General features: G+C 39.6%; 1 long non-coding RNA gene and 1 other non-coding gene across 2 annotated transcripts; one reads left to right on the plus strand and one right to left on the minus strand.

The window, feature by feature from the left end:
- Window positions 1-2,479: 2,479 nt before the first annotated feature.
- LOC140713255 (uncharacterized) lies at window positions 2,480-107,624 on the minus strand. The gene is made up of 3 exons (XR_012095147.1): window positions 107,458-107,624; window positions 21,637-21,823; window positions 2,480-4,381 (listed from the first exon to the last, which is right to left on the minus strand). It is a non-coding gene; the product is annotated as an uncharacterized lncRNA (long non-coding RNA).
- LOC119625400 (U6 spliceosomal RNA) lies at window positions 10,107-10,213 on the plus strand. Its single transcript, XR_005241608.1, has one exon. It is a non-coding gene; the product is annotated as a U6 spliceosomal RNA (small nuclear RNA).
- Window positions 107,625-228,273: the final 120,649 nt, after the last annotated feature.

Below are 228,273 nucleotides of genomic sequence, written 5' to 3' on the forward strand. Positions count from 1 at the left end.
AACAGTGAAACTTTTCGATGGCCAAAAAATATGTGAATGAAGTAAGCTTTTAAGAGCTTATGGGTTCTTTGTCAATATGAACCTAATAAATTAAAATTGGAAATACTTTCTGCCATCCCCCCAACATCTCATCAATCACCAATGTACCTCATCTCCCTCCCTGCCTTCCCACCTCAGATTCAGTAAAGGAAGACAGCTGGCAAGCTCTGGAGGCTCAGTTAAAACAGGTCATATTATTAGTAAAGAAACAGGGGGTTTGCTACAGGAATTCTGAAACACTAGCGTCAGGTTTATTTATTTATTTATTTATTTTTTTATTTTTATTTTTATTTTTTATTTTTTTATTTTTTTGAGACGGAGTCTCACTCTGTCGCCCAGGCTGGAGTGCAGTGGCGCAATCTCGGCTCACTGCAAGCTCCGCCTCCCGGGTTCACGCCATTCTCCTGCCTCAGCCTCCCGAGGAGCTGGGACTACAGGCGCCCGCCACTGCGCCCGGCTAATTTTTTCTATTTTTAGTAGAGACGGGGTTTCACCATGGTCTCGATCTCCTAACCTTGTGATCCGCCCGCCTCGGCCTCCCAAAGTGCTGAGGTTTATTTTTTAAATGTGCAAAAGAAAGAGGAACGTTTTAAAGAGAGACAGAAAGAAACTTTGGAATCTTCAAAGTTGGTGTTTGTTGGTATCACAGCTAAGTGTTAAAAGCCCCAAAGACATGGAAGTGAGAAGAATGAATTAAATATTGTCCTCACATCTTCATCCTTCACTTTTAATGGCATGTAGCACCACTCAGGTAGAAAACCAGATCTTCTCTGAGGATAAATATCAAAAACCTTTTACTAGGTAAAATTTGCACCACCGTTAAATCACAAAACTATTTTTCCCCCAGATACCTCCTTAGTCTACAATGTTATTAATGCATTTAAGTCAAGTGTAAATATAGTATAGACTGAGGCTTTGACTGTCTTCTTCCTTGTTTATTAAAATGGAAAAGAAGAATGAAAGGGTGTTTCCATTTGCATCATTTGGACATTAAGCAATAAGCCTTCAACTTATGAAACAGAACATTATAAAAAATATTTTGCCCTATTCCTCCCTGTTCTCCAGTGCTTTACACTAGCTTTGGAGCACTCTTTGAAGGTCTGTAGGCATTTGATTTATCGCCTCTTCCCTTTCTTTTTCCTAGCTGTCCTGTCCATGAAAACTCAGAGCAAGAAAAGAGGATACAAGGGCTGAAGAATGGCCAGGGACATACTCACTAGAGAGGATCAGGAACGAGTTGTGTTCAGGCAATATTAGAAGATCTCAGTGAGAACAATTGTGACACAGGCTACAATTAGTAGCGGGGTTCTAGTGAAGGCATAGCAGCAGTGAGAGGAGATCTTCCTTGTGAACACAGAGCTTAGTCATAGGAATGGGCTGTGCAGAAGGATTTCGCCTCCTGAGAAAATAGATGGCTTTTAATGAAAAGGGAACTGGATTATTCAGTGCCAAGGAGAGCTTTGCATGGGGTCATCCAGCAGTTTAATTCACATTCTGGTTATCTGTCAAGGAGCCCCTGGAAAGAACTTGGGATCCTGTTGGTCAGCACTTGGCCCTTCAGATCAAAGGTTTGGGAATGTTGTTTAGTCCTAAGCCCTACTAAATGTGGTACCTGGGCTGTTTAAATGTGTTATGTGTGGATTCATCCATGCCTGGAGAAAGACCAAGTCTTCAGAAAAGAAGAGCCATGGCAGGGTCATTTGGAATATGGGCTGGATAGAGACCTAGAAAGGAGTTGGGGGCTGACACCAGCTTCCTTCCAGGAATTCATCAGGAACATCATTTTTCGTGCTTAGATAGCAAGTTTTCCTATTGCTTTTACTTATAAATCCATTTGCCTAAAGTCTTATCTAAAGAGTTGACTTTAATATCTAAGATCTAATTATTTGTCCTTTGTATTCAAGTAAGTATTTTCTGTCATGCCATTTTATTTGTATATTAATTAAATGACACAGATAACTCAAAATAGAAGTCACACCCTATTTCTAAAGAAGATACACAATTTAATCTATTTTCTGTAAGATTAAAAGAAATCTACGTAGTCAAGTGGGCTACAGGGTAACTTTCATTTGCACCTCCAAATCCACACTCTAAGGTGCTCTCTGCCGCAGGAAGCTGACCTGTAAGAAACAAACAAAGGAATCCACTGGCCACCACTTCCAGTTTGGTTCTACAATGGGAGGCACTAACAGGAGATCAAAGGGCGGGAGGGATATGAGAAGGGGGTTGCCAGGGCTTGGTCTTGTGCTTCTCCTTGAATCCCTACAATCTTTCAGGTTGTTTTCTCCATATGGCTCTTATTCCAAGTTCCTCTCTTTGTCCCTTCAGGGCTAGACATAGTAACAGAAACCTTTTTGCCTTCCTAAACCCTTCTTCTATCTTTGTAAATTGATCTGTCCCAGATTTGGTTCCGAAGAAGCAGACTCCGAGATGGAGATTTGTGGGCATGAGGGTTATTAAAGAGTGCTCTCAGGATCTAAACCTGCAGGAGGGAAGGGGAGGGAGAAAGATAGGGCAGAGGAAGAGGCTGAGTAAGCCCAAAGTGACTGGGAGCCTGAAGCTGGGACGCACCTTCAGAGTTGCTTCACAGAGGCAAAGGGTAAGGCCTTTATAGTCTTGTGCTGACAAGTTGTTGGGTGCAGGGTGCCCCTGGAATAGAGCATGAAATTGGGTGAGGTGACTGTCTTCAGCCTATGGGGACTAGGTCCTTCAGTCTTGATGGGAAGTTTGAGCAGTGCAGTTTCCATGACAACTCAGCTCTTGTGCTTCATGGATCCACTTCCTTCTGCATGTTAAGGAGCAGCTCCTCTAGGATCACAGCTGGCCTCTTTTCTTGGGGAAATCTTCCTGTTTTATTTTACAGTCCAGATTTCCTGTCTCTTTTTGGTACTTCTGCTGGTCTACTTGGCTGGTGGAATGACCTAGTTTCTCACTCCCAAGGAGTCCCATCACCATGCCTTTATTAGGTGGAGGCTGTTGCATTTATCCATCTATTACAAAAAAAAAAAAAAAAAAAAAAAAAATGGGCAAGGGAATTCTAAGGGACACCCAGGCAAGTTAGCTGGGGGCCTCTCTGTGGCCTTGTGTCAGCAGTCTCAGCTCCTTCTGAAGAATGGGATTGATTATCGCTCATGGTACAGTGATTCCTATTCTTGCCTGCTGGTCTCTTGGCCTGAGGAGCCTGATGCTTCCAGGTGGCAGCCTTAACCTCATGTTCAATTGGATGCTTGTTGTATTCCCTGATGGAAGCACATCTCCTTTGGGCACCAGGGCCTCTAAACTCACAGAGCCTAGGCACAAGTTCCCTACAGGGTCAATTGTATTGATGGTAAGTGAGGCCATTGCTGCTACCACTCCTTAGCTCCCACATATTTTACCTCTTGGAGACACAGCGTCATACAATGATTGTTTATTTAGCATGTATATTACACCCAGGAGAATCTGGTGCTGACATTACCTTGCAAGGATGGGGCACCATTCTCCTGGGTGTAATACACATGCTAAATAAACCCCTGATGACATTAGCTTGCAATGATGTGGCCCCTCCACTATGCCTTCAACAGGCCTTTCCATCACTCTGTTAGTGTGGCAGCTTCTGGATGGTGCAGGATGTGATGGGACTAGCAGAGTTTGTTCCACTCATGCACCTCCTTTCTTGTAAAGTGGGTCACTTGGTTTGATGGGATATTATGTGAGATGCCATGTTGATGAATCACTAACTCTCTAAGCCTTTAGATACTGGTGCCAGCTGAGGCTCTGCAGGCAAGAACAGTAAATCCAACCCAGAAACATGAATTAATTCATACCAAAATGAATCAATGACCTTTCCAGGGTAGAAGATATTCAACTTTCCACCACATGACTGGTTGGTCTCAAGGGCTAATACCATACCTGGGCAGGGATGAGGGTCATCCTTGGTTTCTGTTGCTGGAAGGTTGAATATTTGTCAGCCCTGGTGCCTGGGTCAGTATTGTGGAGTGGGAAGGCATATTGCTGGATCCATGCATAGTCCCCACTCTTGCCACCAGGGCTATGCCATTCATGCACCGTTGTTTGAACACTGACATCTAATGACAGAGGCTGGCCAAAGTCAACTGGCCACATATTCTCTTGTGTCTATTGGTGATTTAGTGGGATGTTCTTTTGTAGCGGATGTTCCATAGTGACCATTAACATGTAATAAAAGGATCTCCACACCTCCTTCCTGTTTCCATAAATCCATTCACAACTTTCTCACCCAGACCTGCTTCATCCTGATTTTCCAATATTTCTTGATCAAATGGTTAAGCAATTTTATTGTTCATGAATTCATACATATTCTCATCGGGTGATGATATTGGGACTAAGAGAGAAAGGGAGACAATGAGGAAGCAAGAAGAGAGAAAAGTTGAAATATTGGTTAGTCATTTTACCAGAACACTTGAACAATCAGAAAGCTGTGGCAGATAAGAATTGCATATTCCTGTTTAGTTTCTACTAATGCCTCTGAAGACTCTAAAGGCAAAATATTTTGTTTCAAATCTGAAATATTTGGCAGGACAGTAATGCTGATATTTAAGGTACTTCAAATAAGAATTATTTGATGCATTTATGGATCATCTTTTCTAACATTTCTAGCAAATTAAAAACTGGAAGATAAGAAACAGCTTTCAGAATGGTACAAGTAATTCTAAATAAATGTGTATGAATTCAAGAAGAAAATAATGTTATCTGTGGTATCTCCAAGATAAATAATAATAGTTTTTTATATATAAAATGCTAAAGTAGAGGAGGAGAAAGAAAGGGAGGTGCCTTGGGAATGTGCAAAACTTTCACTCATGCTAGGCACATCGAAACCATCCTCCTTCAGCTCACATTTTAGGGGGATGGTAAGAGCCCGCATCTCCAAGACAATCCTAAGTCAAAAGAACAAAGCTGGAGGCATCACACTACCTGACTTCAAACTATACTACAAGGCTACAGTAACCAAAACAGCATGGTACTGGTACCAAAACAGAGATATAGACCAATGGAACAGAACAGAGTCCTCAGAAATAATACCACACATCTACAGCCATCTGATCTTTGACAAACCTGAGAGAAACAAGAAATAGGGAAAGGATTCCCTATTTAATAAATGGTGCTGGGAAAATTGGCTAGCCATAAGTAGAAAGCTGAAACTGGATCCTTTCCTTACTCCTTATACGAAAATTAATTCAAGATGGATTAGAGACTTAAATGTTAGACCTAATACCATAAAAACCCTAGAGGAAAACCTAGGTAGTACCATTCAGGACATAGGCATGGGCAAAGACTTCATGTCTAAAACACCAAAAGCAACGGCAGCAAAAGCCAAAATTGACAAATGGGATCTCATTAAACTAAAGAGCTTCTGCACAGCAAAAGAAACTACCATCAGAGTGAACAGGTAACCTACAGAATGGGAGAAAATTTTTGCAATCTACTCATCTGACAAAGGGCTAATATCCAGAAAGAAAATTTACAAGAAAAAAACAAACAGTCCCGTCAAAAAGTGGGCAAAGGATATGAACAGACATTTCTCAAAAGAAGACATTCATACAGCCAACAGACACATGAAAAAATGCTCATCATCACTGGCCATCAGAGAAATGCAAATCAAAACCACAATGAGATACCATCTCACACCAGTTAGAATGGCAATCATAAAAAAGTCAGGAAACAACAGGTGCTGGAGAGGATGCGGAGAAATAGGAACACTTTTACACTGTTGTTGGGATTGTAAACTAGTTCAACCATTATGGAAAACAGTATGGCGATTCCTCAAGGATCTAGAACTAGAAGTACCATATGACCCAGCCATCCCATTACTGGGTATATACCCAAAGGATTATAAATCATGCTGCTATAAAGACACATGCATACGTATGTTTATTGCAGCACTATTCACAATAGCAAAGACTTGGAATCAACCCAAATGTCCATCAGTGACAGACTGGATTAAGAAAATGTGGCACATATACACCATGGAATACTATGCAGCCATAAAAAGGATGAGTTTGGGTCCTTTGTAGGGACATGGATGCAGCTGGAAACCATCATTCTTAGCAAACTATCACAAGAACAGAAAACCAAACACTGCATGTTCTCACTCATAGGTGGGAACTGAACAATGAGATCACTTGGACTCGGGAAGGGGAACATCACACACTGGGGCCTATTATGGGGAGGGGGTGGGGGGAGGGTTTGCACTGGGAGTTATACCTGATGTAAATGACGAGTTGATGGGTGCTGACGAGTTGATGGGTGCAGCACAGCAACATGGCACAAGTATGCATATGTAACAAACCTGCACGTTATGCACATGTACCCTAGAACTTAAAGTATAATAATAATAATTAAAAAAAAAGAAACCATCCCCCTTCAGCTCACATTTTAAAGGAAATAGGATACAGGGAATTACCATATTCTTCCCAGGTCTAAACATTTTGAACAACTTGGCATTTTCTCTACAATGGCTCCCCTGATGGTTTTAGTGTTTTCCAGTACAAATCATAGCTTCACCCAATTATAAAGCAAACACTTTATATATCCATTATATAAAGCTTTATTCCCTGTTATAAAACAAAAACTCTATACAATAGAAACAAAAGGTTAATGTCCTTTTGATCATTTATTACTTCACATTTTTAATAACTTTTGGTTGAATGCTTCACAGAATGCTAGGCTCTGAGTATATCTGGATGAGCAACACAAGGTGTCTGAGTCCAAATATAATAGAGTATCATATTTGTAATGATAAGACAAGTAAATGGGTTCATAGAAAAAAATATCAGGGATATTTGTTCCAGTCTGGTGGGAGTATAAGAATGAGGTCACAGACTTGACATTTAAACTGAGACCTGGAAAGTATTTAGGATAAAGACTAGATAAAAGTGTTAGCTATGGTGGATGAAAGCCAGGGAAGAAATAGTTGCAGAACTATAACACAGGTTTGGAGAGACATCAAGAACAGGTAACAAAAGGTATAGAGACTATCCCAAGGCTAGTAGGAAGTCACTGAAGGGTTTCAAGCATTTCAAGCACTTCTTCCCTCCCTTCCTCTCTCCCTCATTCCCTTCATCCAGTCTTTCTTCCCCACCCCCCCCCTGCTTTTTTTGAAAAAGATGACACTGCCCTATCAAAAATGGAAGAAAAGGGTAGATTCAATAACATTTTTAAGGTGGACTCAATAGAACTTGGCCATGAGAAATATTGAGTTAAGAGGTAAGAATAAAGGATAAAACCCAGGTTTTTCAGTTCATCTATGAGAAGACAGTGATCTCACTGATTTTGACTCTTCTCAAAATTTGAGTGATCTCACTCAAACTAAAATTTGCAGCAGAGAAGGTGGAGAAGGTTTCCTCTCTGTTCACTTATTACAAATATATATATATAATATGATGGACTAAGATAAGAACGCTTTTGTTTACGTTTTTATCCTCAGAGCCTAGTCACAGATCTCATTTCAAAAATCTTGAATTGCCTTGGAGCCTGTGATGGATAATTTTATGTGTCAATTTGACTGGGATTAAAGATGCCAAGATAGCTGGTGAGACACTATTTTAAAATGTATCTGTGAGGGCTGTTTCAGGGAGAGATTAACATTTGAATCAGTATGCTGTGTAAAGAAAATCCACCTTCACCAATGTGGAAGGGCATCATTCAATCTGTTCACAGCCCAGATAGAACAAAAAAACAAAAATGGAGGATGGGCTAGTTTGCACCCTCTCTCTCCCTGAACAGGGAGATACTTGCATTACATCTTAGTGACCACTAGAGAACATGCACTTCAAAAGAATATCCCTACTAAATCATCAATAAACAGAGAAGAATAATTTGGCCAGCTGACATTGACCAGTCTCTGCCATTAGATGCCAGGGTTCAAACAACAGTTCATGAATGGCACAGCCCTGGTAGTAGGAGTGGAGGCTGTGCATGGATTTAGCAATATTCACTCCCACTGCTCAACAGTGACACAGGTACTGGTGCTGACAAATATTCAACCTTCTAGCAACAGAGGCCAGTGAGGACACTCATCCCCACTCAGGTATGGTATTAACCCTTGAGACCAACCAGCCACATGGTGGAAAGCCAGCCACATTGAATATTTTCTACCCTGGAAAGGTCATTGATTCATTTTGGTGGAAAATGATTTGTGTTTCATGATTCATGTTTTACTCATCTTCTCCTGAGACATCAGCACCTGGTTCTGAGGCCTTTGGATTTAGCTTGGGGATTACACCATCTGACCCCACCCCTTCAGACTCTGATCAAGACTTATACCATTGACTCCCCTGATTTTCAGGCTTTTAGACTCAAAATTAATTACATCACCAGCTTTCCTGGTTCTTTAGTTTGCAAATAGCAGATCACAGGGCTTCTTGGCCTCTATAATTGCATGAACCAGTTCCCATAATAAACACACAAATATGTATCTCTCCATATATCTTATTGGTTCTATTTCTCTGAGAACCCTGATTTATAAGTGTAATTTTCAAGTGATGGCAGGGAGTAGTGGTTTTTCATGCACCAAATCCATTCAGTTGATAACTTATTTTCCCATGCAATATGAGTTTAGGTTAACCTAAAGAAAAAAACAAAACAAACAAAATACAAGAACCAAATAAACACTGCACTGGATCCACACCAGCCCTATAAAACCAAATGACTTCCTTTAATTTTGATGTGCTCTGGGATTCAGTCCTGGATATTATTCTCCTAATTATCTACACTCATATCTATCTGATCCAATCCCATCACTTTAAATACCATCTACACTTTGACAATTCCTAAACATATGTACCCAACTCCAATTTCTCTGCTGAATCCCAGATTTATATATTCCCCGTAATTAGTATCTCTACATTGATGTTTGGTAGACATCTTAAACTTAGCATATACAAAACTGAGCTATCTTTTGCTGCTATTACAGAATACCTGAGACTGGGTAATTTACAATGAACAGAAATTTATTGACTTACAGTTCTGCAGGCTGGGAAGGCCAAGACTGAAGAGTTGGCATCTGTTGAGGGCTTTCTTGCCACACCATCCCATTGCAGGAAGCAAAAGGGCAAAAGATGGCCCGTTTCTGAAAGCCTTCTTATCAAGGCATTAAATCCACCTCTTAAATATCTCACCTCTTCATACCATTACAATAGCAATTAAATTTCAACATGAATTTTGGAAGGGACATTCACACCCTACTCTATCTGAAGTCTGCTCCATCTCTAGCCATCCACTTTCTTAGGACAAAAACTTCCACATCCCATATTCAATCACCTCAAAACCTGTTGGCTCTACCTTCAGAAAATATCCAGACTGTATTTCCCACTACCTCTTCTGCTATCAACCTGGTCTGAGTCACCATCATATCTCATCTGGATTCCTGAAATTGCTTTCCAATGTCTTCTCATTTTCCTTCTGCACCCTCCAATTCATGCTCAACAGAGTAATTCGTTTTGAAAACAGAAGTCATGTTAGTCACATCACTCCTCTGTTTAAAACACATCAATGATTTCTAACTCATTCAAAGTAGAACCCTAACAGGTTCCAAATGATCAGATATACAATTGGATAACTCCCTGAGTTATCCAATTCTTCAAGCCTTTGCTCAAACATGAATTTTTCAGTGAATCCTTCATTAACAATTCCATTTAAAATTGCCACTCCTCTTCCTCAGACACTTCAGATCAGAGGTCACCATTCCCCAACCCCCACCTTTGTTCTACAATTTGCTTTGTTTTGTTTTTGATAGCACTTATCTCCCACCAAAACAAACCCTGAGTTAGGGTTCTCAGAGAAACACAACCAATAAGATATACAGAGATAAAAACTACATAATTCACTTGCACATTATGTTCATTTTGTATTGTCTTTCTTCTGTCACTAAAATATAAACTCCATGAGAGCAGGGATCTTTGTATGTTTTGTTTTTTGATATATTGTAAGAACTTCAAACAGTTCCAATATATAACAGGTGTTCAAAAATGTCTGTTGAATGAATTCACGAATGCCTTCTTTCTTTTAATGAGGTCCTGCGGCTAGTGGTATACTATATTACTGTTCACGTGCTCGCTTCGGCAGCACATATACTAAAATTGGAACGATACAGAGAAGATTAGCATGGCCCCTGCGCAAGGATGACTATATTACTGTTCACAAAAATTCAGTGTTTGCTCACCTTCTAAAGAACATAGTCATCACCCTATGACTTTTTTTTCATCCAATAAAATGTAAGTGGGAAGAAATCTGTGTTATATGTGTTCAGAAGCTTTAAGGACCAGAATGTGATTTAGCACACTCTGTTTTCCCTACCCCTGCATTATGAAAGCATGTGTGGAAATGGGGCCTCCACCATCCTGAATTCCTGAGGGCCTGTAATGAGGAGAATCATCTTGTGAAACTGTGATGCACATGTAGCTTAATGACAAATGAAATTTGATATTATGACCTATCCTGACTAATATATAATCAAAGTCTGGGGTCTTCATACTCAAGTTAAATATCATCAGGTAGTTGGAATTAATTGCACTTTATGAACATTCATGTTTATCATGCTCTCCAATTAAGGTAGAACATCTGAGAGTCACAATTAGGCCTTTCAGATGCAATGTAGGAAACAGAAGGCATTATATGGTTTCATTGTCTCTTGAAACATCAAGGTATGGGGAGACTCCATGATGCTAGAGGAACTGCAGTTATGGTTGTCTTCCCAAGGTAGCACACACACAGCAACTAGGAAAAAGGTGGATCAGATGGGAAGGAGGACAGTCATAGTGTAAGTGAACCTTGCCTAGATGGGGATCCATGTGTCATCGAGTCAATCAAGTCTCTTCTCAATGACACTGTTAACCTCTTTGCAGAGCATCATTCACCTGTCCATGTTTCCTACCATAGATATAAAAGAGGGACACTGAGTCTACAAAAAGACACAAATGGCTAGTGTCTTCATTTCTTTGAAGGCAATGTAGAGGTTCTTAAAGACCAGGAAAAGTTCAACTCAGTAAGCTCAGCATCAGGGAAACCATTTGGGTCTGGATGGCTGCAGCTCCAGACCAATTGCCTCTAACTGTGGGCAATATTACCTAATTATCCTAATGATTGGTGCAAATGTTTTAATTTTTAATGCATGCTATGAGGCGAAAAATTCAGCAATCATGCAATATGATAAGTGGTTGAAAAATATAAATTGTTATGGAAGCCACAGGAGGGTCAACCCATCTATACTTCCTGGTTTCATTAAAAAATTAAAGATCCAGATTTCTGATCTGAATCCAGCCATAATGTAACCACAGGTTCATCTTGGGAATCCACAGCCATAATGCTTTGGGAATTCTTGTCAAAACCTTTGCTTAATTTTTTAACCCAAAATTCTTGATGATAGAATGTGACCAGTATTCTAATAAAAAAGTATTCCAGAACTTTAATTCAATGTATCTGGAAATCGTGCAAGATTCAGAGGAAAGGGCCGGTGTCCAGAAATATTCTACTTAGAAGCCTATAACATTATCAGCAGTCATGCCCTTCCATTTCTGCCCATGGATGTCAGATGGATATTCACTGTGCCATCCAGCAGTTAGGGGAAGGCTGTAATCCTTCTGTTTGTAGCTAAGTAGCTAAGTTTCCACTCTCTTCCTCTGACCATTCTCATCCTTCCCCTTGCCACTTCTCCAAAGGTCCAGTGAATGCCCAGGGCAGGAGACATTGGAGTCATTGTGAGAAAGGGGAAAGGGATGCACACCCAAGTTTACTTCTCTGCCCACCTCAGGCTTGACCTGAGAGGTGCAGCTGGCACTGTTCCCTATTAAAGAGGAGCAAACCCCAAATTGGCACAGGTTTCTGTCATACTCCTCTGTCCAGGCATCTCTAATTGTTTAGTGTGGGTGAGAATGGGGATTCCCCAGAGCAGTATCCTAATAAGGCACTGTCCCAACCATTCTCCCATCATTGATCCAACATTTGTGAAATGTTATTGGATAATTGCAACATTACTAAGATGCAAAGACTTCGGAGCACATGTTTCTGCCTCAAGGTTAAACAACAGGTTTGGGAAGGGTTATAGGCCAATAACCAATATGGTTTGGTTCTGTGTCTTCACTCAAATCTCATCTCTAATTGTAATTCCAATGTATCAAGGGAGGGACTTGGTGGTAGGTGATTGGATCATGGGGGCAGTTTCCCTCATGCTGTTCTCATGATGGAATTCATAGGTTAATAAGTGTGCGGCTCTTCCACTTCACTCTTCTCATCACAGCCCCTCCCATCACAGGCCTAGATGCCAAGGAGGAAAAAATGGTTTTGTGGACTGGGCCTGAGGCCCTGCTGCTCTGTGCAGCCTCGGAACTTGGTGCCCTGTATCCCAGCCTCTCCAGCTCCAAGCATTGCTAAAAGGTGCCAACATACAGCTCAAGTTGTTACTTCAGAGGGTGCCAGACCCAAACCTTTGTGGATTCTACGTGGTGTTGGGCCTGTGGATGTGCAGAAGACAAGAGTTGAACATTGAGAGTCTCTGCCTAGATTTCAGAGGATGTATGGAAATGCCTGGACGTCCAGGCAGAATTCTGCTATAGGGGTGGGCTGCATAGGGCTGTGGGAGCCCACCCCTTGCATCAGTGTGCCCAAGATGTGAGACATGGAATACAAAGAGATTTTAGAGCTCTATGATTTAATGAATGTCCCTCTGGATTTTGGTCATGCATAAGGCCTGTGGCCCCTTTGTTTTGGTCAATTTCTCCCATTTGGAACAGGAACATTTATCCAATGCCTATACCCCTATTGTATCTTGGACGTAACTGGCTTGTTTTTTATTTTACAGGCTCATAGGCAGAAGGGACTTGCCTTATCTCAGACGAGACTTTGGACTTGGACTTCTGAGTTAATGCTGGAATGACTTAAGACTTCCAGGGACTGTTGGGAAAGCATAATTGGTATTGAAATGTGAAAAGGGCATGAGATTTGGGAGAGGCCAGGGGTTGAATAATATGACTTGGCTCTGTATCCCCACCCAAATCTCATCTCAAATTGTAACCCCCATGTGTCAAGGGAGGGAACTGGTGGGAGTTGATTGCATCATGGGGGCAGTTTCCCCCATGCTGTTCTTGTAATAGAATTCTCACGTGATCTGGTCATTTGATAAATGTGTGGCTCCTCCCCTTTGCCCTTCTCTGTCTCCTTCCACCTTGTGAAGAGGTGCCTGCTCCCCTGTCACCTTCAGCCGTGATTGTAAGTTTCCTGAGGCCTCCCTAGCCATGCAAAACAGTTAAACCTCCTTACTTTATAAATTACCCTGTCTCAGAGAGCATGTTTATGGCAGTGTGAAGACAGGCTAATATAACAACTTACCTACAATACATGTAAGAAATTGAGCAAAGGGCACACCTGTATTTCAAGGGTAATATATGGTGGTTCCCAGGGGCTGTGAGCATGCAGAAATAAGTGGCCTCCCTAAAACAAGGTAGAATTGGGGTGGGTCATCTTAGGACACACCACTTTTTCTCACCACAATCCTGGTTATGAAATAATGTAACAACCTCAAATTGACTGGCACCTTCAACATCCCAATGGGAGTATTTTCTATATAATAGAATCCTACATATTTTCTATCCTCACTGGATGCCTCACTTCCAGCATCTGAAACCACATATTTTCTGGGGCATAGGGAAGGGCAGGAATATGTTTGCCTCTTGCTGGAGCCAGGGCTCACTGAACATGGACCATGGCCACACATCTTTGGACTCTAACCCCAGAGAGAAGCCCAGAGCTTATGCTAGATACATAAGCACACTGCTCAGGGAAACAAAAAAAAAGTGAAACTTAAGCTTTGTGTCTAAATCTGCCTGGGATTTAAACTATGAAGTCATCACTTCTAGAGTTACTTTTGTTTTGTTTTGTTTTTTTGAGACAGAGTACCCCTCTGCTATTAAGGCTGAAGTGTAGTGGTGCAATCTTGACACTGCAACCTCTGTCTCCCAAATTTAAGTGATTATTGGGGCTCAGCCTCCTGAGAAGCTGGGATTACTGGCATGTGCCACCACACCCACCTAATTTTTGTATTTTTAGTAGAAATGGGGTTTTGCCATGTTGCCCAGACTGGTCTCTGAAAGATTCTCCCTAGGCCTGAAAGCTTGAAGGGATGAGTAACTCCTCCCTCTCAAGTCCAGTCCCAAGGCACAAGGCTACTTGAGCCAGCAGCATGAGTCAACAAGATAGCAGAAGCAGGAAGAGAGCCAGCCAGAAGACACCTACCCTGGCTGGAAGACATGTACCTCTGAAGATCAAGAAAGAGTCCATGTGGGTACTATGTAGCAGTCATGTCAGACTGGAACACTTCCTGTTTCCAGGAGACCATAAAACCCCTGCCCCATCCTCATTTGGTGCTGAGCCATTTTAGGCCTCAGCCTGCCTGTACCCAGGTGCTCATTAAAACAGCATGTTGTTCCACATCACCTCATGTTGTCTGTTAATATGCTCTCAGGATTCGAACTGATACAAGAACCTTACATCTGGTGCCAAAACCCAGGAGGGGCTTATGTCTGCGTTCCCTGTGGACACACCCCTCCAGCCCAGAGAGCAGGCCACAGTGGCCAGACAAAGGAAGCTCCTCAGCCTCCAGTCGCCTTTCTGTGCATGCACATCAGTCACTGAATTCGCCTACTCATAAGTCTCCCCGGTGCCCAGTTAACAGGGGAGAATCTGCACAGCATCTCTTGGTTTCTCTAGTTCAAAAGTTCAACATTGGTCTAAGAAGGCTCCAGTGTGTGCCAGCTCACTGATCATCTGGTCTTAGGGGGACGCCTGTAAGCCATTTGATCCCGTTCCGGGAACAAAAAAGGCAGCAGTGATGATTGCTCCTTTTATCGTCTCCCTCTGGTTGTCTAGGACGGTCTCCTTTTTCCCTGTTCTCCCAAGCCTGCCCTCCGTTATGGGAAACTCCCAGTCCTCCATTCCAAAAAACAGTCCTCTAGGCTGCCTCATAAACAACCTGCAAACCTTAGTCCTCAGGCAAGATATCCGCCCTAAGTGCCTTGTCTTTTTTGCAATTTAGTCTGTCCACAATGAGTCCAAATGGGCCACAGATGGAACATTCGACTTTACAATTTTTAAGGACTTAAGCAATTATTGCCGATGAATGGAGAAATCGGGAGAAATTCCTTATGTCCAGGCCTTTTTGCACTCAGATCACAACCTGACTTCTGCAATTCTTTCTCACCTGTTCAAATCCTTCTCCTCAATTCTCTCCACCCTGATCACCTTTCTTCTCCCAGTCCTACCTCTTTTTCCTCGTTAGATCCAGCAGACTGCTGTCTACCCCTCCCAGACCCTACCTCTCCCTCTCAACTTTCCCCTTTACCCCCACAAGCCTCCTCTTTATGTTCTCAGCTGCGATCTTCTCAGCTACCATATTCCCAGCTGCCACCTTCCCAGTCAACTGTATCCACTTCTTCTCCTACAACCATCCCCTCCTCAGAACAATTTTAGTATTGCCTGTACCCATTCTCTTCCCCCACAGTCCTCTCCTGAGGCTTGTAAACCCATCCCGCCATCTTACTCCTGTATCTATCCTCCACTGCCTGTTAACTCAAACCCCATTCCCCCTTCAAACTCTCAGCAGGAACCACTTCCACGTTCTTCCTTCTCTCCCACCCATACTCACTCAGGCGCCACCTTTGGCCCATGACCCACTCTTCCTTCAGTGCCTGTGCCAGAGTGCCCCCTTCAGGAAGTAGCAGGAACGGAAAGTATTGTTAGAGTTCATATTCCCTTCTCCCTCACTGATCTCTCTCAAATTAACAAAAGGTTTGGTTCATTTCCAGAAGACCCTACCTCTTATATTGGGGAGTTTCAGTACCTTACCCAGTCTTATGAACTAACCTGGCATGAGCTCTACATTATCCTCTCTTCGGCCCTCACCCTAGAAGATCGGGACCATATCTGGACCCCAACTCAGGTGCATGCTAACACAATTCATCACCAAGCTCCTGCCCAGCCTACTGGGGCAGAGAGAATCCATAACCAGGACCCCTACTGGGATTATCAAGACGGGGCCCCTGGACGCCAACATCAAGACCACATGATTGTGTGTCTCCTTGCAGGACTCAAAAAGGGTACCCATAAAGCAGTAAATTATGAAAAACTTTCAGAAATCACCCAACGTCCTGAAAAAACCCAGCCCCTTTTCTCTCTCATTTACCTGAAGCCATGAGAAAGTATACCAACCTAAACCCAGACAGCCCAGAAGGAACCACTATCTTAAACCTGTGGTTCATCTCCCAATCCACCCTCAATAGTCGGTGTAAGTTTCAGAAGCTTGACGACGGCCCTCAAACCTCACAATGAGACCTTCTTAATTTAGACTTCAAAGTCTTTAAAAATCGTGATGAAGAAAGTAAAAGACAAAAACAGGCAGAGTTTCAAATGCTTGCCTCTGCCATCAGGGGCCCTGCAGGCCCATGGGGCTGCAGCTCCACACAGGAACCTCCTAGGAATCCATCTCCACCTGGCACCTGTTTCAAGTGCAGCAATGAAGGCCACTAGCCCAGACAATGCCCAAACCCAGGTAAGCCTGCCAGGCCATGCCCCCTCTGAGGAGGACCCCACTGAAAGTCAGACTATGAGTGACCCCTTCAAGCACCACCCCCATCCCTTCCCAAGTCGGCCAAAACCTCCTATTCAGATCTCATTGGCTTTGCCACTGAAGACTCATGGTGCCCTGGAACAGATGTACTGGCAAATACTACTGCTTCATCCGAGCCAGGGGTAACCCTGATGGTGGCAGGTAGGCCAGTTTTTGTTGTTGTTGTTGTTGTTCTTGTTGTTTTAATTAATACGGGGGCAACCTACTCTGCTTTACCTAATTTTTCAGGACCGACCAAGTCCTCCCAGGCCTCTTTTGTAGGACTTGATGGATAAGTCTCCAAACCCCGAACCAACCCTCCACTTTTTTTCTCCCTGCTCACCTTTTCCTTCACTCACTCTTTCTTAGTCCTGCCTTCATGCCCAACTCCACTTCTAGGCAGAGACATCCTTTCAAAACTCCAAACTACTCTCCACTTCCACATTCCCTATAGTACCCAATGCATCCACCCAGTCCCCTCTGGTACTTCTAATTTTCTTCTACTCCTCCAACCTTCCACCCTAAACCATGCAACTTTTCCTTATTCCCCATCCATAGTTAACACCATTGTTTAGGATACTTTACACCCTCAGTTGCAGAACACCACACCCCTGTCTGCATTACCCTTAAAGAGCCCACCCAGTTCCTATCACAGAAGCAGGATCCCATCCCTTAAGCAGCTCTCATATGCCTAAAGCCTATCATTTCTTGCCTCCTCGCCAGTCACCTACTCTGCCCAACAAACTCCCCTTTTAACACACCCTCTCTAACTGTAAAAAAAGCCAGATGGAACTTATTGCTTTGTCCAGGACCTCAGACTCACTAGCCAAGCTGTACTCCCGGTATGTTCAGTAGTTCCTAACCCATATACTTTACTTTCCGCAATTCCCTTCAATGCCACCCCTTTTTCTGTTCTAAACATAAAGGATGCTGTTTTTCACAATTCCTTTACACCCTGATTCCCAAAACCTCTTTGCCTTTACTTAGGAAAACCCTGACACCTACCTTTCACGTCGGCTCACCTGGAGTGTACTACCTCAAGGTTTCAGAGGCAACCCCCACCTTTTTGGACAGGCCCTTGCTCACGACCTCTGTACCTTATCCCTAAAGCCATCCACTCTCCCTCAATGTGTTAATGATCTGCTCCTGTGTAGCCCCTCTCCAAGACACTGCAACGCCCATACTATCTCTTCCTTTTAAACTTTTTGGCAGAATGGGGGTATTGGGTCTCCCCTAGGAAAGCATAAATATGCACACCCTCAGTCACCTATCTAGGCCTAGCTCTTATCCCGTGAACCCGAGGGCTCACAACCAACTGCATATCCCTCCTCCAGTCCCTCCTGCCTCCACAAACTAAGCAAGAAATTATCTCTTTTCTAGGAGTAGTGGGATATTTTAGGCTCTGGGTTCCCTCCTTCAGTCTACTTGCCAAACCGTTTAACCAAGCAGCTAAAGGCCCTCTCTCTGAGCCTTCAAACCCCGCACAGCCTATTACCCAACTTTTTCGTCTACTCCAGAAAGCTCTCAGCTCAGCTCCTGTCCTCAGTCTCCCAGAGTTCACCAAACTTTTCTCCCTCTATCCTGATGAATGTTGTGGAATTGAACTAGGTGTTCTGACCCAGTCTTAAGGGACCCAGCCTCCAGGTTGTTGCCTACCAATCTAAACAGCTTCAAGCCACAGTTCTCAGATGGCCTGCCTTCCTCCGAGCATTGGCAGCAGTCACTGTCCTCACCCTTGGAAGCCTAAAACTATCTTTCCATGCAAACCTAACAGTCTATTCAACCCATAACATCAAAGACATGCTCACCACAGTGTACTGTCTCATCTCTGTCTGTTTATAGTCCCTTTGAAATCATGTATGGCCGAACTTTTGTTTTAGGGCCTTCATCCTTACCAGGCTCTGAGTCACTCATGAATTACCTCCACTCCTTAATCCAGACACGGTCTTTCATTCATGAAGCAGCAGATGAGACCATGCCTCTTCCTGTCGACAGATCCTTGTCCTCTCAACATAACTGTTTTGCAGGCACAGATGTGTTTATCTGCCAACTCAACCCTCACCAATAGCTACAACCGAAGTGGCCAGGCCCCTACACTGTGATACTCAGCATGCCAACTACAGTGAGAGTCCAAGGACTCCTCCACTGGGTCCATCACACCAGGGTCAAGCTCACCCCCAAGGCTACTCCCTCCTCTAAAATATTAACAATGGGCAACACCCTCAGAGTCCCTGTATTTAAGAACCTAAACAAAGAAAAATGATCCTTAAAGGTAGAAGGAAGCCAAAGATGGCAAGAGGATGAACGACCTCCGCAACAGATCATTGAATATTATGGTCATGCCACGTGGGCTGAGGATGGTTCATGGGGTTATTGTACTCCCATATACTTACTAAATAGAATAATTAGACTACAGGTGGTTCTAGAGATAATCGCTAACCAAACCGCCTCAGCCCTGGAAATGCCCACACAACAACAAAACCAAATGCATGCAGCAATGTGTCAAAACAGGCTAGCATTACACTGCTTATTAGCAGAAGAAAGTGGAGTGTGTGGTAAGTTTAAAATCTTTCATTGCTGTCTTAACATAGACGATAACAGAAAAGCAGTTCTAGAAATCACTTCAAACATCAGAAAAGTAACCCATGTACCAGTCCAAACCTGGAAGGCATGGGACCCAACAAATCTTCTAGAAGGTGGTTCTCTAATTTAGGAGGATTTAAAACACTGGTAAGGACAGTTACCTTCATCACTGGGCTTCTCCTGTTTCTCCCTTGTGTTATCCCACTGATAATAAAAGCCATTAAAATTCTTGTTGAAACTACAGTTAACTGCCATACAATCCAGACAATGCTCCTGCTACAACGACATGATGGATACCAACCAGTCTCGCACGAATACACCACAAATTAAGTCTCTTCTTTTTCCAAGATGCCCATGCCTCCCCCTGTGTCACGACTGAAGTAATTATTGAGAAAGTCACCCCCTTTCCCTTTTTTCTATAACCAATAGGCAGGAATGAAAGATTCTCCCCGGGGCCTGAAAGCTTAAAGAGATGAGTAACTCCTCCCTTCTCAGGCCCAGTCCCAAGGTGCAAGGCTACTTGAGCCAGCAACGTGAGTCCGCAAGATAGCAGAAGCAGGAAGAGAGCCGGCCAGAAGACACCTACCCGGGCCGGAAGACAGGCACCCCTGAAGATCGAGAAAGAAGCCATCTGGGTACTACGTAGCCGTCACGTCAGACTGGGACACTTCCTGTTCCAGGAGACCATAAAACCCCTGCCCCATACTCATTTGGTGCTGACACCATTTTAGGCCTCAGTCTGTCTGCACCCAGGCACTCATTAAAACAGCCTCCTGTTGTCTGTTGGTGCGCTCCAGGGGTTCGGACCGATACAAGAACCTTATAGTCTCAAACTCCTGGCTTCAAGTGATCTGTTGCCTTCACCTCCCAAAGTGCTGGGATTATAGGTATGCGCCACTGCACCCAACCTAGAGCTACTTTTGAATTCATCCAACCTTATAATCACTTCAGGGGGTGTCTGGGGAGATCTCCCTTTACTCTTTTTCTTGTATTCATTTCTAGACTGTGGAACATTTTTCTCACACATATACAGTAGCTGATGGGGAATTTCTGAAGCTTCAAGATATACTCTTCTCACACCATGTTTTTTATTTTAAAAGAACACACTTATTCAAGTGTTATTTATTAAAAATACTTTATCAAAATCTTCCATTTGCTTTATAGGACTTTGTACATATTCTCTCAGGGAGAGAGTTCTCCAGTGTTCTCCAGTATCTAAGAGACATATCTATGGGTAAATGTAGAAGAATCTGTGGTAACTGTCATGCTGCCTTGTTTGAGGGTCATCTGTAAGACAGGGTGCTGAGAGAACACTACTACACACACACACACAACACACACACCAACACACACACAGGGTGATTTAAGGATCATGCAGCCTTTTAGTATGTAATCCCACTTCTAAATTCAAAGCATATGGCTAAGTTCTGATTTTTAAACAATAGCCAATTTGTATGCTTGTTGTGAGCAAAACTGATTTGACTGAACTTGACTTTTCTGGGCTGAAAACTTCTCAGTTGCCGCCATCAATGGAAAACAGATTAAGAGACAAATTTCAAATGAACGCTTGATACCCTTTCTTGAAAGGAGGAAAACAGAAGGGGAATGCTCTGCTGGGGCTGGTTTCTGCACGGCTTGCTGTCAGCACCACAGTCCTTATCCCTCTGCATTTATTTAACTAGCACTGGAAACGTGCTGGGTTGTGAAAATGTGATCAAGCCCACTCCATGAAAGTTTCAGGGTCACATCATTTACTGGAACACATATACATTTTTTTGCACATAAATTACCTACATGCCTTTAGATGAAATGCACCTTCCAAAAAAAAAAATTCCACATCATTATTGAATTGCAATTTCATACACTTAGCCTGAAATTTCCATTCTGTCAGAATCACTCATGTTACCCACAGTTTCAAAAGACTAAAATCATTTTACTGTAACTGTATTTTTTTCAATACTAGGCCAAGGATAAATGTGGTTACATTGATTTCTCACAAATGAACCTTAAACCACTGATTTGAAATGAGAAAACCACTGTTTGAAATCATTTTCAATCTGAGGTATGTTTAATTGGCTTTAAAGAAACTTTGCCAGCTCATTTGGAAAAAACAAAAAACAAAACAAAACAAAAAAACTCCTCTTGATCTCACTCTTGTTTTCAATCCCCTAGAAGAAGCTTGACTGTGAAAGAACCTCTTTCTTCACTGTTTTCATCCTTTTCACTCTCCTGAAAGCTACCGACCTCCTGTTGGGCTCCCTGCTGAGGTGCCCTATCAATTTTGGCCCAGGGTTGGTCATGTCTAAGCCATGATTAGAATGGGCCAGTCGCAATGGCTCAATCCCCGTACTTTGGGAGGCAGAGGTGGAAGGACCCCTTGAGTCCAGGGGTTTCAGACTCACCTGAGCAACACGGCAAAACCCTGTATCTACAAAAAAGTTAAGAAGTTAGTTGGGTGTGGTGGGGTGCACCGGTGGTCCCAGTTGCTCCAGAGGCTGAGGCAGAAGGAATGCTTGAGCCTGGAAGGTCAAAGCTGAAGTGAGCCGTGGTTGTGCCACTGCACTCCAGACTGGGCTACAGAGTGAGACCCTGTTTCAAAAAAAAAAAAAAATTGTAAGAGAAGAAAAGAATGAAGTATGGTCCCAACCTGAACTCGAGATTGGTGGTAATGCTAACTTTTCAGGTTCTGAGTATGTTATTAACAGTGGGTCTCTTCTTGCAACAGCCTTCAGGTTAGGGCATAATGATCAGATATTCATCACTCAGATATAACCAAAATTGGTCCACAAAAAGACGACTGCCTTAACCCACTCCCAATCATCCTCTGCTCCAGGCCCTTTCTGTTGGCCTCTCAGATCCATGCTCCTCGAGAGCACTGGGTGCCCCAAGGGACCTGCCTCCATGTCTGCATTAAAGGCTCCCTTGTCACCTGACTTCTGTTGGTTCAGTCACAGGAGGCACTGGCAGGAGATCAGGGTGAGAAAGAAGAGTAAGTTTAGGTCATGTTTGCATGATTCTATCACTGTGAGTCATCCCTAGTGTGGCTTGAGTTTTTTCTTTTCTTTCTTGTTTGTTTGTTAACTGAAGGCTGCAGCTACAGCCAGGCAAACCTCAGTAACAACTACTATATCTTCTTTAGTTAACTTTTCTCCTATACCCTTTGCCCCTTAGGCCTAAGTTTGGTGAGATCATGCCAGGATGCTTCATAACATTTTACTTTTCGTTAATCCTACTAATTCCTTTATAAAACTCGATTTAATTGCCTCTTTGAGTCAACTGTGTCCAACTGTCACAAGCTCTGCTACGTTACTATAGCTTAAGGACTGTTCCTTTACTTGTTATACCTTCTCAGATAATAGAATAAAGGAGATCCCACTCAATGAAAACTAAACTAATTAGTCACTTACAGATAGAGGACATGAAAGGAATCCACTCAGGTATGAGAAAAACGTAGGCCAACCATCTGGTATTTCATTTAACCTGTCTGGGGTCCACCAGGCTAGGGGCTACAATTCCTTTAATGCTACTTCTTAATTTTCTCTTAGCCCTAGGCATTGAGAATAAAGTGTATTTATCTTTCTGTATTAGCATTCCTTCTAAGAAGATTAAAAGATCAATTATTAATTTAAGGAGGGTGCACCATCACTGAATTTGAAGTTACAAATTTGAGCCAGCAAAACTGTTCTGAATGACAAACTGATATATGCAGGGAATATTAAACACCTCAAGTTCTGCTTTGAAAGATGATCAAACAATGACAGAATAGGTCAGAGGCAGATTGTTTCAATCTGTTCTACAGATGAAAGCAAAGTGGAAGCAGGGGACCAAAAATTAATATTGATGTTTGAGAATCAGAAAATAGGGGTTTAGGTTCCACTCTTAATGGTTATGCGACTTTGAGCAAATTAGTTTTAGAGACACATTAGAAGGTTGGTTTCTATGATACAAGGCTGTTGGCTTATATTCTGCTAGAGATTTGCTTCCCTTCCTTCAAAGACTCGTTTCTTAATCACTGGGTTCCTTACTCTACATCATAGCTACTAAAACACATTTTGATTTCTATAATTTAAAATATTTACATAGATAACAAATTTTTGATTATTTTTAGAATAGATTTTGGCTAAATTTCAAGTATTTAAATTATTTCTTGAATGGACAGGAATCACCTCCAAAATATAAGCCCCAAACCCACCTAGGGATAATGACAAACATAAATTTATAAATTCAGCATTTCTTATTTTAAAGATACATAGACCCTAGTACTTCAGTATTGATACTTAATCTAATGTATCCTCTTCACCGGATAACAAGTCCTCCAGTCTTTGGATTTCTGATACTATATTTTCCTCACATGAATATATTGAAAGTAACTTTTTAAGAGAAGGCTAAACCTAACCCTCTTTGCTACTCATTCCCTTGCTGTTTTTCAAACTTCTCCTTGATTTCTTCTACATTTCCTCATTGCACTCTGACAAAATTCTGAGAAGCTCTGCAATTCTTTGTAATGGCCTGGCTCAGGTCATTGGTTCCCTTCATTAATGACAGTTCATTCCAACTGTGGACCCTCAGTGGGGACTCTGGCAACCTGTCCCTGCCTACTGGCTCTTTTCTTGGTATTACTGACATGCTCCAGGAAGGATTCCAGGAATGACATTTTTTATTTGATACTAGTTCCATTCCCACTGAATTGATATTTGTAGATCACATAGTAGAAAACTGTTGCTGGCTTGCTGAGGTAACATTGAAAATATTTATTTTATTTATTTTTAATATTGACAAACATACAAGGTAGAGCTCGTAAGTCAGCCAGTTATTTTAATATAGGTATATTCATTTACAAACAAACAAATAAATACTTAGAAATACATGTGTTAGTGACCAGTTTAAATAGCTCATGACATTTATCACTCAAGTAGTGTTTACAACTTACTCTATAAGAACAACCCAGCGTGCACAGAGATCCTGTCACACGTAGGAATAGCAGGTCAAGAATCAAGAATGGTCACTCTTTGGTACTGAGCATGCCTCCTGAACACCTCTCCTTAGGCTTTCTGACATTGCCCTAACTCCGTGTAATCAAGACCAAATCCATTTTTCGCAATACAATTTATCTCCCCAATTTGCCTTATTCTCATAGAAATCTTCATTGTCCTCATTATCCAAGAGGTATTGCCTCTTTCATCTTTCTACCTTTTATTCATATATCTAATCAATTACTGGTCCCTACTTTCTTATTGATGAAAAGTTCTTCAAAATATCTACCATATTATTGCTGATAAAGGCTACAATATAAGAACACTGTTTCACTTTTAAGAGGCAATCCGCTAGAGTGCCATTCTGAAAACCGTCAAGAACAGCATTCCAGAACCTTTTAAAAATAAATATTAGCTGCCAGGATAATAATATGCATGTGACATATTGATAAAATAAAATAATTTAAAATGAATATTAAGGTTTTAAATCTCCTTATATATTGTGAAGAATCGTATTTTTGCCTATGGCTTTTCTTAAGTCATTCTGCAACCTCACATCACTTCTTTCTGCTCCTTTGTGAGATCAGCTCACTTTATGGTCCATATTACTGGGGACATATAGGAGAAGGGAACAAGGGGAGAAAGTATGGTTTTAATATTCGTTGCTTTGTGGTTCTATGTAGCCAAATGGTAACTCTAACCTGTCATTACCCTTACCACCGCTGCCTCTAGAGCACTTGAAAAATGTCAGAGGATAAGTTAAACGTGATTCCTTTGTGCCTATGCAAACCAACCCCTTATTACCCTCTTTTATAAAAAGGTTTATTCCAATTGTATCTGTACTCCAAGTTTCATATCAATCAAAAGGAATTCTAGGAGAAAAAAATATTCTCAAGCCTTTTATTGAAGAAAAAATTGCTGAAGAAGAACCTCATTGTCTCATAAATCTGTAATTAGAATAACCTCTCCATTGTCCCCAGCTTCTGAGTTCAGATTCTCCAGTCTCCCTTCTTCATAATCTTTTTTTTTTTTTTTTTTTGGCTTATGCATGCTTTATTCCTCTGAAGAGCTTTTATACTACGTGAAAGGAAATAATTGCATTTCCCTGAAAATTCACAGGAGAAAGTTACGTTTTTCTCTTCATTCAAGTGATTCTGTCAGACCCAACCACATGCAACAATTTTAAAGTTGCTTCCAAATAGGTTTACAGATATTTCCTGTCTTCATGGAACAATAGCAAGACCATGACTGAAGTTCACATCCAGATTCCACCACTAACCATGTACCCAATTACTTCAGTCACCTCCATTCAGGTCTTATATATCACAGAACAAAATCAGATTTCATCAGAGGAGGTGAAGAGAAGGAGAGGAGATATTTCAATCCCTTCCCCCATGCCCCGTTTTATTTATTTATTTATTTATTTATTTATTTATTTATTTATTTTTCTAATTATACTTTAAGTTCTAGGGTACATGTGCACATCGTGCAGGTTTGTTACATATGTATGTATGTGCCCTGTTGGTGTGCTGCACCCATCAACTCGTCATTTACATTAGGTATATCCCTCAGTGCTAACCCTTCCCGCTCCCCCTTCCCCACAATAGACCCTAATGTGTGATGTTCCCCTTCCTGTGTCCAAGTGATCATTTTCAACACATAATGCCTATGCCTTAGCCTCTGAAGTTCAAGGCCTCATGGCTGGTGGTTAAGGTCTTGCATTACTGGGACTCACTCTACTTGTTTAAACCTATTTCCATCACTTCCTGCCATATGCTTGTCAGCCAATCCCCCAATATCCCTCTCCCCTGAAACAAAAACATATCTCTGCTTTTTAATTTTGCTTCTGTTTGATTGTTTTCTCTCCCTACACGCTCTCCATTCTTCCCTTTTCCTGTTTAAATCCTTCTAGTCTTCAAGGATCATTCCTTCACAGTCCAGTGAAGAACTGAGATAGCCTTGTATGCCTCATGCCTAGGCAGACCAACTTCCAATGAGCAGCCAATCTCCTTCACTTCTTCTCATACTTCCCCGCACTCCTTCTTCCTCCTGCTTTTATGTTTTCTAATACTTCCCTGTACTTCTTGGTTGCTTACTGATAGCGCCATGTGAGTTAGCACCTAACATTGCACCCTTATATTGTTCCAGAATTAATAATATATGTGTGTTAGTCGTCTCTGCTCAAGTAGACTGTAATCAGGCACTGTGAGAAAAATTATTTTTTAATGTGTATCTATGTGTGAAATTAAATGTATTTTAACATATGTTGTGCATAAAACTAACTCTCGTCTTTTTTAAAAGATACTAAGTGATTAAATGATTCACCTCATAACAAACCTGAAGATTTGCAAGCCTTACATCATCAAAAAGGCACAGGGTGCATAAAACTGTCAGAATTTTGGAGAAGGGTGGTCACATACAAGAGCAAGAAGCTTAGAGCAGGGAGGGTGGTCCATGAAGAGAAACCATAACTTTAGAGCAACAGTTCTGATCTAGAAGGAGGATGTTCTAGGTTATTCCAGGAAGAGGCAACAGACTACTTTGAAATAAAAGAAACAAGCAAAACAGTGAAATAGTAGATACTTGAATTCAAAGCAATATTTGTAATTTTCATGGGGACTTTAATCATTTAGAATAGAAGATTGAAAAAAATTAAAAGATTATTGAATAGCCAGCAGCAAAGAGGGAATTAGGTCAAAGGTACATTATATTTCTTACAAAGCTTGGAGTGTCTGTGTGTTGTAGGTGAGGGGCCCGGAGGTGAAAGCTCAACAGTGGGAAATGAAAAGAATTAAATCTAGGGAGGCAGACAAGTACTAAGAAGTGTTATGGTAGGTGAGAGGTAGCAGACAGGTAGGCTGAGAGGCAACTTGGAGAGGGTTTGGTGGCACATTCTAGGTACCTATTTATGTAAGTAGACCTAAGAGACAAAACATAGTCTCGTGAGAGACTAGAAGGAGAAAGTGGGAATCTAATTCCACAAAAATTCAGGTACAAGAATGAAAGCAAGTGTCTACTTACTCTTTTCTGGAACACGAGGTCAGGTTTGGTGCTGTACCTGGAGGATTGATCACCAACCATTGGCCTTTAGGCCCTTATCATGCCCAGACCAGAAGAAACGGTAAACTTTCTTAGCCTCCATAATCGTGTGAGTCAATCCTTGATTATGAAATGGCTCAGCATGTAATAAATACTTTTTTCCCCAGGGTCAACTGTAGAGATACAGATACAGTTGACCCTTGAACCACCCGGGGATTAGGGATATCAATCCCTTACACAGTTGAAAATCTGCATATAACTTCTGACTTCCCAAAAACTTAACTACTAATAGCCTACTGTTGACTGGAAGCCTTTCTAATAACACAAACGGTCAATTAACACGTAAATAGAATAGAATTCACGAATGCCTAACTTTTTCTTAATTTTTAAAATAATACTGGGCTACATAGTTTGTGAGTTTTTTCAATCTTTCACAAATCTCAAAAAAAAATCCAATATATATATTTTTAAAAATCTACAGACCCATAAATTTCAAACCCATATTATTCAAGGGTTAACTGTATACAACTAGATTGGTTCTATTTTTCTGGAAACCCTGCCTAATACATCTTCTGTGCTGTACTTTTCTTTTAAAAGATAGCACCACTTGCCCTGCAGTTGTGGTCAGGGAAAGGGCAGGATTCAGAAGAAACATTATCTAACAGGCTTGGATTCATTCCTCAATATTCTGGCAAAGTCACAGAGGCCATTCTTGATGCTATTTCTGAAACCAGCTCCTCTCTACAACCAGCTTGAGCACATGGCAGGTGCTCCATAAACAATTAATGGGGGTTAGACCATTCCACACGAATGTTAAAGAAGTTCTCATTTGCAAACTTCACTTGCAAGAGCCTGTTCACTGAATAAAATATTTTTGCCTTGGTTGCAAGAATTTAAATGTCACCATTTCACTTTAAATCACCATGTATTATTCATTTCACTTTAATTGTGTGGTGCCGACCCTGGAATTGCATATCCCTACACTGCTGCTGACTTCCAAGTGCCTTCTAGGAATAAGGGCCAGTTTGAAGCTTCAAATAACATAACTCTTTGCATCTCTCTATTTCCCACTGATTACGTGAGGTCACTTCACGAGCCTGCCAGAAACCCGGCTCCCCACCGGCAGAAGAGATACATCTGCTAACACAGCTCTGAGCTGAGAATATGTTTCATCCCTGAAAATATGTGCTTAAATATTTAATAAAAGCATAAACTTGAAGAACTTCTGGCAGCTGTAGAGAGAGAAGCTGAATAGAAGGCAAAAACAATCTTCATTTGAGGAGATTAAGAGAGTTAAAGAAATGTGTATGGTATTCCACAGCTCTATGGTAAACAAACATTCCAGGCAAAAATGAAGAAAAAAAGATACACAGACTGCTTGCCCATGCAAAGAAGAAAACACAGTACAGAATATTCTAGAAGTTCAAGTTTGAAGCAAAATCCAAGTTACGTCAGCACTAACCACTGTCTATATAGCCTTCCCTACAAATCAGCCCTGGCCCTCAGGAAGACAGATGGCTTGGTATACAAAACTTGCATAACCACAACCTGAGCTGACAGGGACCTGCCACAAGCAAAGAAACAAGGCTGCCTCAGAGAAAAAATAAATTGTGCTCTTTTTAAAACCTACTGGAACTGCTGCTCCCCTTGGCAACCCAGGGTACAGCAGGGGGCATCGGCATCTTCCAACACAGAGGCAACCAGCTGTACAACCTTGGCAGAGCGGCCGGTAACCACAGCCAGGCGGCTGTGTGTCATTAGCTCAAGCCTCCAAACCCCAGGGTGGCTCCCCGGTCCCCTAGGCTGTCACAGGCGTGGCAGGAGTTGCCTTCTGAAGGCTCAGGGATCTGCATTCCTGCACTGCCTTGGGGTGGGAACATTAGTCAGCCTTCCTGAGCACAGACAGTACCAGACTTGCCCATCCGTGGCTTATAAATAAATGATCCAGGAATGACACAGAGGGTCACTCCTGCCAGGCTAAAGGTAGCCCTCACATTCTATTTCCAGGAAAGTCCGAATGAAATAACAGAGCATCGAGAGGATCTGTGGATGCTCAAAGCCAGGCAAAATTTGTGGAAATCAAGAGCAGTTTAGAGGATTAACCTCAATCGCCACTTACAGCAAGCATCTCATGAATAAGTCATTCACTTTTGTGGGATTCGTTGTGATCAGCTTGTCTTCTGCATACTTGAGATCTTGTTCAGTGAGAAAATCTGTGTTATGACTCAGGTTAAAGGGGATATGTTTTAAAGTGCAGTATTTTAGGAAATAGGACAGATCTGGAGTGAGGCAAAATAGTGTCCTAAGCTATGTAAACCAAAAATAAAATTCTAAGGCCCCCAACCAACTGAACAGACCCCCTTATGGCCAAGGGGATCCCAAAGAGACCTGAAAAACTAGCTGAGAACAAGACAGGAAGGGCAGTTGTATAGACACTCTTGCCTTGTTACATACCCTCCTCCCTTTGGAGTTTAGGCACAATTGACCAGCATTAACATAAAATAAAGATCATAGACTGACAAAACAGACACTTTGTAGCAATAAGATACAAAATTCCAACCTGACTCTAGTATAGCGTCACATGATAGATAGCAGTCCCTGACGGAAATCAAAGTATTTTACTCCAAAGCGTATTTTTGACATATTTTGAAATGGCTCTCCTTTCCCCTACTAGGTCTTTTCTGGAGAGTGTCGCACCTTTTAAGGTCAGATAAAAGATATTTAAGACATTTACAATCTGTTCTCTCTGAAGGTTACCTGGAGGTTTCATCTACATGACAAGAACCTTGGCTTCCATAACCCTCTTATCTTAGCTCAAGCATTTCTTTATGCTGACTTCCACTCTTCACACATAGCTTAACTCATTCAACCAATTGCCAGTCAGAAAATCTTTGAAGCCACCTATGGAAGCCTCCCTGCAACACCCCCAACCCCGCTTTGGGCTGAACCAATATATACCTGACATGTATTGATTTATATCTTTGCCTATAACTTCTATCTCCCTAAAATGTATAAAACCAAGCTGCACCCCGACCATGTTAGGCACATGTTCTCAGGGCCTCCTGAGGCTGTGTCATATGCCGTGGTCCTTGACTTTGTAAAATAAACCTCTAAATTAATTAAGTCCTGGCTTAGATACTTTTTGATTTATAGACAAATAGGAGACTATTGAATATTCATTTTTCCAAAATAATTCCAAGGGCCAACCTACACAAATGACAGCAGACAGACCCTTTGACTTCATCTCTGCATTCTGAGCCTCCTGCTCCCCAAGTTCAGATTTTAGACTTGCTATGCAAGTCTTATGATTTATGATTTGGTGATATTCTCAGTTACATTAACTTCTATAGTTTGGATGGGAACCTACTCACCACATGTAAGAATGTTTCTCCAAGAAACACTTTCCAAGTTCTCCACAAGTGACTTAATAAAATAAACTTTTAGAAAGCAATGTTTGTAAATTGGTAGCAGCTTACATCTAGTCTATTAGACCAGCTTATTTTCCATAATGAATTAAATTACATAATATCAAACTAAATTTTCCCCCAAGTTTCATACTCTACATTATCTATCACTCATTTATTTTCTAGTTTATTGGATTCTTGCAAGATGTTATGGATTTAGACACGCATAAGACTTGGACCCCGCTGGCCAGGCACGGTGGCTGACGCCTGTAATCCCAGCACTTTAGGAGGCCGAGGTGGGCGCCTCACAAGGTCAGGAGATCAAGACCATCCTGGCTAACACTGTGAAACCCTGTCCTTATTAAAAATGCAAAAACTTAGCTGGGCATGGTGGCGGGTTCCTGTAGTCCCAGCTACTCAGAAGGTTGAAGCAAGAGAATGGCATGAAGTCGGGAGGCGGAGCTTGCGGTGAGCCGAGATCTCCACACTGCACTCCAGCCTGGGGACAGAGCAAGACCCCGTCTCAAAAAAAAAAAAAAAAAGACTTGGACCCAATTTTTAAGGATTTTGTACTCTGTAAAAGCAATTACTGTACAACTTGGGAAGGGCTGGGATTAAAGGAAGAACCAGATGCTTCCTTGAGAAGGAGGATTTGGGGAAGCATAGCAAGAAACCTTAAAGAGGAAGTGGCTTCAGACTCCTATCTTGAAGGATGAGAACATTAGATCCTATGGTCGGAATGTTTGTATTCTTTTGAAATCCCTATATTAAATTTCTACTCCCTCAAGATGATGATATTAAAAGGTGGGGCCTTTAGATAATGATTAAGACATGAAGATAGAGCCATTGTGAATGTGATTAGTGCCTTTGTAAAAAGAGGCTGAGGGAGTTTATTTGCCTCTTTCATGAGGACACAGAGAGAAGTTGCAATCCAAAAGAGGACCTCACCAGAACCCAACCATGCAGGCACCCTAGTCTTGGGTTTCCCAGCCTCTAAAGCTGTGAGAAATATACTTCTGTTATTTATAAGCCACGCAGTTAATGGTATTTTGTTACAGCAACTGACTGAAGACATTAAACTTCTTCTGAGGAACATCCTTATAGGGTGGGGCTTGAGTCTACTATTAATATTCACCATTTAAAAGAGTTACTAAGGGCTGCTATAATCTGAAAAAACCGTGGACAACACTATCTAATTACTTCCCCTACAAGTCTCTTCCCATGCCCCCATGTCCAATGGACCATTTGATTTACTTTTTGAATTTGATTGGGATTTATCTTATTGGAGGTACCTAAGCAGAAACAGTCCTATCAAATTTCTGGTTACTCTGAAAACATTGGGTCCATGGCTTCGAGGCATCTAGTAGTAACAAAACCTTGACATATTTTGTGACAGATTTCTCACTTCCCTGTAATAGTTATGTGTCTTCAGGGTTAACTGAGCTGCAAGACCTCACAAAGAACAGTCAACAATGGAATTTAACATTTGTTGAATATTTAAATGCAATCATTAATTTAGGGCATATTTCAAAGATCATATAGGCAATAGAATTTTGTCAGCAGGTACACTTGTGGTCCATCAATATAATTTCAATTAGTGCTTCTCAATTGGCAGGCAAATGTGCAATGGTGTGCCATTAATGGGTCATAGGAGTACTTTCGTTGGCCCTATGGCAGCCATGTGGGACCCTGAGTCATAGTTCCTGGGCCAGTGGCAATGGCATCTTTGTCCATTTATCCAAGTAACATAAAATATTATCATTTTCTAAGTTTGCATGATTTGAAAAATGTTTAAGAAGTCTTAGTTTGTACTAAAAGCTCATTAATGGGCCTGACCAATCTGTCTTTGACCTTTCATTGTGCTGGACATAGGGCAAGATGCAGACCAACCCCCGTGACCCAAAATAGCTCTCAGAAACACTGAGCTGAGTTTTATGGTCACTCATTCCAACCATATGCGAAGAGAGCTTCAAATTATGTTTGATGATGATGGCGATGAAGTCTAGCCTTCACTCTGAGATTCGGACTCATCTGGACAGAAGAGAAGTTAAATCAGCTGCAGTCTACTCTTTACTGTTCAGTCTACCTCAACACTCCCCCAGCTGGCTCCATCTCTAAATGAAGCAATTGAAAAAGAAATCCTATTGTAAGTAGACAACTTTAGTTTGTTTTGTCTCATGAACAATCAAATAAAAGATTTTGAAAAATATATATCATATAAAGGGGTAGTGATGATATAAACTTAAGGCCAATGTGGTTTACAAAGCTCCTACTTAGTAATCCAATGGGAAACTCAGTTGTCAAAATCCTCCCAGAAATGATAATAAATGAGGGACAGTGAAGAAAGGCAGAGGTACTGTTCAGTGTAGACATGTGTTAGCAGAAATGATGGCTCTGTGGCAGCTTCTAGGGCCCTTTCATAACTTAAAATAGAAGGCTCACTGAACAGTCCACCCAAAAGGCCATACTGTTGGCATGTCATCACTGTCACCTCTCTCCCTCACACTGGAAGTCTGGACAACTGGCATTCATTTTCTACAGAAGCCAAAGACATGAGGAACAATGGGAGAGAGGGCACGTGGAAGCCACCTCATCTTAGCCATTTTATGCCAATCTTTATTCCTATGTGCTCTTCATTTCAGACTGAGGAGTTGCACTGTCAGACAGATCAGAACCAGCAGTTCTCTTCTTCAGCTTGTTTGACCAGACCTGTTATGCCTTTGAAATGAGAGACCACTGACCCAGGATGCAAGAGTCATCACAATGGGCCTACAACCAGGAAGACTGGCTCAGCAGCCTAACAACACATTGCCTGGAAACACATGTGGTGTTAATAACCGGACGAACCCATGTTTTCAAAAAAATAAGATTTGTGCATTAGGAAGTCCCAGACCACTAGGGAGGATATTTTCTCAAGTTTTTAAAGGTAACAACATACGGGAATTTTTCTGAGGTTGAAGCCTAGCTGGTTCATGTTGTGAAATGACAGTTGACCCTCAAAAGCAATTTCTCAGGAAGTGCTCATGATTATTTGTTCTAACACTCGTGTACGTGTTGAAACAGAATAGAAAGAAAAACTCTATGCTGGGTGGCCATAAGAGTGATATAAGACTCATGAGGCAAATCCAAGTTTTAAAAAATAATGCTTTGTTTTACATTAATCCTGCTGATAATGCAATATAGAACGTATATATGAGATATATACTCAATCTACGTATATATTATATATGATATATGTGCACACACATAAACTTGACATATGTACACATTATACGTATATATATACATTGTGATGGTTAATTTTATGTGTCACCTTGACTGGCCTGAGGAATGCCCATATAGTGGGTAAAATATTATTTCTAGGAACCCAGAGATAAATCCACATATTTATAGGCAACTTATTTTCGACAAAAGTGCTAAGAATATTCATTGGTACAAGGACAGTCTCTTCAATAAATGGTACTGGGGAAACTAGAGATCCATATATAGGAGAATGAAACTAACCCCCATCTCTCACCATAAAAAAAAATCAACTCAAAATGGATTAAAGGTTTAAATGTAAGACCTGAAACTATGAAACCAACAGAAGAAAACAGGGAAGTGATTCAAGACATTGCTTTGGGCAAAAATTATATGGAGAAGATTTCAACAGAACAGGCAACAAAAGCGAATATAGACAAATGGGATGATATGAAACTAAAAAGCTTTTGCACAAAGGAAACGATCAATACAGTGGAGAGACAACCATCAGAATGGGAGAAAATATTTGCAAACTCTTCATCTGATAAGAGATTAATAACCAGAATATGCATAGAACTCAAACAACTCACCAGCAAACAACAACAACAACAATAATAATTCCATTAAAAAGTAAAGACAGGACTTGGATAGACATTTCTCAAAAGAAGATATATAAATGGCCAGCAGATGTATGAAAAAAATGCTCAACACTATTCATCATCAGGAAATGCAAATCACAACCACAACAAGATGTCACCTTATCTCATTTAGAAAGACTATTATTAAAAAAGACAAAGGTAAATGTTGAAAGGATGTGGAGAAAAGGGAATGCTTATACACTGTTAGTGCAAGTATAAATTGGTGCAATCATTATGGAAAATAGGAAGTGGTTCCTCAAGAACTAATATTAAAACTGCTACACAATCCAGAAATCCCACTATAGAGTATATATCCAAAGTGAAGGAAGTTAGTATGTCAAAGACATATGTACACTCCCATGTTTATTGAAGTGTGTTCACAATAGCTAAGATATGGAATCAACCTAAGTGTCCATCAACAGATGAATGGAAAAAGAAAATGTGATATGTGCAAATACTATTCAGCCATAAAAAAAGAATGCTGTCATTTATGGCATCGTGAATGAACCTGGAAGACACTATGTTAAGTGAAATAAGCCAGGCACAGAAAGACAAATACTGCATGTTCTCACTCAGGTGGAATCTTAAAAAGGATTTCATAGAGAGTCTAACAGTGGTTACTAGAGACTGGGAAGGATGTTGAAGTAGGAAGAGGATAGCCAGAAGTTGCTTAATGGATACAAAATTACAGCTAGATAGGAAGAATAAGTTCTAGAGTTCTACAGTACTATAGGGTGACTGTAATTAAAATAAATTTATTGTGTATTTTCAAGTAGCGAGAAGAGCAGATTATGAATGCTCACAACACAATGAAATGATAAATGTTTGAGGTGATGGACATGCTAATTAATCTGATTTGATCATTATATGTCATATAATGTCATATACATGTATTGAAATAGCACACTGTACCCATAAATATGTACAACTATTATGTGTCAATTTAAAATACTAATAAAAGCAAAAAACAAAAATCACTGAGTGTGTCTGTGAAGGTGTTTCCAGAAGAGATTAGCATTTGAATCGCCAGAATGAGTAAAGAAGATTGCCCTCACCAATGCAGTTAGCCATCATTTAATGCTTGAGGGCCTGAGCAGAGCAAAAAGGCAAGGATGGCAAATTCACTCTCTCTGTCTGAGCTAGGGCAGAAATCTCCTCCTGCCCTTGGACATTGGCTCCCCCAGTTCTCAGGCACTCATACTTATATTGGAAGTTGCACCGTCTGCATCCCTGGTTTTCAGGCCTTTGGACTCAGGCTAAAATTTCACCACTGTCTGGTTCTCCAGCTTTGTGGATGGCAGATTATGGGACTTCTTAGCCTCCATAATTGTGTGAGCCAATTCCTTATAATCTCTCTCTCTCTCTCTCTCTCTATCTCTCTCTCTCTCTCTCTCTCTCTCTTCCCCCCCCCCCCCGCCCATTGGTCTGTTTCTCTGAAGAACCCTAATTAATACATCCATACTATGTATATCTTACACACACAGATATGTGTGTGGTCATTTCATCTACAAGAGGAATGAAGTCATAGGAATAAACTCCTTCACTTCTGTACATATATATGCACACACGTGTATGTATGTATTATAGTATACTTATTCATATGTAGTTCATTCATCCCTAAAACATGAGAAGGGGCTTCTTCTGGAATGATAGCAAACTTATAATGCAAAAAAGAAAAAATAAATTACATCAATACCTCAAAGAAATGCTAAAATAGAAATTTACTCAAACCGAGAAAAATTGTACTAGTGAATTAGAAATGTGAGTTGTTATTTGACATCTTGAAGACAAGAATTGATTTTAAATTAATTTGCATAGGCTACTAGATGTTAGATATAAGGCTTGCCCAGACCTTTTTTACATGTGGGGTTATTGAGAACAAGCAGAGAATTATGTTACATCAACTGGATGCTAAAAGTAGAAAAACTCAACAGCTCTGAACTCTTCTCACCCAGTTTGCACTAACCATAGGGAGGCAGCATCATGTTATAGAGAAGAGAGCCTAAACTGGGGAATGTGAAAGACACGGATTTAAATTATAGCTTCATTATTTACTAGCTGGATATATTATTTATTTTGAAGCTCAACTAATCTGTATAATTCAAACAATTGTCTCACAGTTTTTATAAACAGAAGATAGCATTTGACATTCCTAACATATATTTTAAATACTCAGCAAATATTTATTCTTATTCTTTCACCCCTCAATTATGGTGATGCGTTGATCTTTGTCCAAGTGTCCAAAATAGCATATAGAAAGTCCACAGAACAGTATTAAGCAGTGTACTAGATACTTTCACAATTATAGTGACTCTACTTAATACTTACTTCAGTCTTGTATGATGTATCCCATTTTATAGATGAGTAAGACCAGACTCTGAAGGGCCATATTCAAGAGTTGGATCACTGTAACCACAAAGCTCTTCTCCCATGCATCTAGTTGCCCTCTCTCTCTGTTGAGGCAGCATTTGTCCTGTCGGCAGGGGTGTCTGCTCTCTTAGGCAGAAGTATCACAACTCATGCTGTAAAGAGTCCTCCCATGCTCTGCCCAGGCTAAGAATTCATGTAGGCATCCATGCAACAGATATTTATTTATTGAGCATTTCCTGTATGCCAGGCACTGTCATAAATACTGGAAAATTGAATCCCTTGAAGATATTTAAATATACCAGTAGTTTGGGGCCTAAATTTTTAGTTTTCTCATTTCTACTGCCGTTTCCCCAGAGTATAATGATGACTTTGCTGATAACCATGACCAAACATCACTGTATCCCATGTGACTCTGATGTCCCTGAGTCTTTGTAGATGCTATATAATAACAAAATGGCTTATTTCATACATCCTTTTGAGAACTACAACTTAGACTGCAAAAAAGAGGTTACCCTTTCTACAGTCAGGTAAGTGCTGAGTGAAAATTGCTTGGATGATGGACTTAATGTGAAGTGTTGAGTTCAACGTGTAAGTGTTTCTGATTGCTGCAAGTGCATCATCTCATGCATGACGAACATGAGAAAAGAATGACATAAAACAGGAATAAAATACTACAAAGTGCCTTATTTTTCACTATCAAGCTGAAACACCAATAGTGTGGAAGAGAATTTCAGTAAGCAACTACCAGAGGTACTCCTCATAACACAAAATGTCAGCAAAAGTACAGCTCTTGGTATCTTCCTTTGGTGTAAAAGCTATCAGTCAGGAGCACTTCTGACACTCTTGAAATTCCAAGCTGCTCTCAGGGTCATGGGGGAGGGAGGTTCTTAGGGTTATAATTTTATAGTGAGCCAAAGCTACCTTGGGAAGCAGCTTCCAGTGTGAAGACTTTTTGACCAAATAGAATATCCCAAACCTTTTCCCACCTTCATAGGAATTGCAGCAGTACCCTAAAGTTCCAGGGTTTCTTATGGGTCGTTCAAACCACACTACCTCAAAGAAGCACTCTTCTCTCTTGCTGATGGATATGACTTTTCTTGGTGGCTATTCAATCCTGATCAACACTTTGGGCATTATAAACTTCTGCCCAGTAGCCCAACATGCCCACCAACACAGAAGTTTATATTGGGGAGCAGGAAGACCACGAGTAATGGAGAGAACTCCCACCATTCACTCAAAACATTTAGTGAGCAGGGTTCTTTCATCTCAGGCTAGGAAGTATGCTTCATCAGTTATCTCATAGTTGTTTTTACTTTATGGATGCTTAAAGTATTGACCCCTTTGTTCCAAATTCTATTCCTGAAAGCTCTCCAACATGGTACATAATTTCTTCCATTTGTTGGGTGAGTGTACATCACATAAACCCACATATGCAACTGTGGGAAATGAACAGGAAAATGATGTCACAAAGCAAAGGAAATAAGGCTGCTGCAAACCACAAGTCAATACAGAAGCATCAGCTAACCATTTACGACCAATCATTAGTTTTTGTGTGCAGGTGGAACAGATAAGATATGGAAAAGATAGAGAGTTATCTTCCTGTCTGTGAAGCAACTTACTTTGGTCAAGATTTCTTTTGGGAGTAAAAAGGTTTTTTTGATGGGCAAGAGCCTCTTTCTGTTTAATTTTCTTTAGGCAGTCTCTCCGTGACTCTTTATAAAATCACAAATAATGTTTACCATTGCTCATACAGATGATAACACAAGCTTTCTCAAATACTTAAGAGTTATTCAGACAGGTTTCTGATACAGTTGAAATGTGCTGTCTTAGTCTGTTCAGGCTGCCATAACAAAATACCATAGACTGGGTGGGTTTTAAACAACAGAAATTTATTTCTCATGGTACTGGAGGCCGCAAAGTCCAAGATCAAGGCCCCAGTAGATTTGGTGTCTGGTGAGAGCCTGGTTCCTCATAGACAGTCAATTGTCTTCTCCCTCTAGTCTCTAGTCTCACAGTGGGCAAGGGATCTCTCTGGGCTCTTTTTTTTTTTTTTTTTTTTTTTGATGGAGTCTTGCTTTGTCAACCAGGCTGGAGTGCAGTGGTATGATTTCGGCTCACTACAACCTGCATTTCCCAAGTTCAATCGATTCTCCTGTCTCAGCCTCCTGAGTAGCTCAGATTACAGGCGTGTGCTACCACACTCAGCTAATTTTTGTATTTTTAGTAGAGATGGGATTTCACCATGTTGGCCAGGCTGGTCTCGAACTCCTGACCTCAAGCGATCCACCCGCCTCAGCCTGCCAAATGCTAGGTTTACAGGCGTAAGCCACCATGCCCAGCCTCTGGGGTCTCTTTTATAACAACACTTACCTCATTTATGAGGGTTCCACCCCCATGATTAGATCTGCTCCATAATCTAATCACCTCCCAAAGGCCACACGTCCTGATATCATAACTTTGGTGGGGGTGAAGACTTTACCATATGAATTTGGGAAGGGGGGACAAATATTCAGATTATAGCATGTGTTGTGCTGATTCTGCCTTTGATGGATCTGTGGAGTTGATGAGGGAGAGTGGATGTGGAGTGAGAAGGACATGGGGCAGTGGCTCCTCTACACACATGCATATACGCACACACATGCACACTTACACTCGCATCAGCCCCCAGAGGTGTAGGCAGGAATCTTTCAGGGTCTTCTGAGCAGTCTCACACTTAGGACACCAACTAAAAAGGGTCTCGGTGGAAAAAGAGGAAGTCAGTGGGGTAACGTTTTCCCGTGGATGTACATGTCTTTCTCATTATGTCACTATCATGGCCCAGAAATTTATCTTAGATGCTACCATTGCAGGCATTTTAATTTGTAATAATCTGTCGTATTTGGCAGCAGCAAGGATAACATGTTGACAAAGAAAGGACTGACTGCATGTTCTCTAATCAACAAAGTAGTTATGCAGAAATAAACCCCAGAATGGCCTGGCACAGTGGCTCACTCCTGTAATCCCAGCACTTTGGGAGGCTGAGGTGGGTGGATCACCTGAGGTCAGGAGTTTGAGACCAGCCTGGCCAACATGGTGAAACCCCATCTATACAAAAAATACAAAAAATTAGCCATACATGGTGGCAGGCACCTGTAACCCCAGCTACTCAGGAGGCTGAGGAAGGAGAATCACTTAAACCGGGGAGGTGGAGGTTGCAGTGAGCCAAGATTGCACCATTGCACTCCAGCCTGGGCAACAAGAGTAAACTCCATCTCAAAAAAAAAAAAAAAAAAAAAAAAGAAAAGAAAAAGAAAATGGATAAATAAATAAATGAATAAATAAATAAACCCCAGGAAACTGGGGAACAGCCTAAAGGGCAAACACAGTAATGAGCGGTGGAGTGGAGAAACCTAAGGAAGCCACAGATGTACTGTTGAGCTGCCTTGGGTTTGGGGAATTGCAGCCTCCTGGGGGATGCATAACTCGCTTTTCCCGAAAAAGCGCTGGGAACTGCTGTCTCACCTTCATGTCGCTCTTACTATTTTGCCAATCCAGGTATTACTTTTGGATATTCAGGGGTCTTGCTAATATTTTACATCTGTCCTCTTCCCTTTGGTAATGCTCCCTTCTCTTATCTGATGGAAAAACCTCAATGAAGATCTGGTCCTGAAGTTTATAGGTTCCTCACCCAGGTCCTCCATTCAAAAACTGGCCAAGCCTCCCAAGGCTTTCTAGGCTTATGGATATTCCTCAAAAGTTGACACAACACATGCAAAAATGTGCCTAAAATGATCTCCTCTACAGGGAGCTCAAGGCTTCATTTCTGTCAGGACATTTAGAGAATGGTGGGCTTGATTAAGAATGTGTACAGGGCCAGGTATGGTGGCTCACACCTGTAATCCCAGCACTTTGGGAAGACAAGGCGGGCAGATGGCTTGAGCCCAGGATTTCAAGACCAGCCTGGGCAACATGGTGAAACCCCTTCTTTACAAAAGAATACCAAAAAATAAGCCAGGTGTAGTGGCACATGCCTGTAGTCCCAGCTATTCGGGAAGCTGAGATGAAAGGAATGCTTGAACCTGGGAGGTCGAGGCATCAGTGAGTCATGATTGGGCCACTGCACTCCAGCCTGGGTGATAGAGCAAGACGCTGCCTGAAAAAAAAAAAAAAAAAAAAAAAAAAAGAAAGAAAGAAAGAAAGAAAGAAAGAAGATATGCAGAAGCACACATGATGAGGGGACTTAGGGACGGGTTCTGCAGTGAAAGTACCTGTGCAACCTTGGATACATTACTCAAGTTCTTTAAGCTTGGTTTCCTTATTCACAAAATAAGAATCAGAGAATCTATCCCCTTGGATTTCTATATCCTAGAGATTCTGCTTTTCTGGTGAAATACTGATCAATACAGTTCCTTATGGGGAGTTGGCTTCCCTCACTGGAGTGGGGGGCAAGGCGTCCATTTCCCATGACCCCTTAATTCCCAAACTCAAAGTGTCCTATCCCTTCAGTCATCCCTGGCCACAGGAGCAGACCCTGATGAAGCCGAGTCAGTCGCTGACCTCCCAGTCCCCAGCAGCAGAGATGAACTGAGGGCTGTGCACATTGGCTAAGTTGATCTAGTCAGGGGAACGTCCAGGCCTCTTACTAGATAACACGAGTAAGAGCACACATGGTCCTGGGAGTTCCCGCAGCCATCTTACTAGCTCTGGTGAAGTTAGTCTGCAGACTGCTGACAAAAAATATTTAACTGTTGTAAAATACTTGAAGAGATTTATTCTGAGGCAATTATGAGTGACCATGTCCCGTGACACAGGCCTTAGGAGGCCCTGAGAACATGTGGCAAAGGTGGTCGGGGTGCAGCTTGGTTTTATACGTTTTAGGGAGGCACAAGATTTCAATCAAATACATTAAAGAAATACATTGGTTTGGTCCAGAAAGGCCAAAGTGGGGGTGGAGCATTCCAGCTTGTAAGTAGATTTTAAACAGTGGGGAGTTTCCAGTTTATAGGTAGATTTAAATTTTTTCTGATAGACAATAGGTTTATTTTATCTAAAGAGGGGATCAGTAGAAATGATTGTCTGGGTTAAGATAAAGGATTGTGGAGACCAGAGTTCTTATTTGCAGAGGAAGCCTTCAGGTAGTAGGCTTCAGAAAGAGTAAGTTGTAAAATGACTCTTATTACACTTAAATTCTGTGTTGATATTAATGCCAGAGAGGTATAATGAGGCATGCCCATCCCTACTTCACATAACGGCCTGAACTAGTCTTTCAGGTTAAATTTTAAGAGTGCTTTGGCTGAGGACGAAGTCCAATCAGATGGCTGGGGGGACTTAAGGATTTTATTTTTGGTATACAGGACAAAGCAGACCAGAGGAGTAAGGCAGAACCAACAGGAGAGAAACACAGTTGCCACTTTAATGATGGTGTGGGCCTCTGGAACCTGAATCCCCACTTGGCTTTTACTTTAAACGATCTGTTTCTTTAAGAAAAAAGAAAAGAAAGAAAAAAAGGCCCAGCGTCGTGGCTCACACCTGTAATCCCAGCATTTTGGGAGGCCAAAGCAGGTTGATCACTTGAGGTCAGGAGTACGAGAGAGCATGGCCAACATGGCGAAACCCAGTCTCTACTAAAAATACAAAAATTAGCTGGGTGTGGTGGCAGGTGCCTGTAGTCCCAGCTACTCTGGAGTCTGAGGCAGGAGAATCGCTTGAGCCCTGGAGGTGGAGGCTCCAGTGAGTCGAGATCACACTACTGCACTCCAGCCTGGGCGACAGAGCAAGTCCCTGTCAAAAAAAAAAAAAAAAAAAAAAAAAAAAAGGGGAAAAGGAAAAGAAAGTTGAATTTTCTGCAATAGGAAGCATTGCCAATGTACTCATTCCCCGTGAGACTCAGTCCTCTGGGAGTAAACACATAGCTCAGTACCTGATGCTGCGATGGACCAGGGTCCTCACCAGAGATATTCAGTATCCTTTTAGATGGGTTGGGAGGGGCCATGAGGAAAGGACAAAGATTCTGCCAAAGAGAAGAATGGTCTTTTTTGAGAGTCCAGCTGTGTCTACCATAACAGACTTGGAGAGCATCTTTCCCAGCTTTGTTGGGAGACCTTATAAGAGATAAAGCCTACAAATCTACAAATTATAACAAAGACCCTGAGATAAGAAAAAAGACACAATTGCCCATTTACATCCTCTGAGCATCTACATCTGGTCCTATCTCGGATCCCACCTTCGCATCTTCAAGATTCCTAAGCAAAAGATTCTCATTTTTGCTTTAATTAGCTGGAGTTACGTTTCTGTCAATTCCAATCTGAAGAGTTCTGATGAACGTGTGTCCTTTTCAAGATGGCTCTGTTTAAATGCAAATATATCCCTTAAAATGACTAACGTGAGTCCAGGGCACAGGGACTTCATGATGGAGGTGTCGCAACTGTGCTTCCTGGGGCAGCCTCCAGGTGGCAGTCAAATGCATGCAGCTGCAGGCCCCACACCCACCCCATGCTAAGCAGCTCTACTTCTCTCTCTTCTGTTTTATGGACTGGGCTTCCGCATGAAACGCTGTTTAAAGAAAGGAGTCCACGGTTACAAGTATTTAAAAACCACTGGCTTGTCAGATTTAACAGAAGAGAGCAGGGCAGAAATGGGAGGCAGAGAAGTCTTGTTTTCCAAGGCCTGGAACAACTCTGCAAGAGGGGCCTGGAAAAGATCATGCAGTGCTAGAAGTGACCACGAGAGGGCAGCCCAGAGACACTGGCGGCCTTGGCCCTAGGCCCCAAAAGGAAAATTTTCCTCTCTCCAGATGTGACCAACCCCTGGCTTAGACTACCTGCCTCAGTCATGTTTTTCTTAATTTTATTATTAAGTATTAGTCCTCACTCCCTATGGTGACTGTCTGAATTCAACTATAGTGAGAACAGACACCAGAGCATTTTCTGATGCTGTTGCTGCTAGTCATTATGCCTCTTGGTCATTATGCATAATAGGTCAACTTTCCATGGATGTGTGTGTGTGTGTTTGTTTGTTTGTTTTTTCCTGTTTTTATGAAAATGATCATTGTGGAGAAAGACGGGTTATACCTCTGTACCTGTAGGTTGCTCTTTCCAATTTATCCACCAGATTCCATGTGCTTGCTAAACCCATCTCCCTCTAGGACCCGTATTAAATGATTAGCCCACCCTGGGTTTCCTAATAATGGGGAACACAAATCTATCTCTCAGCTGTTCTAACCTAAGATCCAAATACCCATGCTGACGCCAAGATTTTTGACTTCCTATAAATCCGGGCAACTTTTTTCCTGGATGTTCTCCACAGCCTTGGAAACTAGAATTCAGCTGGAATGATTTCTACATAAGTGAATAAAAGTCTGTGATGTGAACACTAAACTCCCAGTCACCTGGCTCTCCCTGTGTCACAAGGTCTTCTCGCAGAACAAACATTCCTGATCCAACTATTGACAGGAGTACAAGGCTCTCTTCGTTTCCTTTGGCTCCCCAAATCTCCATTAATCATTTCCTCACTGAGACCATTTGCTGAAATGCTCTGTAGCTTCAAAGTTGAATCTATTCTTGCTGCTTAATAAACCATCTTATGATCTGGTTTTCTTTTCAAAAGCTCTTTATGTTCCTTCTTCTCAAAATCATTTCCACTTTGCCAAATGGTACTATTTTGAATAACAGTAAGAGCATTCTAGAAGTAAATTGTGATCTAAAACTGGCTTCATCAAAATAAAAGAGATTAAAAACTGTAAATGGGCCTAATTCAAAGGGACCTGAGCCAAGGAGGTGAGGCAAAAGTCAGCTAAACTTCAAGACTGAATTTAAGGAGGACCACTTACTTTAGTATCATCTGGATTGTTGGTTAAAAATGCAAAGTTCTGTGCTCAATATCTAACTTTCTAAATCTCTAGCAGTCATCTAGACATCTGCATTCTAAACACCCTCTTCAGGGCAGAGATGCACATTGAAGTTTGAGAGCCTCTGCCCCATAGGTAGGCTCTTACCTGCTGAACCTATTTTATTTAGATAGCCTTTTTCTCAGCCGGATACATTCCCTCACCATGGAGGGCAAAAATAAGGCTTTGAACACTTGTTAGCCTAATACTGCTCCGTGACCACAGACTGTGTCTTAGCTGTTCAGAAATCCTATTCAAAAGCCACAAGGGGGACCAAGCAAGAGGGTATGGATGATACATTAACTCAAATCCATCTCTACTATTGAAAAGACCATGCCGGAAATATCCCCTCCTGATCATGAGGCACTGGTATCATGAGAAATATCACATCAGTGGATATGCAGTTCAGCACTGCGCTATATGTATAGGGGAGTCTAGAGAGCACCTCCCTCCATTCTTGTAGATTCCAACCAAATTATTCCCCCCTGTACATTTCTCTGTTCCCAGCATCATTTCAATCTCTTCCCACATCATTATTTTATCCTTAGACACCTGATTTGGATTCATGCGTCTATCACTAAATGCAGTAGAGGTGCTCTTGAAGAAGTTTATGAAAAGATGGGTTTTTGTGTTTTGTTTTTTGGGAGGTTTTTAATTTCTTTGTGTAAATCAAATCAAATTGTTGAATATGTGTTTGCTCATGATTCTATGAAATTTTGAGTTCATAAAGAAAATAAAATTTATCACCAGCAGATAACCTGCATAGCACACAGGACTTTGTTGAAGGGTATTTATTCGGTACAACCCAGTGAGAAGACTCTTGGTCAGTGGAACTATAAATGCCTTATCCACAGGCGAGGCTATTCCTCTTTCAGTTGAAGGACTCTTTATGAGATCATCTGAATTCCTTTTTAAATTAAGCTCCATGCTCACCAAAGAAACATTCTGATTATGATCTTGCTCCTTACATAACTCAGCAACAGGGAGGAAATGCTGTGAATTTGCCTCCTGCCTTCTGGAGAAACCTTTTATCTTCATTTCTAGCCAACCACATTGTAGTCTTCCTTTGGTTCAGAAAATCTTCAATGGTTTCTTTAATAAAAGTAACCCATAACGCTAAATAAAACTTCTGGACTATGGCTTTAGTTCTCTTTTCTGAGAGTCTGCTTCTGACTCATCAATGGGTATGAATTAGAGTGGCAGAGGGAAACAGCTAAAGACTGATCAAACCTCCAACCTCACATTTCCGTGAAATTCAGAGAAGATGCATAATTAGCTATCACCTTACATATTCTTCACAAACTGCCTTTACTCAGAAGTACCAAAATGCAAAGAACTCCTTCTTTCTCACAGGCTGCAGAGTCTCAGAGACCAAATAGACTGTGAGCATTTGAATGACAACTGAAACCTCTTGTGTGCATTTTTATTTATCTAACTCAAGATTTGCTAGAGTTCAAGCAACTATTTAAAGTTCAAAAACCTATGATTAATGTTTAAATTGCTGATGAGATATTTTTCAGATCCTGATCATTGCTGAGCAATGGCATAACGTTAAATGCTGGAACAGCAAGATTTTACTTTCCAAAGGACTGAGCTTACAGAACATGAGAGGGAGGCAGGAAGAGGGAAAGGGTGGAGGAGTCTGAGGCAACTGAATGATAAGCAAAGAACCCTTTTGTTCTTTTCACACTACGGAATCAAAGCCATTTCAGTTCACTTCCCACACCTGAGATGTTTGTCACTAAGCCATTTCCTTCTCTCTGAAGTGGGTTTAGACAGTCATTTTGCTGTTGTGAAATTCACATCCCTCTTTTCCCAAACCACATCCATGCCTTTCTCAGTTCACCCTCCCCAGAAACACCTACTCTTAGGCAGGATTTGCAGTTTGCAAGTTAAAGTCTCATAGAAGAGATAGATGACAAATAAAGCTAGAAAAATAAAATCTCTTTTCAAGGAAATTGTGAGACCTCTTGAAACGCAAAACCTATTTTTCCAGGTTTAGCCAGTGTGAAGATCAATGGAAACAAACTGCATTACAATAAATGTCAGTCCCACTGATCTTCCTTTAAACTGTTATGTTCATGGAAGCCTACAGTCTGACCTTGTTTCAGTGGGATGCTTACCTGAAGTTCACCTCACTACATTCCAGTTACTGAAGCACATGACAAGTGGTGACTTGTGCACAGTTTTCCCCTGAGTTTTGAAAAGTAGAAAGCTGTTATTTAACTTTGTGGTTTGTTGGGGCTTAAATTTCTGTTGCTATTGCAGTTGTCTTAGCAGTGCAAATCCCAAAGCAAAGAATGATGTGAAAAATTTTGCTCATTTTGAAAGTGTTGGAGAATTTTTTTTTTAAACTTTGACTCCTTGAATTCTCCAGGAAATGATGTCAACCAGTTTAAACAAACAGCACTTTCCACAGAGCTCCTAGGCAAAGGCACATGGTGTTCTGTGTTCTTGGAACTCACCAGGTTGGTGTTATGAGAGGAGACAAGTCAATTGGTAAGTTATAGCAAGGAGGAAAGTTTGAAAAATTTGGAGGATGGATGAGTTCCTGAGTGATTGCCTAATTCATTCCCTTGACCACAAACAGTTCTATTGATGAACCTTTCCCAAGAGATGGCTTTCTATTGTGTTTTCAAATATTTTTAGAGGAGAAGCTCTGCTCTGCAGGTTAGATAAAATGGGTAAACTGTCAACTCTAAGGTGGGCTCTAAGTAGGACTAAAGACATCTGCTTCTTCTCTGTGGCAAAGTCCTAGATTTGTATAGATCAAATTTGGATAAATCACATGCAAGAATATATAAACAAACAAACCTTTAGAGAAACAATACTGAACTAGAAGGGAATGTAAACATACTTCCAAAGATTCAGAGAAAACTCTTGCATTTGAAAAATAGCTTTAAATCAGAAAGAAAAAATTTATGATGACATTTTCTTAATGTCATTAAAGGAAGCAGGACTACAAGATGAAGACAGAAATAAAAAAAAGAAGCATCCTTAAATTTAAAATGTAAAAAGAGTTCTGTAATCATACAGAATTGAAATGAATATGTGAATTGGAGGCATTAATGAATAGAATTGACAATGCATAAAATGAATTGGTCCTGTGGAATAGTAACTTAAATATCTCCCAGAGCATCAAGTAAAAAATAAAAGAGTTCAAATTGCTGAGAGTGAAGATGATTGATGATCAACATGGGTAGCCAAGGAAAGAGAATCATAAAATAATAGATGTTCCAGAAAAAAGACATATGACTGATGGGAATAAAACAGAAACTAAAGATTTAATAAAACAAGATACATATTAAGAAAGTTCAAAAAGGAGCAGCATAAAACAAAATAGCAGAAGAAAAAGCAGGTGAATTAGTTAAGACAATAATGAAAGTAAACAGAAAAAATTTATTTCCAAAAGGCAAATACCCAGAGTAAACATAAAACTGCCTGGGCTACCAGACTCTTAATATATAAATCAAAAGGACAAAGAAACATCAAATGTAAAAGAATAAAGAGTATTATACAAATGGTAAAGATAAAAGAAACTATGCTTATGGCATTTCTAGCCAGAGAAAGTAGTTATAATTACAATGAGAAATGGAATATTTTCATAAATTGATGAAAATTATGATTGTCAGAGACATTTGAACCAGAGCAACTCCATCTTGAATAGGGGCTAGATAAAATAAGGCTGAGACCTACTGGGCTGAATTTCCAGAAGGTTAAGGCATTCTTAGTCACAGGATGAGATAGGAAGTCAGCATGAGATACAGGTAATAAAGACCTTGCTGACAAAACAGCTTGCAGTAAAGAAGCCAGATAAAACTCAGCAAAACCAAGATGGCAATGAGAGTGAACTCTGTTCATCCTCACTGCTACACTCCCATCAGCACCATGACAGCTTACAAATACCATGGCAACATCAGGAAGTTACCCTATATGATCTAAAAAGGGAGGCATGAACAATCCACCCCTTGTTTAGCATATAACCAAGAAATAACCATAAAAATGGTTATTTCCAGAGGCTGTTCTACCTATGGAGTAGCCATTCTTTTATTCCTTTACTTTCCTAATAAACTTACTTTCACTTTATGGACTCGCCTCAAATTCTTTCTTGTGCGAGATCCAAGAACCCTCTCTTGGGGTCTGGATTTGAACCCTCTTCCGTTAGCATCTTTCTGGTGGCCATGAAGGAACTATACTGAGGAGACTCCCACCCAAAGGAAATAGACTGCAGTACTGATTGGCTGACTTTGGGTAAATGGTAGGGTACCCAGACAAGGGATGAGATTGAGTTAGAGGCCCAACTTAGGGGAGTTAAAGCCTCTCCTAAGACAGAGAAGGTTAAAGACCCCTCCTAATAAAAGGCAAGAACACTTGACTGAACTTGGGTTAGAGTCAAAACTTAGGAAGTTTAGAGCCCTTCCTAAGATTTGGGGGATTAGAGGCCCCTCTCAGTAAAGTCTCTGTCAGCTAAAAGTGAGTCTGGCACTATGGGATGTTAACCACAATTCTCATTTGATGAATCTGTCTTTCACTCTTTGCTTATGGGTATGGGTGACAGAATTAGGCATATACAGGATCACGGGACATGAGGAGCTTTTTCCTCCTCAAAAGGGGAAACTTGAGATCTCATGGGACTACTGGAAAAGAACCCTTCATAACTGACAAGTGGCCACTTGAACTTTGGATTCAGCATTGCTAGGATGAATGGGTCTTCCTCTGGCCTCCCTATGCATTTCACCTTCCCCACCCTGCTGCAGAAAATGCTTTTCTCTCTCTCTTTCTTTCTGATATGGTTTGGCTCTGTGTTCCCACCCAAATCTCACCTTGAATTGTGATAATCCCTATGTGTCAAGTGTGGGAACAGGTGGAAATAATTGAATCATGGGGGTGGTTTCCCCATACTGTTGTCATGATAGTTAGTGAGTTCTCATGAAAGCTGATGGTTTTATAAGGGGCTTCCTCCTTTGCTTAGCACTCACTGTCTCTTGCAGCCCTGTGATGAGGTGCCTACTACCATGAGTGTAAGTTTCCTGAGGCCTCCCCAGCCATGCAGAACTGTGAGTCAATTAAACCTCTTTTTTCAATAAATTACCTAGTTTTGGATATTTCTTCATAGCAGTGTGAGAAGGGACTAGCACAGTAAATTGATACCAGAAGTGGGGTAATACTATAAGGATACTTAAAAATGTGGAAGCAACTTTGGAACTGGGTAACTGGCAGAGGTTGGAACAGTTTGGAGGGCTCAGAATAAAACTGGGAAATGTGGGAAAGTTTGAAACTTCCTAGAAACTTGTTGAATGGCTTTGACCAAAATGCTGATAGTGATAGGGACAATGAAGTCCAGGCTGAGGTGGTCTCAAGTGGAGATGAGGAACTTGTTGGGAACTGGAATAAAGGTCACTCTTGCTATGCTTTAGCAAACAGACTAGCAAGATTTTGCTCCTGCCCTAGAGATGAACTTGAGACAGATGATTTAGGGTATCTGGCAGAAGAAATTTCTAAGCAGCAAAGCATTTAAGAGAGAGCAGAGCATAAAAGTTTGGAAATATTGCAGGATGATGATGCAATAGAAAAGAAAAACCCATTTTCTGAGGAGAAACTCAAGCCGGCTGCAGAAATTTGCATAAGTAACAAGGAGCTGAATGTTAATAACCAAGACAACAAGGAAAATGTCTCCATGGCATGTCAGAGACCTTCATGGCAGACCTCTCATCACAAGGCCAGAGGCCTGGGAGGGAAAAATGGTTTCCTGGGCTGGGCCCTAAAATTCCCTGCTCTGTGCAGCCTCAGGACATGGTGCTCTGTATTCCAGTTGCTTCAGCTCCAGCTGTGGCTAAAAGGGGCCAAGGTAAAGCTCAGGTCATTGCTTCAGAGTGTGCAAGCTCCAAGCCTTGGTGGTTTCCATATAGTATTGACCCTGTGGCTGTAAAGAGGTCAAGAACTGAGGTTTAGGAACCTCTGCCTAGATTTCAGAGGATGTATGGAAACACCTGGATGTCCAGGCAGAAGTGTGCTACAGGGGCAGAGCCCTTATGGAGAACCTCTGCTAGGGCACTGCAGAAGGGAAATGTGGGGTTAGAACCCAGCCTCAGAGTCTCTACTGGGGCACTGCCTAGTGGATCTGTGAGAAGAGAGCCACCATTCTCTAGACTCCAGAATGGTAGGTCCACTGAAAGCTTGCCCTATGTTCTCGGAAAAGTTACAGGCACTCATTGCCAGCTCATGAAAGCAGCCAGAAGGGGGGTTGTACCCTGCAAAACCATAGGGGTGGAGCTGCCCAAGGTTGTGGGAGCCCCATTCTTGCATCAGTATGACCTGAATGTGAGACACGGAGTCAAAGGAGATCATTTTGGAACTTTAAGGTTTAATGACTGTCCTATTGGATTTCGGACTTGCATGTGGTCTGTAGCCCGTTGGTTTTGGCCCATTTCTCCCATTTGGAATGGGCGTATTTATCCAATGACTGTACCCACTTTGTATCTAGAAAGTAACTAGCTTGCTTTTGATTTTACAGGCTCATAGGTGGAAGGGAATTGCCTTGTCTTAGATCAGACTTTGGACTTAAACTTTTAGGTTAATGCCAGAGTGAGTCAAGACTTTGGGGGACTGTTGGAAGGGCATAAATGTATTTTGAAATATGAAGACATGAGATTTGGGAGGGATCAGGAGCAGAATAATATGATTTGGCTCTGTGTTCTCACCTAAATCTCACCTTGAATTGTAATAATCCCCACATGTCAAGAGTGAGACCAGGTGGAGATAAATGAATAATGGCGGCAGTTCCCTCATGCTGTTCTCACGATAGTAAGTGAGTTCTCATGAGATCTGATGGTTTTATAAGGGACTGCCACCTTCACTTGGCACTCATTCTCTCTCCTGCCATTATGTGAACAGGTGCCTTCTGCCATGATTGTAAGTTTCCTGAGGCCTCCCCACCCATGCAGAACTGTGAGTCAATTAAACCTCTTTTCTTTACAAATTACCTAGTCTTGGGTATTTCTTCATAGTAGGGTAAGAATGGACTAATGCACTCTTCTTTGCCTTTTTTATCTTTTCTGTTACTCAGGGCAACCATCTTGCCCAGAGGCCACATGTTGAAAAATGTCCTTGAGAGCTTGACCTTGTAATCACATGGTAGTACTTTCTCTTGGTCTCTGCCATGCAGGGAATAGGAATTTGGGGGTTCATGAGCTAGCCCTAAAAGTTATCTTGAGCAGTTAAAAGCCTTTGCAAGCTCAAAATTGGCTTCTCTAGACTCCTTCTGGGAAGTACAGTGGAAATCACCCAATGTTGTAGCTCAGTAGCTAAGGCTTCACCATTTTACAATAGTGGCCTGGGTTCAATTCCCAGATTTTGGAATGAGTCTTTTCTGATTTGCTATCTATGTGACTTTTGCCACTTTTAAACTCTTTTCCCCTCCATGAACCATCTTGATTTTTCCTTTCTCTATGTACATGGGAGGTTTCTTTTAGTAAAGTTGAAAAACCAGAAATATTGGACACTTGGCCTGGCTAAAGTTGGCTAATAAGAAATAAGAAGTTTGAAAACTTTTTTTTTTTTTTTTTGAGACAGAGTCTCACTCTGTTGCCCAGGCTGGAGTGCAATAATGTGATCTCTGCTCACTGCAAGCTCCACCTCCCAGGTTCATGCCATTCTCCTGCCTCAGCCTCCCGAGTAGCTGGGACTACAGGCACCTGCCACCATGCCCGGCTAATTTTTTGTATTTTTTTAGTAGAAGCAGGGTTTCACCATGATAGCCAGAAAGGTCTAGATCTCCTGACTTCATAATCCACCCGCCTCGGCCTCCCAAAGTGCTGGAATTACAGGCGTAAGCCCCCATGCCCGGCCTAAAATATATATATTTTTAAATCAAACTGTTAAAAGTCAGTTTGATTAGAAGTAGATATTCAAGCTTTCACAGTCTGGAACTCCTTGGGAATAACAGGAGGTGTCACAGACCCCATTTTGGGAAAAACCTGTGTTTTCCTCATGAAACCCCAGGAATTGAAAGTGAATAGATCCCTCTGAAAATCTAAGGCCTTGTTCTGTTTTGCATTGTGTCATCTGACATTTTTGACTTTGGAGGGTATCAGAAATTACTTTGCATTATAAGAGAGCTTTAGTATGTAACAAGTAGGTTGAAAATATACTTTTGGGGATGTCTAATAGCAGTTATGGGGGGATACTCGGGTTGTTGCACATTTGCATAAGAGAAGCATGCTCTTGGTCACCTAGGAAGTATGTAGATGTTCCCAGACTCCACAGAGAGATAAGACTCCCATGGGAGATGGGCTAATTCCCTCTTTTTGGGATCCAGGATCTGGTATAAAAATGGGACTCTTAATGTTGGGGGTCTGTTTTTGCCTTCTAGCTTGTACTGCTTATTAAGCTATACAAACTGCATGCTTTCCTGGTCCTGTTCTTCCAAGGGCTCCACCTTGAAACCAGTAATTCAATTAGAAAACTGGCAAATGAAAAACCTTACAACTACTGGGCATCTTCTTCTGTCTGTATATTTATATGTGTTGTGTGTAGTGATATAAAAGAGCTTTGATTAATGGCTTAAAAATAATAAATGCTGAAATCAAATATTTTGTCAGAAAAGTAAAAAGTGGAATGCCTCTTAGATCACATGACTTAAGTAATCTTTGGAAAATAAAAACGGTTTTACAAGCAAGGTATGTAAGGAAAGTAAAATGTGTTTCTGGTAAAAGATTATAAGAAGGCATGGACATAAGGATTTTTTTTTTTTTTTTTTTGCCTAGGTTCAAAAGTTGAAGGATTGTTTTAAATTGGATAAGATAAGGCTAAAAGTTTAATCAAGTTGTGGAAGGCTTGTAAAAAGTTAATCTTGTAAAAGAAATTCTGAATGTGAACATATTGGCTAAACTTAAAGGTATTATTTGATTTTTCCATAAATTGAACTTTGGAATATAAGCACATCAGGTGTTTCTCAGAGCACTGATCTGCTCTTTCACAAGAAATTATAAAGGGTTATAAGAGGTTTATAATCCACTGTTAGGGAGGTGACAAAAAAAGGTTTATAAGAATCTTATCTTATGGTCCAACAGATTAAGATTGAATAAATTTGTCTATAAGGTTTTATTAAGAATTGGTTTAACATTAACAGTACACTAATGCAATGGTAAAATTTGGCTTATCTCATATGAAAGTCCTACAGGAAGCATTGTAAAATACAAAGTTGGCTTTCTTCGGGCTGTATTTGTATAAATATGTTATTGTTATGTGTTCCAAAATTATGGGACACTCCTACAATTCTCATAGGACTTAATGTTTGTTATCAATAATTATAATTGTTACATAAAATCATTGTATGCCACAAAGGTAACCAAAATTTCCTTATCAATTATGGCTTTAATAGTGGTTGTCCTAACTAAGACTTTTTGTCAACCTGGACAATTGTTATCTTGTTTTGGTCCTCTTTAGAAAGTGGGTTATAGTCAGCTATAGGACTTTTTGCTGTTAAATGCAGGTTTCCAATGACTTTGGAAACTGCAACATTAAAATAGAGGGAAAAACTTTCAGGACTCTCAGGGAGAGCTGAAATGTTCATGAATATCAAGCAGAACAGGAGTTAACTGCATGGACTGAACTAATGGAAGACTAAAGTAATTTTTTCTGACTTTTTGCTTAAAATGTTGCTGATCCTTTGTTCTGTTCTTCAAAGTCAAGGAAACTTTTCTCTTGAGTTATTGACAGCATTTAACAATTGAGTAAAGTATAGTCCTATGAACAAAAGTTGGAGCATATTTATTTCTCTCTACCTGATTTCTCCAGAATTTGGAACTATTAAGATTTGTGAATATTTTAACTTAGAGCAATATAGTTATCTGCATAAGTGCAATAAGAATCTGTTTTCTTTTGCAACAGGACACAATTGGAGAAACTGTTTATTTTACCAAGGCTTTGACTGAAATGGCTTGCTTTCCTTTAAGGAATCAAACTTGACTTTTAGAGCCAATAAAATTTCCTTGAGAAAAACTGGCCTTATACTTTGTCTACACAGTCCCTGTACAGGGTTTGTGACCTGTGGTAAGGAAAGAATGTCATTTTCTAACAGGCTCTGGAGCCCCAAGTTTTCCTGGGACCTCAATAGGAGGGGAATTTACTCAGCTTATAGGTATTTGACAGTATAAACCCATGTGTGGGCTCAGCTTTTAAAAAGTCCTATCTGATATTCCTTCTCTGGAACAAAGTTCAATCAAAACCAATTTAAAGATCCGGCCACTGCACTCCGGCCTGGGCTACAGAGCGAGACTCCGTCTCAAAAAAAAAAAAAAAAAAAAAAAACCAATTTAAAAAGAGCTTAGGTGACAAATATTCTTGCTGCATTTTATACAAATAATCAGACCAAGTATAATAAAGCAAATCAGTCTTACCATGATTTGTCTTTAGTAAAAATGGGAGATGGGAAACAGAAAAAAATTATGTTTTAAGAACTATGGCACACCTGTTATTAAATTCTAGTCTCCTCAGTTGTTCTTGAGCTTATTCTCCTGACATTTAGACTGACCTTGATTATTACTGTGAAACAATCAGTGATCTCTGACTGCAGCTCAGAAGAAACAAGAGGGATGGATAATGCAAAAATCTGGATTGATATTCTAATTACGGATGGGTATTAGAATCAGCTAGCAACCCCACATCAGCTTGATTCCAACTGCTCAGTTAATGGAAAGCCTTCCAATTTAGTTTACTTGGTATAATATTGCTTATTTTCCTTTATTGTTGTGAAATATATTGCTGTTGCACTCTATGTGTAAGAATGCAGTATAGCTTACTGAATGTTCTCTTAAATTGAACATATATTAATCTTCCAGATATCACTTTTCATTGGCACTCAAGAATTATGAATGGCCCTTGCCATATCAGTGATTTCTAACTGAGCTTCTCTCTACCCTGAATGCAAGATACCCATTAGTTAGGCAGGAATATCATTGCCCCTATTCAACCTGAAGATGTTACAGAAGAAGGATTATCCCTCTACAAGCATTAGGATGAAGGGTTCTCTTATAAAAGGGAAGGGAGAATGTTAGTGAGACCTACTATGCTGCATTCCCAGAAGGTTAAGGCATTCTTAGTCACAGGATAAGCTAGAAGGTCAACATGATATACAGGTCATATAGGTCTTGCTGATAAAATACTTTGTAGTAAAGAAGCTGGCTAAAACTCACCAAAACTAAGATGGCAACAAAAGTGACCTTTGGTCATCCTCATTGCTACACTCCCACCAGCACCGTGACAGTTTACAAATGCCATGGCAACCTCAGGAAGTTACCCTATATGGCCTGAAAAGGGGAGGCATGAATCAATCACCCCTTGTTTAGCATATGATAAATAAATAACCATAAAATGGGCAACCAGCAGCCCTAGGGGCTGCTCTGCCTGTGGAGTAGCCATTATTTATTCCTTTACTTTGCTAATAAACTTGCTTTCACTTTACTCCATGGACTTGCTTCAAATTCTTTCTTGTGTGAGATCCAAGAACTGTCTCTTGGGGCCTGGATCAGGACCCCTTTCTGGCAAGATAATCAATATCAAAACTAAAGCATTCAGAATATTCATGTGCCAAAAAATACAGCGTCAAAATACAGAAGGTAAAAATTTTAGGCAATTAGGAAATAATTAACAAAACCATAACACAAGTTTCTGCCACTGTCATACCAAAGAAATAATAATCATCTATTGACTTCTGTACTTCAGAATAGTTTCCCAACCTACCAGCACTCTTGTGTCCTTAGATTTCTTAAGCCTTGCATGATTCATGGAGCTTGGGTTGCTGGAATATTCAAGTTGGCCACCTCCAGCCTTGAGCAGCTTTTTCTGGGACTCTTCAGCAAATAGCGAGAAGAGAGGAGTCTGACAGCCTGACCCACAGTCCACGAAACCAATAAATGCAACAGTCTCTATTATACCAATAAATGTCTCTGGTGTAATACAATGAGCATGGTCAAAGAATGTCCTGCTGCTTGGGAGTCTGATTCAACAGCCAGCTGAAGAGCAATCTGCTGCTGCCTATCATACACAAATGCTCATGCAGCTACTAAGGTGTTCATGTAGTGATGCCCAAGCACTAAGTTGTGCAGCTCAAATGGTGGTTGAATGGTAGGGTAGATGAGCAAGAATCTGCCCAGGAAGCAGTCCTAAATTTCTGCTATCATGTATTTTGGATACATCCATGTTTTTGTGGTTGATGTGCCTTCCAAGCCAGCAGCCAACAGCCTGTCTGTTCTAATGATGTACATATAATCCACAAATTAGAGCTTTATAGTTATTTTAAAATATTGATATAAAAACTTTAATTACATGTAAACCCATTTGCTTTATGACAATTTATTTCAGAATGTATTTGGGAAATAAAATAAAGAACTGGTAATATCATTGAATATGATTTTAACTGTTGTAAAATTTTGAGTGGTAATTTGCAAATTTTTAAATTTGTTTTATCTGCTTGTAGAAACAAAGGTTAGTACAGCATGGGGAAAACCATCCCCATGATCCAATTAGTTCCATCTGGTTTCTCCCTTGACATGAGGGGATTATGGGGATTCTAATTCAAGATGAGATTTGGGGGGAACACAAAGCCTAACCATATCACCACCATTAGGCTTTCTTCCCTAAGGTCTAAAGAGAAACTAGCCTTTTCAAAGACTCCACATTGATAATGTTGACTATTAGCTTATGTTCCCAGGTAGAGAACAAAGACACGATGAGATTAATTATTTCCTCACCCCTCCCTGAGATGTATGCTTCCTCTATTCCCATTTTCTTCACGTGTTCACCTTATCTTATGTATAATGTAAATTTACTGGGCACTAGCTAAAGTCTTACAAGTATATAACCATTCTTCTCACTATGTCCCACCACCCACCCCCACCTTCTTAAGGAAAATATATAAAATATATATGGTTTGGCTATGTCTCCACCCAAATCTCAACTTGAATTGTATCTCCCAGAATTCCCACGTGTTGTGGGAAGGAACCAAGAGGAGGTAATTGAATCATAGGGTCAGGTTTTCCCCATGCTATCCTTGCAATAGTCAGTAAGTCTGATGAGATACGATGGGTTTATCAGGGGTTTCCACTTTTACTTCTTCCTTATTTTCTCTTGCCACCACCATGTAAGAAGTGCCTTTCACTTCCCAACATGATTCTGAGGCCTTCCCAGACATATGGAACCGTAAGTCCAATTAAACTTCTTTTGCTTAGCAGTCTCGGGTATGTCTTTATTAGCAGCATGAAAACAGACTTATACAAATACTAAACCTACTGAGAACTCCATTGGAACAAATGGCCACAGATCCATCTGTGACTAGTGTTTTTCCAGGTGCATCCTCAAGCAGGCTCAATAAACCTTGATTGATTGGGATATCTGCTGCAATCACTCATTTTTGTTGTCAAGGGCCATAAAAAAGGAATTTACAGGAAATGATAGGAATGAAATGAAAAATATAAAGAATAGAATGGAAGTTCTAGAACTAGAAAATATCTCAAATAAAAATCTCTAATGACTTAACAGCACATTAGAGACGGTAGAAGAAAGACTAAGTGAACTTGAAGACAGAGCAATACAAATTATCCAACCTCAAGAAGAGAGTACAGGATTAACAACAACAAAATATGTATAGTGCCTCTGGAACCTGTAGGGAAATATAAAAACTCTAACATATGTTTAATTAGAGTTCCAGAAGAGGTAAGAAAAGGAGAGAGTGAGGAAACAGTTGAAGAAACATTTACTGAAAAGTTTAAAATTTAGTCAAAAACACTGACATAGAGATCAAAGAAGCCCAGTGGAACCTCATACAATATAACTTACAGATAAAGATGCGTGCACACACACACACACACGCACACACAGCCCTACCTCAGTGTATCATAGTCAAACTGGATATGATAAAGGATTTAAAAAAATATTGAAGGAAGTGAGAAAAAAATGACACAGTGCACAACAGGAAGTGACAGAAGAATGACGGTTGTATTAGTCTCTTCTCACACTGCTAATAAAGACATACCCAAGACTGGGTAATTTATAAAGAAAAAGAGGTTTAATGGACTCACAGTTCCACGTGGCTGGGGAGTCCTCAAAATCAGGGCTGAAGGCAAAGGAAAAGCAGTCACGTCTTACATGGTGGCAGGCAAGAGAGCTTGTGCAGGGAAACTACCATTTATACAACCATCAGATCTTGTGAGACTTATTCACTACCACGAGAACAGTATGGGGGAAACTGTCCCCATGATTTAATTATCTCCACCTGACCCTGCTCTTGACACACAAGGATTATTACAATTCAAGGTGAGATTTGGGTGGGGATACAGCCAAACACGTCAACAGTTTATGTCTATCTCATTAGCCACATAGAGGTCAGAAAACAATTTAATGGTTTCTTCAAAATGCTTAAAGAAAAAAAAATCGGTCAACACAGAACTCTATACTCAAGAAAATATTCATCAAAAATGAATGCAAAGTAAAGACTTTTACATATAATGCAAAAGTAGATTTCATTGCCAGCAGGCCTTAATTTTAAGAAATGCCAAAAGGAAGTTATTTAGCTGAAGGGAAATGACATCAGAGGAATACTTGCCTCTAAATGAAGGAATGAAAAGTCCTGGAAATGGTAAAAATGTGGGCAAACTTGGGAGGCTGAAGCAGGCATATCATGAGGTCAAGAGATCAAGACAATTCTGGCCATCATGGTGAAACCTTGTCTCTACTAAAAATACAAAAATTAGCTGGGCATGATGGCACACGCCTGTAGTCCCAGACGTTGAAGCAGGAGAATTGCTTGAATCCAGGAGGCAGAGTTTGCAGCAAGCTGAGATTTCATGTCACTGCACTCCAGCCTGGCAACAGAGCAAGGCTCCATCTCAAAAAATTAAAATAAAAAATTTAAAAAATGTGTAAACAGAAAAAGCTATAATTTTTTTCTTCTATTGTTTTCCTGAAAATGTATATGACTATTTACAGAATAAATTATAGTACCATATTGCAAGGCATACAATGTGTATAGATATAATGTATATGAAAACTTGTACATATAATGGGAGTAAAATATATTACACTTTTGCAAGGCTTTTACATCTCATATCTCATATGGAATAGGACAATATTAATGCTAAGTATATGTAATAAGTTAAGAATGCATTTCACAATCCTTACAATATTTTATATTGCAATTAAATAAATAGTGCAAAGAAATACACTAAAAACCAGTAGAGAAACTAAAAATGAATCTCACAAAATACAGCTATTCAAAAAACGCAAGAAAAAGGTAAGATTTTAAAAACAATGGCACAATTAGAAAAAATAGCAGACATAAATCCAGCTATGTAAGTAATTATATTAAATAAAATTGAAACACTCCAATTGAAAGACAGATATTGTTAAGTGGATTTAAATTGGAAAAGGACCCAATTCTTTGGCATATATGAGGAGTAATTTAAATGTAGGGCACAGAGAAGTTGAAAATAAAAGAATAGAAAAAGATATACCACAAAAACAGTCAGATAAGAAAGCTAGAGTGGCTATAATAAGATCAGACAAAGTAAGCTTTAAGATAAGAAATATTATCAGCAATAAGGAAATGTCCGGAGCTGCGTGGCCCGGCCATAGCGATCATAACTGACGACTGACGCCTCAGCTCTATACATTTCCACTTTATGCCTCCTCCCTAGATTTACTTTCTTCCTTATTCTGCTGTCTCATAGGCCAATGCAAAATGGCGCTCTTCCCGGTTCTTCATCACCCATTTTCCCGTGCCCGGGAAAATGATCAACTTACAGCGCAGGCACCATCCCGCGCCCAGGAAAATTACCAACCGACGGGGCAGGTGCAACATGACGTCAGACCGAAGAAACCAATACCTACCTGGCCACGCCCACCGCAGGGCCACCATCATCGCCCTGGCCCAACCTCTACCCCTGCCGGTCTATATAAGGCATTACACTGCCACCAATAAACGAGACTTGATCAGGATACTGTCTTGTCTCCGTGTCTCTTGTCCCCCCGAGTTCCCACTCCCTCTTCTAGGGCCTACATTGACGATCCCGCGGGACGGAACAAGGAAAAATATTTTAAAATGATAAAACAGTTAGAAAAAAACAACAATCATGGATGAGTAGGTGTCCAATAACAAACCTTCAAAATACATGAAGAAAAAACTGACAAAATTGTAGAGTAATAGCCAAATCCACTATCATAGATTTTAGCAATTGTTTCAGCAACTACTAGAACTTAACAAGAAATAAGCAAGAATAAGGAAAATTTAAACATGATTTATTGTCATGACCTAATTGACACTTATATAACAAATAATCCAACAACTATAGAACACATCGTTCTTCATTCAATATTCCTAGCTATCAGCCTCAAAAGATGAAAAAATATGATCAAATTAAATCCAAGACGAGTAAAAATATGATATAAAAAATGGGAGAAATCAATGAAGTAGAAAACCAAAACAATTTTTGAAAATTTAAGAAAGTCAAAAGTGGGTTCTCACTATTTCTATTCAATATTGTACTGGAAGTACTAGACGGTTGAACACTGCAAGAAAAAAAAATAAATGCCTAAAGATTAGAATGGAAGAGGTAGGTCACTCTTTAATAAAACATTTAAGTTTTATTTTAGATATATACAAGCAGGTTTGTTGTATGGATATGTTGCATCCAGGTAATCAGCATAGTACCCAACAGATAGTTTTTTAACCCTGCTTTCCTCTTTACCTCCCCATCTAATAGTCCACTGTCCACAGTATCTGTTGTTCCCATGTTTATGTCCACGTGTGCTCAATGTTTAGCTTCCACTTATAAGTGAGATCATGAGATATTTAGTTTTCTGATTTTGCATTAATTTGCTTAGGATAATGGCCTCCAGCTGGATCCACGTTGCTACAAAGGACATGACTTCAATCTTTTTATGGGTGCATAGTATTTAATGGTATATATGTACCGCATTTTCTTTATCCAATCTGCAATTGATGGGCACCTAGGTTCATTCCATGTCTTTACTATTATGAATAGTATGACTATGAATGTATGAGTGCATGTGTGTTTTTGATATAATGATATACTCAGTTATGGCATTGCTGGTTTGAATGGTAGCACTGTTTTAAGTTTTTGTGAAAATTCCAAGCTGCTTTCCACAGTTACTGAACTAATTTATATTCCTATCAACGGTGTGTAAGCATTCCCTTTCCTCCACAGTCTCATTAGCATCTTTTATTTTTTGACTTTTTAACAATAGTCATTCTGACTGCTGTGAGACAGCATCTCACTGTGGTGTTAATTTGCATTTCTCTGATAATCAGTGATTATGAGCTATTTTTTCATGTTTTTTGGCCATTTGTCCTCTTTTGAGAAGTGTCTGTACACATCCTTTTCCCATTTTTTTGTAGGGGCTATTGGTTTTTTGCCTGTTGACTTGTTTATATTCCTTACAGATTCTGAATATTAGACCTTTATCAGATGCATAGTTTGTGAATATATTCTCCCATTCTGTAAGTTGTTTATTTACTCTATTGATAGTTTATTTCACTGTGCAGAAATAGCTAGTGAAATTAGGTCCCATTTGTCAATTTTTGTTTTTGTTGCAGTTGCTTTTGGGGACTGAGCCAAAAATTATTTGCCAGGGCCAGGGTCAAGAAGGGTATTTCCTAGATTTTCTTCTAGGATTTTTACAGTTTGAGGCCTACATTTAAATATTTAATCCATCATCAGCTAATTTTTCTATATGGTAATAGGTAAAGGTCCAGTTTCATTCTTCTGAATATGGCTAGTCAGTTATCCCAACTCATTTATTGAATAGGAAGTCGTTTCTCCATTGCTTTTAATTGACTTTGTCAAAGATTAGATGGTTGTAAGAGGGCAGCTTTATTTCTGAGTTTTCTATTCTTTTCCATTGATCTGTCTTTTGTGCCAGTACCATGCTGGTTACTATAGTCTTATAGTTTGAAACTGAGTACTGTATTGCCTCCAGCTTTGTTCTTTTTGCTTAGGATTGCTTTAGCTATTGTGGCTCCTTTTTGGTTCCATGTGATTTTAAAAATAGATTTTTCTTTTTCTAATTCTGTGAAGAACAACATTGGTAGTTTATAGAAATAATATTGAATCTGCAAATTGCTTTGGCCAGTATGGCCATTTTAATAATATTGATTCTTACAATCCTTATTGCATGGAGTGTTGTGTAGTTCTCCTTGTAGAGATCTTTCACCTGTTCAGTTAGCTGTATTCCTATGTAGTAGATTACTTTTTATTTACAGAAAACTTGATTATGTACATAGAAAATAGTAAGAAATTCACAATGTAAATATGAAAGTAAGTAAGAGATTTTATCAAGGTCACAGAATGTAGTCAATAGAGAAAAATATTTGTCCTTTTATACACTAGGAGTGAACAATGGAAAAGATAACATCTTCTTAAAAATGGCTTTAAAATAACATCAAAATCATAAAATACTTAGGAATACATTCAACAAGACATGTAAAATGGCTACCCTGAAAACTATGAAACATTGATAAAAAAATAAAAAGACCTAACTAAAGAAAGAGCTATACTATGTTCAATAGACTGCCAGATTTAAACTTTTGAAGGTGTCAGTTCTCCACAAATTTTTCTATAGAGTCTAAGCAATCACAGCCACAATCTCAGAAGGCTTTAGAAAAAGAATTTGAGAAGGTGATTTGGAAATTTATATAGAAATGAAAAAGACCTAAGAGTGCCAAAATAATCTTGGAAAAGAGCAAAATTAAAAGACTTACTTTACTTGAATTTAAAATGTACTATCATCATCAACACAGTAAGATATCATCAGGATATATGAGTCAGAATAGACTTACAGTTCGACAGAAGAAAATATAGAGCCCAGAAATAGACTCATATTTGTTCAGTCAATTGGTTTGGACAGCATTTTTAACAAATGGTGCTGAAACAAGTAAATACCCACATGGAAATAAACAAACAAATCCTTGATTCCCTGCCACATACACACACACAAATCAAGCTGGATCACAGATCAAATCATAAAGGCTAATACCACAAAGCTACTAGAAAACAAAACAAAACAAAACAAAACAAACAAAAAAACAACCCAGGAGGGCCAGACCCAGAGGCTCATACCTGTAATCCCAGCACTTTGGGAGGCCAAGGTGGGCGGATCACCTGAGGTCAGGAATTCAAGACCAGCCTGGTTAACATTGCAAAACCCCATCTCTACTAAAAATACAAAAATTAGCTGGGTGTGGTGGCACACACATGTAATCCCAGCTACTCAGGAGGCTGAGGCAGAAGAGTCACTTGAACCCAGGAGGCAGAGGTTGCAGTGAGCTGAGATTGTGCCACTGCTCTCCAGCCTGGGTGACAGAAGGAGACTCCATCTCAAACAAAACAAAACCCAGGAGAATATCTTAATGAACTGGGTGTAACTAAAGATTTCTTAGAACATGAAAATAGTAACAATAAAAGCAGAAGATTAGTAAGTAAGATTTCATGAACCTCAAGACTGTTTTCATTGAAGAACAATGTTAGGAATATGAAGAGGCAAGCCACAGACTTCCAGAAAATATTCTCAATGCATATGTCTTGTGTAGAAAATATAGAGAGAACTTCTACAAACAACTCAATGAATTATTGGAAAAGATTAGAATGAACTTGTCAAAAATGAGGCTATTTGAATGGCCAATAGCATTGGAAAGATTTCTCTACATCACTAGTCATCACTGAAATGCAAATTAAAATCACAATAAAACACCACTTTGCATGTATTAGAATGGATAAAACTAATAGGACAAACACAACCAAAGTTGTTGAAAAGACAGAGCAACTAGAATTATCATACATAGCTGATGGGTGTGAAAATGATACAACCACCACGACCTTTGAAAATGGTTTGACTGTTTTTCGTAATATTATACATACACCTAGCCTATAATACAGCAGTTATGCTAAAAGATATTTACCCAACATAAACAAATGTGTATGTATATGTGTATGTGTGTTGTAAAGACTTGAACACAATGTTCCTAGAAATGTTTTTCATAATAACCTCACATTGGAAACTGAAAATAATATAAAGATTCATTGATAAGGGAATGGATTACAAAATTATGGTACATTCATGAAATGGAATTTTAAAAAGGATGAATTATCCTTAATTTTAAAAAAGGATGAACTATCATTATAACAGCATAGATGAAATTCACTGACATTGAGCTGTAAAAGAATACATTCTCTATGATTTCATCTATATGATGTTCTAGTATAGGAAAACCTATTCCATCACAGAAAAAATTAAAAAGCAGTTGTCATTTGGTGGTGGAGTATTAACTGGTAAGCAGACAGGAAACTTTCTCAGGGGATGGATGTGCTGTTTATCGTCACAGCGGTTCAGATCCCAAGGCTGCATGTGCTTATCAAAATTCATTGAATTATACACTTAAGATATGTGCATTTTACAATATGCAAATTTTACGCCACACCAAAAGAAACAGAACATAAATAATATTGAACTCTATTGAATATGCTTGGGTAGTTTTTTCGCAGAATTTGAAGCTAGGAATTCTAATTTACACTCTATGTATTCTATTACTGAGCAAACAAGTAAATCTACTACGGATAATGGAGACAATTTTCTCAACTGTTGGATAAGGGCATTGTAAATATGGAAAGCATTAAAATGATAATGTAATGTGTGGTGTTGGATTAGAATTGGAAATGTCAATATTGACTCATTACAGATAAGATGGATAGTTAGATAGATAGACAGATAGATAGACAGACAGGTGAGAAGAAAAAGCTCTTCTTTATAGTGGAAAGCCAACCAATAAATCCATAAGGAGCCACAGAGTTAGAAAAACTTGAATGCATGATAAAACTAAGTGGTTAAAGTTCATTGAAGAACAGGACATTTACACAATTGGAAAGTATCTCCTCAAAATTGCTCCAGAGAGTAGAGATCTATTGGATACTTCCTCAACTTGGTGATTAAAGTTAATATCCCCAGTACTGTGACAAGTCAACATTATATTTTTTTTTATGATGCACTGAGAAGAGCTCAACATCACTTATTTGGTATTCTTGCCAAAAACGCATTACCTAAATGTAATAATGAAGAAACATCATATAAACCCAGATTGATAGACATTCTACAAAATAGTTGCCCCGCAATCTTAAAAATTGACAAGGTCAAGAAAGAAAAGGTAAGACTGAAGACCTGTTTTCCCAATCTTTTATAGACTAAAACACATGACAACTAAATGTAATTCATGATCCGTATTGGATTTTGAATCAAGATTTAAAAAATAGTTATAAAACAGCATTGTGACAAAAGGGAAAATGGAATATACATTGTGGATTAAGTAAGAATATTGTATAAATGTCAAATATCCTGATTTTGATCATTGTAAAAGAATGCATAAATATTTTGGAGTGCAGGGGCACAATATCTCCAAATTGTTCCTAAACAGTTCAGAAAAAAAAAATTATGTATATGTATACATACACATGTTCATAATGAAATGAGGCAAAATGCCATAACTGTTAAGTCTGGTGTAAATGATATACAGGAGATCTTTGTATAATCCTTGAAGTTTTATCTAAGTTTAAAATTATCTCAAAATAAAAAAACTATTGTAAAAATACTAAAAGACTTGAAGTTAAGAAAAGAAAAATATATTAAGTACAAAAGCAGAAATGATGAAATTGAATTTGTACATTTTTATTTTTTGAGACAGAGTCTTGCTCTGTTGCCCAGGCTGGAGTGCAGTGGTGCAATCTTGACTCACTGCAACCTCCGCCTCCCAGTCTCAAGTGATTCTCGTGCCTCATCCTCCCGAGTGGCTGAGATTACAGGCATGCACCACCACACCCAGTTAATTTTTGTATTTTTTAGTAGAAATGGGGTTTCTCCGTGTTGCCCAGGCTGACTTTGAACTCCTGGCCTCAAGTGATCCACCTGCCTCGGCCTCCCAATCCTCCCTGGGATTACAGGCACAAGCCACTGCACCCAGATTGAATTTGTACAATTAATAGACAATTTTATAGTTGTCTCTGACAACTGAAACAACAGTATATACATTTTCCAGAAATATTTTGAAAAGAATAACATCAATATTATAAGTGAGAAAACAAGCATAAGAATTGATGTAGTAAATAAGAACTTGAATTTTTATACTAGAAGCAGGGAGGAAGAGGGAAAAGCCTTCTGGAAAGATGAAACAGTGCTAAGACCTTGTGCTGGGAGGGGGGATGAAGCTCTAGGGGAAAATCCATTTCCTTGCTTTTTCCAGTTCCTAGAGGCTGCTGGTTTTCTGTGGCTCATGGTCCCTCTCCTTCATCTTCAAAGTCGACAATGGTGGGCTGAATCCTTATCAAACTGCATCAATCTGATCTGCTCTTTGCATAATTTTCTGCACATCAAAGATCCTTGTGATTACATTCAGCCTTCCTGGAGCAGTTAATCTACCTATTTTATAGTCTTCTAATTAGACACCTTAATTCCATCTGCAACTTTCATTTCCCCTTTGCCATGTAACTTATTCACAGGTTCCAGAGATTAGTATGTGAGTGCCTTTTGAGAACCAATACACTGCCTACCACAGTGAATAGAAAGCCAGGGAGCTCAGAGTACAGACAGTATGGGAAATGTTGATAAAGACCACACTAGAGGGGTAAACACTGTGACTATATTACTACTAACACAAAGTCCTCGGTTATTACAGACAAGAAGATGTATAGATCCCCTCTCTCCCAAACCTACTTCCCATCCTGTTTCCCACTAAGTACCTGGAAGAATCTAAAGATTCTTCTAAATATTCTAAAAACCAAAAGGAAATTTCAAATCATCATCTGAATAGCTGGCTATGCAAAAGGGCACTTTTATGTAGGAATGTAGGTTGGAAATACCTAAAATGTGAGAACTTATTTTTCTCCTTAGAGAGATGGAGCAGAAAAGAGACAAAAGAAGAGAAGAGGGTGGCAAGAAGGGAATTAAAAATGTGGGAGATTTGCTACAGTATCTTTATGAATGAAGATGTCTAACAGTCTGTGTAATGTTTTTCTGCTCCTAAAATTTAAATCTCTAACTTTTGGCAAAGTTTGCTGTGTATAAGAAGGCTCTTAGCGAATAGATTTGTTGCAGAAATCAGGAACAGTGGCTGCATGCACCTCTGGGAGACACCATTGGAGAGATAAACAAACACTTTAAGGCACAAAGTCAACAAGGACAACTCAGTAGAGGCAAAAAGTCCAAATAGAGGTCACCGTGAGATGGCACTAACTCCCTCTCAGTAACACAGAAGTCTAGGGAGGGCATTCAAGGCAAACTTATTCAGATTTGGAGAGCTGAAAATCTCAAGTTGACATCTAGACCTTGAGTCTGCCCTCTTTCTCTAAAACTGCATGTTTTCAAGGATGCCTGTTTTCAGCAGCATTTCATACTCTCTCATCCCTTTTGCAGCCTCTTTGCCTTACCAAGATTCCTTTTCCATAATTTTAATCCAGAAAAACTTGATAGCTCTTAGAGTACATAGGTGTAGGAAAGAAATTGGAGTAAAAGAGAGAACATGTTTGCAACTACAAATCAGAGCTGACATGGAAAATAGAGCTTGGGTATCCTGAAATAATTTCACAGGACAATGTGTGCAGGACAGCATGAAAGTAACCGACATTGAGTTTGGCCAATTTAAGGACTTTCCAATTATTTTGAAAGCCATTGATTGAATTTTCTAGTCTGAAATAAATAGTCGTGTAGTGTTCAATTGCTCTGTTCAGGACAGAGACTTACAAAGCAATCAGTAGTTTAGTTTCTTGAACTGTTAGCCAAATTGAAATCACTTCAGTGTCTGACACCTCGTTTTTCATGAAGTTTGGAAATGAGATGTAGTGAGAAGAGACGAGTCTCCAAGTTAGAGAGAGTTCACAGCTCTGGAGGGAGTGAATAGAAGCCAACCACACCCACCCCAAAAAGGAAATGCTTTTCAACACCTATGTATTTTTTTAAGTTGTATTTTGTGTGTCATTTTAAACAAAAACAGCTTGACGCACTCTGTAGTGTCATGCACTAGAGCTGCTTTTCCTACATTTTATTTTCTGATTTCCCAGGATTTAATTTTTTCCCTTCCATTTCCAACTATATTTATCCTGAGTTAGAACAGTTGCTCCCCTCAAGGAAAGAGCCAGAAAGAAGGCTCTCCAGCATTTCGATGGTCTCCAGCAAAATGGCCAGAGGAATAGTCAAGACTTTCTACTTTGCTTCTAATTCAATAGGGACCTGTATCATGAGCACTCAAGTGCTTATTCCATAGCCTAGGAGTTGAAATATTTCATAAAATGCTATTGAAGATTCCCTTTTAAAGTTATATGGAAACATGGGTTAATTACCAAAAAGAAGGATTATGAACTGAAGTGAGTATTCATATAATGAACTGGTACATCCATAAATGAGCCAGAGTTTTTAAAATGAGACGAGTGGTCAATTCTGTTGCCTGTAAAATCACTTTTGAAGACATTATTTATATGCAGCTTTTACTAACATCTCACTGTGATGTGTAAAATTCCTACTCCCATTGAGAACAATGGAATTTGATCTGGACCACATGACAAACAAATGATTCTCTATAAGATATTTGTTTATGCTAACAGGTCCTTGGCTGCTCCCATGTAAGAAATCAACATATTATGCACAGAAATAAATTTATTGCAGGTTCACAATTCTCATTTCAAGAGTTTCTTGTTTTTAATTCACAAGTTCCTCCAATCCTTACTAAATACTTGCAATATTTGTTTTGTAAAATAGAAACAAGATCAAGCAATACCGTTTACAATGGTCAATATGTCCTCCAGTGTTGAAATCAGGATTGAGAGTTTCTGTTTCTGTCTAACCTACGTTATTTCCTGATTCTTTGCTGTGTTTTATGAGTACATATTTGGAAACAACTTGGCGCTAATTCTCCCCTCCTCACACTCAATCTTTCTGTCTTCCTGCCCCAGAATTTTGATTTAAAGGGTGGCAACAGATGGTCCATAATGGTTGAGACTTGTAGGGTGACCAGTATTGTGAGGAAAAAAGCAACATTAGGATAAAATAAGAACGAGAACTGAATGAAACTGAATGAGAACTTCAGAGATGCTTATATAAATCACATAGGTGATTGCCAGTTGAGAGAGATAACTCTTTTTATAAAGGAATAGATGGAAATAAACACACTTAAGATCCACAATGTTCTCTTATTTAATTTTCAATAAATTATAACCTTGGCCAGGCACCGAGGCTCAGGTCTATAATCCCAATACTGTGGGAGACTGGGGCGAGAGGATTGCAACCAGTTCAAGACCAGCCTGGGAAACACAGGGAGCCTCCGTCTCTACAAAAACATTTAAAAATTGGCCGGGCATGGTGGCTCATGCCTGTAATCCCAGCACTTTGGGAGCCGAGGAGGGTGGATCACTTGAGTTCAGGAGTTTAAGACCAACCTGGCCAACATGGTGAAACCCTGTCTCTACTAAAAATACAAAAATTAGCTGGAAGTGGTAGCGCACGTCTACAATCCCAGCTACTCAGGAGGTTGAAACATGAGAATAGCTTGAATTCAGGAAGTGGAGGTTGCAGTGAGCCACGATTGCGCCACTGCACTCCAGCCTGGGCTACAAAGGGAGACTCCGTCTCAAAAAAAAAAAAAAAAAAAAAAAAAAATTAAAAATTATCAAGTGTGGTGGCCCATGCCTGTGGTCCCAGCTACTCAGCATACTGAGACAAGAGGATTGCTTGAGCCCAGGAGGCTGTACTCCAGCCTGGGTGTCAGAGTGAGACCTTGTCTCAAATATATATATGTGTGTGTGTGTGTGTGTGTGTGTGTGTGTGTGTGTATTCATGTTTATGGATAAGAAAACCAGGGCCAGAGAGATTGGGTTATCGTTTAAAGTGAAACAACAAAAATGAGTGACGGCATCCATGTTAAACCTGCAGCCATCTGGTTTCAGCATCTATCTTCTTTGATGAGAAACACGGAGAAGTGATATATTTATGGATTCACAGGGTCAACGGGAGGCAGAATTTAATATAGAGATTGAGAATGAAAAGAGAGAGTAGGAGGTTCAGTCAGAATTTCCAATGTTTCCAAAATAGAGAAAAGATACGGTTAAGAATCTGAGCACAGAAGCCAAGAGAAAAATGTCAAGTTGGGTTTCAGGAGGCCATGAGGATAACTGATAAGAACTTGTTTGTTTGAAATTTAAGGGTCATCCCACAACTGAGCTCTGGTTCTCAACGCTTTCTGCTTTGTAGATTTCTAACTCCTCACCTCTTACTCTTTTCTATAACTTCACCCACTCCATCTCTAGCGACTTCTTTACATCATACTTGAAATATATTCGTGTATCTTTTCACAACAAACATCTTCATCTTTGTCCTACAGCAGCTGTGGCTCTATTTCTCGTGTGCTTCTTTTCAAGCAAACTTCTTGAATTCATTGTTTTCATTTCCGCATATCCTATTCACTCAATCTGGTTTCCGGCTCTGCCATAATCCCATTACCAACAACGTGTCATTAAATCAAACACACATCTTCCTTTGGACTTCAACTTCACTTGACCGTTCAGCAGAATTTTGACGCTTTTATCATTCTTTGATTTCCCTGACATCACTCCCTCCTGGTTTTCTTCCTACCTCTGTTCACACCTCATTATCCTCTGTAGAGTTACCTTCCTCTACCTGAACTTCAGGCGCTGGTGATTCTGAGTTCTGCCATAGGCCCAATGTCTTTCCCACAATTCTTATCTACCAGGGTGCCCTTATCCATGCTTGTGTCTTTCATTATCTGTCATATGGAGTCATTTCCCTCAAAAATGCCTCAGTCTTATTTCCAACTATCCACTAAACATGTACTCTTATCTCATGGAAACACAAAACCTTGCATTTCTAAACCTGTTATTATATTATTCCCCAAATCCAATATTTCTAGAGATTTCTACATTAGCAAATCTTTCATTCAATTCTCCCTTGTGCAAGGCAAACTCTGTTTCCTACTTCACCCATTTCCCATTGCATCTATTCAAGTGTCAGATCAATTTTACCTTTTACAAATTATTCAATGTAAATTAGTTCAGCTACTTTGGAAAGTGGTTTGGAGATTTCTCAAAGAACTTAAAACAGAACTACCATTCAACCCAGCAATTCCATTACCGGGTATAAACCCAAAGGAAAAAAAGATACACGCACTTGTTGTTTATCACAGTGCTATTCATGATAGCAAAGACATGGAATCAACCTAGGTGATCAGTGGTTGATTGGATAAAGAAAATATGGTCCATATACACCATGGAATACTATGCAGCCATGAAAAAGATGAAATCATGTCCTTCACAGCAACATGGACACAGTTAGAGGCCATTACTGTAAGTGAATTAATGCAGAAACAGGAAACCATATATCACAATATATCACATGTTCTCAATTATAAGTGTGAGCTAAACATTGGATACTCATGGGCATAAATATGGCAACAATAGACACTGGAAAGGGAGAGGAAGAGAGAGGGGGCAAGGGTTGAAAAACTAACTCTTAGGTACTATGCTCACTATCTGGGTGATGAGATCATTCATAACCTGAACCCCAGCATCACGCAATATACCCAGGTAACAAACCTGCATATGTCCCTCCTGAATCTAAATCTAATATAAAAATAAAAGTTGAAATTATAAAAATAAATAAATAAATAGATATTATTCAAAGTACTCTACTCCCTTCATTCTCACTTTCACTCTTCTGACCACAACAACGTCATTTCTTGCCTTCACAATAGTAGCCAACCCTCACTGGCTGCTCTGCTTCCAGCCTGTGGTCTTTAACTAATTCTCCATACTGTTCTAGAGTTTCTCATGTCACTCTTCTTTTAAAAATACTTTAATGGCTTCATAGTGAGTTTTAGGTAAATTTCAAACTCTAAAATAGCTTACAAAACTCCGTGTGATCTGATTTCTCCCTCCCTCTTACCTCATTTGATCCACTCTCCTCCCAATCTATGGCTCTAGCAATGACAGAGTTTCCTGCAATGCTTTTACTCTCCACCACATCTTCTTTCTTTTCCTCTGGTTGCTGTTCATCCTGCATGCCTCAGCCCCAACATCATTCTTTTAGAGGGGTCTCCCTGGCCCTTAGGCTACATTTGGTTTTGCACTCCCATCTCACCTAGCATTTTCCATCAAACATTATGGTAATTGACCATTGTATTGTCTTCCCCACTGAACTGAGAGCTCCATGAACACAGGGTTTATGGAAACATGCTCACCCCCATATTTGCAAAGTTTTGTGTCTTACACATGTAAGTTCATTAATACTTGCTGAACAAGTGAGCCCAAGATAACCACATAAAAACCAGGGTGTCTAAGATAGCTGGTCATGAAGCGGTACCTTCAGTCCCTCTGCTTTGATCCTGTTGTTTATTCTCTGTTCCACCAATGTCAGGGACAGTGAGTGCATGGTATATAATCTGATTAGAAGTTCATGGAAAAAAAGCTGATTAATAATATAATTTTTTGAATGTTTATTTTAGGTTCAGGGATACATGTGAAAGTTTGGTAAGCAGGTAAACTCAGGTCACAGAGGTTTGTTGTACGGATTATTTCATCATCCAGGTATTAAACCCAGTACTCAATAGTTATCTTTTCTGTTCCTCTCCCTCCTTCCACCCTCCACCCTTATGTAGACCCCAATGTCTGTTATTATTTTCCTTGTGTTCATAAGTTCTCATCATTTAGATCCCATTCATAAGTGACAACATGAAACATTTGGTTTTCTGTTCCTGTGTGTGTTTGCTGAGGAGTTAGTTTCCTGAGGATGATGGCCTCCAGCTCCATCCATGTTCTTGCAAAAGACATGATCTCATTCTTTTTTATGACTGCATAGTATTCCATGGTGTATATGTACCACATTTTCTTTGTCCAATCTGTCATTGATGGGTATTTTGGTTGATTCCATGTCTTTGCTATCATGAACAGTGCTGCAATGAACATTCGCTTTATGCTACAGTGATTTCTATTCCTCTGAGTATGTACCCAGTAATGAGATTGCAGGGTCAAATGGTAGTTGTGCTTTTAGCTCTTTGAAGAATCACCATACTGCTTTCCACAATGGTTGAACTAATTTACTCTGTCACCAACAGTGTATAAGTGTTCCCTTTTCTCTGCAACCTCATCAGCATGTTATTATTTTTTTTTTTTTTACTTTTTAATTATAGACATTCTGACTAGCGTGAGATGGTATCTCACTGTGATTTTTATTTGCATTTTTCTAATGATTAGTGATATTGAGCTTTTTTCATATGCTTGTTGGCAGCATAATAACAGAATTTTTCAATCCTAAAATAAAAAGAAATCTAATCTAGACAGAAATGTCTGGAGGAAATTTGACCATTATGTCATAGACTTACTAAAAAATAAACACAAGCTAATAGTCTTTCATCTAATTCATAATATTATGAAATCCAAACATAGATTTAATGGAGATAACATAGGATAAAAATATAAATAGTTAGACAAACCTATAAATTTTGTTATTATCAAAATATTTACAGGAAAAAATCAAACATCATAAAATTTAGAGCAGTAAATTTTGATATCAGAAAATCATACTTCGTAGAAATAACAACTATAAAAGAGAAAACTCTAAATGAAAGAACTTATATCTGATAAAAAGTTAATTTGGGTTGCAGGAGTGATCAGGTAAAATCCATAGTAAAATTAATTGAACTCACTGAAAATAATTTTAGTAAGACAAAAATGGTAAAAGAAAAGAATTCAAAATTATTTGACTGCTTTTTAGAGAGAATTAAACAATAAACTGGCTTAGTGAATTTTTACCTGGAAAATAATATTTTGGCAACATTATATTACTAAATACATATATATGTGTGTATATATATATACACACACACACATATATATACACACATATGCACACATACCCCTATATATATTATATATTTGTAATACATAATTAATTGTGTCAACATCCTTGGAGAAAAGAGTAAAATTAGCTGGGTCAAAATAATAGAAATCAAAAGTTTCTGTGACCCACTTGTTGTCTTTTATGGCCAATCTCACTAGCTCACAGGAATGTCAAGTGAGAATCAGAGAATTGCTTGTTGAACACGAAGTCTAAAGGAAAATAATTAATTCAGATTAAAGTATTAATATTAGATAGTAATAGCCTAAAAGGGTGATGTGTTCCTTTTTGTAGCCAGGACTAGATAACCCAAATTCTTTGGTTTCATATTTCATGTTTTCAAAAGTACTTTTTTGTGTGTGCCAGATTTAGAATGCAAATTTCACCACTTTACTCCCAACATTAAACTTTTAACTACCAAGAGACTGGTATTCTCATTTACTCACAAATAGTGTCACATGCAATCCCTCCTTTGCAGTTTTGCTCCCTCTCTGCAATTCTCTCCTGTCCTTTTATCATGTCTAAATCCATGCTTTCTGCTTCACAATGTCTACCCTGATCAATATAGCCTTATATTATTTCACCATCCTGCTTTGAATTTTTTTTTTTTTTTTTTTTTTTTTTGAGACAAGGTCTCATTCTATCACCCAGGCTGGACTGCAGGGGTGTAATCTCAGCTCACTACAGCCTCAACCTCCTGGGATCAAGTGATCCTTCCACCTCAGCCTCTTGAGTAGCTGGGACTACAGGCATGTAACACCACACCTAACTAATTTTTTTTTTTTTTTGTAGAGACGGAGTTTGGCCATGTTCCTTAAGCTAGTCTCAAACTCCTGAACTCAAGCAAACCTCCTGCCTTGGCCTCCCAAAGTGCTGGGATTACAGGCATGAGCCACCATGCCCAGCCCTGAATTCCTAAATTTTTATAATGTTTACAGACAGTTTCCTGACATTTCCATTTGCCATGTTTTTAAGAAATAGCACCCTATGGGGAGGAAAGTATTCTGTCTATTTCTCCTAACTAAATAATGAGTTCCTTGAATAAAGGGGAAGACGATGCCTTAGCTCTGCATCTCTCATACTGTCTTGAACATCACAGGCAACTGATGTAAGCCTTTTAGATTCTGAAAAAAAAAGGGAAATATCTTTCGAGAAAATTTTATCCTGAGAGATGCATTTCTCCATGAAAACTTAGCAGAAAATGGGAATATTCTATTTAATTTAAACCAATTAAATACTTTAAACTTTAATAGTTTAAATATTTAAACTAATTTAAATAGAATAAGTTAAATATTCTATTTAATTAATAACTTCACCTAAAAAAATCTATTAGAACATACAGACCAGAGATTACAAACTAATAGCCTTTGGCCACATACATGTGTTCAGCACTCAAATAATGTTGTTTTCAGCTTAATTCCTCATCAATCTTTGAAAATCAGAAAAATTCATATTAAAATCTATATTTCTACTTTCTCTTGAAATATCAGAAGTGTTGGCAATACTGGGTTCACATGGTTTAGCATGGCAACAATTGTCCAACTCAAATGTGGCTGGCCCTTTGAGGTGTTTTCTCACCATATTCTCTTCTCAGTTCTCTTCACTAGTTTTCTATTACTTGACTGATCTAAATAGCTATTTGGGGTTATCTCACCGACTCTTTATGTTATTCTGAGGGTATGATAATGTTTGTAGTTGGTCTTAGAATAACATTTTCCAAGAAGCAAAACTTCCTTCTCATCAGAAATGTGCTTTGCTTTTCTGTCCTCACACAGGTCAAATAAATTACAACTCAGATCCCATTCTACTGATGCTTGCAGCAATCCATATAAAAGGCAACATTCTGAGTATTCAAGGAAAGAAACCGAGCTACCATTTATGTGATGAAATCACAGGATGGCTCAAGAAAAAAGGGAAGATATCATTAGTCACCCAGACAGAATGTAAGATCTGCAGGAACTGGCAAAAAGTTCACTAAAATTACAGCAGAGAGGAGCACATGTTTGCTCAAGAAACACAAGGAGATTTAGATCCAGCAAAGACAGAATTCTAGCCCAACTCTGAGAACAATTGTTTATGCTGTCACATGGAAGATACCTAATTTAGAAAACTGTAATGAACCTCAATTGTCAGGAACTTCTCAGAAACACTGTGCAGCACAATCCACACCGAATGACACCAAGATTCAGTGGTTTATAAAAAGTTGGTTGACTTATCATAAGAATATGTTGGGGGTAAAATCCAGAAAGGCAGAAAAAAGAACTGTGTTTAATCAAGAGGAAGTGGAGAAAATTATATACATGTATTTTTATATAGAAAAGAAGGAGAGGATATTTAGAGCCTTTTGGTAAACATCAAATCCAAGAAGCCTGTGTCTGTCTCTCACTGAGGATATTGTAAAGATTTGAAGTAGCTAAGAATAAACCACTAAAAGACACAGTCCTTTGATTCTACCCTCTGTCCCAAAACTATCAGACCATGGGGTTTTTAACAAGTTGTTTAGTGAAGAAGCACTGCCCAAAAAGACTTGGGAGACTCTAATTCTCTTGTTTGTACATCAAGAAACTACAATCCAGATAGGCTGCATGATATGCTGAGGTTGTCATGCATTCAGCAATTATTTACCGGATACTTCTTTTTTTTTTTTTTGAAATGGAGTTTCACTCCTGTTACCCAGGCTAGAGTGCAATGGCAAGACCTTGACTCACTGCCACCTCTGCCTCCCAGGTTCAAGCGATTCTCTTGCCTCAGCCTCCCGAGTAGCTGGGATTACAGGCATAAGCCACCATGCTCGGCTAATTTTGTATTTTTGGTAGAGACGGGATTTCATCATGTTGGTCAGGGTGGTCTTGAACTCCTGACCTCAGGGGATCCACCTGCCTCAGCCTCCCAAAGTGCTGGGATTACAGTTGTGAGCCACCATGCCCGGCCCCGGATACCTCTTTTTGATGTACAAAGATTAGTTAGCCAAAGTCATTGCACTCAGATGTCATAAAATCAATCAGGGAGAAAGGGCAGAAACCCCAAAACAATATGTATTAATAGAGTAATAATGTTAATGATAATAATAGTTTTCAGTTACCATATACTGCAGTGTTTCAAATGCTGTGTTGTGTGATTAATTTCTGTCACCTCATTTATTCTTCCAAACTTCCTACATGTAGGTCTAACCATCCATACATTAAAAATGCAGTGATTGAAGCTTAGGAATTAAACATATTGTTCATTCATTCAATAAATAATTCTAATTCAAGCTATTTAAAATATATCCCTATATATGCATATATATGTCCAGTAGGAATAAGTGGTATGAAGAAAAACAAAGTAAGGTAACAGGATAAGAAAAGAAGAAAGGTTTCTCTGAGAAGTGATACTTGAGAAGAGACTTAAAGAAAGTGAGGAAAAGAGTTATTTGGGGGAAGAATATTTGAGGCACAAGAATAGAAAGAATAAAAGCCCTAGGTGAGAGTACATATAAGAAATATTAGTTCCCTCTTTCCCATTTCCTAGAAGATAAGATAAATCGGACTTGAATCCTTCCCTCAAGAAACTTATAATTTACTAGAAGGGTAGAACCTATGCACTAATATAAAAACAAATGGTAGAATATAAAAGAGATAGAAATGAAATTAAAAGTCAAAAGAGATAGATATTTTATTTAACTTGGAAACAGGGGACCATTGCAGGTTAGAAAACATTGAAAACCTCCCAGAAGTGGCTTTAGAACTTCCTTTAAGAATAAGTAATATTTATCCAAGTAATATTTGGATAGAGGGCAGATTCTCAAGAACGAGGAATACTTTCTAACCAGTGGCTAGAACTTTGCAGAAAAAGTAGAAAAATGCTCTTTGGGAAGAGGATTACAGAAAAAAGTAATTCAATTTGGCCAGAACATAGCAGGGATGAGCGCAAAAAAAGAGAAAAAACATTTGGAAACACTGACTGAGGTGTATTCAGTCCAAACTAAGGCACTTGAAGGTAAATCCAGTAGGAGTTGATGACTTATTGGATGTAAACATTGAGAGGAAAGGATGAAGTGAAGATGACACTGATGTTTTGCACCTTGGTGACAAGGAGAAAGATGAATAGAAATAAGGAAATCAGGAAGAGGAGCAGGTTGATGACCTGGAAGACAATGTGTTTAGTATGTTAAATATGAGATCTTAGAGCAGTGGTTCTCAATAATGCACATGCACCAAACTTAAAGGGAGTGCTCATGAGAACACTGATTTCTGGGCTCCACCTGTGGGAGTTTACGAATCATAAATACATGAGACTTTTCATATTTAGCAAATTCCCAAGTAATTTCGATGCTGCTGGAGCAGAAACTACACTTTGAGAACCGCTATCTTGGAAGAATATTTAGGCTGACACAGACAGAGGAAAATGCAGAACTAGGAAGAGGTTGCCTTGAGAGTGGCAACTAATCCAATGGGAGCCCGGAGAAAAGTGACAAAGTTTTGCAAAGGTCACTGTGGGCATCTTCTTAGAGAAATGGATGACAACCTAAGTCATTTAGTTAGATTTCTCTCCGTTTCATTGTCACACATTTTCTATTCTTAACATGCCAATGAAGTAGTAACTATCCTAGGATTAAGAGTAGATGTTTCCAAATTACTTTGAAAGTGTTCTGGAAAGCACTATCCAACAGGAACATAATGCTAGCTACATATATAATTTTTAAATTATCTAGTACGTTCATTTAAAATAGTAACAACGGGGTAAAAAGTAACATGAAACTATATGCAAAATATATTCAATCCAAAATGCAGTAAATATAACAAACTATTAAGAAGATAGTTTGCTGTTTTTCTATTATGTCTTTGAAATCTAGTGTGTATTTTACACTTACAGGCCATCTCAACTTGGACTACCCACAATGCAAGTACCCAATAGCCCCTCCCCTTCTGGGAGGTTTTCAATCTTTTCCAACTGCAGTGGTCCCCTGTTGCCAAGTTAAACAAAATATCTACCTCTTTTGACTTGTAATTTCATTTCTATCTTTTCTGTATTCTTCCATGTTTTGGTATTTGTGCATTTGTTTTACCCATCTAGTAAGTTATTAGTTTCTTGAGGGAAGGATTCAAGTTCGCACCCTTACTATAACACAGTGGCTATCATAGTGGACGATGCAGCACTAGAATCATGTGATGAAATGCCTAATAATAATAATAATGACAGTTATATATGTTTGGGATTTAAAAGCAGCAGTCATGAAAATAAGACCAAACGTAACTTAAATGTTACTGAATGTGACGGTTAATTTTAAGTGACAACTTGATTGGGTTAAGAGATACCCAGATAGTTAGTAAAGGAAGTTTGGCGTGTGTCTGTAGGAGTGTTTCTGGAAGAGACTGGCATTTATGTCAGTGGACTAAGGACGGAGATCTGTCTTCACCCAATACGGACAAACACCATTCAATTCATTGAGGGCCTGGATAGAACAAAAGGGCAGAGGAAAGGTGAATTTGTGTGTGCTCTCTCTCTCTTGCACACTCTTTTGGAGCTGATATGCCCTTTTCCTCCTGCCTTTGGACATTAGGACTGCAGATTCTTTAGCCTTGAATCTTGGAGTTACATCGGCCGCCCCCTAGAATCTCAGGCCTTCAGCCTTGGACTGACCCATGCTACCAGCTTCCCTGGTTCTCTAGCTTGTGAATGACACAATGGGACTTAGCCTTCATAACTGCATCAGCCAGTTCCCAAAAGAAATTCCTTCTCATATATTTTTATATGAGATAGATAGATAGATAGATAGATAGATAGATAGATAGATAGACAGATAGGCAGACAGGCGGATAGATGGAGTTATCTTACTGGTTCTGTTTATCTGAAGAACTTTGACTAAAATACTGATCTTAATTTGTTTAGGCCAGGACAGAAGCCAGAAAAGGTACGTGAAGAGAGAACCAAGCATAAGTGTAAATAGAAGTAAACTGACTTCTCTTCTAGCCATGATGGAGTAACAGAAACCAGATTTACCTTCCTGACTGAAAGATCAAAAAAAAAAAAAAAAAAAACCCTGAAAAAATACATACAACAGTGGTCATTATATTTTAGAGATTATATATACAGTACAGGATATAAGTCCTGAGAGGGAAGAAATAGACAAAGTAAGACTTATGAAGGCATCTGCTTAGAGTTGGGAGAGTTTCTAGGTCATAGGGCAGGGAAGGGGAGCCCAAATAGAGGCTAGAAATCTCTGTGAATTGAGAACATTCCGTTCAAAGCCTGAAGAGGACCAGGAGAGAAGAGTTTGCAGGGAAGATCATGGGAGAAGAAAGAATGCATAGAAAGAGAATTCCAGAAATCCCCTGAGCAGCTCATGTGAATCTATGGCTGAGTACTGTAAAAAAATGACCTGGAGCGGGAGGGGAAAAACACCCTAAGTATTAGAAGGAGCAATCTGTGGAACTCACACAGAGTTGGGAATAGTTTGTATTCATTCTAGCAAGGGAATAAAAACCTCATAATTCACAGGACATTGAGTAGAGAACACAGAAAGCATTACCTCATAGTGGGAAGAAGTCAGCCCTAAACTAAGGCTGCTCTGATTCACATAATAAAACTGAAAAGTAATCCTCAGAAGAATAAAACTATTACCAAATAATTTAACTTTGTCTTGGAGTAAAATTCAAGAATATTTATAGAAATTCAAAAATATCTAGCGCCAAACAAAATAACATACATGATGTCTGGCATCCAGTAAAAATTATCAGGCATACAAAGGAGCTAGAAATATGACCCATAATGTTGGGAGGGGGGAATCAATGAATGAGACCCAGAAATATCAAATTTCAAAGATGATAGAATTAGTAGACAAGGAAATTAAAAGTATTATTATAATTGGATTTGATCTCAGTCAGTCGAGATTTCTATAAGAGAATACCATAGACTTGGTGGCTTAACAGAAATTCACTTCTTATGGTTCTGGAGGCTGGGAATTATGAAAGTTGGTTTCCAGCACGATCAGATTCTGGTGAGGGCCTTCTTCCTGGTTTGTAGATGGGTACTTCCTCACTGTGCCCTCACATGACAGAGCATGAGAGAGAGAGAGCAGTCGGGTCTCTCTTCCTCCCCTTACCAGGTCCAAATCTCTTAGAGACCATGCCTCCAAATTCTATAAATCCAAATTTGGGTTTAAGGCTTTAACATATGAATTTTGTGGGGTACACATTCAGTCCATAGCATATTCCTTATATTCAAAAAGGTAGAGAAAAATTGAGCATGTGAAATAGAGACAAAGTGTGTATGTGTGTTTGTGTGTGTGTGTGTGTATATGTGTGTACATATATATATATATATATATATATATTTTCGAGATGGAGTCTTGCTGTGTTGCCCAGGCTGGAATACAGTGGCACAATCTTGGCTCACTGCAACTTCTGCCTCCCAGCTTCAAGCAATTATCCTGTCTCAGCCTCTCCAATAGCTAGGACTACAGGTGCACACCACCACGCCTGGATAATTTGTTGTATTTTTAGTAGAGATGGGGTTTCACCATATTGGTCAGGCTGGTCTTGAAATCCTGACCTCAGGTGATCTAAGGCACCTCGGCTTCCTAAAGTGCTGGGATTACAGGCCTGGACCACCGCACCTGACCAAGAATATATTTTTTAAAGACTTCTAGAGATGCTAACTACAATGGGTGGGATTAACAGTAGGTTAGACATTGCTAAAAAAAAAAAAAAAAAAAAAAAAAAAAAAAGTCTGTAAACTTGAAGACATAACAAAAGAAAATGTACAAAGTGAAGCAGAAAATAGAAATAAAGGTTGAAGAGCATTAGTAAACCAAGGGGGATGTGAAAGTAGTCTAATATATGTGTAATTGGAGGTCTCAAAGATGAGGGGATTGGAAGAAAATATATTTGATACTGAAAATCTTTCATGTTTGAAAAAAACAATAAATGCACATGTCCAAGAATCTCAGTGAACTCTAAATACACAGAACATAAAGGACATTACACCAAGGAACAGCACAATCAGATTGCTAATGTCTCGGTTTCCTCAGGCTGCCATAAAAAAATACCATAGACTTGGTGACTTACATAATCAAAAGGCATTTTCTTACAGTTCTGGAGACTGGAAATTTAAGATCAAGATGTTAGCAGGGTCAGTGTATAGTGAGAACTCTTTCCTTGGGCTTAAGATGGCCAACTTCTTGCTATATGTTCACACAACCTTTCCATGGTGCATGCACACACACAGAGAACGTTCTGGTATCGCTTCCTCTTTTAAAAAGGGCACTAATTCCATCACATTGGAGGTTAGGGTTTCAACATACGAATTTTCGGGGAACAAATTTCAGCCCATAATAGCCAAAAAGCAGTAATAATTAAAATATCTTAAAAGCAGCCAGAAAGAATAGACAGATTAATATGGATAAACAGAGATAAGGATGATGGCAGCTTTCTAATCAGAAACAATGCAAGCAAGAGAGTGGAGCAGTCTCCTTAAAGTCCTGAAAGACAACTCTCAACCTTTTATTACGACCTTTAGACGTGTTTTTCTTCTAAATAAAAGGCAGGCTAAAATAGAAAAGATAAGTAGGGGTACAGAAAAGGCTTAATTAGGAATGATGGGGTTTTAGACCAACAAGAAATAGATCTCTGCAGCTAGTTGTATCATTTGAAGAATATAGTTTTTCTCAATGCTTACAGAAGACTCTAGAATAAGAAAACTCATTTAGAAACTCTATTTTCTCTCTCCAATCTTGATTCCTATTATGTTTGAAACAGGTGTCTCCAACCCAAACTTTATGTAATAAGAGGTTGTTTGCAAAGAGATTTTGATACTTGTTAGAGGTCTAACAACTTTCATTATGGTAAAATTTAGCTCTCACCACCTGCTTTAATCAAAACAAACATTGCAGAGTTCTCTTCATTGCCCTGCCAAAACCAAAAAACAAACAAAACTCCCATTACTTTACCTTCCTTCAAGTTGAATAATGCTGGTGGCTAGATAAGGCTTTTCTGACTCCCTGTTCAGATTCTACCAACAAGAAAAGAAAATGAGTGTGTCATATGCCAAACTTGCCATCGAATTCTGGTTCAATTTCTCAACTGTTTCGTATTTCAACTTTAATATAATTAAGATGGTGACTCTCAAAGTACCTTACAGAGAAATAAATTACTCACTTATCTCTGCTAAACCATATAATAGAACTATACATTGTTAGATCTGGGAAGGACCTTTATTTTACAGATGGAGAACTGAGGAAAGTGAAGTGAGCTCTCTGTGGTACTAATAGGTTTTAGATGGTGGTTTTTCCATCAGAGGCAATGTGTTAACAATAGAAAAGGAACAAACTTTGGAGTTGGGTGGACCAGGATTTGAAGATTTGAAGTCTGTCTCCATGTACTATGCATACATGGACAATTTACTTAACTGAATAAGCCTCACACTCGTTAACCATAAAATAGAAATGTTAGCTATACACACACACACACACACACACACACACGCATACATACATATACACACACACACAGACACACACACACACATATATATATGTATATCAGGGTCAAACCTTATACACTAACAATTGAGTTGCCTAAATATAACTTTATTCTTTATTTCTTTATATCGGAATTCAACTCTTTCCTAAAACTCCAATCTCCACAGAGTAAAAAAAAATTAATATTCTACCCAATTTTAATAAATATACAGCAATCAGTGAACTTTAAAATCAAATTATTATTTCAGTTGCTTTCCAATTCTTAGCCACTTTGGGGAGCATATTCAGTCTTTGAAGGTTTCTTCCCTTTCCCTATCTCTATTGTCAACTCCTAGGTTGATCTAAGTTCCCAGAGAGATTCATGTGTTGCCCTCTTCTGGCGCCAGAGAAAAGTAAACAATCCTCATGGGCTTGAGTTGGAGAAATCTTGCCCTCCTAATTCTAGGCATGAGCCCATGTCACTGGGCATCCTCAGCTGATACCACTGAAGTTAGTCTGGCCTCACTGGCATTTTGGGCATTATGCCAACATCAGTCACGAAAGACAAGGAACTTAGTCATTGCCTCTATATGGCATCTCCCTGCCTTCTGCAGCTTCTTTATCTCCAACCTGGCTTTAGTCATTTAGTCACTCAGTTCTCACTGTGCTTCCCTACAGCCTCCTCAGGTGCTCGGAAACAATCAGCTGCTTTCCCTGAAACTCCCCTGAATCTTTTCTTGAGCCCACTTGCTAGAAGTCTTCCCTGGTCATGACAACTTGACCATTGCCACACTATGCTGGTTTCTGGGACTCTCATATTTCCAAACAGAAAGTGGAATGCACCTGCTTTGCAATTGTCTGAGGTTTATATTGCCTCACATCTTCCATCATGGTACAAAGCCAGGGAATGACCTATGCTAGTTCCCAAGGAACTCAAGTAGTGTCTCTGCCCTTAGTCTAGTCTTCTCTAACTTTCTCCCTGAACTTCTCCCTAATTCGAAAGGGTATTTTGTTTCCTACCCTGTGGAGATGGTTGCTTGGTGGGGGGCGGGGGACTTCCTTTGTGCTGAGCTTCATTTTTTCCCTGCTATGTGATTTATACCATAGCCAAAGACTTTTTTTTAGTTTCTTTAAATCCTCTCAAAATTATGGAGGCCAGAAGTCCAACATTAGTATCACTAGGCTAATAGCAAGGTGTTGGCAGGGACACTTCTGCAGCTCTGTAGGGGAGAATTCATTCCTTGTCTCTTCCATACTTGAAGCCAGTTCTTTGGCTCATGGTCCTCCCCACCATTAAAGCCAGCAATATAGTATCTTCAAATCACTCCCTCTGCTCCCATCATCACACCTCCTTCTGCCTTCTGAGTGTGTCTAATCTTTCTCTGCCTCTGTCTTAGAAGAACACTTATAATGGCATTTAGTATCCACCCAGATAATGCAGAACAATCCCTTCATCTCAAGGTCCTTAACTTAATCACACAAGAAGGTAAACTTTCCATAGATTAGGATCTGATAACTTTGGCGGGTGGGGTCACCATTCAGCTCACTCCAGCTGCCAGTGCAATTAAATGGTGAAGAAAATCTTTCCAACAGACTGTACTGGAGCACTGGATATCTATATGGAAAAAGACAAGGTATCCCTATTTCACGCTACATGTACAAATTAATTGGAAATTGATGATAGTATGAAATGTAAAAGATAAAGCTATAAAGTTTCTAATATCAGTATTTTTTCTGAATTGATATTCCTCAAAGCAACTAGTATAGTGTGTGGTGTACGAGAATTATGTGAGCGTTTAATCACCTCATTGTCTCATTCATTCATTTAAATGTTGAAGGGAAGTTTTAAACATAATATATTTATACCCTCTCTGTTATAATAGGAATGTACTCCAATTTATAAAATGCATACACTAGAATAGGAAACTTTATATTAATTAAATAGATGTGAGGATAGCGAAATAAAGTGTTTGAGAACAATTAAGCCAAGAAAGAGGTTAGTAAATAAATTGCATGCTGAGAGTCTCAGGTCAGGTGACTTAAAATCTGACTCTTCTATCTGCTGGCAGAGAGGACATAATGTATAGTATTCATAAAATGTTAAAGTGTCTATAAAATAAAAACATACTTACTACCCAAAAGAATCAGAGTTTTCTTGATACTGAGACCTAGAAAAACTTTCTCCCTGAGTCTTCATGAAGAGAAAAGTGGTCTGTAGTGAACACTTCCTCAATATCAGTCCTTCAATTAATTTAATAAAGAGCTTCCTGGACAATATCTCAGGATGCCTCTCAGTGTAGGCAGATGGACTAAAGCCAAAGTGCACCTCAATAAAGCCAGTTCTATAGAGATTCAAATAATTGCCTAGGTCCTATAGCTATCTAAAAATTGAGTTTCATCCAAAATTAATAGGTATTATGCAAAAGAAAATAAAAGGGATTTCCTCTTCAAATCAGTTTGAGAGACTCTGGGCTAAAAATGTTCAAGAAAGTAAACCTACTAAAAGTGTGTGGTGAACTTAATCTTTACTCATTTAGTTAATACTTAGGGAATAGGCTCACTAGTTCTTAGAGAAGAAAACACACACAAAAAAAATTCTTCATGCAATTGTCTGATTTTAAAAAAAGCAAAAAAAAAAAATGTTCAAGAGAGTTCATTTTTGCAAGACGTTTCAGAGCCTTTAAAGATAGAATGAAAAAATTAATTTCTGTGAAAGTAAAAGCAACTAATTTTGAATGTGCAAAGTAACCTCACAGCTTCCCAAACTTCCCTTCCCTGAAGCTTTTTGCTTAGAGAACAAAATGCTTCACACTTCATTAGACCAGTTGTGTCTTAAAACACAGATAAGACCTGTTAATGCTGGGTTCCTGAGTGCTTGCTGGGGTATCAGGCCTAGTTCCAAAGTCAGTTTCTCTCCGGCAGCAGAGCCTTTTTGCTCCCCATTTTGAAACACACAAGCATTCTATCAGGAGGGGAGAGCACACGTTAAAATGGCGACAGATTTCCCAGTGCTGGATATGTTTTGCCCTCGTGTTCCAAGAAAGGTCAACAAAATTAAACCTGCAATTTTCAAGGAAGAGAAATCATCCATGAACTTCCTTATTAGACATTCTGTGCTCCTGTATTTTATAAGGAATATTATCTGCCAGACTAATTCTTTGTCTAGGCTAGTCTAGTCTTGCCCTGAAATAGCTGAGAAAGAGGCCTCAATGGTTTATTCTCTAACCCATAGTGTTTCCATCTATTACGATTTAAGGACACAGGGAAAGAGATGTCTGCCCTAAAACATCCACCTGCTTTTTGCGTGGTACTGTTGTTGCCATAATCATAGACACATACTGCCCCTTGGGTCCATCTCAGGTAAATTAACATGAGATGAAATACTTGGAGTGTGGTCTCATTTCTTAGACCTTACCAAGTAAAAATTAAAGAGCAGGTACTTTTAGGAATGGATCCCTGAGAGATACTGAATAAGGTCTTGGAAAACAATTAAATGCAATAAACTCAAAGAAACGCAGGCCTAATGTGTGGCTAAGCCAAACGAGTTTGATGGACAATAAAGTTCTGTAAAGACAGAAGACCATAGCTATGAATTCATCTACTGTAGGGAATGGAGCAAAGGTACCCAGAGTTAAGAAAGAAGAGTTAAGGCCAAAACATAGACAGGGAAGTAGGTGGTTTCTAAATAGAGATTAAATTTAGCATCTAAGAATTGAGAGAAGAACCAAAGATGTACCAGATTCCAAAAGCACAGTCCAGTGGGTATCTTCCAAAAATTGGCATAGTCCAGAGAGAACAGATCTGGACTGCTAAGCCGGCTGGGCTAGCCGAGAGTAGTCAGTTTACAGTGCAGCACAAATGGACATATTCCCATAAGAGAATATGAATACTGAGCCGTGATCAGCCACTCTTCTTTCTTGCTTTTAGAAATGCTGTGTAAGATAACTTGAAATGGACTAGTCAGGAGGTATGTCTCCCTAGGCTACTTTAACTGTTTAACTATAATGAAGACAAGAACCTCAAGGAGCATTCAAAAAGAATCTTACAACTGGCTTTCATAATTCCATTTCAGCAAACAATGCATAGCTACCTTTTCTCTTCATCAATATTCTGAAGTCTTCCACTTTATTGTAATTAATTCTGAGATGAGGGCTTTCAAATCCTCGTCTCCAGTCCACTCCCTTTTCTCACCACATTTTCCCTGGGAGAGTGTCCATCTTCAGTCCACCGATTCTTTCATGTGGGTTTTTTTCATGCTTAACTCCGTATTTTGCATAGACTCACCTTTTCCTCTGCCTTCTCATCAGCAATCTCATATGTCCCACTCCACTTAACCTAGCAAATCTCTGATTTTGGGTCAAGTGAACCACTAATTTTTCCTTGTGTCTGCATCCTGGGTGCTGAAAAAAATCAAATTATATGACTCGGTTAGTTTTATTACAGAATAATGGTCTCTGGTCTTAGTTTATCTCTCAGAAGCACACTTCTTCTTTAATTCATTCAACAAACTGTCATTGCTCAATACTTTCCCAATATGTGCAGAGAAGTATTTCAAAGTGTTGATATATATATCAAAAGTACCAAATATTGATGCAAGTTTGAATAATGAAGAGCTCTTATGAGATGCTTGAAATGATTAAGGACGCATTAATTATCTTTTTACATTGCCTTTTACCACAAGGATGACGACATCTTAGAATTTCTAAGGACACCCCCAAAACTAAATGTGAACAAGAACAGAGACTAGCTGTCAGCATCCATGGAGACACAGATCTCAGAACCTTCCAAACATGAAACTTCAGGAAAAAAGCACTGAGAATCAGTGCTTTTCTCTCCCTTCACCACTGAAGCTTTGGGTCCTCAGCATTCTTTGAACTGCCTGGAGTTTCTGGCGGTGTTATCCAGCCTGTCCTCTCTAGGTAATACTCTCAGCTAGAAATATATCCTCCATCTTGTCTCAGAAAGCACTCTTGGGAGATATATTGTATGCCAGACTCTGTGTTGAGAACATAGACATGAATATGATTCCTTCAACAAAGTCACTGAATTTCCTCTTGAACTTCCATTGAACTGACACTTCATGATTGGTTTTATCATCTTAACTCAGAAAAATTATCGTAGTCATATATGCAATTTGTACTAAGGGTAAGCCTTGGAAATGGGCAGGTACATTTCTCCCTTGGAAAAAAGTGGGAAAGTTGGCAGAGTTTGATGGCTCACGCCTGTAGTCTTAGCACTTCGAGAGGCCAAGGCAGGAGGATCACTTGAGCCCAGGAGTTTGAGACCAGTGAGCTATGTTCATGCTGCTGCACTCCAGCCTGGGTGGCATAGTGTAACCCTGTCTCAAATAAATAAATGAATAACATTTTAAAAATAGGAAGGTAAGAAGGACAGATAACCATGTCGATAAGCCCTAAGGAAGGTGAGTATGGGAAAAGCTGAAAACATCATACACTGGCAGCCTGCATTTCCCATGAATGACTCTGTGATTTCCCCTGCTGTGGGTTCATGGTAAGGGTGATGGGGACAGGAGTGGACTTGTGACCTTTAATGAGGTAAAGGTCAGGGATAGCTGCTATTAATATGAAAAGGAAAAGACAATCTGAGCACCTTTTCACAACCCTAACTTACTAACTTACTAGGTTATTTCACCTGTAGTTTTTTAAGACCTGAATGCTAGTTTACCCAAGGGTGTGTGCTTACTTTGTTGCTCTCCTTTTTACATTCAAAAATCTTCACTTGAACCCTTTCAAATTAAAGTCTGTGCCATTGGATAATAGTTGTTGAATAATAACTACTTTTCATTGGTTTCCATAATGTCTGAGACAGAAGATTGGAAAAGCGAATGAGACTCTGCCTTAACCTTCAGAACACAGGGAGGCCGTTCTGGGCAATAGTTAAGAGCACAGGTTCTCACATCAGATGCTGAGGGTGTGAACTCGCACTCTACCAGTTTTCAGTTATTTAATATTAGATAAATTGACCTCATCATTCCTGGTATTTATATGTGAAATGGAGATAATCGATAGATTTATAATATTAGTTTGAAGATTAAATGATATTATACATGTAAATATTGTCCAGTTTAATGTCTAGTACAAGAGAAAGTAATACATAAGTTTTAGCCATTATTTTTAGCCCTGGCTCTCAAGACATAACGAGCTTAGGCTATGAGGATGTCAGTCATGGTGAGTAGCAGAAGTTTCTCAGGGATTTACAAACTTACAAAATTCATAAGAGATAGGACTGTGGTTTAATTTTAAAACTAAGTCAAGCTTGTTTAAACTCCAGAAAGGGACATCAAAGTCCCAAATCAGGAATCAGTTGAATAATTTTGTCTCTTTTGACCTAACATGATGATTTATCTCGTCCCTTTTCTTTGCTCTTCTGTCTTCACTCTTTCCCTGGTAATCTCATTTAATATCAAGAGTCAAGCCGTCATCTTGAGAGAATTGAGTCTCAAATATCTTTCCTGAACTCCAGACCCATACTTCCAACATCCTGAAAAATATTTCTGCCTGGGCGTTCTCCCAGTCTAGGAAACTGTATTTTGCCTTCTTTATCTTAGTGTCTACATCTTCACTTATAAGAAGTATAAATATATTTGTGTTTAAATGGATATAGTGAAGAGAATATGCAAATATATACATGTAAATGAATGAGTGAATGAATAAAACTTGTCAACAGTTTTTCAATATAGACTAAGATTAGCATGTAAAAAGCCTTCAAACTATTTCCCATTCACGAAGTCAAACTAAGTTGAAACATAACATGCTGACTTCATTCTTCAATTTGGAATAGATATCCAAAAGTCGGATTTGGTGAAGAACCTGTCCTGTCACCCAAAGTCAGCAAAAAGGGTTAGACAGCAAAATAATGAGATAGAAAGGAGATTGTCAACCTCAGTCCCAGGCAGATCACAGACACACAGTTGTATAATCATTGCTCTAAGTCCAAGCAATTTCTAAGGGTAGGAAAAAGTTAGATGATCTACATGGAATAAACTTGACTCTACACTGCAAGCATCAACTTCCTTTATGGAAAGCATGTGAGTTGTGGGTACAAGTGGTTGGGGATAATGGTGGACCCCACTGACAATGGACCAGGGGCTAAACATATAAATACATCTGCATCCTCTACTCATGGTCTAGACTCTAGTGAAAAAAGATCAGGCAGTAAAAAGCTGGAGAAAGTATGTAAGAAACAGAGCTCCCACTCACTAGTTTTATTTATTTAACAAACAACTCCTGAATGCCCTCCAAGTTTCAGGGACTGTTAGATGCTCTGTCAGATATCCTAATCAAACCACGCAATAGGAGTGATATTTGGTGTCCACACGAGTCTACTGTACTCTGGGGGGAAGTTGCTGCAACATTTCCAAGTCCTTCGGACTCCTTTTGAATATGCACACATACACACATACACACATACACACACACACACACACACACATACACACACACACATACACACATACACACATACACACACACATACACACACACACATACACACACATACACACATACACACACACATACACACACACATGCATACACACATACACACACACATACACACATACATACACACACACACACGCATACACACATACACGCATACACACACACACGCATACACACACACATACACACACACACACACACACACATACACACACACACACACACATACACACATACACATGTGTCCGGAACTATGGCATGGTGGGATGAAAGGGGCATGACCTTCCGTTCAGGTGACCAATGTATTGGAGTAGAAGGGACACATCTTCTTTGATCTTTGTCACCAGGAAACCTGCAGTGTCAGCCTCATGAGGCTTCTACAGGCTGGCCTCCACTGAATAATTGAATAGTAAGCCGGAGACAGATGGAGACTGGAAGCAGATTTTGATTCCTTATCCTGGCCAAGTTTAATATTTCCAAGGACTTGTATCCCCTGAAAAGATACACTGAAGTCCTAATACCTGTACCTCAGAATGTGACCTTATTTGGAGATAAGGTTTTTACAGAGGTAAACAAGTTAAAACAAAGTCTTTAGGTTGGCCCCTAACCTTATATGGCACGTGTTCTTATAAAAAAGGGAAGTTGGGGGCACAGACACGTGTTCAGGGAGAATGCCATGTGAGAATGAAGGCAGAGGTCAGGGTGAGGCTTGTTCATAACAAAGAACACCAAAGATTGCCAGCAAACCACCCAAAGTAAGGGGTAGGCATGGGACTGGTTCCCCACACAGCCCTCAGAAGGAACCAACCCTACTGACACCTTGACCTCAGACTTCCAGCCTCCAGAACTATGAGAGAACAAATTTCTGTTGTTTAAGATTGTCACTAAGTTTTTGGTGTGTACTTTATTATGGCAGCCCTAGCAAGCTGAGACACAAGGCTAATGCTTCCAACTGTTCTGGAAACCAAATTGTATCCAGGTTCATATGCTACCTCATAGGAGATGCGAATGCTTATCAAAATCTCTTCAAATTTATGTTAATAGTATTGAAAGGGAAAAGAAAGAAGAGCAAATATTGTCTCTTCAGAATGGTTTTCCCAAAATAATGACACTGTGCTCTTTGAAAAGCTCCTCTCTTTGGAAAAGGCATCCTATATCCTAATCATTTGTTTCCAGCTGAGACAAAGAACTGCTCTTTTATTTCAACAGCAGATAACCACGTTTCAACAATCAAGCCAAAACAGCAGTAATTAACATAAATTGTCTTATGAGTTGCTTGTACACTACCTCATTTTGTTTCATGAGCAGGGCCATGAGATAAATTAATTAAAAAACAGAACAGACCAAAGATGGGCAAGTTTGGGTGCATTAATACTTACTATGAAATTATGATTATGACAGCTTAGATAAAGTGAAAACTATTTAAACAAGGCTTCATTGTTTCCTTGTTCTAGGCTAATAAATATCACCATTCAATTCTGCAACATCAAACCAGAGCTCAGGGAGGCATTGTGACTTACAAGTGAAGAGAATGGATTCTAACCTGGGTTTAGCAGGTATAGCTATGTAGTTTGCAGGGCAGGTGCAAAATGAAAATGCAGAGTTCATTGGTAAAAAGCAGGAAAAGAGTCATTGAAGGTACTAAAATAATCTAAGGTTTCCTTCCTTCTTCATCACGGGGTTTTACATTCTGTTTAATGTTGTTTAATGTGGTTCTAAGTAAATTAAAATTAAAATTTTTAATTGGCTGGGTGCAGTGGCTCACGCCTGTAATCCTAGCACTTTGGGAGCTCAGGAGTTCAAGATCAGCCTGGGCAACACGGTGAAACCCCGTCTCTACTAAAAATACAAAAAAATTAGCCAGGTGTGGCACCGTGCGCCTGTAGTCCCAGCAACTCGGGAGGCTGAGGCAGGAGAACTGCTTGAACCTGGGAGGCAGAGGTTGCAGTGAGCCAAGATCGCACCACTGCACTAGAGTCTGGGTAACAGAGCAAGACTCCATCTCAAAAAAAAAAAAAATTAATTATGAGTGAATTTTACCATTTAGCTTTATATTGTGCGATGAGTTTTAAATGCCAATGTAAGAGTATTTGATGTGTATGCAGAATCACTGAAATCGAACACCATATATTTCATAGTTTTTACATGCATATTTATTTTGTTCTTATCAGAACAGTGGAAACACTGCACAGAACAAACTTGAATGTGTTTATTTCAATTCTCGATGCACACACATTCTACAAACTCTCTCTACCTTTGGGGTTACTGATGGCTAAGGAAAGATTGAAAGGAAAAAGAACTGTGGGTTGCCCTATTTTTCCCTTTCTATGTCAGCACGTTCAGCGTAAGTGGCTGACTACTGCAAGGGCATAACACACGTAAGAAAGGACACAATAGGGCTCCTTGGTGGTTTGAGTTTCTTGGAACACCATAGTCTTCTCTTTGTGTTCTAAGCAGGTTCTCCTTGGAATGGAAAGTGTAACCTCTCTTGGGGTTGTCAGGAGCCCCCACCACCCCTCCCAATCACTCAGAATGAACATAACAGGCTTACCTTGCAATCACTTGGAGTCTCCTTGAACTCCATGCATTGTGGTATACCAGAATTCTGTGCTCAGAGCCATCACATGCTCTGTGCACATGAAGCGGCAAGGAACAGCATGAGCTTCATCATTGCATTGCACTTCTGTTACAAATCACAAGTTCAAAGATAATTAAGAATATCTAACAGTGACAGCAGACCATTAAACCAAGCGTGGGGCCCTGTGTAATTGCATAGTTTGCACAACCACAAACACAGCCCTGGGTTCTCGCCTGGATTCTCCCAGTAACTTACTATATCCTGAGCAATCCACTAATCTCTATGGGAGTCATTTTCCATGCCTGTGAAATAAGAAGGAACAAACTCTTATACTACTCAAAAATTCTAGAGATCTGCACTTTTCATGGCATTTCTTTCTCATCTTTCCTTATCCATTTTTACAGCAGTCTCACCCACTCCTACTCACAAGAATACAAATTCTATAAAGGCAGGGACTTGCTCACCACTTTATCCACAATGAGTAGAACTAGGCTTAGAATATAGTAAGTCCTCTTTTAAATTTACAATGAATGAAGGAATAATAAACAACACCCTCACCACTGTACTACCTAATCTTCCCCACTCTCTTTATTCATATAACAAAACCTAGGACCAGGTAATTTAAAAGCATAGTACATTGAAATCAAAAACCAATTCTAGCCTAATGATGTAGTTTTGATGACCTATGCAATTAATACAAATATAGTGCCAACATTTTAAATTTGGGGAATTTCACATTAGATATAACATTCCAGTTATTTTTTAAAACCCTAAAAACATGGTGCTACTCATCCAAAGTAGAGCCGGGCACACTCTCAAGTTTGTCATAGCCTTATTAGGTCTGCTTCTCTCATGAATGTCACCTGGGGTCCCCTCTAAATATTTGATTTAATGATCCCTGTTTTAGATCATCTGGAGAGAAATAAAGGACATGATACTGATGATTTCAAGTCACCCACAGTGACATGGCTTATTGGCATTTTTTGTCTACCCTCTCAGGGCCAGCATTCTAACAAGCAAAGCATCACAAGCCTGGGCCTGCCCATGGTATGGCTAAGGATGTGTCTCTCACACCAAATCCTTTTTTGTAGACCCTTGACAGTGTCTCTTTGTAGCCTCAAATTGTCTAATTTAATAGAAAGCCTCTGATACATAAATAATTCATAACAAGGTCCTAATAAATCAATGAGCTAATCCTTCTCCAAAGCAATTTCATTTTAAAGAAGCTCTAGCCAGAGAATTGCAATGCTCTACCCATTCATTTAATTTCAGTTGCTGTGATACCTGAGTTCAGGACATAGTTTTGATGAGAAAAGTGAGTTGAAGCACAACTCGAATCATATCAACAAATTAATATCTATTTTTCTGATTTTTGAAGTTTACCCTATACATAGAACAGCTCTAAAGTAAAGTCTGTGACTTTCATAAAGTAGATAATATTATATTTCTAAGTACTTGTGGTTAGGTATAAGTTCATACTAATCAGATATGTATAATTCATAAACACTTGGGGTGAAATTTATTACCAGGTACTATTATATTGGAATATGTCTATCACAGTATATATATATGAATTAAACTTTTTCATATATATGTGTTCATGTGTGTATACACACATGCACACACACACATCTATATATATAGAGAGAAAAGAGATCATATTTATGACAAGGTATTAATATTTTATAATATATATTCAATAAACACAATCAGAATCAGAAAGATTATTGTAAATTTAAAAATGATTTCATTTGATAGTGAAAGTCTATATATTCTAATAGCTCAAGACCCTGCACTGTTTTCTAATAAGATATTTAAAACCAAACCAAATGCTCAGAACATTTTTTCCAGCCAGAAAATCAAGTTGTTTCATTTGTTTTAGTACAAAGAATGTGCTTTAGCAAGGCCTTTGTCTTGAGGATTTTACCATTGTCCTTGAAACTCACTTTAAAATTCAGTCTTTTGAAAACTGCACAAGTAAAAAAGGAAATTTTCTTTCCCTATGAAATTTAATTTACATGTAAAATTAATTTGAAATCTAACATGAAGTCAGATTTTTACAAGCATTATTCCAAAACTCATGCCAAGAAACAGGCACTTGTACAATTTTATGCCTCGCACTTAATTTCTTCTTAAGTAAAGCAATTGAAAAAATTCATTAATTTTTTTCTTGACCATTAGCTTGAAAGTTTTTATTTAATGAGACCATCAATTGAAGCTATTTTATGTATTCTATGGTTGCCTCTGAGGTTAATTCTCTATTACCAGTTTTAACCATGCTATAGTCCAGACAAAAGTTTTATTTACTGATTTGTTTGAACAGTTACAGTATTATATACCCTGGGCATTATAATTACTCTAACTTTCCTCCAAAATCTTGTGATCTTTTGACCCCAGGGCCAGAAAGGGTGCATGTTCAGAGACACCATTCAGGCTCTGCTTGCCGTTTGGAGTGGAGTTTGGAGAAGGATGGGGATGCTTTTGCCTTTCATGCCTTCTCCCATCCAACTTGTCATGATGAGAGCATGCTACTATTTAAGTGGCCAGGGCCCTGAAAATGCCTACTACTGCATATCAGATACGTACATCCTGGGTTTAAAACTGTAAACAATAAAAGACCTGGGCTTTTTTTTCTGTGTGTGTGTGTGTTTTTTTTTTTTTTTTTTTTTCCTACTTTACTGATTTTTCCACTTGTATTTCTCACTCTTTCCTTATTTTGACTTTTTAGTGTCTTTGCGTGTTTTCTTAACTTTTGAATTGTATGTTTATTGCTTTTATTTTCTTTCTTTTAAAAATGCTAACATGGTTTCTATAAGTTTTTTTTTCTAGAAATTGTATAATTTTGATTCCTATATTTCTTTTGACTCAAGATTTATTTTTAAAAGGATTCTTGTCTCCAATCAGGTAGATTTTACTTTTTGTCGTTGGTTTCTAGTTACACTGCATATTTATATTGGCAGACGTCACTTGCATAATTTATTGTTGATTTATTATTCTTTAATGATTGGGCAAGAGATCCTTTCTGTATTGTGAATATTTTTAAATATGTCTCATACTACTTTTCCTTATTTTCTTGCTAACTCTTTCGGCTCTACCAGACAGGAGGCAAGAGGGGCACAGTAGTATACAGAACACAGACGTGGACCCCAGTCAGACCTGAGTGTGAATCTCTGCTGGGCTTCCTGGCTGTGTGACTGGGGCAAAGCGATCTTTTAGTTTCAGTTTCCTCAACCGGACAAATGTTAAGATAATGTACGCAAAGCGTTTAAAGAGGTACCACGATAATGGTTGCTATTCATCTCATCATCATCATTATGATTATTACTCTTGTCCACTTCACTACCATAAATTACTTATATAAAAATTGCTTTTATGAAATTCCTGGAGAAATAGGAAACTGTTGCCTAGTTAATGTGAATAGGGGATACAAACACACACATATATAGAGAGATATATGAATGCTCTATGCAATTTTATTAATCTTTTTATTAATCCCATGATGTAATAAAGTGGGAAATATCCCACCCATTATATAAAGAGACCATGATTAGATCATCTGTGGAGCCACCTTCAATGACAAAGGAACTACTAATTCCAGGGGTTTGACCCAGGCCTTCTAACTAAAACTATATTCTACGTAATCACACATTCCTACTTGATTTAATTTATGTTGCTCAAATGATTTCTGAGTATGCATCAGGTAGCTGTGAAGTAGTTGTAAAAGCAGACCATTATCCGTAGTAGTCATGGTACACTTTCACATTTCCAAGGACAAGAATATAGGTTAAGAAATAGCCCAGTCTAATTGGATCTACATTCATGCTCTTAATGTGTAAGGAAAACATGGAATAAGAGAACATAACCAGTGAAGAACAAGTTTAAGACATTTTTTGTTTGGTTATGTTTTTGACACCAGCAATCTGAAATTCTGAAAAAACCCCATTTGCAACAATGAGACATCTTAGCTGCTTTCCTCAGGAAGTCCAAAGAATTGTGGAATTTGTTCAAAGCTGGAAGACCTTTGAGACGGAGGTCAAGAAAAACAAAAGATGCTCCAAAGAGTGCTGTCTGGGCAAGTCATTTCAAAATATTAAATGGGTTATTGTCTCTCAAAACAACACTACTGGGAGCTATATAATTCTATTATATATATAGAGGCCTCATGTCATCGATAGCTCCCAGGAATTCTGAAGTGCTTCATAACTGACTGGTTCCCCATCTCCCACCTCTGGAGAATGACAGAAAAGCTAGTGATCCTGACCTTGCATCTAAATTGCTTGCATGGGCATCTTTAGTGTACCTACAGCAGACTAGGACACGGGTGCTAATGCTGCACAGTGCCCCTTCGGTTCTTCTTCAGTCCAGGTGATAGATTATAGAGATAGCAGTTTGACTTTGGATTATAAAGAACATCACTAGGAGGCAGAGGCAAGTGGATTGCCTGAGCTCAGGAGTTGGAGACCAGGCTGGCCAACATGGCAAAACCCCGTCTCTACTAAAAATACAAAAAAAATTAGCCAGTCACGGTGACGCATGCCTGTAGTCCCAACTACTTGGAAGGCTGAGACATGAGAATTGCTTGAACCTGAGAGGCGGAGGTTGCAGTGAGCTGAGATCATGCCACTGCACTCCAGCCTGGGCGACAGAAAGAGACTCTGTCTCTAAATAAATAAATAAATAAATAAATAAATAAATAAATACACCATCCCCATAGCATTGTAAAATGTTAGTTTACCAAACAAAGTATCCATTTCACATTTGATTTATGCGTATATTTTTAAAAATGATACTTTCATAAAAAGGCCTCTGTGTTTGTTTGGTGAGGAAAAAAAAACAAATTACAACCTAAGAGGAAGAGTGTGCACTGGGGTGGGAGATGTTTACAAGGGAGTGCGCTCACCTTTCACAATGATTTATTTAACAAGCATGTATTGAGCCTCTATTGAATGCTCAAAGATAATAGAAAAGTGCTTTCCGTACAAAGAAGACTCCCATTCAAAGTAGGATTGAGATTGACAAGTGGTTCCAGATCTTCAGACACATGGCCTCCTTTCAGGGCCTTCTCTTTGAGTCATCAGTTTTGTTCCATTGCTAGAGAACTCCCCTTTGACATACAAGCGTTCAGCTAAAGCTGTGCTCAGGAACACTATGCAACCAGAACATTTGCGTCCTGTGAGACCTGTGAGAGGTACCCCAAGGTTTCTGGTCCCTTGGCCACTAAAATACACTTCCTGTCTTCCGTAAAAGTGTAATGGTTTTTGCCCCTAAGAGTGGTAAAAATGCCGACAGGATTTATTTCGTTTTTCATCCATTTCCTGGGATGGTTGGACTGAGAGAAAAATATAGACCAGTAAATTTTCATTATATATGTGAACAGTTGATCTGAGTATGAAATAGTACTCATGGATATGGTTGAAATATCTGCAGAAATCCACAGATGTGCCTTGCAAAACCATGTATCAGGGCCCTTTGATGACATATATGTAGGAAAAAATGGTAAAAGCATAGAAATTCTCACAATCCAACTGAGAACCTAGAAAAGAAAATGTGGAAGCTATACATATTGAAAAACATAAACATAAAGCTTTAGTCAATGTAGTTTTATATCAATTCATTCGTACTCAATGTTATTTAAACTATTGTTATCTATTAATAATTCATTTACAATAAAATTATTGGATTCCACTTTTAGTCGTGATGGAATAACTGATATCAGATTTGCTTTCTTACTGTAAACAACTAGGAAACAGGGCAGAGTATAGAAAAGGACTGTTGGCCGGGCGCGGTGGCTCAAGCCTGTAATCCCAGCACTTTGGGAGGCCGAGGCGGGTGGATCACGAGGTCAGGAGATCGAGACCATCCTGGCTAACACGGTGAAACCCCGTCTCTACTAAAAAATACAAAAAAAACTAGCCGGGCGAGGTGGCGGGCGCCTGTAGTCCCAGCTACTCGGGAGGCTGAGGCAGGAGAATGGTGTAAACCCTGGAGGCGGAGCTTGCAGTGAGCTGAGATCCGGCCACTGCACTCCAGCCTGGGCGACAGAGCGAGACTCCGTCTCAAAAAAAAAAAAAAGAAAAGAAAAAAAAAGAAAAGGACTGTTACCAGATCTTAGAAATGGCAGTACAGGATTATGATCCCTGAGAGAAAATAAACAAATGAAGTGACCTCTGTAATTTTCTCACCTTCCTTTCTTCCAGGCCACAATACAGGGAGAAGGAGCATAGCACTCTCACTGGGCTGAGGATACAGAGTTTGGAGTTCAGGGAAGATGGAGAGATTGGAATGTGTGGTGCAGGTTGCTAGAGAAGCAAGCTATGCAGATAAAAACATCCCCCAAATCTGCATGGAATCCTCTGTAGTCTTTGCCTGAATAACGTGAGCATACTGTGAGAATCCACAAGGCTAGGCAGTAAAAAACAACTTCTGAAGAAAAACAACAAAAAGCAGGGAGCTGTGTGCAGAATAATTCCCAGAGCTCACACAGGACTGACACATCTTTGAGATTCATCCAGTTAGCATGGAGTATACTCTTGAAACACCCAGAATATTCAGGAGAGACTGAAGACACTCCAGTCTCTTAATAATAAAGCTAAACTGCTTCTAGAATAAAGGCTGGCCTAAACCCATCCTAACAAGTTTTAAAATAAGCTTTAAAAATATGGAGCTCACGTATCAATAACTTAATGCCAAAAGAAAATTTAATACTACTTAAAGAAAAATAAAACTGCAAAGAGACATATATATATTTATATATTTATTTATATATTTTAAGTAATATATGCTAGCAGAATACATAAATATAATATATTATGTTAATATATATTATATTATTCAGTAATATAGTATATGCTAATATAGTATATAAATATATTTTTTGTTTTATATATTTACATATATTCTCTCTCTGTCATTTTATATCTAAATAGAAAGAGAGAGAGAGATATACTTGCAGCAATGTGATGTCACAATGTCCAGCTTCCATTAAAAATCACTGGACATGTGGAGAAGCATGAAAAATGTGACCCACAACCATAAGAAAAATCAGTCAATAGGCACAGATGCAGAAAAAATAGAGAGAGAACATCAACAAGGAGTTTAGGAAATCTATTATAAATATGATCAGAGATTTTTTTAAACATAAGAATGTTATGGAAATTTTAAATGCAAAAACATCTAAGAGAGAAGAAAGATGGAATTGAAAAAGCAATTTGTAGCCAGGTTATGAACTATGGAGTCAGATTTGTGCACCTGCATGCCCACATGGATTATACACTTCAGAGTGGAACTGATAGGCAGAGACCCTGGAGCAGTACTGCATTGGTTACCAGACTATAGGTACCAGACACCTCAGCACGACCCTCTCAAGACACTTAATCCCACAATGCCTTCCTTCCTCTCTGATAAATAGTTGTAATAATATTACCTAGTTACAGGTTATACTGGTGACTAATTAAGTTACTACAACCAAAGGGTTATAGAAGTGTTAGCTATTATTATGTGTGTATGTGCATGTGTGTATACACACACCAACTTATATGGGACATTATTCTCTGTTTTTCTCTTATAAGTTCTGTGGGAAGTCATCAATGCCTAGAGTAGACAATGAAATCGGCAAGTATTTAGCATACACTATATATATGACTTCCTAACATCTGAGTCCAGGAAGTCAGTCTGATAACCATCACAGCTTTCCTCCATCCATCCAACTCTAACTGGAACCATATGGATATTATAAAATCTCAACTTTGAACTCCCTTTAATGCAGCCACGGGCTCAAGTTTATTTAAGTGTTTGATCTCCTGCTTTCCCTATGTATGAGATGGGAGTATTTTTCTATCAATATTTAAAAGCTGGTACCAAATGACCTTGAATATGGTTAAATAGTTTTCTTTATCAGTTCATCTCTTATGGTTTGGCTCTAGTGAAGTTTAAGGAAGTGATTTGATTATAGAAGGATGTGGGATTCTACCAACTGCACATTTCTAAACTTAGTGGAGGCATTTACTTATTTCATTAAGTGTTCACTTGGTGTCTCACCTTCTTGGAAGAGTTTTGTCATGTGCACTAGCCAGGGTTCAAACAGAGAAGCAGAACCACTAGGAGATTTATATGCATGAGAATATTGTAAGGGATTTCACAACCGTGGAAGCTGGTTAAGTTTCAAGTGAGATGCCAATGCAGGAAGTCCAGAGGGCAGATAGTCAGGAAGATTATTGCTATAGACTGAATGTTTGTGTCCCAACAAAATTTATTTGTTAAAAGTCTAACCCCCAATGTGATGGTATTAGGAGATGGGGACTTCAGGAGGTGATTAGTTCATGAGAGTGGAGCCCTCATGAATGCAATTGCTGTCTTCATAAAAGAAATCCTAGAGAGCTCTCTCCCCACTTCCACAGATGTCTCACCAGACACTGAATCTGTTGGCACCTTGATCTTGGACTCCCCAGCCCCAAGAACTGAGAGAAATAAGTTTCTGTTGTTTATAAGCTTTCCGGTATATGATAGTTTATTGTAGAAGCCCAAATGGCCTAGGGCAGTTACAAAGTAGGGGAGAGCAAAACAAGCTGGAGCTCAAGTGCATGCAGCGGGACACAAAGGCCCAAGGACTGTTGTAAACTCCTGTCCACTCTTCTTGCTCTGTCACTGGTAGTATGGGCATTCTGCAGAAGCCAGGGCCCTTCCTCAACAGAGGTAAAGACATATACCTGACCCAGAAATCAGAGAAGCAGGAGAAGGCTCCAGGGAGAGGAAAAGCAGCTGCAGATCCACATGTTGCTTTAAGCCAACAGAACCAGTCATCTATTGTTGACTATCTGTGTTGAAAACCAACGTATAAATTGCAGAATCATAAGGCTGCTAGAAATTGCAGAGGTCTTTTATTCCGGTCTTCCATCTCCAGAAAGGCTTTGTCCAAATCTTTTCAGACAAAACCCCAGCCATCTCTCTCTTTGTGCAAGGTGTCCTCACATAGGCTTTTAACCACCTTTTGCATTATTTAGCAATAGGTTGGACTCTGTTTCTATCTCTATCAATTGTAAAACTGAAATAATCTTGAAAATTTGGACTATGTATCTATTATTAACTAACATTTCTGGAAAACTAAAGTGAAAATGGAATTTGTGGATTTGTGAGGAAATAGTTGTAATTATCTACCTGACGTTGACAGTGGCTATTTATTCATTTGGTCAGTGGTCAATTTGACTGGCTACTCCAGAGCTTCATAGCCACCCTAGTTCACGGGCCAAGTGGACGGTGCTGAGACCATAACAAGCCCTAAGGCCAAAATAAGCAATTTGGGGATCTCAAGTATGACTGTTCTTGCCTGTAATCCCAGTGGGGAGGCTGACGGGGAGGATTGCTTGAGGCCAGGAGTTTGAAACCAGCCTGGACAACATAGTAAGATCTAATCTCTATAAAATAATAAAAAATTAGCTGGTCATGGTGGCTGGCATGTTACTGTAGTCCCAACTACTGGGAAGGCTGAGCTGAGAGGATGGCTTGAGCCCAGGAGCTCTAGGCTTCAGTGAGCTGTGATAGCACCACTGCACTGTAGCCTGGGTGGCAGAGCGAGATCTCCTGTCAAAAAAAAAAAAGAGAGGAATACTTTCTGGGAGACTCAGGTGACCACATATTTATCTTGTTAGTAAATATTACTACTTCTAGTAAGATAATTTCCCCTTGTTTCTAACATAAACCTTCAACTTCAACAATTCCCTTTTCTTTATTCAAGTTGAATCAGTAACAGAGTGTCCAGCACCTTGCTGATTAGGCCTTTGTATGAATGAAGACATTTTAGCCACACAGTTTTTCTTAAGTGATTCTGATTTCTGTAGCCATCCTACTCCTTTATTTTCCAGCCTTTTGGTCATTCCTTCTCTTCATCTCCCCAAATCTTGACAAATTCTCTTCCTATTTCCTAGGCTCTAAAACTAAAAGTTAGATAGAAGACACTGTTTGAACTGGGATTAAAGATTCGCAGAGGACATTTATGCAGCATAATTTTCTTACTATATTTGGTATGGACATCTTCTAAACAATATTCTGGACGGGAAGTTCGCAGCCCTTCACTGTTGCCCAGTTCTGTAATTCACTTGATCACTTTGTCTTCATGGAGTCCTTGTGTCATTTTAAAGGCTTTATGTTAATAACTTAAGCTGCACTTACTATATTTTATATCATATAAACAGTCTGTAAAGAGCCTTTAAAAGGCAAATTGATTTTTTTGGTTAATCACAACAAGCAAAAGGACAGTTCACCTTCACCTCCTAAAGGTTGTTATATTTCATTTGCCAAGCAATCTGGAATAAGAATTATGCAACAGAATTCTACTAGAACACTCTCAACTGTCAATATCATGTACAGATCATGTCTACCAGTGGCATTACTGAAGGTGAATAGTGAATACTGTCTTTACAGGAATCCTACATGAGACCGTGATTTACTTTGCTCTCCTATTACCTGTAGACTATTTAGAGCTTCTCAGAAGAAATGTGATGGATATTGTCTTTGTCTGCCCAGGTTGCCATAGTAAAATACCATATACTGGGTGTTTTAAGTTACAGAAATTTATTTCTTACAGTTCTGGAGTCTTAGAAGGCCCAGTCAAGGGGCTAGACAGTTCTGTTTCTGCTGAGGCCCTCTTCCTGGTGTGTAGCTGGCACCTTCTTTCTGTGTCCTTGCTTGGCAGAAGAGAGCATGATCTGGTGTCTCTTCCTTTTTCATAAGGGCATGAGCCCTATTGGAGTAGGACCCCGCCTTCATGACCTCTTTTAACCTTTATCATCTACTCACATGTTCTATCTCCGAATATTGCGGGTGAGGCCTTCAACAGGTGAATTTGGGGGAACACAAAACTTCAGTCCATAGCATTCTGCCCCTGACCTCTCAAATTTTAAATTCTTCTTCCATGCAAAATACATTCATTTTGTTCCAACAATTCCAACCCTAAAAGTCTAAATTCATTCCACTATCAACTCTAAAGCTTAAAGTTCAAAGTCTCTCCTAAACATCTAAATCAGATATAGATGTGACTCATGGTATAATTCATTCTGAGGCAGAATTCCCCTGCAGCTGTGAACCTGGGAAACCAAATGAGTTATGGGCTTCCAAAGCACAATGGTGAGAATAGACATTCCCATTCTCAAAGAGAAAAATTGAAAGAAAGAATGTAGTGATGTCTTCAAGAAGATACAAAACCAAGGAGGGCAAATCCATTAGACCTTAAGGTCTGAGAATAATCCTCTTTGTCCTGATGTCTGTGATAGTTAATACTGAGTGTCAACTTGATTGGATTGAAGGATACAAAGTATTGATCCTGGGTGTGTCTATGAGAGTGTTGCCAAAGGAGATTAACATTTGAGTCAGTGGACTGGGAAAGGCCGACCCACTCTTAATCTGGGTGGGTACAATCTAATCAGCTGCCAGCATGACTAGACTATAAGCAGCCAGAAAAATGTGAAAGGAGAGACTGGCCTAGCCTCCCAGCCTACATCTTTCTCCCATGTTGGATGCTTCCTGCCTTTGAACATCGGACTCCAAGTTATTCAGTTTTGGAACTTGGACTGGCTCTCCTCTCTCCTCAGCCTGCAGATGGCCTAAGGTGGGACCTTGTGATAGTGTGAATTAATACATAACAAATTCCCCGTATAAATATATATATATATTTCCACTAGTTTTGTTCCTCTAAAGAACCCTGACTAATACAATGTCCCAACTTTCAGGCTTCCTGGGATGGTAGTGTCATTCCACAGTTCTGCAGAGCTACTCTGTCCCTCCAGCTATCTGGAAGGGACGTGCCCCCACAACTGTCTGAGAGGACCAAACCCCTGAGGCTCTCTGTGAGGGCCACATAGCTCTATGCTAGATCCCGTTTCTCTGAAACCAAGGAGAAAACAGTCTTACCCCCTGGGCCTGTGGCAAGAGTGGCAGTCATGCCTATCTCTGAATTCACTTCAGGGCCATTCTTCCCTTTTCTTGAAGAACAGTGCATCTTCACAGCCAAATACCTCTATGGTCCTGCCCTGTGGAATCCAAGAAGCCTGCCAACCTTCCTTTATTTTGTCCCATCTCCATCCCCTTTTGTTCAAACTGGCAGAGTTTCTGCTCATATACGCCATAAACTATCAAGTGATAATTCAGCCACACCTTTGGTGTTCTCTTTAGAACATGCTTTATCTTTTTTTGCAATATGGATAGACTGAGGATTTTCTCAATATTTAATTTCCAATATTTTTTGGGATTTTTGTGAGTTGGTTGGTTTGGGGTTTTATTGTTTGCTTAACAATTCCTTCTTCAATTTATCTCTCTCTTCTTGTATTTACTATAGGCAGTCAGGTGGTACCAAGCCACTCCTTCAACACTTTGCTTAGAAATCTCTTCAGTTATGTAACCAAATTCCTTGCCCCCAAGTTTTACCTTCTGCAACAAGTAAGGAGGCATAGTTCAGGCAAATTTGTTACTTTATAACAAGGATAACCTTTCCTTGAGTTTCCTATAACATGTTCCTCATTCCTATCTGAAACCTCACGAGAATGGCCTCTAATGTACATATTTCTACCAACATTCTGTTCATGATTATATCCCAGCCCAAGGAAGTTGGGTGAGACAAGTTTTACCCTTACTCCTGGGAATGTCAGCCTTTTGTCCTGTACAGGCCCACAACTCACTGAATGAGACCCACTCACAATATGGAGGACAATAAGCTTTACTCAGTCTGCTGATTCAAATGTTGGTTTCATCCACAAACACCTTCACAGACACATCCAATATTATGCCTGAATAAATATCAGGGCACCCCATGGCCGTGACAAGTTGGTACATAAAATTGACCATCATAGATACCCTTCTATTTTAGTTCCAAAATTTGTCTGGATTTATTGAAAGGATATGCTTTTTATTGTTTGTTTAATTGATTCAACCAACAAAAATTCATAAGTTACTATTATGTGCAGAGCTATACACTGTCCTATATTCTGTACAAAATTCTGACTGCTCAGAGAAAGACTTTTTTCATTTACCACTTAAGCAGAGGAGGGAATAATTACTTTCTTTCCCTTTAAGAGACAAAAGATATTTGGGAAAATGCTGGTTAGTAGAATACCTGTTCTCAGTATGGTTTTCCAACACTTTAGACTTACAAATAAGTGACCTGTTACAGATATTGATATTGGCAATATCAGCAGATCTGAGACCCAGACCAAGATAACTATATTGGAAACCTACAGTGAAAATCATACATAAAAAGAAAAAATATTCACTTACTTGCAACTGTAGACATGTGCTGATGAGAAGAGAGTGAGAACTGAAATCATTGGTCATTCCAAATGGCCTGAGGGCCCAGTCTCAACCCTAACCCTGCCAGAGAAGGGCAGGTTTCTAGGGACTGTTTGATTTGTGGCCTGTGACTCAGCGGGACTTCAGCAGTACTTGTGTCTCGTAAGAGAATGATTTGCTGCAAGCCTCATTTAAAGGGTCACTAGAAAGCTATGATTTTTTGACCTCTGCCTGTTTCTGCTCAATGCATGTAGAAACAAACAAACAAAACATTTTGATCAAACTAGCTCCCTTCAAAAAAAAAGGTAAGATAGTAGTGGCAGTACAGGTAACAAAGTCACTTCTTGATGATATCTAGATGTGGACAAAAGAAAACAGCAATAAAGAGCCCTAGTATCTCATGATGGTGAGATCATTGTGGCAACACACTGACTCTTCAGGGGATGTGCCTGTGTCTAAGATACTTTCTCAGTGCATATTTAGGATCCCATTCTGCAGTACAAGCACTAAGCTATTCCCCATTTTAGTGGTATCTATAAAAGATAATAAAAATCACTGGATATTTACAAAAACCTTATCTATGGAAAGAAAAGAACAAAGTTTCCAACAAATACATCAGAGTTTTGTGAAAGAAAATCAATTCAGCCAGATGCAGTGGCTCGTGCTTGTAATCCCAACACTTTGGGAGGCTGAGGCAGGAGGATCACTTGAGCCCAGGAGTTCAAGACCAGCCTGGGCATAGCAAGACCCTGTCTCTACAAAAAATAAAATAAAACAGTCAGGCATGGTTGTACATGCCTTATTCCCAGCCTCTGACTCAGCGAAGCATCAGCAGTGATGCCTTCTATTCAGAGACTGAGGCAGGGGATTCACTTGAGCCTGAGAGGTTGAGGCCTCAGTGAGCCATGATCATGCCATTGCACTTCAGCCTGGGCAATAGAGTTCTTTTCTTTCTTCAAAAAAAAGGAAAGAAAGAGGGAGAGAGAGAGAGAGAAAGAAAGAAAGAGAGAGAGACAGAGAGAAAGAAAAGAAAGAAAGAAAGAAAGAAAGAAAGAAAGAAAGAAAGAAAGAAAGAAAGAAAGAAAGAAAGAGAGAAAGAGAGAGAAAGAGAGAGGAGGGAGGGAGGGAGGGAGGGAGGGAGGAAGGAAGGAAGGAAGGAAGGAAGGAAGGAAGGAAGGAAGGAAGGAAATAAATAAATTCATAAGTAAAGGGGGAACTCAGTAAATAGAATCTCAACATCCAAAAGTCCTTCAAAAGGGCTTATTCAAAACTCTGTCATGGAAATTGCCTTCCAATGTGACTATCCTTACAGTCTCTGGTGACTAGAGAAAAAGATTAATTTATCAACAACAGAGAAATGTCTTATGTAAGGATAAATGGACACTTAAATGGATGAAGTATTTTACACCATGGAAGATCAGTATTCTAACTAATTTCATGTAATAATTAAATGTCATGGAGGAGTCAGGAGGGCAATGTACAAGTTTAAAGACGGAATTAAACTCTTTGGAGTAGTGAAAACACCACATTAATGAGGAGTACAGGAGATTTAACTTGGTCTAATGAATGGAGAAAAATTGCAGATAAATTTCTTTGTAGGTAAGCACAAAGTACTGCAATTATAGATATAAACATATGGACACAGAGCTATAATTTATAACCCAGAGAATGGTTTTGGAAAGTTACAAAGGGTATTGTAAAGACGTGATGCTTAAAGTTATTTTAGCAATAGATAATGAATAAATAAGTGAAGACCCTAAAGACATTGACCAGTTAAGACACTGTTTATAAAGCCCAGAAAAATACTGAATATCATCAAAGCCCTCAAACCCCAAGCACACCTTTTAACATTTATTACATTACCATGGGTTCAATATTAATACAGAATGGGATCTTACATTAATATGTCATATGGAAAGATAAGTAATCAGACCAAGCCTGTCATTAAAAGCATCTAAAATTTCCTGAAAGCGTATTTTAAGATATTTCTAAAAGCACTGAAAAGCTAGCAAGATAGCATTAATAAACCAACGCAGAAACCCAAAGAGCCAAACAGAACACCAAGACCACTTTTGCCCTGAGGATTTCAAGCTAAGAATTTAAAGTTTTAGAGAGAGACAATATAAGAAAAAAGTAACCAGCTAACTTGATGCTAGACCAGATTGCCTAGGTTTAAATAGTAACTTACCACTTGACTTTGGGCCAGTGATTTAACCTCTTTTTACCCTAAGTGTTTCAATTATAGAATGGGTTAATGATAGTGCCTGTTAGGATTGACATGAAGATTAAGTAAATTAAAGCACATAGAGCAGTATCTGACAAATAGGGAGCTATACATAAGTGCAAACAAATTTTAAAGTATGTAAGAAAAAATAAAATATGGGAAAGAGGGAAATGTGATTGGGGAAGGCAGACGGAGCTTTCTGGGTGCTTGTAATGTTGTTCTTGACCATATTGGAGATTATGCAGAGGTTCACTTTAGTATTATTGTTGAATGGTATAGCTCTATGTTATTCATTTTTCTGTATGTGGTTGCATCGTTGTTTATTTGTTTGTTTGTTTTGAGACGGTCCGCTCACTGCAAGTTCTGCCTGCCAGGTTCACACCATTCTCCTGCCTCAGCCTCCGGAGTAGCTGGAACTACAGGCGCCCGCCACCGCGCCCGGCTAATTTTTTGTACTTTTAGTAGAGATGGGGTTTCACCGTGTTAACCAGGATGGTCCCGATCTCCTGACCTCATGATCCATCCCCCTCGGCCTCCCAGAGTGCTGGGATTACAGGCGGGAGCCACCGCGCCCGGTCGCTGTCTCTTATTTTTAAAAGGGGGTAAACCCTGTGGGAGTGGTTCTCAAATATTTTGCCCTCAGGTCCCTTTAAAGTCTTCAAAACTGTTGATCATTACAAAAAACTTTTGTTTACAAGTTATATTTATCAATGTTATGATTTTAAAAATGAAAACTAAGAAGTTTTAAATACTTAGTTATTAATGAATTTTAAAATCACAACAAAAACTACATGGTAACATAAATTACATATTTTTTTAAAATACTATATTTTTGGAAATCAAAAACAATTAATGAGAAAAGTGACATTTAAAAAGATTTTTGCAAATTGCTTTAATATCTGGCTTAATAAAATCCAGCTAAATTCTCATATCTTCTGCTCTCAGTTTGTTGACATTTATTGCTTTGGTTAAAGTACATGAAGAAAATCCAGCCTTATACAGAGATGCCTTTGGAAACAAGGAGAACATTTAAATTGGCTTTTTATACAATATCAAAAGTAGAGAAGTGGTAATTTCTTAAATGTTGCTTGCAATGTAGAATCAAATTATATCAATAAAATTTTATATATCTATGCTTCTAACTTTCACTTTGAATGTATCTTTTATTTATTCATAAACTCCTATTTGTTCCCCGAGTTAGGCAGATCTCCCAAATGTCAACACACTTTACTAGGCAACATCATAAATGGCATTTATTAATATCACCACCAATCTTATCGGAAACTTTTTAAGTACTAGGAAACTGTCATATTAAGAATGGAAGATTACATTTTCCAAAGTTTCAATTTTCTCTTGAAAGCTTTAATTTTATCATTAGCAACAAAGAGTGATGATTGTTTTCCTGAACTGACAGTCTGATATCATTAATTTTCAAGAAAATGTCTGCCCTTTACCCAAACATGAATAACTTGTATCTCATCTGTTAGTAATTCTTTAAAACAAAACAAAACCCTGATATTCTTGGGAAAAGTGACTAATTCAGCTTGCAACTGAAACAATCTCACATTGCTTCCAATAGCCATCATACTTTGGTGTGCAACAGAAATGGCCTATGTATATTTCCCAGTTTATCATAACTAACGAAAACCTAAAAAGATATGTATTCAAGTATCAAAATTTTAAATGGTAACGTGTTTACTGTTTCAACAAGGACATTCTTAAGTGAAATTGGCTTACACTTTTTTTCTTTTTACTGTAAATGTGTGGTTTGGGTAATAAGAAAGACAACTTGGCCTTTCATCCACTGGTCTTTAGTTCCAGTAAGAGATAAGACACACGCTTGAAATGTCCAGGTCAACATGAAAAGTCTTATCTTCATGTTGTTGAGGGACATGCAAACACCAGGAGATCACTAAACTCTATCATGTCATTATGCCACCTAACTACTCCTGTGCATCTTTCTGATCAAACACATTTATAAACATTCATCTTGAAAGGTATGTTTCGTGCCTATATCAAAGCAAGAAAACATTGGTCCAATTTAAACTTAGAAATAATACCTCTCCTACAATATTTTAGGCATTAATTCAGGCAATTCTACCTACATATCTGAACTGTCTTGGATCAAAAATGCCATTAATTTATTTATTCCAGTTTTCTGAATACTTCACTAGATCACCAAAAACATGCTATGAAAAAGCAAAAGTTCAAATAACAAAAATCTAGCATGAGGGGTCTTCAAAAAAATCCATGGAGAATGTATATTGTAAAAAAAAAAAAATACATGGATTTCAAGTTATTTGCACCAAAATAAACTTGTACTAATTTGTTAGAGTGTGCAAAAAGAATCTAGTTGGAAGCACTGATAAAGAAAAGTTTGAAAAGAACCTCTATCAGAACAACACAAATTCTGCTAAAATTGAAGCAAACACAAACATCAAATTCATGATGAAACTTGGGTGACAGAATGGTAAAATAACTGATTATTTGCAAAAAGTTATGGGGAAAATGCCCCAAAGAAACCAGCAGTTTACAAATGTGTAACTTATTTTAAGAAGGGACAAGGTGACATTGAAGATGAAGCCCACAGTGGCAGATCATCCACACTAATTTACAAGAAAAAAATTAACCTTTTTCATGCCCTAATTGAATAGGATCAACAATAACTGCAGAAACCATAGCCAACACCATAAACATCTCAATTTTTTCAGCTTTCACAATTCTGACAGAAAAATTAAAGTTGAGCAAGCTTTCCATTTGATGGGTGCCAAGACTGTTGCAGACAGATCAGCTGCAGACAAGAGCATAGATTTAAATAGAAATTGCAAACAAGTGGAATCAAGATTCTAAAGCATGTCTTCAAAGAATTGTAACAGGATATGAGACCTTCCTTTACCAGTATGATCCTGAAGACAAAGCACAATCAAAGTAGTGGCTACTAAGAGGTGGAAGTGGTCTAGTCACAGCAAAAATGGAGGGTCAAGAGCAAAGGTCATAGCAATGGTTTTCGGGGATGCAAAAGGCATTTTGCTTGTTGACTTTCTGGAGTGTCAAAGAATGATAACATCTGCTTATCATGACAGTGCTTTGAGAAAGTTATCCAAAGCTTTAGCAGAAATATGCCCAGAAAATCTTCACTGGAATGTCCTTCTCTACCATAACAATGTTATTACGCTATTACTCATTTTTCTCATCAAACTAGGGACATTTTGCAAGAGTTTTTATAGTAAATCATCAGGCATCCATCTTGCAGTCCTGATTTGGCTCCTTCTGCCTTGTTTTTGTTTCCTAAACTTATAAAATTTTAAAGGGCATTCATTTTTCTTCAGTTAATAATTTAAAAAAGACTGCATTGACATGAGTAAATTCCCAGGACCCTCAGTTCTGTAGGGGATGGACTAAATGGCTGGTATCATTGTTTACAAAAGTGTTTTAAATCTGATGGAGCTAATAAAGTTTATAAGGTTGTGTTTTTATGAGAAATAAAGTTTATGTTTTTTATTTTTTTAATTTCATTTTCCATGAAATTTTTGAAGTCCCCTCACACACTTCTTAATTCAGAGATTTGAGTTCAACAAATCTAATCTACAAAGAATTTGAAACCACACACACACACACATGCACACACACACACTTCTGACAGGTCTTTGTGAAAATGAAAGCAAAGGCTTTACCCTCAGGAGGATTAGATAACGTGTGAATGAGTATGAGGCCAAACATAAAACCTGGAGCATCTACCGGCAGTGATGAGGATGTGAGACATCAGCAGGTGCTGATGTCAGGGTAGGAGGAAGAGAAGCAGAGGCGGGATTACTTGATGATAGCATTGTTATCCTACTCTATTCAGGTGGTATAGAGTGCACTTTATATAAAGTTCACTGTGGGAAGAAAAAAATCTAGAAAAATTATTTTTAACCAGTTGCTACAGTTAAATGCAGTGTAAAACCAGAAATAAACCAAAGAATCTTAAGTAAGATCATAAGCTTTCGTGACTGTATCAGTTTTCTATTACTTTATAACAAATGACACTTAGAGGCTTAAAACAACACCCATCCATGTATTAGTTCACAGTTTGGTAAGTCACAAGTCCCAGCACCGTGTAACCAGATTATCTGCTCAGGGTCTTATGAGACTGAAATCAAGTTGTCAGCCAGGCTGCATTTTTTTCTGGAAGCTCTGAAGAAGAATCTGCTTCCACACTCATGCAGGTTGCTGGCCAAATTCAGTTCCCTGCAGTTGTAAGATGGAGGTCCCTATTGTCCTGCAGGATGTCAACCAGAGCCACTCAGATCTTAGAGGCCACCCACATTCCTTGCCACGTGACCAGTAGTGAAGAAAACTATCTGTGCAGAGAGGGCTGCTTGGAATTTCATCTCTTGGGCAAGGTTTATGTTCATGTTTTATCTCATTTAATCACATTTAGACATGATTAAAGAGTGGTTTTGTTTTTGTTTTGGTGCATCATGCTCACAAAGTGACCTCATTTGATGTTGATGTCCCATGAAATCATTTGTGTTCAATGACAACACATCAAAGCCTAGCTGATAGCACCAGGCTGGCCCCTTGATGTCTGCAGCATAAGGGGCCATTGGACTACCAGAGTGGTGCTAAAGTGCTGAATTTGGAGGAATCTCACTCCGTAACACTTAGGACAAGTTTGGGGCTCGAGGATATTGACGATCTGCTGCAGATCCTTGGGCATGAGTCCTGTGTGTGGGCTTTTGCATGAGCTCTTGCCCTACTGTGGCCACCTCCCATTCTGCAGGACCAGAGAGTAGAATGTAGCATGTGCAATATCCTGTGGGTCCTCATTACTGGTGCCCAGCATGGTCACTTCACATCTTCCATAAGCTCCATGTGACTTATCAGGCAGTCCTTCACTGGGGGTAGCTGTACTTACCTCAGGGCTCTCAAGTCCTTTGTTCTGTGACATGAATTCACCCTTCAAATAGGTATCCTCCTTGCTCCCAGTTAATGTGTTGATATCATTGCTCACCATAAGCCATGCTAACAGGCATTGCTTAAGTGGGTGGACTACTCTACCATGGCCCCTCCCCTATTCTCCCCTGATGGAAATTTGTGGAAGCCAGGGATATGGTCATTATTGAAAGAGATCATATAATTACAACCTGAAGAATTCTAGAGGTCATGGTTGGAAGATGTGTTCCTCTATGTTTATGCTATAAAATTCCTAATGGTAAATTTAACTTGAGAAGGAAACAAAATACTGTTCATATTTTCCCACATACTCTGGGGGCAACCTTTGCAGTCATCATCAACAAAACAAAATAACAACCTTTGATAGAGTCACTAAAAGCCCATACTCATGGGCTGCTTTTGGTTGGCCTAGCATCCTGAGCAATGATATCATCAGCATCGAACTGATGATGTCAGTGAATTGTAGAAGCAAGAAGATCTATGTTGTTTCTATCAACATTCTGAAGATCCATGGCGTTGTGAGTTGAAAAATTTTTCTCACTGTGGGATATGTGAAATTAGCCAGGGGCAGCATATTTGACAATTAAGAACATGAACAGGTGATTTCTAAATCTGAACAGGAAGAGATGGCTGCCTAGACACCCTAAAGATCTTTCACGTGCTCTGCTGAGAATTTACACAAATATGTAACCACTTCTCTACCCATTATTCTATTATCTTCATTGAATTATTGCTTGAATTGTGTAACACATTCTTAATTCAAAATGTTTATATTGACAGTGTCCTACAAAAAGTGTTTTCCAGGTCGGGAACGGTGGCTCCCATGCCTGTAATCCCAGCACTTTGGGAGGCTGAGATGGGTGGATCACCTGAGGTCAGGAGTTAAAGACCAGCCTGGTCAACATGGTGAAATCCCGTCACTACAAAAATACAAAAATTAACCAGGCATGATGGCGGGTGCCAGTAATCCCAGCTACTCGGATCCTGAAGCAAGAGAATCACTTGAACCCAGAAGGCAGAGGTTGCAGTGAGCCTAGATTGCATCATTGCACTCTCAGCCTGGGTGATAGAGATAGACTTTATCTCCAAAAAAAAAAAAAAAAAAAGTGATTTCAGCATACGCCCTAGGAGATGCCTTGCAGGGAAGGCTTCCTGAAGAAGTCAGGTTTCAGCTACAAAAGCATGATTAGGAGTTAAGTAGACAAAGAGGGGAGTGAAACTTGTTCCAGTCAGAGAACATGTGCAAAAGTCCTCTGGTGGGAAAGACCAGGTGAATGTGAGGGACTAAAACAGTACATTCTAAAGGACAGTCAGTGGATTCTGATAGTAGCCTGGTTCCCCACTCACTGAGGGACTGGTAAAAAGCCTCAGTCAGTATAACATCGTTGTGTGTGTTCCACACAGTTCTCATTCCCCCATGTCTGCCTTATTCTTGCTCCCCATCTCAGCTTCTTGCTTGGGGCCTTGACTGCTCACAGGAAATGGTTTCTAGTCTTTGCTCCTTGGCTGGAAGTAAGAGAGCTACACCTCTCATTCCTTAATTGCAGTCCTTCACAGCTACAGCTTCTTCACAGAATCAGAATTAGTCTTTCTGTCATGGCTATGGGAGAATATTTTTTAATATGTGTGGTGGAAAGAGTGACTCCTTGCTTAGTGAGAGAGGTTGAACAAACCCCTTGTTGTGTATAAGGATATACGTGGTGACATTCCTCTGTAAAAAAGTTAATGCTTCCCCTAGCAACTGATGCTTGGAACATAACTGTTTAGTCACCTTACACCCAGTAATGCAGGGGAGGTATCAGCTTTGCTTCAAAGCTGAAATGAAGATCAAAACTAATATAAAGTATAGGGGGAGGCAGCATCAAGTTGGCCCAGGGTCTGGCATCTTTTCTTTTAGGTTTTGTCCCAACGGATCTGAATTGCTTTTATTCCATGATTTTTCCCCAGGCTTTAATCCCACTGACTTTTTTCTCAGGTGGAAAAAAAAAAAAAAAAAATCCCAAGTGTCTATGCTGTGTGCCCACTAGTAAGATAAAAAAAATCTGTATGAAGAGTGGAATCTTGACATAGACCCAGCCATTCTGAGGAAGGGGACTAGTACCAAGGCTGGAAAAATAATGAGGAGTAATGGGAACTGCAAGGGCATAGGTGTCACACACACACACAGCCACACAGCCTTGTGCGAGTATCTCCTCTGGGAAGCCTCCTTTGATTTACACTCCCCACCACCCCCACCTTAATTCTCAAACTGCCTGCATAAGATTTAATAGAATATGTGCATTTTTTTCCCAACTTAATCTCAGCCAGGTTGAAGCCAATCTCCACCAGACTGAAGGGAGCAGCTGGACCATGGGATGCTAGAGCTTGGAACTAGAAGGAGAGCTTTTCTGAGACATGCTGAGTGTTGACACTTCCGAGTGGATTGCGAGAATGAAGAAACGAAGGAACATCTCGACTCCTTACATACACTGCAAGTCCCTTGAGTGAAAAAATGACTCTCCTTGTCTTGAAAACCTGAAAATGCTTCCTCAAAAATCGGCTCAAGAAATGTTTTTTGATAATGTGATTACGTGCTTTGTGCCAGTTTTGTGAATCACATCTTATAGATAATGGTATTGATATCAATGGTAATGTTTCTGGTAAAGGAGCTTTGGCTCCAAGAAAGGAAAAGAAAATAAGATTCTGCCCCACGTGCAGTCTACTCAGCTATGGCTCAGGAGGGCATTTGGGGTAAAATCCTCTGTTTTTTGGATAAAAGAAGAAACAGGAATTACATATATATGCCTCTGTAAATATGTCCAAGGGTGAGCAACATTTACTTAAAACGAGGAGGGTTTAACGAATGCCTGCTATGTGTCAAAGGATTCTCAAGCACTCGCATATTTAATCCACCAAATTACTCAGGGTAATTTTACACCAACTTTTCATTTGAAACTGAGATCCAGGGATGTTGGTCCTTCCTGAGGTTATTCTGCAAGGAAGGGCTGGGGTTTGCAGCCAGAGTCTCTGTCTCTGTTTCAAAGCTCACTTCACAACTCCATAGTTGCCAAAACTGTGGGATGCAATCGACAGTTCATTCTGATGGAGAGTTGAGTCCAAAAAGTATTTGTTTAAGACAGAAATCCAGATTTCTTCAAAACAGCAATATCCTCTTCAGCCAGTTGTTTGCACAGACATCTTTGCTGCCATCCAGGCAAATCTGAGCACATACCATCCTGGTGCTTCTCCGCCCTAAGCCAGTGCGGTCCTTTTTTGACAAGGAAGGGCAGGACAGCCTGCAGCCGAGACTAGGGGACACAATCCTGAGTTCCTCTGCTCCCGGGCCCCAGAGAAGTCACTCAATCCTAGAGCTGGAGGGACCGCCAGCCTCTGGGAAATGCTGCTCTTTAACCAAACCCGAAAGATCATTGTCTGCCTGTTTCTTGACAGTCAGATAAGGAAACGCTGCCGATTCTCTTGAAGAATCATCCTGGTCAATCAGAAAACTTTTCTCTAAATGGCACCAGCAGCAAAAACAGAAAGGATAATTATTAACCTTAACATAGGGATTCCAGAGGGCAATCTGTTCTTTCATCTCAATTAAGGGGAAATGGCAGAGACAAAAGTCAAGATATGAAAAATGGAAGAGGCACTGCCTGTGGGTGCTTCAGCTTAGCATTTCAATGGTTTTAGAGCTGAATCTCTATTAAGCAAAACTGAGGTCTCTTCTCAGATGGTGGACTACCGTTTCACTAACAGGATGTTGAGTGCTTCTCTCTAATCCCTTGAGTACACGTATGGCAAATATGTCTCATTACACAAGAATAAGACTAATAGAATTGCTTCCAATATTTTTTGGATGGATATTGTGGGAGGCCATTGAGAAACAGAAGCCAGATTTCACACATATTTAATTTTAAACACTATTTAAATAGTATTAAGCTTTTCCAGGCTTCCATATTGGCTTAAAATTCATAATGTCATGATTCAAAGCACTTTTTGTCTAACTCAGTGATTCTAAATACATGCTTATCAAAGGAAATGTATTGTGCATTGACCTTTTTCAATTTTCTTTCTTGGATCTTATTCACAGAAAAATATTTAATAAACAGAACCTTTGCCCAGTAGTCAGTTCTTTCACTGTTAGCTGTGGAATCAAATCTGTCTCTGTGTTCTCCTTGACACACCAATACTAACACCAAACTAGAGCTATTCTGACTGCTTGAAGATTCCTGAATATGAATTGTATTTTCCCTATTTTATAATAAATATTTTGAGGTAAATAGCTGAGGCTTTGGAATCAAACAGAGCCGAACTACTTACACACTCTATGTTCTTGAGCAAATTATTTTTCCTCTCTGAGCCTCAGTTTTCTCATCTGTTAAATACGGATAATAATACATACTTCATAAGATTGTCATTGAATAATTCATTAGCTAATATATGTAATGTAGGTGTCCAATGAAAGGTTTTTATCCCCGTTGTTGTTATTAACTTCCTCTTTTTATTAATTTTTTTCCAACAGAAAATAAATTATCATTCCTACTTATATTTTCAACCATTGAAATTCCACCTGTTATCCAATGTCCTCTCTCAGGAGCCTTCCCCAGTCCTCTCTGCTAGAATTGAATTCTCCATTATCTCTAATCCTATGCCTTGTGTAGCACTTGGCACCTATTACATTGCGCTCTAGTTTCTTTTTGCCCAAATCTCATCATCCTAATTAGAATGATAGCCTCAGGAGGGCAGGAAACAAAATGATTTTTCCTGTAAAATACTTTTTGAATGTCTGTTGAATGACTATCGAAGACTTCCCTATTTTATTTTGCATTATTTGTTGAATAAAAACAAATGATTTTTCATTTTAGTATTTTTTTTAAATTTTAGAATTTAGATATGTTGATTTAGTAAATGTTTCATCCTGAACTTACGACATCATAGTTGAAGTCAGGATGAAAACATATATTGCTGAAGGGTCTTATTCTTTTGCTCTGACAGGGCACTGCAGCTGTTTACCTTTGACTCCCTGTAAGTGGAACTATTCCTCTCAAATCTACGTGGTAACACTTCCAAAACATCCTGCAGCACAGCCATGCAACCTCCAGTCCTGCTCCAGTTTTCTCATGTATAAAACAGGTGGGGGATATAATCAGATGACCTTGAAGAGACTTTCTTTTATTTTATTTTATTTTATTTTATTTTATTTTATTTTATTTTATTTTTTGGAGACAGAGTCCTGCCCTATCTTCCAGGCTGGAGTGCAGTGACACTATCTTGGCTCACTGCATCCTCCGCCTCCTGGGTTCAAGCGATTTTCCTGCCTCAGCCTCCCAACTAGCTGGGATTACAGGTGCCCACCACCACGCCTGGCTAATTTTTGTATTTTTAGTAGAGACAGGGTTTCACTATGTTGGCCAGGCTGGTCTTGAACTTCTGACCTCAGGCGATCCTCCTGCTTAGGCCTCCCAAAGTGCTGGGATTACAGGCATGAGCCACCGTGCTCGGCAAGACTTTCCTTTCCTTAGAGTTTCTGGTTGATCATTTTTTAAATGAGAGCATTCTACTTGGTAATTGTGAGGTTTTCTCTCTGTGGTGTGAGTTTTGTTACCTTTTCTTTCTCAGACCACATACAGTCCCAATAAGAAAAACAAAAAAATAATTTCTTAGGTGTTGCATTCACTATTCAAAAATTTCCCAGCTACCTCTGAACATCCCCCTAGAGTTTCTCAAATATACTCATAAATAAGTTGCTCTCTACTCCCTAAAGATCCCATGACTGCTTTTTTTTCTTTTTTGTTTTTTTTTAATTCCAGATACGTCTTCAGCTGCTCCTATATCTCATAAAGCTGCCTATTCTCCTGGGGCCTCACTGTATTAGGATCAGAGCTTTTACCTTGGTTTTCTCAGCTTTACAATGAACTATACTCCTACATCTCCTGCACTGCTCTTATGCAAAACTGGGGGATGGGGGATTCTGAGTCTTAGGATAAATATATCTTAGACCACAAGGACAACTCCCGTTCTATAATAATACGATAGTTTAGATATACTGTAAGATGTCTGATGATTAATAATAATGTTAATATAAGAGTTTGTCAAAAGTAATCTACTAAAATAAACACAAAAAAATTAGCCTGGTGTGGCGGCAGGTGCCTGCAGTCCCAGCTACTCGGGAGGCTGAGGCTGAGAGAATTGCGTGAATCTGGGAGGTGGAGGTTGCAGCGAGCGGAGATTGCACCACTGCACTTCATCCTGGGTGACAGAGAGAGAGAGTCTGTCTTAAAAAAAAAAAAAAAAAAAAAAAAAGAAGAAGAAGATTTAAATCATTCCAGGGAGGAGCTAACATTGACTGTGATCATTGGAAGGATGACATCAGCTCGGCTAGGCCACCTCAGACACTGTACATGGAGAGGATTTATAAGTACTGATGGAACTTGAGATACAGGAAGGAGGTGCAGAGACACAGATTCTGCTTTTTCTCATGGATTTATGCAAATCATGTGTGAGATGCATATTCTAATCTTTGCAAATGAAGAGTTTGACATGCCCAAGCTCTTTCCCCCAACTACCTACTCCACATTGACAAAAGTTCAGGTGGAAGTCAAAGATTTAAAAATTGAGCTGGGTGAGTGAAGATTGGAGCATTCACGGAAAAGAGCAAAAAAATCACTAAAAAAATTTTTTTGTGTGACAGTCTCACTTTCTTGCCCAGGCTGGAGTGCAGTGGCCAGATCTCGGCTCATTGCAACCTCCACCCCCCAGGTTCAAGTGATTCTCACGCCTCAGCCTCCTGAGTAGCTGGGACTATAGGCATGTGCACAATGCCCAGCTAATTTTTTGTATTTTTAATAAATATGAGGTTTTGTTACGTCGGCGAGCCTGGTCTCAAAATCCTGGCCTCAATCGATCTCCCTGCCTTGGCCTCCCAAAGTACTGGGATTACAGGCAGAGCCACAGAACCCAGCCTAAAAATGCTTTTGCTTTTGTGTGGAATCTCATGTTGGAAAATTCTCCTTTGGATTGCCTCTTTTTTTTTTTTTTCCCCTGGTAATAGGAAGATAGTGCTGTCAGCCACTTGGGGAAAGGTACCTTTTCAACTGCTGAGGGATGAGACCTGTTGAGTGAAATGTCAAAAGGCTGAAAGTGAACAGACTGTCAGCTGTCCCTCTCCTCAGCTTCTACTTTGGGTAACAGGGTCGTCAGAGACAATGCACAGTGCAACTCATTTCCTCCATAGGAAGCTAAATAAAAGTTTAGGCCTAAGCCCCTGTTAGTAATAGAGTGTTAATTCTCCTGGTGAGTCCCATCTTCTTGCCTCCCGAAAGACCTGCAAAGATGGCAGGCAGATGATGGAGGACTCAGAGTTTTAGGATCCCAGCCGTCTATTTCTCTTTCATTAGAAAACCTATTAACACCTATGGGCCTGGCTCTGGACTCAGCACTAGAAAGTTGGGGAAATATCAAGGCAAAAATATTTCTGGGACTTATCTCCTTGGTTACAATTCCCAAAAGACTGGACTCCATTCAGGATCCCAGATCCAAGCCATTCAGGGAACTCAGCTGCAGCAGAGTGTGGGCACTCACCACCTTCTAGAATGTGACTCTTGCCCTATGAACAGCAGCAAAATGAAGAGATATCTGCACACCCTTGTTTATTGCAGCACTATTCACAGTAGCCAAGATAAGGAAGCAACCCGAGTGTCCATCAACAGATAAATGGCTAAAGAAAATGTTGTGTGTATAGCTATATTCTGCAATGGAATATTATTCAGCCATAAAAAGAATTAAATCCTGTGATTTGCAGCAACATAGATGAACATTCTGTTAAGTGAAATGAGCCAGAAACAGAAAGACATGATATCACTCGTATGCAGAAACGAACAAAGCTAATCTTGTAGAAGAGTGGTTTTCGTTGCGCTCCAAGCAAACACACGATTGGGGAAGGGAGGAGGTCATGGGTTCATGGGTACAGGGTCACAGTTAGGAGGAATCTCCTGGGACATAGGAGGAATAAGTTCTGGAATACTGTTGCACAGAAGAGTGATTATAGTTAACAAACTCTTGGTGTATTTCAAAACAGTTAGAAGAGAGGATTTTGAATGTTCGTTCTCACAACAACAAAAAAGATGTATGTTTGAAATAATGAAAATATCCTGATTTGATCACTATACAACAAATACATGTATTGAAACATCTCACTGTGCCCTACAAATATGTACAATTATTATGCATCAATTAAAGATTATGATTACATAAATTAAAAACAAATGAAGCCACAGCAACTTATTCTGTTTGATGTGCTTCCTGTTTTACTAGGAGAGAAAAAAGAGATTTAAGTCAACAAAAGAACATTCCCAGGTGGCAAAAGAGGGTCATTTTTTAAAAGAAACTGTTCTACTAGGAAATTGGATTTTTGTCTTCTCTTCACCCACTATTTTTCCATGAATTTATAATATCCTTTTGGGAAGGGGGATTCGCGGTATTCTGTCTATCAGAGCACTGTGTATTTACATTCTTGCATCAAGACAGCCTGTCCAGCTAGCAAGGCAGGTTGTTAAACTGTAAGAGAGACTTAAAATAACAGAGAGAGCTTATTACAAGCAAGATGAAGCATTGACTAATAGTAAGCATTTCTGAGAAATTCCAGGGAGAAAAACATTTGGCAATGATTTGAAAAAATAACCCGGTGGTAAAGAGTGTTTCTATCCTTCACCTAACCCCTTACCCCACCCCTCCTGCTATGAGCAATTCTTGCTGTGCCCATCTTCTCCCTTGAGGAGGAAAGACTGAATTAAGTAAAACCGCCATTCTTCCAGTCTCCAAGGTTGCAGAAGTGCTAATAAATGCTGTCCTTGTTACTTTGAATCATTTCCCCAGGGCATTTGTCATTTGTGCACTGAAACATTCTGACAGCCACTTGGCACTTGCATTTTGTCATGTTGTAATGGAGTATATTGCCATTGCATTCAATATATTCAATATTTTTTTCATTCCAATTACATGCAGTGAATCAAACCCTTGCTACAGTGAAATTGGTTTGAAGCCCTCCCCAGAGCCAAGATCCACCAGAGAACCCCGATCTGATGACTGCCGGCAGGTCTGTGCAGTGCCTTCCTCTCGATTTGAAGAGCAGCTAATTTGATTTGTTCTCTTATTTGAGAGTGAACCAGATCATTTGCATTGTAAATAAAACCACTTCTTGTCTTTATTTCCATCATTTTTGGTTGCTTTTGGCGGTTTAACTTGGATAACTTAATCACAGGCCATATGAAAGAGAGCAGAAAAAGATTTTAAATAAGTTTAAGAGTGAGTGCAAAGCAAATGCGTGGCAGTAACAGGTGACTAAAGCGTCTCTGTTATCAGACTTTGTAAGCATCATATGGCACTTGAGTTGTCATCTCTGCTGCTAGAGGTCAGAGGAAAATTGGAATAGTGGCCTCTCGAAGTAGGTCCTCTAGGTTAAATTCAGGCTTTGAACTACATGAAGTGCAGCATTTCAGGGAGACCCTGGGATTGTATCCTTGGTGGAAGAGCACAACCTCTGAAGCCAGGCCCTGCAGCGAGTGCTGCCTCTGCTCCCCTCAGCCCAGAACCGGAGGGATAGCAGAGCAGTGCTGCGTAGGATTGCTTCTCTGCCATGGCTGTTATGGGATAGAGAATGAAAGAAACAGTTTCAATAAGTATTTTCCTTTTGGCTATAATTTAACAATTTTGCAATGGCATCCATTCCCCAGAATAGTGAAAAGGGCATGAACCTATAGCCACAAAGATCATTTTTAAGCCTAAATTACCTGTGTTGTACTTAATCATTATTGATTTGATATTCCCAAGAATTACAATTCTTTCTAAAGATGATGTTATTTTAAGACGGGCTTTCCCCATGCACAGGAAGCTCTCTGAGGTGCCAAGAAGTTTTTCGTGAAGTTGTTCTTTCCTTACTTGCTTCATGTAGAGTCTTGGTAAAATAGCCTTGAGCAGCAGGTGGTGAATTGCACGTCCTATTCAGAGCAGTGTGGAGTTTCCTATTCCACTTAGGGACAACATGAAAAATCTCAAGGAGGTTGTGCTTGGGATACGCACTGTCCATCCCAGCCTCAGCTGACTCATTGAAAAGAGGCTGATTACACCTATCTCCTGAGAGACTCTCTTTCCTGGGAAGGACAGGGAACCCCAGTACAGCTAGCTCTTGATGGGCCTTGGGGCCATGCCTTCTGAGTCCACTAGGGGACTATTGGGCCTAACTTGGCATCTAGTGCCCCAGTAAATCCCCCATGCCTCACCTCCTTTGCCCCTTTGGTTCTGATCCTCTCTCCTCTTTCAATATTTTATCCTCATATTGCTCTATGCTGCCTCTTTTCTCAGCCAAGCCTGCTACAAGTTTCTTCTCTTAACCTTTCCTCAGTGCGCTCTGGAACTCCATATCCATGGTTAGTCAATTCTAACTCCATGATGATTCCTTTCACCTCCTAACCTTGACCAAACATTGTCATTTTCTTGGGGATTTCACAGCCCCAGAAAGCTTCTCCAGGTGGGAGGCTGCAGAGTCCTATGCCTCCTGAGTCAGGTGTTTGGGAAGCTTGATCAGTGAGCTCCTCATTTCCAGCTGCCTCTTTCAGGCTTTTGTGAATTCCCTCATGCACAGTTTGAGTTCATTTGCGGCTCACACCAAGCATTCATATACCACTGATCACCCCCCTACTTAACGCCTAAGACTTCAGGCCTGTCGGGATCACTTGGCATGCTGATCTCACTGTAAATATGCTGAATATTGTATAGATTTGGAGTTCTGTCTTTTGTTTAGAAATTAAATGTTTAATGCTTTTCTATGGCCACCTTATTTTTCTGACCCCTTCACACACATCCTGCTCCTTGACTACACCTCATTTTTGCCATCTCTAGGTGTTGACCCATTACTTTGCTCCTACCTCTGCTTCCCACAAGCCATCTAGTCTATTTCATTGCAAGTTGTTGAGTCTCTGTTCAAGTTCAGTCTTTTTCATGAAATGTCTTCACATGTACCACCCCAAGGTGATTTCTCATCACGTGTATCTGCATATATTATCTCTGCCTGCTGTTCAGAAATAAAGCATATACTAGTTGTGATAGCTCCGAGTCTGTGAAACATTTTATTCATTTCCCTACCCTTTCAAATCTCCTGTCATTACTGTTTGGTGCCACGCAAGAGCCCCTTGTGTGAGCCCATCCTTCTCCTCATCACCATGGGGTACAAGAAGAGTGAGCCCTGCATGGGGCAGGCAGATACCTTGGACCATTAAAGGGCAGATTTATCATCATTATCACATATACTATGATTGAACACAAAAAACTGACATTAGAACTCATTATAAATAGTAATTTAATCACTTCCTTTACATACCTACAAACGTTTTTCATAATTGCAGAATGCACTGCTAATTAGCTTTTGAAATGCTCTTACGGTGACAAAATATGCCTAAATCATAGAATTTTAGAGACAAAGGGCATTCAATTCCTATACCACTTATTTTACCAAAATATTTTTTAATGTATGTTACTTTGTCAGAATAACTTTAAACCAGCCAACGCTTGCTTTTCACTAATGGTATATATCGAGTATAGGTCAGTGGGATGATATTAATTCATCACAGTCTCTCAGAAACCCAGGTAGATAGAGTCTATATCGTAACATACGCTTCTACTATTGCTGAGGCAGAGAAATCAGAGCTCTAGAAGGTCTTTCCCTAGTGACAAAGTTCTGGCCCAGGAATTATGTCTTTCCAGGGAAGCTGGAATCATTGGTCAGGAACAACGGTAACCCACCCAATCACAAAGGAGCCAGGAAGCTCAGTCATCCATGTACCCTGTACTGAAGTTGATGGGCAGCTCTAGTAAACAGCATAACTATAACTACTCTTCAGCTACTTGTGTTATATTTATGCCATTTCATTATAATATGATAGAAGGGAATAAAATTAGTATGCATTTTGGAGCCAGATAGCCAAGGTTCAAAACTCTGTTCTGCCACTTGTTAGCTGAACCTGTGTGGTCTTGGGCAACATACTTAATCTCTCTGAGTCTCAATTTTATTAACTTCTAAATGAGTATTTAACAAGGTTACTTGGAGGATTCAATGAGATGGAATGTATAAAAAGAAAAAACCTAAAACAATGTCCAACAAGTAATACCTACTCGATATACGTTAGTTTTTGTTTTCCCTCCATCTCCCCACATTAATGTTTTGTTCACCTTCAGTTTGTCCTGTCTTACTTCCCTTGTGAGTATGAATTTGTTCTTGCCTTGGGTTTGAAAGATTGAACCCCATTTCCCTCACCAACAGATAAGCACATTCGCTTCAATGCTACAACAATACTGTGCTTTCATTACTATCTCCACCACATTTACTATCTCTGGGGCTGTATTGTTAGAGTTTTCTCTATTTGATTTGGTCCAGCTATTAGATTAATTTATTTCAAATTTTGTGAATCACTCCTCACTCCAGCCTCACTTGAATTCTGTTAATATATCTCACCATGAAGATCATAAGCCTTTCAGGAAGAAGGACCACAATTTAAACCTTTGTGTCACTTACATAGTCAAGTATTTTGTTACTCACACAATCTCAGGTGTAAAGCAGTTAATTGCATATATTAGTTTCCTAGGGCTGGCCATAACAATATACAATTTTCTGGGTGGCTTAAACAACCGAAATGTATCATCTCTCTAGAAGCTAGAAATCCAAGATCAAAGTGTCAGTAGGGCTGGTTGCTTCTGAGAGCTATGTGGGAGAATCTGTTCCATGCCTCTCCCCTGGCTTCTGGTGGTTTGCTGGCATTCCGTGGCTTATAGAAGCATCACCGTGGTATCTGCCTTCATCTTCACATGGTGTTCTTGTGTGTGTGCATCTGTGTCCAAATTTCCCCTGTTTATAAGGGTATCACTCACACTAGATTAGGCCTCATCACCCCAGTGACCTCATCTCAATTAATGACATCTGCAGCAATGCTATCTCCAAGTAGTCACATCCTGAGGTACTTTTTTTTTAGGAAAAAAAAAAAAAAGCAACTTTTATTTCAGGTTCACAGGGTATGTGTGCTGGTTTGTTGCATGGGTAAATTGCACATCACTGAAGTTTGGAGTACAAATGATATTGCCACACAGATAGTGAGTACAGTACCCAATAGGGAGTTTTTCAACTCTTGTCCCCCTCCATTCCTCCCCCTTCTAGTGGTTCCCAGTGTCTATTGTTCCCATTTTTTGTTCATGTGTACTCAGTATTTAGCCTCCACTTATAAGTGAGAACATGTGGTCTCTGGTTTTCTGTTTCCAGGTTAATTTGCTTAGAATAATGACCCCCAATTGCATCCACGTTGCTGCAAAGAATATAATCTTTTTCTTTTTTTATGGCTATGTTGTATCCTATGGTGTATACATATTACATTTTCTTTATCCAGTCCACTGCTGATGGGCATCTAAGTTGATTCCATGTCTTTGCTATTGTGACATTCTGAGGTACTGGGAGTTAGGACTCCAACACATGAATTTAGCAAGCCCCAAAATTCAACTCATAACACATGAGTAGCTATAATCATGATGAATATTTAATTATTTTGCAGAGAAAATAGAATACATCAATGTCTCTGCCACATCAAAGTATGATTTTCAAAGTGTCGAGAACTTGATACCACGATAAATGTAAAGTGAACAGGTATCCAAAATTGTTTTACCTAATTCATCAGAGAACTAGCAGGATGATAAAACTAATTTCAAGAACATTTGAGGAACAGAGGTTTATATATTCCTCAGAAAAGATATGTTGAAATAAGTTTACAGAGTTAGAGGTCAAAGTGACAAATTGCCTACAAACTATAAACCCACAACCTTTGGGGTCACCTTTCCCATGATCATAAATTATTTACTTCTCTACTGAATACAAGTCAGCAAATTAACATGTAACATCCCAGAGTCATGACTCCAGTCAGTAGTATACAGCAGGTCAAACAAAGACACATACCCCAATATAATTGACTATCTCTTGGGTAGCATGGTAAGATATTGAAAGGACATGGAGGCATCCTTTTCCCTTATTTTCATGCTTTAGATATGTTTTCTTAGAACCTTCCAGCCAAAATCATCTCAAAGGATTATCCCTAATTACTGAAGAGCTGGTTTCATAATGATTCCACCTGATTAATTTATGTAAGTTAAGCAAAAGGTGTTACTAAACCATATAAACTTCTTTATAATCTTCCAGTCTTTATGATTATCAAGGGCAGTTACTAAAATTATAGAGTTAACTTTCTTCTGGAAATTTCATAAAGAATCTCAGACTCTGAATAAACTTTTAAAAGCCTCTATTATTTGTTCTTCAATCTGGAAGCTAGGAAGCCAAGCCCAAGAAATTCTCTCTCCTAGATTTCACTTGCAGTATCTATAAATGTGGGTGAACTCCTCCCTCCTGGAGTTTATCAATATCTGTTAACATACTTGACCTTCAAAGAAATGACTTTCCTTACTCCCTGTAATGCTATGACTCTGTAAACACAAAACAGGTATCAGACTAGTTTCCTGGGAGGGCTTTTTAGGTATTAACTCCACTTGTGAATGAGCTACCTTTGTTCCTTAATTGTGATCTTATCACAAAAGTGTTAAATGAGTTATCAAACATGACACTCCAAATAAGTATTTGGTTACACAATACATTTGTTCAATTATATCCTGGTATAAAGGAGATCAGGTACATATTGAACCTATGCAAATAACCACATTGCCATGAAAAGTAAACAAACATAGTAAAATGCTTGTTTCTATATTTTGAGAGGTCAAGAAGGGAAAAATAACATTTAAAGAATGTTTCTTTTCAAACTGCAGAATTATTTTGGGCTAAGTTGTGGGACAGAGATGGATCAAGAGAAAGGGAAAAGGGTTTTCTGGAATAACAGTAAAATACAGAATATTAAAAACAGTATCAATATTTCAAAGCAAATAACCATAATTATATTTTCCTCCCTGTCAGTCCTACTTCATCTTTTTTTTTTTTTCTGCTGGATCTTGGGACAGCAGTTGCTTTCATAAAATCATCTCATTCTGGATTGAGAAGACTTCTGGAAATTCTTAGTTAATCCCAAACACAGAGTTGCCTAAGTCATGTCAGTTTGAAAGCCCACAATGTAAAATATCAATGTTAAGTGCATTAGTCTGCAAGGACTACCGTAACAAAAGTACTACAGACGAGGTTGCTTAAATTACATACATTTATTTGCTCACAGTTCTGGAGGCTGGAAGTTCAACATCAACATGTCAGCAGGTCTGGTTTCACTCTGAGGCCTCTCTCCTTGGCTTATAGACAGCTTTCTTCTCCCTTTAGCTTCACATTTTTCTCTGTGTCTGTGTCCTAATCTCTTCTTTATAAGAACAATAGTAATATTGGTTTAGGGCCCATAATGTGCCCTCATTTTACCTTAATTTTCTCTTTAAAGACCCCATCTCCAAGTACAGACCCATTCTGAAGCACTAGGGTTAGGACTTCAACATATGAATTTTGGGAGGACATAATTCAGCTTGTAACATTAAGTATATCCAGTTTAGTCCTTTTAAAAATATTTTTTCATGAGTACATAGTGGGTGTATATATTTATGGCGTACATAAAAGATTTTAATACAGTCATACAATAATTAATAATCACATCAGGGTAAATGGGGTATCCATTGCCTCAGGCACTTATCATTTCTTTGTGTCAGAAACATTCTAATTATACTCTTAGTTATTTTTAAATGTACAATAAATTATTGTTCACTGTAGTCACCTTGTGCTATCAAATACTAGATCTTATTCATTCCATCTAACTATAAGTATATATATATGTATACATATAGGACCCATTAACCACCCCTATTCCTCCCGCCCCCAACTTGTTTAGTCTTTAGCAAGAAGCTCTCAAGTTTTCCTTTGTTGACAACCAAATTCATGACTTCAGGCAATTGTGAGCAGAAAGTAGAAACAACTTGGCAGTGTTAAGGTTGAATAGCCGTTAATTTTTTACAGTAATAAATAATACAGTGATGGAGAAGTGAAAAATTCTCTATTTAAGTACATAAATACACAACTCTTTTGTAAGGATCAAATCAATGTTTCCACTCAGGGTAAGAATATATTATGGACTAACAAATTTTCACGCCCTTCCAGTGCATCTTGTAATGTGTGCAATCAATATAATATTTATATTAATAATGTTTTCCCTACACAAAATTAACCTAGAGAAAGTTGAGCTTCTTCTTTTATTTGACAATTTTACTTAGGAAATTCATGCAACAAGTTGAGCTAATTAAGAACAATGAAACCAGGAAGTCTGATTATTTTTATCATCTCTCTTTCTATAAGATGAAAGACAAAATGTTTATGATTTTCTTTTTTCTTATTTTTTCTTTTTTTTGAAATAGTGTCTTGTTCTGTAGCCCAGGCAGACTGAAGTACCGCGGCACAATCATAGCTCACTGTGGCCTCTATTTCCCAGACTCAAGTGATCCTCCCACCTCAGACACTCAAGCAGTTGGGACTACAGAGACACGCCACTATGTCCTGCTATTTTTTTTTCTTTTTTAGTAGAGATGAAGTTTTGCTTTGTTGCCAATGCTGGTCTCAAACTCCAGAGCCCGAGCTCAAGCAATCCTCCCACCTCGACCTCCCAGTGTGCTGGGATTACAGACATAAGCCACTGCACCCAGCTTAAATGTTTATGATTTTCTAATATTCATCTAGAAAATCTCAAAGATAGTTTTAGGTGTAAAAGACATTGTGACTTTATTTTTTGATTTAAGACTGAATCTTGTGAAGAGAAAAGGAAAAGTGATATTAGGGAAGAGATCGTCATTTATTGACATTGGAACATATGTGTGTAAGAGTAATGAATGGTTGAGGTAACTGGTTGAGTTTAACTACGTGTTAATTAAAGTGACATTATTGTATTTTAAAATAAACATAAAGTAAGAAGATAAATTGGAAGAAACCACAACAATTCAGAACTGAGAAACTGTTGTTATCTCTTTCTTAAAACAAATCAAGTTTTACAACAAAATCATTACAAAGCGCAGAAAGTTATTTTGTTGACATATAAAATCCTGTTTTCTGGCAACATTATCCAATGAGTATAGAATATTCTTGTATTAGCTCTTATTAAGGGTAGATTGGATACTCCAAACCTTATTGGTCACATCAAGATTGAAAAATTGAAAACTCTACCCTTTTTTAAATGAAATTATTTTATAAATTATATTAGTCTGTTGTTACACTGCTATAAGGAACTGCCTGAGATTGAGTAATTTACAAAGAAAAGAAGTTTAATTCATTCAGTTCCACAAGCTGTACAAGAGGCATGGCTAGGGAGGCCTCAGGAAACTTACAATCATGGTAGAAGGGTGAAGGGAAAGCAAGCATGCCTTCACATGGTGGCAGGGTAGAGAGGGAGAGAGAGAGCAAAGAGGGAAGTGCTATGCACTTTTAAACAATCAGATCTCATGGGAATTCACTCACAATCATGAGAACAGCAGGGGGAAATCTGCCCCCATGATCCAATCTCCTCCTACCAGGTCCCCCTCTTAACACTGGGAATTACGATGCGACATGAGATTTGGGTGGGGACACAGAGCAAAACCATATCATAAATAAACACATCAAAACCAAACTCCTGAGAGCCAAAATCTTTCTCTTCTGACCAAGATGGAGTAAACAGAGACAGGATTTATCATTCCAGCTTAAACAACCAGAACACTGTCAAAAATAATATGAAGCAATGAATTCAAACATAGGACAATAATAAGAAAAGGAACACTATCTCTGAGAGAAGGGGAAAAAAATTAGGAGAGCCTTATGTTTGCTCCAGCTTATTGCTTGGAGACAATTGAATTTGTAGTTAAAACCTTTCAACAGAGAAATTTCCATGCCAAAATGTTTTCATTAGTGAGTACTTTTGGACATTTAAAAAAGAAATAATATCAGTTTACATAAATAAGCTAGAAAATTGAAGAGGAGAGAACACTTCTCAACTCATTTGATGAAGCCAATCTTAGCTTAATAAGAAAATCAGACAAAGACACTATAAGAACAAAAACTATAATCAATATCCTGTATGAACATAGAAGTAAAAATCCTTACAGTAATTTTACCAAGTTGAATTGAGTAATTTACAGAAAGGATAATAAAAGGACCAGATGATGTTTACCCCAGGGTTTCCAGTTTAGATTAGCATTAGAAAATAAGTCAATGTATTTCATCATATTAACAAACTAAAATAGAAAATAAAAACTTATGATCTCAACAGATATGAACCCATAAACAGATAAAGAAAGAGAACTTAACCTGATAAAGGACATCTACTAGGAACTTACAGTAACTGATATCATACCATACTTAATTACAAAATAATGAATGTATTCCTCCCTAAGAGAGGACAATTTCTGTTCTCACCACCACCATCAAACACTGTGTTAGAGATCTCACACAATGCAATAAGGCAAGAAATATAAGGCATACAAATGTTTTATTCATGGACAAGTACTTGTCTTGCCATTGTATAAAATCCTAAGTGATCCACAAAAAGACAATTCAAACTAACAAAGGAGTTTAGTAAGAGAGATATAGGGTCGATATTAAGAAATCATTTGTATTTCTACATATCAGCAATAACAATTAGATATTGAAATTAATAATACCATTTATAATAACATCAAAATATAGAAAATATTTAGAGATAAGTTTGATAAAAATTGTGCAAGATGTATATAATGAAAACCAAAAAAATTGAAAAGAGAAATTTTTAAAGAATTAAATGAATGAAATATATAAAGCAATCAGAAAAGGGCTCTTTTAATTTTATAGGCTTTTAATCTAATTTATTAACACTTTCTGGAAGTAGAAAATATTTCAGACTTATACAATGAGAGATATTTTTCTCAATTATAGTCACATAAATGCAAAGAGAACTTACAACATCAGTTCTACAACATTAGCCATGGATCAAAAATAAACACAGAGCAAAAACATCTTACCAGTCCAGATCTCAAAAGGCTTTTATCTAGAGAGTATGAAATATTTTTATAGTTGATTTGACTTCATTAAAAATATGTTAACAAAAAGACTAACAATTTTAATTTCTCTGCTATATCTCACTCCTTCAAAGATAGCTCTTCACTGTCCACATGAGAGAGATCACTAAATGATCAGACCATAAAACAAGGTTCCCAGTTATCACAGTCTCCAACAGCAAATAATTTACCACTGGTGCATAAATTGTATTCTTATATACGAGATGCTTTTCTGACTACTCAGATGAGTCCAGCCCAGTAGTCTGATACCCTTTAATCTCTGGACCCAGTTGTAGAAAGACACAATACCCAAACAACCAATTAATGTACAGGTTTTTCTATTACTTACACAGTCACAATCAGTCTGGTAATCTGACAACTATTAATCCCTGGTATCACCTTCAGAAAGGAATACAGCCCTAGCTATGATATAGACAGACATTGATAGACCAACAGATTTAGCCATGAACCAGAAATAACACAAAAATAGAAAAGGAAAAAAAAAAAGAAAAACAAACAACCAAACAAAAAGATTCAGGAAAAAGAAAAAAAAGGTTCTAATGTACTTGAAATTCATTCTGGGAGGCCAGAAAAGATGTGCCTAGTCTTTAGCAGCCCAGGAAATATACTTATATGGCAACATGGTATAATTGGCTCTGGTAAGTGTGAGTCTAGTAGGATATCTTAGTGGAATGACCACAAAAATTGTTATATAATAATTAAATATATAAATTTCAAAAGATTAAAAAACATGAGTGTCTTAGTCCATTTGGGCTGCTTTGACAAAATACCATAAACTGGGTGGCTTATAAGCAATAAACATTTATTTCTTCTAGTTCTGGAGGCTGGGACATCCAAGATCAAAGTGCTCATAGATTGCCTGGTGAGGACCCATTTTCTCAAAGAGATGCCTTCTTATTGTGCACCCACATAGTAGGGTGGGGGAAGAGTTTCTCTGGGGCCTGTTTTATAAGGGCACTGATTCCATTCATGATGTCTCTGCTCTCATGAACTAATCACCTCCCAAAGGCCCCGTCTCCTAATACTATCACACAGGGGGTTAAGATTTCAACATATAAATTTTAGGGGCACACAAACATTCATAGCATAACAAAGATTCATACAAATATAGAATAAACACATTTCAAAGATTTATTTAACTCATTAATGAGGCAACCAGCCAAATTTAGTTAAAACACGGGGAGAGCATTTCAGAAATATAGTCTGTTAGAAACAGCATGCTGAAATAAGTGTGCTAAGTTGGAAGAAAATTTCAATATGGTAATACCCAATGGTAGATAAAACTTTGTAACCTTTGGACTTCTTTTTCTTTGAAGCTCCTTAAGACAAAATCAAGTCAACACACTTCACAGAGTGTGGGCCCTAACCAAAATAAATAACAAGTCAAACAAAAATATATTCCTGTATTAGTCCATTCTCACACTGCGGTAAGGAACTACCCGAGACTGGGTAATTTATGAACTAGAGAGGTTTAATTGACTCACAGTTCTGCATGCTGTACAAGAAACATGGCAGGGAGGTCAAGAAACTTACAATCATGGTGTAAAGCAAAGGGGAAGCAAGCACTTCTTACCGTAGGGGAGCAGGAGAATGAGGGAGCAAAGAGGGAAGTGCTACACACTTGCAAACAATCAGATCTCATAAGAACTCACTCAAGATCATGAGAACAGCAAATGGTAACTGCCCCCATGATCCAATCACCTCCCACCAGGTCCCTACCCCAACATTGAGGATTATAATTCAACATGAGAATTGGGTGGGAACACAGAGTCAAACTGTATTAGTTTGTTCTCATGCTGCTAATAAAAACATACCCAAGACTAGGGGTAATTTATGAAGGAATTTATACATTCCTTTATAATTTATAAAGGGGGTAATTTATAAAGGAAAGAAGTTTAATGAACTCACAGCTCCACATGGCTGGGGAGGCCTGACAATCCTGGCTGAAGGTGAAAGAGGTGCAAAGTCATGTCTTACAGGAAGGCAGGCCAAGAGAGCATGTGCAAGGGAACTGTCCTTTATAAAACCAACAGATGTCATGAGACTTATTCACTATCAGGAGAATAGCACGGGAATGACCTACCCCTATGATTCAATTACCTCCCACTGGGTCCCTCCCATGACACATGGGAATTATGGGAGTTACAATTCAAGATGAGATTTGGGCGGGGACAGACAAACCATATCACAAACCATATCAATTCCTCCAGAAAGCTAAGTAATTTTGGGACAGGCACATTAGAAAAAGTGCTGAATGACAGCCTTCCTTTCCTCTAATTTTCAATATTCACCATTTTTTTTCTTAACAGCTCCAAGACAGGTATTTGTCTTTAACACGGACCCCAATCAGGAAGTGATTATCCTCATCAAAATAGCAGAATTTCCCCTACGTCTGATTACTACAAATCAGAATAGAATGCCGAGGTACCAGTAAAAACAGCACCTCAAGATGTAGGATCATGCAAACTGAGAAAGAATCTACTCTCTAATCATAGGATATCTGTAGCAGGGACCCGGTGTGCACTACAGTGCACTACTGAGCACAAATATAGGGCTGTTGTTAATAAGGAACCACTTAGGGTGAAATTTGAGAAATTATAGAAGCACAGACTGAGAGGATTTAATATCATTTGTAAAAACTCTTCAGTCTTTGAATACATTCTCTATGAGCTAACAGAGATACAGATTTCAGAAACTAGAGTCATTTTAACAGGAAGGAGCCAAAAATAGAAGGGACACACATCCACAGGAAGACCCACAGTCACCGAGCAAACAGAGACTTGCCCTGTCTCTTTTCAGCTTTCATGTGCAAAATTGAAGAATTAGTCTAAAATTATACATTGTATGCCTGCAATGTGCAAACACTGTGCTAGGTGACAGGAGAAATTCAAAGGTGAAGGAGACAAAGGTTTAAGGTCTAATTTAGTTCCATCCCTAGCCAAGTATATGACATCAGAAAATCCAAATGTTGCCAGAATTCAGTTTTCCAAGGGGTAAAAATCTCTCAGGTTTCTTGAAATTGCACAAGACTATAAATCTATAATTTTATAAATCCTGTCCTCAAAGAGCTTAGTAATTTTTTATGAAGACTTTAAAAAATATACACAGCGGGATGGGAGTGGGAGGGATTTCCCAATACAGAAATTATTTTATTCAGAAGTTTTCAAATTTTACGTTACTTTTTATTTTTGGTGATGAATTATTTGCTCAAAGCATTATTAACTAGAAACCTATAGAAGTAAAACAAGTATGTAGAGATGTTACGATGGAATCAGTTGGGAGATACCAGGCCCCTGGCTTGGCAGACGCTCCCATCTTGACCTTTGGATCTCTGTGGATTCTAAGCAGCTCCACAGAACCCCCCAGGGCTCTCTAGAGCATGTCAAAAATCATTTATGAAGTCCAACCTACTTCTTTTACGAATAATATAATAATAGCCAAAGAGAAGTCAAGTTTTCTTAATCAAGAAATGTTCTTTCCAAGTTCCCAGAGATCAGGGACAGAATGAGGATTGGGTCACTCCTGCAAATAAGTTTCTTCTCCAGATACTCTCTGGCACTCTATGTCATCTCCCCTAATATGCTGATCATTTTTCTGTATGCCATCAACTCATTTGCTCTCTTTTCACAGTCACTCCTTACATGCAAAAGGGACTCATATTTGCTTTCGATTCTATTAAACGTTGTTATTTTTATAGACTTGCAAAGGGACCATTCAACACCAAGATCAGTCTATCTAAACATTTTCCTAATAATTATCTGGTGAATGAAAAGACCAAAGGAAAGACGTCTTGGGACGAATAACACAGCATGCTTGGTGACACTTGCCTCCTAGAAACATTTGTAAAATTTTCATTTTTGTTCATGAACGTAGTGATGGAGGGTTTTAAAATTTTTTCTAGAGCTTCAAAGGTCATTTAAAATTTTTTCCATTTTCTTTGTCATTTCCTGCTCCTAGATCAGGTTATATATTTCCTGCTGTGACTCTATGTTTCCCAGTGAAGCAAATTCTTATTGTTCTTTTAGTGTTTGTCAATTTAATGAACTGTTTTATGACTTAGACCCAAATAATGGAGCTTTTGTGGAAAAAGGCAGGGGGCAGGAAAGAAAGGAGAGGCGAAGGGGGTGTAGGGTAAAATGATAAACTCTAACATATTGGGATTGCCTTTTAAAATCCCACACAGTTTCTTCCCTCATTCAGATAACTTGCTGACCTTATCTTATGCTACATCTGATTGCAATTACTTCAGTTTGTTAGGCTGACCAATTTTAGAAACTTGGACAATGTACTTCGTTGCAATCAGATCTGCATTAAAACACAGAAATGAAGGATAAAGCAGTTGTTGCCATTGAAGTTGTTATGGTGTATTTTTTCCAAAAGAAATATACTCGTGTCAGCAGGCCTGAACTGTCATTTCTCCAAACTTCTAACATGACATCTGCAAATAAGTCTGGTATCTTCTACATAATTAATCCGTAATCTCATAAAACCCAGTTACATGCTATTTCAATAGTTCTTCCTCATTCCTATCTGCTTGTCTCCTTTGTAAATTTTATAATGATTGACAAAACACTTGAAGATACAATGCACACAGAGGGGAAAAAAACCTAGGGAAGAGCCAGTATATTTTTTCAGCTTTAGAATTTTAACCCTCCTTGTTCACTAATAGATAACAATTTATCTTTCCACCAGGCTGTCTTGCCATAGGTAGAGTGATTTGGCAACTTCTTAACACAATGTTATTTGAAGGATATAAAAGAAGACACCTATGGTTTAAAAATTGCCCCCACAAATTGCCATAGCCTCCAAAATTCCCACCCTTACCTTCTGGAGTGAGGATCTATGCAGAAGGCTCAATGAAAATGTAGATGTGTCACTGAGAATGCACTCTAGGATCTGCAGTCAATACATTGTCATTTCCCAAGTAGAGAGCCCTGAGGGGGTAAGATGGGACTTTAATGGGGAGAGCGAGTGAGGAAGGGAGCAGAGCCTTTAGGGCAAGCAGGCAGTCACCCTCCCTTGCTTCATAAAATCACACACACAGTTAGCAAGGAAGTACAGGCCTAGGACAAACACTTTGACATAGCCACCAACAGCTATGGGATACTGAGAGAGTCAACTATTTGCCCAACACTGGTGATCTCGAACACATTACCTTATCTTATCTTACCTTCATCCTCAAGACACACATGAGAGTTAGAGGCAACCATACTAGTGGAGAGAAAAGAAAATGAGCTCCAAAGACTTCAAGTTCACAGAGCTGCTTTACATCAGCATCTGGATTTGGATTCATGGTCACACTCTCAATTTCACTTCCTCAGAGGAACTGTAGGAAGGTAGAACGTATGGAACATGACACATGGCAGGGAGATGGAGGAAGCTGGAAGACACTGGTGCCTATTTCACAATTCTGCTTCTTGTGATATCTGGCATGTGAAAGTGAAATGAACCCTAGCTCTGATTAATTCTGAGTGGAATAGAAAAACTGAATTCCAGATGGGTAAATATTCAGCTTCCAATTGATTTCCTAAGGCTTCTCTCCCATCTCTTCCCTGTGTTCTCCCTGTGCTCCGATATTCCACTTTGCCCCATCTGTGCATTTGTTCATGCCATTCCCTCCTCCAGGAACATTCTTTTCTTCTTCTATGCTTGTCAAACTCCAATAAAGTGGGGCCACTTCCAGTGCACGAGTTACATTATAAAGTTAACACATAGACATAAATCAGCTTGGTCAAAGTGAATCTTTTTTTTTTTTTTTAATTTATTTATTATTATTAAACTTCAAGTTGTAGGGTACATGTGCACAACGTGCAGGTTTGCTACATATGTATACTTGTGCCATGTTGGTGTGCTGCACCCATCAACTCGTCATTTACATCAGGTATAACTCCCAATGCAATCCCTCCCCCCTCCCCCCTCCCCATGATAGGCCCCGGTGTGTGATGTTCCCCTTCCCGAGTCCAAGTGATCTCATTGTTCAGTTCCCACCTATGAGTGAGAACATGCGGTGTTTGGTTTTCTGATCTTGTGATAGTTTGCTGAGAATGATGGTTTCCAGCTGCATCCATGTCCCTACAAAGGACACAAACTCATCCTTTTTTATGGCTGCATAGTATTCCATGGTGTATATGTGCCACATTTTCTTAATCCAATCTGTCACTGATGGACATTTGGGTTGATTCCAAGTCTTTGCTATTGTGAATAGTGCTGCAATAAACATACGTGTGCATGTGTCTTTATAGCAGCATAATTTATAATCCTTTGGGTATATACCCAGTAATGGGATGGCTGGGTCATATGGTACATCTAGTTCTAGATCCTTGAGGAATCGCCATACTGTTTTCCATAATGGTTGAACTAGTTTACAATCCCACCAACAGTGTAAAAGTGTTCCTATTTCTCCACATCCTCTCCAGCACCTGTTGTTTCCTGACTTTTGAATGATCGCCATTCTAACTGGTGTGAGATGGTATCTCATTGTGGTTTTGATTTGCATTTCTCTGATGGCCAGTGATGATGAGCATTTTTTCATGTGTCTGTTGGCTGTATGAATGCCTTCTTTTGAGAAATGTCTGTTCATATCCTTTGCCCACTTTTTGATGGGGTTGTTTGGTTTTTTCTTGTAAATTTGTTTGAGTTCTTTGTAGGTTCTGGATATTAGCCCTTTCTCAGATGAGTAGATTGCAAAAATTTTCTCCCATTCTGTAGGTTGCCTGTTCACTCTGATGGTAGTTTCTTTTGCTGTGCAAAAGCTCTTTAGTTTAATGAGATCCCATTTGTCAATTTTGGCTTTTGCTGCCGTTGCTTTTGGTGTTTTAGACATGAAGTCTTTGCCCATGCCTATGTCCTGAATGGTACTACCTAGGTTTTCCTCTAGGATTTTTATGGTATTAGGTCTAACATTTAAGTCTCTAATCCATCTTGAATTAATTTTCGTATAAGGAGTAAGGAAAGGATCCAGTTTCAGCTTTATACTTATGGCTAGCCAATTTTCCCAGCACCATGTATTAAATAGGGAATCCTTTCCCCATTTCTTGTTTCTCTCAGGTTTGTCAAAGATCAGATGGCTGTAGATGTGTGATATTATTTCTGAGGACTCTGTTCTGTTCCATTGGTCTATATCTCTGTTTTGGTACCAGTACCATGCTGTTTTGGTTACTGTAGCCTTGTAGTATAGTTTGAAGTCAGGTAGCGTGATGCCTCCAGCTTTGTTCTTTTGACTTAGGATTGTCTTGGAGATGCGGGCTCTTTTTTGGTTCCATATGAACTTTAAAGCAGTTTTTTCCAATTCTGTGAAGAAGCTCATTGGTAGCTTGATGGGGATGGCATTGAATCTATAAATTACCTTGGGCAGTATGGCCATTTTCACGATATTGATTCTTCCTATCCATGAGCATGGTATGTTCTTCCATTTGTTTGTGTCCTCTTTGATTTCACTGAGCAGTGGTTTGTAGTTCTCCTTGAAGAGGTCCTTTACATCCCTTGTAAGTTGGATTCCTAGGTATTTTATTCTCTTTGAAGCAATTGTGAATGGAAGTTCATTCCTGATTTGGCTCTCTGTTTGTCTGTCACTGGTGTATAAGAATGCTGGTGATTTTTGCACATTAATTTTGTATCCTGAGACTTTGCTGAAGTTGCTTATCAGCTTAAGGAGATTTTGGGCTGAGACAATGGGGTTTTCTAAATATACAATCATGTCGTCTGCAAACAGGGACAATTTGACTTCTTCTTTTCCTAACTGAATCCCCTTGATTTCTTTCTCTTGCCTGATTGCCCTAGCCAGAACTTCCAACACTATGTTGAATAGGAGTGGTGAGAGAGGGCATCCCTGTCTTGTGCCAGTTTTCAAAGGGAATTTTTCCAGTTTTTGCCCATTCAGTATTATATTGGCTGGGGGTTTGTCATAAATAGCTCTTATGATTTTGAGGTACGTTCCATCAATACCGAATTTATTGAGCGTTTTTAGCATGAAGGGCTGTTGAATTTTGTCAAAAGCCTTTTCTGCATCTATTGAGATAATGATGTGGTTCTTGTCTTTGGTTCTGTTTATATGCTGGATTATGTTTATTGATTTGCGAATGTTGAACCAGCCTTGCATCCCAGGGATGAAGCCCACTTGATCATGGTGGATAAGCTTTTTGATGTGCTGCTGGATCCGGTTTGCCAGTATTTTATTGAGGATTTTTGCATCGATGTTCATCAGGGATATTGGTCTAAAATTCTCTTTTTTTGTTGTGTCTCTGCCAGGCTTTGGTATCAGAATGATGTTGGCCTCATAAAATGAGTTAGGGAGGATTCCCTCTTTTTCTATTGATTGGAATAGTTTCAGAAGGAATGGTACCAACTCCTCCTTGTACCTCCGGTAGAATTCAGCTGTGAATCCATCTGGTCCTGGACTTTTTTTGGTTGGTAGGCTATTAATTATTGCCTCAATTTCAGAGCCTACTATTGGTCTATTCAGGGATTCAACTTCTTCCTGGTTTAGTCTTGGAAGAGTGTAAGTGTCCAGGAAATTATCCATTTCTTCTAGATTTTCCAGTTTATTTGCGTAGAGGTGTTTATAGTATTCTCTGATGGTAGTTTGTATTTCTGTGGGGTCGGTGGTGATATCCCCTTTATCATTTTTAATTGCATCGATTTGATTCTTCTCTCTTTTCTTCTTTATTAGTCTTGCTAGTGGTCTGTCAATTTTGTTGATCTTTTCAAAAAACCAACTCCTGGATTCATTGATTTTTTGGAGGGTTTTTTGTGTCTCTATCTCCTTCAGTTCTGCTCTGATCTTAGTTATTTCTTGCCTTCTGCTAGCTTTTGTGTTTGCTCTTGCTTCTCTAGTTCTTTTAATTGCGATGTTAGAGTGTCAATTTTAGATCTTTCCTGCTTTCTCTTGTGGGCATTGAGTGCTATAAATTTCCCTCTACACACTGCTTTAAATGTGTCCCAGAGATTCTGGTATGTTGTATCTTTGTTCTCATTGGTTTCAAAGAACATCTTTATTTCTGCCTTCATTTCGTTATGTACCCAGTAGTCATTCAGGAGCAGGTTGTTCAGTTTCCATGTAGTTGAGCGGTTTTGATTGAGTTTCTTAGTCCTGAGTTCTAATTTGATTGCACTGTGGTCTGAGAGACAGTTTGTTATAATTTCTGTTCTTGTACATTTGCTGAGGAGTGCTTTACTTCCAATTACGTGGTCAATTTTGGAGTAAGTGCGATGTGGTGCTGAGAAGAATGTATATTCTGTTGATTTGGGGTGGAGAGTTCTATAGATGTCTATTAGGTCTGCTTGCTGCAGAGATGAGTTCAATTCCTGGATATCCTTGTTAACTTTCTGTCTCGTTGATCTGTCTAATGTTGACAGTGGAGTGTTGAAGTCTCCCATTATTATTGTATGGGAGTCTAAGTCTCTTTGTAAGTCTCTAAGGACTTGCTTTATGAATCTGGGTGCTCCTGTATTGGGTGCATATATATTTAGGATAGTTAGCTCTTCCTGTTGAATTGATCCCTTTACCATTATGTAATGGCCTTCTTTGTCTCTTTTGATCTTTGATGGTTTAAAGTCTGTTTTATCAGAGACTAGTATTGCAACCCCCGCTTTTTTTTGTTCTCCATTTGCTTGGTAAATCTTCCTCCATCCCTTTATTTTGAGCCTATGTATGTCTCTGCGTGTGAGATGGGTCTCCCGAATACAGCAGACTGATGGATCTTGACTCTTTATCCAGTTTGCCAGTCTGTGTCTTTTAATTGGAGCATTTAGTCCATTTACATTTAAGGTTAAGATTGTTATGTGTGAACTTGATCCTGCCATTATGATATTAACTGGTTATTTTGCTCGTTAGTTGATGCAGTTTCTTCCTAGCCTTGTTGGTCTTTACATTTTGGCATGTTTTTGCAATGGCTGGTACCGGTTGTTCCTTTCCATGTTTAGTGCTTCCTTCAGGGTCTCTTGTAAGGCAGGCCTAGTGGTGACAAAATCTCTAAGCATTTGCTTATCTGTAAAGGATTTTATTTCTCCTTCACTTATGAAACTTACTTTGGCTGGATATAAAATTCTGGGTTTAAAATTCTTTTCTTTAAGAATGTTGAATATTGGCCCCCACTCTCTTCTGGCTTGAAGAGTTTCTGCCGAGAGATCTGCTGTTAGTCTGATGGGCTTCCCTTTGTGGGTAACCCGACCTTTCTCTCTGACTGCCCTTAAGATTTTTTCCTTCATTTCAACTTTGGTGAATCTGGCAATTATGTGTCTTGGAGTTGCTCTTCTCGAGGAGTATCTTTGTGGCGTTCTCTGTATTTCCTGGATTTGAATGTTGGCCTGCCCTACCAGGTTGGGGAAGTTCTCCTGGATGATATCCTGAAGAGTGTTTTCCAACTTGGTTCCATTTTCCCCCTCACTTTCAGGCACCCCAATCAGACGTAGATTTGGTCTTTTTACATAATCCTATACTTCTTGCAGGCTTTGTTCATTTCTTTTTCTTCTTTTTTCTTTTGGTTTCTCTTCTCGCTTCATTTCATTCATTTGATCCTCAATCGCTGACATTCTTTCTTCCAGTTGATCGAGTCGGTTACTGAAGCTTGTGCATTTGTCACGTATTTCTCGTGCCATGGTTTTCGTCTCTTTCATTTCGTTTGTGAGCTTCTCTGCATTAATTACTCTAGCCATCAATTCTTCCACTTTTTTTTCAAGATTTTTAGTTTCTTTGCGCTGGGTACGTAATTCCTCCTTTAGCTCTGAGAAATTTGATGGACTGAAGCCTTCTTCTCTCATCTCGTCGAAGTCATTCTCCGTCCAGCTTTGATCCGTTGCTGGCGATGAGCTGCGCTCCTTTGCCGGGGGAGATGCGCTCTTATTTTTTGAATTTCCAGCTTTTCTGCCTTGCTTTTTCCCCATCTTTGTGGTTTTATCTGCCTCTGGTCTTTGATGATGGTGATGTACTGATGGGGTTTTGGTGTAGGTGTCCTTCCTGTTTGATAGCTTTCCTTCTAACAGTCAGGATCCTCAGCTGTAGGTTGTAGCTGTAGGAGATTGCTTGGGGTCCACTCCAGACCCTGTTTGCCTGGGTACCAGCAGCAGAGGCTGCAGAAGATAGAATATTTCTGAACAGCGAGTGTACCTGTCTGATTCTTGCTTTGGAAGCTTCCTCTCAGGGGTGTACTCCACCCTGTGAGGTGTGGGGTGTCAGACTGCCCCTAGTGGGGGATGTCTCCCAGTTAGGCTACTCAGGGGTCAGGGACCCACTTGAGCAGGGAGTCTGTCCCTTCTCAGATCTCAACCTCCGTGTTGGGAGATCCACTGCTCTCTTCAAAGCTGTCAGACAGAGTCATTTGCGTCTGCAGAGCTGCTGCGTTTGTTATTGTTTACTGTGCCCTGTCCCCAGAGGTGGAGTCTACAGAGACAGGCAGGTTTCCTTGAGCTGCTGTGAGCTCCACCCAGTTCGAGCTTCCCAGCAGCTTTGTTTACCTACTTAAGCCTCAGCAATGGCGGGCGCCCCTCCCCCAGCCTCACTGCTGCCTTGCCTTGCCAGTAGATCACAGACTGCTGTGCTAGCAATGAGGGAGGCTCCGTGGGTGTGGGACCCTCCCGGCCAGGTGTGGGATATGATCTCCTGGTGTGCCTGTTTGCTTAAAGTGCAGTACTGGGGTAGGAGTTACCCGATTTTCCAGGTGTTGTGTGTCTCAGTTCCCCTGGCTAGGAAAAGGGATTCCCTTCCCCCTTGCGCTTTCCAGGTGAGGCAATGCCTCGCCCTGCTTCAGCTCTCGCTGGTCGGGCTGCAGCAGCTGACCAGCACCGATCGTCTGGCACTCCCCAGTGAGATGAACCCAGTACCTCAGTTGAAAATGCAGAAATCACCGGTCTTCTGTGTCGCTCGCGCTGGGAGTTGGAGACTGGAGCTGTTCCTATTCTGCCATCTTGCTCCGCCCCCAAAGTGAATCTTTAAAATCCCTAAAATCACCTTTAAAGTTCAATATCCATGAATGTGTCATTGTGAATCTCTGCAGCCCAAGAGAACAGAGGCTTCCGAGGCAACAGTAGATTCATGTCTTCCATCTCATGGATGGAAATAGCCTTGCCCTAACTTAGTTGCTTTGTTTCCTTTTTTTTTTTTTTTTTTTTTTTTTTGTTGAGATGGAGTCTCGCTTTCTCGCCCAGGCTGGCAAGCAGTGGCACAATCTCGGCTCACCGCAAGCTCCGCCTCCCGGGTTCATGCCATTCTATGCCATTCTCCTGCCTCAGCCTCCCGAGTAGCTGGAACTACAGGCGTGTGCCACCACACCTGGCTAAGTTTTTGTATTTTTAATAGAGATGGGGTTTCACCGTGTTAGCCAGGATGGTCTCGATCTCCCGACCTCGTGATCCACCCACCTCGGCCTCCCAAAGTTGCTTTGTTTCTTTCTTCTCTTCTAATTTATAGCACATGTAATTCACCTCAAGTAAATTACTCATGTGATTTGCTGTCAGGCATTCAAAGTGGATTGATATCATGCTTCTTATGAAAACAACCTTTCATCTCGTTTGGTGCTTACTTTATTCTCCCTTATAATTATTGTTATTGGATCCCTCTGCATCGATTATAAGACTTCTATGGTCACAGAATGTTTTTCATTCATATTTCTAGGCCTCACTATGCATAATAAATGTGTTGAATTTTAATACATTAAAATGCTAGTCATGTATAGATAGTTTTTCTCTGGCTGGCCAGAACCACTTGCTGAAATGTGCCCAGATACTTTATGTCCTCTATGGGTAGAGCAGGCACAGGGAGGCCAACTGGAGTTGAAAACTCTTGGGAGAGAAAAGGCCCCAAGCCCAGCCTGGCAGCACCAACTAGTCAAAGTCAACGGTTCCAGTGTAAGGTAGGGAAAGGACCTATCCTCACCATTGTCTAGAATGCCAGAGGCTTTGCTAGGCAGAGGTGGCCCTGCCTTGGGATTGAGGGACAGTTTACTGGAGCCAAGAAGACCTCATCACAGACTGAACACAGTTTAGGAAGGGAAATGGGCAGAGGATGTCTTTGGAAGAATCTTAGGACAAAAGTGTCATGATGAATAGGGAAGACAGGCTTTAAAAATCTTTCCTTGGGTGGCCGAATTATGGGCTGTGCTACAGGATTATAAACCCCATCTGACGAGATTATCCAAAATAAGCACAGTGGAGAGACATGTCCTTTCGACCTTCATATGGACTAAATGCTAACCTTAATGTTTAAATATCTGTTCATCCTAAGTTTGTCTTTCTACATTGGCAGCTTGTAGTATATGACTAATATGGTTTGGCTGTGTCCCCACCCAAATCTTACCTTGAATTGTAATAATCCCCATGTGTCAAGGGTGGGGACAAGTGGAGATCACTGAATCATGGAGGCAGTCTCCCCCATGTTGTTCTTGTGGTAGTGAATAAGCTTCAAGAGATCTTACGGTTTTATAAATGGGAGTTCCACTGCATAAGCTCTCTTGCCCGCCACCATGTAAAAAGTCCCTTTGCTCTTCCTTAGTCTCTTCTGCCATGATTGTGAGACCTCTCCAGTCACATGGAACTGTGAGCCCATTAAACCTTTTTCCTTGATAAATTACCCAGTTTGGGGTATGTCTTTATTAGCAGCCTGAGAACAGACTAGTATGACAACCTTGAGTGAGTTTTTAAACTGTTCTGTGTCCCAGGGTTTTTTTTGTTTGTTTGTTTTGTTTTTGTTTTTTTTTTTTAATCTCTTAAATGGAAGTAATTATTAAACTTATTTCAAAGGTTCCTTGATGGATTAAATGAGTGAGTTCACACAAACCACCTAGGATAGTATCTGGCCCTGAGTAAGCTCTCAATAAATATTAACCTTGTACCTTATCCAACTTCGTCAATTCATCTATTGACCACAGCTTGACCTCTTACTCTATCTGGCACTGCTCCATTTCACATACCCCAGCCTTGGTGCTCAACCTGCACCATTTCAGTTTCAAGACTCTGCCCACATTCCTCTCTCAAGATGAGTGGCAGAGTCTGTTAATTGTTCCTGGTATCTTTTCTCTGCCTCTTTCGCCTGAGTTTTAGCTGATCCCCAGCCACTCAGCCAAAGACTACATTTCCTAGGCTTCCTTGCAGCTAAGTGTGGCCCTGAAACTAGGTGCTGGCCAACGGGAGCTGAGATAAATTGATGTGTACAATTTTCAGAACATACTACTATGAAAGAAGAGGTATGCCCTCCATTCTGCTGGCTGAAGTGTGAGCATACCACAAGATAGAAGCCACATGTGAAGGCAACAGAGCAAAAAGACAGGATGAGCCTGGGTCCCTTGTGACTTCCCAGGGCAGAGCCACCCATGTTTAAACAAGCACAGCAGGTTAGCTTTACATTCTCTTATGGATTATCCTTTTCCACTTGGTACCTTTGCTCTTTATGGTCTATTATAACCTATATCAGAGACAAGCATATCTAAAAAGAGGATCAATTTCAGGTCTCTAAGAACTTATGGTTTTCAAAGATCTTAAAGTGAAAAAAAATGACAAGTTGATTACTCCATATTCTACTGTAAATAAATTACAGAGGCTGGCTATTTCCTCACTTCCTTGCTTGTCTTTTGGTTTGAGAAAAACTGATTTATCATCACTTACCTCTTTTTCTTGCTAATCAGTACAATTTTTAAATATTGAGACACCTTGGCTAAATGATAAATGTTTTGTTAACATGCATTCATCGTAAAAACTTGCCTTGACTCATCTATGATTGTTCCAAAGATTTATATGACCAATTCATGTCTGTTTTTCCACAGAATGATCTTCCCTCGCTTCTGAATATCTGTCAGCACACATCTGTGCCTGTGTGTACAAAAATTTCACCTCTTGAGAGCCCCAGATTTGACAGAACCAAGTTTGCCTCATTTTTCAAACAGTGTTAACTCAGTTTAAAAATACTTTTCTCATTATGTTATTGCAAGAGTCTTTTATTCCATCTCATGCTTTTGTCTATTTTGGATCTAACATTTATTTAATTATAAGTTTATTATTGGGGAGGGGGCACAAATAAAATTTAGCTACTACTAACCACCCCCTGTCAAATGGTGGTACATTAAAGAGATGAAGGAAGGTATTACTTTCTTCAGATAGCATCAGGCAAACATTTAAAATTCAGTCCACTTGGAAAATGCTTTCTCCACATCTTCTTTTATCTGGAGGGTGATTTCCCTTTTAGTGGGTTACACAATGCAAATGAGGCACAGTTCATTTATATCCAAGTTCAGGGAAATGAATTTATAGGCACTCCAGAGGAAAAGTTCCATGGAAATATTCAAGCTTTCTTACCTTCAGACTGTTGGAAGCTCTGCAATAATGTCTTTCCCTAGATATCTTGAGGGCACCCAATAAAGCCACTTTTGCCTGAGAAAAGCCATTTATACCCCTGCTTTCCAATGGAAGACTAATTGGAATCGCTGTTACCATTTTAAATCTCTTCAACTGGTTAGGGTGTTGTTACCAGTGTAACTCCATCAACCAACATATACTTTATGATTTCCAGTCAGAAGAAAGCTTCTTCCTTCTACAAAACATACAAAGAAAAACACTATTTCTGCCCTGAAGGAGTTGCCAATCTAGTCGCAAAAACTTGTGAAAGTCTCCAGCTTTTCAAGACCCATTAAAAAGACAAAGCCAGGTCCCGCAAGGCCCCATAAATGGGTCTACACTCTCCTTTGGCAGTTCTAATCCATCTTGTGTGTCATCATATTGCCTGAGTTTGAATAAGCCTTTTAATCTTCAGTAAATTAAATTTCAGCAGGGGCTTATAAATCCTGTTGTTCTCAATGCCTAACCCAGTGCCTGATCCACAGAATACATTCATGAATAAATAAAGGAGTGGATGAGTTAGAAGCAGAAAGTAAAACAGTGGTTACCAGAGATTGAGTAGGGGAGGATGGGGAAAGGTTGGTCAACAATTACATAGCTAAAACTAGACAGAAGGAGTAAGTTCTGTTGTTCCACTGCACAGTTAACAGTAAGATATTATATATTACCAAACAGCTAGAAGAGAGGCATTTGAAAGTCCTCACCACAAAAAAATGATAAGTGCAGGAGGTGATGGTTACAGCTGATTTGATCATTACACAATATATATGTATCAAACATCAAATTGTATCCCATAATATGTATAATTATAACATGTCAATTTAAAAAATAGTGAATGAGTAAATTTTTAATACAGTCAATGTAGTTTACAAAACTGTCTAATTCATCTTTGGGTCTACATCCAGGACATTCTGGCACAATAATTTCTATTTACACCCAAGAGGCACTAAAGATCCCTAGCTTTCATTTGTCTATTCAAATTTTCAATAAATATTTATTGAGAGTTCAATATCTGTGCAATATTTTCTTAGGTGCTAGGAATACACTGGGAGTAAGCCAAGAATTTGTCCTAAGGAAGCTTATATCCTAGGGAGAAAATGATGAGGAGAGAAATCTCTCCTTAGCAAACAAAGCAACCAGCCAGGGAAGGAACACTACACCACATCAGCTTGGGCTTACAGGTAAATGGGACTTGTCTATTAAGGTTTATTAAATTCAGCAACAAAATGGCTTTGATCTCACAAATAAATAAACCAAAACGAATTACTCCTTGAAAAGTAGAAATGAAAAATTATTACATTTTTCCTTCCTAATTGGTACATCCATAAGGGAAACATTTTTAAAATAAACTAAGATAAAAATCAAAAATGTGCGCCAGAAAGAACTATCTGAACTATATTTGCGTGAAATTGTATTCTGTGCTTAAAGCCAATGTTTCCCTAATTTATGTGCTGTCCCTCCTTAATTCCTTCTGTCTCCTTTAACAGTCTTTTACGAATGAATTGATTTCTTCACTAAAATTCTCATGAGGGCAAATGCATAGACATAATGCCCAATTTTAAAAAATTACTTACGTCTTATATAATCTACTGAATAAAATACTGTTAATGAAAAACATCAAAGTAATGTATTTAACACATGTGGAAGTTAACACCACTTTGTTTGCCCCTTCCTCCCCCCCATAATAACAAAAAAATGAGTGACTGAGGTAGGCATTAGTGATAGAGGAGGTAGACATGTTTTTCTAAAATTTAAATTTCTAATTTTCTCTTTTTGAAGAATAATCAACCAGGTGCCTTTGGTCACCAAGGGTAGGTAAAGACAGAAAGTCGAAATACATTCTTCATGAAGTAGCAAAATCATTTTTAAAGTAGGAACTTTGAACTTAAAATATTACTGCTGATTGTTCATCACACACTTTATGTCTCTTGCTAAATAATAAAGTAGGCTACATAGAGCTTCCTCCATATATTTATGTCTGCTGAAAATATTTGGCTAAATTCATTTTAGAAATACTTCACTTCCATGAAATATTGACATGGCAAAGACCATGTCAGAAATTTTGCCATTTTTCTGTGGAAAATAATACATGTCTCAGCCATACTTTATTCCTTCCCACACTTTGATACTTAATGATTAAACATTTGAAAAGTACTGTTTCTAAATATTCTTCCAGACCACCTGTCCAACACTGAGTTAGCTATTCCAGTGCAAAGTCCTGGCTCCCAGACAACTAAGGGACCTTCAAAAAGGGGTAGAAAATGGCGACTTCTCACCAGAGCCCTAAAACTGAGTAAACTCTAGGAAGGAGAAAAAGTGTAGAAGGGGAAGGGGAAGGAAAGAGAAGGAGTCTGGCATCTGTGATGGAGCTGGCCAGGCGCCTACAAACTCATTTCTCCTTCAGAGCTCAGGAATAAGCCACATTTGCCACCTATGCCTGGCAGTTAGCAGTGGCCATGAGACTGAGTTCTGGGCTGTGGGGAACGTGGGTAGAAGTGGTGCTCACCATTTCCAGGCCTCCCCCATAAAACTCCCTGCACAAACCTGCACATGCTCTGCCTCTCCCAGGGTCACCCAGCTGCCGATCAAGGGCAGCTCTTTCAGGAGGCACCGGAGCATGGTGGAGCCACTGGGCAGAGGGAGCTCAGACTTCTGAATAACCGAGGGCAACGGAGCACCCACATTGGATGAGTGATGTCAGAAATACAACTCTGTGTGAAGCCACTGAGGTGTGGGGTGATTTCTGACAGCAGTAGTCTTCCCTGGCTAATTCAGCGAATAAAGAAATAGAGCGATAAGGACAAGCTCCACTTCTTCCTCTAGTCCTGTGAAGCAGTTGATCTTTTTCAACGTCTCAGTTATGACATCTCTCATGTGAAAAGCATCAACGCCAGGAGCTGCTCCATGTCCTCTGAGCAAGGGATGCATCCCATCCATTTACAGACTATAAAAACTCAGAGGGAGGGTTTCATTGCTCAATGAGGGGCTTGAATTTTCTTTGATCCCCTACTGATGGCGAATGATCTCTTTATTCCTTGCACGGGGAGGGAGGACGAAACCTGGGGCAATTACATTAGATTCCGTTGACATGTGAAGCAATTTTGGCAAACCTAGCGAGGCTTTTGGTTGTGATTTATATCTAGTCAGGGAGAAATGACATCTGGGATGTCTGATTTATTCACTAGCAAAATGCTGGCTGAACCTAAAATAAGAAAATAGAGATTTATGTAACAGATTGCAGAGCCTTAATTTAAGAATGGTTAGGAAAGCAGCAGACACTCCAAGGCTCCGCTCTGCTTGGAATCACATGCTGCAAGTTAATGTTACCTTTCTTAAAGTATTAAGTGACATGTTGAGAGTTAGAGCATTATTTCTTCAAAATTCAACACCTGAATCATTTCAAGATGACTGTTTCATATCCAAATAAGTCCTGGCATTCCTTTACATGTTGACTGCCGCAGAGAAGCAAACAGCTCTGTGAAATTTATCGGACAGCTATGGTCTATTGTAGTTCTACCTGCAATCCCCACAAGAAACTTCATATTAATCTCCATGCCAGGAGAACCTGGAAAGTACTGGGACTTGGTGAATAAGGAATTCTGTCCCCTCTATTAAGAGACCACATGGAGTCAGTGCCATAATTATTTCCTCTTCAAAACCTAACAAAATTTTTCTGGAAGAGACTCAATGTTGTAAACACCAAAATGCAATTTTTCTCTGGTCTCAGTGCCCACAGTAGATGTGCTTCTTCATGTGGTGCTCACTAGACGAGCCACTGATTTATTCTTGTCTGGTGACACAGTCCTGTTTCCCACTTTCTTCTTTACATTGGCGTTTGGAAAGCTCAGAGTCAAGAGGCAATCCCCACTGAGAATGCAGAGGACTCCGTGGCACAAATGAGATATCTAACTTGTTTCCTTGTGTTTCTCTCTCTTTTCTGACTTTGTTTCACACGTTCTTATCTATGTATCAGTTGATCAAGCAGTTCGTTTATCATCTTAGCTGGCTGAAATTCTGAATAAAGTGGGGGTATTCACAGAGAGAGAGAAAAATGATAAAAGAGAGAAGAATGATGAAATAAGAGGGAAAGAAGAAAGGGACAGAGGAAGAGAAAGAGAAGGGAAGGGTGACTGGGCTGGGAAGGATGAACAGGACATAGGGAGGGACAGAGGGAAAGACACATTTCCTATTTCCATCACTGTTCAGCCAGTGAGAAAGCTGAGTGCTTATCAAAGGATCCCTGAACAGGTGTATTTATCTTTTCCTTTAAAGAAAACTAAAGCTCTTGTTATTGTTCCTTTCTTCTGTTAAATTTCCCGCATAACAAAGGGATTGCACTGAAGAATCTCTTCCACAATATGAAATTTTGCTAACTAATCATGCCTTCCTTGATGTTAAGATTTGGAAAGATTGGAGATGAGATTTTTGTCCCCAGCAAGTCTAACCTTGGTAAGCCTGCTAAGGTTGTTTAGTTGCCTCCAATGCTACTAACTATTGGAAACAGACTATCCAGTGTCTCAGGGAGCATGGTTTCAGCTTCTTTACACCCCTCACTCTGGGCAGCACAGCTCCTGGGATGAATGGTGACATAAGCACAGTACCTCCTGCCTGCCTCCCCTCTTTATGAACTTAGCCCTTTGCTTAGGCAGCACATACCATCTTACTGACCTTGAATAATTCCTTGGTGTGATCTTGGGCCTCTGTGTCTGCATCTAACACAACAAGACTCCCCATGAGGAGTCCAGGAGTTCCTTCTCTCCTTGACGCCTCTCCCAAATGCATCAAATTACTAGCTAGGATACTTGGGGGATGGACAGAAAATGGCAGAAAGGCCAGGGGAGACATCTTAGAAATCCAAAGATTTTTCTGCTGCAGCCCAGTATCTTATTACGCTTCACATGCCAGATCAAACAAATGAGAGGAGACAAACATGCTGGGAGCACAGGTCCACTATTTTCTACCCCCCGCCTCCTCTCCTGGTGACCCAGAAGGCGATCCTGTCAAATACAGCGTCATGGGTCAACCTTGAAGCCTGGGAGTCACTCAGACCTCCGTAGAATCTCAACATCATCACAGAGAGACTGAGTGAGCCTACTGATGCGTGACACAGGGACCATCCTACTTATGACATAGAGTTATTGTAAGAAAAAAGTGAGATGACACAGAAAGGTCTCACCCAGTGCCTGACAACACTAGTGTTACTCTTCTTTTTCTTATCATTAACATCTTCTGTCCACTCGCTAAGAAATCTTTCAATAAATAACATCTGTTATGAGATTTTTCCTTTTCCTTCTTGTTTAGTTGGTTTTATTTGTAAACTTTTTAAAACTTTTTTTAGAGACAGAGTCTCATTCTATTGCCCAGGCTGGAGTGCAGTGGTGTGACCTTGGCTCATTGCAGCCTCAACCTCCTGGGCTCAAGCAATCCTCCCAGCTCAGCTTCCTGAGTAGCTGGGAGTACAAGCACACACCACCATGCCAGGCTAATTTTTTTTTTTTTTTTTTTTTTTTTTTGTAGGGAAGCAGTCTCACTGTGTTGCCCAGGAAACAAGTTTTTTAGCCTCTTCCTGAGTATGTTCAACCGTGTGTGAATTCCATTAATCCACTAACTTGGAATCTGAAAAATCTCCAGCCATTCCAAAGCAGCTCCAAAATACAAGAATCCACTAACAACAGATTTGCTTCCATGGAGCTAAGAGTGAACGTCCCGACACGCACTGCAAAGCAAACTGTGTACAGGGTATATGCTTATAAACAGTCTTACCTTCACCCAGGATACCATCTTTTATTATTATTATTACTCTCTGTTTTCCTCTTAAATGCTGACAAGTTGCACTAGGTATTTCCTTCTCTCTTAGATACCAAAATAAAGCCTCTTCCAAACTTCTGGCTGTTGAGCTGCTATGCCAGGGTGCCAGAGCCAGCCCCTGAGTCACTCAACTGAAAGCCAAGCCGAGGGGAGGTGGTTTTCATTGCAGGAACTTGGGTTAGCTTCCTGGAGACAAAACACAGCAGCATCAATAAATAGGGTAGAAAGGAGGCAGTGATAAAAATGAATTTAAACCTCAGCTTCAATATTAACTAAAAAGCATACAATAGTTAAACATAGCTATACAATATAATGCATTTCTTTACAGTGGAAGAAAAGGGTCAAAATCAAAGGCAGTATGCTTTGATTCTGCCATACACGCAGTCAACATGGACAGAAATAGCATTTTCCTAAATCCACAGCCTTTTTATGGCAATAGCCCAGCCCGTTTCTAATGGGTATTTTCAAGTTCTTTTTTTTCATTCATTCTGTAAATATTTATAAGTGCCTCCTATGTACCAGATGCTGGGAATACTACAGAGAGGAAGGAACTGAAGTTCCCTGACTTCATGGAGTGTCTATTTTACAGGAAAAGATAGATTATAAACAAGGCACACCAAGGGAAGATGAACAAACTGTGTGACCCTGGGAAGTGTCTTAATCATCCTATGCTACTATTTCTCGTCTGCTTAAGGGGGCTGCTAATAGTCCCGACATGACTTGATGTGTAGGCTTGGTGTGCAGATGAATGAGTGTTATGTGTTTAAGGCTAAGCACAGTGCCTGGCTCTGTGTCAGTCTTCCCTATGTGCAGGCTGTTTTAGCCCCACTGGAATGGAAAATCAGAGGGAGGGACCTCTTGTCTGCTTTATCCATTGTCATCCCGTGCTTAGAATCATGCCTGAAATAAAATAAACACTTGCTCAATCAATAGATGTTGAATGATGAAAATTTTAAAAAGTGATAGATTGTGATTTATGTTTTGAAAGAAACGAGCAGAGTTCTCTAAAAGAGAGGACAGGGAGAGCAGGAAGCAGGGATAACATAGCCAGTAAGGGTCTCTCTGGGTAGAGATAGGGGAAGAATATTCCAGAAAGAGGGAATGAGTACAAGTGCATTGTGGCAGGAAAAGCTTGCTGTGTTCCAGGGTCTCCCAAAAGCAGCAGGGTGAGCACATGTGTCTCCGTGGTTGTGGGTTTCCCAGACTGTATCCTCTTGTCCCACCACTGTCCATCTCCAGCCTTTTCCTTCCCTCCTTATTACTTAGTCTATTTCCCCCACACTGCAGCACATGACTTCTCTCAGTTGAAATCTCTCTTACTATTTCCTTTAAGGAATAATAGTGGAACATAGAGACAGTAGGAAGTGAAAGAACACAGATCCCTCAAAAATTTCAGCTCTCCGCAGACTCAGATGAACCTGGTTGGTTGCAATGTAGTCACGCTGGAGTTTCCAGACATCTCTCTGTATCTTTTGTCCCTGTTTCATGCCCCTTCCTGAGGACGTTTAACGACTTGGGACTCCCAAGACTTGCCCTTAAGTCTTTAAATGTGGAGGTTGCATCAATCTCATAAACTCATTCCCCAGTAAGGGATGTTCATCCTATGTGTTTCCATCCCTCTAGGCTCAAAATTATTCTAAAAGAATTGATGAGGTGTCTTCAGAAATACTCGTATTTTCTCAAAAGAGAAAGGGGTATTTATTTTCTTATTATAAATAAAGCAGACTTTCCTCTGTTTTATGATGAGGCAATATGTAATCTAATAGGATTTGCCTGTGACTAGAAAGACCGGAGTGAAGAAGAACCCTTGACTCCTCCTGAGCACTCATTAAATGTTCAGGCCACAGATGTGCCCATCCAGACAGTGAGAGGCATCAGCCATCACACAGTTCCCAAAACTGTTCAAGTCCCCCAACACTCTTGCTGTCAGCCTTTGTAAATTAGCTGCTTCCTAGCCATGATGAGGAAAGAAGAGGGGTCAGTGAAGAGATTAGATGTGTCATTCTCTCTGGTAGCCCATGGAAAAAGAAAGAGCAAGAGAGCCTTTAAGTAGTATATCTGCTGGCTTCTTTGTCATGGTTGTGTAATATCAAGGATATGGGCTGGGCATGGCGACGCAAGCCTATAATCCAGAACTTTGGGAGGCTGAGGTGGGTGGATTTCTTGAGCCCAGGAGTTCAAGACCAGTCTGGGCAACATGTCAAAGCCCTATCTCTACAAAAAAAATACAAAAATTAGCCAGGTATGGTAGTGTGCGTCTCTTGTCCCAGCTACTTGGAAGACTGAGCGGGAGAATCGCTTGAGCCCCAGAAGTAACTGAGGCTGCAGTGAGCTATGATCGCCCCACTGCACTCCAACCTGGGCAACAGAGTAAGACCCTGTCTCAAAATCTATATGTATATACACACCTCTGGGATATGTTCATCAAATTGAGAAATGCAATTCCCTTGAGAGTGGACAAAAATGTTTCCATTGTATAATATCTTCTTACTGAAAACCAGCAGAGATCCCTTCTTTCCTTTTTCCAAGAGTAAGTGGTTGTACTTCTATAAACACCCAACTGAGAGCTGAGGCTTGGGGTTCTAGTCTTCAGGGTGACATTTTGTTCCTTGAGAAGTCCCCACGGCCTCAGCATCCTTGCCTATAAAATAAAAGGCCCTGGGCTTGGTGTCTGTTCAGCTCTCACACGTTCCATGGGTCTATTTAACAAGCATCAACTTGCGGGTGTTCATGTGGCACACCCAAAAGGGAATTTGTCCTGTTCTGGCTCCATTTAGTGAAGCCTGTTCTGTACTGTTTCTGCCAGTGTCAATTGGACCTACCTAGTTCACGCATCTTTCTGTAACAAGTCCAGGTAGGGTTACGTTTTATTAGATTTTTAAGGGAGAAAAAAAAAATCTATGAATGCACTGTGGATCTTTGTGTGTAAGCAGAATGTTAATAAGCTGTGCATCTTATGTTCCACCGGGATCGCTTTATTAACGCTTTGTTTACACATGAAGATCCAGAGTTGCATTAACTAGCAACAATCACTGCACGCATATAACTATAGGGTGGTTTGCTGTAGTACCTCCAATCTTTCCAACATGTTAATGTAAACACTTAGACAGATACCTGGAAGGCAAATATTTCTGTCATGGTTCTGTTCTCATCTTCATTTTATAAGCCTCGTTCAGAACAGGGCAGGAATCCTCCTGTATTCCATATTAGTGTGTATGTGACCTTCTTTATAGACAGATTGGGAGAATTCTTAGTGGCTTCTATGATTTCACAACATTCACACATTAAAGTTCAGAGTCTTCATCAGTTGTCTTTATATAACTGTAGCTATTTCTATTCCTACTTGTGAATGCACAGACTTATGCAAATGCAAGACGATGGAAAGCATGGCTTGCCTCCAGGGCCCACTCTACAATGTGGGATTGCTGCCACTTGCCTGCTACAAAAAAAAACCTTTTTTTTCTGTGCCCATAGCCACGGAAGGGCTTCTATGGACCTTCCTGCCTTTTGGCATGAAAAGAACGTCTGAACTGAATACTGTCTAAAGAATGCTTCCCGACTATGTGGAAGGCATTACCCCAAGGTGACTTCCTGAGTCACACCAGCCAATGGGCCCAGAAAGACAGCAGCTGTGAATCAAGCCATGAACTTTCTGGTCACAGGGAGTTTCTTGTTTAACTATTTTACCACCACTTACTCCAAATTATACTCTCTTGGTTGTCAGGAATCTGTCTTCTTTAGCTTAAGCACACAGTGATTCATCACTTATTGGGAACCACAGAAGAGGAAACTCAGTAAAACCTCCTGTTAAAAGTTGACCCAGAATTATGTAAGTGGGTGAAATGAATAGCAGAAACAGATGACTTTAATGCATCTCATCTGCTCATTACCTGCAGGGCAGATGCACATATTTGTGACTATTTCAGCACAGGCTCCATTTTTCTTTTACCACATCTTTGACCCCCTTCAGTGCATTAGAGATCCTTAAGTTCCCTTTCTTAGAAAGTTATATATAATCTCAACATTCCTCAATTTCCATCCTGTGCTTCTCATGTGATCAACAAAAATATATCAATTCTTGTAAAACTGTGAAAGCTACTTCTTGTTTCTATGAAAACTGGGATTCGTTCTCAGCCTTTCCTTGCAATGTATCCCCATGCCCACTCCCTTCCAAATGTGTGACTTTAGTTCATTATTCTTATCATCTGTTACTTTCACTATAGATATTTATTCAATTTCAATCTTAGAATTCATCTGTTTGTGGTGCATGTAGATCTACTTAACCTTACCCAAGAGTTTATCACTAAAAATGAAATTGTCTTTGAATCATTTACTCCATAAATCTCCAGGAAACATAGATGGTGGCCTCCATCTCCTATGACAGATAATATTCTTGTCCTTGATTACCCTACTTGACTTGCACAAAAAAACCTACCCAAGTGCTCACCATTTCTTCATGCTTAGCACAGTCCCTGCATGGAGGCTTCCATGAGGACCCTTGCCTTTATGGGTCACCTCTCCTCTGCAATCCCAGAGCATCGATGCTCTGCGGCACAGCAGATCCTGTGTCATACTGACCTGTGCTGCTCTATGTGAGGTACTCCTGTCTTGCCAATTACATTAGTATTTTCTTGATGTCTGTGTAATGTTACTAGATCTTGGTGTCTTCCCTGGACCTCTACCTCCTCCCCTATAAAGAATAAAATGAACTCTCTTCTGGATCCCCTATCTATTTTCTCTCTAGAATGATGGGTTTCCCCTGTAGAAAAATGAATGTGATTTTTTTCTGACATTCCTTGTGTATTAGTCTGTTCTTAACACAGTTAATAAAGACACACCCAAGACTAGGTAATTTATAGGGAAAGAGGTTTAATTGTCTCATAGTTCCACATGGCCATGGAGACCTCACAATCATGGCGGAAGGTGAGTGAGAAGCAAAGTCACGTCTTACATGGTGGCAGGTAAGAGGGCATGTTCAGGGAAACTTCCCTTTATAAAACCATCAGATCTTGTGAGACTTATTCACTATCACAAGAACAACATGGGAAAAACCCAGCCCCATGACTTGATTACCTCCCACCAAGTCCCTCCCACAACACATGTGGATTATTACAATTCCAGGTGACGTTTGGGTTGGGACTCAGAGCCAAACCATATCACCTGACTGTACTACTATTAAATAGATTGTAAACGCATAGAAAGTGAGTCAATGCTTCATTCACCTTTCTATCATCTATGCTCAATGCAGAACTTTTAATAAGTGTTTGTTTCATATGGAAAAGATAAATGGGTAATAACCAATTGTTGAGATTTTTAAACCCCTTGTAGTGTTTTCACATTCAACTTATTAAATGTTAGAGGATCAATAAATACTGCACATCAGCAGTTCAGTCTTTTTTTTTTTTTTTTTTAAGATAGAGTCCTGCTCTGTTGCCCAGGCTGGAGTGCAGTGGTGCGATCTCTGCTCACTGCAAGCTCTGCCTCCCAGGTTCATGCCATTCTCCTGCCTCAGCCTCCCGAGTAGCTGTGACTACAGGCGCCCACCACTACGCCTGGCTAATTTTTTTGTATTTTTAGTAGAGACGGGGTTTCACCATGTTAGCTAGGATGGTCTCGATCTCCTGACCTCGTGATCCGCCCACTTCGGCCTCCCAAAGTGCTGGGAGTTGCAGATGTGAGCCAACAGTTCAGTCTTATATTTTGACTGGCCAAAGTTATTTTTCTTGCCCAGATTTTCCCAAATGAGTAAAGCATTCAATTATGTGCAAGAGATAGTCATTGTTAAGATGCAAATAAAATGTAGCACTCTGCACTGAAAAATGTGACCTAAAAATAGTTTCTAGTTTGTACATAATATGCCTAGAGAGGTGCAGAAATGTTCAGTGATTTCTATGTGTTTGATGACTCCAAGAGCAACATCAAAGTATCATTTAAAAAAAAAAAAAAAAGGCTGCTAAATGTGAAAAGCTGACAGTCAGCCATGGCTCCCGCTGAGGGTCTGCCTCATGGCTGGTTTCAGGGAGAGATATTTTCTTTGTGTCATCAAAGTTGACAGTGAATATTAAAGTGGACTGTCACCTTGCCTGAGACCTCTAACAAAATACCTCTCTATCTCTTCTTTCTATGCTCACAGCAAAAGAGCTAACCTAAAAATCACATCAGCCAGTTCAACCCACTGTTATTTCAAAGTGCAACCCACATGTGAGAAAGGGGCCTGTGGCAAGCCGTTCAAGGTATTAAAACCATGACTCACTGAGAGACAGAGAAAAAGTATTCTCTGCACTGAAATTCAGTACCATGTTATTGCTAAAATTAAAAAAAATATTAAACCCTCAAAACAAGCCTGCAATGTATTTGTATAAATGGTGGCATTAGAACATAAATCTGTGAAAAAGTTCTAATTTTTCAGTAAATTCGTGGAAGAATATAAGATCATATCAAACAGCAGAAGCAAAACGGAGGGGATGCATCTGAAAAATTCTTTCTTTAACTGAATGAAGTCATAGAGTTATGAGAAGGGAAGAACAGTCTGGCTTTCTTGGCAAGGCTGTATTTAAACCAAGTTTGGAAGTAATTTTAAAAAGATTATCATTCCACAAAAAATATATCAGCTGCATCATTTTCAACAGCAGTTACTCTGCACCGTGGACAGAGATCCCTCCTTGTGTCTCTCTGGCTCATCACAGGGATTGAGAGTTTCTAATAGGAACCACAGTCCCTGTGTTGCACATGGTACAAAGATCTCACTTCGCATTTTATAGCAAACCACCCAGCCTTTCTGAGAGTTTACAATCCTGTATCCAAAACGCATGTGCATGATCAAATGAGGCAACAATTCAGGAATAAAATCAATCTTACAATTAGAAAATATTGTTTTATCTTTTATTTCATGCAGGTAGTGGCTGAAGATTGTTGAGAGCAAAGGAACATCAGTAAGTGTCTCCACAATGTCAAAAGAGGTTGAAGAATGAAAGATTCACTTAGTTTCTCAGTTGTTTATGTTGGTGGTGAAAACAGATATTTGATTGTTTGTGAGCCGAATTTGTCCCTTTGAAAATTGCAAAGTGTAACTTGGAGGAACGATGAGCACACAAGTATTTAAAAGGGCAAAAAGTAGTGTAAACATATGGGTAAGAATAATGGAGAATTCTGGAGTGGAGGCTGCAGAATGTGGTGGAAAACACAGTTTCACATGCTTACCATCCAGCTGAGAGCAATTTGTAAGAGCACCACCCGAAGAATCATGAGGCTCTAGTGGCAGATGTTTGCTTCAGGAGCCAGAGCTCATGATTGGCAGCTCACTTCAGGAGGCTGTGTGAAATGTGTCCACATTTGGTCCAGAACAAGCCTGTGGAGCTTTATGCATATAAGTGACTTAAGCAGGAAATCCTAATGCAAAAAGTTAAGTAAATTTAATATGAACTGAAAGTTCCTTAAAGAAAAACACCATCAGATGGATCTGGAAAAATTTGGAGGAAGATCTGTGGTGTCACAAAGGTCTGTCCTGGGCCTTGTTGTGTTCACCATTTCTCTGTGACTCATATGATAATATAGATGCTATTTCTATCATTTACAAGAAAAATTTTTTAAAAATTGAATTAAGATCTGAAATTATCTCAAAGGCTGGGACAATGGGCCAAATCTAACACCAGTAAATCTCATTCCTCCTTCAGGACCTAACTGAAATCATATTTCTTCAGCAAGTTCTTTCCCAAGCATTAGACCAGGCAAGGTCTCTTATGTGCTTCTGGAGTATCTTGTCTTGTCCCTTTCTTTGTGGCAGATTGTAAATTTGTTGAGGGCAGGAGAACAAGTCTATCTCATTCACAATTGGACTCCTAGTGCTCATAGCAGTTCCTGGCACATAGCAAGTGTTTCATACAAATTCTTTGAGTTAAAAAAAGAACATACAAAATGTCATGCATTTTGGCTAAGGGCATTAGTGTGTGATTAGAAGATGTAGTAGTGGGGTGGTGGAGATTGTGATTGCTAAAGAGTGTCAGATATGACAGCAAGATATGGAAACCTCACTATATCAACAATAAGTCAAGACTTCAAACAGTTAGTACAGCACAATAAATTCAAAATTCCACCAAATAAGAAGGAGATAGTTCACCTCCAGTTATCCTTGAAATTGTGTATCCAGCTCTGGGGGGAAAATGACAAATCGAAATTAATCCAGAGGCAAGCTAACTTGATAGTTGGGCCTATGTACCATGAGAGAGGCCTAAACCCCTGAGGCTAATTAAAACCAAAAAAATAATTTTTGGATCTTACCTTTAAGTCTAATCCATTTTGAACTGATCTTTGAGTATGGTGTAAGATAAGGATTCAATCTCACTCTATTGCATGTGAATATCCAGTTTTCCCAAAACCATTTGTTAAAGAGACAGTCCTCTCCCACTGTGTATTCTTGATACTCTTGGTGAAGATCAGTTGACCATATACAAGTGAGTTTATTTATTCCATTCCATTGGTCTTGATGTATTTCTTTATGTCAGTCTCATATTGGTTTAATTACTTTAGCTTTATAATATATTTTGAAATCAGAAATGTGATGTCTCCAGCTTTGTTCTTCTTTCTCAAGACTGCTTTTGCTATTCAGGATCTTTTGAAACTTCTGTAAAAAATAGGAGGAAAGCTTCTTGACACTGGTCATGGCAATGATTTCTTGGATATGACACTTAAAGCATGGACAACAAAAGCAAAAGTAGACCGTTAAGACTACATCAAACATAAATGAGTCTGCACTGCAAAGGAAATAATCAGCAAAATGACTGTTTCTTTTGCAACCTACAAAATTAAGGAAAATATTCGCTAATTATATATCTGATAAGGGGTTAATCTCCAAAATATATGTAAGTAACTCCTACAACTCAATAGCAAAAAATCAAATAATCCAATTTTTTTAATTGGGCAAAGGACTTGAATAGACATTTCTCAAAAGAAGACATACAAATAGCTAAAAGGCATATGAAAAAAAGGCTCAACATCACTAATCACTAAGGGAAATGCAAATTAAAACCACAGCAAAATAGCACTTCACATATGTTAGATCGAGTATTATCAAAAAAACAAAAGACAACAAGTTTTGGTGAGGATGTGGAGAAAAGGGAACCCTTGCACAGTTGTGATGGAATGTAAGTTGGTACAGTCATGATGTAAAACACTGTGGAGGTTCTAAAAAAATTTTTAAATAGAACTACTATATGATCCAGCAATCCCACTTCTGAGTTTATATCCAAAAAAAAATTGAAATCAGGATATCAAAAAGATAGTGCACACCCATGTTAACTACAGTATTATTCACAATGACCAAGCCATGGAAACAACCTACGTGCCCATCAACAGATAAATGGATAAAAAATATGGTCTATACACTCAATGGCATATTACTCGGCATTGAAAAAGAAGATCCTTCCACATGAAACATCACAGATGAGCCTGGAGGACGTTATGCTAAGTGAAATAAGCCAGTCACAGAAGGAACAATACTGCATGATTCTTCTTATATGAGGTAGCGAAAATAGTCAAACTTAGGGAAGCAAAGACTTGGATGGTGGTGCCAGGGACTGGGTAGAGGCAGAAATTGGGAGTTGTTGTCCAATGGGTATAAAGTTTCAATGATGCAAGATGCATGAGTTTTTGAGGTTTGCTATACAACACTATGCCTATAGTTTACTGAATTGTGCACTTAAAAATTTGTTAAACAGGCTGGGCATAGTGCCTCACACCTGTAATCCCAGCACTTTGGGAGACCCAAGGAGGTGGATCACCTGAGGTCAGGAGTTCGAGACCAGCCTGGCCAACATAGTAAAACCCTGTCTCTACTAAAAACACAAAAAATTAGCCAAGCGTGGTGGCAGGCACCTGTAATCCCAGCTACTCAGGAGGCTGAGGCAGAAGAATCGCTTGAACTGGGAGGCAGAGGTTGCAGTGAGCCAAGATTGCGCCACTGCACTCCAGCCTGGGTGACAGAGTGAGACTCCGTCTCAGAAAAAAAATGGTTAAAGAATGTATATCACATTAAATATTCCTACAAAAAACCCCAAAATAAATAAATATTCTTCTAAAAACAGTGTTTATTTTATTTTAAGTTCCATATACATGTGCAGGACCTGCAGGTTTGTTACACAGGTAAACATGTGCCATGGTGGTTTGCTGCACCTATCAACCCATCACCTAGGTATTAAGCCCCACATGCATTAGCTATTTATCCTGATGCTCTCCTTCACCTCCTCTGCCACCAACGGGCCCCAGTGTGTGTTGTTCCCCTCCCTGTGTCCGTGCGTTCTCATTGTTCAGTTCCCATATATAAGTGAGAACATGCAGCATTTGTTCAGTTTTCTGTTCTTGTGTTAGTTTGCTGAGGATAATGGCTTCCAGCTCCATCCATGTCCCTGCAAAATGCATGATCTTGTTTCTTTTTGTGGCTGCATAATAGTCCATGGTGTGTATGTACCACAATAAATATATATTCTTGCCTAATACAAACACACACGTACACAAAGATGCACAAGGAAACTTTTAGATGTGAATATGTTTCTTGCCTTGATTTTAGTGATGGTTTCACAGGTGTATGCTTGTATTAAAATTAATCAAATTGTACATTAAATATGCCAATTTACTTCAATAAGGGTGTTAAACAATTAAAAATGAGACAGGTGGGAAGACCAGAAAGCAGACTTCACATATTTAAAGGGTTGTCCTGCAAAAGAGGGATCAGACTTTTTATAGCATCTGGCACTGGAGGACAGAGAAAGGCGCAAGGCATATAGATTACAAAGAGGTAAGATTTAAAGCTTGGTAAGAGGAAAAATCTTAATAATTATAGCTATTTAAAAATAAAATATGCTTACTTAACTTTTAAAGGTGATATTATGGACAAATACTTAATGAAAAAGGATAAAAGATGGTTCTAAAACATGAGTAGTACAATTCTTTTAGAATAAAGGTATGCATACCCAAGCACATGTGCACGCACGCGCGCGCACACACACACACACACACACCTGGGCACATACATCAGAATGTTCACGGTGTTTATCTCTGAGTGATAGTATTACAGACATTTTAAATTTTTATTTTGTACATTTTGGTTTTGTTTGCCAAAATTATTACAGTGAATGCAAATTATTTTTCTTATGACAGGAAAATACTGTACAGCAACAACGGTTGTGGGACCTGGGGAGTTCTATTTTGTTGGAGGTGTTTGAGCAGAGCCTGTAATTGCTGTTGTTAACTCTCAGGATGTTGAAAAGGAGACTGTTATAGGCAAGAAGATGGCTATTACCTCTTTTAACCTATATGGTGCTTTAGATTCTGAGAATCTATTGCACAAAATAGTAATTATAACTAATAATTATAACCACTGTAACTATTAACATATAACCTGTAGTTACTAATAGTTACGATTAATAAAGTCACAGAATCTCAGATTTGTCAGGGGAACTCAGAAGTCAACTTTCCCAGTCAATACAGACAGTATGAAAAATCACTGGCCACACACGCAGATAGAGGATTGCCCATGGAATGTATAGCCTTTCCTGCTGCCCACTGGTCTACACTAGCAGGTAGGAAACACATTTGTCTCTAAACACCCAGCCCAGTGATACATGAAATGAACTTCATCTATTTGTGTCTCAAGCATGAAATGATAGCCTACACACAATCTTTTTGTATTGTAACCACTCTGATCTTTCAAAATGAGAATAAAGAGGTCTTGTCACTAGTTGTACAATCTATTTTCCTTGACTTGAAATCTCATCTTTTATTTCTTCAAAGCGCATAAGGACTTTTTCTTTCATTGTATCTTGTGTTCTGTTATCAAATCCATTTGTTGTTGTTCTATCTCTGCTCAGGATATCTGAACATTTTTACGTAGAGTAACCTTAACTGTGAATCTAAGTCGAATTCAAAACAAGACAGCTAACTCTAAGAAAAGCCTTAGGTAAAGCTTTGAATATATTTATCTTGAATGCTACAAGATGTCCAAATTATCCCTAGATATCCTCTCTTCACTTTCCTCAGACACCTAACCGTTCCTGCCTCTGCCACCTCAAATTCAAAATTCACACTTAGGAAAAAGATTTGTAATTTTTTTCAAATCAGAGCTTATAATAGAAGCCAATCAACTAATTCTGTAAGTGTCTCTTAAATGCCCTAAACTGTGCAGGACCACTTCATTGCAAAAACAAAGTAAACTCTTGAAATCACAAGGTAATGTATAGCAATTAACAATTCAACATTATAAACAGTAAATGCTATTGGTAAATGCTACTTAGGTTCAGGAAATAAATTTGAGCTGACAAATTTACGGCACTACCAATAAATGAAGGAATTACTGTATAGTATGCTAGCAGGGATCCTAGGAGAGTTGGTGGAGATGGAAGTTCTAGCTGAATTTCAGAACTCTCCAATACAAACAGGCTTATCTGAGGGGACAGGTCGGTCCTACACACTATTGCAAGTGTTATCAAAGCGTGGTCCATGGACCAGCATCCTCTACACCACTTGGGGGCTTGTTAAAGATACAGAATCGAGGGCCCCGTCCAGAACTAGTCAATAAAAAATCTAGATTGTTAACAAGCTCCCAGGGTGATTATTCATATGCACATTTAAGTTTGAGAAGCTCTGGTCTACACAATGGCGATTCCGCTCAGTTTCTTCGTATTTTAGTCCTGGGCATGTCAAAGCTACTTGCTTTTTTAACTCAACTATTAATTTGTAGCCTTCAATTGTCACGGCGGCAAAATTAATTCATGGCTTAACTTTATTCTATTTCTCATGCACTTCCCCCTCAACATCCCTTTTTTCCCCAAAGGTGGTCCTTTGAGAATTACAGATTTTCACCACCCAGCAACCAAGGCACTACCCCACATCCTACACGAGGGGGCGCATGAGGACTAAGATTCGGGATCTTCTAGGCCATCTTCTCCACAGTGATTTTTATCAGCGACGGCCCCCTTTCTCCAGGATTAGTTTCCCAATGGCATCACTTGGAAGCATGAAGAGTTGCTAGAATCCTCTCCTCCACTCACAAGCCAGGCATTTCCTGAACCCTGCCGCGTTCGCCGCTTTCCACCCCATGCCATTTCCCTAAGGGACAGGCATTCTGATGATCTACCCCCAGGGGTCCCAGGGAAGGAGGGGGAAGCATTGCTTTAAATACAAGGGCAGATCAGAGGGGCCCTTGGTCAATATCCCTGCTCTCGTTTCTCCTGTGTTTCATCTTCCATCAGGTCATGCAGCGTTGAGAGTCTTTGACACATCACCCCTCTCTTCAGATCCCCACCTCTCCGATATTTCTGCAGACCTCGGTCTTTTATAATCTAATTTAAAAAAACTCTTGCTCCATTCTGTTCTTTTACTGCAAATAGAGAGTAGTTGAGTGAGTGGCGTGAGGATGAGGAGTCCAGAGCTGAGGCTTGTGGATTTCCTTAGAAGTTATTCACTCAACCTTTGGCCTGGAGAATAATTAGAAAAATGAATGTTTCATTCCCTTGGGAAGCCTTTTTCTTTGTCCATTGGAATCCAATACTGGCTCTGCGGCTGTGTTTTAGAGAGTGTCCAGTGGCGCTAACTTGCTAAATCCATGAGATTTATCACTGTTACGCACAGTGCCCATCATGTGTTGGCAACAAGGAACTCACAAATGCATTTTGACAATTACTATGAGATTTTCAGTGTCATATGGGTCTTCCACTTCCTAAAAGCTTTTGTCCTGGTGAAAGTCTTTATTTTAACTCCAGTTTTTCCCTAATAGGGTTCTATTTCAAACTTTAACAGTTGTAATTATTTGTATCAACCTGCAATCCCACACTTAAACAAATTGGAGCCCACTCCAGAACGAGATCAAAATGGCTTCAAAGGATGACAGTAAAACATTTCTTTTGGCAGGCAGTAACAGGAAGCCAGAAGGACTAGAGGAGAGATCCAGTGGAGAGGGTAAAGCAACGGGAGGCCTTTCCATATGTGTAATCTCTTTAAACAATTACTACGATTCCTTATGTTGCCTATGCAGGATACAACCGTACCTCTTAGTAAAAATGGTCTCCCCACCCCCACAATTCTTGTGGCTATTACCAAACAGTGCTTCTTATAAAAGAGAAAGAATATGACAAAGCAACTGCAAGGAAGGTAAAAAGAAGATAAAACCCAGGGCTAGACGGTACACCCAGCCGATGCTCAATAACGATCGCCTTAAATATTCGTGTGGCACAAGGTACAGAGTGGGTTTCTTTCACATTGATTTGGAAATTCATAGCTTCTTCAGGCTTCTTGTCATAAATACCATGTGAAATATTTTATGACATGGCCCCATGGATCCTGAAATGCTCGGTCCCGTTCTGTCTAAAAGTAGCATTTCCCTTTTCCTGTTGGGCCCCTCACCAAGAGCACTTAGCATCTGAGGGATCTCCCTGGTTATACTTTCATCAGATGGTGAAGCGGCCGTGCGTTCCTTGCACTTTGCCACCAACACAAGCACTTTCATTGTTATCATTTACTGATATCAAGTAGAGAAATAAGTCAGATGAATCATCATATACTGTGTATTTATCACAAAATCGAGCCTACGCGTTATACCTGGGAGAGCACTGGCATGACCCAGTTAACTTCCCTAGGGCTGGATACCCTTCAAGTCTTCCTCCGTGAAGGAGAATCTTTCTCCTTGTATGAGCCAAGAACACATTTTAGTGCACTCATTTCCTCAGCAATTTAGATCTGTTTTAATTGGGTAAATCTTTCATTACATAAATACAAATATTAGCAGAGGTCAGAGAGTGTATCAGGCACACCAAAGCCGAGTGGCTGGAGGTGCTATGCCCCACCAATTAGTCTTTTTTTTTCACTGTGATAGTTTCTGATCCTTAACATAAGACATCAGGTAGAAACCATTCCATCTGCAGACAAGAAAATACATCTAGTGTCCGATCTACATGTATTTGTATGGCTGGGAGGAGAGGGTAGACCATTCCAGGACTGGGAAGCCATCCAGGGAAACAGGAGGAGGAGAGCCAGAGAAGTGTGTTTAGAGTGGAAAGAGCATGATTAGACTCAAGCAAAGGAGCACATCACAGAAGGAAAGAAGAATTATTTTGGAAAGGTGGGAAGGACAGTTTGGGGAGTGCCCTGAGAGCTAGTAAGGGGTCATGGTAATGACAGCATAGGCAGTTGGGAGCCCTGCCATGACTTAGAGTGGTGGCGTTTGAAAGAGAGTAGGGTTAGGCATGCAGAGTGGATTGGGGCAACATAAGTCTATGGCGAAACTTATTCATGTCTTTTTAAAGTCTTTTTAGTTACAAGTGTCAAAGTCAGCGAAGTTCGGCTAATCAATAATAAGAACTTACTGTAAAGATGCAAAGTCATCCTCAGAAGTCAATAGCAGAGGTAGTCAGGCCTCTTTTGACTCTGGTTCATTCCTTAGCGTTGCCTTTTGGTTTTCTCTACACACTGACTTGTTCTGATTCTCCCTGTGTGTGGCCACCATGGCTCCAAAATTCATGTCTGAGCCAAACACAGATGCTGATCTCTATTAATCCATTTCTTTAAGTCCAATTCCAAATTCCCAAGAGAAAGATACTGATTGTCCAGCTTGGGTCAATGAGAACTCTGATGCAATCTATGGCCAAAGTGGAAGGGTCGTGGTGGTTGCACGGTTACTTGGGCTTCCCTTTTGTGGAGAGGGGGATGATTACCAGAGAAATGGTGTCATAGGCTGGGAGGGAACTCCAAAAGATGTTTACAACCACCTGCCAGAAGTCTGCTGGTGTATTTTAATCCTGCCATGCTGCAAGCTCGATGTCAGTAGGAAAAAAGAAAGGGATAAATAGAGGGAATGTTTGTCATATTTCTAGAAACAGGGCAGGTTTAGGACACACTGAAGTGCCAGCCATGGGGGTGACATCAGAATAGAATGGTCTGGGCAAAGCTGAATGGGAAGAGGCATTTCCACAAAACTACCCAAGGCAGTGTGCACTCTTAGGGTCTGAAGAATTCAGAGACCCAAGGGGGGTTGCTATTTAGAATAGCTCAGAACATTACAGGTGTGCTGGCTTTCTACTTTAATGTGAAGCTGGGTGTGGAGTTTTTAAAGCACTATGCAAGACCTAACAGTTCCCAAAACATGGAAGGAAGTGTTTGACTTCAGAACATTCTCATGTTAGTAATCAACACACCAAATATCTACCAAGGACCCACTCTGTGCCCACTATTGTTCGACACTGTAGTGCTTGGTCAGGGCTGTAGAGACAGAAGGGCCATCCCTCTGCTGTTGTAGAAAGTCCCTTCGGGAGTTCTGGACGGAGTTGGATTCCAGGAAGTTTCCCAGACTCCTCTCAGCCTCCCTTCCCAAACCCAAAGAAACGTGCTCCCTCCACCCTCCTCTTCTGCCTGCCAGAGTTTCCAGATTTGTTCTGTTTTGCAGTTGCGTCAAGCCACACTCAATTCCAATCCTAGCAGAAGGCATAAATTAACATTTTATTATGCGTGCTTGTTAGGGTCTCTTAAAGCAGACATGCAAATTCAAGGCTCCCGTAGTAAATTAGGGCATACCCAGATTTCACTGAAAATAAACCAAGTTGCCCTGGCCAAACCCTTGGAAAGCAACACTTCACTGAGCTATCCTGGGACAGATGCTCCCCTCGGCTCCTGCCCCAGGTTGTTTACCCTGGCCCCTGGCCACTTCCTGCCCCGTTTGGCACCCCGGTACTCTCTGTCCAGCTGCCGCTGGCTCATAGCACTCTTGGTCGACTTTCACTTACAAGGAACCAATTTTACAAGCAGCTGTAGGTGAGCCTTTTACGGGCCTCTGGCAAGTGAATGAGAGGCCTCAGGCCCTCTCCCACAAGCAGCTGGACAAATATATCTGCCTTGGTCTTCCAAGGGGGCCAGCTATTTTGAGGCTCCCCTTTGACTGACTGTTCCTACTACTGTGCCTTTAATTGCAGCTTATAGCTCTTAAAACCTTATAGAACAGGAACTTCAAGGTAGAGAGAGCTTGATTTGATCTGGCTTGGCTGTGGCAGAGGAATTCGAATTAGCAAAATCAAAAGTGAGAAGTAGTTAGTATGCACTTAGGCTCTACTACGTTCCATTTTTAGTTGTTCTGTAGCCTTTGTTTCCAGCATGCTGATTAGATCATATAATTTTGTGTGTGTTTGGAGAAAGGTGGACAGGGGAAAGAAAGAAAGAAAGTTTTCCACATCGCCACTTTAATTTTCAAAGTGCCCTTTCACATCCCTCATTATTACACACATCTGCCTCCTTGGGAGCATGCGTGGATGATCCCACTCAAATAAAGAGAGAAGGTGGTAAAGGCAAGGAAGCCATCAGAGCCTTCCTGAGTCAGCCCACCAGCATCAGTCACAGATCAGAAACCCTAGTTCTGACCCAGTAGGTGGAAGAACTGACTTCAGGGGACTTGTGTCAGCCTAGATGAGCATGGCAAGTATTTGCAGGGGATATTTGAGCCTCCCTATCGTAGAGGTACACTGGAAGACATCATCAAATGGGTCCTATGTAGTGCGAGCTTGTGGCCTTGCCTCCGGCATTCCTGCAACCCTACTTCCGGAAGACTACTTGTCCCTCCACCCCTGTGGCTCTCAGGAAGCTGAGTGTTCCTTCTGAGTGCTGGAAGATACACTGGAACCTGTGGCTACCACTCTGAAGGCTCCAGTTCTCTGCCATGTTGCTATCTCTATTTTATTTCTCCTTCCAAACAGATGCTTCTTAACCTCCTTCCTCCTACCTCTCACCTCGCTCCCAGCTTTTCTGCATCCTTTCTGTCCTTGTATCACTCAGTTCTTCTTTGCATCTCATTTCACCTTCCTGCTCTATAGAGAGCTATGCGTGGCTCTTACCTTCCCCCAGTGGCATTTAAAGTGTTTCTTGGTGCAAAACATCCTATTCATTGCCATAGAAACAGGAAGCTCAGTGTGGAAGAAAAAGGAAAAAAAGAAGTCTGACACTCCGAAGCTGTGCAATTCTGTTATTTTGCCCAAATCCATAAATGGCAACATGCTGGGAGATATGCAAAAGCCCACCCGCTGCTAGAACCAGAGAAGGAAGGGCCTTCCATTCCTAGGAGACTGTCTGCAGGTTTTAAACTAGGCCCTTAAACCAGGCGAGAACTGGCTCAGTGGAAAGAATTGCTACTTTTCCTTCACATTGGAAACTCACAGCTGAGTCTAGGGAAGTCAGACTGCCAGGACCCTGAGTGAGGAGTCAGACAGACCTGGTTCGATGATAAATGCTGCCTCTTAAAAGCTGCAGCCTTTTGGACTTTTCACTTAACCCCTCTCAGTCTCCTCAGCTGTAAAATAAGGATATGAATATTGCCACAACCTTTTTGTCAGGCTCTGATAAGGCATGTGGTGCTGCACCTTCATTGCACTCCTGTTTCCTTACCCCATCTGTTCACCATGGTGAACACCTCCCCGACATAAAACTAAGAGAAGAACTTCACATTCACATAATTCCTAAAATAAAGCCAATCAGCCACAGCATTTTTTAAAAATGTACTAAAAAGTATTTATTTTTTTACATCTTCATGCAAAACCCGGACAGAAGCCTTCTTCAAACCACTGATTTCCAAGATGCATCTTCAACCTACCCTGAGTGCTGCCTTTTTCTTCTGGGTCCCAAGCACTCTAGAAGTTGTTATTCCCTAAGCTGAGAACAGGCTGGGTAAGTATGGTTCAGAGCTACAAGCTAACGATGTGAAGTTCGCTGGTTTAATCTCTACCCAGCCAGTGGGTCTCTCAGAGGTAATCTATATTCTATTCCCAGAAATGCACCCTACCTTTCAACAACTACCTTTGTTCTGCATCTCTTAGATTCTTAGATTCTGCATTTGGCATCCATTAATCACAGGGACAAATGAACAGCCACAGTTGTTTGCATCTTCCCTGTGATCCACTTGCACTGGCCCATAAAAATTGCATTAACAACCCTTCGATCCACCCCAAACTTGTACCTCAAACCACCTCATTTAACTAACTCCCACAAACCAAGTCAATAGTCCCCTTCTCTAAATTACCCAGGGCCAGGTACCAAACAACCAGAAACGAGCCCACTAGACCAGAGCTCACTGACATTATTCAAACTGAGCCACCCAAAGCTGTTTCCATACCCTCCCTTGGCTCTCCTATGAAAAACACAATGAGGACTCTGGCCATGGTCTCCCCTTGCACCTCCTTCTGCCTCCTGACCAAACCTGGTGCCTCCCCATGTGGACTTCTCTGGTGTGGTGGCCCCCTTCTCTTGGAAACTGTAGGTAATAAAAAGCTTCTTTCAATGGCACTGGCCTCTCTTGTCATCACTCATTCACCTTCATAAATTAAGAGCCGGGCACAAATCAACCTTGTCCACATCTGTCACACCAGCGACAGAGATACCCTGGTAATGAGGTGTAACTGGTTCATCATGTACACATCACACGCTTGGTGTTGCTAGCTCAGCAGCATCTTCATCTATAAATAAGGCAACCGTATGTCCCACCGTGCCCTGTAGAGTCCACATTTACCCCTAGTTGACCTGTACAATTATTAATAGTGGCCTCTTTCACTCTCAAAGCAATTCTGGTTTGGAATATAAATGATATGGTTACCCTACTATAAAGGACAGAAAAATATTCTTCTATGAAATAGGTAAATGTCTTTGTTTCAGGGGACTAATTGCAACTGAGTCATTCAGTGCTATATTTCCACTTGAGGAAAGGGTCTAAATGAATGGTACAGACTTTCTAAAAATACAAGTGCTTGTCTTCACATAATATGCAAGAAGTTCAAGAGGAAAAACCAGCTGCATGAAGTGTGTATACAAAGCAGAGCAAGAATCATGATTACGCTGAGTTTTCTTTCACAAGCATCAAAGATGATGGTAGCTTTGCTCACTGTGACCCAGAAGCTGGACCAGGGTAGGAGTCACTATGGGCCAAATGATCAGGTGATTAGCTCATGTTTTCATGTTTGGTATCTGACAGGAGATTTAGTCATTCAGTCATTCTGCAAATATATTTTGTCTCTAATATGTGCTGAACACTGGGGATATAATTAGAATCAGTTTTAGTTCCTGTCTTCAAGGAGTTTCTTCTGTAAAGGAAGACATTAACACACACAAGAAGTATTTTAAAAGGTACAAGCACAGGTTACCATGGGACCATTTACAAGGAGCACTTATGCTAGTCCTGGGGGTTATTAACTGACTTTATGAGTGAAATTTGGGGTGGGTGTGGGGAGATAGGAGGGTGGATTATAAGAGCCTAATTCTATCTGAACCAGTGAGCATAGAGACCACTGTCTAAGGTCCTGGAAACCAAAGGACAGAACCTGAGGGCATTGGAGCACGAGACTGGGAGACAGTCCAAATTCAAGCAACCAAATGAACAGAATATAATGATTGCCTGAATGCTGCAGAAAATCTAGTCCCAAGTTCTAGCATTTCTTGACAGGTAAAAATGAGGAATGTTAAGGACCGCTAGGAAAAAAATACATCAAACCCACAATATCAGAGAATTGATTATGAATGTTCTAGATTTTTACCCCAAGCCTAAACTCATCCCATTCTTCCCTAGGTGCCAGGACTGGTGCTCATCTCTGACCTTCAACGCTCTAGCCTCAGTTCCAAGGAGGAGAAGAGAAGGATCAGGTACCTGCCGGAGACAACTTCCTCATCATCCTCCCAGGGAAGTCTGTCAGAGGTTGTTTGTAATCAAGCCCTAAAAATCTATGACATGCAGCTGCACTGTCTGTGATGGCACGTACGTCAAGGAGAAAAATTTATGATTTAGGAATGCATAGAGCTATGTTTTCCTCCTCCATGCCCTAGTCAGATGCAGAGTTGTTTTGGTCCTCTACAGAGTTATAAATAAAGAGCCAGCTCTAAAGATTTGCTGAAGCAAACCCAAGGCTGAAGGAGCAATCCTTCTTAATTGACCTGACTTACACAATGCTTCTGGCATATGGTCTTGCTCTCCCCAGACAAAGAGAATGCCTATAAAAAGAAATACGTAACATTGGCCCTAGCATTCTTTTAGAGTCACAGAATGTAAGACACAGGGGATATTAGAGATCATTTTGCCCTATGCATGCATCTTACAGATCAAAAGTGCCAGAGGTTGTGGAGCTATTTAATAGGATTCCTTGACTGGGATTCATTTTTATTTCAGAAACAAACACAATTGGATTCAATACCTTGGAAACAGAATTTTGGTAGACTTATAGACAAAGTTATAGATAGCTGTCTCTGTTGTATCCTTGATACACTTAGAATAAGCCAAAGAGTAAAATAGGCTGTGTACTACACCCCAAAGAATTCAGTGCCTCATAATACAATCCCCAGGACCTATCATCGAACTTCTCCTGATTAGTGTCCACTACTTGGATGGGTCTTTCCATCCTCTTACGTGTCACCAAATGTCCCTATTATGTTTCCTGTTATCAGTGCCCTGACAGAAGGGTACTGGTCTGATAAACTCGTTCGCCCCAAGGTGTACATATAAATAGTAGCCTAATGAGAGTAAGTCTGTAAAATGCTTATCCACTAAACAACAATTTTTAAAAATAGACGCCAACATTTTTGAGTATCAGGGTGCAGAAATTGCACCAATCATTTTAACCACATCATCTTATTTAATCTGGACAACTCTACAACGTAAGTATCATATTATCCCCATTTTTTGGATGAGTAAAGCAAGGTTTGGAGTGGTCTCCCAAAGTCATACTATTAATAATGGTCAAGCTGGGATTTGAATACAGGCCATTTTAATCCAAAGCCTACAGTCTTCACCACAGTGCCATGAATTGCGACTGCTGTAAATAACAACAACAACAAAAGCCATAACACTTGCGTATCTGTTTTAATGTATTTCTTCCGAAAGCACAAATCCTGGCCATTCAGACTGGTTTACCTTCTTTTTTTCTCCAGTTTTATTGAGACATGATTGTCAAATAAAAATTGTGTATTTTCAAGGCGTATGATGTGAAGATTTGATATACATATACATTATAAATGATTACCCCATCAATTCACTTCCAAAAGCTTTCATATGACTGCTTACTGGCAGCTTCCTCATATCTCTGTATTTCCATTCATTAATTTGGCCCTAGTAATTTCAACAGCTATAAAAAATAACAGCAAATCCAGACCTTCTCTGACAATGAAGCTGCCTCCATTTTTCCAGGATCAAGTGTTGCGGCTGGGTGGTGACTCAGGCCTGTAATCCCAGCACTTTAGGGAGGCCGAGGTGAAATGTTTAAATTAAAAAAATAAATAAATAAAAAATAAAAAGTGCAATGTCTTTGTAATTCCTCCATGCCCTGTTTTCAGTCGTATTATTTTCTTCATCATCATTACTGTCCTCCTTCCTCCCTCAAGACTCTGTTCAAACCCCTCTGGCTTCTGGAAATGGTCTCTGTTACTGTAAGTGGTCAGAGACAGAAGGGCCATGAACGTGGCCTAACCCACTCCAGGAAATCCATCACCTTTTCAACTTCCCCTTTCCTCATGCCTCCTCCCGCCCCCAGCTTACTCCTTTGCTTCCTCATTTGCAGCATAAGAAAATGTGCCCGGGAAACCAGCACAGGACAAATCCTGGAACACACTCAACAGTGTACTTCCCATGAAGAGAGCAGTCACGTCTCGGCCCAGAAGCTCGCAGTCAGCCTCCAGGGCTCTGAGGAGAAGGGGCCATTACCTCAGCCTCCCAGAGACAGACTCAGGCACCCTGGCACCGCCGCACACAGTGACACTGCCTGGCAGGGGACTGTTTTTCACTGTCTCTACTGTCTGTGGGGCTCCTGCAGCTGCCTCCAGTTCTCTAATCCAATCAGAGCTACATTGTCCTGTTTCTGTTATAATCATGCTCAGATTGCCAGACACAAGATATTTATCAGTTCTGGCAAACCCGTCTCTCTCAAGAGAGGCCGTCTCTGAGTCAGGCTGAGCTGCCTCACCTGCCCAGACTGTTCAGGGTCTTTCTTTGGTAAGACTCCACTTTCTACGCCTTTTCCAATTCATTCACATTCATTCATGCTCTCCAGGATCCTTGGGGCAATTTACTGTCCTTGATAATGTCTTAGGTGAAGTGCAGAGCCCCACTTCCTGCAGCGTGGTGCATGACATAGAAAGGCCGAACTCCTCTGTTCACAGCATTCAGTCAAGGACCTACCGACATGTTCTAATAAGCCATCTCCAAACTCCCCTCTGGTGGAAAACTGATGTACCTGTTCAAGGGGTGCAGACAATCTTTAGAAGTTTTCCCCAAAAGTTATATTTACATTTTTCTTTCAAGTAAGGCACAATAATGACCCCCCCCAACATGTGTACACACACACACACACACACACACGTTCTAATTCCCGGAACCCTGTGAATATGTGAACTTACCTGGCAAAGGGGATATTGTAGTTGTGATAACTTAAGGATCCAGAGTTGAGGAGTGTATGTTGGATTATTCAAGTGGGATTAATGTATTCGCACAGGTCCTTAACTATCAGAGTACCTTTCCCAGCTGTGATCAGAGAGGCGGCTAAAACAGGCAACACTGCTGGCTTTGAAGATGAAGAAAGAGAACATGAGCCAAGGAATAAAGACAGCCTCTGGAAGCCAGAAAAGGCAAGAGAATGATTGTTCCCTAGAGGCTCTGGAAAGAAGGCAGCCCTCCAGACACCTTGCTTTTACCCCAGTGAGATGTGTGTGCGGCCTCCGATGTCTAGAACTGTAAGATAATGAACTTATGTTGTGTTAAGCCACTAAATTTGGTGCTTTGTTATGGTAGAGGTGGGAAATGCATACAGGCCTAAAAGAAGGAATAGGTAGTTCAAGGACCTTTTCTTCTTAGAGTCACATTAGATCAGAAATTATCAAATACCCACCTTTTAATTGGCAGGTACCCTCTCAACAGGCAACTGTCACAACAACTATGAAAAAGACAAGGTCATTGTGTCATCAAATGGGACTTGCTGCTGTTTCCTGAAGAGATTCAACATGAGAAATTTTGAAAAAAGAAAGACAGAAAAAAAATGTGAAAGACCAACATTATCCAAGCAATTTAGGAATATCTATTGCTATTGACTGAGAAAGACATGGACTGTTACATATTAATACTAATCCCGAGCTCATTTTCAATCCAAACTGTTAACCTTTAACAGGAATGTTCTTTTTGATTCCAAAGGAAATAAGCACACTGCAGAATTAAGCATTTTGTTTTCTAGGGTCTGAAAGACATAAAGGAATACTGGAAATCTTTGAGATCATTTGGAGTCAGGGCGACTTGGATCGTGTCAACTCACAATGAAGGCTGGAGAACTTGTCTGCAGCCCATTGGCATTTGGGAATTACGCAGAGCCCAGTCATCAACCTTTCAAGCGGAGAAAACTAGATTCAATGCCATTCTGATATGAAGTGGTTACACTTGTCCAAATTTGATCAAGAGTGTTTAAAGCAAATGTCAAGATAATTGAAACCTTCTCTCCCAAATATTACAAAAGTGAATTTTCTTTGCCCCAGCCCTTGAATATGGCATCAAACAAAAAACAGTTTTGTGTTCTTTTATTACTTATCTTTCTTTTAATTGTAAAAAATTGAGTTAATAAAAATTGCTACTATTTACTGAGCAACTATTATATGCCAGTCACCTGACATTCACAATCTCATTTAATCCCTCAATTAAGGATTAGTATTTCCATTCATTACAAGAAAAAAATGAGGTTGGAAAGTCTAAATTACTTGCCCAAACTCACAGAGGTGAGAGGTGGTGAATGCCAGAGCATCTTCACTGCTTCTTGGTCAAGGGCCTCTTGGTTCACTCATTATTTCCCATGTTTCTTGAGTGTGAAATATAGTTAAAGCCAAAAAGAAGTGTAAAATAAAATGTATTAGTAACCGGTGGGTCCACTATGAGTTTATGAGTCCATGCCCCCACCTCAAATTTGGGCTTCCCATAGCAGTATGCAGAGAGGACCACCAGCTTCCCTCTCTGGGGTAGACGAATAGGGAACTAACAAACCTCTTCCTCATTTTTAAGTGTGGCTCAGGCAGTCAGTAATTAAATATATCTTGTGATGCAGCATCCTGAGAAGTCTGGAAGGGTAGGAATACCAACATGGCCTGAAGGCACATGTCACAATTGAGGATCACAAGTTACTTTAGTTTTATCACTGCTTCCTAAAAACGCTTTCCTAGTATCCTAGTGCCATGCACATTGGTGTATTTGCTCTATCAAGGTAGTTAGCCCTCAGATGTTTCCTCTTCTATAGTTCCTGGCCCACCCTCCAGTCTTTACATCAAAATAATTATTTCACAGAGGTTTTCTACTGCAATGGCTGCTGGGGAATAATTCCTCAACTCTTTCTCCTTTTTTACCTTCCTTTTAGCTGCCTTAATTCTGCGCCATCTTGCAATTTCAGAGGTCAGTCTTAATTTCTCTGATTTGCTGTGCAGTTGCCTGATGTTATGATTTCCTTGTGAATCACATTACAATGTCTGGAGCCCCACTCAGGTGGTTGGAGGACTTTCAGCAAAGAATTAGTAATAATAGTATGATTGCATCGTCTGCTACAAGAACAACCAAGAATAAAATCCAGTGAATTCATGTTTTCTGGTTCTAGTCAATTAAGTTTCGCTCTCCAGCAGGAACAATGCTGTTTTCTCTAAGGAGCCAACCTTAGCTCATTGGTGTAGTGATCAATACTTACGACTTTTTATCACTTACATAGGTATATAATTAATATGATACAATTACTGTTTATATGCTGTGGCAGTCAATTTAAAAAACAAGAAAGGTGATAAGACAATGGGCTTGGTGTTTTGGTTTGGGTTTGGTTTTGAATTATGTTCCCAGGCTCAGAAGAATCACTAGCATTATGGGCAGTATACCTGTAGATGGGTCAAAATATGAGAGTAAATGCCTTGTGAGAAAGTAGGTCACTTCTTGCAGAGATTGTTCTAATGCAAGAAATAAAAGAGAAAGTAATCCATCTGGGATCTGGCCTTTCAGTTTTCTGATTTAGAGTTCAGACCGAAATGTAAGAAAACCTGCTTTCTATTCCTGTGCTTAGTACTCATTCTTCCAGGATTCCTCAGGGTTACAAGTAATAGGCAGAGAATTGCAAGCAAGAAGACACAAACTTCCCTCTAAAATATTGGACAAGGCCAACCTCTACAGTCAGACTAATACAGAGTGAAATTCAGGAAAAATGATACCAGCAAACAAAATCAAAACAAAACAGAAAGCTTTATGCCAACTCAACATCAGGAAATATGACTACCTGTAATTTGCCTTAATAATATCTGAATGAAATGTAGAAATTATAAATAGGAGAGATTAAAAATAAATTGCAAAATTTACAGGTGCTAGACTAGGTGCAATCAGACTGCAAACACATCCAGTTTAAATATCAAATGTCTTGATGTAAAATATTTCCTTAAGGGAAACTGAGAAAGCTTCGGTATACTAAAATAAGAGGAGAACAAACATTAATAATAACTTTGTTATAAGGATGACTGATACCTGCAGTAACCATGTACAAACATTTTATTTGGAGTTATTATTTTCCCCAAATTTCAGTATTTCTAATGCACATCTCAAGGTCATGATTTTTCTTTTATTTCTGAAGTTTAGCAAACACATTAAAATTCCCTGGAAGGGGCCAGAGCATGGGAAGATGAAGGCAAGGGGCTAATATTTTCTTCAGGTAACTGACCAAGAAACAGGAAAGATGTGTTGAGTGATATCTTCAAAATCATGTATTAGACTTTTACTTCTAGAAGATGAAGTAGTTTGCACCAAACTAATTATTAAGAACAAACACAAAAGCCAGATAAAAATGTTTTTTAAAAAATCAGGAACAACCACCATCTACTTGAAGGCATTGGAGAATGACTGAGGCAAACAGGATTTGAGGAGCCAACATCCTGGAGAGAAGAGAAAAACAAGAAACAGAGAGCTGAGCTGATATTCTACAAGCAGGTTTTCCCCTCAGAGCAATTGACAGATTTTGGCTTGAAACCAGAAGTTAAGAATCCACTTTACGGGACTGTAGCTAATAAACAGAGAAACAAACAGAGCTTATAGAAATCTCACATGGCTGTAGACAAAAAAACACACAAAAGAAAAAACAAAACAAAAAATAATAAGATGGGGTGGTAGGAGGAGGGGGATGGGGGGCCGTTGCCAAAGTATCCAAGACTTGAGGGAACAGAATCCAGGAGCGAAGCGTAGCAGGAGGAAGTAGACTAGATATGTCCGTTTTCTCCTAGAGGCATTTGCTGATTTCTTAAGCTACACAAGACAAGAAGCAAAGCAGGAAGTCACAAAAAATCAGAGCAGAGTTTTTGACCTTCTCACAGAGTTGAAGTGGCAAAAATGGAGTTCAGAACCCGTCAAGGTGGAGAAGCCCCAGTCAATACTCCAGGATTCAGCTGAGACTTCTAGGGGCTACACACCAATGAGGAGTGAACCAGAAGTCGATGCAACTGTCAAAACTTCAGAACAATGAATACACTCACACATAGACACCCTATTGGTTGTGTTTCTCTGGAGAACACTGACCAATAAAGAGCAAAGGACACAAATGGGAAGAGGAGAAAGATTTAATATGTGTAATTGGAACTCCAGAAGCAAGGAGAAAATGACAATGAGGAAGAAACTCTATTTGAAGGTATAATGGCTTAGTATTTACCAAACCCGATGAAGGACTTGAGCCACAGATTGATTCAAGGAGCATTATAAAAACCAAATCAGGGAAATACTAAGAAAACCATACCTAGGCACCCTAGTAACACTGCTAAAAACTCAGGAAAACGAGTCTTTTGGGAATGAGGTCAGCAAAATGGCGGAGTAGGCAGTTCCAAGATCCCATATCCCCAAAGAAACATAAAAAAACCAGCAAAAACTATCAGAACAAAATATATAAGAACACTGAGAGTCATGATTTACAGCAACCTAAGAAAATGTGGAATTAAGAAAAAGGCAACTTTTAAAACTTCCTGGCATTCTAGGAAATATTTGTCAAATTGCCAATGGGACACAAACTAAGGGACAGAGATTTCAGTGATACCACACTTCAGAATTTAGGAACCCTCATATTTTTGGTGGGAGTATAAAATGAAGCAGCCACTATAGAAAACAGTTCAGCAGTTTCTCATGAAGTTAACATAGAATATCATATTATCTGGCAATTTTTCTCCTAGTATATACCCAAAATATTAGAAACAAGGACTCAAATGGATACTTGTATGCCAATATTCATTGCAGGATTATTCACAACAGCCAAAAGGTAAAACAACCCAAATGTCCACCAACAGATTAATGGATAAACAAAAGACAATATATCCATACAATGGAATGTCAATCAGCCATAAAAAGCAATGAAGTTCTAATACATGCTACATCATGTAAGAACCATGAAAACATTATGCTAAGTGAAAGAAGTCAGTCACAAAAAAGTAAATATTGTATTATTCCATTTATATAAAATTCCTACAATAGACAAAATCATAGAGACAGCAGGTAAAATAGAGATTACCAGAAACTGGGGAAAGGCTGTATTGGGAATGTATTGCTTAATGGGTATGGAGTTTCTGTCTGTGATGATGGAAAAGTTTTGAAAATAATTGTGATGGTCGCACAACATTAAAAGTTGCTAGATAAAATGGAAACCTTATTTTCAAAGGATCAATGACACTGACAGCTGACTTCTCAACAGAAACACGAAATCAGAAGATAACGTACGGATATATTTAAAGTGTTTTAAAGTGCTAGATCTACCAATAATTCAATAATAGTGAAAATATCCTTTAATAGTAAAAGGTAAGTAAAGGCACTTCTAGGAAAAAAATTGATTTTTTTTAACTTTTATTTTAAATTCAGGGATACATGTGCAGGATGTGCAGGTTTTTTACACAGGAAAACATGTGTTATAAGGGTTCATTGTACAGATTATTTTGTCACCCAGGCATTAAGCACAGTATCCATTAGTTATTTTTCCTGATTCTCTCCCTCCTCCTACTTTCCACCCTCTGATAGGCCCCAGTGTGTGTTGTTCCACTCTATGTGTCCACGTGTTCTCACTATTTAGATTCCACTTATAAGTGAGAGCGTGCAGTATTTGGTTTTCTGTTCCTGCGTTAGTTTGCTAAGGATAATGGCCTCCAGCTCCATCCGAGTCCCTGCAAAGGACATGATCTCATTCTTTTTTATGGCTGCATAGTATTCCATGGTGTATATGTTCCACATTTTCTTTATCCAGTCTATGATTGATGGGCTCTTGGGTTGATTCCATGTCTTTCCTATTGTGAATAGGGCTGCAGTAAACATATGCATCCATGTATCTTTATAATCAAATGATTTATATTCCTTTGGGTATATACCCAGTAATAGGGATTGCTGCGTTGAATGATATTTCTGTTTTTAGGTCTTTGAGGAAATGCCACACTGTCTTCTACAACATTGTACTAATTTACATCCCCACCTACAGTGTATAAGCATTCCTTTTTCTCCACAAACTCACCAGCATCTCTTATTTTTTGACTTTTTAATAATATCCATTTTGACTGGTGTGAGATGGTATCTCATAATGGTTTTGATGTGCATTTTTCTAATAATCAGTGATGTTGAGCTTTTTCTCATATGATTGTTGGCCACATGTATGTCTTCTTTTGAGAAGTATCTGTTCAACACGTGTCCTTTGCCCACATTTGATTAGGTTGTTTGAAAACTGAATTTATAACAGCAGATCTGTATAAAAGATATATTGAAATATTGTTCATACCAAAGAAAAATGGGGTAATTTTGAAATAAGAAACTTCAAAAAGGATAAAGAGAAAGGAAAGAACAGATATTTGGCCAAATATGAATAAAGATTAGCTGGAAGCCAATAATAATATATTTTGTAAGGTTTAAAATATGCATACAATTAAAGTGTGTGAAAATCCATAACCAAAAGATTGGAGAAAGTAAACGGAATTTAAGTGTTACAAAATTTTTATAATGTTAGAGAGATGGTAAAAATATAAATTTATGTTAGATACTGGTATATCAGGGATATAAGTTGTAATGATTAAATAAAAAGTAGAAGTATATATAAAAGTTTGCAAAGAAGAAAAATAGGCTGCTAACAATAGTTGATTCATCCAAAAAAAGATTTAAAAGGGAGATAAAAGGGAACACAGTGCAGGAAGATAAAATAGAAAATAACAGTAAGGCAGTTAATATAAACAGGAATATATCAGTTATTACATTAAATATAAAAGGATTAAATATTCCTATTAAGAGGCAAAGATTGCCCAGTTGGATTTTTAAAAATTTGTATGCCAGAGATTGACTCACAAAGAGCCAGCTCTGTCCTCAGCCAATGATCTCTGCTTTCTGTAAGCATTCTTTTAGTCTTTACCTTGTAAAATAATCTCCTGAAGATCTTTCTAAAATACAAATTTCTTGAAAATACCTTTCAAAGAGTCAGAGATTAGCAGGGTGATAATTTGCATTTCTATGAACTCTCAGCTCCCAGCTCATGCTGTGCTGCTGGCCTTTGAACTACATTTTGTGTAGCTATATCTGTGTGATGATACCAGTAGGCTCTCAGAGTCTGTGGGAGAGACTTGACTTTTTCTCATGAATTTATATAAGAGGTGGGGTAGAGGGAACAGATTGGCCCACGTTTAAGTTTGAGTAAGGCATCACTTTACATAATTTTCCTGAAAAGAAAACAGCAAATGGATTATACATTTTTCATCTTTTCCATGAGGAAAAGAAGACTCTCCTAGTTACCTAAAACATTCTGTATATTAAGGGGGAATTCTTTATTATTATTATTATTATTATACTTTAAGTTCTAGGGTACATTTGCATAACGTGCAGGTTTGTTACATATGTATACTTTTGCCATGGTGGTGTGCTGCACCCATCAACTCGTCAGCACCCATCAACTCGTCATTTACATCAGGTATAACTCCCAATGCAATCCCTCCCCCCTCCCCCCTCCCTATAATAGGCCCCGGTGTGTGATGTTCCCCTTACCGAGTCCAGGCGATCTCAGTGTTCAGTTCCCACCTAAGAGTGAGAACATGCAGTGTTTGGTTTTCTGTTCTTGCGACAGTTTGCTGATAATGATGGTTTCCAGCTGCATCCATGTCCCTACAAAGGACTCAAACTCACCCTTTTTTATGGCTGCATAGTATTCCATGGTGTATATGTGCCACGTTTTCTTAATCCAGACTGTCACTGATGGACATTTGGGTTGATTCCAAGTCTTTGCTATTGTGAATAGTGCCACAATGAACATATGTGTGCATGTGTCTTTATAGCAGCATGATTTATAATCCTTTGGGTATATACCCAGTAATGGGATGGCTGGGTCATATGGTACTTCCAGTTCTAGATCCTTGAGGAATTGCCATACTGTTTTCCATAATGGTTGAACTAGTTTACAATCCCACCAACAGTGTAAAAGTGTTCCTATTTCTCCACATCCTCTCCAGCACCTGTTGTTTCCTGACTTTTTAATGATTGCCATTCTAACTGGTGTGAGATGGTGTCTCATTGTGGTTTTGATTTGCATTTCTCTGATGGCCAGTGATGACAAGCATTTTTTCATGTGTCTGTTGTCTGTATGAACGTCTTCTTTTGAGAAATGTCTGTTCATATCCCTTGCCCACTTTTTGATGGGGTTGTTTGTTTTTTTTCTTGTAAATTTGTTTGAGTTCTTTGTAGGTTCTGGATATTAGCCCTTTGTCAGATGAGTAGATTGCAAAAATTTTCTCTCATTCTGTAGGTTGCCTGTTCACTCTGATGGTAGTTTCTTTTGCTGTGCAAAAGCTCTTTAGTTTAATTAGATCCCATTTGTCAATTTTGGCTTTTGTTGCCATTGCTTTTATTGTTTTAGACATGAAGTCCTTGCCCATGCCTATGTCCTGAATGGTATTACCTAGGTTTTGTTCTAGGGTTTTTATGGTATTAGGTCTAACATTTAAGTCTCTAATCCATCTTGAATTAATTTTCATATAAGGAGTAAGGAAAGGATCCAGTTTCAGCTTTCTACTTATGGCTAGCCAATTTTCCCAGCACCATTTATTAAATAGGGAATCCTTTCCCCATTTCTTGTTTTTGTCAGGTTTCACAAAGATTAAATGGCTGTAGATGTGTAGTATTACTTCTGAGGACTCTGTTCTGTTCCATTGGTCTATATCTCTGTTTTGGTACCAGTACCATGCTGTTTTGGTTAGTGTGGCCTTGTAGTATAGTTTGAAGTCAGGTAGCGTGATGCCTCCAGCTTTGTTCTTTTGACTTAGGATTGTCTTGGCAATGCAGGCTCTTTTTTGGTTCCATATGAACTTTAAAGCAATCTTTTCCAATTCTGTGAAGAAACTCATTGGTAGCTTGATGGGGATGGCATTGAATCTATAAATTACCTTGGGCAGTATGGCCATTTTCACGATATTGATTCTTCCTATCCATGAGCATGGTATGTTCTTCCATTTGTTTGTGTCCTCTTTTATTTCACTGAGCAGTGGTTTGTAGTTCTCCTTGAAGAGGTCCTTTACATCCCTTGTAAGTTGAATTCCTAGGTATTTTATTCTCTTTGAAGCAATTGTGAATGTAAGTTCATTCATGATTTGGCTCTCTGTCTGTTACTGGTGTGTAAGAATGCTGGTGATTTTTGCACATTAATTTTATTGATAAGGGGGAATTCTTATAGTGAAAGAAAAAGCTATCACCCCATTTCACCATGAATTCTGCTGATACCATTATCAAGCCAAAATGGGATATGAAGCAAGAGATACACCATTGCAGGTTGCATGCTAGGAAATGCATCATCAATCATTTCAGGTGTGTTCTGTCTCCTCCTCTAAATTATACGGTGTGTAGGGGTAGTAGTCATCTCTGCCATTTTTTTTATGAGACAGGATCTTGTTGTGTTCCCCTGGCTGGAGTACAGTGGTGTGATGATGGCTTACCACAGCCTCAACCTCCCAGGTACAAGTGATCCTCATACCTCAGCCTCCTGAGTAGGTGGGGAACCACAGGCTTGTATCACCACACACAGCTAGTTTGTTTCTTTTTTTAAATTTTTTGTAGAAATGGGGTCTTGCCATGTTGCCCCAGGCTGGTCTCAAACTCCTGGACTCCAGCAGCCTTCCTGCCATGGCCTCCTGAAGCGCTGGGATTATAGGTGTGAGCCACTACACCTGGTCTCTGCCATTTCCTTTGTCTCTTCACAAACACTCAGCACAAGGATATCCTTCATCAAATTATTAAGACTAAGGGTCAAGACAATTGCTAGAAATTAGCCTGAACTTAACCCAAGTTTGTCTTCTGCCCTATGCAGCACTACCATGTATCTTATTCATCACCCCTCATCAGCCTACCTCCTCACCCACACCCCATTTAGTGTTTCCACAATGGCTGATGGTAGCCTAATGCAACCAATATCCCAGTAGGAAGTCATTAACTACCGTCTTCCCTTTACAACTACTAAGAGAGAGCATACCAAAATAATGGTACCTTCCCTGCCACCCCCATTCTATCCAGCACTCAACAGTGAGGATTCTGACACGGTACAGAAAACAAACTCTCACAGTGTTGCCATTGGAAAGTTAGAGCCCTTCAAATCGTATTCCTACATAATCACCTGTTACTTCTTGGCAGGCCCGCCTTTTCTTGACTTCAATTTAGTTATTTGGGCCCTAACTAAAGTGAGCTTCCAAAACTGTTGTTTTGGCCTGAAATCCAGTGGGTGGTTTAATTGTTTATAAGGGTGCTAAACACCATATTAAACAGTGTTTGATGATATCTCCCTTATTTGAATAACATGAGTTATCAATGGTTTCATCAGGTGAATGGCACAGATCACTCTGCAGACTGTGCAGCCTAATGCATAGGAAGGTTCTGAAAGAAATAGTCCTGAGATGGCTTTTGATTTTATTTAAGATTATGGTGGGCCAGGCACGGGGCCTCACCCCTGTAATCCCAGCACTTTGGGAGGCTGAGGCAGGTGGATCACAAGGTCAGGAGTTCAAGACCAGCCTGGCCAACATAGAGAAACCCCCTCTCTACTAAAAATACAAAAATTAGCTGGGCATGGTGGTGTGTGCCTGTAATCCCAGCTACTTGGGAGGCCAAGGAAGGAGAATTGCTTGAACCAGGACCTGGGAGGCAGAGGTAGCAGTGAGCTGAGATCACACCACTGCACTCCAGCCTAGGCAACAGAGCGAGACTTTGTCTCAAAAAAAAAAAAAAGAAAAAAAAAGTATTGCATTGAAAGTCAAACTCTCTCCTTTTTCTAATAAGAGTAGAGAAATTTTAGGCCTCTTCATTTGGAGTCAGGAGGATCCCAGACATATTAGACCAAAATCTAAGATTCAACAAGCTTAAAGTTAAATATTTCTGCGTTAAGGAAATGGATGTCTAACTCCAAGTGATTTCCTTATTTTTTGAAATCCCCTCTGAATTGGGAATGGGCATTCTTATGGGGCAAAGAAAATCCTATGAAATCTTTTTTGAGACAACTATATCAGTTGATAGCTAAGCAGATGTCCCTCAAATAAGCATTTAAAATCATGGAAATATCCTGAAGGTCCAGGGGAGATGATGAGATGCGCTATTTATCATTGCTTTTTATAAATGATGTATAACTTACTTGGAAGTTACCAGTCTGTGTGGGATATGTGAGACCTGAGGAATGGTTCTTCCAATGGCAGTGAACTTCCATTGATCATGGACTTCCTGAATAACCAGCTGTCTCAAGCCTGCTTCCTCTCAGATCTTTCTCCAGGACGCTATCCCAGAATTCCAGTCATGAAGTCACCATGTTGGGATGTCACCTGCTACAAGTTTTTGAGCCACCAGATCATTAAGCACCTGCCAGTTGCCAAACTATGAATAGCATAGTGCATTTCACTCCCTGCTGTCCCTAGAAGCAGGCACAATGCCTTTCCAAGGGCCTGCTGCAAGAACCCCTCTCTTCTCAGTGAATATGCCTAGTTTCCAAATCCTGATCCCTCCTAGTCTGACCATATCTGCTACCTCTTGAGCCCAATCAATCAAACTCTGTGTGCCTGTGGATATATGTGCATGTGCACACATATGTTCATGTGTGGATGCATGTAAACTCAGAGGATGACATAGCAGAAAATACCTTAACTAATTAGTCTGTATTTTTTAGATCTTCTTTGTCTTGTCCTAGGGATCCTATAGATCCCCTTTAAGGGCAGAGTAGCTTTAGGAGGAGAACATGAAGAAACTCAGAAGATTTCAGGGGCCCCACAACAATTCAGCTTTCTGACCATCAGTTTTACATGTTGATTTTACAGAAAGAATGTTTTTGAAGAAAGGGTGCTCTCACGTGTCACTCAACAACAAAAAGAAAACAATAGTGTTTTGAAGAAAGGGTGCTCTCACGTGTCACTCAACAACAAAAAGAAAACAATAGTGGTTGAAAACCAGAGATTCTAGTCCAACTCTTTTGTTTTACAAGTAACTCATGAAGAGATGAAGATTGTCCCACAGTCACATAACTATTTAGCTAGAGTTGGAACTAGAACTGAGGTTGATTGATTCCCCAAGTGTGCATTTTCTATTCACCACACAGCAAGAAGTAAGGGAAAAAAATACCGGTGTGCTTGTTGCATGCATTAATGATTGGGATATGTCCCGATGACAACCTAGGGTTTAAACGACAAGTGAGAATGTGGGAGTGGAATTATTCCATCCTATAATGAGTCCCAAGAAATCTCAAGCAAATGAAAGGGTGAAAAAAGGATTGAAATCTTGGGCCAAAGGAAATTCCTTCCGAATGTGTTTGGTAACCTTCAGCCTACATTTTCACAGAGTAAAGAGGTAGCATGAATCCTAAATGGCCCTTGTAAAAAGCTTCCGATAGAAACATTAAGATGGCAAGGCATCTTATAAGTCAGCAGATTTCAGAGCTTCTTCCATGTTTGATATTTGTTAAAAAGCGTTCACAGAGTTGTGGCAAGGCTTCTGAACAGAATGCAAACTGCATCTGGTCAAGAAAACTCTAGTGAAGGAAGCTGCTAAACCCAATTGGGATGGTCTTACTGATCAGAATCTTTTGTACATGCAAATATACATGGACCTACAGAATCATGCTGAAAAGGATTCTCCTAAGCTTTAAATCTGTATTTTGTTTGCAGTGTGAATGAGCAGGAGCGCTACTCAATCATGAATGTGGATTAGAATCACCTGGGGGGCCTTAAAAATACTGCTGCCCAGGCTCAACTGAAAAGAATTAGGAATTTCTGCAGGTGAAAGTTGGACATCAGTATTTTTTTAATGTTCCAAATGATTTTAATATATGACCAAGGTCAAGAACCACTGAGTCAGAGGGTTCTCAAAAGAACCCAAAAGATGAAGAAGGAAGAATGAGAGGGAAAGGAAGATTACTGGGTCCCGATCAGCTAAAGTGATGCGCTGTCCAAGCAAATGTCAGTGGTGAGTGACCCACATCACCGACAGAACCATGCTACAAGTATGTGGCTGCCATGCTCCAACCCTCAAAGCCTCACTACTCCAGTGGGTCTTGCTCTTGGTGTAAAACAGCCCCTGGAATTCTGCCTGAAAGGCAACCACCCAGCTCTCACTCATGATCCTTGCTTTCACTTCTAGGACCGGCTACTTTTAACCCCATCTGTCAGGAAGACTTGAATCTCTCACTGGAAAGACACCTATCTTTCCCCACCAAGAGTATAACAGAGAATGTTCTCATACGTCATTGTTTTTTATGAGTCTCCAGTGGAATCCCTCTTGCTTCTCTTCACAGCTTCTGTCTCCAGGTAAGAGAAAGGAGACTCTTCTGGTAATGGATATTTCTTCTCAACTGAATACTTCGTTGTTGTTGTTGTTGCTGTTTTAAGAGACAGGGTCTCATTTTGTTGCCCGGGCTGGAGTGCAGTCACAACTCACTGCAGCCTCTACGTTCCGGGCTCAAACAATCCTCCCACTCAGCCTCCTAAATAGCTGGGACCTACAGGCACACCCCACCATGCCTAAGTTATTTACTTTTTGTAGAGACAGGGTCTCAATATGTTGCCCAGGCTGTTCTCAAGCCCTGGTCTCAACGGATCCTCCCACCTTGGCCTCCCAAAGTGCTGGGATTGCAGGCGTGGGAGCCACCAAGCCCAACCTGAATCCCTTTATAACACTTGAATTTCCAATAGCCAAAAGAAACTGCAAAGACCTCTGCTAGCTCTGGTGAAAGCTAAAATGCTGCAGTCCCATTCCCCTTTAGGGGAGGCTGCTCATCACCTGCTGACAATGTCTAAATCGCCCACCCTTTCAGCAAGTAAGCACTCCCCTCACCTGCTTAACTCCTACATAGAGCCCAACACATTACAAAACTATGGAACAAAGTATTTTTTTGTGTGTCCTGGCAGCCTGACTTGGTTGAGAGTGCAACTGCTCAGCCTCCTGGACTGCTTGTGTTCCACAACCCTGACAGCTGCGAATCTGCCCCTGGGAGGGAGGCCAAAGTTCTGAGGTAGGGAAACTGGAAGTGGATTTATCCTCCTATGAATATCATCACACCCTCAATACCTGCATGTTGTTGTTGTTGCTGTTTGTTCTGTTTTGTTTTTCATTAGCAGGAGCTAACAGAAGGCATATTCTGCGGTGTGTCAGGGAGCGGGGTCGGGGTGGTAAGGAGCTCCTCTGAGGCAGGTGGGGCAATGAGATGATAATAATTCCAGGAGTCAGAAATTATGAAGTCTGCTCCCAGCTTCATCAGTCATGTGTGTGGGACCAAGGTAAAGTGTCCCTTTCTGCATTTCCAAAGCAAAATAGTCTCTAAGGAAAGCACAGTGGGGATGGCGTGGCCTTGCCATGCCTGTAGCTGGTGAAATCTCAATAGAAAAACAACTGAGGCACAGAAGAAATTATTTGAGGAGTCAGAAGGCAATATAAACAAAAGTTAAAAGTACTATCTTCAGTGCTTTAAGAAACGAACAAAGGGATAATTATATTAAGGGAATGGTGTATGAAATTATTTTCCACAAGAACTGAGGCTACTGAATTTCAGGAAGAAACACAATTCTTAATATTTGGATCAGGCATTGCACATGTAAGAATTGAATGTTCCCATTTCCTGAACATGCAGAGCCTTTGTTCTCCATATGCTACCTCTATGCTCCCTGCACGGGCTTCTCATCAGAATTACACAGAACACCCAAATCTTGGAGAACTGGGATGATTTTGCATCTAACAACTTGGCTTCCAATTTGGATCCCCTAGGAAATGAAATTCCAAGGGGAGATTTAGTCTAAATGAAGCCCCCACAGGAAAAGCTTGCAGGGATGCCAGCTCTAGCTTTTCCAAGCTCCCGCAGTAATGCTGAGAACAACAGGCAACCAACCATCAAGAAGAGACAAAGAGCCAAATGTGTTTCGCAGATCTAACCACACTGTGAGCCTGTGGGTGAATGTCTAAAGATGTCCCTGACAGCACAGGCTGCTCCATCATGGACCCAAGGAAGCCCCATCACTTGAGATCTAAAACTGGCCAAACAGTAGGCTGACACATCTCCTTAGTGGCCGCATTGTTCAGACAGGGAAGCCCACAGTGTGTCCTCATTCTGAAGGTCTTTTCCTTTGCGGGTATCTAAGGATCCGCAGGCTGGGAGCTTCCTGGGATGAACAGAAGGACTGGGTCTGTGCATGTTCACACATCTCATTTCATTCACTCACACTTCAAAAGGCTTCAGCTTATGTTAAAATTTTAGCTCTTTCTTATTCTCAAATCTGTTTTTGAAGCTGCCACCAGTATGCCTGAGTTCCAGGTATAATATATAGCTCTTCACTGCCTCCCACTTCCAAGCCTTGCTACCAAGTATGCCACTCACATTTTCCCCTTTCAACACAAACCTGATGCTTTTCATGCTTTCCTCTGCAAATGATGGATGGTAGCTGAGCTAAATATGGAGACAGGGGTTACAGACACATTTTGTTCCTGTTAAATGTTCTACTTCTTGTGTTATTGCTTTCTTTGCTTCACATTAACTCACTTCCTTCCTGGTTTCTAAAATGTAGGTGCCTATGATTGGAACCTTGGAGGTTGAGAGAGAGACTTCATATTCTAGATCTATCTTTAGGTCTAAAGAGTGCCTCCATTTTACCTGTAATTTCCCATTAGAAGGGAGTAAATCACCTGTCATTTTTGTGGTCTGAGACAAACAAGCTGCTTGAAATTTGGGACATCTGTTGTTTTGTGTTCAACCAATGAAATGAAGAGTAATTATGAAAGTGGCATTTCCGGAAGATTACTGTTCCAAGTTTTCCCATAACTTTTAACAAGCTAAACTTGGGGTCTTGTGAAAATTCATGAATACTGACAAAAAAGTAGAGGGCTCAGACGTTGGAGATGAACACAACCAACTTAGTCTCCTGTTTCTACCTCTTCCAAGCTTGTGACCTTGGGCAAGCTGTTTATACTTTGCTATAGCTGGCATGTTGTCGTCCTAACCTCCTGTGGAAATTTGACCCCCAGTGTTGGAGGTGGGACCTAATGGGAGGTGTTTGGGTCATGGGGGCAGATCCCTCATGAATGGATTAATGCCTTCCCTGAGGCGGGGTGAGTGAATTTTCACTATTAATTCCCAGGAGAGCTGGTTGTTAAAAAGAGCGTGGTGCCCTCCACTCCTGCTTCCTCTCTCATTTTGTAATGACTTCACACCTGGGCTCCCCTTAGCCTTACACCGTGAGTGGAAGCAGCCTGAAGCCCTCACCAGAAGCAGATGTTGGAGCCATGCTTCTTTCATGGCCTGCATAATCGGGAGCTAGATAAACCTCTTTTCTTTATAAATTACCCAGCCTCAGGTACTCCTTTTTAGCAGCACCAAGTCACAGTTGGAGATCCTCAGTTTCCCAGTCAAGGTGCCCACGTTGCAATTAGGTGTCATATCTTTTTAGACTCCTTTAATAGAGAACAGTTCCCATGTATTTTTTTAAATTTTGTTTATTGTTGTCTCTCTTGATGTTGACATTCAGAACAGTTATTTTGGAGACTATCTCACATTTTGAATTTGTCCTATTTTTTTCCTCATGATTATATTCAGGTTTTCAAAGTGGCAAGAATACTACGAAGTTGATGTATGTCTCATTGCATCTCGTCAAGTGGTACATAATGCCAATTTGTCCCCTCATGAGTGATACCAGGTTTGATTACTTGTTTAAGGTGGTTTCTGCCAGATTTCTCCTTTCAAAAGGAACTTATTTTCTTTGTAATTAATAAATAATATTCTGTGGGGTAAAATTTTGAAACTTAATGAATATTCAGTTCCTCAAAAACCTTTCAACCAATAGCTTTGGAATCTCTTAATTATTCTTGTATAAATCATTCATTTATCATTTATCCATTGAGGTTTACAAAATGTTGAATTTTTTTTTTTTTTTTTTTTTTTTTTTTTTTTTTTTTTGAGATGGAGTCTCACTCTGTAGCCCAGGCTGGAGTGCAGTGACACAATCTCGGCTTACTGTAACCACTGTAACCTCCGCCTCCGGGTTCAAGCAATTCTCCTGCCTCAGCCTCCCAAGTAGCTGAGATTATGGGCATGCGCCACCATGCCCAGATAATTTTTGTAGTTTTAGTAGAGACAGGGTTTCACCATGTTGGCCAGGCTGGTCTCGAATTACTGACCTTGTGATCCGCCCACCTCGCCCTCCCAAAATGCAGGGATTATAGGAGTAAGCCACCATGCCTGGCCACAAAACGATGATTTTTAAAGTCTATCATTTTTTGTTTCTTCTACACATATTAATTGACTTTACTTGGTTTTTTAAAAAGCCAACAAAATAAAACTTTTCCTTTCTTTCTCTCTCTTTCCTGGTGATTTTTTTTAAATCAATGTGCCATTGCCATGATTATTTTTATTGATGTTCAAATTGCCATAAATGTGGTCGAAGGGGCTTCTGTGAAATTTCAGCTTTGTTTTATTTTGTTTTGAGTGACTGACTTAGGGTTTACAATATACATAGCTATCTTATCCCATTCTACTTTCAAATAGCATTATACTTATTTACAAATTGTTCATGAACATTATAATAGCATGTATCCATATATCCCCCCCAGCCCTATGTGCTATTGTTGTCGTGTAATTTTACTTCTATGTACTTTTATAAATACAATAATACTTATTTTTGCTTTAAAGTCAACTATTTTTAAAGAAATTAAAATGAGAAAATTTTTCTTATATTTACTCTTATTTTTCATTTTCTAGTATACTTCATTTCTTTGTGTGGATCCAAATGTCTACCTGGTATTTTGCATTTACTTGAAGAACTTTAACATTGTTCTAATACAGATCTGCTGGTAGTAAATTTTCTCTCTCTCTCTCTTTTTTTTTTTCGATGCAGGGTCTCACTCTGTTTCCCAGGATGGATTGTGATGTGATCTCGGCTCACTGCAGCCTTGACCTTCTGAGCTCAAGCAATCCTTCCACCTCAGCCTCCTAAGTAGCTGGGACTACAGGCACACACTACTATGCCCTGCTAATTTTTGTAGAGATAAGGTTTCTCCACTTTGCACAGACTGACCTCAAACTCCTGAGCTCAATCCTGCCATGGTCTCCCAAAGTGCTGGGATTATAGGTGTGTGTAACCACAACTGGCCTGGGTTTTCATTTTTAAAAGCAATTTTGTTATGCTTCATTCTTAGAAGACATTTTTGCTGGTAATAGAATTTTAGATGTATATTTTTTCTTTCAGTACTTACAAAATGTCACTGTCTTTTGGCTTGCATAGTTTCTCACAATAAATCCACTGCCATTTTTACTTTTGTTTTTCTGTTAATAATATGTTCTACTTTTTAGTTGCTTTAAACATCTTTTTTCCTTAGTATTAGTTTCAATACTGGGAATATACTATGCTTTGGTGTGGCATTATTTAGATTTATTTTGTTTGGGTTATTTAAACTTCTCATATCTGTGGGCTTATAGGCAAATTTGTTTGTTTGAATCAAATTTGGAAGATTTTTTGTCATTATTTCCTCACATTTTTTTCTAGCTTCTTCCTTCCTTCTTGTAATAGAAGTAATTGCATGTATATTATATTGCTTGCTACTGTCAAATAGCTCATGGAACTTTACTGTTATTTTTATATTTGTTTTGTTGGGTTTTGCTGTTACTGTTGTCCTTAGTTTTCTTCTTTTCCCTCTTCTCCTGCTCCTCTTCTCTTCTGTTGTCTTCTTCTCCTTCCTTAGTAATTTTTTCTCTGTGATTAATGGGTTAGTTTCTACTTCTATGTCTTCATACACCTTTGAGTCTACAGTGCCTAATCTGCTGTTTTATAGCATCTAATGCACTTTTTATTCCAGATATTGTATTTTTCATCTTTAATATTTCTGTTTGGGTCTTTTTGTATCTCCCGTTTCTCTCCTTATTATATTCATGTTTTCCTTTACCTTCTGGTGCATACCAAGTATATTTATAATAGTGTTTTTAATGTCTTTGTCTGCCAATTACATCATCTCAGTCATCTTGGGGTGAATTTCTATTGACTGATTTTTCTCCCAGACATGAGCTAGATTGTAGTACTTCTTTGCATGACTAGCTATTTTTGGTTTAATGTTGGACACTGTGGTTTGAACTTTTCAGTGCTGTATTTTGTTGTATTTCTTTGAATATTATTGGTACTTGTTCTTCCTTGCAGTTAAGTTACCTGGAATCAGTTGTTTTCACGTTTCTTGGAAAACATTTTACTGGGGTGGGTTAAGAACAGTATTTAGTATAGGGGTAATTTATCTCCACTGCCAAAATAATATCCTTTTGAGAACTATACCCAACATCCCATGTGTTATGAGGTCTTCCCACTTTGGCTGGTGGAAACATGAACTATTCCCTGCCCTCTGTGAGTTTTAGGAATTCTTCAGCCTACTGCTTTCTGGTAATTCTTTCATTGGTCTTGGACATTTTCTTCTCTAGTATGCACAGAGCAGCACTCTGCTAAATCCTGGAGACAACCTTCTGCAAATCTCTAGGGCTTTCTCTGTGCAACTCCCTTCTCTCTAGTAAACAACCCTACAAACTCTGGCTGCCTTGGCCTCCCCAATTTCTAATCCATTTATTTTCAACTTAATGAGATTCCCAGGCTCTGTTGGGTTCCCCCTCCCCTGTACTGCAGCCTGGAAACTTCCTTAAATCAGTAATCTGGGTCAATTATAGGGCTAACTTCATTTGTTTCCTTTTCTCTGTAATGACATGTTGTAACACATGAGACAGTCTTTCGATGTCTGTTGTCCAAAGTGTAACATTATTGTATCATACTTTCTGCTCAGTGTTCTAGTTGCTTAAGGCAGGGGGGTCAGTCAGGTGCCTTTTACTCTATCATTGATGAAAGCAAAAGTTCTCCTATGTCTTTTGACAAGTCCCCATAAGTGTTTGATTACCTTTTTGCTTTCTGACACAACTGGATATTCTAGGTTCAAATTATTATTTTGCTAGTCCCATACCCAGAATCAGCCATTTCTCCAAGGGGCTCTTGTTCCTTTAGTGGGAAATAGTATTTGGAAGACAAGATATGAGTACTAGATTTGTTCATTTACACTGCGGCACCATTTAATCTGTTTGCTTTTATTGGATAGATTTAGTAAATATAATTTCTGGAATCACTGCTCTATACTGATATCTTGAATTACAATTTAACAGCATTCTCTTCAGCTTCCTCAGACCGTATTTATATCTCTCTTTTACTACAAGAACCATGGTTCTCAAAACATCACTATATTTACTTATTTACTAAGCACATATGATATAATTTCAGAATTATAGCATCAATACCATTACCACAACAAACCTACTAGGTAAAGTTTAGGATTATTTTCCAGTTATTATTGTCTTCAATATATTTCCCACAAAGTATGAATAGTCAGAGTACTGTGTTCAAGGGTTATTTGGATTTTTTTCTATGTGATTTTGTTATAAATTTGATAATACAGTTAAGTTTATTTCTTGTTTTTATTTAAATCTTAGAGCTTGCTTTTATCTCACCTTTTTAGTTCAATTTTATTTTTTGAAAATGAATAACCTTTACTTGATACAAAAATCAAAGCCATCAGAGAACCCCTCTCTTATCCCAAACTCCTCTCCTGCATGCTATGCACCTGTAGAGCAAACCATTGATATTACTCATTTATTTCTCTGTAGAGTAAACCATCTACATTAGATTTACGCACCTGTAAATGAAAATATATTTTCTCTGTGTGTTCTTTTAAATGAGTAAATTTTCATTTATGGGTGTGTGTTTATGTATTTGTATTCTTATTCCTTTTTTTCCATACACAAAATATAACACATTATATATGCTACTTTTGTTTTTGTCCTGTTTTTTGCACGTAACAGTGGAAATGTACATATAAGATGTCTCTTGCGCATCCAATTATAGATATCAAATAGGTAGACTGAGCATAGAAATATGGAGTTCAAAGGAAGGATGAGAGTCTTGAGATTTCTTCCTGACAAGTTTCTCTACCAATTATTGAATAAGATTTCCTTATATTTTTACCCTACCAATTATCAAAGCCTGCTTCGCTTTGGTTTTGTTCAAGTCAACTCCTCTTGAAATTTTTTGCACACTACTTGAAAATAATAACCACAACTCTCTAAAGCACATTTTGAAAAGACAGACTTCTCTTTATCCTGATGAGTTAGAATTCCATTATCCTCAATTCAATTGACCCCATTTTTCAAAACTCAATTCTCTTTATGTATGACCTTTGAGAACTTTCCGAGTTAACCACAGCTTGCTTAATTTGAGGAGGCCTATAAATGAAATTGTTTCAATTCAGTTTCAACTTCCTTATTTCTTCTAAACATTTCTCTAAAGATCTGGAACATTTTGAATTCTATATTTGCTCCACAAGCAGATTTCCACAAAAGCCAACCTGAAATTGTAGGAAAAGGAGGGTTTCTGTTGTTTGGTCAAATGAAGTGATTCCAGTGTAAAACAGACATAAAAAGCAAACAAACAATAACTGTATTTACTGAAAAACTGATATTTAAAACCTGTTACTCGCATTACATAAGAAGAGTAACTGATGTTAGTATATTGCACTGTCTTAGAGCAATTCATTGTCATGGCCTTTTTATTCTTTCAACAGTGTACTACTACTAAGTAGAAAACTTGGACTGGGCTGAACAACTGCACATCTGAATAAATCAGAGCTCTTGCCTTCAAAGGGCTTTCCTTCTATTAAGGAGACAATTGTATTCACAGATATTGTTAATCTAAGAGGTATTTTATATTATCATGAAAAGAGTCTTAAATAAGAGGCAATGAGAGTTTAGTGACAGGTGCATTAATTCTGATGGAGGGATTTGATAAAATTCATACAGGACATAAGACTGAATCTGACCCTTTGAAGGCTGAGCAGGACTTTGACAGCAACGAGTGACAATTGGTTTTTACCAGAGATAAAGAGGTCCATTGGAGTCCGTTGTAACACATGAGACAGCAAATGATAGAAACTTTAACTGAACCAATTGCAGTGGGAGTGAAGAGGACAGGAAAGTCAAATGTCCAAAAATAGGAGGATTTAGTCAAATGTCATTCACTGTCCCATATTGCACATTTTTTTTTTCTTGAGACAGAGTTTCGCTCTTGTTGCCCAGGCTGGAGTGCAATGGTGCAATCTCAGCTCACTGCAACCTCCACCTCCCAGGATCAAGCGATTCTCCTGCCTCAACCTCCCTATTAGCTGGGATTACAGGCACCCATCACCACGCCCAGCTAATTTTTTGTATTTTTAGTAGAGACGGGGTTTCACTATGTTGGCCAGGCTGGTCTTGAACTCCTGACCTCATGCGATCCACCCACCTCAGCCTCCCAAAATACTAGGATTACAGGTGTGAGCCACAGTATCTGGCTGCACATTTTTTAAAAAAAATAACCTAAACCTTGGAGATGCTGAGAAAATAAAGTGAGTTTTGGGGGATTTATTCTACCTTTCTTACAGAGTTTTCATGAATATCAACAAAAGTGAATGTGAAAAAGAGTTTGTTTATTGTGTGGTGTTCCTGCTATTTCTATTAACAAAAGGAACAATAATAATAATAGTTATTTAAAGGTGTTATTTTTTCCTTTGTGAAAACCTGGAAGTAACATTGAAACCAAAGGCTGTAGTGAGTTTCGCTGTAGAAAATAATTCTACCACCGGTTTCAGAGTAAACTGTAGCTCCTGGGACTGAATACATCAGGTTCTACGATTGTACAAAAAGGGCCTCTAAACTCATATTTTAGCAGGAGAACTAGTTTTGTTTCCCAATGAGAAAAGAAGCCATTGCAACACAGATAGCTCATTTTTCCCAGGGGTACAGAATGGGTTATGTTAATCCCAGGTTTTCAGGAATCTTTATTTTCCTCTTCTTCCTCAAAAAGACGTGTGAAAATAAGTCACGGCCCACAGTCCAATTCTATGACCAGCCTCATCTCTTCCACCCTGCACAGGCTGCACGACCTCAGAGGGACACATTCAGGCATACATTTACCAAATAACATATTGTCATCACCAGTATTATCCACAAAGCATTTTGATAAACACCTGGTTTTACATGACTGCCCTTGTCAGTGCCCGCTAGTATAGATAACCACAGACATAGACCTTACTAGTACAGCTCAATGGCTCAGTGCAATATAGGTTTCTGATAAGCAGGGAAAGCAATAATACCTAATATTTATCAAGTGCATACTACTTATCCTGACTCTCTTATAGCAGAGTCTCATTTTGTCTTATTTAATTTCAGCATTAAATCACCATTTGGGTAAAGTCTTATTCTTAACCTTATTTTACTGATGAGAAAACTGAAGCAAACGGTGATTAAATTTCTCATCCAGGCTGGGTGCAGTGGCTCACACCTGTAATCCCAGCACTTTGGGAGGCCAAGGCGGGTGGATCACCTGAGTTCAGGGGTTTGAGACCAGCCTGGCCAACATGATGAAACTCCATCTCTACTAAAAATACCAAAAATAAGCTGGGCATGGTGGCAGGCGCCTGTAATCCCAGCTACTCAGGAGGCTGAGACAGAAGAATCACTTGAACCTGGGAGGTGGAGGTTGCAGTCAGCCGAGATCACACCATTGCACTCCAAGCTGGGGAACAAGAGTGAAACTCCGTCTCAACAACAAAAAAAAAGTATCTCATCCAAATTACAGTACTGTGTGGTGGGGCCAGGGATTTTAACCCCGGTAGTTTAGCTTCAGAGTTTATACTTTTAACCACTGAAGTTTGTTGCTGCCAACAATGTATTTCACGAATTAAGAATAAGAAGGACTTATAGTTGGTTGGAATTTAAGAAAAGAAACAGAGAATTCCATGTCTGGACATGGGTTAAAGAGATCATGGCAACCTCTCAAAGGAGAGAGGAGAGAGCAAAAAAGCCAGGCTTGGGTTTGAATGAAAGCTTTGCCACTTACTAAGATTGTGACTTTCAGGGGATACTTAGCCTCTGCATAGCTCTGTTTCTTTATCTGTAAAATGAGGATAAATGTAGCACATATAGCAAACAGTGAGGTTTATAAAACTAACACAGGTGAAGAGTCTATTAGTAGTAATTAGCACATAGACTATGTTTACATTATTACTATCTTTAGAGAAAGGGTCTCGCTCTATGGCCCCGACTAGATTGCAGTTCCTTGATCATAGCTCACTGCAACCTTGAAATCCTGGGGCTCAAGCTACTTAGTAGCTTGGACTACAGACTCACACCATGATGCCTAGCTAATTTTTTCTCTTTTTTGTAGAGATGAGGACTCATTCTGTTGCCCAGGCTGGTCTTGAACTCGTGGGCTCAAGCAACCCTCCTGCTTTGGCCTCCTGAAGTGCTGAGATTACAAACATGTGCCACCATGCCAGGCCAAAATTATTATTATTATTATCATTATTTTGAGACAGGGTCTTTTGTTGTTACTCAGGCTTTTTTTGTTGTTGTTACCCTTGGCTTCCTGGGCTCAAGTGATCCTCCTGTCTCAGCCTCTCAAGTAGCTGGGACTACAGGCATGCACACTTATGCCCGGCTAATTTTTTAATTTGTATTTTTTGTAGCAATGGGATCTCACTACGTTGCCCAGGCTAGTCTTGAACACCTGGACTCAAGCAATTCTCCCACCTCAGCCTCCCCAAGTTCTGGGATTATAGACAGAACCACCACACAAATGAGAATTTGGCTACCAGGCAGCTCCTTTGAAGAGCAGCACAGTTAATCCTCATACTACAAAGTGTGTTCACAGGTACCAGAACATTCTCTCCTCAGACAGGGACATATTTGGACTGAGGAAGAATTGAGGGAGAAGGAGCAGGTGTCTGAGTAATTGAAGGCCCACTCCAGCCAAGACTCCAGCTCTCCACCATAGGCTGCTCAGTCATGACACTCAAGTGCCCTCTGAATTGGCTTCCTTCCTTTCCCAGGGTTCTGGCTTGCATGGTAGATTCTCATGGTGGATTTAGGCTCCTCCTCAGTCACTTCCTCCTGCAACAGTCACAGAGCAGTCCTGGATGCTTGCCTGTCACCGGAACACAGGGAGATGTTGCCTTGTCCCAGGCATGCCCTGCTTAGAAGAGAATCTCAGCCTCTTAGAAAATGAAAATAAAGCTGAAGGAAAGTAAGAGTATTAAGGCATCATGAGGGTTCATAACTCAGACTAGAAAAGGTCTGAACAGATCTGATTTTAACTCCTTGCTTACAAGATGAGGAAACAGAGAACAAGGAAAATGATTTGCCAAGGATCACTTAAGCAGGGTGCAGCAGAAGAGGGCATTCCTGGTGCACCAGATTCCTGGAGCAGCGATCATTGTTTTTCAATCTGTGCTCCTCAGAGCCCCAGGGCTTCTCTGATGTCCTTCTGAGGTCTTCAAGAAAAAAGGGAGCAGGAAGGCTCTCAGGCATTTCTTCAACACATACATCCCAACTTGGAGTGGTTCACATGTGGGACTTCTGACTGAGACTGGTTTTGAAGGAAGGGCTCCAGCACCAAGGGAATGTCTGAGAACCACTATCTTAGACGTTGCTGCCTCACAGACACTCATCATTAAACAACTTCTAGAGAGTGAACTAGAATGTTCTCCCACTGACGGAACCTTTTATTAAGTATTACACAGGACAGGGAGGTCAGGCAATTATACTTCAGGTCATCAGATAAATGTTCAAGTAGACCCAAAGATAAAAGCATTCAAAAACTTGAGGATGTTTCTCTGCTGTTCATATGTTTTACAAATTTTACTATTGTTCAAATTAATGGTAAATAATTTGCCTGAACAGGACAGATATTAATAGAGTAGTAAAGATAATATCTTCAACAAATATTTATCCAGTGCCTACACTGAGTGTCTCGAGCTTTGTCTGTAGCCTGAATAAATGTCTCATTCAAATGTGCTACATTTTTCCAATGCAGCCAGATGATTTTGCCACTGATAAAATCCAAATGTAAAATGTTGTTCAATTTATCAGAACCTTCGGTTATTGTAACATTTTCTCAATCAACATTTATATTTTAGTTGAAAAATATACATTCTCATCTGCTAAAAAAAAAATTAGGGAACCCTTGTTAGACTGCAGGACAAGAATGAGCATTGAGTAATAACATTCTACTACTCCATGAACGTAGACGGGGGAAATTTTCTGAGTGTTTCTAGGTGATTTCAGGCCCTCAACTGTATTTTTTTTTTTTTTTTTGTGAGACTGGTCATAACTGTCTTTCATGTGTTATCACTCAAATTCAGCCAAGTCTTCTGTGCAGAAGGCCTCAGATAATTGAGCTAGTTACATTATCTGGATATTAATTAAAATAGAAATCTTTTGAAGAGAGGTATGATATAATGTTTTTATTTCTCCCCACTATACAAGGACCCTATGACTTTATGGGACGACAAAGCCCTATACAGCAATGTTAGCACTTGCTTAGCATAACAGGGATCATAAAAGATGAGCAAGCATAACAGAGCAGATAACCTCATCATTTGTCATAATTAAGAGGAATGTGGAGAGGAGGGTGGGCAGTTTGATAAAACTGGATGGAAATGAAGCTGCCCGCTGAGTGTTTACTTGGTGACTGGAAGAAAATCACTGGCTGGGCTAGGCTGTAGGGATGGCCTAAGGTGTCTAGGACATCACCACACTAACACCTCAGGAATATCAGGAATGTTGGAGAAGCAGTATCTTTTGTGTGGTGCTTCGTACGGCTCGTAATCTCTAGCCCACAGTCTCTGCAGGGACGATGAGGCTAGCTGGAGCTTAGGGGAACATCCTCTTGGGAGTGAGAAGGCAGTCTGGAGTGAGAGACAACACTGTGGACGGGAAAGCAGTGCCCGTTAGCAAAGGGCAATGCAAAGAGAGGACCAGAGGATGAGAAGCCAGGTCAGTGGCCTGGAGGTCATTGAACAGAAAGGAGAGTGCGAAAACTCAGATGACTCGGATGAGAACCCCTTTGTCCTGGGTCTCCCCTGCTGAAACATGGGCAGCTACAACTCTTAAAGGTGTCTCATGGGCTGAGATGCCCGTGGAATGAGTCACAAATACAGTTTCTGCAGGAAAAGCTATCTCTTTCCACTGGACTTTGAATAAATACCCTGGATGTCAGGAAAACTAATACTTCCTCACCCAAGGGCAACAGTGTTCTACTACTGCTCTTAACCTTCTTGAAACTGATGACAGGTACTTCTTTTGTCAAGTTATTTGATCCAACCCTCAGTGAGGCTCCTTCAGAATTTGTACTGTGTTACGGACTGGATTGCATCTCCCCCGTCCCCTGCAAATTCATATATTGAAGCCCTAACCTCCAATGGGATGGTATTTGAAGATGGAAGCTTTGAGATATAATTACGTTAGATGGAGTCATGAGAATGGGGGTCTTCATGACGGAATTAGAGCCCTTATAAAAAGAAGAAGAGAGGCCTGGTGTGGGGGCTCACACTTGTAATCCGAGCACTTTGGGAGGTTGAGATGGATAGATTGCTTGAGCCCAGGACTTTGAGACCAGCATGCACAACATGGCGAAACCCCATTCCTAACAAAAAACATTACAAAAATTCGCTGGTGATGGTGCCAAACACCTGTAATTCCAGATACTAGGAAGGCTGAAGTGGGAAGATCAATTGAACCCAGGAGATCGAGGCTGCAATGAGCCATGATCATCTCTGCACGCCAGCCTGAGCAACACAGCAAGACCTGTCTCCAAGGAAAAAAGAAAAAAAGGAGGACGAGAAATCAAGGAGCAGGTCTCCATGTGAGAACGTAGTGAGAAGGTGGCTGACTGGATACAAGCCAGTAAGAGGCCCCTCAGCACACAGTGAATCTGCCAGCACCTACATCTTAAACTTCCCAGCCTCCAGAACTGTGAGAAATAAACGTCTGTTATTTAAGTTACCCAGGCTACGATATTCTGCTATGTCAGCCCAAGCAAACTAACACATATAGTTACAGCAGTAATACATACAGGTCAGGTAACTGTTGACAATATGTTGGTGTGCCCTACCTTCTCTTTATTTTTCCAGATCCACTGAAAAGTATTTTGTGAATGGATGGAGACATGTGCAGAGCTTTTGAAAGATTCCCACAGCTCTTGAAAATCGATACTCTAAGCACTATTGGGATTTGAGTGTGTGAACTCACGTTAGCTCATTTTTTAGCTAATTTTTCTGGTTCAGGGATTATATAAAAGGATCTTCAAGAACTGAGCAAAAAAGAATCGTACCAAACTGGATTAACTGGGGCTCCTCAAGTGAGGGCAAGCCCAGAACACCTGCCAACCATTAAAGACTGTGACCTACCATCATTGTAACAAATTGCATAAGACCAATTTGGCAGAATTCCAGGTAACACCTCACTTAGGACTGGGACCAGGAAATTGCTAATTACATTCCAAGAAAAAGTGGATCTGAGTTGCAAGGTATAGCTCCCTTCTTCCTGTGTCAGATCCTTATTTGTTTATTCCCACTAGTGTATGACATTTTGGATATAGAGGTTCACATTTTAATCTGTTTATTAGCATTCCTTCAGAACAAATGTGAAAATCTCTTGCCTCATAAAGTTTTAAACATATCATTTCCCAGGGTGGGGGTGGTGGGGGGTGGTGGGGTGGGAGAATGAGGAGAGCAGGCAGGGAGCAAAGTTGTAATGGGAAAATGAGTATGAAATCCCATTCCCACAGACTCTGCAGTTTTAAAACAATTGGCTTCAAGCTCTGCCTTGTTTCCTTTCCCTCAACTTCCTCTTCATATCAGTAAACCCCAATCAGGTTTCTCAAGTGATCGAAGGCCAACTTATCAGCATCTGCTCCATGTCAAAAGAATCCTTCTTTAGATTTGCTTGATGAGTGCATCATAAACCTTAATGTTTCAAAAGCAAAGGAGATAAACAGCCCAGCAGACCCCCTGGGGATTTGGTGATGCGCAACTCATAGCATGAAACATCTGAAATAAATCATATTCGCTGTGTTTCCTATTTATGTAATGCAGGAAGTGCTGTTTGCAAAGGCCCCTGTGCTCTCAGAGATAAGGAAGGTTTTCTGCACTGTTCAGAGTTTTTAGATAGACCATTGGAATTTTGCACAGGGTACAGAGACTGCAGTCCTAGGCAGAACGGACAGGAAGCTGTTCTTAAGGTGTCATCACCCACTGGAATTGTTTAGCAGCACCCGGGAAACTTAGATAGTTGAGATTCCTTTGTGCACCTGATAGAGGCTGTTGTCTGTATGTATAGATAAACTTATATCTAAGTACATACCTAGCCGTTGCTGTGAGATTTCACTCATGGAACAATATACATAGTAGATGAAGCAGATCAAACTGTGTTTGGTAGGTCTGCATAAGAAAGCAGGTTCAGATTTGACAGCCCAGTGTCTGGTTAGAGGATCAAATGCATCAGTAGGTAAATTATTAATCATTTTTCTTTATGTGACTTGAAACGCATTCCCACCCTGAAGCAAGGTAGGATGTAAGCAATAAGGTAAAGCATGATGATAAGAGTTGTAATGTCTGCATTCGGGATGCTTTTATTTCAGAGGACGGTTGTGTGGGGATATGGGAAGGTGTGGGTGTCGGGGGTTGCGGGTTGGGGAATGGTGTGGAGTGTAAATATCTACATTATGAAAAGATGACATGAATAGTCCCAAACAAGGGACAGGCAGAAACATTAAAATGCTTCCGCTATGATGTTCAATAGAAATAAAAGCAGAAAACAAAAGTTAAACACATCATAAAGCAGGCAACGATGACTTCAGTGGAGAAATTGTGTTTCTATTAACATGGCTGGCAAAACCCATAAATGAATGCAGTTATCTTTTTGGTGGACAGTCAGTCTTCTCCCCTCTTGTTATCACAGTTGTGGTACACAACTCTTCTAACAGTGGACAGTGTAGTTCTTGCTTTCTTTGTAATTGCTTTGAAATGTACATCAGAGGTTTTCTGGTGTTAGGGAATTATTTAAACTGGAAGAACACCTGGAAAGCAGACTGGTTTTCTTATTTCCAGAGCTTGTTCCTATTGGGAACATCCACATATTTTCTTTGGCCACACAGCCTCCCCTTCATGATTTCTGTATCACAAACACTTTTGGTATTTTAATGTTTGACTTTAAAAATTATTTTCTTAATGATAGACTCTGGGTTTGTGGGGACTTCGCTGGTCATGGCAAACACGTGTTTGCTCCCAGAGCCTGTGGGATCCTACCGAAGAAAGTCATGTGTCTGTTCTTTAAACAAATGAGATCACCTGCACTGAAAATTCTGCCTATTCAATCATAACCATTGCTTGGATTAAATTTCTAAATGTAATAGGTGGTTTCTCTCCTTCTCTCACATGTGTCCTGTCCTTACAGTATAATCTATACCTTAAAAACAGAAGTGTGACCATTGCTCATGACTTCCACCACTGTCAGCTTAGTGCCTAGTCCAAGTTTCCATCATGTCTTCCCTGAACAGCTGCAATGGGGCCTGATTGGACCCCAGGTTTCAAGTTTGCACATCCTAGAGAACATTATCTACAGGGTAGCCAGAAAAATCTTTTAATATCCCGTTATTACTTTGTGGAAGGCAAGAAAGATTCTTGAAATGATGGATTGGAATTGGAGGTATTGATATAGATTCATGATTTCTAAAATGTGTATGTGTTTGTGTATATGTTTGTATCTCATGCATGTAAAATGTGGACACATGCACATTTCCTGGCTCTCTCTGCTGAAAGAACCTAGAAGACATGCACAGTGACAATGTGACCACACCTAGCACCCAGATCTTGACTTCTGACACCATTCTCCACTAAAAAGAATTAGGGCTTCTCAAAGAAATGATTGTTTCCAGGTCTGAGATACAGAAAATACAACAAGATACAGAAAAATCTCTTTACCTGAAAAAGTAAATAAATATCTCCCCATCAAAAATGATAGGGACTTGTCAGAGGGACACAGGGAACAGCTTGAAGGAGCCCCCACAAGAAAATTTGAGAAATTAAATAACTATGGGCAGTAATTACTAATAAATCATTAAAAATCAGGAATCCACAAGTCCATACCAACAATAAATAATAAAGTAAAAAATGATGAGGTTTAGCTGGACATGGTGGCTCACGCTTGTAATCTCAGCATTTAGGGAGGCCGAGGTGAGCAAATCACCTGAGGTCAGGAGGTCAAGGCCAGCCTGGCCACCATGGCAAAACCCCGTCTCTACTAAAAATACAAAAATTAGCCCAGCATGGTGGTGCGTGCCTGTAATCCCAGCTACTTGGGAGGCTGAGGCAGGAGAATCACTTGAACCGAGGAGGCGGAGGTTGCAGGGAGCCAAGATCACACCAGTACACTCCAGCCTCGGCAACAAAATGAGACTCTGTCTCTAATAATAATAATAATAACAATAATAAGGCTGACTGGGCACGGTGGCTCACGCCTGTAATCCCACAATTTGGGAGGCCAAGGTGAGAGAATTGCTCAAGCCCAGGAGTCTAAGTAAGACAAGCCTGGGCAACATAACGAGTCCTCATCTCTACAAAAAAAAGTTAAAAAAATTAGCCAGGCATGGTGGCACACGCCTGTGGTCCCAGCTACACAAGAGGATGAAATGGAAGGGTTGCTTGAGTTCAGGAGATGAGGGTTGCAGTGAGCTCTGATCATACCACTATACTCCAGCCTGGGCGACAGAGCAAAACTGTGTCTCAGAAAAAAAAAAAGATGATGAAAGGAAATCTCCTGCTATAAATGTGGCAGGTTTATGAATGAAAAATCATCATTTCACAAATGTAAAGATGAATTCAGGTAAGGGTCAAGAAATGCTGAATCTAGAAGTCAAGTGTACTAAGAATCAGAATATGTCTATGATTGCTTATTGGTTGCAAACAGAAAATAGAGACAGTACTGTGGACAAACTATACAACACCTTGAGTGGATGGTTTAAATCAATATCGCCAATGAGGGGAAGACGGATATTGTGTCCCTCCAGATAGGATACCCTGAGAAGGGCAAACGTCAGTTCTATGTTATTTCTTGCAATAACGCATAACCTAAATCTAATTATGAGGAAACATTAGACAAAGCCAAAATGAGGATTATCATATTGGAAAGGGGTCAGGAAGTGGGTGGGGATAAGAGGGAGGATGCTACATGATTTGAGACTGTCAATAGTTATAAAAGCATTTTTTTAAAAAGCTGAGACATTGTTCCAGATTAAAGGACATAAAAGAGACATGAAAACTAAATGCAATGTGTGATTATAGACTGGCTCCTGTATGGAAGAGAAAAAATGCTATAAAAGGAGTTATTGACTCAATTGATAAAAGTGGAATATCGATGATAGTTTGGATATAAGTACTATATTAATGCTAAATTTTATTGAAGTTGGTAACTATTCTGTAGTTATGGTATATTAGTCAGGGTTCTCCAGAAAAATAGGACCAATAGAATGTTTGTACCCATACAAAGAGATTGATTGTAAGGAATTGGCTCATGTGATGATGGAGACTGGCAAGACCCAGGATCTTCAGGGTGAGTCAGCAAGCTGGAGACCCAGGAGTGCCAATGGGTTAGTTCTAATCCAACTTGGAAGGCTTGAGAACCAGGAGAACTGACAGTGTCGTTCCAGTCTGAAAACCAGCAGGTGCAAGACACAGAAAGAACTGATGTTTCGATTTGAGTCTGAATTAAAAAAAAAAAAAAAAAAAAAAAGCTAGAATTTGAACTGGACTTTGCCAGTTCAAAGGCCTTTAGGCAGGAGGAATTCTCTCACATGGGAGAGTGCCAGGGCTTTTGTTCTGATTGGATGAGCCCTGCCCACTTTAGAGAAAGCAATTGCCTTACTCAGTTAACTGATTTAAATGTTAGTATCATACAAAAGTATCCTCACAGAAACAGGAATAATGTTTGAAGAAATATCTGGGCACCTTATAACCCAGTCAAGTTGATAGAAAATTAACCTTCATATGAGGAAATAGCCTTTTTATTAGGAAACACATATTGAAATGTTTAGAGATTAAGAGCCACACTGTATGCAACTTGCTCTCAAATGGTGGAGACAAAAATGTTTTAGAGATAAAGATAGTAAGTGGTGATGGAAATTGGGCAAAATGTTCACATAAGTGAATTTGAGTAAAGGGCATAGAGCTATTCTTTGTACTCTTCACCTAAGTTTTCTGTAAATTTTAAATTATTTCCAAATAAAAGTTTCTTAAAAAGCCTTTCATTTTCCTGCTAAAAGTACTCCAACTGCTTCCCATTCACTCAGAATACACCTGACTTTCTTTATTCACCTGCAGCACTGTCGGGGACACAGACTCTGCTCACTCCTCATCTCAGCTGATTCTACTCACCTCCCCACATAGAACCTTATTCACCCTGCACACTTTCCGCTCCCAAGAAGTACCAAGTTCATTCTCACCACAGAAGCTTTACACTTGCACTCTCTGCCTCTATGCCTTTCCCCCAAGTCTCTACATGGCTGCTCCTTCCCATTGCTCAGATGTGCTGTCAAACGTCATGTATTAGTGTGTTCTCTCACTGCTATAAAGAAATACCTGAAAATGGGCTGTACAGGAAGCATGGCTGGGGAGGCCTCAGGAAACTTTCCTTTATGGCAGAAGGGGAAGCAGGCATGTCTTACAGAGAAAGAAAGAGAAGTGGGAGGGGCCACATACACTTAAATAACCAGATCTCATGAGAACTCACTCACTATCACGAGAACACCAAGGGGGGAGTCTGCCCTTTTGATCTAATCACCTCCCATCAGGCCCTTCCTCCAACATTAGGGATTACAATTCGACATGAGGTTTAGGCAAATCCAAACCATATCACGTCATTTTCTCATAGAGGGCTCCTGACTACAGAAGCTCATCTTCAATCATGTTTCTCTGTTTCACTTTCCTCTCTGGTTACCATGCTGACTCACTCCTTTGCTTGTTTATTATAGTCACTGAGATATAAATTTCAGAAAGGCAGACATCTCATTCAACCTGTTTACTGCTATATCTCTAGTCTTTAAAACATTGGTTGGCATATGGTTAAGTCCTAAAGAAGTATTTTTAATAAATGGATAAATGTTTAAGTGCCTAGACCCCTCAACCTTTTGAAACTAAAATATTCAATCCATTAGCTTTTTGTCCTTCTTTACATATAAGCTTTCCCAGTTTGCAGCAAGAATTTTAATGATAAATATTATGATGTTTCAGGTGAGCATCAAATATAGACTATTATAAAAAGGAGTTTAAAAAGTACTGGTTGAGGCTGCGTGCGGTGGCTCACACCTGTAATTCCAGCACTTTAGGAGGCCAAGGCGGGTGAATCACCTGAGGTCAGGAGTTCGAGACCAGCCTGGCCAACATGGCGAAATCCCATCTCTGCTAAAAACACGAAACAAAAACAAAACAAAAATTAGCTGAGTGTGCTGGGATGTGCCTGTAATCCCAGCTACTTGGGAAGCTGAGGCAGGAGAATCAATTGAACCTGGAGGCAGAGGTTGCAGTGAGCTGAGATCCTGCCATTGCACTCCATCCTGGGCAACAAGAGTGAAACTCCATCTCAGAAAAAAACAAAAAAAAAGTACTGGTTGATAAAAATAAACTTTTTTTTTTCCCAAGTAATTCTGACAGTCTGAAAATTAAACTAGGTTGACCTAGTAGATGTGAAAAAGACAATAGACTTAGTAATAAGAAAATTCCTTGGAAACAGGTTCTTGTGTTAAAAATATCTAGTACACTATCTGGAAAACAGTAAAGCATTCATAAATGTTTAGCACATGTAAGAAATAACCTATCAATAGCTAATAGCTCATAAGCAAGTAACTCCAGGGAAAGTAAAATAAAGCAAGATGGCTAGTTTTGCACTTTCAAATATTAAAACACATGCATTTTTTTTAATTAGAAGAAGAGCTCATGAGAGTTAGAGGTAAAAATTCCCCAATGAAACAGGAACAACGTTGGGAATAACAACAGAATCTGCCTCAGGATAGTTGCCACCTTCTTTACAACTTTTTTTGTTTGTTTGTTTTTGGGCGGGGCGGGGGTGGGGGGTTGCACCTCTGGTTCAGTTGATGACTCATACTTCCCAACAAGCCATATGTTGCTGTAGAAGGCATTCACTCTCTGCATTCACTAGGGATAAGAGCCAAGTAAATATAATAAATCACTTTTTACCCATCAAAAATAAGAATGAAATGCCATTTGCAGCAAGATTTAATCAGCAGGTGCTTAAGTAATTTTGGTGTTGAAAGCTTGCACTCTCCTGTGATGTGATAGACTCATTCACACCCCCATACTCCATCATGACATTGCAGCAGTTACACCATGGAAAGGTGCTCTTGCCATTTTTTTACAACCAAAAAAAAAAAAAAAATCTATAATTTCTCAAGTTCAGTGCATTCAGGTAAAACTGCAGCCTCTGGAAGGTTTTTCTTGGATACCACTTCTTGCATGCTTGCCTTCCCTGTATCCGGCCCTCTGGAATGCAATACTCTACCTCTACAGCAAGAACAGTGATTGCTTAAGTATAACTGAGCTATTTTGCAATTAGTTTTAAAACTTAAGGCTATCATTGGATCATAGCCTTGTAAATACATATATAAATGTATCACTTTTGACCTCTTCGTTAATCCAAAACCAATTTCACCACTAACATTTCCTAAGCTTAAGGGAAAAGAAATTATCAACCCAATCTTTTTCTTTGTTTTTTGTTTTTGTTTGTTTTTCCACTCCACCTAGGGTGGAGTGCAGTGGTGCAATCATGGCTCAGTGCAACCTCTACCTCACAGACTCAGGCGATTCTCCCACTTCAGCTGCCCTGGTAGCTGGGACGGCAAGCACATGCCATTACGCCTAGCCAATTTTTTGTTTTTCGTTTGGTAGAGATGTGGTTTCACCATGTTACCCCAGGTTGGTCTCAAACTTCTGGGCTCAAATGATCCATCCACCTTGGCATGACAAAGTGCTAGGATTACAGGCATTAGCCACCATGCCCAGCCCTTATTTTTCTTTAATTGCAGTACAATTTGTATAGAGTAAAATTCATCTTTTAAATATACAACTCTATGAGTTTTGACAAATGCATGCAGTGGTATAACCAGCACCACTATCAAAATGTAGAACAAATTCATCATCCCTCAAAAATTCCCTTATGACCTTTTGTAGTTAAATTCTTCCTCTATCCCCAGCTTGTAACAACCTTTAATCAATCAAATCTTTGTATATGAATATGTTCATTATATTGCACTCTTTTGTCCTAATAAGTAAAACTTTGTTAGAAAGAATTCAGGGATCAAAATAAAATTTCATCTGCAGAAAGGGAAAAAAGGCAAGTTAAGAATGATACTCTTACATTTGTTTTCGTTATGTTTCATTTTTAATTATTTCTCTGTATTATGTTACTGTATTAGTCCATTTTCACACTGCTGATAAAGACATACCCGAGACTGGGCAATTTATAAAAGAAAGAGGCTTTATTGGACTCACAGTTCCATGTATCTGGGGAGGCCTCACAATCATGGTGGAAGGCAAGGAGGAGCAAGTCACATCTTACATGGATGGCAGCAGGCAAAGAGAGCTTGTGCAGGGAAACTCCTGTTTTTAAAGCCATCAAATCTTGTGAGATCCATTCACTATCATGAGAACAGCCTGGGAAATATCTGCCCCCATAATTCAATCATCTCCCACCGGCTCCCTCCCACAACACATGGGAATTATGGGAACTACAAGATGATATTTGATTGGGGACACAGAACCAAACCGTATCAGTTACCAGTATGTAGAACTCTTATTTAATAAAAAATTTTAAACAGATGATGGTATATGTCATAATAGATAAGGAAATAAGTCAGTTCAATTCCCCCCTGGTGAGGAAATGTCATTTCTATAACAGTATCTTAAATACTAATTAGCTTATATTAACCTTCTGAAGTGATTAATAATAGTTAATCATTCTTCTAATCAGAGATGGGAAAATGTTCTCAATTTGAATCCTAGGTAATTGCTAGTAACTGCTTAGAGTCCTAGGTTATAAAGAATTCTGAGGCTTAACAGGAAATATTAATAATATCAAACACTGAAGTCTTAGAAATGGTTACATACTAAGCACACATTATTTTATTCTACCCTAACAAAAAGCCCAAGAAATGTTCCTAATGTTATCCCCATGCTATGAAAGGGGAAACTGACTTTTAGAGGGATTAAATAACTAATGCAAGTTCAAACAGGTGAGAAATGATGAAGCTGGTATTTGAATGTACAAAGCCAGGCCCAGCTGGATATTTATCAACTTTAACACATTAAACTAAAGCAATTAGTCACAAAATATGGGGAGGGGGTGATGCAAGTTTTGTATCTGAGCTGAAATCTGAAGCATATGTTAAATACCAAAGGCACAGAGGCTGCAAAGCAAAGAGGAGCTTTTCAGGCGAAAGGCAGAGCAGGTGCAAAGGCCCAAATGATAGAAGAACAAGGCACATTAGAGGAACCAAGGTGCCCCCAGAGGCCAAGGAAAAGCAGAACAAGCAGAGACAGGAGAGAGGCCTTTGATCTTTTCCTTAAGGGATTCAGAAAGCTCCTGCATAGCTTGAAGCTGGCTAGTGACACAATCAGATATAGGTTTCCCAAAGGCCAGCTGCCTGTTGGGAGGAAGGCTTATTCACAAGGGTAAGTGAGTTGGAGGAAGAGCACTTAGAAAGTCATCGCAAGCAATCCAGCTGAGACATAGTGGCTGTATTAGCCATGTCTTTGTCTATATACCACTATTATATTTTGACATTTGGGGCCTAGCTGACCATAGGACTGCCTATCTCAGAGTTAGTTAATTCCTAGAGATAGCAAATCAAGAACTGCAAACATGCCTTTCTTATGCAAACCAACCAATTCAGAGTCCAGGCCACCAACTGCCTCCTTTATCAAGTTCCTACACTTCAGGCCACTGTCCTCCTGCATTAATCACCCCAGGACCAGACAGCTAGAGACAGCACCTCTGCCCCAGAGTCTGCTAAAACTATTCAAACTAGTCAATCCTAAACCTGCTTACCCTGTCTTAACCACTCCTTCCCAAAGAAACCACAATCAAGAATCTTGCCCATATTTTCCATCACTCCCTCTGCCTCCCTACCTACCAGGGTGCTTCTCTGCGTGGCCCCCTGTAATGTGGTATGCCCCCTCCTCTCAGGATTGTCACCATAACAAACAGTTTTCAATGGCAGTCATCTCCTGATGGGTTGGCCTCACCGTACCTGAATAATAATGAAATCTACATTTTAAACAGTGGCATACTGGAAGTGAGGGCATTTTTGAGGGATGTTCAGGGGATACAACTGATAGTATGTGGTGACTGGTTGAATATAGGGGAGTGAAGGGAAGTAGGTATCAAGAAAGGTATCTACGTCTAGCCTGTAAGTACAGAGAAATAATAGTAAACACTTAGAGCACTCACAAATGTTCTAGGTTCTGTTCTAAGCACTTTATGTACATAACTCATTCAATCCTCTTTGAAATCCTACTTCTTATTCCCATTTCACATAGGTTGAAACAGACACAGAGAAGTTAAGTAGTCTGCCAGAAGAGAGACCAGCTAACTGTTCATCCATCCATCTTTTTTGCTTCCTGGGAAGGTAGCTGGGCTAATGTCCCAGCTGCCTTGAGGTTGGGTGTGGCCAAGAAACTGAGTTCTGGCTAGCAGAATATGGAAAAAAATGATGAGTGGCCCTTTGAGTCTGGCTCATAAAATCCTCCCATATGCCATCCTGTGTACTCTGGATTACTATAACTCTGGAAGCCTCTGGTTGGAGATAGTGGAGCCTCTAGATGGATGGAGTGTGGGTCCCCAAATTAAGGAATAGCAGACTATTTCTGTAAAAGAGTGTCAGATAGTATATACTGTAGGCTCCGAGGACCAAGAGGCAGAATTGAGGATGTTACATAGATTCTTCTTTTATTTTTTATTTTTTTGAGACTGAGTCTCACTCTATTGCCCAGGCTGGAGTGCATTTGAAAAGCATAGGGACATTTTAAGCTCATTAGTCCTACAAAAAACATGTATCACGTCAAATCCAGCTCACAGGCCTTCATTGACACAGCACCGTCCTATCATCACTCAAAGGAAAGTCACCTGCTGATCCGGAAAATGTTCCATGAGTGGGTCATAGACTGCTGTGTATCAAGCCTCTGAAGTGTTGGGGCTGTTTGCTCCAGCAGTGAGCATCTGTAACTGCCCCAAGACCACACAGCAAGGAAGTAACAAACCTCAGATCTGAATCCATGTAGTCTGGTTCCTGAGTCTCTGCTTGCTGACAATGCATGATGCTACCTCTTGAGAAAAAAAAAGACCAACTGTGATTATTGATCTCTAACAAGGGTTGGGAAGGGGCTGAAGAGGATCACATGCTTCACGTTGCCATCCCCATTCTCATCTTGAATTAAAAGAAAGTGCACAGAGACAAGTGCAAAAGTTCTACTTAAAATAAATGTCCCTTGAAAACTCACTAGATATCCAATTTTAGTGAAAAGGGACCTCATTCAATAGTGTCAAGGATGATGGCCTGGTACTCTTCTTTCAAGGAGTACAGACAATTAGAGGACTAATGTTTTTCATCTTATAAATAACCTCAGTGCCATTTCTTCCAACTCCAACTCTACCTGCCACCTTATCAGGTGTATCCCCAAATGTAGAGACCAGTTGATATGGTTTGGCTGTGCCCCCGCCAAATCTCATCTTGAATTGTAGTGCCCACACTTCCCATGTGTCGTGGGAGAGACTCAGTGATTGAATTGAATCATGGGGCCAAGTCATTCTTGTGATAGTGAATGCTTTTGATGAGATCTGATGGTTTTATAAAGGGGAGTTCCCCTACACACACTCTCTTGCCTGCTGCCATGTAAGATGTGACTTTGCTCCTTATTCGCCATCCACCATGATTGTGAGGCCTTCCTAGCCATGAGGAACTGTAAGTCAATTAACCTCTTTTCTTTATAAATTACTCAGTCTCAGGTATGTCTTTTATTAGCAACATGAGAACAGACTAATACACCCGTAAATCTGGAAGCATGCAGCATTTGGAAGAAAGGAGGTAGAATGAAGAGATGTGTAAGGCCTGGCTCTGAGGTCATCTCATACTTTCCAAGATCTCCATTCTTTAAATATTGATGACACCTTATTCAGAGTAACTAAGGAAACAGCAAAGAATTTGTTCTTGGAATTTTACAGAAACTGAAAGGGGGAGTTGTATGGATTTTCCAGAGCATGTCCAAGTTCAAAATGTTGGATGGCATATAGTGTACCTAAAAAATGGACAGGTCTTTCTCTCATAAATTTGGAATGAAAGAAACTGGCATTCCAAAATACCATTCCTGCTCATTCTTGCCATCCTCCCCAACCCAGCAGCTTCTGTTTTTATTGGTGTTTATAGTTACTGGTTGGCCTCAAAATACATATTTTAATTCAGAGCTCTCACTCATGGTTAAAGAATGTAAAAAGAAAGTTTCTGTGGTAATGTTTTCACTTTTAGATTAAGGTGCAGATGATTAATCTCTCCTATCCATCTCATGAAACCGAGGATGATTGATTAATGTGGAAACAGACGGTTAGGAGAGAAAACAGTAAGTATTCATTTTGGAATTTTCCTTAAATATTTTGTCTTTTGTCTTTATTATTTTGTTCAGGAAGTTAGGACAGAGAGGTTATTTTTATTTACCACATTCATTTATCCTGGACTCAAAGTTATAAAGAGAAACAAATTATATGTATCTTTGTAATTTATCTTATATGTGAATATACCATTATTAGCTGTTGTGGTTTGGAGATATCATCCTAAATTCTAGAAAAGTGATGCATAGGAAAAGTAGTCTTACACAATGCAATCAGACTAATTGCAGATTAATTTCAAAAAGTTGATAGATCATATAGGTTGATGCATAATACATTAAATATTTTAACTTAAACAATTCTGAAGTGTACATGAATCTTTTTCATCCTTTGGTGGAGAGTGGTGTACCATCTTCCCTTTCAGCATTGGGCTGTGACTGGAGATTCAGTCAGGTAAAATAAATACGATCTAACTATAATGCATTGCCAACATGGTAATTTCACCTTATTCAAAGTGGAATGAGTATTGAAAGACATTCAAAAACCAATTGGAGGTAGAATCATTTTTAATTTTTAATTTTTCTAATTGCCCACACATAATTCAATTGCCACTTTCTTAATGACTTGTCCTTATTCTTTCCAAAGCATTTAACTTAACAACCATAGATAAAAGCACTCTTTTTTATACTCATATTTTATAGATTCATGTGGAATTTAAATCACGTAATTATAATAATCCACAAAACTTGCATATATTGGCATGGGATTAAATTCAACTGCACATAATTCAACTGGCAACAGGAAAAGTGCACAGTTGTATAGAAAACAGTCTGGAGTGTTCAGCTTGGTTTATGAAGGGAATGAAGAAATGCAGTTACTCCTATGAATCTATTTGGTATAGGTCAATTTGAAAATCTTTAAAAGTGTATGTCAAGTAATTTTTGCATGTTTGTGCATTTTTCGGATCCTCTATGTCACTACAATTAAATAAATGTGGTCATGGTGAGACTACATGGACCACAGTGGAGTAGTAGAAATAGGAGTGTTGCTGGTGTCTGAGTGACTTTGATTTGAACGCAATCATCTTAGTATTAGTAACAACTCAGTAGTAACAAAACCAGTTTTGTCATCATTATTTTTAAATTGACTTAAATAGTAATAGTCTTAACACATTTTAGTTATATTTATGTGTCAGCAACTGTATTCAAAATGTGCTTATAGAAACTGTCAAATGCTTTGAACTAGTTTCTTAGACATAATACTCAAAATGTTTGATTCTATGATATTGAGGACAAGTTTTCTAGGATTAATAAATAATTCTGTCTGATGAATTTCTATTCATCTTTATTAACTCCTAGCTTTAAATAGACCAGTGATTCTCAAACAGGACAGTATCACTCACACACACACATACCCCAGGGCATTTTGGAAATTCATGAAGGCTTTTGATTGGTGCTATGATGACAAGGCGCTGCCAGCATTTAGTGATTAAGATTCTCCAATGCTGGAGTTCCACCAATGAGCAGAACCATTTTATTATAAACTTGAATGTTCCTCCAAATGGAACACGAAAGTGAAACACTCATTTGGATTTATGTGAGCCTAGAACTAAGCTCTGTTTCATTATAAAGCAAATTTGGGGTGGGGGTGTATTGATTTTTAAGTCATCTCTGCTACCAGAAGACAAGCATGCTCCTAAAAATCATTGTACTATGCAAAATTGTGCAATAACAAACCACAGGGCTTATGGGGAAAACAGGGTTAGGGACACAATACTCTAAAACTTCATCAGTGATATGTTAAAAAAAAAAAAAAAGATAGGGTGCCAATAAAAATGGCAGCATAGTTTTACATACATTAAATGGTTAAGAAATACACAGGTACTCCAATAAATATGGTCCTTAACTTAAAAAAGATATAATGTTTGCTACTAGAAGTAGGTGACAGAAGAGCTGCAGTTTGTGACTTACTGTGAAGTAATGGAAGGAAGGTCATCTGAAATTGAACAGAAAGTCCAATTTCATTATGTGGTACACTATGTATATGGGTGGCGCTCATAACACTCTTGGTGAAATGAGGTAGCTGGTAGATATCGGAAGTGTGTTAGTGTTTATGTTTGTATATTCCTACATGGCTCCTTCAGCTAAGCTCTGTCTTCTATATTCACCTAGTACTTCTCAATTGAAAAGTCAAGCATAAGCAAATGTGTTATGTTCAAACTGTTCCCTAATATGTCAATTGTGTTGAAAAAATTTTAAAACAAACATTACAGCAGAATGGACTGTAGACTGATTTTTTTCTGGGAGGGAAACCACATGCCAATTGAGAAAATTTGTACTTTGTTATTTTTGGAACTTTCCAAGATTTTCTTTCTCATTTCAGAAAATCGTGTTCTAATGAGAATGCCACTTGTGGCACCTGAGTTCCCAGTACAACACACTGGCAGGGGAATATGTAGCTGTCATAATCATGGTGATCTGCATGGAGGTGCAAGCTCCTAACTTCTTCATTATACTTTCTACTGTAATCTTTAACTATAACACAGAACATTTACCCATTTAATAAATAAATATAATTTTATTATAAATTACTTTTCTGTCATTTTTCCTTTATATATAGTTAGGGCATTATATTGAAATTTTTGAAATTATCCATATAATTTTGAAATTACATAATTTCAAAATTATATGGATAATTTCCATATACTAGGCTGAGTAAACTATAGAAAAGAGGCACTATAAAATATGATAGTTGACAAAATTGTGAACCACTGATATAGAGCAATAAAAAAGGAAGGGAATGTAGCCATATTCTTATCAACAAATACATGGAAGGATTAAATGAGATTATATCTGTCTGGCATATGATGCATTTTAAATAAATTACAGATAGATTTATTATTATTAAGATAGCACCAGAAGAACCACAGATCCAATTGCTCCCTGGACCTCTCCTTTTAGATGTCCATAGGACCCCCAAACTCAGGAAGTAAGGAGGTAAGAGTTACCAAATCGATCACGGCTCTCCCAAACCTCGCTGCCCCCTGCCTTTTAAGCATGTTGTGAAAAGACATCATCTTTAATCTATTTCTGGCTAGCTAGAAATGGGATGTTAACCATGACTCCCCTCTCTTCTGAGAGCCCTCTATCTAATAAACCACCATCTCATATGGTGCACCACTTCCTGCAGTTCAAGTCTGTCTGCTTTCTTTCATCTTCACCACTGCCACATTATTGCAGGCCACCATCATGGAAATAGCCAACTAGCTGAGCTCAGTGTCCCCTCCCACCCTCTCATCTATTCTCTCTTTCACCAGCACCATCCAATAGAAACGCAATATGAGCCACATACGCAATTGTGAAATTTCTAGTACCAACCTAAAAAGAGAAGCATAGGAAATTAATTTTAACATCATTTTAATTAACCTAATATTTGTAGTATAATGTAATTTCAACATATTATCACTATGAACAATTATGAATGACATATTTGATACCGTCCTTGTGCTATGTCTTCAAAATTGGCATATATTTTACATTTGCAGTGCATGTCAATTTGGACTAACCAAGTTTTGAGTGCTTTGTAGCCCCAGGTTGCTATGGGTCTTGGACAGCGTACCTTAAAGCCCTTTTAGCTGGGTAAACCACAAAGCCTGTCCCATCACTTTCCTACCTAGCATGCTCCAATTCCCAAATAGCTGTTGCCCTAACGTCTAAACCTCTAAAAATGATTTCCAAGACCCTGCAATATCTCATCATTGTTTATCCCATCGGCTCTACCTCTTGCTATCCCTTTCCTGGCCCCCCACCTCAGAATCTTTACTCACTCTGTAGAATTTGTTTTGTTCTCTCCAACATGTCCTGCTCTCTCTTGCTGTGGGATTTTTCCAGAGGACCTCCCCTACCTGTGACACTTTTAATGTTCTGCACTAACTTGATAATCACTTTATGTTCCCAAACACCCATGCTTTTTGTTCAGATTAGGGTTCCATCCTTATAGTTCAGACTCACTTGTTTCAAATCTGGGTTTGCTTTGCAGCAATCCCTCCCTCAAATCCCTTGCCATGCTGTCACTGAAATCTCTTGCTCACATGCGGTCTTGCCTACTCAACAGTGTAGCAGGAGCGGTCAATCAACGTGTTTGAATGAAAGAACGAATGATGAATTTCCTTTGAAAGCTTGCAGCTATGGCTGAATGACAATCAGTGAAATAATGGAATGGATGATTCTGGAGTCAGACCTGAGTTTGAAACTCAGTTATGTAATCTTGGACAACTTATAAAATTTATGTTTCTTTCCTTATAAATATTTGGTGATTTGCAAAATGGAAATTATAATGCCCACCTTACAGGAGCTAAAAGGAGTAAATGAAATAATGTATATATTCATAAATGGCACATATTTATCTAAACAGAATACAGTAAATCTGGTCATATCTCTTTTGACATAGGAATGTCTAGTTATACATACCCTAGGATTTAGATTTACATAGAAAGAAGGTGGCTTTACTTCAGAATGGAGATCAAGATACATTCTTGAATGAAGCATTAACCTGAAGCATTTGCTGCATGTGATTGGCAGAGGGAGTAGGGATGATGAATAGGGAATATAACATTTTTTCCTATCTGGCTATGTTCCTTGTGTGGACCCCTCTCCCTGAAAGAAATCCCGTATTGCTAGGTATACCAAGGTCCTGGCTGAAATGCCTAACACATTTGAATTGCAACCTTCCCAGAGAACCTAAGTTATGTTATTCTTGGGGTAAGGAATTAAAGGAAGCAAAACTGGGGACTTAAATTTATTTAGTCTTTAATATAAAAAGGTGTTATCTTTTTGCAATTTAAGTTTATTCTGGAAAATATTAATGAGGCAGTGTTCACATTTGGGACATTTTAATATTGCTGGCATGATACAATTTGGGGGATTTGATGCTGTCCTGTGGTACTCAATGTATTATTTCTGTTAAACTAGATTTGACAATGTGACTAGGCTTGATACGAGTTGGGAAATATACCGCAGTCCATCCCTTGTCAAACAGGCTTCCATATGAATATTAAGTCCTAATGCCCTAAGACATCCATTGTGTATAACGAATTAACTTTTTTCCTACGCATGAGGATGGTGCTAGTTATATAATCTCCTTAGAAGATTTGAGAAAATAGTCACTCAAATCATTTTCTGATGGGCTTAATTCTCTCTGGGAAAGGCTGCTTGTTCTAATTTTTGAGCTGAGATGAGGTTGCTTTATTTAATCTCTTTGTCTAGTTTGTTTCAGTTGAATGTCACGTGAATTATGATCTCACTGGTTCCAAGGGGATAACACAGAGTCATAGACTATGTTTTGGGGAAAACAGTAGGTCCTTGGTGACAGTGGATTTTCTCCAAAGAGGGCAACATTTGCAGTGTGGTTTTCCATGAGTCTGGCTACTTAGACGGATACGTGGCAGCGAGGAGCAGCCTTTTCCTCAGACCCCTTGCTTTACAGTCAGGAAGGCCACTTGGCTAGAGAAAGAAAACCCCTCTGTTTCTTTCCTTCCTCCACTCTTCACTGTGGAGGGAGAAGAAATGGCAGACTCCTTCCTTCTGTCTTCTATTTACTTAATAACATGTGATCAGTAGGAAAGCAAGGCAAGGCTTCCAGGAGCAAGGGCGCTCTCTTCACAGACTCTACATCCTATGCAGAAGCAGTAGGGGAGTCAGGGCCCTCATGGAGCCCAGCTACATCTCTCTTCCCTTAGGCCCACAAGGGGTCATATGCATTTATACCAAGGCAGAACTGAGAGACCCCACATGAATCCTGAGAATGGGATATATTCTCCACCCTTGCTTTTAACAGATTTCTGGCAGGAGGAGGAAGAGTGGCCTATGAGATGCCTGTTTACTTCTTCGTAAAAGCACACTTTGGCTGTTATTGCTTGAGTGAGTTCCAAGTTCCAAAACTCAGTGGAAACAGAAGCAGTCAATAGGATTGGATCACCAGAATCCTTAACTAGATATTTAGTGATAAGTACTGAACCCAAGTTTTTTAATAGCAGATTTTTGGGTTTGTTGTGGTTTGGTTGTTGTTGTTCATTGGTATAGCTCCAGCACCAAGAACAGAGCCACCATGTGATAGAACCTCAATAGCTGTCAAATGGTGAGTGCTTATAGAGGTGGGTGGTGCAGCCTGTGCAGAGGGGAAGGGTGCAGTCTGCAGAGGTGGCTGGCCGATTCAGGAAGCACTAGACACTTGTGAAGTTTAATTTAAATATAATTAAATAAAATTAAAAGTTCAGTTTCTCACTTGCACTCTCTGCATTCCCAGTGCTCCAGTCATGTGTGGCCATAGGCTCTTGTATTGAAAGGTGCAGATACGGAACATTTTTTTCCCATTGCAGAAAGTTTTACTGCACTGCACCACTTTAGAGCCTAACTGCCTCTTCTATTTACTAGCTGAGAAAACTTAAGCAAATTATTTGACTCAGTTTTGTGACTATTAAATAAGGGAATAAATGAAAGCACTTAAAACAGGGCTAGTAGACAATACTTATCATTATTAGCTATAAGTGATTTTGTATGGGGATGCTGTCCCCATAAAAGGGCCTGGATCCCTGGACCATGTACAATGTGTGTGTATGTAATTTTTCCTACACGCTACAACAATAACATGTAGGAAACGATAGCCACCATGGCCAGTGGCATTTTTGATAGAAAGGTTTTCATTTTAAAATATTTTATTACTATGATTTTTAATAAATTAAGGAAATGTATAATCATTAATCATTTTATTTTAATTTTGCCAAAACAAAATTTTATTCACGTCAAACTATGTGGATTAAACTTGTATTTCAACAATGTAACAAAACTTGGAATCTACTTGTATAAAACATGCCAGGGGCTGGGCACGGTGCTCACACCTGTAATCCCAGCACTTTGGGAGGCTAAGGCGGGCAGATCACTTTAGCCCAGGAGTTCTAGACTAGCCTGGCCAACATGGTGAGATCCCCGTCTCTACAAAAGAAATACAGAAAATTAGCCGGTCGTGGTGGCGGGCACCTGTGGTCCCAGCTATTACGGAGGCTGAGGTCGGGAGGTCTCTTGAGTCAGGGAGGCAGAGGTTGCAGTGAGCCTAGATGGCGCCACTGCACTCCAGCCCAGGAGACAGAGTAAGATCCTGTCTCAAAAAAATAAAAAAACATGGCAGGGATCTAGTGCAGAATCTGAAATACATTTATAGGCACTTGGTTAATGGAGAGAAAATCTGTTGATATGATTCATTTTGATAACCAATGTGTGTTTCCAGTCTTGAAACCCTGGCCTCAAGCAATCCTCCTGGATCAGCCTCCCAAAGAGCTGGAATTACGGGCACGAGTCAACACATCCAGTCAAATGTATATTTCTGAAGGTGGCCTTAGTTGTTGATAAGCAACGGATATGTATGCATAAAATGATCTATCTAGAGAGTTCTAGAAAATAGAGTTTGTGTCTTCTTCTTGTTAATCTTTAGGTACTGTTTGGTGCCAAGTAGAATAATTTCCCCCACTTTCCCTGTTCTTCAGTACTACTGCATAGCCAAGCTGGTTTATTGTTGCATATAAAGTCTGGATAAGCATATGTTTCTCTACATTCGGAAATTAATGGGAACTGATGCTCTATATAATGTCAAACAGCCCCTGGGAAAAAAACTGTACTGTGGCCAAGTAGATGCCACCACATTTAGTAATATATTTTAAACTAATAAAAACCATTTCCAGGGCAGAAATAGGCTTTGTTGTTTTTGTAAAATTCTGAGTTCATTCAGCCCAACAACTCTCACTGTAAATTATTGTAATTGTAACCTTAATCTAAGTGAGAAGAGCATAAATCATCAGAAACTGTTCTTTAAGCAAACCTGGACAAAGAGTTGGGAGCTCAGTTTTAGCCTTGATGCTGCAATAAACCACCTATTTCTCCTTGAAAACTTCACCTAACTTCTCTAACTATAGGTTTTGGAAAAGATATTTGTAAATGACAGGTTAATTTAATAACTTCTTATTTATTATTTAATAATAAAGCTACTAATATGCTTCTAAGGAAATATTAACTAATAGTAAATCCACAAATACTGTTGATTTTTTTCTCAGAAAATGATGTTCTAAAAGTTGTGTTTTCTAGAAATTATCTTGGGGAACATACAGAAAATCAAGTTATCAAAAATATTAAACAATTTTGTATCACTAAGGCTCAGCAGATGAGATGTGGTGTCTTGTGAAGTATACCTTTGCTCACCCCTATGTTCCTTGTCTATCTTTGGAAACCCTTAAACTTCCTCTTCTACCCCTTTATATACCCTGAGGAATTTCATCCAATTCAGCGCTCTCAGCTATGATAAAAGACAAGAACTGACAAACCAGTCTCCAGCTCTGGCCTCTCCTGTTTGAGGTTGAACTCCTCTGGAACTGCTAAGGAGAGCTCATTTCTTTATCAGCATTCTGTACAAATCCACTCTCTTTTGTGGCTGAATAATGCCACCCTCATTCCATTGCCCAGGTTAAAATCTCATCATCTTTAACTTCTCCATCTCTTTCCTCCCAGCACCAAATCAGTCTAGCTATCAACCATTCCTCTTCATTAAGCAAAACTGTACCTTCTTTCTCCAGGTCCTCATCATTTGTTTGGATTGTTGCTGCTTTTATTTCCCTTATCTTCGCTGCTGCCACAGTGTTTTATTTTTCCCAAAATAATGATAACGACAACAATAGCAATGCCACTTTATTGCTTAAATCCTTCCTTGGTTCTCCATTGCTTACAGAGCCAGATCTGTAGGCTGGATTAGGAAAATGGACTTTGATATGTGTTTCTAGCTTAACCATGTACTACCTTGCCATATACCCAGGGTGCCAGCTACATGTTGCTTTTTACACATTAATTGGTTTACACATCTCAGATCATCTAACATGTTTTCCCACTAATTTTTTTATAATGCTCTTTCCTCTAGAATATAAACTCCATTAAGGCAGAGACTTTACCTGTTTTGTGCCATATTGGACACCTAGCACACAAAAGAGTACTCCAGTGTAGGTGATGAAAAGCTATGTTGAATGAATTAGTCAGTTTACGGTTTCAAGGATCTGTTCTAAGGCTACCTCTGTGATGAAGCCTTTCTCCATTCTCAGCAGGATGATTGCTCTCTCCCTTCGTGGTTATAAAACACACCAAATGTGCAACTATTTTAGCTCAAACATCATATTATCTGCATTTTCTCACAGATATGTCTTTCCTATTTACTTCAGCTCCTTGGTGGCATGAATACTCTTTATTAATTCTAAATGCCCACCACCAGGCTGGGAGCATTGGGTCACACCTCTAATCCCAGCTCTTTGGGAGACCGAGGCAGGCAGATCACTTGAGGCCAGATGTTTGAGACCAGCCTGGCCAACATGGTGAAAACCTGTCTCTACTAAAAATACAAAAATTAGCCATA

Source organism: Chlorocebus sabaeus, chromosome 13 (genome assembly GCF_047675955.1).
Source record: "Chlorocebus sabaeus isolate Y175 chromosome 13, mChlSab1.0.hap1, whole genome shotgun sequence".
Lineage (NCBI taxonomy): Eukaryota > Metazoa > Chordata > Mammalia > Primates > Cercopithecidae > Chlorocebus > Chlorocebus sabaeus.